The sequence below is a fragment of the Phoxinus phoxinus genome (genome assembly GCF_949152265.1).
Source record: "Phoxinus phoxinus genome assembly, chromosome: 19".
In the NCBI taxonomy this organism is placed as follows: Eukaryota; Metazoa; Chordata; class Actinopteri; order Cypriniformes; family Leuciscidae; genus Phoxinus; species Phoxinus phoxinus.
This window is the reverse complement of record NC_136894.1, coordinates 27099698-27342317: the sequence shown is the minus strand read 5'-3', so window position 1 is coordinate 27342317 and position 242620 is coordinate 27099698. Positions and strand designations below refer to the sequence as shown.

The window sequence follows — 242620 nt, the reverse complement described above, 5'->3', positions numbered from 1 at the left end:
CCCAGTTTTACAAGATCCCATAGTATCTGTGTGTACGTGTCTTATTCTCTGCTTTGAATCCCTTATTAGTTTCTCTGAGGTCTATGAATCATGCAACGTGGCTTAACGTGAGGCCATTAATCTCCTTTTAAATTTAACCTCTTTACAAATGACCTGGCTCATCACCAAGAGCTTTAGATGAAAAGATTGGGACGTGTCAATACTTGAGACAGAAAGTTCATGTCATTTCCTGATAAATTTATGGTGAGGATGATTTAAATCCAGAAAACTGTAAAAAAAATGTTGACCTGTCATCCTGTTTCTACCGTTCACCTCTCTTCTTTAAGACAAGGAAGACGAACACAGCATGGAGTAGAAGTGGGGGAAATTAAATGTCAATATGTCCATGTCTCTAAATTTGAAATGTCAAATACGAGAAAGAGACAGACAGATTATCCAGCACTCGCTCCCGTCAATTTCCTGGTTCACCTTAAACTCTGTCAAACCAGACACAGTGTTAATACTTTTGTAGAAATCAACCAGTAACTTACAGTTGTCTATGTTTAAGCATGGGGAAGGAGAAGGAATTTTATAGACTTGACGAGGCAGTTCAAAATATTTCATTATTTTTTATAAACATTATTGTTTTTTTATGATTGAATACTAAATCATGTCAAAAGTTTTAAACACCCCACGTTTATAATTTATTTTTATTATTTCATATTTATGGAAGATCAGGGAACACAAATTATCAAAGACAGAACGTTTTGAAGGCATTCTCTGTATTTTATTTATTTTTTATAATTCATTGCTTATGCAAAAAGTAACATGTATTCTGTTGACATTTCAAACACTCATTCCTCTGATGAGGGAACGAGGAGCAGTAACTGGTGACGGACTGTCAGCCCATATGCTTCAAAATGATTCATTCTCTGAAGTTACACTTCAAGCTTGTTTCACCGTGATGAAGTTGAACAAAGAGAGAGGATGGTGAGACAGAAAGAGACGATGGACTTCTTTTACTTAAGTCTAAGAACCGAAACTTCCCACAAAAACATACAAATTTCACGGACAGATATAAATATTAGCTCTTACAGAAGAAGCCGAGAAAACATACAATATTAAACAATAACATGATGAAAAATATGATTGCACGCGAATACCTAAACTACACTGTCAACCCACAGTGACTAGATAGATAGATAGATAGATAGATAGATAGATAGATAGATAGATAGATAGATAGATAGATAGATAGATAGATAGATAGATAGATAGATAGATAGATAGATAGATAGATAGATAGATAGATGGATGGATGGATGGATGGATGGATGGATGGATGGATTGAGCCATTACAAACAAAAAACTCATAAAAAAAAAAAAAAAAAGATTATCTAGGCTAGGGGGGAAAGATCTTTAACACGATTTAACAGAATTATGCAAATGTTCATAATTATTCTTATGAAACCGGTCCCATCTCCATAATTGTCATAGGCTTTGCGACACCTTTTAAAAGCTGTGTGTTTAGGCCTTACCAAACACAAGGCCAATTATGCAATGACTAAACCTTGTGGTATGCAGATGACGAGGCCATGACTCAGCCCTGATCCTGACCTCTGACTGAAACAGAGGACGGGCCGCTGGCTAAAAGTGCGCCACTGCGTCTGCCCTAAAACCCAGTGAAAAACAGGTTCTCTGCCAGGAAACCAACTTCAAACACTCGACTAAAGGTTTATTGATCTTTGCGGATTGCAGCCTCTTAGGAACATAAAGAAACTTTTAAGGTGATCACAGAGGTTTAATAAAGGAGAAAAGCAACAGACCCTTTGAGTTAATTAAGCAAATAAAAGTAAGTGTGAGATGCATGAAAAACCCTGGCTAGGTAACTTTAAAAAGCTGTGCATATTGCATGGCAAATTCATTTAGTTTCAGCCAAAAAAACACACATCAATGTAGATCTGGCTATGTGAGACTAGTTTGAATGAACCCCTTTTCTTAGCATGACACGAACATTATCCTGAACATTATATTTTATTTTAAAAGCTTATTTTATATAACTGAAGGCTCTTAGGAGTAGCGTAAATGTCACATCCTTTTGATTTTCCCGGCAAAAACGTCCAGGCTTTTCATTTTCGTTACAAGCTTGTCACACATTGGCAATAAAAAAAAAGCAATTAATACATGAAATTCTTACATACAGCCCCTTTAATTCGGCAACAGGTTCTTTGGCATAGTTCATGTTTTTCTCTCGTTGTCTTACGTATACATTATATAAATGTATGGCACTAATTAACCTGTGGATCTCAAAAAATATTTGAAATTACTCTGTAAAAAGTAAACTTGGATGTTGAAGTAACCTAACCTAATTTAAATTACATTAAACTGACTTTAAAAAATGAGTTCTGAGAATCTTATAACTTAATTTTTTTTATAATTGCTTAACTTATTTTGATTCAAATATACTTTTTTACAGTGCATTGTAAAAAAGTATATGATCAATAAGTGATGACAACATTTGTTGTTGCATTGCTTTAACTCATCAAAATAAGTTTAGCAATTTTCAACTTTTTAATTTTTTAAGTCAGTTTAATGTAATTTAAGTTGAAATGACTTAAACATCAAAGTTCCTTGTACTTAAAAATTTAAAGCAGCAACTTTTTTTACAGTGTATAGTCTGTGTTCTCAAATATACTATCATATTCAAACTATCATAATAGAGTAATTTTAATGAACTCATCTATCAACATGATGCCGGTGAATTGCAGAGCTGGTGCAAACATATCCACATCACTATGATCAGATGCTTTCTGCTGCTTTCTCATCGGGTTATTTTTGTCGTGTTTATTTTGCTTTTAAGAGGAACGTGCGCAGCACATATTTACATATTCATCTTAACTTCGCTCTTAGCAGCATGGACGGCGTCTCAATGTTTGTTAACAGTATATCGCTGCAAAGGTTTTTTCAACTTCTTTCAACTTCTCAAAGAACGAAAAAGAACGTCGCCGTGAGTATATCGGGGCATTGAATCAGGCTCAGTCATCTGTACATTACGTGTGCACAAGTGTGAGAATGAGCAATAAGTTGCTGGATGCAGTTCACTTAACGACCACCGGTGTGGCTAATAGGGGTTTCTGAACTCTACATAAAGCCCCTTTAAATTACAACCACTCCTCAAACAACATATTAGCTCTTTATTAAAGTTCAAGAACAGTGTGTAACTACGCAGAACAAGAATATAAGTTGGGCTGGTCTTGATTTTATCCAGAAATTGATTGGATGACTAAATAGAGTCACTTTTGATTTCACGTTGACTTTATCTGCAGGATGTTATAGATACTGTATGTGGGCTGTTGAAATGTGGATGTGTGCTCTTTGCACCCAATGATTCTCAAATTCACTTTTCAATGTTTTATGAGACCACATAAAACCATTAACAGGTTGGAAGGTGTACACATCCACTGTATCTGTTTCAGAAGAAGTGAAGAACATCCACACTGATCAATGGAGAGTAAAACGAGTCTGTGTTTATGGTGATACGTGAACATGCAGTGAAACATACTATAGTTACCCCACGGGATCATCGCCAACAACACTTAAGTGAATCTGATCAATATGTACAATATATGTTTCATAAGGGCGTCCAGCTCCAGCTCAACTAAAGAACAAAACAGATTTCTGAATGATTCAATAGATGGAGCTCACGAAAAAAAGAAAACTCAAATGGCCTAAATAAACATCATATGCTTCAAATAAATAAAATGTGATTTGCTTATATAATACAGATAACGTCACAATGTGTATTATACAATACTATGAATATTCCCTTCAACTTAGTGGTTTTGTAGTAAATGACTCACTAAAGAAATTCAGATTTGATTTACAGTGAGAATAAAAAATAAAATAAAAAATCCCAAACCAATATAATCAGACTATTTAGATTGTCAACAGTAAAGACTTGTGGTGGAGACATGGTCGCTGTCCATGGTTCTGAAAGACAGCACAGCAGGACAACACTGAACATGAACACAATTTGAGCGGGACTTGATTTTATCCAGAACTGATTGGATGGTAAATGTAAATAGGGTCAGTTTTGACTTAAACTGCAGGATGTTACAGATATGTGAGCTGTTGGCATGTGGATGTGTGCTCTGTGCAACCAACTACAAGAGTATGGGTACCAAATGAATATGTTTTAAATCACCAAGGGTGCTTCTCAATACTCAAATAGATGCTTCCTTGTTTCCTCGCTCCTCAGTCCTCCGATCGAACTCAGCCTTCTTTAAGGGCATCTGAGGAGTCATGATCGAGGATACACAGGTGTATCATTCCCTCGTATCCTAGGCTATCCCAGAGGAAAGGTGACCTATCATGTCGATATATATCGGGACTCCTAAACGGTACAGAGAGGTTCAAAGATGGCCACTGTCACGGTCTTGTGACCAAAAAATAGCCTGTGATAATTTTCTGACAGTGACATTTAGCTGGATCATCTCACAGTGAGTTTGCTGCTACGACCTACGTCTACTGACTTGTCAATAAAAATGCAACATGAAATGACGTATTGATCAATGTGACTCAAAAAACAACTTACCTAAAGCTCCATTTGCAAAATTATTTCCCTTGCATGCCTCTTTTTCCTAGCCATGACTGCCTCCATATTCTCCTCTTTCGATTCCTCCTCTTTTATCAGCGCACATAAAAAACACAATTGCCAAAGTGTGATTCATCTTGCTGTATTTGTTTAACACTAGCACATGCCGATGACGTTTTATACTTCTATACTAACTTGCATAGTAGACTACGATTCAATAGGTGTCATCATCGTACAGTCTTCTTCATACATGTCGTACCCAAGTTTATTAGATCCATGTGTGATTTGTAATGATGAAAAGCACCCCAATAAATGATCAAACACAAACAACACCAGACAAAGGACTGGGACAAACTAAGGGCTATGTATACACAGGTGAAAATAAGTCAAGCGAAACAAGACAAATTCATAATAAAAGTCCATAGAAACGTGACAGAAACAGTGACCCCCCACTACAACCCTAGAAATCATGACAGTCATACAACTTGAAGGAACTGTGGCAAGAAAGTGACACTAAATTTTGTCTTCACTTTATTTTTATTTCTTCACTCCAACCAATTTACTTGGTTCAAAATACCACTTCACATGTTAGTCACAAAACATGTACAAGAAGTGAAACTGTAGCTGTATAATTTCAAATGTTCTGCAAATGTTCTTGCGGGAAAAAAAAGAAAAAGAAAAAATAGCGAACATAGTGCAGATAATAATATTATAACATTATAACATTAATAATAACAATAATACAAATAATATTTAATGATACATTTAAATAAATATTTCTGGGATGATAGGAAGATGGATAAATGGATAGATGGATGGATGGATAGTTTATTATTTGGTGGGGACAGTAAAAATCATAACTACTGGCCTGACTGAAAATATTACACGAGCTAATGGGAAGCCAGATGCTGAGATTAAGGTTTGACATCCTCATAATGAACTTAACAGAAAAACTGCATTGTATCTCATTTCCCATTTGTGTGTGATAAATGTAGCTTATATATTCACTCTGCCTCTCCCATTCACATATCGTTGACTGTCTTTCTCTCTCCGGCTCCTGTGAGAAGAGTAAATTCCCGTCTTAATGTGCTAGCACATGACACATGGCCCCATAACCCATAAGTCTGTCTGTAGACAGAAGTGGGTTCACCCTCAGTGCAGCCTGCTGCAGAATGCATGTAGATACAGCGCCTCTGAGCCAGCTGTGAGAGCAGCGTTTCCCCAGCACGGCCTCCCCTGAGGACCAGAGAGCAGCATTTCCTGAGCGAGAGGAGGCTGGACTGCTCGTCTGCCGGTTATTGGCACATTAACGCTCTTAGTGTGGCGCTTTGTGACCTCGTGGAGGTTCAGAAGCCTTTTCGAGAAAGTTCTAGTAGAAATTGAGTCTTCCCTGAGGAGTGTCATGCTCCTCTGTGGGCCGCAAGGGACTGTTTAAGTCTGCTCATTGTGCTTTTCTTGCTGAGCACAAGCTCTCTACGGTAGCCGTGCAGTTTGGGATTTCACGATCAGATGATGCGGCCAAACCTCCCTAAAACAAGAGAAAAACAGGACAAGGTTGGATCAAACGAACAGAACCAAATGGCAAACACTTTTTAGCCCTATTCGGATGGGACTAGCTATTCAGGGGGGGCGTTAAGAGAAATTCGTGTTGCACTTTGCGATTTTAATGCCGTCCAAATCTGCCAAGTCTGTCAAAACCTCAGTAAAAATTTCCAGAGCAAATTACCTACTATTTTTCGGCAAACTCATTCCTTTGAGTAAAACCCTCGGAGGTCACGGTAGGCCTGTCTTGAAAGGTTACGATGCTAAAACTCTATTTCTTTATGGAGAAAATGTGTTGGGTTTTAAGCTCTCTTTTTTTTTTTTATCACAAAGAGCATAGGTATTTTTCTCTGTGATTTTTGTTTGCTCATTTCTTGTGTACGAATGACCAGGATGTTATCTGGAAAAACCAATTTATGCAGCCATTTCTCTGGTCTATCGAGGGAGGTTATAGAGAGATAAACACTGTCGTTGCATCATTTCTCTTGCATGTTTGTTACACTTGTGGTGGCGGGGGAAAAAAGTGGGAACAAAAAAACAGTTTTTGATAAGAGTTCTTTGCTGAAACTCTAATGAACCTTAGTTTTAGACAAAAGGAATAACAAAAAAGACCTTTAACTGACCTGCAACTTTTCTGTTAACTTACTAATCTGATCAGTTTCAGCTGCAAATAGATGCACTCATACTTGCATAGGATAATGTAAGGATTAGTGCATCCCCAATCATTGTATTTAGAAAATATGTATGAAGAAGTATGTTTTTCTGTGGCAATAATGTTGGATCAAGGGTAGTCTCAGCCATGGACCGCATAAGGCACACAAAATGGGAAATACAGATTTTGTGAGTTTCGAAGCCGTCATCTGATTGGCTGAATTCTGCAGGATTTCCGGGAGTGTGTCGCGTACTTTAAAGGTCCGACTGGAAACAAAGCAGTCGTGGAGCCAAACCCCCTCATGGAAAACGAAAGCCTTGCAACAACGTTCTTGAATGATTCATTTAGTGGACGCACGCCGTTCTGTTATCGACTTTACATTTTCACAAGCCCTAAACATGGCGGTCAGACGTCCTCTTGGCCAGTGAAACCTGCGAAGGAGTCCAGACCTTCTGCTACGCGAGACTAGATCACGGGTGTCAGGGCGTCGAGGCGGAGGGTGGCACTCAGTGCAGTCATCAGACACGGAGAGCAGTCGCACTGATAGGATTACTCTCCGAGATCTCTACCCGTCTCTCCCTCTCCCGACGGCTCAGCTCTTTATCCTCTCATGCCAGGGAAGCTCTTGTTTGAAAGTCGCCGGAGGAAAGCATGTCTGCTCTCTCGAGGCGGGGATTTAACTGCAGACGCACTTAATAGAACTCTTGCTTTCATCATCACTGTCAGACGACTTCGGTTAGTTTACACATTAAACCCCTCATTTGTGTTTAAATGCCTCGTATTATTACAATAATACTAGAGACCACCTAGTGAGTATTTTAAGGGAAAGGAATAAGTGTTCGTGTTCCCTGAAAGGCAGATTACTCTAGATAGTCCTGCAAAAGAGTGTCATTCATTATTTGTTGTAAGGGTGTTTACATAGATCTGTTTTCAAAAAGTACAGCAAGTTTCTAAACAGCATCCTAACTGAAACTGAAATGCTGCCTCACAAGGGACGGATTTGGAATGCATTTTTAATTAATTTGTTTTGCATTTAACTTTTAACATTTAACTTTTTTAATTGACAAAGTATAAAACTATGTAAATAAAGTAATAATTTTGATATTATTTGTACACACACACACACACACACACACACACACACACACACACACACACACACACACACACACACACACACACACACACACACACACACACACACACACACACTCTCTTTTATACCGGTGTAAATTTGAATATTTAATGGAAGTAATTCATTGTAAGAGTCTTAGTTGGTTGTTTTTAATTTGTTGTACGATTACGATTATTGTTTGTGTTTTAATTGTGTTTTATGAGAAGTTTTATGAGGAAATTTCCACATTTGTGGATAAAGTTCAGTCAATTAATTGATCAATAAATAAATAAATCATATATTTCAACAGTTTAAACACACACACACACACACACACACACACACACACACACACACACACACACACACACACACACACACACACACACACACACACACACACACACACACACATATATATATATATTTATATATTAACTTAACATATGAACTTAACATATGAACTTAACAGTTCAAGTAAGACCAAACCAATTAGTCAAAAGATACATTTAAAAATAAATGCATAATTTTGTATGTACTGTATATAATTTTTTTTTTAATGACAAGTCAAAGGAAAATGTTCACATAGGTGTATAATAAAGTTCAATACATCAATCAATCAATCTATCAATCAATCGATAAAAAACAATCAATCGATAAAATCAATCAACCGAATAAATAAACAAATAAATAAAAATTCTGTTTTTAATAGTTTGAATAGTATATATTATATGTGTATGTACACACACACACACACACACACACACACACACACACACACACACACACACACACACACCAAGCTCACCTGAAACGATCTGCGAAGAGCATCAGTGGTGTTTCGCGGCTTCAGGCTCAGCTATCGTAATCTGGAAAAGAAAAGAGAAACATAAAAACTGAAGCTGTACTGATAAAAAACAACAACAAAAAGACACAAAACAAACACAAGTTTACCATAAATGTACAATGGGTTACAAAGCTTACAGTATGATCATATTAAAAACATTCATTTATTTAAAGCTATAGCACACATACAAATATAAAAGTTTAGCTCCTTCTTAAACATAATTGGTGATAATAATGATTCGTTAAAGCAATATTCCAGCTATTTATTAATCTTTTTACAATTTTACTTCTAATTTAAGTTCCTCAGCAAAACGTAAGCCAAGAAAAGCTTTAAATGAACAGGTTTGTTTTTGTTGTATCCAGTTTAAGGGCTAGTTTAGATGAGATTAGATTGTGACGGGTTGTTTACCTTGTGGAACGAAGGCCTGTAAATACAGCTACCGCCATCCTCATCAGCTCTGAGGTCAGCTGGGGTCATTTAGAGGTCATGTGGGGGCGGGCTGTTTAGTGGACTATAGAGACGGTCATGTGACCAGAAGGGGGAAGAAAGAGCAAAAACAGCAAGCAGAAATCCCCAAAAAGAACCAAGTTGAAAAAGCCACTGCTTACATTATTGAATCTTAGAATGTGAAAGACAATATGTGGAATTACTTTCCATGTGCTACATCTTACTGATGCAATAGTACCGTATCTATATAGTCTTGCAAAATATTATGTAAAGGAGTATGATTAAAGATATATTAGTAGATAATTAACTTCATATGCTTTACCACAGAAGAGTCTCATGTGTTTTCAAGTAGAAAGAATTATAACAGATAATAAGGTAGGTTTATAATTGGAAATTTATTTCAAGCTGCTGGGTACGGTATATTACAGATGAATTTAATTGTGCTGGTTGCAATTAAATTTAATTCTACAGAGGGAATTCTTGTCAAAATAGTTACATGCATCAGATTAATACTACAAAGTTAAGGGGGGGGGGGGGGACTCAACTTTTTGGTTTATTTTCACATTTATGTCTGCTTAAAGGATTTTTTTCCCCATTTATCTTTCTCATAACGTAGGCTACACTTCTTTTTAATGATAATACACATCAGATGTTAGTTTAGATTATGCAGTTTTAACAGAGTGAACAAGGACAAAATGTGCTCTCAAACACAATGATAATTTTGCTTTCAAAAAGTTTATTTTATAATCAACTGAGACGAGAATTAAAGGGCTTACACAAGCGTACAAATATTATAGCTCTTAACAGAAATGTATTAAACTGCCACCACCAGTACCACAATAATTTCCATTACTATCACCTTTTAAACTTCAGCATACATTTGATTAGACTTTGAATAGTTTTATAAAAAGAGTACTAGTTCAACTTTAGTCAACAGTATTTGGTTTAGAAATGACCAGTAACACTTTGCTGTGCACTTAAAATGCATTACAACAAGGTTTAAAGGATACACAATGTGCCAAAAAAACTGCTGGATTCCCTTTAAATTTCGTAGACTATCACAAGCGATGCTTTTCGTTTGTTTTTAAACGCTGTCACTATTTTAAACCCATCCACGCTATATGACATACTAATGGACTAACCAACATTAGTGGTGTATAAAGGATTATATGTGCTATAATGGATTAGAATTGCACAGGAAAGTGTGCGGAAACGTCATTACCTTGATGTATTTATTGAAGGAATCTCTCATATATCAACTCAAATTGGGAAATTGAATTGGGGATTTTAGCCACAATCGTGTTACTGTGAATTTCAGTCAGATTATTAGTCAAATTTTGTTGATTTAGACGCTCATGAGAAGGTCTAAAAGTAGATCGCTCACTAGGAGAAAACACCTATTACCACAGAGCTCATTAAAGGGTTGAAACGCTCAACACAAAAACCAAACACAACTATGCAGGCTTTTCTTATCGCAACTGAAACTGCACACAGTTTTTTTTTTTTTCTCACGACATGCTCCTATAAGCCCTTTAACGCTGAAGAACCTTCCATTTAGAAAAGAGAAAAGAAGAAAAACAACAGGTGCACTGAGATTTTCTTTTACTTTTTTCCTACTTAATTTTCAGTAAAGGTCAAATTTACAAGGGACACATTGAAGCTGATCACCCATCAAAAAAAAGAAAAGAAAAAAAGTATCTACAAAAAAAAACTGACCTGCTAAATCTAAACATCGTACACCTCATATAACTCCGCCCCCAACTGCTAGTGCCCGCCTCCCTCCGACATAAGTGAGTCTATTTGAATTCTGATTGGTTCTCTGATTTAAACTACATAATCCGGTGATCCCGTAATATTCCGTTTGTGGGGGTCTCTTCCATGTCAGTTTTACCCATCAACTTCTTCAACTTTCTATTTTTGTCGTTTTGGTTGATTTTATTTGCAAAAAAGGAAATAGAGTCCATAGAAAATCCATTACTTGGGAGGGCACACGAAGGATTGTAGCTGGTCAGAACCGGGAATACGGCTGCTCTCTGTACACTCCTTTAGTTGTCCTTGCTGGTGGCGCCTTGTTGCGGTTGTTTGCCCATTCCTCCGGGCCTGAAGAGGGAGACAAAGAGCAGAGGTCAGGACGTTTATTAGTGAAACAGTCCTTTAGCAGCTCTTGTTAGAAAGCCTCAATTCGAGGATTCTGTAGTGAAACATGCTCATAAAACACTGAACAACATTAGTAAGATGCGATTTCTGCGTCAGGGACTAACATTGACATGTTTTGGTGCATGCACAAATGTATTTTGGTGAATTAAATCAGTTTGTGTGATGATTGTCTACACTGGAGTCAAATACAGTATGTAAACAGACAATGAAACGTGTGTAGAATGTGATAACACACATCAAAAGTCACATATAAAATGTGATTAAAGGAGGATTTACAGTCATTTTAATGGACTACTTTAAATTTCCAACTACCGACATGAAAATAAGCTTTAAATAATAAACAATACTTTCAAATGAGGTGAAAATATTACCAGTGTCATGTTTTGGTGATGTGCTGAAAAATGGGCAACCTGTCAAGAAGATGGCCGTTTGTATTTTAATTTTTTAATATTTTCTCATGTTTATTACTTTTACAACTCCCCCATCATAATTTATGAACACTGCTGGTTTGTTGTGATTGTTTTGCTGAAATAAATAAACAAACTGGATCATATTTCACCCCTAAATAAAAATGAAAAGAAATTATACTCTGAATTAGGAAAATTAAGCATATTTTACAACAAATAAGAAATTTTGGTATTGTGATGCATTTTATTGTAATATTAAATTACAATATTATATTATTTGACTAATTTTAGTATATATATATATATATATATATATATATATATATATATATATATATATATATATATATACACACATATAAATATATACACACATATAATTATACAATTAAAATGTTATCATTTATTTTACCTTAATACATGTAATACGTGATTTAGAAATTATAGTAATGAATATCAATTAAAAAACAAACAAATAAATAAAACAAATTAATAAATTCTGGACTCATTGACATGAGAATGGGGGAAATGTGGTTAACTGTCAACATTTAATAAAAATTATTATTCCTTTTCCCCCTAAAAAAAGCAGCATATTTTATACATATTTTTTTATTATATAAAATGTATGTTTGGGGTAAGATGTGACCTTGAGCATGTTTGACGCCAGTAAAGTGCAATTTCCTTGTAAGTTTGTGTTAAACAGGAACCGACTGGGACGCTGACCGTGATTTGTGTAGTTGTGGAACATGCGGCAATCCAAATCACCTTCAAATGCGACTTTTAAAGAACAATACCAATCTTTAAAGTAACAAATCCCAAGAGTCACGACGCCATCCAATATCTTCCTCTCTGAGCTCTGATCATTTAGCCCAACTAACACTGACAATCAAAGAGAAACGTCCCCAAACCATCCTCCTTTTGTCCTTCACCTCAGAAAGAACAAAACAACTTTAATTGCACCAGAGGATCAAATAGCCACTTGAAAGGGGTTTAGTGGAGTGCCCTCAGGCGAGAGGTTACCGCCGCCATTAGCGTAACAGCAGAGCTCATTCACCAGCGTCCGTGTCGATGAACGAGAGCGCTATCGACGGCAGCTTTTGTGTGATCTTGCTCGTTTTCAGTTCTTTTTAGGGACAGAAAGGCACAAAGGCCGTTTCTCTAAAATCACTCGTTTTTCAGAATGGGAGCCATAGCCAATAATCTTTAATTAGTGAGCTGTCAATCTCAGGTTAGCCCGCACTAGCTTCAAGGAAATGGTTCACGCGCACTGTCCTTGTGTTTAGAAAGAGTAAGGATGTGTATCAACCGGATAATACGAAGTTCTTCTTTGAACTGTCAAGCTGTCTGTGTTTTGTTCTACCTGGAAGGTGTTAACTTGAGTGGATTGGGTGTGTGTGTGTGTGTGTGTGTGTGTGTGTGTGTGTGTGTGTGTGTGTGTGTGTGTCTACTTAACTATACCTTTTGGACAAATTTATACCCAGAAGTGACCAAAACCTGACCAAATCTCCAAAAACCACAACTAACAGAAAATGACAACTAACTAACTATATATTTTAGGGGCAACATTGTGTTTGTCATCTATCTATCTATCTATCTATCTATCAATCTATCAATCTATCTATCTATCTATCTATCTATCTATCTATCTATCTATCTATCTATCTATCTATCTCTCTAGCTAATCCCATCCATACATTCATTCATCCATCCATACATCCATCCATATATTCATTCATCCATACATTCATCCATACATTCATCCATCCATCCATCCATAAAACATTCTGATTTGAAGCTATTAAATCTACTTCAAACAATTTGGTCAGGCTTTCAAAAACCAACATAAAGTTTGTCTTATCTAGTTTAAGATAAAGTCTGGCTCAACATAACATGAAATAAAAAGAAAATCTATGTCTTAAGGAATTTGGAAAGCAGCAGAAACAATCATGATATGGTAAAAGTTTCCAATTTGACCTTGACCTTCATATCACTCACACACACACACACACACACACACACACACACACACACACACACACACACACACACACACACACACACACACACACACACACACTCGCGCGCACACACACACACACACACACACACACACACACACACACACACACACACTAAAATGAGGCTTTAAAACGATAGGGTAAACAAAACTAGCAGTTGATTCTGTTACAATATCATTTCTAAATTCTACACAAATTCACACAAATGCTTCAGTCTGCACAAATGCATCTGTATATACACACTAAAAGCACACACACATTAATATTCTAGCTGCTGAGAAATATAATGGCACATCTTATCTTTTTTGGCTGGGACAATGAGCTTACAACAGCAACATCAGCAATTGCAGAGCATTGCAATTCTTTTCTAGATATCTCTGCCATATTTATGCTTTTCTGTACCGACATTGTTCATAACCGCAAACTTATTTGCCTTCCATGGAACGCTCGTCCGACAGGTTTGATTATTTCTTTGATCCAAACCCATCTCCTGTTTACATTCATTGTAACTGCCTGTTCATGTAAATTCGATGCTGTTGTATAGATACTGCAACCAAAAGGCTTGCAATGCCAGCAGTATTTATTACAACAGCAGGAGCCGAGCGTGCTACAGGCAAAGAAGACCGGGACAGACTCAAGGTTCACGTACTAACTGGAGTTATTATAAAATAGACAGCTTATTGTTTCTTTGCATTACAAGAGTAGAAAACAAGCAAGACGTGCTGACAAACTACTGCAGTAATTTCATGTGATTATAAAATTGCATTGTGGTAAAAAAAAGAAAAGAAAAAAAAGAGACACTTACCGTAAGAGTCATATGATTCTGCACTGATACCATGGCTGTATTCATAATAATCCTCTGAGCTGTGGAAAGAAACGAGAGACATTTATTGAGAAAAATAAAATGAATGCTCGCTGACTGGCTGATCCATTTTATTGATCCATTGTCAAGAAAAAAAAACATATTTCTATTGACACTGTGTGTTTGTATGTGCAGAGAGAACGAAAGTGAAAGGTGGTGAAAGTTCAAGGCATGTGTCTGCTTAGATTTTTAGTTCTTTTTTAATTCTGTGTGCATTTAAATAGTTTTATAATGATGTTTGATTATGTGTTATGTTTGACTCATTTCAGTGTGCTGCTAAAGTAACTGTTCTTTTGTGTGTGCTGCAATATCCTGCCTTGACAAATTTCAAATAAAATAACTACCTAAAGACAGAGAGGACCAACGTGAGAGAAAGATGGTGAAAGTTCAAGGTATACGTCCGCTTTTATGACACTAGTTGCTCCCTATTTAAATTGACAAAGCAGCAGAATAACCCATCGGAGAAGCTATTTCCCGAGCAGATTTGCGGTGCGCCTGCCTTTTATTGCAGCATCTCAGAAGTTTTGCTCCTGGGTCTCTGTTCCCTTTCTGCTTCCAAATTGAGTTTTTCTCCCATAGGCTCCTCAGCTGAGCTGTCCAGTGCCAATCACAGCTGACTGCTAACCATATCCTGATGTTCATGCTCCCATAATTCCACTGGCCTCCCATCAGTATGGATGTTGCTACAAGAAATAGAAGCATTACTGAAAAAAAAATCTCAGCTTCCACCAGGGAGTGTTCTTCAGATTTAGACCTAGTGTTACATTGGCAGAATTATTTGTTATTCCTCCCATTATTTCCATAGAAACTACATATTTTATATTTGGTTCCTTAATTTCAATGACTCCTTATATAATTTCTATAACAACTCCTTTCAATCCATTGTAACTCAGTGTTTCCCATTAATTACTGTACCTATACTGTGGCGGCCCGCGAGCCTATTCTTTCTGACTACAGTTTCATAATGTCCCGAAAATATTTTTGACCTTCTCATAATAACAAAAGTTCTTTGACATTTTGGGCCCTATAACGATCTAAGCTCATGGTGTAAAGCGCACTTATGGCGTGTCCGAGTGCACTTTTGCTAGTTTAACGATGGGAAAAACGGTCGGCGCACCGTCTAAAAGAGTTGTCCATATTATCTTAATTAGTAATGGGAGTGTTTTGGGTGTAACATCCAAAAAAACAACCAGAGTCTCATCTCCCATTCCCTTTAAAAGCCAGTTGCGCTCGCGCCATGGCGGATTCGAACACTTCTCTAGCGAGGAAACGAATCATCTCGTGCGCGAGGTTAAAGTGCGCAAGCAGACCATCTACGGGACAAGCCGGATTCCACCATATCTTTGTGTACACAATATTAATCTTTTACATTGCAATCCTTTTATTTTTAATATTTGGCATGTTTGTGTGCTGGTGGGTGTCCCTGCGTGTGTAATAAGTGTGTATGCGTGTTGTGCACCCGCCTATAGGCGCACATTACTAATGCGCTCTTTAAATAACCAAAAAATACTGCACCATTGACTTTAGACCAGGTTTTTGTTGGTCAATGGCGCAGTCTATTTCAGTCACCTCAAAATAGCAACGCGACAACAATGTGCCTGAACGCACCTCGTTTTCAGACCAGCACGACCATGGGCGCATAAATGGACGCAAATGCATTTGTTATTTAAACAACGTGGCACAGGACTTAAAAAATGATAACTGCGTCAGGCTGAAACTAGCAAAAAACACTGGCGTCGTGCCTGGAACCGCATTGCGCCGGGTGTATGATAGGGGCGTTAGTCTTGCGGACAGCACATCGACATCGAGGCACAGCAGCACCTCAGACAGCACGAGTTCGACTCCCAGCTAAAGGTACTTTCCTGTTCCTATTCCTTTCTCGTCCTAGACAGTCCTGTCCATTAAAGGAAAAAAAAAAACAATGTCATGAAAAAAAAGCTACCTCTGAAAATATTTGTCTTGAAAGAGATTACAGCAAGACAATACAAATGTTCCAATGTTTCTCATTTTGGACTCTCAGAACTTTCTCATATCTCAGTTGTGTCTACTCTTATTTCTCCTAAGTTTTAGGAAGCGTAGGAAAAGCAACCACTGAGCAATACATTATCCCTCTGGGTAGACTCTCAAAATCCTGTGGGAAACACTGGTAACTCTTCCTCTTTCCTATCATAACCACTTCCTCATTCCAATCCTACTGTCGAAACCCCTCCCCTTATTCCAATCATAATGTTATTGACTCCTCCCCTCGTTCACAAGAGATACTCACACATACAACATTCAACCTTCAGTGGCTGAGAAAAGAGTGTCTTTGATTTTCATAAACTGTTATGCAGAGAGGAAATCCCATGTCAAAGCTCGCACAGAGGTGCCTATCGCTATCTTGCTGTTACTGTTAGTTTCACGCTCAAAATGTGTCTGCACACCAGGGAGAAGAAGATAGGATGAGGAAGAGAGAGAGGGTTGTGCTGGGATTGCATGCATGAAGACCTATGGAGCACAACTAGGGTCACTATTCTCCTCAGATTCCAGCACACAAGCTCAGGAACCTCGTGAAGAAGGGCTTTATATCATATGTGTGATGAAATTCCCCATTTCCACCGCGCATGAAGGTGAAATTGAAGAGACCCAAAGCTTTTGTGTTCAGTAATGCATCAGTCAACTTCACAACCTGCTGCCAGATGCATCTCTCTCTGCTGTTTCACACCACAAAGAACCTCTTCTCACCAATCTGAACACCAGCCTGGGTTCAAACCTAGTTAGACACCTTTAATTTCGCCCCTGACACATCGTCAATATTCCTTCGTTCCTTAATTCGTCTCTCTCCCTCTCCTCCAGTGCCGAGTTTGTTCTGTTCTACTCAATTACCCTGTTCAGCTTGCTCCAGTCGAGGTAGAGCGTTAGCAGAAATGATGATGCATTTAAGTCACACACAGTCCAATTCCTCCAATTAGCAACACACACGTGTAAACACTGCAAACACGCTGTCGAATGAACTACAATCACCCAGAGGAACATTTCACTCCTCTGAGGAGACTTAATGGAGTTATCAGGTATGCTGCATATTAGTGTTTGCTGCAATGCTTTGGAGGAATAAAAAAGTAATATGATTTTTTAACACCCGCAAAATGTAACGCATCCACTACTACTAGCCATTTTGGCAGGTTGAATTTGATATTTAATATACAAATTTTTCAATTGTAGTCTTTTTAAAAGGCATCTGAAATAATAAACTAACTGTACGTACACACCGCCGCCGACTTGAGCTGCAAAGAAGCTCTGGCCGCCCTGTCAAGGACGCTTGTCAAAAATTACGGGGAAGCTTGTTGACGCTTTGCCTGCTCTGACGTATTTGTGTCACAACATGAAATGTGAACCGAAGAAAAAAAAACAAGCAATATATTGACACTAGAAACCTTTTATAATGACAGCATTTTTATAACCGTTTTGGTCACATTTGGTCGGAGGGAAAAATAATAATTAGCTTATTATTATTATTATTTGCATCTAGTGAAATTGGTCAAATCGGTGTTACCGTGAGCAAATGAATTGCATTCCCGCTTAAACCGAGTGTTCGTAAATATCTCCAATAAAAGTTGCGCTCATCCTCAAATGTGTATCACTGGATCATTATGGATCATCGCGGAGTTGTTGTGTTTAGTGCTGCTGTATTGAAGACATTGGACTCTGAGATTTTGTTTTGGTAGGAACGAAAGTTTACATCGTATGTTTCTCCGGAATCAGCCAGTGCGAAGGACGTCTATATTCCGATTGGTTGCTGCCGTTTTGCCTCTGCTTGCCGCTGAACCGCGTCATAGCTCATTATCATAAAGTTGAGCTACTTTCAACTTTCTGATTGACGCTCTGGTCGCTCAAAACGCCAAAACGTGACGCCGATGAATTTGACGCTCTTTGCAGCTGATTAACGCAGATTAATAAGCAGACTTTCGCTGCTTATTAAACAGTCAAATACACCCAAATGAATATCAAACTCTTGGTGAGTATATGCACATAAACAATCAGTTATGTTTTAACAGTTGAGAAAGAAAACGCATGTGTAACAGTAATGGAGATCCAGGCGTCAGGTTTTAAAGTGACAGCAGCCTAATATATCTGCTGGAAAATTATGATATATACTCATGATAATTATGACCAATTATAACCAATTTCTTGTCAAATAAGAGACATTATTTACATAATGTTTTTTCTCTCATACACACAGTCATGCTTACCCAGCTAAAACCGTTGTGCACTAACACTGTGTGTGTATCTGATGATGTTCTCCAAACAGATGAAATAACAGATTGGCTTGTTTAAACTGTTTTCACTATGGCATATAGAAACACTTCGATCTCTCAGTGATTGCTTATATCTGCAGGCGACTGTTGAGTAACTCTGTCACATAGATCTGAAACCATGAAGTACTGCACAGGTGTTTGCTGGGAGTTTTACTTCAAGTAACCATGAAATTACAACAATACCGTGCTAGAAAATCTACTCAACTTGTTTACTCGGGTAGATTACCAGCCGGTGGGGTCAAGACTACTAGTACAAAAGCTTCGACTCTGCATTTTCTAAGGTTTTTAATACAAATTATATTGTCAGCATAACAATGCGAGTGAAAAGTAGTATAATTATTATTTACTGATAGCAGTACTGGAGCTGACATGAATAAAACGTGATGATCATATTCTCCAGAATGATCTGAGATGATCCAAAGAATATCTTGTACTTCAGAAGAAGCAAGAACATTTGACCAGCTGTTTGACTAACTTTTTGTACTTACTAGTTGAATTTTTAATGAACAAGAAAAGTGCAGAATTGTAAATATATTTTTTAGAATATTGATCATTTAAAAAAATATTGTAAACAAAGGAGTAAGTCTATTAAAATATAAATGCATACATAAAATTAAATAAAAAACAATTTAAAAAATAAATTGGGGTGGGGGAGATTTTAAAACATAATTATATGTGCACGTAAAATATATATATATATATATTTTATAAAAATAAATAAAATAAAATAAAATAATAAAATAATAAATAAAATAAAATAAAATAAAATAAAATACCAGATGTTTGACAAAGTGAACGCGTTTCCTCAGGACTGGTGCTCGCTGACTTGACATTCATAAGGGCCTCTCTCTTTTTCTCTCTCTCTCTCTCTCTCTCTCTCTCTCTCTCTCTCTCTCTCTCTCTCTCTCTCTCTCTCTCTCTCTCTCTCTCTCTCTCTCTCTCGTGCGGTTAAACAGATGGTGGGGTTAAATCTGAATGATGTACTACATGTCCCAGGTGATCTCTGTGTTTCCTCGTTCTCTCGTCTTGTTTTCACAGCTGGTAAATCAGCAGTGGGGCGTCTGTGACGAGTCTCGCTGGTCTAATCTACTGAGAGAGGCTTACCACTAATCACTAATTACTGCTTCATTCTCTCGCACTCAAACAGAAAGAGTTTGGAAGGGGTTTGGAGGGCAGAAAGGTGAATAAACATCACACAGCGCTAATTATGTTTTCCATACATGAGTCACAAAGTTTACTTAAAGGAACAGTTCAGCCAAAACTGTTACTTTGAGTGAACACGCATGTAGAGCATGTTTTAAACGCTCATTCCAGACTGTGTGATGAGGTTGTTCATTCAAGATAAGACTAAAATGAAATCAATTTATACAGTCTAAAAACAGACAATGGGAAACCACAGGCCTTTGTCCTCTATTGAGTCTCCTGCACCAATTCAACGCTGAACTAGAGCATTCAATGTGCATTTATTATAGCTAGCATGTTGTGTACACACCATAAGCCATGTGCAAATATGTATGTGTCCTATTTTATGGTCTCCTCATACAAATGGGAAAATCTGTCTATTCAAACAAGCTACAGGCAAAATCATGGTTTGCATATGCTTGTGGAATTTGTGACAGAAACCCAAGCTCTTTTCTCAGATGTAAATGAATCTATTTATAGATTGTGACAGTCTTCTTGTCTTGCTAACAGAACTGAACAGAACCAAAGGTCCACAGAGACGGAAACAGAGACGAGAGCGAAGACACCAAACCTCTAAAATAGAGCTGACATAAGTTAAAAATATCAGCACGTCTGTCTCAGAGAAAGTGGGACAGAGGACAGAACGTGCGAGTAAAGGAACAGAGAGGAAGACAGGTGTAGAAGAGAGAGAAACCTGCCGAGTCTGATGCTTTGAACGGAGGAGTAATCAATCGTGATAATCGCGACCCGCAGAGCTGAACTCTGTATTGTTCCTCTTCATCAGGCGTGGAACAGATTTTTTTTCATCCATATTTACAGGATCAAAAGAACCGGGAAAAACAAAGTAACAGAGTTGAGATCTAGATTTCTAGAGTTTTCCACTGAAAAAAGAGCCCGCCATTATGGAGAACTAGAAGTATTAAATTATCAATTTATTCATAAAAAAAAAATGATTCATAGAATAATAATTCAAATTACTAAATGAATCAAATGTATAATACATAAATGTATTCATTCAAATTAAAAAAATATTTTTTAATAAATACATTAATTTATGTTTTGGCTTATTTGTTTATTAATGACATCATCAGCGACTAGTCAAAGTCGACTCGACTTTAATCACATAAATATCGACTTTAAAAAAATCTGAAGTCGTTCAACCCCTGGCTGTAATCTGGGGATTGTCCGTGTTGGTCAGCATCTGTCGGTGCAGAGTGAAGAACTGACCTTTACTTTTAGAAGACTTTAGAAGATCGATGATTCTTTCAACATCTGACTTGCTCTTTTTGAAGGTAACATTTTATTTTATTAATTATTATTTGTATGAATACAAACTAGAAGCCTGCAATTTTCCATTAAAACTCAAATCGGATGAACGAGTTGCCAATATAGTATACTCAAGATTCACTTTAAAAAGTTGAAAATAAAAACGGTGCATTGTTCGATTTTCAAACTTGCAAAAGCGTGAATAAAAACACAATTAATGTGCGATGCAAATAATCTTAAACTGGTCCAATACTTGCCTATAGTTTTTGCGCCTAGTAAACATCAATTATTGAATTCGGTTTATTTGTACAGCACAAACCATTCCAACATATCTTACAAAGAACAGTGGCCTTATAAACCCCTCCGAGATCAAGCCAGAGGCGACAGTGGCGAGGAAAACCTCCCAATCAATCAATCAATCTCCTAAGAGGGAATTTCTAATCAGTTCCCGCTATAATTGCTCTTTTCCCCTCTAAATCTCAACTCTCAGAGTCGTGTCTCCTGAAGCAGTGCTAACCTTTGAAAAGCAGCAGTCTCTGAACTCACTGCACTGACATTTTCCACAACAAACTGCTCTGCGGAGGCCTATAGCCGCTCTGACATTCAGTGTGTGTGTGTGGGTTATGTGGGCCATATGGCGCTCTATAGCACTCTGAAGAAGGGGACTAGCTGTTTAAATGCTGTCAGACACACTCACGCACCCCTGAGCACTTCCACCGGGAGCGCGACCGCAACACGCCGAGCGCACACGTGTGGAGTATCCGGACCGCCACACAAGAAGGTGACGCACCTGGGAGAATCACACAGCCAAGGCTTTTTCGTCAAAGTCGTAACATTTGACCTCTGACTCTTTTAAATGGTCCTGTGAGATAAACCCGCCACCTCTGTGAGCATTTCATCTCTGAGCTCTCCCCTTCCTCTAACACGGGTAACGCCGGCCTATTTATAGCAGCGGAATGCCATGGTGAAGACACATCTGACAAATTTCAAGACACTTTCGCAGAAAAATAAAATACTTTTTTATAAATATTGCGGTATATTGCGTCAGTTTCTCACCCGTCATATTTGAGACATACTGCCCTAACGAAAGCCATCTTTAATAATTCCATACATGCATGGGATTTTTTGCGTGCTCATGCGTTACAATCGAACCTCTTTACTTTTATGTTCATCGACCATTTTTCTTTTACTAATGAGACTATAGTTTCTCGTAGGGCTGTAAACGGTTAATCGTGATTAATCACATCCAAAATAAAAGTTTGTGTTTACATAATATAGGTGTGTGTATTGTGTATAATTATGTTGTATATATAAATACACACACATGCATGTATATATTTGAGAAATATTTGCATTTATATACTGCATATATATATTTTATATAATTTATATTATATATAAATAGAACTATTTTATATATAAATAACACATTTTTCTTAAATATATACATGCATGTGTGTGTAATTATGCACAATACACACACATATATTATGTAAACACAAACTTTTATTTTGGATGCGATTAATCGCGATTAATCGTTTACAGCACGCAAAATGTGTCATGCGCACGCGAAAGTCTGTTAAAGTTCGCAAAAGTTTTTAAACTAATAGAAATCGTTTTTTTTTTTTTTTAAAGTAACACTTTATTTTAAGGTGACGTAGTTACACGTTACTACATGTACTTACATAATAATAACAGTAGTTTACAAGTAGCTAACCCTAAATAAAACCCTAACCGTAACTCTATAGTAAGTACATGTAGTTAATTAATATGACTAAGTACAATGTAAGTACAATGTAACAATAAAACTAAAAAACAAATACAAAAAAAAAGACAAAAGAACAAAACAAAATGACTAAAAAATAAAATAAAAAACCTGTAAACATAAAAATAAAAGCGAATTTAAATGAATAAATACCTGGCCTGCTGTTAGCCTGGGTTTCCCCAGACTGCCTTTGCTCAGCGCGATTTTATTCTCGCTGAAAGGCAGTCTGGAAACCATGGACCTGATTTTCGCCTCGTTTAGGGAACCAATCACAGAACGGGGAGGGAGCAGCAAGACGATGACGACATCTTTGCGACACAACTAAGCAGTTTGTTTATATCTATGGAGTCAACATGGCAGCAGACGCGAAGCTACCTTTTGATGCAGCCTTAGATATTGTTCTAAGTAGTTTAGATCGCAATTTTATTTAGAAAAAAGAGCAGCGTTTGGCGTTAAACCATTTCTCTACATACGTCATCTGGTATAATGGAAACGATTGGCTATGCGCATTTGATAGACATTCTTAGCACCCAATAAACGGCGCCGGCGCATTCGTAAACCACGCCTCAAATACGAGAAAATTAACATGTGGTTCCCAGACCCAAGTCTCAACGAGAATTGGGTCTGGCGTTAGCCAGGCTAGCCTGCTGTTGCTTTGATATAGTTATATACAGTACATAGTATACACAGGGTAAACCACCTATGGATCACTGTATTCTATGATTAAAAGAAATGCTGGTTTACATATCCCTGGATTACATATTACAAGATCAAAGATGCACCCGGACGAGGTATGAGGAAATCTACCACAGCTCAGTAACGCACAGACGATGTTTTATGAATCAAAGAACACAGAAACCTGCCGTATAATGAAGTACATGTAGGCTTGTCGAAAGACTCCTCGTTAATTAGTCAATGTCGTTTGAGCTCTTAAAAAAGCATTTGAGCTCAGGAAGAAGCCTCAACTGACATTAATCTTAAATGAGTATGTTCCAATGATCTGAGACCTGGCCTGTGTGTCTTTGATACAGTTTATACACATGGGTAAAGCAGCTCTGGAGACAGAACAGCAGTGGTCAGAGTGTGATGAAGTCCACCTGAAGAATACTGTGACATGTCATCACTGCCATAAATCCAGCAAGTCATGTGTCAAGTGCCAATGCTCATTTTCTGCTCAAATTCTATTAAATTGTTTTTGTGAGGTTGTTCATGTGGTTTTTGAAATGTGACCCATACCAAAAACAGTGGTCAAAAATAAAGACACACAAAAAATTGTGTGTCTTTATTGTGTCTCAATTTGCAAAATTTAAATCGTACTTTAAATCATATAGCTGAATATTTGCAATACACATACAGTATATGCTAAAATAAATAAAAAAATCAACCAAAAAGATGATTCAAATGTATTATATTGCCATTAAATTCAAAGGTTAAATTCAACCAAAATATTTTGGTATTGGATTTTCATTTATTTTAGCATATACTACCATTGTAGTTTTATTATAGCATATATTGCAAATAAAAAAAATTATAGTATATCTTTAAATTAAACCTAGTATAAAGAATTATTAGTCCAACTTGAGACTGTGTTTTAACATGAACATGTTTTCTGTTAACACCCACTAGTTGTGAGTCAAAATGTCCTTCACAAGACTGTGGTGTTCACAAGACCTTCTCTGGTACACAGTGACAACTGACCCTGTCCTGCAACATGCAATGTTTCCTTGCAGAGAATATTGCGAGATAAAGGAGTGATTCATTAGCGAGAAGGCCGCTTCTCTCTTTTGGGCTTTCAAAGCTGCCCCCTACATTAGCCTGAACGATTTCCAATGCAGCAAATCTCCAAGTCCAGCTCTGCGCGGACCTACACAAACTCTTTGGTTCGATACAGAGAGGTGAGCACTGACCTACATTGTGAATAAGCTCTCTCGTTCAGATAGACACACAAAAGCACTCTGAGAGATGCCCTTTACACTGGCAGCAGACAAAACACACACAGACTTACTTCAGCGCCTGGTTGGTGTAGTTGTTGTCATACGAGTCATATCCCTGGTCATCGTAGGCCGTTCCATATCCATCATCATATTCCTACGGGGAAGAAAATATATGCTGTAAATGATTATGGTCTTTTTTTGCAATATAAAGCTTTTTTGAAACAACAGAAATTGTTTTTTGTGTGTGTGAATGATTCTGTTTTAGTTTTAGTTGAATAAATGATTCAATGATTCGTTTAGAAACACATAAACTTGTTTTGGCCTTGAATGAATCAGATTTTTTAAATGAATTGGTTGACTGAATGATTCAAAGACTCAATCATAAAGACAGTCGCTTGCTTTGTTCATGAATTAATCAGTGTTTTGAACAAATTGGTTGATTCAAATATTCTATGACTCACCCATAAAGAGAGTCACTGGTTTTGTTCATGAATGAATCAGTGTTTTGAACTTATCAGTTGACTGTAAGATTCAAAGTCTCACTCACTTACAGTATATGTAGAGTCACCTGTTTTGATGATGAATAAATACGTTTTGAAGCAACTGGTTGACTAAGAGATTCTTTGACTCGCTCATAAAGACAGTAAATAGCTTCATTCAATTTACTTCCCTTTTATTACAATTGCATAAAACAATGAAATTGGTTCATTTTCTGAATAGATCAGTGTTTTGAATCAATCACTTAACTGATAAAGAGAGTCACTTGTTTTGTTCATGAATGAATCAGTGTTTTGAACAAATTGGTTGGTTGAAAGATGTTATGACTCACTCATAAAGACAGTAAATAGTAAATAGTTTAATTCCTAAAAGACGGTCACTTATGCTAAAAATTATTTTGACTTAATTTCTGTGGAGTTTCAGTTCAGATGTGGGTCTTTTTTTTAAAAAGAGCAAGAGAAATCTGTTTTCCTTGATATGAACCCTTGAAGAGATAAATGCATGTATAATGCAGCACTGCAGGCCGCAGTCTGGAGCGGCGTACAGTCTCCACAGGACGTGCTGCATTTCATGAGGGTCAAGAGATCTACTCTAATGATGAAGCATTTCGAGCCGTCCTGGATCCACACACACTCACTCACACACTCCCAAACTCTGCTTAGAGGTTAATCTACTCGGCTGAACCCCAGTCGACATTAATACTCCATATATCTAGAGCAGAAATAGCAGAGAGCCACGCATGAAAACTGAAAAGCAGCTCTTCACTTAAATGAAAGGTTGTGAAAGTGCTTCATTAAGTCGAGGGGCTGATATGATTTTGACACTGTAATTAACATCGCATAATAACCATTTAGGAGTGGATAATGAAACTTCATGGGGGTTAATATCTAATGTAGCTATTATTGTGACATATCGCAGATTGCTTTGTGGCCTGTTGTCAGATGTCGCAAAGCCCTGTTTGATATGTTTATGAAGACTAATGAAGCGTGTGAAGTGTCAGGAGAGGTCATAAGAACAAGCTGGAACTTTTTAGAAATTGACTTATAACACAGACTTTGCACCTTTTCCCCCACATTTACCATGACTTGCTAAATATATTTAAATATTGTAAAATGTGTTAAAGAGAGCTGAGAGAGCCCCGTTATTAAGCGCATACACAATTAAGCTTAAAGTCATGTAAATGCATGCAAACATTATCAGATAAGGCGGCATTTATTTAATACAAATTTTAAATTTTGTAAATACAAATTTAAATTGTATTTAAAATTACAATTTAAAATAACAGTTTTCTGTTTAAATATATTTTACAATGTAATTTATTCCTGCGATGGTAAAGCTGAATTTTCAGCATCATTACTTAAGTCTTCAGTGTCACATGATCCTATACAGAAATCATTATAATATGATGATTTGCTGCTCAGGAAACATTTCAATGTATTAATTTCTTTTAAAAAAACTTGTGAATGGTAGTGTCGGGTAACTGGTCTAATTGTAAATATGTTGCATGTTTCCGTAATGTTTCATTAATAACTTCCGCCTCTGAAACAAGTTAGCTTTTCAGCTGATGTCATCAAGCCCCTCCCTCTCTACTCACATGCCATTTTCACCATCCAATCAATTCACGATGATCTAAAATCAAGTCCGCATTAAATTTATTTTGAGTATTAGGTTTCATTCAGAAATATGCCACATAGCAATTTACAAATGTTGATTTCAAGCACAACTCAATGCACCTACATTGTCAAATTCTCTCAAATATTCTCACAGAAGTCAAACATCAAAGCCTAGTCCTGCTTTTCTCCTGCTAATTTAGGATAAATGTCCTCCACAAAAAGGCTCCGACCCCCTGTGACTGCACCAACATATCCGGGCCCAGCTCAGTTCCAAATCCATCTGCCCTCAATTCACATTCGTAAAATCCTCCTCAACTCCGAAAACAAAGACACAACCGCTCTCATCACACACCCCGCAGTCTTAGAGAGGCATTACTGTCCGATCAGAGGCCCGCCGCTGCCAAACGCACACTATTCACAGTTTCATCTTTAATCCACAAGCAAAGTGACATTTAAACTGAGTTTTATAATGAAGTTTACTTGCAAAAAATAAAGAGAGAAGTTTTGCTGCTGATGGCATTAGCATTGGCAAACAGACTGCATTATCATAATAATTTAGATTTATTATTTAGGGAGACATTTTCTAATTTAATGCGGAGTACATTTAAGACGGGGGTTCTCAACTGGTTTGATCATCGGACCCACATTTTCCCATGGTCATTAAGCTGCGACCCAATTTATTTTAAGGAATTTAAATATGTATGTACCCCGTATTTTCCGGACTATAAGTCACACTTTTTTTCATAGTTTTGCTGGCCCTGCGACTTATAGTCAGGTGCGACTTATATATCAAAATTAATTCATACTGACTGAGATGAACCAAGAGAAAACATTACCGGCGTCTACTAATGCTGGGACGGTATGGATTTTTTCTTACCGTGGTTGAAAAGCAAGAAATTTCCCCATATAGAAACAAACCGATGTTTAAATAACATCGTGCACACAACATCGTTTTCAAAAAAGTTGTCATTAACATCAACCCGCATAAATAAGCAGTCGAGCGCCATCATAACTATGCCAAACCTATGGGTGGCAGTGTAGGGAGAAGGATAAAGCCATGCAAGCCAATCAGAATCCTCAGAATCGACAACAACGAATAACACGAGCGACTTCCTGTTCACGGCGTTCACATGACGTTAAGCATTTTCTGGCGCATAATGTGACGTTTGAGAACCTAAACCCTGTTTCTCCCAGTTGACATGGCAACACATAACAGGCGTTATCAGAAATCTCTACTTTGGCTGGTGTTTTTATACATTTTGTTTTCTGTGATAAAAATGGGGTTTTCGTGTGAATGAGAGGTAAATGAGAAATATCTGCGTCTTCCCTTCGTGTAAACACAACCCGAACACACTTCTCCTTCCACTAATCAGTTCTTGTCTATCAATAAAAACGGCCTCAACCCCATAAATCAAATGAGGTCAAAATGGAAACTGTAAAATGAATTTGAAGAAAGGATATGAGAATTGATCCCCCTGGAAAACCTGCAGCTCCACAAGGATTTCAGTGCCTCTCCAGTAGGTCACCTCTGCCAGGCTGGAGTGTAGAGAGCTACGGTACTACTCTACGCTGGTTACTGGCAAATAACAGCAGCTCAGGTATTTGATGAGAAGCCAAACACTTTAATTCCCTTCTTTATCCAAAAGGAAAAGGGTTGAAATCAATGCAAAATGGAGGTATTCAGCATTAGAACCTTTAAATAAAAACGCTCAACGGTGAGCAACTCATCTTCCTTCCAAGCTGAAACAAGACTAGGCTCACTCAGCTATTTATAACCGAAGATATTTCCATTGTGCCGTCTCGGCTGACAGTGATCTCTATCTGCAGCACTATGAATATATCATAAGGTGAAAAACCTCTCGTATTCTGAAGAGCGAAACTCTGTTACCTTGGCAGATTAGTTATGCGCGGCTTTGCACACTGATCAAATAAATTAGTCTGGTTGAACGTGAAAACAAAACCAGGTCATGTGTGAGAGAGAAAGAGAGACTTTCCTTGAAGAACGGAAAAATCTCATTCCCAAGTTGTTGTAAATAAGTTGAAAGCTGCTGACAGTCACTGTGCCATTTTGATCGGCTCACGTTTGATCAAGTCTGTCAACGTTGCACAAGCCGCTGAAATTAGAGATGTACACATCACACGCCAAGCCGGGAGAAAACGAAATCTCTGTTCGCACGGCATGTCAAATCTTTTCAAATTTGGTTGTACTTACAATGTCTCAGCTTTGTATGAAAGAGGAAAGCAGATCTCTGCTGTTGCAGTCGCGACGAGCGCTCTGAGATGAGAGACTGATCGCAGATTGTTTGGTAAACTCGCTAAGATGAAGCTGTCGCTAGCATTTGATGACGTTCACAGCATCTCTTTCACGATGGATCAAACTCACGCCGCATGTGAAGCGAGGACTCTTTCAGGTTTGTGGTTTATTAGAAAAAAAATCTCCCTACAATGTCATTGACAGTGAAGAATGGCTGATTAATCCTACCAATTCAACAAGCATAAAAGCAACACGAAACACTATTTGCAATGCCTTTAACTTAAAGGGGTGGTTGATTATGATTTCACTTTTATAACTTTAGTTAGTGTGTAATGTTGCTGTTTGAGCATAAACAACATCTGCAAAGTTACGACACTCAAAGTTCAAAGCAAAGGGAGATATTTTCTTTTAAAGAAATTGCTTTTTAAGGCGAGACACGGCAGGCAAAAACATCGTTTTTTTTCACTGGTCAATTTTGAGATTTTGGGATTTTGTCTTCAGTAACATGTCTTCTTTCAGACTTGTGGTGAAAAAAAGTCCAAAATACACATTTAGGTCTTTATTTTACTACACTTTGTCTATTTGCGTCTGTAGATTTCTCTGAAATTGAACAAAAGTTGGCGTTCTAAATCAACGCGCTGCTCCGCGATCTCTCTCGGCTTCCTTTTAATCACGCACACGTCTGGAAAGCTCTCTCTCTTCTGTACAATGCTGTCGGATCCAAATATGGCCATTTCCTTTTAATCAGTAACCAATCGTGAAAGTAAAATGGGCATTTAACCCTAAAAGCGAAATCTCATTGGCTGATGTCAATTTCTGACAACCTGATTGGTTCAGATGCATCACGTGACGCGCTCTGACACTTAGATGTGTGTTTTTGACTGTTTTTCTGCTCAGTTGAAGGCCATAAATGCTGTGTTTATAAGTTTTGATGTGATTTAGGTGGTTTCTATTGTTGTTGCTAATGATTTGATAAGATATTGTGTCAGTAAATAGTTGTTTCCACTACAAAAGTATGATTTTTTACATTACAAATCTTTAAATGCCTTTTTCTCAAAATGACTTTTCTCTCATGCTCCAAGTCCGAAATCTCCTCTTCAGTAGCACCTATACACACCAAAATTTCCAGTCTTGTACCTAGTTATATTATTAAGACAATTACAGAGGGATTTGTAAATATATTATTCCTAGCCTGATTTATATAACATTTTATTCCAAAAAACATGGCGAAAATAAATTTTTTAAGGCTATTGACAGTATATTCTGATTTACAGGATAACAAAAGTAGATATCCATAAATCCCTCAGTAATTTTTTTCCCATCTAATATGTGAACACAATGAAAAAAGAATTTTGAACCTGGCTTTATCCAATTCTGAGATTTCGTTTTTTAAAATATAGGCAAATTAGCGCATATTTAATTAGATAATGCCTAATTTGCATATTTAAACATTAAATTACAGAAAACGTGTAATACATTTTTTTCTCATCTTAATGTAGGTAATCAACTGGGAAAGTTTCATGGTGATATCTGCTAGTTAAAAATATTACCCTATTCACCTGTAGTGTCTCGCCTTAAGGACTACAACAAACGGCTGGTAGGGACTACACAACATTCCTCCCAGGTTAATGACATCACTAACCCTAAAATGTACATAAACTCCTCCCACGGGTAACGCAATTTATAGATTATCATGACAGAATATGCCAATCAATGACTAGAAGATAACTGCACATAAGTTACATAAATTCATCAACTAACCATTCAGAAATGTCCTGTTGCTTCTATGTTGTCACTTCTTCTTGAGTCTCTCTATCTTTGTCTAACTCCGGTTTGAACATAAAAGGCTAAAAGTTTTTGAAAAACTCCGCCCCCTGTGCTAGGAGCAGCAGCTCATTTGCATTTAAAGGGACAGACACAAAAAACGGTGCGTTTTTGCTCACCCTCAAAAAGTGACAATTTTAACATGCTATATAAAAATATCTGTGGGGTATTTTGAGCTAAACCTACACATACACACATACACATACACACATACATCAAAGACTTATTTTACATCTTGTGAAAAGGGCATTATAGGGCCTTTAAGTATGTGACATATTTCCAAGTGAAATATTTATTTAGCAATTATAAGCAAATTAACAATTGAAAAAAGTATATTGCATATGTCTAAGTGAATAAGAAGATCTATATGGAATCAAAAACTGTTTTAAAAAAAAGGACAATCAAAATAAACACATTTAAAAATAAACAGAAGCTAATTAAATTGTCTTCTAGATCTAGGATGCAACCAGTTAAGCAATTCATACATGTGACAATGATGAGTACGATATGGGCACCTTGACACAAATCTGCACAAATAAATATAAACAACATTAAGAGGCTTAAGATAAACGTCAAGGGTATTTTGATAAACAATACTGGCATAATCAACAAGAGGCTATATTAACTGAGAAACAATTATTTTCATGACTTGAAATGTAAGACAATTAATTAAGCGATAAAGTAAACCCAAACAACATGTTCTATTAACAATATAATCAATATGGGGCTTAAAAGTAAGTTCATGGTCAATCCAAAGACTAAGATATTTAAATGAATCAACATTATTAAGAGATAAACCATCATCAAACATAATATTCAAATCAAAAGGATAGCAATGACAATGCCGCATACCAAACATCATACAACAAGAAGACTTCTTATTCAATATAAGCATATTATGAAACCATTTTTAAACAAAGTTAAAATCAGATTGTATTAGTAACAAATCAGAATTAGTGGTGTAAATAACAGTGTCATCTACATAAAATACACAGAACAATTTGAGCATATTTGAGGTAAATCAAAAAGATTTAAAATAGTGATTAAAAAGTAATGGTCCCAGAGTAAAACCTTGAGGAACACCTTTTTCAACAATTACATAATCAGACTTGTATCTAATACTATTGTTTAGATTTTACTTGAAAATAAACAAGTGCTCAGCTGCAGACCTGCAGGTCAATACATCACATAGACTATATGCTATATTATTAATGCATTACTTAGTTAATATTCACAAGCTATTCTGTGGTATCACAAGTCTCCATATCTGTCCACCCCAGAAAAGTTTCCCCACAATGTTTTCCCCCATTGTTACATCAGCAGAAGAGGTTTCAAAGGTTTCTGTTATGGCAGCGGATGACCTGTTTTCAATCTCACCTGCGCACGCTCTAATTTTGAGTATGCGATTGACATTGCGGCTGCGATCCGTGGCCTGTGAGAGTATATGGATCTTTATTCAAGCTGCCAGCTGGGGTCTCAGTGGTGAGTCTATCAGAGCGCTGTTGGCCGGAGCTCAGGTAAGCGGTGTTCTGGAGAGAGCTCTATTAGAGCGGAGTAAAGCCATGTAATCACATTACATTTGCCTCCTTCAGCCCGGTGCCAGAAACGCAAAGCCACATTAGAGACACGGAGAGACCCAGACAAACTCAATCATGTTTAGCCTCTCTATTGCGCACACACAGACATGTGTTTACTTTGCTATCTCAATGAGGGCTTCTAGATATTAAAGATAATTAACTACAGACTAACCCAAAATAATGAATTTTTTTCACAATAAAAACACATTGTTATGTGCGTGACTTTTACTTGCATAGATACATACACAAGGCTTGACATTAACAGGGTGGATTTCAGCAGTGCCGTGTAATGCAGTCACTTGAATCTTATATATAATATATCCATTTTTCAATTGTAGTCTTTTAAAAAGGCACCTGAAGTAATAAACTAAGTGCAATGTAGTGATGTTTCGAAACATATAGATACTGAAATATCTGAAACATTTCCAATACTCATTTCCCGCAAAATAGATACAGGATACCAGCTGCGCTTTCTCTTTCTTTCATCTTTTCCAACAGCGAGTTGACACACAAACCCGTCTACCCTCACTCACTTGTTTTATTTGCTCCGGATGAATATTGTTGGTTACAGGGCTTGAATAGTGGCATGGTATTGAGCATATTGAAAACATTTTTACTCATTCACACCCAAAGTGTGCGCACATAAAGGTGCCTCTCATTACTAAATTGAGGTATTTTTCGCTGCTTACTACACTTAAACAGTCAAATACACAGAAAATAATGCCAAAATGTCGCTCTTAGTGAGAATTCATGTAAACACAGTTATGTTTTAGGTGAACGTAAACAATTGAGAAAGAAAACGCACGTGTAATAGTAATGGATCCGTGCTTCAGGTCATAAAGTGACAGCAGCCTAATATATCTGCTGCCAAATGAGATCATATTTAAAAAAATCTATATGGCAGTTTCCCCCATGGTATCAATGTCAAAATTGTGGCCAGTGAAAATTCTGAGTGGCTAGTAACTTTGGGAAACCACTAGCCACAGTGGCTGGTGAGCAAATATACACTAAATAAATATCTAAAAGCCAGAATATAGTACAGACTTGAGGATGGACTCATTTGACTTGGTCCAGTAAGCAAACATACAGAACAGCCTGCGACCAGCTAGACACCACCTAATAATGACCTAGCAACCACACAGAACACCCTAGCAACCACCAAAACATGACGTTACTTGCCTCCACTATCAAACAAAGTCCTTCAGGCAGAAGCATGTTGGCAAAAGCCATTTGTTCTGGAATAGACATTGCTGTGATAACTCACCATCTTCTGTGTCTGAGATCTTTGATCTTTCACTATCGTTAGAGATTTGCAACAGTGTTTGAGGGTCACGAGGACACACGCGTTACATCAGACATAATGAGAACATCGACACGCTTAGGAGACACACACATGCACTACAGCCTGAATGAGAGACAGGCAGCTCCCTAGGTGAGTGTTCTGGTAGAACAGACACAATCGGCTGAAAGACAGGTTGTTAGAAGATAAGACCTGCCTGTAGAGGCCACAAGACCTCAGCACACACTTTAACAAGTTAACTACATGAGGAAATACTACAGACCTTTACTGCTTAAATCATTCCTATTTTGCACCCGACGCACAACAGACTTTTCCCTCCACAGACTCACTGTGGGAATTAGGGAATGAACTTGCGATCCCGGTGCAGTTCAGTGAAAAGAGGCGCCGTGTTCTGGCCCAAACGTTCCCTGCTGCTATTTTGCAGTTTCAGAAAACAATTCCGCCACTGACCAGGACAAACCTAGTCTAAAGTCAGTGGCGTGTTATTCAGATGCTATTTTAAGGGCGCATGCTTGGCCATAATGTAGCGTGTGCACACCGCGCATACACTTTGCTTCTCTCATCTACACAGACGCAGCAGTTCCCATTTTTGCAAACCATACATAATTACAAGGAAAAATATTACCACACGAGGGAAATCATTGTGGTGTCCATGAAGATGTGAAAAAATAGGCATAAATCTAGCTTACACATTTACCCAAATTATTCAGACTAATTGTAGTAATGACAGATCAAACCTGTTTGATCAATAGTGGCAAGACACATCGGTATATAAGGACATCTGACAAAGTGTGTTGTCCGTCAAGAACCAGGAAACTAAATTCTGAAGACTGCGAAATCACCTTTACCATCATGTAAGTTGTGTGCGCCTGGCAAACCCGCCATTATAATAGCGATCCACCATGGAACAAGCGCGCCTGCTCTTAAAGGGAATGTGAGAGGACGCTCTGATTGGTTTATTGCACGTTACGCCCAAACCACACCTACTGTATGAGTAATGTATACTTCAGACCAACCCATTTTAGATTTGCGCCGATATTCGCCCACAAAGTTACTTGCGTTTCGCGTTTGATACTTAGGGGGCCCTAAGTATAGAATAGCGTTAGAATAGGGCCCTGACTGTTTTTGTACTACACACAAAAACACACACAAACTGACACTCGCGCATGGCTTGACTGACTAACTCCATCGCACTTGCTCATCTCTGCTCCAGTCGCTGGGTTTTCTGGAATATTTCATATTTTCACAGATCATAACAAGAGCTTCGCGTCTGCCAAGATGTCCTGAGCGGCTTCACTCTCGGAATACTGAACAACTAACAAATATGAGCATGCAATTTACAGCGCAACAACATTATGAAGGGATATTTTTTTGCAATGTTGCCATTTTTATCCATAGTATTGACAGAGAGAAGTAAATCACTGGGAAAGGAAAAAAGAGAATGGATTAGGGAAGTGACATGAGCCGAATTTGAAGCCTACATGATGAGAAAGTAAGACATGTTCGTAGGTTGACATATTTTGTTGATCCTGGAACAACATTCCCATCTGAAAATGTTGTCCAAACCAACACTGGAACTAAAATATCAAACAAGATCTTTATAATTTCACTATATGTATGGTTAAACATATAATTTAGACTTTAAAAATTGCTTTTTTTGTAGCAACAACAGCACTAATGAACTCAACGATTGATGTGCGCTCTACACCCTATCCGTCTCACTTTTAAAACCATTCATAAAACCCAAACTATTCAGCTGGTTTAAAGCAGCCCTCAAGAACATCCTCTGCTGGACTAATAAACTTGCGTTGGTCACACAGAACTAAACTACACTACTGTCAACTGCAATTACCGCAAGGCTTCTGCCATGGTGATCAAACTGAGAGAGGATGGAAGTCATAAACGCTGAGCTATCATGGGGCTCTGGCCATATTTGCATAAATAGAACTGATTTATGGGTATTCGGGTAGTCAGACTGAAACTATGAGGCGGAAGTATGCATGACATTATCCGTTTAATGGAATTTCATGCTCTGTCTCTCGCTTGTTATATGATAAAAATGTTGCTCTCATTAGATATAATACTCACTATGAACATTCTAAAAGTTTATTGCAAAAGTGCCAATCACACCAAACTGCGCAATAGTTCGGCGCCAATGCACAAATAAATGTCATTTACACGTCTCAAAATATCGACATGCAACATGGCACTTACAACTTATAGCTACAGTACACACATAATTTCAAGGAAAACAGTTTGGAATGTATTTGCACACTCAATTATAAGATACAAAATGACATGTGTGATTCACAATTATCCTGATTCACTGTTTCTGATGAAAATATAATATAAAAAGTCGTAAACTACAATCTTTTGGAAAAGGGGTGTTTTAACCACACGAAAGGCCCTTACAGTTCCTTCAGGGGTGCAAACCGAATCTGTTCCCACCCCAAGTGTAAAGCAAAACGTGATTGCTTGTAGTGAGGACGTTCTACGATTGGTGGCAATCTGGCCCTTATCTGATTGGCTTGAGTAAACAGAGGGTGGGGGTCCACTTATTTGTGGATTTGTCTGCACGTCTTGACTGTTTCCACAAATCCACAAATACGTGTGTGCGGGGATCTACAAATGCACAAGAAGTGATTCATCAATGTGAGCAGCGATTCACAAATGAATGCCAGGCAGAGTTGTGTTTGTGACACAAAACACATTTGTATATATATATATTTTATATTCAAATCTCATTTGATTTATTTGTAAATTTTATTCGTTTTTGTGAATCTCAATCTATTTATTTGGAATAACGCAACAATTCTAACCCCAAGTCCTCCTCTGGTATTACCTTGTCAAAGAAGATTTGTGTTTTTCTACACTGCAGCTTAAAAAAATGTAGATGCATCAAGAATGAGATTGTCACTCTGATTCAAAACCTAATCCGATCTTGACTTCCTTTGACTTTCCCTTCACACTACGATACTTTCAACAAAAAGTGTCAAACACCTACTAAAAACAGAGACTTTTAAAGTTGAAGACCCGAGGCTCAGGAATATGTTTTGAAATATCGTCACTTACTCAATAACAACTCTCACACTGGTCTGCATGTCACTAGTGTACTTCAACGTGATAAAAAGCAGCGTGGACAGAATGAAACGGCTCAACAGAGGAATCCGAGGAGCCCAGAGGCGAACCCATATGTCTCGCCGTGTTATTGGGAAACCAACCCGTGATTTGTGTTGGTTCGAGGAACATCATGCTGGACACAGGCATTCATAACACAACACTGGTGGCAATGGAAGTAATTTCAGCATTCGACCCAAGGAGAGATGGTATCGCAACCGGCTCAGTAATTATGAGGCTAAACCAAAGTGACAAGCGGTTTTGATTGTGGAAACAGAGGTTCTGAGATACTGGGATAATGCATGCCATAATGGTATTATTGCAACCCTCCACAGCGAGAGACTCAGGTATCAGAGCGGCCCCTGAGAGGGAGCAAACAGCTGATGAAATTACTTCATATTAATGACCTTTGCGGTGATCTGATCAAAATGTTTTCAAAACGCATAGGAGACGTGTTCATGCTGACCTCAGTTCATTCTCAGAGCTTGATAAAGATATGTGACCACGTTTGGGTCAGATGCATTAATCATGCAGGCGTTCGATATTTCCAGACTTGGGACCAGTGACGGGAATAACGGCGTTATAAATAAACAGCGTTACTAACGGAGTTATCTTTTTCAGTAACGAGTAATCGAACTAATTACTGTTTCCTCCGTTACAACACAGTTACCGTTACTGACAATAAAATGCGCCGTTACAATAATTGAGTTCACTGAAGCGGTTTTCATCCGATCGGGCTCTCTCTCCGCCATAGGAACTGCAAACTTTTTTCACTGGTGTGTGTGTGTGTGTGTGTGTGTGTGTGTGTGTGTTTGTGTGTTTCGAGGCGCCGAACTGGACGTCGTCCCCAAAATATTACATTGTACATTGTTCAGTATTATATTGAGAACACTTTTAGTTAAACTGTTTACTTTAGTGAGGAAGAAAATACTTCAAGTAGCCTAGGCTATACAGTATGTCTACCAGTTGTAAAGGTTTTATCATTTTAATTTGCACAAAGAGTGTATGTGTATGTGTATTTTGTATTACTATTAATTTATTTTTGGTACATTTCTTAAGAAGCATAAGCATCAATTATTTTTTTATTTGTTGGCCAGTTGTGGTCTGTGCAATACATTTTAAAAGTTCTAAACCATCTATTGTGTTTAGTTGTTATAGTAATGATACTATTTTAATATTTAATGTTTCTCACATTGTCCCACAGCGACATTAAACTAGTGTAGATTAGTGTACAATGTTTTATAAAAATAATTTGTTCTATTTAGTGTCCATTTCATTGATTTAACATATTTAATATTGGGGTATCCAAGCTATTTCACATATTTTATTTTAATTTTATTTTTATGTAACGCAATAGTTACTTTGCCTGGTAATTAGTTACTTTTGTAATGATATAACTCAGTTACTTTTTGTGAGAAGTAACTATAACTATACTTTTTTTAAGTAACTTGCCCAACACTGCTTGGGACAAAACACGCACTATAAAAAAATAGTCCATCCAAATACAGATTCTTGTTCAATCTGATTTCTGTCATTGTACAAATACTTGCCCCAAAATCCTTCAACTTCTCCTTTTGTATTCCACTAAAAAAATAGGACCATATTGTTTGGAATGGCATGAAGGTGAGAGAACAATGACAGCCTTTTTCATTTCTCCATCACTATTCCTCTACAAAGATGTCTTGTTAATTTCTCATGACTTGTCAAAACTCTCCGGACAGTCAAAAGATCTTTTTCCAGTTGGCTCCTGACGAGGAACATCTAAACACTGATTCAGAGTGACAGCTTCAGATTTATCATCCCACAGATGTTTGAATCGTTCTCAGTGTTTCAGGCTCCCGCGCAGACGCGCGTTTCGAGGCCGTTGAAACGATAGAGAACAGCTGGCGACTGAGTCGTTTCCTCTGACCCCAGCGCATTCCAACGGCGCCCCCTAAATAAACCTGTCAGATGCGGTTAGATACGGGCACTGCGGGGCGGTGTGCCAACGCCACCCACCTCTCCGGGCCCACCATCTGTTAAATATGCCACACGCGAGCCAGGAGACCTCTGGAGACGTGCAACATCAAGAGGGGCTGGCGAACATTCAAATAAGCTCCACTGTATTTCAACTGGTTATTTTGCAAATCTCTCTGATAAATTAAAACTCAAAGCAGAGGAAATCCACAATGGTGTCAGAAGCAGGCGAGCAAATAAGACCATTTTTTCCACATAATCGCAAACAAAAACAAGTAAATCAAGCAGATGAAATGATTTAGGATGTCTCCGGTAGACGGCCGCATCATGAACTGTTCTATTACGACTGACAAATGAGATCAGTGTCGGAAAACATTCATTTCTGAGAGAGCTTTGGCGAGCTATTGAGTTTGTTTTATGTAATTTATCGATATGAGAAATGTCAACAATAAAACACAAGCTATTATAGGCATATATCACAGATAACACTTTCTTGTCTAGACAGAGGACTAAAATGACTGTAACGGCACAAATAGAGTAAGAATTGTTTGCATACCAGTATAAAAATTCCATATACCATTGCAGTTATTGTTCATAAAAAACTAAAACTATTACAAATCTAAAAATTACAGAAATAAAAGAAAATACAAATACCAGATGACAAACTTAAAAATTAAAAACTTTAAATGTTACATTGGCAACTAACTAAATAAAAAGTACTAAAATTACAAAAAAATTAACAAAAATAAAAATAAATGAAACCTATATATAGGCTATATATATGACAAAGGCACATAACAAAATTAGTAAAGCTTACAATTGAAATGAAAATGCTCAAAAGTATTAATAAATACAATAATACTATAAAAATTATAATAAAATAACACTGGCAAAATACTATGGTAGAATCATAAAGTGCGTAGATCTGCACATTTGATGGAAGTACACATTTACATATGAATTATCACTGTAAAAAAATATTTAATCAATAAGTTATGACAACATGTTTTACATTGCTTATCAAAACTCATCAAAATATGTTAATTTTCAACTTTTTTCATAAGTTATACAAGATACAACAATTTTTTTAAGTCAGTTCAATGTAATTTAAGTTGAAATGACTTAAAATTTGAAGTACAATCGACTTGGTTGTTTAAGGCAGCAACTTTTTACAGTGTAATGAAAATCAGAAATTCAACTGCATGGTAAAAGGTGTAGCTTTAAAAGCATTCATCAATGCATGTTTCAAAAGTCCAGCAGAAATAGTACCTCATCTGGCCACCATTCTGACCTTGCATACTATATACCCTTTGCAGTCCCTGATGAGAGTGACGTCTGCACTGTAGTAATGGATGTTACGGTTACTTACGTATTCACCGTAGGCATCCTGCACGGTTGGAGGAGGAGGTCTGTACCCAGGTGGGGGCGGAGCTCCTCGTGCTCTCTGTGAGGGAACCCCCCTCCCTCTGCTGGACGGGACCCTGCTGGGCGGAGCTCCTCTGGGCGCCACCCCCCGCGGGACTGCAGCCTGAGGCGGAGGAACACCCCCTCTACTCCTGCAGGACAAACACTTCAGCTCAATACACATCAATGAAATTTCATATTTCAATCAGCTAATTTTTATTTATTTATTCATAGGCCTATGTGAAACATTACAACAGGAACAATAATGAACAGAAAGAAAAAGCCTAAAATTGTTTAATAAATTTGGCATGTTTTTACAAAAATGGACTGAATTGATGGTTTAAAAAAACGTTTAAAGCTAAAAACTAAAGTATAAGTCATAATATATTTAACATTTTGCTTGTCCCTGTGTAATTCCCATAATTCCACAGTTTTGATGACTGTCAAAATGTTTTACTATAGTGCACACTAGCATTCAATAGTTTGGGGACTTTATATTGTTGATTTTTTTAAAAAGGAATTAATACTTTTATTCAACAAGGAGGTGTTAAATTGATCAAAAGTGACAGCGTTTGGCAGTGTTACAATTTTTTTTTAACATTTCAAATAAATCCTGAGTTGAACTTTCTGACTGAAGACTGGATATTTGCCATCACAGGACTAAATCACATTTTAAAATAATATTAAAATATGATATAGAAAGCAGTTATTTTAAAATGGCAATAATATTTCACAATATTGCTGTTTTTACTGATCAAATAAATGCAGCCTTGGTTATCATAAAACATTTAAAAAATATTGCCGACCCCAAACTTTAGAATCACTGGATTTTATATAGTGGTTCCCGAATATAGTTTTGCCGTTCATTTAATTCTGTCCCACCTTAAAACAACATTAAAACTAAACATTTATTTCTAACAGGAAAAATTTGTTACAATAGGAAAATTGTAGAACTGTAAAAGATAAAATACATGACATCCAATGCAATTACCTCATATTTTGCGCTCAAAACTGACTGCATCCACACAAGCAGCGTGCATATGATAGGTTGTGTGCAGTTTGTTGCCGCATTATTATTATTTTTTGCTACATTACTGCTGTTCGCGACAATGTACATTTATAAAAGTGGGGATTTAGCACTTGCATGAAGAACAAATTTAGACACAGACTTTATCAATTACTTGGGGTTTTAGTTTAGTTTTAAAAGTATCACTGCGTTTTTACCATCACCTAACGTCTCTATTGACCTTTTTTTATTTAAAACATTATCTCATTACATTATTTATGCCATTTTAATTGCATTCACACCACCTCTGAGCAGTTATTAACTCTTTCCCCGCCACTGACGGAAATTTCACTAATTTATGAGACAACGCTTCCCGCCACTGACAGAAAATTTCTGGCTTTCCGTGTTTTCACTGTTATAATGTAGGGGGCGCTATTGTGCATCTTCTGAAAGAGTACAGAATCTCCAGATCAAAACACAGGCGAAGAAGAAGCAGAAACAAGTGATAGCATGTGTAAGCATAATGCATATGTAAAATAACTCGAACATCAACATTAAACAGCATATAAATCACAACTGCTTAAAGTTACTGAATGAAATGTCGACCCAGGACGAGCTGTGGGACTGTGAAGCTCTGGGGATGTTGATGGACTCGATCTACTCCATCTGTGTTTTGATCATCGTTCTGAAAGCAGTGGCTCAATTCTTTCTTTTGTATGCATTGCATGTTCAGATATTCATGCAACAATATATTGTGGGGGCCATGAAACTTTTGTGAAAATGATTTAAAAAAATGCTGGCGTCGGCTGGCAACTTTTTTTTAAAATACACTGGAGAGGAAAGAGTTTTAAAAAAAACGCACCTGAAAATCAATTTAAAGGGGAAATATAGTCCCTTAATGAAAAAGTTGTGAGTGCAGTGTAAGAGGAAAAGAGGAGGTGCGCAGAAGGATGTTAAACGCCTCAGGAGGTTTGGAAAGTTTGGAAACCACTGCTCTAATGGAAGATTGCTTTAATGGTTTTATTGAATTTTCCTCTCCAACTATGATGAAAATGAGAATGATTTGAGGTAATGACATTAGTGTCAGTCCGTGTGAGAATAAATCTGCCAGTTATGCCGCATTAAACTCTCAGTGGAGTTTAAAATTCGTTGCTAAGGAGTTTTTATTAAGGAGTTAATAAGCCTTATTTACATGTTTTTCTGGCGTTTCACAGTTTTGTAGTTTATGCTCTAAATGTTCTCAGTAGCTATGTTTTCATCCAAACCTGCGAATTTAACTCATGTGCAGAGTTGGAACATTGCATAAAACATTTGCAAATAAAGCACCGTTTCCATCCAATGTGTTCAAGAGAACAGAATGGGAAATTGGCGCAAAATATCTGTAATAAAAATGGAAGTTGCTGCCATTATCGTTCTTCCTAATGACATAAATGATCATTGCGCAGACGAAACGCAATAAACGCTGGCATGTTATCTTGCGTTCGGACGCCTGGTGTTTGGGAATGCAATCGTGTGACGCTTCTGGGAGGGAATTAAACCGAGTCATTCTGATGACAAACTTTTGGCTCAGGCATTTCAGAACGACCAAACATTTCAAATGCTGTGTGATGCAGTGTGGTCCTCTGGTTTGTTCAGTCATCCAATCACATCCTCTTAAGGCAAAGTCATGTGAGTTTTTTGTTGCGCATTGAGGGATTTATTCTTTAAATGTGTTTGCATTGTAGTTTATGCGCATGTCTACTTATCAGATAAATGTATCCACCTCATTTTATGCACATTTTTAGAATGTGTGCACATCTTGGAGATTCCATCCAGTGTTTTTATGCATTTACCCAAAATGTGCATAAAAATAGGTGGATGGAAACATAGCTAGTGATCAGATATCAAATGTGATCGTACCTGTGCGGTCCCGGCGCTGGTGTTCCTCTGGCTCGTGTGCTGGTTTTGCCTCTCGCAGCCGGGACTTTGGCGTCCTCCGAGCCGCCGTTCAGATACGTCAGCTCCTGTAGCTGAGCCTGTCTGATCTCATCATTATAGTCCTGTACGACACACACACACACACACACACATATGGGCGCTAGTTAATGAGCTGGAACGTGCAATAATGGTCCACTTGATTTTCAAGGGGAAATATACGCCCCCTGCAACCCCAAACATGCACCAACATGTGTTTTTCCCCAAGAGGAAGATTTCTGCATATAAATAGTAACATTTAATATAGCTTTTCATTAGCATAACAGATGCGACTCTGAGATGTTATATACATAAAGTCAATACTGCACACACACGTGTACATATGCATAGTGTTTGTTGTTCTAACTAAAATAGGATTTTCAGCAAAAAAAAAAAAAAAATGTAATGTGGACACCAGGCCTCCTTAGACTAAATGTATCTGGTAAAAAGATATATTTTTAAACCAGTGAATATGTATTTTTGGTCTCAAGGTAATAAACACTGTAATCAGGTAACAGCAAACATGCTGATGCTCAGCTTTTGTTCAGCAGATCGCACTCACACCTGTGTGCACACGTACCGGGATGAGGAATTTTTTGATCTCCTCCAGAGCGTGACCCATTCTCGCATACGCTTCTGCGGGGGGAGCGAACACCTCGATCAGCACGTGCAGATCTTCGTTGAGGTGATTATACTTTCCCTCTCCGCTCTTCCGCAGTTCTTCTTCCTGTTAACGCAAGAGTACCAAAAAATAAACATTCATGCGTTTGCACACTTTTGCCAGCACCGTCCTCTGCTACATGAGCTAAATTAACCGTCAACAATTTTTTTCCACAAGTTTTACTTTAAAAAAGTTAAAAAAAATAATAATAATAAAAAGTACAGTAGCAAAAACAGTTTACAGTTTATGAACAGTTCAAACAGTTCATGTTCAAAATTTGCATTAAAAGAAATTAATATTTTTATTCAGCAAGGACGTATTACTGTAAATTGATTTACAAAAAAGACATTTATTATGCTGCAAAATATTTCTATTTCAAATAGATTAATCAAAGAATCCATCAAAAAAGGTTAAAAAAAAAAAAAAAAAAAAAAAGTAAATTGAAATAATAATTTAAAAATAGAAGATGCAGGAAGGAAAGACCTTTTTTCCACCTTTGAAATGCCACGTTCTGGATACTAAGGCATGTAAATAAATAAACAAGCAAATTAATAAACTGCAGTAATTATGCCATGCATATTCAATTCAATTAAAATGGAAATTCCATATGCAAATCCATTAACACTGGGCATCAAGTGTGTGTGTGTGTGTGTGTGTGTGTGTGTGTGTGTGTGTGTGTGTGTGTGTGTGTGTGTGTGTGTGTGTGTGTGTGTGTCTAAAACTGTGAGCTGATGCAAAGCAAAAGAGCAATTTAACAGGAACACAAAACAAAAACATGGCAAAGAATTACATCAGCCCACCCGTCAGATGCACAGATGAAGCAGGGTGAGATTCCTTCATCCAACATGTTTTTTCATTGGAGAGCAAAGCGTGCTGTTAAGTGTGCGTGTGCGTGTGTGTGTGTGTGTGTGTGTGTGTGTGTGTGTGTGTGTGTGTGTGTGTGTGTGTCTCCTGTGCTTCCTCTGATGTAATGCAGTTAATCTGATCTCTTTAAGACAGTCGCTGTTATGCAAATGAGATGCTAATTTCATCTGCTGTTTACTGAAAGAGGTGAGCTTAGTGCAGATATGGCAGTAGGGATGGCATTGTTTTTCACTGTTTCACAGAACCAAGATATGCTGTTATTGTAATGTTAGCTATAGTAACAGGACGGTTTTGAGTGTCATTGTTTGTCTGGAGTTTCTGACGACTAACAACAAACTCGTACATACCCTTGTGTACTGTACTCTCTTTTTTTGTTCTTCCTTGTCGTTCATTCGTCACCTTCGCTTTATTTTTCGCGAAGCATTATTTTGATATGATAAAGAGACATCCACCCTTGCATTGTGTGTTCGTGCACTTTGGGGGCGGAGCAACGAAGGGAGGGGTGTGTTTGTGTGGGTTGATTTAGCAGAAATCGCTTACTGCACCTTTAAGGGCGTAAAAGTATCAGTTTTGATTATAAAAATAATTATGTTATAAATGGTCTACAGCTTTGAGAAAAGTGCTTGCAAGGGCATATTTTTCATATTTATCGGTGAACACATATACATATTATGTTTTCGAAACTCCTTCCAAAAAACAACCTCTTGTAGCGTTTGGGGCGTGTATGTTTACTATCAACATCGTTTGGTAAATTCTGTGAAATTCGTTTCTGCGAATTCTAGAACATCAAAGAGAATTATGAGCTTTAAGCAAATCTCTCCTCTCCGCTGTGGGACGGCACTGCAGGAGAATCTCCAAACGGCTTAAAACCGCGCAGGTGAGCGTTCCAGATCCAAACCGTCCAATTTGCAGCGCACAATTCTCCCTCTCTCGCTTTTCTCCATGGAGAGCTTGTTCACCAAAATCTGACAGGACCGGAGGAGAGCAGCAGTCAATAACAACACGCCCAATTAGTAGATAAAACCTTCCAGAACACCCTGAGCTCTGTAACAGCTGTCTGAAGGGAGAAGATTGCTTGTGTGAACAGGGGATGTAATTGCGAGCACGCTTATACATGCACACATCAAAATCACCTGCAGTCGAGCTATTCAGAAATGGCCCAAAACCAACATCACACGCACACAAATCGGTGAGAAATATGCTGGGGGGAAATGTCAATCACTTAAAGGATACATATCATGGACTCTTTAGAAATACATCTTGCACGCAAAAAAGTTAACCAATTATAGCATAGGTCATTTAGAACAGTCTTAAAAGTACAGCCTGTTCTAAAAGTTTATGGTGCGAAAGATTTACAAAAAAGAATACTTTCTTGAGCAGCAAATCAGCATATTAGAATGATTTCTGAAGGATCACGTGACCCTGAAGACTGGAGTAATGATGCTGAAAATGCAGCTTTGCATCACAGGAATAAATTACAATTTAAAATGTATTCATGTAGAAAATTATTATTATAAGTTATGATAATATTTCAAAATATTAATGTTTTATTGCATTTTTGTTCTAATAAATGCAGGCGTGGTGAGCATAAAAGACAACATTCAAAAAAATCTTACCAACCATTTGAAAAGAAGTGTAAGTTTTAACTTTATTCTCTATGGGAGCTGGGGATTGTGGGAGTGAAAAACCTTTATGCAAATGAGAAGTGCAGAAATGCTGGACGACAGCCAATCACTGTGGGCTAAAAGCAGTGATTTTCATTATCTGCCAACAGTTTCTGGTACTTAAAGCACATCATTACTTATTATTTAATTTAATTCAGATTTCAAATGCAGTTTGCACCCTAAAGTGTTTTAAAAGCCATACAGTTTTTATAAGTAATTGAAATGAGCACAAATGTCAGGGCACGTCAAAACACCACCAGTGCCCAGAAAAAAACCTCAGACCCCACAGGGTTCAAATATATACTTTGGACATTAGGAAATCCAATTTTCCAATTGTATATCTGCAGGTAGATTGAGCTCGTATTGAAAACAATTATAGACCTGGACTGGACTGTTTTTGGTCCAAGAAACCTTGGCTTGCATAAAAAGAGATCAGGCGAAAACCACTAAATCGTACAAAACGACCACTTTAAATAGAATAATGCCTCTGAATTGCTTGAACAGCCAAAGTCAGTTGAATGAAATGCTTAAAGAACTAATCTGTTGTTTGCCAATAACCCCAATCCTGTCAGACAATATATCTCTGTCCCTTTTGTCTCTTGTGTTCTTTCTCTCTCTGACAGGACGCTGAGGTTAGCATTTCTTTATGACATTGTATCCCTCTTTCCAGGTGAGGTGTGTGTGTGTGTGTGTGTGTGGGGGGGGGGGGGCATCAGCAACTATCGATCGATTCAATCAGCGGCGCAGCACGCAGAGAAACGACAGACGCAGTCGAGATCGTTCAGAGCGCTTCTCACCCGTGACAGCGGAGACAATGAGACGATGCGGACACAAACGCCAGCTCCTGCCTACACTCCGATTAACGGCCCAAAGGAAAAACACTGATAATAAGGGGAGAAAGAATACCTTTTCTTTGTCTCTCATGGATCCCTTGCCGAGGATGGACATCTTGGTCAGCGTGTCCTCTTGTAGTCTCTTTAATGAGTTCCCTCGAGGGCCCAGGAGTTTACCCACAAAATTAAACTAATAAAGAGGGAAAAAACAGAGAGTTTTACTAACACTTCATTGTACTGTCTTCTAATAACTATTCCTAACTATATCAGTTATGCAGAATTACATGCTAAATATTTCCTCTGCAAAAGTAGTTAAACATTTATCAAACCCACACACTGGTATATTAAACATTGCATTTTTCTTGCCCACATCCACCAATTAAACAGCGCCACAGTCCTTTCCATTACCCATGATCCCCCTTTTTTTTTTTACTTGTTATGTATGCTTTAATGATCAAATATTTATGTAAGACACTGTACTTGCTACAATTTTTTTGTACATAATATTTTAGTTTTTTTTTGGTTTATGTATATATATATTATATATATATATATATATATATATATATATATATATATATATAAACCAAAAAATACATAATTACATGATTAATTAATCTAATTAATTTCAATTTAATTGCACATCAAATTTGACTGAGAAATTACCCTTAAAAGATCATGTAAAGTCATTATTGTGTTCAATAAGAAAATCATCAATAGACATTACAAAAAGTACCTTTAGAAAGAAATATTTTATCTGATCCAACATAGAATTTATTACACATAAACTTTTAGGCTACAAGGGTCATATTTTTTTCAATTGGTATTTAGATATATTTACAGACCAAAAATAGCTTTAAAATAGCTTTTTATGTTCTGCAAAAGAAAACAAAATTCATACAGATTTGAAACAACATTATAGGGTGAGTAAACATAAATAAACCAGATTTTCATTTTTGGCCATGAACAGCACTGTAATATTGCAGTCGTTACTCATGTGATATTGCTTAAAAAGATAGTTCACTCAACATTTTTTAATTTTGTTATTAATTACTAAATTAGTAATATTAACTAATAATAAACCCGTAAGACTTTCGTTCATCTTCGTAACACAAATGAATATATTTTTGATGAAATCTAGGGCTGCACGATTAATCGCAATTTACATGAAATCACACTTAAACCGATTATGAAATCGATTATGAAATCGCATCTTGTCATTGATGTACGGCTCTGTAAACACTGCTCCGTCTGAAAGCACTGTGAGTTTGAGTCACTTATAACTTGCATTTGGAAAAGCAACACGTTGACAGATTCAGACATATTTGCAAAAGCAAACATATTGACAAAGCAAACATATTCTGTGAGATGATGTGGCTTCTTTCACAGAATAAGGCAGTCGTGTGTTTATTAGTCATGTTTAATCAAACAATATAATGTGTTTTATTTCCATATAACTGAATATAAACTAATCCCAACCAAATGAAGGTGAAACTTCAAATTGCTTCAATAATATAAAAATATTATGCAATATGTACGAGTTAAGGGGCAACAGTATTAATTTTTTATTTCATTTCTTTTTAATAAGTAATAGTTTTAAATTACCATACTACATTTCCAGTGTTTAGTGCTTGCTTGCAAAACCACAAAGTTCCTCTTGACAGAACTGCATCTGTAAAATACGCTTTACTGAATCAAAAGAGACTCAAGATCTAAAACACACACAGTTTTGTGTCACATTCAGATGGATACAGGTGGCGCGGATCAAAGAAACAAGAGAGAGAATAAAGAGAAAGAAAGGAAGAAGAAACATCCCAGAGAGACCAAAGGATGGCAAAAGAAAGGAAGCGTATAGGCTGAGGAGGCGAGACGGTTTCTCGGATGTTCTTGTTAGACCGCTTCATCTGCGCCTGCTGTCTAGGCTTGTTAGCGATCTCAGCGCTGAACCTGGAGTGGGAGATCAAATCCTGCCACCCATGAAGACCTCAGAGAAAGTCTAGCGACATGTTCTGCAACTCACAGCAACACAAAGGCTTGAATTTGCTGCTAAAATACGAATCCCAGAATTAGCAGAAAGAGCGAAAGTACACACTTCAGTACACATGGGAACGTAAGCATTCAACTGCTTTCATTAAAATGGATTAATGAATGGAATGGATGCATTCTTTGACAATTCCAACAGACAAACTTTTTCTATCCGAGCATCTCTGGCATACAGCATTCAAGAGTTTATCTGAAGAGATATGGTTGACATACTGTACAGTACAGAACTATACAATAAATATATACAGAAGTTCAGATTTGCATTTAGAAGAATTTAACCCTTTGGCTGTGTTGAAAACCCTGTAACACCTTTGATGTTTCCAGTCAAAATTAAAAAATGCTTGTCAAATTCTCGTCATGCTATATTATTATCACCAAAAATTGCATTTGGATTGATTGTAGGCCTCATTGACATGAGCTTATGCACCGTGGTTTTTGAGTGAAAAAAATCATAATTTTTCGATAATTTTGTCGATGTTCAACAAAATATGGGGTGGGGTAGTGTGGCAAAATATGCAGTTTATCACACTAGTGTGCTTTAATGTTTAACCAGGAAGTTGGTTTTTAAATGCTTCTATTTTGTACAAAATGTCGCTTTTGGTGTTCCCGAAATGGTCAAAAATGACCAGCCTATACAAAAAATAGCTTATATTATCACCAAATATTGGGTTCAACCTTTTTGTCAACTTGTTTTCTTTCAGTTAGGACAGGTTTTGTATTTATTTTTGAAATTGATCGAAATTTTGGAAAGTAGTTATAACCCTCTTTGAGTCAAAGTCTGTAAGTTTTTCCCAATGAGATAACATTATCTAACATTTTCGGGAAAAAGAAGAATGTAGATGTTGTCCTGTAAAGACTTTGGTATCTTGCCAAGTCTTTGCATGACACAGTTGAGATGTCTTCTGAAACTCTAAAGGAGAAACTTTCCATGGAACTTCCATTTGCTATAAACATAATCGCATTGCTCTCTAGAAGAAACAATTGAGATGTTAAAAATATTTTGATTATTATTATTCCAATGGGAACACACTTTGATTTGAGATGCACTAATCCTCATTTGGGACATAATAATCTCACATACTTTGTAGTTCTGGTAGTATGCAAATTAGGATGGAGCTGATGACTATGATGTCACTGGGGACACCGTAAAGAGGTCATGACCTTTAATTCAAACCACTACTGAATCTATGATGCTAGCAAGATCTTTTGCATATGCCACATATCCATGTACTTTATAAGAAACATTAACCTACAAATGTAACCTACAGTATATCAAATATAACGTATATTTCTGCTTTATACTCCCATTAAGTGTCACTAAGTGGGTGTGGGATTTTGTTCTGCGGCTGATGGCTGTTTGTGTCGATGCTTTCATTAGATGCCTGTTATTTACTGAGGCTTTTGTTTGGCTGCTCTTTAATGGTGTAATCTGATGATATTAAGGCTTGTAAATGACATCGTGGGCCTTAATCTGGACATTAAACACAACACCGAGCTGCGTGAGGATTTACGGAAAGCTCTAAATCTCCTAAACGCACCCCATCACACACACACATTAAAACACACCTCTCCTCAAAACGCACAAATATAGAAATGCTCAAATTGTCATGCCGTGTGTGTTTGCCCCTGAGAATGTGCCATAAATTCCCATAATCGATCGCTGTTTAAATTAATGATCAATTAACCGATTAATCTTTGACCTTAACCTCTTGAATCCTAAACGGGGGCGTTACTAAGTTATCACATTGAGTAATAACCACTTGTTAACCAACATAAAATATGTGTCGTTTTAAAGGGTGGAAGCTCAGTTGTCATATTATAGGGAATATGACAACTGAATTACTTAAAGGGGTGGTTGAGTATATTTCACTTTTCTAACTTTAGTTAGTGAGTAATGTAATGCTTTTAAAGAAAAGGACTACAACAAACGGCTGGTAGGGACTACACGACATTACTCTGGGGTTAGTGACATCACCAACCCTAAAATGTACATAAGCCCCGCCCCCGGGAAAACGCAGTCCATGTTGAGGAGAGGAAAAGTTGTTGTAGTCGAGTACATTTGTGAGTCAGCTCAAACTTTAGCATCTATCTTTTCACATGCAATCGAAAGTCACTCTGTGTGCATCTCACAACAGTTCCTATATGATCGATTTATAGATTACCATGAATATGCTATTACAGAATATGCTAATTGAGGATAGTTAACACGTCAGCAACATAAATTCATCAACTAACCATTCAGAGACGTCCTGTTGTACTCTACATGTTGTCACTTCTTCTTGAGTCTCTCCATCTTTGTCTGACTCCGTTTTAACATTAAAGGCAGAACAGTTTCTGTCATTTTAGTGTCTGCGTGAGGTAATCGCAGCTGCTAACACACACTAGCTTTTGAAACCCCGCCCTCTGCAGCAGCTCATTTGCATTTAAAGGGCCAGGCACAAAACGGTGCGTTTTTGCAAACCTTAAAAAAGTAACAACTTGAACATGCTATATAAACATATCTGTGGGGTATTTTGTGCTAAAACTTCACACACACACTCTGGGGACATCAGAGATTTATTTTACATCTTGTGAAAAGAGCATTTTACCACCCCTTTAACAAGTGGTTATGAATTTGCTGACATATGAGGGGCTGTATATACACGACACCATTTTCAACTGAAAACGTAAAACTTTGTATGCGTTTTGGACGTTCGTTTACACGCCAACTGCGTTTTGGGTGCCTGAAAATGCGAAGTTTTTGCAAGATTTTGAAAAACGCAAATCTCTGAAGACTATGACTTAACACACATGTGTAGGCTATTACGTTTTCATCGCCTATACGTCTATAGTGTTTCATCGCCATCTAATGGCCTGGCAGCAGAATACAAGGGTTTTTATTAGTTTTCACGGATCCGTGTGAATGGAGATCGTTTTGACAATAGTGACGCCTTTACGTGGAAAACTGGGGCTGCATCCGAAATCACAAACTTCCCTATGTAGTAGGCGAAAAACAGTATAGCCCCTTTCACACAGAGATTGCAGAAAATACACGGATAATCATTTGATTTTGGACACCCCTTACGGCATTGATCCTGGCTTCTGTTCACACAGGGAACGGGACTGACAAAAGTTGTATGTTCAAATACACAGTACTCATAAAAGAGTAGGCAAAAAATAAGTTTTATTATTTTCAATCTGCAGAGCTTCCTTAAAATATTACCGTCTCACGACAAAAACAAAAACAAAAAACACTAGGGGAGGATATCAACTGTTATCTGATATAAATGCACAAAATGTGTGCGGCTTTAGGAAAATGTGAGTAGGCTTATAAAAGGCACGGGCAAAATGGGGTAATAGCTCACAGGCAAAATTTTGATATCCCACCATGACATTCATTATGAATTCATTTTAATTGCAGATTACATCAGGTAATGAGGGCAATTTACCGATGGCTCAGCTGATAGTGTCCTGACGCAGATGCTAAATCACATACAGTATTCTCTCAAAACCTTTCAAAAGAGATCCACATGTCACTTATTAAGGTTGGTTTACTTTTTATGAAAATGTCTGCCTCACTAATAAAGCAGTTTGTTTGGAAAACACAATGAAGCGGCTGAGATGAAAGCTGCATTCTGCCGGCACACTTTGGGTCTGACTACACAGCCTTCACAACGAGACTGACCTCACAGACAAGACATGAAAAGGCAAAACAAGTTTTGATAACACTTTAATTTAAAGGAATCATTAACCTAAAAATGAAGATAATGTCCTTATTTACTCACCATCATGTCATTCTGAACCCGTATGCCCGTATCCATAGAATAAAAAAAAAACATATGCAGGCCTTTTTATACAGTTACATAACATTACTATTTTCTAAGTCTTCTGAAGTCATAGATTTGTGTGAGAAATAAATCAACATTTAGCTTGTTTTTTACTGAAAATCGTCCTTTTCTCTGTAGCTCTCAAAACTGGCACATCTCGTCCAGAATCTGAACCGGACTCAAAAGAGACACAAAAATAGCTAGACGACTTAGAATATGTGAATAAAAGACTAAATTAAATCTGTTTGTCATATAAAGCAATCCAATCTCGTCAGAATATTTGAACTAAACCTCTCAATTCAAATGGATTAGTTTTAAAATCTCTATTAACTTTTTGAAGCGTCAAAGTGGTAGTTGCGTAGCTGTCAATGGAGGGACAGAAATCTCTCAGTTTTCATCGAAAAGATCTTCATTTGTGTTCTGAAGATGAACGAAAGTCTTATGGGTTTGGAACAACATGATTGATTGGGAGTAATTAATGACAGAATTAAAATGATCCCTTTAAGCATCCCAAACAAGCTCAACCAATAGCGTGAGTTTGGGGCAGGACTATTTGTTTGACTCACCAATGGCAGACCGTTTGAGAAAACAACGACAAATCCATGACTGGTGGCACGGAAAAGACATGCTTCACCTTTAACGAACACTTAAAATGCATATTTCTTGCTCTCTAATATAAGCTTGTTCGTTAATTCCAATAACCAGCTCCCCTGACCTCACGAGATGAAATTAGCCAAGAAAGTGTCCCTGTCTTGTAAACATGTGCAGCGTAAATGAGGCTAGAGGTGATGTCTGGAGGAAAACTGTTCCAATCAGATTCATCACACTCACCCTTCAAGCGCTCTCTCTTTCTCTACATCCACCTGTCAGACTGGACAAATTGAATTTGTCTTCCTCCAGTAGCTCTCTGAAGCTCTAAACAGCGCATTAGTGTCTGCAGTCATCAGAGCTGTCAAAGGCAATCTGTTTAGTGTGACGCGGGCGACGTGAATAGCCGCGCCGTATGACATTACACTGGCGCTCTCGCTCCGTCGCTGATAATTGCTTTATTTGAAGAGGCCGATCATTACGGCTGTAACGCTGAGGGCTCACGTACCCTGACATTCCTTTTAGCTCTGAGATGAAGTTTCATTTACAGGACCTGACGTCCAATAATGCATCGCTATGACAAAGCTGAAGTCCACAGTAACTGTTCAACAGTGAATGGTAGAGCTCAGGTTTGAGTTTGGCCCATGGCCCAATTAATGTACTATGGTTTTTATATGGTACTCCAAGTTACTTTCAAGAATACCACAGTTTTAAATGTCTGAAAACCATGGTGGTACAGTACAATGGTACTTTGATAAATGTACTAATTATTATTAATATGTACGCTTCTTCCATGGTATTTTAGACATGTACTATGGTATAAGCATATAAAATCCATGGTACGTGAATTTCAGTACCACAGTGTATGGTTCAACCATGTTTTTTGGGCATTGTACCATGGTATTTTGGGAGGGTACCATAATATTTTGGACATATACCATGGTAGTAGCATATAAAAACCATGGTAAATGAACTTAATTAACACAGTGTATCTAAAATGACTACATATTAACATATGCTACCATGGTATTACCGCCAATGTACTTTTTTGAAAAGGTAATCATGTTCACATTCAGTACATGGTATTAATATGGTACTCCAAGGTACTTCCAGTAATACCATGGCACATGTCTAAACACCACGGTAAAAGTACTGAACGATTACACTTACAAAAAGTATGGTACAACCATGTAACCATGTTTTTTGAACATTGTACCATGGTATTTTGGGAGGGTACCATAGATTATACCATAGTAGCATATAAAAAACATGGTAAATTAATTTCGGAAATACCCTGAAATTAGGTGTTTTGGACACCTACCACAATACAAAACTATGGCACATAGTATATTTCAAAGCACCACAGTTTTACCATCTGATACCAATGGTAATATGTTACTACCACAGTACTTTTTTAAGGTTAATCGTATTCAAATACCAGGGTATTTATGTGGTACCCTAAGGAACTTTAAAGAATAACATGGTCTTTAGCATGGTACATGTCTAAAAACCATTTGGTAATATGGTACTTTTGGGTAAATGTGCTGAATTATTACACTTACAAAGAGTATGGTACTACCACAGTTTTTCAGAGATGGTACCATGGTATTTTGGACATGTACGGGAGTACCATATAAAACCATGTATATTAACATACAGTATTTATGAGGTACTCTAAGATATTTGAACTTCAGCCTACACCTTTTTCGGTTATTATGTATAGCTTTATTTTGTTATTTTTTTGTGATTATCTGTGAGGACCGAAATAAAATCTTATGTTATGTTACTCTAAGATATTTGAATAATATGATATTACCACGGTGCATGTAAATGTGAATGTTTTCGTTAGCATGAATGCAAACATAATTTTCCCCTGTTAGATGTAGTGTTAAATGGGATGAGGATGGAAATGTTGAGTTCTGGACTCAAACCGGCCTCATCCATGTGAGCACCACAGCTCAAACGTGCTGGCATAAAGACACTAGAAGATACTAGGAGAAGTAAAGATACCAATGAATCACTCACGATCTAAAGCAGCAAATCGCTTCTGTGCACATGATGGACAGTGGGAAGAGTTTGTTTGAGTTTGGCAGGCACTCTACCATAGACTGTGATTAAAGTAATCGGCTGATCATCCAGTGAAAGCGAGAGGCTCTGGAACAGAAGACAATTATATTCACGACACTGCAGCGTGGAAACGCATCATACAACTAGATCATTCGACTCACCGCACTGTGACAAATTTCATACTGAATAGATAATAATCTCATTATAAGGTCCAGCTATAAAGGAACCACAGAGCCAACGTGCTCCATGATCCACAAACATCTCTGGGCGACTGAGGGCTCCTGTGGGTGGAGGAGTCACAAGAAAAGCTGGAGTTGTGTTTAATAACACAAGCTGACATTTGTGTTTGATTAATATTTAGACAGTGTAGAGGTCTGGATGGGAACTCAATTGAAGCACAATTTTGCGGTAAACAAAACCCTGTGACCCATGACTCATGAGTCCCAAAAAGTTTTTTGTTTTGTTTATAAAAATATATATATATTTAAATTAAATTAAATAAAAAAGTGTTTTCAATTAAATTAAATAATAAATGTAATTTAATTTTTTTTTTTTTTTTAGGATTAGTGATTTGAACAAGACTTCAAGATAAATTGACATTTGAAGGTCTGTTCTTGCTTGGACCAATTAGACCAGCTAGCAACACCCTAGCAACCACACAATACGTTTTGCTCAGATTATCTTCAAACAAATATAAAAACAAAGTAAGCCGACACAATTTGAGCTCTGTCTCAGACATAAAGAAGCCTGTTAGTAGTGCATGCAAGAGCAAAAGGAGTTACATAAATTAAAATATTAAATATGAAGACCAACTAATTTATTTTTTATCCATTACAAATCCAGTCCTGATTGAAACTTCTGGTTCTTTTGGGGTCAAGGTTAGGTACCAGACGAGTAAAAGAAAAAAAGAAAGACTGTGTGTGTGTGTGTGTGCGTGCGTGCGTGCGTGCGTGCTTGCGTGTGTGTGGTAGTTTGGTTCCTGTTTCCTGTCATGTATTGCTCTAGCCATGTGCTCTCCCTTTTTATGTGTCATGTTCTGAGCGCTGTCTGTGAGTCTCACGTAACCAAGTCAAGTTCACGTTTTTGTTCATGTTATGTTTCAAATCATGTTTGTTTCAAGTTTTTGTTTTGGTTCACTTTTGGATTTAAATAAACTGCACTTGGGATCTTCATCTTGCCTTTAGCAGACTTTATTACTGTGTGTGTGTGTGTGTGTGTGTGTGTGTGTGTGTGTGTGTGTGTGTGTGTGTGTGTGTGTGTGTGCGTGTGATGTGTTACCCTTCACAGCACACTCCCTCTGGGATTCCAGAGCCCATTTACAAACCCTCTTCAAAAAATAGCTCACACACATTATCACTCTCTGAATGTGTGCGCACACACATGGCTGCTCGAATACCACGTGTTTAAATATGTGCACAAATGTATGTAGCCGCTAAAAGTCCCTCTGCTCTCATGTAAGAAGCATGAGATGTTCAATTGTCCGGGGTCCATTTGTCATGAAAAGAGGCCAATTCGTCATTTTGTCATGCCAATTCACCTGTTGAAGTAGGTTTTGATTGCTTGCATTTAAAACCAGCTACATGTACCGTACCAGTCCAGTCCAATCATTCTAAAAAAAAAATCCATTAATTTGATCAAAAGTGACAGTAAAGAAGACAGTGTTACAAAAGATTTCTATTTCAAGTAAATGCTGTTCTTTTGTACTTTCAAAAGGAATAAAAAATGTATGTACATCACAACTTATGTATATATAAGAAAAAAATTATTTGAAATTGTAATAATATTTCACAATACTACTGTTTTTACTGTATTTTTGATCATATACATGCAAGCCTTGGCGAGCATAAGAGATTTCTTCCAAAAAACATAAAAAATATTACGGTAATTATTCCAAACTAGCAATAAATATATAAATATAGTTGTATATTATATTAATATTATTATATTAAACTATTAATATAGTTATAAATATATATTTATTGCTTATTCTGAAAACATCAGTAGCTCAGTATAATAAGAAAAATGTATAGTGTATAGTCAAAGAAATGTGAGCACATGCTATTCTCCTTCCACATGTCCTGTTCATTTATTCCTCTCTTTCTTCCGTAAAACGCCTCCTCAAACACTCACATAAACACGCTGTTCTAATTATCATCTGTCTCAAACCCCTTCACTGCCCTAAAAGAGACAGTCAGACATCTACACCTGCTGCTTCAACTTCTCTAGTTCTCTCTCTTCTCCTTCGGTGTGTCACCTTATCACCCTCTCAAGATGGAACGTGCGAATTAAAAACCAGGCAAACAAAAAAGCCCATTAAATTATGTTTGGAGAACTACGAAAGCACATACTAAATGACGTACAGAAAGGATTGGTCCTTGTGTGCGAGTCTTTTGGGAATACAGCGGGAAGATATGCACACATCACATGAACACACACACGCTGAGTAGTATGATAATGTGATAGTCAGCCGTCAAGGTCAAGCTCACCTCTATGTCTGCGAAGGAGGGGAAAAAATCATCAAATAACACACTCAACAGCAACTACATGGAGATTAGGACCATTTGCTGGAATCGCCCCATGCATGCTTCATTATCAAACTCATGTTCATATTAACAAGTACTTTTCATTCTTTGAAATGACTGCGGTCTGTATATCTAGTGAAGTGCTGCCATGCCGTGTGATAGATAACAAGTCAAACAAATGAAAGGTTATCCAACGCATGCCGAACTTCAGGAATTTCTGCCACTAAATTTAAATACAACATCTAATTATTCTACACCATAACACTGCATATAATAATAACATCATTTTTTAAAGTGCCTTTACAAAGTACAGAAAAAAGGAATTAAAAGGTCCGCTAAATACTGTGGAGCTAAATCGTGCAGTACTTCATAGGTTAACATGAGGATCGACTCGGTACCTGACCAGGAGCCAGTTATGTGATCACCTATCTTAGCCCCAGTTAGGAAACAAGCTGCCGAGTATTGCATATACTGTCATTTATTGAGAGTAGATTTCGAAACGCCTAACAAAAGACAAAACGAGACGTCAACGTGCAATATTTCTGAGATGAAAGTAGGATGTCTTAACAACACTGTACATAGGGTTCGAACATTAAACATGAGTCAATAATGACTCCAAAATTCTTAAAAAATAACCTTCCATAGACAAAGAGATGGGGCTAGCACAATGCAAGTCTATAAAATCATTTAGATTTTTAGAAAATCATCAATGGATATTTATAAAATATTATGATAAATCAATAATTTAGCCAGCACTGCAAAAATATCAAGTGCAAAATTCAGCAATATTTAACAGTCGAGTGAGCACAGGGCCACTCAATTGTTGTCAAATTGAACAACAAATCAGCTACAGCCATTCATTGGGTTACGGACTGGAGTTTTGCCAGAAAACTACAGTATATTGGTGCTATGTGTAAATGAGGTAACAATGTTAACGTTTTGAGTACATATAATATTAGATACGTACATAATAGCTATAATAATGCCTATAATATTTCATAGGCATAAACCGCATTAGCATTCTGATTCTGACTTGTAGATGGCCCTGTATACTTCATTTTTCCTCTACTTCTGAATCAGTTTCTGGTTCCTCAGCACGGACACATTGTATTGATCAAAAGGGACAGTAAAGACATTTATAATGTTTCAAAAGATTCAAATAAATATTGTTCTGTTGAACTTTCTATTCATCATCATCATCAAAAAAAAAAAAATCTATTTCCCTATTTCTATTCACACTAAAATAATGTATTACATAAATATTAAGCAGCACAACTGTTTTCAACATTGATAATAATCAGAAATATTTCTTGAGCATCAAATCAGCATATTAGAATGATTTCTGAAGGATCATGTGACAATAAAGACTGGAGGAATGATGCTGAAAATTCAGCTTTGCGTCACAGGAACACATTACAATTTTAAATATATTAATATTCAAGCCAGTTATTTTAAATTGTAATACTTTTTTCACAATATTACTGTTTTTACAGTATTTTTGATCACATAAATGCAGTCTTGGTGAGCAGAAGAGACTTTCAAAAACTCTTACCGACCACAAACCTTTGACCTTTAGTGTAAGTGACCAGTTGAGTGTATCCTCTTATATGATACGACACAATAAAAAATAAAAAACGTTTTGTTGTACTCACTTTGGGAAACTGTTTTACAGGGATCAAAATCTTCTGTCCCAGTTTCATGTTCTTGTTGATGACCACATCGATGAACTTCTCATCCTCTTTGTCTTCATCTTTCTGAATCTTTTCAATTTCTGTTGAGAGAGAAAGACGGGGAGAGCTATAAAAATGAATGTTTATTAGAGTGAATCTCAGGTTCAGATAAGCCCAGATAACGGTCCTGCCATTTGCCCCATGTCATTTGTCCCAAGCGTATTTTGACTGATCAGTGGACTGTGAAATAGCTTCCATTGGCAATGCTGTAATTCGATTGGATGTGCTTATAATCACATCTGATAGACATTTCTCTGTGATTGGATGATATTTCTGTCTTTGTGGCAAGTGACGTCTGATTAGAAATTAAAGTGTGTAAATGAGCTCTTCGAGGACGTACAGAAGTCTTTGTTGTTGTGGGACACATGGGGTGCTGAGATATTAGTCACATTAATGAGTTTAATGTGTCCATCAAACATAAAACATCAAACTTTAAATTTGAGTTCACATGATCTGGTAAGTACAATGATTAAATTGCTCAATCAACAGCAAGATTTATCTTGTGCAAACAAACAACCAGAAACAATTTTGCTCATCCTATTTTTAACCATGACTTCACATTGAATTTGACAGTACAGTTTTAATGTCTACTGCAAGTGAAAATACTCTACGGCTGACCTGATTTATGGATCAGAACATATTGATTTCATTGTGTGTTCATAAATGTTTATCAAAAAAGTAAAGGGCTGTGAATTTTTTTTTTAAGCAAACCTCAAGAAGGTCCTCTCAAGTTGGCACAATCCAACTTAATTCTCATCCCATTGCAATATACCAGTTTTTCTATATCAAAAGCTTGGCTTATGAATATTAATACGTTTCTGTAGCAATTACTAATTAATAATGAGATAAGCCATCAAAAGAATGCAACAGTGCCCATCCACTGTATCATCGGCCTTGGTTCTGGATTATTTTTTTTATTTTTATTTTTTTCATAGGCAAAGTCTTCATTTAAGATTTATAAGCCACGAACCAAACCAACCGGTGAATTATTATGTTACAAACTTTAATTTGCAGCAAAAAAATAATTGAAAACTGTACAAAAAGTCAAAGGTACAAGACTGTGTACTTAATTTGAGAATAAGGGAAAGAACCATGAAGCATTGGGATTTACATAATCGAATTAAACAGTGGAGAATTTCAAAACTATTGATTTAAAGAAAATACCAAAAAGTAATACCCGTAGGCATGTAGAAGACCTGTGGTTGTTCTTTACCATAGTTCTTAGGCCATATTTACTAAACAGGGCAAATTAGCGTGCGAGCGCAATTCCAAAAAAACTTGGATGAGCCAGATCATTTCCATAATGACCAACGCAATCTACCAAGAGACAACCATGTTTAAGACATGCTTTTTTTGGGATGGTAAATAATGCAGCAAATACCAGTAAATTGCCAAGCGCAAACCTTAGTAAATCACTTTGCATGATTCATTTAAATACTCCCCTCTCATAAATTTAGCATAAATGCATAAGGTCAGCTTGAAAAATATCTGTACGCAACTTTTCAGCACTATTTTTTCACTATGCGTCTTTAGTAAATCCTGACAGTATTTTTTTTTAACACCAAAAGAGGGTTTTTTCTGGCGCAAGCTGTTAGTAAATCTGGCCCTTAGTTTGTATAGTAGTTTTAAGTCAAGTCTCACAGGACGCCCACCAAGTAAAATGGTGCCCCACGTTGGGCGCCATGTTACCGGGTGAGTATTTTATGGTTTAGGCTAGATTTGACTATCCTTACCCTACCTGAATCATTTTTTTGGTTTAGATAAAAGGGTGTAAGATAAAAAAGACACACCAAGTAACAATATAGGGAGTCTATTATGTCACTTTTAATGACTCACTGAATTGAGTCAAAATCAGTTCCAGTTGATGTTCCTAACTTCCCAAAACGTATCCAGTAAACCCCGACCATTAACTCTTAATGATATTTAGAGCACTTTAAAACCGTTTAAATTATGAAAAGCACTTTCAATGTTCTTTTCTACAATCTGTCATCTTGTGACGGTTATTGCGCTTTAATATTCAACACTCTTTTCCATTATTTGTGCTTTGGTGTGGATAGTTTATGCAAAATTAAGACCTTCCTCCAATCCCTCGACTAATCAGGAAAGCATTTCTATTCAAACTGTTGAGAAGAGTCATCAAAAATAACGCCGGCAACTATTCATTTTAGACCATGAATCTGAGGCGCATATGTGGCCATTATTACAAACTAAACTCTACAGCGATAATATACTTTATTATGGAATGTCATTACAATTACATTTTTTGTTTTAATGTATTTCTTTAAATATGCATGAATTATATTAATCTATATCTTTTCAATATTACTCTTTTCATATTTATGAAGAAACTTTCATAAATATACATGCTAGTATTGCATAGCATTATCCTTTACAATTTGGTTTCTAGGAGACATTGATGCCAATCAAACAACTGCAAAGCTAATAGTTAGCCGCTAAATTTGAACATTTTCTCTTTAAGTTAGGACAGAACAACTACTTGATGCTGGAAATTTGACCGCCTAGTTCGAGTATGTTGTCATGTCTAATCTGAATCTGAGCTTTATACTTTTTCATAAAACATCAAATTAGTTTATATGTATAGCTACGCCCAGAGCTGGTAAGAGAACAAATGCTGCCTTCTTCACTCTGCTTCCCATGGTCCACAGAGACAGAGGATTCAGTGAGCTGTGGTTCATCTCATTGTTTCATGTCATTATTCCTGTAGTCGAGGGGCACAAAACACACCCGAGAGAATACTTGATAAATATAAATTTCCCTCCTTAAATAACCAGCAGCCTTTACAGCAGAATCATCTCCATTCAGAAGATTGGGACCTACCAACAAATCTAAGCTCTGGAACAATAACTTGGGATCATAGACCATAACATGCACTTTATATTAGTATATTGGACAATTATTGAACTCATACATAAGTTTATAATAAGTTTAGTGCATTTTGCACCTGTTTAAACTAGATTGCGGGTGGTTGGTGAATACGATTCTGGGGTTTGCGCTGAAATGCGAAGTTATGAAGTGGCGCAGGTGTTTATTGTTTTGAGAAGATCTTAACTTTTGTCTTTAGCATGTCAGGATAATCGAATTTCCGTCCAAAGCTTCCAGTCATTTGAAATGCGTGTAGGGCAGTATCATACTGTAGTATCGGAGCTCAGGTGGGACAAAATGAATAGTACAAAGAAAAGACATTTGTGCATTTCAATTTAATATTCATAAGCCGGTATGTTTTGTGGGATTATGGCGGACTCCCTCTTAAGACTCCAACAGAGGAGAGGCAGAAAACGCTCCATTAACTCCTCAAATTACACTTCCTGCTTACAAAAAGGGGCAGAAAGAGGAGATTGGCAAAAACATCTCAAAGAGAAGCTCTTGGAGATTTGAAAATGCTCAGGAATCCATGATTCTAAGCAATTCATACAAATTAATATAATTAAGACAATAAATGATTATACTCTTCTGAAGAGTAGCATGTGTTACATGTAAATTACAAAAATTTATACGGTGTATTAAAAAAAATGTTGTACACATAATATATATATAGCATGTGGAAATTAATTCGCTGTCCTATCGCTTATTGAAACTAACGCTGCTTTTTAAAAAAGGTCTGTGCACAGGCTCAAAAACAACCTCACTGGTTACTGAGAAAAAAGCTTGAACAAACGATAACAAAAAACATATGCGTTCAAGAAAAAACAACAAAAGCATTTTCAGAGGTTTGGAATCCAAAGCTATACTTCTCATGACGAAAGATGTGTCAAACATCCAAACTAATACTGGTCATACTTGACAGAACAGCTGACAAATGTTGAACATTACACGCTCAAGTACAAACATTTCTCCAGCCTTCTCTTTTCTCTGTGTTTTCTTTTCCATTCATTTACGGTAGTCTTGCCCTGTAGAAAACCAAACAGAGCATGATCACAACCAAATGTGAACCTTTGTGATGGCAAACAATGTCAAAGTGCATAGAATTTGGTGTCAAACTGTGGCATTCAGCTCACAAACAATGTATTGTGCTTCTTGAAATATACACCAACCACAGAGAGCTTTTAAATGTACCCAGGCGGAACAAAAAAGGCTGCTTCTTTAAGAGCTTATAAGCCATAAGGTGCTTCAACCTACTCAGGTGAGGGCTATTCTGGTTTCTAAATAGAGATGTGGGCTCAAATCCCATTTCTAACAATTGGCACAGAGTGGTGGTTACAGAGCTTGGCTTGTAACAAAAAACTTTAGGTTTAAACCCTGCAAGGGGCAAGCTATAGACTCACATCATTATATTAATTCATTAAGCAGATGTTATTATTCAAAGAGACTTAGGCTACAAATGAGAATAATGTCTAAATATTCTAAAATCTTATTCAAAACAAAAATACATTATGGGCCCTATTTTAACAATCTGAAACGCAAGTGTCAAAGCGCAAAGCGCAAGTAACTTTGTGGGCGGATCCCGGCGCTGTTGCTATTTTCCCGGCGGGATAAATGCCTCTTGCGCCTGGCGCAAATCTAAAAGGGGTTGGTCTGAAGTAGCTTCATTATTCATAGGTGTGGTTTGGGCGTAACGTGAAATAAACCAATCAGAGCGTCCTCTCACATTCCCTTTAAGAGCCGGCGCGCTTGTTCCATGGCGGATTGCTATTATAACGGCGGATTTGCCGGCGCATGCCAGAAGCGGTTCACAGCCGAGAAGACCGCCGTTCTCGTCAGGGCCGTAAAACACAGAGAAGTGACATTGGGGATGATGGGAAAAACCCACCCAAATTAGCTTCGGTTAAACAGGCGTATAATTTGGGTAGTAAATGTGTAGCCTAATCTAGATTATTTTATTTTTTTATCTAGATAGATCTTTTTCACATCTTCACGGACACAACAATGATTTCCCTCGTGAGTTAATATTTTTCCTTGTAATAATGTATGATTTGCAAAAATGAAAACTGCTGCATCTGTTTATATTAGAGAATCAAAGTGGATGCGCGTTAACATTATGGCCAAGCACGCGCCCTTAAAATACCATATCACTAACGCGCAACGCGCCACTGTCTTTAGACTGTTTTTTTCCTGGTCAGTGGCGCAATTGCTTTCTAAAACTGGAAAGCACCATGGAAGTTTTGCGCCGGAACACGCCTCCTCTTTGCGCTGAACCGCCCCCGCGAGCGCAAGTTCATTCCCTAATTTACCGACGTGCGTCTGTGGAGGGAAAAGTCCGCTGTGTGCGCGGGTGCAAAATAGGAATGATACATGCGTCGGTGTTCAAAGTCAATTGCGCTGGGTGCAAGATAGGGCCCTATATATTTATGTGTATGATAAATGTAAGTAAAATACTTTTTTTTTCTTGTAAAATGGTGACAAACAAGTAATTTTTTACACCAACAGCACCATATACAAGATGAGTCAGTCAAACAGAGAAAGTCATAAAGTTGCTTATATTTTCATTTTGGTGGCAAGAATATTGCACATGGTGCCACCACATGGAGTTCTCAAAGAAAAACAAAAAAATATAAGCATCCAAGATAAACGGTACATTTTCCCTGAGGTGAAAATTGGTAGAATACAAATGTCCATTTATTGCCATTTAGCCATGAATTATGTTGTTATTATTAACTCTTTCCCCGCCAGCATTTTTTTTAAGTTGCCAGCCACCAGCAGCATTTTTGATTAAAAACAAAACAAAAAAACATTGCCCCCAGAGTATCAGAACATGCAATATATCAAAATAAAGAACAGCTTCATGCATTCTTTTTTTATAAACACTTGAATGTGGGCAAGTTTCATAAAAAAAAACTACATTTTGAGCAACAAGTTGAGTAAATCGCATTTTTGTCAAAGACTACATCTAGATCGCATTCAGAACGATGATCAAAACACAGATGGAGTAGATCGAGTCCATCACTGCAAAAGCTTCACAGTCCTACAGCTCGTCCTGGGTCGACATTTCAGTCAGTAACATTAAGCAGTTTCAATTTATGTAGTTTAATTTTAATGTTTGAGTTATTTTACACATGTATATGCTTACATATGCTATCACTTGTTTCTGCTTCTTCTTCACATGTCTGTTGATCAGGAGATTCAGTAGATGCCTAATAACGCCCCCCTACCGCATAACAGTGAAAACACGGAAAGCCGTACATTTCCGTCAATGGAAGGAAAGCGTTGTCTTATAAATGACAGAAATGACCGGCAATGGCCGGGAAAGAGTTAAAACCAACTGGTGAGTTACGCCAGCCATTTTTTATGTGCATTTGGTGCTTGGCGAGAATGCCAGTATATAAAAAAATAACATATTCAAGCCACAACTCAACTCTGAGAGGAGCGGAAGGCACCTTTAAAAGGGCAAAATGTACCTCTAAATCAAAGAGACAAAGCTTCCATGTTGATATTTATCGTCTGAAAGAAGCATGCAGAACATTTTTGGTGTAGTTATTGATTTCCATATATTTCTGAAGTCTCCAGCTCCTCTGTTTTTACGGTTGCATGCAGTCAAATTCTCAGTCGGGCCCGTGGAGCGCCCGCGTAACAGCATAGTAGCTGAAAATGAAAAATAAGATACGTGTTGTGAAACACTTTAGTGCGCTTTTTCAAGAGTGGGCTGCCGTGACAGATCACAGATCAATACCAGCGGCTGCCCGCTGTCATCGCCCCGTGTCACCCTGCCCACATCTCATTCCTGCAACCCTCCCTCTGGACTCAGACCCGCTCAATGCTGAGAGAGAAAGAAAAATGGCTATAGATTTCCATGACAACCAACACATTTCTTTTTTTCCCCCACGGGAAAAGCATGTTGAGATGTGATGTGTTAAAGCTGCAGACTGGAGTGACAGAGAGTGTGCCCTCCGAGGCTCACACACACGCTTCCTCAGTGCGGTTTTCCTGTGCCACTATTTCAGCGGGGCCTGACGAACATGAATATCTATCTGTCTGCATTTTTAACTAACTCGGAGCAATCTTCAGGGCGTTTTTGTGTGTCATAATCTCTGGTGTCTCTCTCACACCGCATTCCCGCAACGCGCTCGGATTGTAAAGCAAATGAACATGAGGCAGAGGGAAAATATATTTCTTCATTATGAAACAATTCTGTCTACAGGCAAAGCTGTAATGAAAAGCAGATAAGTCACAGGGAGATGGTGACGGCGGCGCGGCGGGAGGTCTCACTCACCAGCGCGTACGCTGATCTACTTTCCATGAATTTTGATATTTCTGCAGCTGCTTTCTAATAAATCATGAATCATTTTGCACAAAAACAATCCATCCTAAATAATAAGACAATGGATGGATGGCACAACCAGATTCTTTTATTACAGCAATACTGCATTAAATGCACATATAACAACGTGGTTATTTTTGCTGGAAATTCAATCCAAGAAATAGCTTTTACATTAAACATTGAGTACATGTGCTAATGCGTATTTTTTATCATATTCATCAACTAAATATGATGGTAAATGAGATGTACTTACTTTCATTTGATTATTTACAAAAACAAAACCCAACTGATTATTAGCAATTACACAACTTGAAAAATTTTTAAATAGTTAAGATTTTGTTAATGTATTTACAAGTAGTCTCTTATGCTCACCAGTGCTCGATTTAAAAAATACAATAAAAACTGCATTATTGGGGAATATTATTATAATTTTAAAATATCTGGTTTTATTTCAAATATATATAAAATGTTTTATTTATTCCTGTGATTCAAAGCTGAATTTTCAGCATTTCCAGTTCAATGTCACATGATCGGTCAGGAATCCAAATCAAAAATGTGTTTGGGTTTAACATTATGACTGGGCTTCAAGAAAGATAATATATTTTAAAAAAGAACAATGGTCCCTTTAAGACCAACACCATCAAATACACATCCACTGTCCATTCAAACACCAATTCATAAAATGTTTCATTGCTTACACAGTGGAACCATCTTGGTTTATGAGACACATAAACATTAGGGGTGTAACAGTACTCAGAAGTCATGGTTTGGTAGGTACCTGGTTTTGGGGTCAAGGTTCAATACGAGTTTGGTACATTTACATTTACAAAGTTCAATATTCCGCTTTTTTCAAGAAATCCCGGAAAGATGAGCGAGAAGGAGAAAAAGAGCCTACTTCACCTTCCCACAAGGAGACAGCGAGTGAAGCGGCACCTGAGGCTTCCCGTTTCCAGGACACGCACATTTCATCACAGGACTGTAGAGAGACGTCCACGACACAAGGCCAAATGATTTTGTCTCATTATAACTGCAGAAACAACTTAAAGGGGGGGTACAATGGTGTTTCATGTATTCAGAGTTGTTTACAGTGTTAAAGAGATGGATTCTCATGCTAATAATGGCCAAAGTTTGAAAAGTTATTTTGAACGAATAACAGAGAATTTCTGTGCTGAAAATCATACTTCCGGGTTGCAACACGTTTCGGCTGGTTTTTTTCTATCGTAGATCTAATGACGTAGACTAGAGTGGAACTCCTTATATGAGCATTGCTCTCGGAAAAGCGCGTTCACGCACACGTCGACCAGAGGAGAGAAAGGCCGCGCTTATCGACGTGCTACTACCGGAAATCATCATCAGCAGCGCTAAATAGGAATGGTTGATGTCAAGAATGTCTCCAAAAAAGTGTGTTTTGGGATGTGAGGGAGGGAAGTTTACCTTGTTCAGCTTCCCAAAGAACCCAGTGTTACTGGAACAGTGGATGCAGTTTGTATTTCCGGGACAGCAAAGGAGTTCGGCAAGTGCGGTTTTGTGTTCTGGTCATTTCAGTGACGAATGTTTTATTAACAAGGCCCAGGCCGTCGCTGGATTTGCAAACCGGTTGCAATTAAAACCTGGCGCGGTCCCAGTGATAAAACACCCCATTCATGTAAGTACAACGGTATCACGCGCTCCCGTTTGACTCTATAGCTCCGCCCACGCCCAGAATCAAGGACCTCGGCTTTTTCCGGATAGAATCGGAAAGCTGTATTTTTATTTTATAAATATGATGAAACTAAAGACTTTTTGGAGATATGAAGGACACACTATTACTCTATAGGTACTCAAGATTAACATGAGATTGACTGAAACTAAGTATTATACCCCCCCTTTAAAATTGTACGTCATTTATGGTCTTACAAAAACAAGACATCATTCGAAACTGTAAAGTGTCTATTTTTAAAAACAACTTATTGTGCTTTTTTAAAATAAAGAAGTTTCCGTGAAGTTAGTGGAGCATGTTACAAAAATGAATCGAAACTCAACGTATACGGAGTAGGGGAGAGCCGGGACGATTGAAACGCGGGACGGATGAAACATTGCTATTTTCTTGAAAACCACTCACGTCATGTACGTCATATTTCTTCAGCACGTATAACACGCAATGCCTACCAGACCCGCGAAAACATTTCTTCTTTACGTCATGCCGTTTTGGATTTAAAGCCGGAAAGCTGTTTTTGAGTGCAGTAAGTGAATTCTTTCGTGCGGTACTTTTTTTTGACTGACAAGTTGTATTTATTGTTTCATGTGCCATTGTAATGATAATACGGCAGGTGTATTAGTACTGTAACACACCCTTAAGTGTGCAATATCAAAGTTTTTTAGTTTAAAGGGAAAACAGGTTTAACTGTCGGGATGCGCTGTCGGGACGGATGAAACAGCGCCTCCTGCCAGTTAAACCTGGTCATAGGAAAACCACTGTTAAGGCTATTCAACTAGTAAACACTCGATATGACTCAAGGAAGAAGTATAAGATAATTAATTGTAAACGGATTTGTCGGTCTTCCTCAAAATAGCCTATTAGAAAGATTACACAAAATGCGCATAGGCTTATCGTCTATGTTTAATGGGTGATAGAACAAAATGGTTAAAATGAGCCTTTAAATTAAAATAAATGACAAAATATGTTTGTAACAATATGTACACAAGTTACTTGTCAGGTATTGTTCATAAAAACAAGCATTAGATAAATAGTTTCTGTTTAAACTATTATGTTTCATCCGTCCCACCCCTGTGTTGCAACCGTCCCGCTCAGGCGGGACGATTGAAACAAAGCACAACTACCGATCAAAGTCAATTTTTACTTAAATCATTCTATATTTGTCCCGAATAACACATGATACTAAGAGAACACATATGTGAGTTGTTGATCACACACACAAAAAAAATCTATCTGTAACCTTATCGTAGAAAATGACGTTTATCTGAAAAGTGTTTCAACTGTCCCGCCTCTCCCCTACCAAGCTTGTGGATCGCCTGTGACTGACTGTATTCGTCGTCTGGCTGATGTCTGCACCAAACCGTGACGTCTGCGCCGTGACGGTTCGGGACAAATACATGTACCGTTACACCCCTAATAAACATACAGCAGATCCATGTGTTCCCATCATCATCCCTGTATTAAACAGACAAACGTGATCACTAAGCTATCATCAGAGGCTATTTAGTTAATCTACTGTACAGTAGATCATCTTACTCTTGTTAAAGGCATTGAAAGAAACTTCAATAACCTGAGATCTCTGCTTAGTGAAAGTTCTTCAGGAAAGTCTCATTTTCATAAGAATCCTTCAGCGTGCTGTGCAACCACATTAAAATTCCCAGCTCGTGCGGACCACTGGGATGTCATTAAGTGGGGTCAGGCTGCCCTTTTATACTAACCACTTAATGGGTTGGTACAGTAGTGTACTCTACATGATAAATGAACTCAACTGTAGAGATTACTAAAGAATGTTTAGGGAAATCCTGGAGCCGTGAACACAGTTCAAGAACAGCTGTTCTGTATGTTTACGCTTCTAGAATTATTTAGCATCAGCATCTTAATGATAAAGAGTTCTACAATTCTTCATCATTAACATTAAGTAGGGATGTCGAAAAATTATATATTTTTTAATTACCTGCCTTATATGCCCATTAATTAATTATATCATTAGTGTACCAGACAAGAAAATCAGACTTAGACTTTACGTCCACTAAACATGTGCTAATCACTGACCGACATTCCATAGCCATTTATTTAGACTGTCAATCTGTCCGATGTAGAATTAGGATCTGTTCACACAGGAGGTGGCCTTGTGTTTTCGAAAAACCACATGCAATAATATTAATATAATCAATATTAGTCATATTAATAAAGCAATATGTAAATGCAATTTTGTTAACACTATATTTTAAAGTCCTCCTGTAGTCAATAATTGTATAATTGTATCCCTTAAAACTCATCTTTGATCACCGAAATGACATATTTAAACATTTTTAAAACGTAATTTTATTATGAATTGACAAGATTCATTGACAAGATTCAAATTAATTTTATTATGAATTGTTAATAATAACAGTAAACTTGATAATGCATCATCCAGAGGAGTTTAACTTATCCTCGTGGAAGAGTGAAAATGTTTGTAGATCTCTCTCAAATCCTGGTAAAGACGGCTCATTTCAAGTATGATTGGTACACTTTCCATGTCAGGTGGTACAACTACCCTACTGTACATACAACTATTTGGTTGTACCACCTGACATAAAAAGAGTTTTAAAAAAAACGTGTTTAAACACATTGTTCACGACTAAAAATATACTTTACATCAGTTTTGAAAAGATTTTACCAAAAAAAATTAAGCTTTATTTGTCAATGACCCATTTTTTTGTGAAATTTACTAAAATCTTACACCAGTGTATTAATGAATTGTTACAATGTAATAATCAATACCTCCTAATTCTAATAATTGTGATGTCAAACGGTTGAGAGTATGCCACATTAACCAAAAGAACCAAGAGAAAATGTAGTTGAAAAAGCCAACTGACCTGTTTATCCAATGAAAACCTTCTCATTTGACATCGTGATTGACCTAGGTGAACTCTTAATGGTGTATGTCCCTGTCAACAAATACATCTTTTCTTAATAGCCCATATAATGGTAGCATTGACGCAACTGCAACGAATACATTTCATACCGCTTATTGAGATCTAATTTCTCTTCAAGCCGTCCTTCTCTCCATGAACGATTAGAGTGCAGCATATTTGCTTTGACCTTGTGCAACTTGCATTTCTAGTCTGATCTTCAGCCTTGGCAAGATTAAGCCCCACGTCTTTAGCGTCTGACAGACGTCCCATTCAGAGCCCGAATAAAGAGGCCAAGGGAGAAGTCTGAGACACGCGGGCCGTAATCTCGCCTTCCCACCGCTTCTCGGATCAGCACAGCTCATCAGAACAGAACTGAGGGAAAAACTCAGTCGACCAAAAGCTTGTCTGTTCTTTGAAGGTTATTTACGCCACAGAAGAATCTGCGAACAATTCCACTCGCGACTCTTAAAACATGACAGGAATCGGACGTGTTAATAAGATGGAATGTGAGACAATGTCCTCTGTAGGAATATGAGAAATGCTAATTATTTGGAACACAAACATTAACACGCCATTCGCTCATGAATATTATAATGCCGTAGGCATTCAGTTGCAAAAAAATTATCCGGCATTATAATAGATTTTCAGGAGGGAAACATTCGCTTCTTTATGCTGTGGGGGAAATGCTTTCTGGTTTATCATTAAGGGCTTAAGCTCTTTCAAAGGCTGGTGAAATATAATATGCATCTCAACAAAACAACAGGGAACCCCAACTTTTATGGCTAATAATATTCTTTTATCCCTTCTTTGAAGTGATTCATGAAATGTTAATCAAAAAGAATGTGCGGAAAGTCACATTCAATCACAGTAATTGCATTCAGTGTAATACAGAAACACACTGCAACAATTTTTTTTTCTTAATTTTCAGTAAATATATACCCCAATACCACCTTAAACTAAAACATGGTACATTTATTTAACAGACTTAGAATTTTCAGAGAATATATGTCGAGTTAATTTTATTTGTCATACCCCAATGGATTTTAAAAAATCTTTTTTAAAATCTCACTACATTTTGTAAAAATGCATTTTTGCTCATAAAGTAAATGCATCTTCTTGAGTAGCCTATATTTACTGTAAGGACACTGTACTGGACAAAACAGAAGAAAAAAAACTGATCAAAGAGGTAGTTTAGAAAATTAAGTGTTATGGGGGTATATGATATTGAATGTATTATTTAACGAAAATCCTTACTAATTGAGTCTCACGAACACGTACATCGCGCAGCCGTGCACAAAAGACCAACGGCCAATGTCAAGACAAGATAGTTTTTTTTCCAAACCCTATCGTTCGATCTGTATTGAACACGTAGGATACATGACACGTGTTGCATGGGATCATTCAGGAATACTTTTGCGTCTTTTTTAAAGCTTGATGCTGGTCGCTATTATATGGACGAGCACGAACAGGACATTTTTTAAGTTTTCACCGAAAAAGAAAGAAGGGTATACGGCATTAGAACAACACCAGGGTGAGTAAATGATGACTTCATTTTCATTTTAGGGTGAACTATCCCTTTTTTTTATTATCTTTTTTTGTACATTAGGAAATTAAATAGCATTACATTTCTTTAAAAATCGCATAAAAACAACTATCAGAGCTGAAAGAATGACATTGGTTTGCATTACATTAATTATCATGAAAATCATATATTAATATGAAAAAAAAAACTTAATGTTCCTAGGCTGCAATAAAAGCCGCACACATTTCATCATGATATTCACCTATCAAGCTTTACAGACAATTAGACATGTTACTGTGCTTTTTAATCAGCAGTCTATTAAAAATATCTTCAAAGAATTATTTGCATATTTAAAATTGCCTTTAATAAGGTCTCCCTATCACATGTGTGAGTGTGTGTGTGTGTGTGTGTGTGTGTGTGTGTGTGTGTGTGTGTGTGTGTGTGTGTGTGTGTGTGTGTGTGTGTGTGTGTGTGTGTGTGTGTGTGTGTGTGTGTGTACGCACATGAGACGTTATATAAGCAAAAGAGAATTCCCTATGTATTATTAAAGTATTTCTCTTTGTCAAATATTCCCTTTTCTGCAACAAAACATAACATGAGCCAAGACAGACACACAATCCCACAGGCGTACACACTATATGCACACTTTAGTACTTCATTACTGACCTGGGCTTTATGTATGTGTGTTTAAATGTTAAACTGGGGTTTAACATCTATCCTGGTTACTTCTCATTTCCATTTGACCTGCTCCGTCTATGTGTGCGCGCTTGTTAAAAATGCAGGTGGAGAGACAGACGGAGAGATCGAGAGAGAGAGAGAGCGAGAGACAGATCCAGATGAGATAGGGCATCTGTTCTGCTCTCCACCAGACGTCGGCCTCTTCTGTCTGTCATATCATATTTCATAACTCTTATCTTTTGGAGGAATCGCAAAAAAAAACACACACATTTTGCATCAGCATCTCTGTCTCTTTTTCTAATTATCTTTAGAGGTGGATTGTGTATAACAGATATGAGCAAACAAACGGCCCAATCAAATTGAAGGACTGTTGTATAATGTAGCTTGAATGTCATTGTCAAATTCAAATGACCGTCAATGGGGGAAAAAATACTTTTTTTCCCCCCATTATGATATAGTTATTGTATATGCCAGCAAGATCTAACCAGTCAAACCTTGACCCTCTGTCACCTACCAACGTCAGCCTTTCAGCAAATCAGTTAGGGCAAACCTCGCATAGCGTAATTAATATTCATGACCTACAGCGCGCCTGGCACAGTTTGAGTTGACAGAAAGTAAACATCCTGAAGAGAGATGAGAAAAACAGTGAAAAGAGAAGTCATCTTAGACATAGATTGTGCCTTTTATATTCATATAGTTGTCAACAATTTTTCAGGCCCAATTATTAAACATTTATGGTCGCCGTTTCTGAAAGTTGCGTTTGTAAGCTTACAAAAGGTCTGTCATATGAGACTGTCAGTGGCAATTAGGCATTGAAAACCATGTCATGGTTGTGAAGAGAAGCTGATGAGACTTATAATGCATCCACCTACTTTTCGAATCATTCCTATGCACCTAAAAACATGTATCTGGCTTTGGAGCGAACAAAATTTTCTAAATCGTATCATGCTAATCGAAGTGTTGGGAGTCTTTACGTGAATCGTTAAGCAGCACAACAGTTTTCAACGTCGATAAGAAATGTTTCTTGAGCAGAAAATCTTTCGCTCCGAGTAGTTATAGGAACTCGCCACCAGGGCCGTCCGCCGAGAACGAATTATTCCCATAGGGCCATTTTCCTGGTTGCATTCACACAGCCAGTTGGAAATCTGAAGTGATGTGAGCCGGTCGACAGCGACACCATTTAAAAAACAACTGGAGGATGGAGGACGCCGTGATCGGAGCTGTGTTTTTGTTGTGTGCCAAGGGTTTCGTGATAACGGATATGGAATGTAGATATATAAGTTATGCGATTGAAAGATCAAAAAGGAGGGCTAAGAGACAAAATATCCTACAACATGTCAACAAGGCTGAGAAAAGAACACAATGCCTCAGAAAAAGGCAACTGGTAAATGCCATCTATCGCTGTTTTCCATATTCGTGGAGTAGTATCTATATACTCTGTGTTTACACTGCTTTTTAAAAATGGCGGGTGGCAGTCTTTTTTAAAACCCTTTTAATCCGGTGAGGATGTGAAGGAGAAATGAAGGAGGAGAATGAGACAGCAGAAAACTCTGGCTGAGCTGTAGCAGTCCAAATGTTCATTATCATCTATGAATGAAATTTCATACTCTCCAGTTTATCAGGGCTGAGCTCTCCAGCCTGGAGCTCTGACTCACAATACAAGAAGAAGCGCGAATGTGAAGTTTGAACTTATGTGAGACGAAAATCTGCAATATTTTCATGACCCAAACATCTGAAAAATGCTTGCTGAGTAACAAAAATGTAATGCCATTTATTATAAGAAAATGTTGCCACTATAAAATGCATTTTAACCCCAAAATGCTCACTTAATGCTATTGTTATTGTTAGAATAAATTCATTTGAAATTAATATGAAAACATTATCCTTCAAATGTATGGAGATTTCTGAATATTTATTTATTTATTTATTTAAAGTGGTGGTGGCTAACACCAAACGATCAGTTCTATTACAATAACTTTGTTTGCAACAACTATTGCATTTTGGCAGAAACAATGGTTATCATTGTAATTTTTGTAAGCATTGGAAGGAAACACTTCATCCAAAAATAAACAAATGAAAGAAAAAAAAAACTGATTCTTTTTTAAAAGTGAAAGTAAAAGACATGAAGCAAATGGAGGGTAAAAAAAAGAGAAAAGTCTGCCATAATTTAGCAAAAAATCCACACAGTGAAAATTAAAACATACATAATTCCATACACAATTACTCAAAGTAAAAAAATTCAAAATATTAATACATATTACATTCTAAAATCACATGGGTTTGGAACAACCTGTTGTTGGGTTGTTGAGGGAGATTAAAAGACAACAGAGTTTTACTTTTTAGATACACTATTCCTTTTAGTCGTTTTTCAGGGATTTTACCAAAGGGTTTGTGTGGGCCGAAGCTCGCAGTCAAACGTGTCTGTTCTCCAAACATCTGTCATCCTCTCGCCCTCTCTGTGTTTCACGCTTTACTCCGAGCACTACAGCCGATCTTCCCCACATACTGTTCTGAAGACAGAAATCTGTCAACTGACGTGGCACAGTAAACACCCTGAGCAATAAAGACTATCTAAAACATCTCCGTGCTTGTACAAGCTTTATCTTTTAGGCACTGGAATGAAAGTTAAAAGTGATGCTCCAAGGTTGTGGTTTTAAAAACGGGGTAGAGGAGCCTGTGTAGGCTTGAGTTTCTCAGGGACACCGTCCTGCTCCTACCTCTCCATTATTTAGTGCTACGGGACCTTTGAGGAGAGAGAGCCACGGAGAGAAAGAGAGAGGAGGTAAAACACGGGGACAGAGGTGCAGTGCCCTTCCTAGGTACGTGTCAAGTGAGCAAGGTATCGTCGTCCTGTCAGGGCACAGCTGCCATTCCAGACAGAGAGACAGACAGAAACACTGCAGGCTTTTCACGTCAAGGTCAGACCTCAATGGAGCTCGCATGGAGCAAATCTGCTCTCCTCAGTTCTCCTCACTAATAATTAAAGGTAAAGCCCCCAAAAAAGAACATTTACAAAGGGGATCTCTTTAATAGCTCAGGTATTTCTTATATACATCAAGTTTAAATGAAAATCAAACACAATTTTTCTAAAGTCTGAGATGTTTCTCCTGGGAACAAGACTTTAGTAACTTCACACATCTCCTTTAGTTTCAAAAGCAATCTCAACAACATTATAAACTTTTTTTAAGAAACCAAAAACAATGGACAGAGATCTCAATACGAACTCAAACATTACTCATCAGTTCCTTCTGAGACTAAATGATCTGATGTTAAAGATTTATATCAAAACATCTAGAGTTAATTCGATCTCAAACAGTTTCATTAAAAGAAGTTCACGTGCGTGACGTCATAAACCAAGGTGGTTCGGTCAACGAACACTTTGTGACAATATGGTTTCGGGAAACAGTCGTGACTAGCTAGTTGATTTCTCCAACGATGCATCGTACTATGGTAGTGTAGCAGCGAGTTACGTAGTTGTACGGGAAATGCACCCCTGTTTAGTTCCTGTCTCTATGAAGCCCCTCTTTCCTAAAATTGCAACGTGCTCTGATTGGTCGGCTGGACCGGTGTGTTGTGATTGGTCAACCGCTTTGAGCACATTTCGGAAATGTCAAGCCCTTACCATAACCGTGGGTTTCAAAACATTACTAACACGGCTTAAGGGTGCATTTCCTAAAAGCAACTATGGTCGCAAAGTTCCGTCGTTACCAACAGAGATGAATGGAATGTGCGACCATAGATGGCTGACGATGCTTCTGGGAAATGCACCCCAGGCCTGGTCCCTTTTTTTTTCGTATGCCTTGTGCTGGAATTAGGAATACTGTGACGTGTTCGTCCCCGGAAGAAAATTCAAGACTACAATGGAGGCGTTTCAGAGCGTTTTCATAATTGGTGAACTTTGCATCATTGACTCTATTGTTTCCCTGTTTATTACTGTAAAGCTGCTTTAAAACTGCTGTAGCTGTATTGTATAAAGCGCTATATAAATAACTGACTTAATTGACTATATTTGACTACTGTCTGTCGAGAATTACCATGTGTCTATTTTTATTTCTCCTAAGAGATGACAAAGTTGATATTTCAATAAAAACATATCTGAGAAATCAAGTCTCCTGAGTGAAGAAAGTGAAGCCAATAAAAATTTCCTCTGGGATCCTGAATCGCTGAGCCAGTGGCATCAGAGCTTCCAAAATCACCTTGTGTTTGGAGACAACATGAAGGATACGACAGCATTGTTATTCATTAAAAGTCTTTGCTGTTGACATGCTGTAATGGCCTGCCAGTTGTCGTGATTACAGGAGGCAATTTTAAGGTCTGGTGTAGGGTGAAGTGAGGCCTGTGTAAACTAAATCACACAAAGCCGTTTTATTCACCGTCTTTGTGCAAAGTGTGTATGCACAAAATGTGTTCTGAAATTCCTTTAGCTTTAGAAATGAAAGAATAATATATGTGTAAAGTAGCTTAGCTATAAAAAACTGTTTTTTGTCTTGCTCTTTTCAAATAAAGAGTTCACAACACAAAGCTTCCTCACTCATTAACATTTAACTGCCATCTACATTTATATATCAAGACATACAGTAAAAAAATTATATTCTATTTGGACTTTTAAAAGTTTTTGCTAGAAAAAAAATATCTGAAATAACTTTAGACAATAAAGAATCAGCAACATGACCCAGGAATTTAAAGGATTAAAGAGTATTATTTTACAATAAATTACTGTAGTCAGAAATGTACAGTGAGGTGAATGCATGCTGGGTCAATTTCTTAAGAATTACTTCATAATAATCAACAGCAAAATTATGCTGACATCACAGTAATGCACTGCTCTTGTTTTACAGTGAATTCACATTTATTTAACCATGCCACAAAGACATTACATTATTTAGTACTGCAATTGTATATTCATATTCCAATTTCTGATCTTGCCAAGGCAGAAGTGTGACAAATGAAAGCATTTGTTAAAACAATGACAAGCAACCCATGTTTTGTTTTAAGTCGATGTTTGTTCTGTTCACATTGTTTACTTTTAATGTTGTTAATTATTTGTTTCTTTTCCTTGTACAGTACCTCTGGACATATTCTCCTGGGGAATTGACCATATATGTAAGAACGTGTGTATGTTATGACCCCCTGTAAAGGATATTGTTTCTGAGTGAAGTAATTGCTGTAAAAGGAGATCTAAAGAATTTTCCAACAACAACAAAAAAGTAACAAAAAAAACAAACAATGACAAGCTAGAATACAAAATAAGCTAATAGGCTGAATTTGAATTAGTCAAACTATACCATTATTAGCGTAATTTCAGCATAAAGATCTACCAATATCTTATTTCAAATTCATAATTGTTTGCAGATGGATATTTCACAATAGTAAAGCAGCTGCTGAGATTTATCTTTGAAAGGTGTGATTTGCATAGACATCAATACTCAACACAGGAAACACAACAATGGTGACACTCAACAAATCATATTAATAGAAAATATATATTCTGAACATTACAAAATAATCAAACAACACAAACTGCTAAAAGTGAACCATAAGTTCAGCAGCACAGATAAAACCAACAGGAATCAAGAAACCCCACAGCATAATCTATTCATGCCGCACTCGCACTGCATGCTGGGTACCGTTATAGTACATATGCACTAGGAATACAGTATGATATTCCAAGAGTGCAGTTAGATACAAGAGTCCTACTGTGGAATTACTGTGAAAGTCATGCAATTATGTACTGTAATTTCACACAAACATTTTTAACAGTGAATTAGCAAATACTACCAATTAGTTTCAGCACACATGGAATAGCACAACTATGTCAAAATGAATAGCAAATGCTGATCAGAACATACAAGACATGCGTTCATGATTTCATTATAACAATGCACTTTGTGGATTCCCCAATGTCTCCATAATTAAGCTGCAACTTGTTCAAAACGCAGCCATCAGAACTATAACCGGAAAATATGATTGTACCAATCCTATCCTATTATGCTATATGATTGTCCAGCCCTATTATCATCACTTTGCTGGTTATCTGTCTGTATGAATTATAAAATGCTTCTACTTATAAAGCACTTAATGGTCTGCAGATCTCTGATGCCTGTTCAGGTTCCTTTAAAACATCTCATCTGAGTGCCAAGAACATCTACATGTGGAGAGGAGGAAGAGCATTTTTTATCTGTGGCTCCTAAGACTCAGACAGTCTTGTTTAAGTCTAGACTGAACACTCAAAAGTGCAGTCAGGCATATAGTTAAACTCCCATAGCGAGTGAAATTCCCAATGCTATAGCCGTAAACAGTGTGTCACACGCTTACTGCATCACCATATGCATATCGAATTGATCCGTGTTAAAAGCCCTTCAAATCGTTATATTTGATTCAACATCAAATTAGTCGTTCCATTAATATTATGTGGCAGGATTACATTTGCTCAAAATGTGTGTATGTTAAATTGCTAACTGGGGATTGATGTAACCGTTCACATCAATAATTATAGGCATACATTGTTCGTACACAATTATTACTAGACACTACCAAATCAATGTTCACAAAATAAAAATTGCACTGTAAATATTCAAATTCCGTTTGGATTTTACTTGTTCAAGTATCACTTGGCAATTAAATTATTCTATAAAAAAATAAAAGGTTGATAATTAACATTAACGTTGCCAGTGAAATATCTCATCGACCCTATTTTGTACCCCATTCATGAAAAGTATTTAATCAGCTGCATTGTCATTCATAATCCCCGAGGTTCATTCCCTTTGTGTCAAGTAATCATTCTATCGATGCATAGCGTCATTTCACCTGAGGATACACTGCTAAACTTCAAAGTGCACTTATTATAGGAATGGCGTCCTAGCCGTCTCCGCTGTGATACGCTGACACAATACATCATAATTAATATGGATTCTGTATGCGCGTATCCTTTTCCTATCTAGCTATACCCGATTAATTATTCATGTTCGCTAATAGACTGCGACTGCTCGACGCTGGTCCTGTAAGCTGGTGTTGGATCTATTCCATTACACAAAGCGCTGAGAATGAGAAAAAAACAAGGATCGATAGTCTAAATGAAGGGAAGAGTGGTGGCTGGCCGGGTGATGATACACTTGAATGAGACTCACAACACAGCAGGGGAGAGACAGAGGAACTTTAGGGAGTCTTTCAACAAAACTGGCGGCTTTTTGAGTCCCTCCGAAAGTTTGTGAAACGCTGTAGGCAAAGTAGGCTGTATAGGAACCTGAAAATCACTGTTGCTGGTCTTCAAAAAGAAATGCAAGTTACTAGATGCGTTTAAGAGAAGAAATGATAAAGTCGTGCAAAAAAACCTGCTTTATAATTTAGGCCGAATTCAAACTTTTAGATCTGTACATGTATATAGTAAAGGTTTTAAAGGGCACCTATTATGACATTTAAAATGTTCCTAATGTTGTTTTGGGAGTCCCCAACAACAGTTTTACGTGCATGCAATGTCAAAAAACACTTTTGTTTTCGTATAATATGCATTTATTTTTACCTGATTTGCTCACCGACTCCCAAATGATTCGTTCAACGACTCGTTTTTCCAAACCCCTCCTTTGCGCGACGCTAATCTGCGTTGATTGGTCAGATGACCCAGCAGTGTTTACAGAGATAATACTTATTGTTTAACACGGAGTACAATTTATGCTTTTATCAATTAAATCGTGTTATAATAATGATTATAGTCCTCTGCTTTGTAGTTTGTAGTAAAAAACTAAAAATAAGATAAAGAATGTAATGTTATGTTAGCGAGCATAGCCCAGAGTTCATATTGTAAAAGCACAATCAGTCTTTCTTTGCGTTAGCCCGATGCATAAACATAACGTTTTTACAAAAAAAAAAAATGCAGTTACGTTACTACGAGGTATTATTCTATTCTTTAAGACAAACAACGACAAACACTTCACATATCTCAATACAATTGCCATTGAAGACCTAGAAGCTAAATGGTACACACAACAAACAAAATAATAATTAAGCATGCTACATAAAACATAAAAGCAACAATTATTAATAACACTTACAGGTTGTGATACGGAGGAGGAAGCTGATGCAAATACACTTGGAACTGAACCTTCCTTCAATATCAGCCGGCTCGCGAATCCAAGTTTGATTGCATTTAAAAAGCGATCGTCTTCAAAATGGCGCGAACAAAGCACAAGGCTCAGACTATACTTCTGTGGTATAGTTGTATATATGAATTGTAGCCACTTAGTCTTTAAATGCTCCTCCTTGGGCAGATGAAAAAAGTTGGCTTTTGAGTCGCACTTCAGAACACACCGTCTCGTCGCCATGATGTTTTCAAGTTTTCCCTGCTGGCCTTGGAGCGCAATAAGTGGGCGTATCGTATTCAAATAACTTGACAAGTTGATGTCATCTAGTCAGAGAAAAAGCTTCGGTCTTCTAACGATTCATAAAATTACTCCGAGTCGACTCTTATTTTTGAAAGACAATAACTTTATATACGGTGCACTTTCATATTTCAAACTTTGCAGGATGTTTTTGTTCACTTAGATCTATGTTACACACTACATGAAAGGTAAATTTCAAAATTCCATAATAGGTGCCCTTTAAATGTTGTTGAAAGAAGTCTCTTGTGGTCACCAAGGCTGATTTATTTGATCAAAATACAGTACATTTTTTTTAATATTATTACCATTTAAAATAATTGTTTTCTATTGTAATATATATACTATAATTTGTTTTATTCCTGCGATCAAAGCTGAATTTTCAGCATCATTATCTCCAGTCTTCAGTGTCACATGATCCTTCAGAAATCATTCTTGCTGATTTGCTGCTCCAAAAAAACTTTTTTTGAAAAAAGTTTTTGTTTTGTTTTATTTGCACTACAAAGACTGTATATATTTGTTATTTCTTTTTGGTATAGTGCTCAACAAGCATAATTTAATGTTGCCCAATTGTGGCCCGTTGAGGGGCAATAAATATCAAAAGTTCCAAAACATCTGTTGTGTTATTTGTATCGGTCCACTATATAAACATAATATCTACATACATGGCATTTGATTGGAGGCTAGTCTCACTTTGTCCCACAGCAAAATTAAAATAGTTTAGATGTGTGTACATTGTTTTGTATTGTATTAAGTTTCCATTTCATTATAATATTCAGATTTATCATAAATAATTGAACATGCACATGTATTTTAAGTTCCGTTAAAGAGGGGTGGAGGTGGGGTCACATTTGAGCATTTAAAAATGTACTTGAAAGTAACGCAAGTTACTTTCTGAAATAACTGGTTACTTTTATAATTTGTAACTGAGTAACTAAGAAGTAACTAGTAACTGTAACTAATTACTGTTTAAAAGTAACTTGCCCAACACTGACTAATATAGATTTTCTTTATATAGCCTAATCTGTGAATACAGATGTAATACAACCCGTTGAACCCCCAGTTGAAACGTCAACTAACATTTATTTTCAGAAGAGCAAGGAAAATCCTGTTTTTTTCATGAAAAGGCCCTTTTAAAAACAGCGTTTCTGAGCATCATTCTGTTTCTCTAAAATAACAGCTTGACCTTGAGTATATGAACAGGCAATATGTATCTCTCATAAGTGCAAACCAAAACCACATACTGTATGTGAAGGTTAATGTTTTTCATCTCTCTCTACACTGAAAACAACTCGCCTCAAAATGAACACTACCTTCGACAGGCCTCACACATGGAATAAAGAACAAAATAAATATCCACCACTGACTTTAAAGTGCGTTTGCCCATAATTACCGAAGCACGTGCGTTCGACCGTCCGTCCTGCACAAAAAGCTGCGGTTCTCTTACGTAGAGTTCTCTCGTACTGCGTCGAAAGAACGCTACGGGAAAGATATTTCTTTGTCGAGATTGAAGCCAAAAATTAATCCTTAATTTTGTAATATTGTAAAACGCTTTTCTGAAGCATACAACCTAGGCGGAGCAATACAGCTCACCCATTGGCTGCTCTGCCAGAAAAGCACAGCCTATGCGAGGCCAGGACGCTGAACCAATGAGGACGCTTCGCGCCCTTCTGCGTCACCTCCCGCCCAAACAGGCGTGGCCTAGGCCTATAAATACGAGCATAGCTGTCTAACACGCCGATTTTCTTAAATTCAACGAAGCTGCACGCATCGCTGGATTGATTCGAGCCACCACAGCCGTTTGGATACAAGCACCTCAGCAGGACGAGCCCTTACCTGAAGCCGCTGGTCTTCGCCGCCTTCAGCCACCGTTCCCTGCTGCGCTTCTCCGGCGTGGATATATCCTTTCAGTTTTGTGTGTGTTTTGTGTGTGTGTTCGCCTACCGCGTCACACGCTTTTTCCTCACAAAAGAGCACGAGCGTCTTTATAAAGATGTCTCGCTTTTCCTGCGGCTCCTGCCGAGCCGCGCTCATCGACGGGGACCACCACGAGTTATGTGTTTCCTGCTTGGGCGAGGAACATGCAGCTATCGCTCTCGGTGATGGCGGCTGCCATCACTGCGACATGATGCCAATCGCGACTCTGCGGACTCGCCTTGCATCTTTCGCCGAAGCTGCTCAACCGCCCCCTGTAGCGCCGCGCCGTAAAAAGCGCCGTGCTCAGCGGGTCCCGGAACCTCCCTCCACGAGGAGCTCGCCGCCGCCGCCGCTAGCTCCTCTCAACGTCTCGCTCGAGTCGCTCACCGACGGACAACAGCCGCAGCACGCCGCTTTGTCCGTTATGGATGACGACCAGCAAGCTGTATCAGAGGGAGATGATGATTGCTGTTCGCTTCTCGCTTCGGAGAGCGAGGGTTGGGCGAGCTCTGTGGACCTCCCCTCCCCCGCTGTTCGAGAGCGCAGAGGAGGGAAGATCAGCATCGAGGCGGAACTGATGCGTCTGCTCACACAGGCCGTGTCGAGCCTCGGCCTCGATTGGTCGACGCCCGAACAACCTGCACTCAACCGGCTGGATGGACGCTTCCTCTCTGGAGACCGCGCTGCGCCCCCCTCCAGACACGCACCGTTTCTTCCTGAGCTTCACGAAGAGGTAGCGAAATCATGGAAGGCGCCATTTTCAGCCAGAGTACGTACTTCTGCCTCGCCAGCATTCTCCGTAGTGGACGGTGCTCGAGACAGAGGCTACCACGCTCTCCCTCCGGTCGAGGAGGCGGTAGCGACTCACCTTTGCCCACCCTCTGCGGGACGGCGGGCTAAGGGAGTCCTACCATCCAAAGCTTGCCGCACGTCTTCAGCTCTGAACGGTCGCGTGTATTCCGCCGCCGGACAAGCTGCATCGGCGCTGCACACCATGGCGGTGCTTCAAATCCACCAGGCCAACCTCCTCTGCAAGCTAGACGAGGAAGGCCCGGGCGCGATCAGTGTTCCGGACTTGCGTAGCGCCACAGACCTAGCTCTTCGCGCTACAAAGTCCGCCGCACACGCCATCGGCAGGATTATGGCCACAGCTACTGTTTCTGAGAGACATTTATGGCTGACTCTCTCTGAAATGGCGGAATCCGAGCGCTCTGCGTTTCTCGACGCCCCCATTTCACCGGCTGGCCTCTTCGGATCCTCCGTGAAGGACTTCGCGGACCGATTCGCCGAGGTACAGAAAACTTCGCAGGCCATGAGACATTTCCTGCCAAAGCGCTCCAGTTCCGCAACAGGCCGCCCTAAACAGCCGCCTGCCCGAACTCAGCAGCGCCCCGCGCCCGCCGCGCCGGCCCAGCAGCAACAGGCCCGAGAGAGACCACGGTCTCGCTCCGCCGGACGCCGCCCGCCACCGCGTGGTCCTCGGCCCAAGATCTCAATCAAGCCCGAGGCCTCGGCGCCATCCTAGCCCTGCTAGGAAAAAGACGGTGTTCGGGTCCCGCTGCGGCCGGACTTCCACCAAAGATTCCCGCTTGTACAGCCCTAAGTTCCGTGTTTGTACCAGTGTACTCAGCAGCCAACAAACCGGCCGTAAAGCCCGTTTGCCTGCACACAAACGCCGTTTTCACGGCGACCCAGATAAATCTAAAAAAGAGTTTAATTTCTGGTGTTCCGGCCAAGGCCGATGGTGTAATGTGTGTAACTGCAATGCCCACCCAGTGCCCATTCATTCACACAAGCACAGCCCCGTTCAACACAGGGTTTGCACACATAAAATCGGCTCACACCGATTGTGCTTTACGTGTAGTGAGCGTGCCCACTGTCCAGTGCCCACAACCACTACACACTGCACGTTCCGCGGTTTCTGTAAAAACGAAACTAACGAACGGTCAGTCAGTACACAAACACAGTGTCCCCGGTGTTATAAATGTGCCCGCCACCAAGCGCCCACGTTTATTCACAAACATAACGAGCCCCGTAGGGCTCGCCCCGCGTGCTCTCTCTCAACTCAGAGAGTCGAGCGCGCGCGGGACGCATACTGTGTTAAACATGTCCCCCGCCTCAGACGCCACGGCGTCCATGTCACAGCACATGGTTGCTCTCGTGTCGCCGCCATTTCGCGACCAGAGCCCAGATTACATTCAACCCCTAGTCACACGTGCAGATGCATGGGAAGGACTACCCGGGGTTTCAGAATGGGTGCTAGAGACTATAAAAAGAGGCTATTCGCTACAGTTTTATCGACGCCCTCCCCGTTTCACGGGAAAAGTCGAAACCACGGTAAAAACAGAAGTAGCACATCTACTTCGAGCCGAAATAGCGAAGCTATTGAGCAAAGGGGCCATAGAGCCTTTATCTCAAGCTCAGAGCGAAGGGGGCCTGTACAGCAGATATTTCCTGGTACCGAAGAAAGACGGGGGTCTCAGACCCATTTTAGATCTAAGGCGTCTGAACAAAACGCTTGCAAAGCGGAAGTTCAGAATGCTCACGACCAGAAGTATCCTCGCGCAAATTCGCCGAGAAGACTGGTTTATGGCAATAGATCTGAAAGACGCGTATTTTCACATACAAATTGCGTCACGTCACAGGCGATTTTTGAGATTCGCCTTCGAGGGCCGGGCATATCAGTACACAGTCCTGCCATTCGGCCTATCCCTAGCACCTCGTACATTTACAGTGTGCATGGACGCGGCGCTGGCACCCCTGAGACTCCGGGGCGTTCGAATTCTGAACTATTTGGACGATTGGCTAATTCTGGCTCAATCGCCGTCAGAACTCGCTCACCACAAGACACTAATACTCGATCACCTCGAGTGCTTAGGTCTGAGGGTCAATTGGGAGAAAAGTTCACTGTTTCCCAGTCAAAGGATCTCCTTTTTAGGACTGGATCTGAACTCACTGTCTATGACAGCACAGCTGTCATCACAGCGCAGGCGAAATACCCTGCAAATGGCGAAATCCTTCCTCAGCGGCCACATAGTGCCACTCAGGAGATTTCAGAAAATGCTGGGCCTCATGGCCTCAGCCTCAACAGTGCTGCAGTTGGGCCTGCTGCGCATGCGCCCACTACAGTTCTGGTTGAGAGCGCGCGTACCGCGCCGAGCATGGCTACACGGTCGCTATCGCCTCAAGGTCACTCAGGAATGCATTTCAGCCCTGACACCATGGAGAGCGTCAGACTGGTACCGGTCAGGTGTAAGCCTGGGGACTTCCTCGAGCCTGAAGGTGGTGTCCACGGACGCGTCCACCTCAGGCTGGGGAGCACTGCTCGACGGCAGTCCGCTCTTTGGCCAGTGGTCAGAGCGAGCCGAACTACCGCACATAAACTGCCTGGAAATGATGGCAGTGGACTTTGCGCTGAGGCGCTTCTGTCCCCGGATAAAAGGACACCACGTCCTGGTCCGCTCGGACAACATGTCGGTAGTAGCCTACATAAACCGCCAGGGTGGCGTGAGATCCCGGAACCTATTCAGGTTAGCGGAACGCATACTGGTGTGGGCCCAGCACAACCTGCGCTCGTTAAGAGCAATGCACGTGCCAGGCCACTTGAACGTAGGCCCGGACAGACTCTCACGGAACAACGTTCCCACTGGAGAGTGGTCCCTACACACACAGACAGTGCGTCTGCTGTGGAAAACGTTCGGCAGAGCGGAAATAGACCTGTTTGCAAACCAGGAAAACGCTCATTGCCCAGAATTCTTTTCGAAGAGCACGAACGCGCTGGCCAGAGTCTGGCCCCGCCGCCCGCTCTATGCTTTTCCTCCTGTCTCACTCCTGCCTCAAGTGCTGGAGCGTATCAGGGAGAGCGGATGCTCAGTACTGCTAGTTGCTCCATTCTGGACGAATCAGACCTGGTTCCCAGCTTTGATGCGACTGAAAAGTACTGCCCCGTGGCCGATACCAGTGAGGAGAGACCTCCTCTCACAGGCCAAGGGCTCGATTTTGCATCCTCACCCCGAGCTTTGGTCCCTACACGTATGGGCCATAAACGGGTACCCGCTAACCTCCCAAGAGGAGTGTTAGACACGATCGAACAAGCTAGGGCTCCGTCTACTAGACGGCTCTACGCTTCCAAATGGTCGGTGTTCTCTGGATGGTGTTCAGATCAAGGTCTGTCACCACTTCAGTGTGGAGAACCGGAGATTCTCTCCTTCTTGCAAGAGCTATTGGATAAGGGAAGAACCCCATCCACGCTCAAAGTCTATGTGGCTGCCATATCAGCGTTCGTTAATCCAACGCTTGGCCGTTCACTAGGCAGGAACGACCTGGTGGTCCGCTTCCTGAGAGGCGCCAGGAGGTTAAACCCTCCAAGGCCTCCTTCAGTCCCCGTTTGGGACCTTTCTACAGTGTTGAACGCTATGAAAGGGGCCCCTTTCGAGCCTATTCACTCAGTTGACATGAAACACCTGTCTCTCAAGACCGTGTTTCTTTTGGCTCTCGCTTCAGTGAAGCGTGTGGGAGACTTGCAAGCGCTCTCAGTGAGAGCTTCTTGTATGGAGTTCGGGCCAAACGACTCTATAGTCGTGTTGAAACCGAAGCATGGGTACGTGCCTAAGTCCCTCAACACACCGTTCAGGGCTCAGGTCATCTCCCTGTCGGCCCTGCCGGCCTCGGAGGACGGAAATAGCTCCCTTTGCCCGGTCAGGGCATTAAGAGCTTACGTGTCCCGCTCCGCTGTTTTTTCGACAGACGGAGCAGCTCTTCGTTTCGTTCAGCGGGCGCTCCAAGGGACGAGCCGCAACGAAACAGAGTCTGTCTCGATGGGTAGTGGACGCCATTGCGCTAGCCTACGCATCTAGAGGCTTGGAATGCCCTTTGGGCATCAGAGCACATTCCACGAGAGGCATGGCCTCCTCATGGGCTTGGTATAGCGGAATCTCGTTACAAGATATCTGTATGGCGGCAGGCTGGGCCTCCCCGTCTACATTTATTAGGTTCTATAACCTAGAGGTTCCTGCGTTGCAGGCTAAACTGCTCTCGGTCTAGAAGACTATGTATAAGTGTTCCTGCCCCGCACTGCGGCCCAGGTCACTTCAATGGTAATATGTACAAGTGCTCCTGCCCCGCGCTGCGGCCCAGGTCACTTCAATGTCTAATATGTATAAGTGCTCCTGCCCCGCGCTGCGGCCCAGGTCACTTCAATGTTTTAAGCATCACTCACTGACAATGTGTCCCATGAGCATGCTATTACCCCTCATATATATCTATATTTACATATATATGCTATTATGCCTTAAGAGGCACTACTATAAGGGATGATGCTATCTTAGCCGCTCTCCTTATACTTCTTGGGGTAGGCGCTTGTATACCAGGGCGCGCGCGCCCTTAGGTGTCTGTGTCGATCCAAGAACACGCACGGCGGTTTGCATAGGGTTCCCGTAGCGTTCTTTCGACGCAGTACGAGAGAACTCTACGTAAGAGAACGTACTCGGTTACTAGCGTAACCTCGGTTCTCTCTAGGAGAGGGAACGAGTACTGCGTCTCATGCCGTGCGTGTCCACGCTGCGTCGCTTCATTGACGAAAATCGGCGTGTTAGACAGCTATGCTCGTATTTATAGGCCTAGGCCACGCCTGTTTGGGCGGGAGGTGACGCAGAAGGGCGCGAAGCGTCCTCATTGGTTCAGCGTCCTGGCCTCGCATAGGCTGTGCTTTTCTGGCAGAGCAGCCAATGGGTGAGCTGTATTGCTCCGCCTAGGTTGTATGCTTCAGAAAAGCGTTTTACAATATTACAAAATTAAGGATTAATTTTTGGCTTCAATCTCGACAAAGAAATATCTTTCCCGTAGCGTTCTTTCGACGCAGTACTCGTTCCCTCTCCTAGAGAGAACCGAGGTTACGTTAGTAACCGAGTACGTTTTAAGCGGCACGTGCAAAACGAGAAATCTGATTTTCTCAGCGTACATATGAGTACATACAGTATGAGGCAGAATATACCTTGTGTATATGCACCCTCAGAGCATTTTCTTTCTCAAATACACTCATGCCTACATAAAGGTCCAGCATAGCAATTGGCTTTCTCGCCGATTTCCACCGTATAAAGGTTTACTGAGAAAAAAAACACTAAAATACTGTAGCAGGTTATTTGATTTAGAGCGACTGGACTGAACTAAGGCTGCAAGGTCTTTCCATCTTCCTAAATGAGACTCCATGTGACAATCGGAGGAGAGATGGCAGGGAAAATATTACAATACGGATGATTGCTAAGCCGAACAGATGAACTTTTGATGAGGAAAAGCTCATTAGGTCTTTCCGGTTATACACACGCATGAAGGCGGTTGAACCGGGCTAATGAACAAAAGGAATCGCTGTTAAGGACAGCACGTCCTCCATATCGACAGGAGTCATTATCAAAGTTAATGATGACACAGCTATACGGTGCCTTTACGGCCTGTGGTTTCTGAATTCTGAATTCTGAGTAAAGCTGCTGCAAATGTGTTTTATTTATAGCTTGGCTCTTTGTTTCTGGATATGCTTATTATATTTATGAGTAATCATTTCCTGTATCCACTGTTTCACCAATTAGAAGGCTGAAAGAAATGGTGTTCACATCGCATTTCTATGGAAATCTGTTTCTGCTTCAGAGCAAAACATTAAAAAGTCTCAAATAAGAAATAAGAGTCACACTGTGAGATATAAAGTCACAATTATGAGAGACAAAGTAACTTTTGTGCAATATAAAGTCAAATTGTAAGATATAAAGTCACAATTACCTTTTTTAATGTTTAACTCTACGGCGAAAACAGGCTTCAAAACATTTTACTCAAAAAACGAAAGAATACATTCACAGTAGAGCTGCACTATTCTTATGAATAAACCGAGAATCACAATTTTTGTTTCAAATACACTGTAAACAGTATACACTGTACTCTGCTGCCTTACATTTTTAAGTACAATCAGCTTGGATGTTTAAGTCATTTCAACTTAAATTGTTAAAGCCCCCCTGTAGTCAATAATTTTATCAATCAAAGCTCACCTTTGATCACCAAAATTACATATTTAAACGTTTCTTCACGCTTTAAAATAGCTTGAATATACTAAAACCTTGCCTCATTTAGTACGACTCACTCATAAATACAACTGGATGAATCAGTGTTTTTGAACAAATCTCTTGAATGAATGATTCAATGACAAAAAAAAATGTTAACAGTCATTTGTAGCCACCTAGTGGCGTAACTGATACAATCGTTATTTGAAATGGTCAGCGGCAGCGCAAACACAGATTTGAATGTCAAAAAAATGAAGGAAAATCTTGTTCGTATTTCCTGATATTTACATATTCATATAAAAGGCACAATAAAATCAGATCCAAAAGCACACACATTCACAGCAAAATGTTACTCAAGTCGGGTGCTCAACAACAACAAAATTTAAAAAGGGAAAAAAAGTTGGCTCCAAAAATATGAAAAGTTGAATAGACTCACACACAGGTGGTAACGTTTCGAGCAAGTAGGCTCTTCGTCAGTCTTTTTATCCCTTTTTATAAAAGGCACAATGCAATTGAGTAATTTAAAAAACTATATCTGTATCAATTTACATTGTGAGATATAAAAGGTACAATTTCAATTGTGGTATATATTGTCGCAATTAAGGGATTAAAACTCACAATTACCTTTTTATAGTTTTACTCTGTACGAAAAAAAACAGGCTTCCAAATACTTCACCCAAAAAAGCTTAAAAGCAGGCATAAATAAAACAGTATATTTCTAGGACCGTTATAAACTACAAACTAAATTATGACATTATTCTCACTATACTGATGCATTCAGAAGTTTAACTTTTGGGTTGTTTTTGCAATTCAACATATTTAAAAGTACACTCCTCCCAGTTTCAAATCTAATGGAATTAATATAGAAAAGTGTTGGGAAGAACTAAGGACTTGTCTGAAGGTTCAAATAGAGCAAAAAGAGAATGAGAGAAAGAACTGATTGGGAGCACAATGGCATATGTTCACATCTTTAAACAGAAGTGCAGAGCTACAACAAGACATCTTGATGAAGTGGGGGTCAGACGTCTGAAATGTAGCCAGAGACATCCGGGCGTTTTGCTTGGGGAGCGGAGCACGACCGACACAACGTGTGCAGTGTTAGAAATAGAAGCGAGAGGCAAGAGAGCTCTTCTTCTGTTCCTACAGTCTCACTAATGCAATTAGCTCAACAGATGCTGCTTCAACCCACAGCTTTTATTCAAGAGATGAAAAATATCATTTGTAATACAGCATCAAAGGCTAGAACACATCACAAATGAGACCTCTTGAATATCACAATGGTTTCTCCAAAACACCAATTAAAGGAATAGTTCATCCAAAATGAATTTACTGTCAGCATTTACTCACCCTCGTGTGATTTTCAAACCTGTTTGACTTACTTCCTGTCTTCTAGTGTAATTATCTTTTTCCATACATTGAATGTAAATGGTTGGGGAAAGTTACTTTTAAAAGTAAAGTTTTACAATATTACATTACTCGGTTACACTTTATTTTAAAGGTACAGTACACTGTGTAGAAAACGCGTTTTGGAAACGTGCTGAGGTAGGCTAGTGCTTTTTGTCCCTCTGCTATTATAGTTTTTCAAAATGGCGGAACGACATGGATGCCTCCTTGGACTTACCTGTCCAATGCAAATAAAGATAAGAAATTCTTCGCTTACTAGGATAAGTCAGATCATTGGCAGAGGTAATTTTACACCAATGAGGACATATTTATAAATAAAGACATTGATTTTAGCTAATAAAATACTTTAAAAACTACACAGTGACGTAGTTACATTGTACTTATTCATATTAGTACTGAGTAATGTTAATTAACTGCATGTACTTACTATAGAGTTACAGTTAGAGTTTGGTTTAGGGTTAGTTACATTTAATTATGCATCATTTACTGTTATTACTTTAGTTAGTACATGTAGTAACGTGTAACTATACGCCACCTTAAAATAATGTGTAACCCATTACTCCCTAAAAAAATATTGTATTAATATTCTGAGTTTTTGTTTCAGTGATTTTATTAATTTTGAGGAATACTGAATCTGGTTTTGTGCAGGTGAGATGAGTAAATGCATGCTCACATTTAGTCTAGATCTACAATATCCGTCATGTTCACACACAACACACACAACACACACAACACCTCCGCACTTACTCACGATTTCTCAATATGAGGACAGGAGAGCTGTCAGTCAATAAATGGGAAAACAAAGTAACTTGCATAACTTGTTTAAAAAAGTAACTCAGATATTTTGTTGTAAATTTAAAAGTAATACTCATTACTTGAAAAAGTAATCTGATTACATAACTTGCGTTACTTGTAATGCGTTCCCCAACACTGACTGACAAATTCACTGTTCCTCACACAAAACTACTCATTGACTTTATTTATATAGCGTTTGAGTCATATGGATAATGTTTGATGGTGTATTTTATTTTGTCATATTTTTGGGTATTTGGGTATTTTTAGGTATTCTCCTAAATGTTTATTTTTGGGGATAACTATTAATTTAAATAGAAAACAAAAACCTTTTCCTGGAGATTCTTCTCCTAAAGGTTTTGAAGGGGCTTCTTAAAAGTTCTTCATCTGAAAGATAAAAGCCTAGAAGTACACTACGGAATAAATTCAAGGAAGTATGCAAGAAAAACTCAATGGAGAAAATGTTTGTATTTTCTGAATTTCCATCTTTATCAATCTGTGCAGACGATTAAAATGAGGAAAGTGGAATTTCCAAAATAAGTCTATCATTTATAAATGTCACAAAATATAATTAAATGTCAATTGATGCATAAAAATGTGTAATGATAGACCTAAAAATAATCAGGCCAATTAATTTGGCTGTTTTAGATTATCGTGGCCCCTTTAGCTGATTAACGGAAATAAAGTTTGGTTCTAAAGTTTGGTTAATATGCACATATTCTGTTATAAATATTTTTAAATAATTTTTAATACAGTCTGAGCAAGTGATGATTTTCTGAGATAAATAGGCCATAAGTTATTGACTTGCACTTTACTTTGTAAACATGAAATGCAGAAAATACAAACAACATATTCTCAATGGGGTTTAGTGCATACTTTGAATTTATTCTGTAGTGCACTTACAGCGGCTGCGGTATTTTCAAACGAAAAACTTTCGACAAGCAACTTCAAAACATTTCAAAGGAATCAATAACCACTTCAAGATATTTTAAAAGAATTTAAATACATAAAACCCAGAATGTAAGAGCATAGAAAACTTTTTACAAAAAAATGATTCAGGACAGCTAATGCATACTTAACGGTATACTGACGCTGATTAATTTTATGATTAAAAAAAAGATTAAAATAAATGTTAATCAGAAAACCAAAGACTCGCTAAAAGTACCTGGACTATCTTCAGATTTCTATTCTAGGATGTCTCAAATTAGCTGTCCGAAATGTAATTAGTATACGAGATGAAAATTATCAAATATTTATGGGAGGAGGAAGATCTCACAGGCTTCATGTATCTCTGAAAGTTTGGTTGTCATGGAGATTCGTCCCAGGTTTCTCCAGTCTAAAGACACTTGACCCCTTTAAAATCCAGTTTCGCTGCCAGAGCAGGACTTTTCATTAGTGGTCAAAATCAGATTGAGGGTGCATGTTCTCTATAAGATATACTGTCTGTGCTGAGATAGAATAACAAGTGCTCTTCAAAAACAGCAGAGGCAGAACAATCATATCTGCAGCATTTGCTTTGGTAAAAGAATTTGATCTATGTACGAGGGGAGTCGGTGTGGAACAGACTACGAAATCTCCAAGAATCCTCTTATTCCTGAGAGTACTCTGCATTGAGCTCATGTGTTCACTGTCAGAGATTTGTTTTCATGATTAAATCAAGTCTAGGATTAGAGTATAGAATAGCGTTCTCGACAGCAACCTTGATCAATTCTAGTGAGGAACAAGGCACATATATTCTGCGCCGGCATCCAAAACTAAATGAGACTTGAAATATATACGATCTTCCCAAAGAGACCATTATTTTTCACAAATAAAACACCAATGAGATTGAGAGTTATGAGCCCACTTTTACGACCCTTGTAATCTCACAGGTCTCCTCTAGGGTTCCGGAACAATCTCGACGAAGTCTCGTACTGTGCCCAGGCAACAAAGTCTTCTACCTAAAGTCAGAGATCACTAAAGCTCTTTTCACACTGCCAGCGACACGATCTCATTCATTTTTAATGAGAGCTGGCGACATCCAGTGACACAAATGACAGCGATAAGACAAAGTTGAGAAAAGTTGAACATTATGCAAATGAGCAGTAACTTTGGGGACTGACTACCAATGGAAACGAGTGCACGTGCTCCGTCGTCTGTGTGATATTGCAGTGCAGTGTCGGTATGTTGGGGAAGTTAATCCTATCAGGTAACGGTAAAAAAATAAGCTTTTCATATTAAATCAAGTCTACTCAAATAAATTGTCAGCCGTTTGTAAAGGAATACGGCTCTGTGTTTGTATTCTCCTTTCTGTCGAGCATTAAGTACCGCTGGAACCGGACCTCATCCCAGTCAGTGTCACTTGCCATACTGGCTACAAGCCTGAATGGTCTCATGAACCCAGATAGCTCAGGGGTTGCGTTTTTACTGCAAATATAGCTGCAATAACAAAAAGCATGCGTTGTTTCTCTGATATTATGCACTGATTCAATTTATCTATCATAGCTTCCCTTCAGAATGTTTATTTGTATTGGCAAAAAATAATATTTGATGACAATAACATGAGAAGACATCCACTTATGTCATTCATAAACATTAGTAGGCAACGGCAATATGAACGCTAATAGCAACTCATCTTTCAGAAGCTTAATTGGGTTTAAAAGGATAGTTCAGCCAACAATAACAATTCTGTCATCATTTACTCACCCTCAAGTTGTTCCAAACCTTTATGAATTTCTTTTTCTCATACATGATACAAAATGTATCATGGTTTCCACAAAAACATTAAGGGCCCTGTTCTAACGAACGCAAGTATCAAACGTGAAACGCAAGTAACTTTGTGTTCGGATCTCGGGCGCTGTTGCTATTATACCGGCGGGATAAATGACTCTTGTGCCCGACGCAAATCTAAAATGGGTTGGTCTGAAGTAGCCACATTACTCATAGGTGTGGTTTGGGCGTAACGTGCAATAAACCAATCAGAGCGTCATCTCACATTCCCTTTAAGAGCCGGCGCGCTTGTTCCATGGCGGATTGCTATTATAACGGCGGGTTTGCCCAAGGGGGTAATCCATCTGCCGGAAACTGAAGCCTCTGCGGGCGCCGCCATTGTAGCAGAACTTCACCTGCTGTTAGCATCCCATTGACTCCCATTCATTTTTGCGTCACTTTGACAGCGAATAACTTTACATCTGAAGCATCCAAAGACTCAATTTGTCCATTATTTATTTCTAAAGAAACACGACAATGTATAAAAGGCTCCATTACTTTGTATCTTACGTTATGACTTCGTAGAAGCCGTTTTTGTAAAAAATAGGCTAACGGTTGCGTCATACCCACGCGACTCTCTGTCGCACTGTAGAGAAATAACCGTATAGACCGCCGGAGAAGCTCGCAAGCAATCGGAGGGACGTGGAGGCATAAAGTCAAGGGAGAAGCCCATAGAGATTCATAAAGTTGCTCATGCTGCTAGCTCATTGACAACTAATAATCACGCTCTCCGTCTCTGCGAGATTCGGAAGGGAATGATTCAGATTTGCCTCGGCACAGCTACTAGAAGACCCACGTCACATCTACGTCGTCAAGCTCAGTTTGAGTCTGCGCAGTTCGCCTGGCGATCAGGAAGTGAGTGCTTCAAATGGGCTTCACTTTTCTCCATTGAAATCTATGGGGTCGCTGTGTCCATCTTATATACTGTCTATGGGTTTGCCAGGCGCATGCAACTTACATGATGGTAAAGGTGATTTCGCAGACTTCAGAATTTAGTTTCCTGGTTCTTGACGGACAACACACTTTGTCCTTATATACCTATGTGTCTTGCCACTATTGATCAAACAGGTTTGATCCGTCATTACTACAATTAGCCTGAATAATTTGGGTAAATGTGTAAACTAGATTTCTGCCTATTTTTTCACATGTTCATGGACACCACAATGATTTCCCTCGTGTGGTAATATTTTTCCATGTAATTATGTATGGTTTGCAAAAATATGAACTGCTGCGTCTGTGTAGATGAGAGAAGCAAAGTGTATGCGCATTGTGCACACGCTACATTATGGCCAAGCATGCACCCTTAAAATAGCATCTGAATAACACGCCACTGACTTTAGACTAGGTTTGTCCTGGTCTGTGGCTGAATTGTTTTCTGAAACTGCAAAATAGCACCAGGGAACGGTTGCGCCGGAACACGCCTCATCTTTTCACTGAACTGCACCGGGATCGCAAGTTCATTCCCTAATTCCCACAGTGCGTCTGTGGAGGGAAAAGTCCGCTGTGCTTCAGGTGCAAAATAGGAATGATACATGCGTCTGTGTACAAAGTCATTTGCGCTGGGTGCAAAATAGGGCCCTAAGCATCACAACTGTTTTCAACATTGATAATAGTAAGAAACGTTTCTTGAGCAGCAAATCAGCATATTAGAATGATTTCTGGAGGATCATGTGAATCTGAAGACTGGAGTAATGCTAGTACTTGCTAAAAATTCAGCTTTGACATTAAAGGAATAAATTACTTTTTAATATATTCCCAGAGAAACCAGTTAATTTAAATTGTTATAGTAGTTCACAGTAATACTGTTTTACTGTATTTTTATCAAATAAATGCAGCCTTGGTGAGATTAAGAGACTACTTTCAAAAACAAAACAAAAACGTACTGACCCAAAACTTTTGAACAATACTGTAGATGGCCGCAAACAGATTTGGATTAAAGTCTTTAAGCATAAGACAGTCACAGATTTGCAGTGAAACTCTTAAAATACTTACAAATCTAAACCGACGGAAATGTTTCAGCAAACATGTTTTTTCCCCTTCAGACAGAGCCACCACATCATGGCCTGGATCCCTCACTCATGTCATTACAGCTGAACGTTTGACTGATGTGGGTGTTCTCCAACAGAATGATGAATAATAGACTGCTGAGGTGAACATTTCCTCCGGCTCGATCCCCGTTCTGATCTGGCTCTGATAAGTCGGCTCAGGGGCCACTAACCGCAGATCCTCTTTCAGAAACCGATCAGTCTCAGGAATCAGATCCACTAATAGCGATCTGACTCACTCTCTCGCTCACTCGCTCTCTCTTTTCACTCTCTAATGAGAAACGGGACAAATGACTCTAAATATAGAGCCGAATGCATTGAGGAACAGGACACAGCTCATGTTTAATGAGGCACAGACTGTAAATGCCCTCGTGTCCAGGAAACTGATCCAATATAGACATTTAGCAAACTGACTCTCGCTGATTATGCATTCACAAGCACGGGATGTGGCTCATTTATCTCCTGACTAACCGTTTGTCAGGTGAAAGACAAAAACATTGTCTCTAATATAATTCTGGCCTCAACCTACAAGGATTTTATTTTTTATTTTTTGGGGTATTTTCCTCAACAAGTTACCCTGTAGGAAAGGAACAAATCAACTTGTTAATCTTTTAACTGTTAGTCCTATGGACAGCAAAAAGTTTGGTAGCACTTTGCTTTACAGTCCTGTTCCCCACATACTATGTACTTATTATAGTAACAGCAATAATTGGGTAATAACTAAGCCTGAACCTGCACCTAAATCTAACCTTAATCCATGTAGTTACCTTATATTACAATACCCAGTACATTCTTACATACCGGGTAAGTACACTATGCACATGCTGTAAAATAAAGTGCAACCAAAAGTATAATCCACATACCTCTTCTAGAGTTTCATAACAAGAGAATCTTAACAATGTGTCAAAACTGTCATCAACTTAGAGTAGCGTCTCGAATACTCTCTGTATGAGCGTACAACAGGAGTCAAGCGCGTATTCTCTTAAAGTCCCCCTGTAGTCAATCATTTCATCCCATAAAACTAATCTTTGATCGTCAAAATGACATATTTAAATGTTTTTTCCTTGGAAAAAAAAATTCTTCATGCCTTAAAATAGCTTCAATGTAACTCTACACCCTTGCCTCATTTAGTATTCGCGGTTCTATGATAATGCAAAAGCACCGCCTCCACTCACTCACACCAGCTCAGAGATCCACTCGTTGACGATCACAAGTTGACGTGATTGGTTACAAGGTAGTTTGTGACGTCAGAAACATCAGCGATTTCAAACAGCGTTTTTGAGACCGTCATTGGTTCACTGCAGTTTTAAGGTGAAAATACTCAGCAATGTTGACTTATGAATTTGCACATGGTTTGTCTTAAATCATATTAAAAACACCACATAGTCATATAAACAAGCTTGATTTCCACCACAGGGGGACTTTAACATTAACATAGCGACAGTGACCGAAGTAACTTTTCATCACTTTTGATGCGACAAGAGTCCAATCCATTCAAATCTCCATTAACCGACAGCAGCTTTTATATCTGGGTGGAGAACGGAGCATTTGAGTCGCCCGTAGAACACAAAACTGATGGGACAGGCTCTGGTGGAGAACAGACTGGATCTAAAACATTCAGATGACACACAGCTCACACTGTCTCTCCATCACTGTAAGTTACCAAAACTAAAAGCTCGCAACTGCAACACACTGTAGATACACGTTTTTTCAGCGCAGAGCGGCTCTCTCGCACTGTGTGACGTGACGGACAACAAGTTGTCCACTCCGGTTTTTAGAGAATGCGGATGTGACTGTGAGTGATGAAAAACTCAAGTAAAGGACTAACAACCGTATTCTGCTGATGTGTGAACTCACATATTTCTCAACGCATATTTTCAAGACCAAAATAACAAAGCTATGCTCAGATCCACCCCTCTTATGTGGCCCCAAAAAAAAAAAAAAGAAAAAATATATGTATGAGATCTCGTTTATTTCTGAACTTACTCCAGAAGAACAATGAGATTAAATTGAGACTTGAGGCTCATGCTTCTCAGATTTTCTTCTCAGAAAGTCAGATCTCAAATTCTTCCAAAAACAAACTTCCTGAGTAATCTAAATATATTTTTTTAAACCTTACTTTGTCACAAAGCTGATACTTCAACTGAACACTCAATTACGTCTCCTCATTGGTGAAAGATCAACTAAAAGACTCAAAGTGGCTTTGCAAGAAGCAAAGTAAAGAATGAATACAGTTGAAAAATAAAGAGAAATCAACAGATATTACAGTCTTTCTTAAGCTCCATGTCTAATTTTCTGTACTAGTAAGAACGTTTTTCAGTTAATCCTAATAAAGAAATAATGAAGTCATCAATGATAACTCATTCATTTATATCATTTTATCTCGGGGACTCTTATTGCTCATGTTTTACCACCTAGTATGTGAGCGGGCTTCATATCCACTCAGCCAATAATGCAATTGCACTTAAAAAAATAAAGCTTGTTAAATGCCGTGTTCATAGGAAAGGAAAAGAAAGGATAAGAAAAGAAAAAAAGAGGGATGCAAGCTGTTATAAAAGTGAACTTGACACTCCACCTGTGTCTCAGCTCACCTTTGCTTCTGCTGGGGTTTTGATGAATAGCTAAACATGAAGGTTACTGACACCAGCGGGGAGGATTAGAACGAGGACTAATGAACGGATGGATGAAGAATGAGGAAAGATGAGACAGAAAGATGAGAGTAAAAGAGTGAAGGTGAAATCTGAGAGAAGGCTTAATGAAATGTTCTTATACGTGTAGCAGCCACGGACGGCGATATCTTTTTTTTAATCATATGAGCTCTGCTCCAATCCTATTGAGATGCCTTGCTGTCTGCCGACAGAGGATGTGTCCTAAACGGCACACTAAGCCCTTCCAGTCATCCTCCAAGTCCAACGCAAACCTAAAACTACAAATGGAACGTACAGTCTCATAGTCAAGTCACGTTTATTTATATAGCGGTTTGATCAAAATACAGATTGTTTCAAAGCAGTTTCACAGTTGGAAACAGAAGTATTAACACTGCAAATTTCTCAGATTGTGAAATGAACAGTTTCAGCTGTAAAGCAGCTCTAAAAAGACAACGGGTCTCATTCACTAAGTATGTGTACGCACAAATATGTATGGAAGCTTGTTTCTGCCACAAAAAAAAAAAAAAAAAAGGTAATTGCGACTTTTTATCTCACAACTTTTTTTTCTTGCAATTGCGAGTTAATTGTGTGATATAAACTCCCAATTGCGTTATAATGTCATAATTGCTAGATATAAACTCGCAATTCTGACTTTATAACACAATAGGAAGTTTATATCACACAATTCTGACTTTATAACAAGCAATTGCAAGATATAAAGTTAGAATTGTGAGATTTAAACTTACATTTGTAAGAAAATGTCAGAATTGTGGGATTTGTGGACTTTTTTTCCCTCAGAATTGGACTTTAGAACTTGCAATTCACAATTAATTTATGACATTATGACGTTCGCAAAAGCAATTTGCTAATGGGGCGAAAATAAATTGTTATATTGTTATTTATATTGTTTATTTGTTAAATAATGTTATATCATGCAATGTTAACTTTAAAAAAATCTGATTCTAAAAGATGTTTACATATTTGTACTGAAACCATAAGTACACGTACTCATTAGGAAATCATGTTTTGCAGTGCATGTTTTGGAAAGGAACCATGGAGTCTCATCTTCCCGCTCAACGATGGCCATCTCTACTGCGTCTCTACCACTAACAAATGCAGCAGAAAAAAATCATTTCGTAGGCCAGATCATCCCATCAGCCATTGATCGGCTGCCCACTAATTATGAGGAGCGATGGCCGTATTGTTTTCATATATTTTTATTTTCGTTTCCTCCTCTGCCGCACCGCCTACATGGGCCATTACTCTGCGAAACCGCAGAGAGCGGGGCGGGACGTTCCTCAAGATGGGATTTGACATCTGGTCAACGCAAGGGTGGCTAGAGATCAGGGGATCAAATCGATGAGGGTATCAAACTAATACTAGTCTGTGACATAGCGTGACATCGTATTGATTCACTGAATCATTTTGGCTCAAGACCTCAAACTTACACATGTCATATGTGTGCATGTAATAGGCAAGGCAAGGCATGCTTAATAAATGTTTACATCCATATACTCTAGATTTCTCTTGCTCCTTGGCACCTGACAGATTTAGAAGATCTTTAGACCTTCTATTCTTTACCAAATAATGAGATTCACAAGTATAAGTGTTGTGTGAATTGTTTACACACTCACAGTGAGGATGGATGGTGTTTGTGTTGCCCAAACTCAGTGTCAGACCATATCTCAAACAGGACCCAGGCGACCTCTCCATAAATCTAGAAGCTGTCCTGTTATAATGCTTGTTACACACAAACATATCGAAAATTTTGGCCACAGCTCACAAAGGAAGCCATGCAACACCTGTGCAATCACAGTTCACATTTATGTCATATTCATATTTTAAACAGAAGACGAAAATAGAGCAAAAAAAGTCATTTTTAAAATTAAAAAGTGAATAAAAACGCAGATTCCATCATCTGAAACACAAACTTTATATATACATTATATATATATATATATATATATATATATATATATATATATATATATATATATATATATATATATATATATATATATATTAATTTGATATATAATTTTTAACAGAAAAAAAAATCCATTGTGCTGAGCTCTTGTTTTAAAATATTCTTCAATTTAACTCAGTACTGGAGAACATTGACAAAACCAGTTCAAACTAATACTATATTATTCAGTGTTTCTGTGTAACTTAACATGTTCATCAATGAGAAATGTTAAGTGTGTGTTGCCGCATATGTAGGGCGTTTCAGATCAGTCAGTGATTCCATCCAGTTAGGATGTTGCCTTAGGCCCTGTTTACACGAGAACGCTCGCGGGTGAAAACGTAAAAATATTTTATCGGATGTGCCTTTCTTTTACACGGCGACGGCGTTTTTGGGGCTTAAAAACGCAAAAAAGTGAAACCACCCTCCAGAGTGGAAATCTTAAAAACGCTCCACCATCGCGTTCCCGTCTAAAGGGTAAAACCGGTAAAAACGCAAAAGTCTGCTAGACAGTGAAGGCGTCGCGTACACGTTTACATGCGCCAGTACAGGAAAATAACAAAACTTTATCAAACTAAAATATAGCATTAATTTCATTGACAAAATTTTTTACAAATTCTGTCATTTTTGAGCGACACGCGAAGAGCACCGAGGGTTAAAGCAGCAGCTTTACCGTATTAAACATGAAAAACTGTGTCAGCGTTAGGGGTGTAACGGTACGTGTATTCGTACCGGACCGTTTCGGTACAGGACTTTCGGTACGGTGCACATGTGTACCGAATGCAATCTGTCACGTAAATTAGGCTAGTTTTGTGTGCGGAACATAGGTCAATTCCGAGTTTCCACACGAACATATTAAGTGTCGGAAGTCTCCGCGTTGCACTGATTAAATCTGATTAATCGTTTTTGTGATTCAAATACATGTAAAATATTACCATTACATCTGTCTTCCTGTGTGCGGAAATTTGTTTATGTTGCTGTGACAACGAAACACGTGCACACGCGCCTGTGTTAAGAGCGCTTGTAGCTCCGTGCGCGCTGATGCGCTCATCTGTGGACATTTCCGAATGCCTTTCAGTTAAAAGCGGGCTTTCCACACAAACAAACGTACATGTGTCATTAGTATGAGAAAAAAAAAAGGATTTTAACTCGGGTCGGGCTCGGACATAAATATCGCATAAATAAAGATCACCACATACACGGCACGCTCGCTTTAGCCCAGCCTCTCGCTAGCTAGCGTCATGGCCAATATTGGTTTGAGAGTATTTTATTTAGTGGAGAACTTAGTTTGCAGCAGTATTTTATTTCTTATTCTTTTTTTATTTTATATATTTTCTATTTATTAGCCTATATTTTATAAAAAAAGTGTGTTTAAAAAAAGTGTAAACAAATTGTTTAAAAAAAGTTTATAGTAAACAACCAGCAGTTTAATGTTTTGCATTTCTTTCCCTTACTGTACCGAAAATGAACCGAACCGTGACTTTAAAACCGAGGTATGTACCGAACCGTGATTTTTGCGTACCGTTACACCCCTAGTCAGCGTCTCTTTCACTTTCAGTGCTCCACATTGCCACCGAGCCGCCTGGAGTGCACACTACATCGAATTTCACACACTTTTGCGTCAACATATACACGGAGATTTCCCCCCCATAATGCTCGTCTAAATGTAGAATAAAAAGTGATAACGCAACGCTACTTTTGCGTTTTCTCTTCAGATCGTTTCCGTGTAAAACATAGCCTTAGAAAGTAGTTGAGGATGTAGGCTGCAGACTTCAAACACTCTTACTAGGTTTACAAAAAGCTTTTGATGCCCCATGAAAATAAGATCAAATACAATGCATTTGAACACACATACAAAGTAACAACAATCCTTTGAATTCTGACACTCCGCCTAGAAAACAAGGTTGAGAGAAGTGTACCGGTCCATTGGAAAAGCCAAGAGTTTAGTTCAGAAAGCTGCTGCCAAAAAACAAATTAACAAAAAAGGATGTTTTAGAAATTGGATCCTTTCCAATCGTACAGTCGTCTGTCCGTATACAGTGCTTTTAGTGTATAGCTTATCTTTAGTAAAAATGCACTATACCCATAAAAACAAGGTTTGAAAAGGCGAGGACATCCGATACGCCAAAGCGAGCCAGAGTCACGGTGCCTTTCCAAGAACGCTCAAATTCCTCTTGGGTTCATCTTGTCTAATTTATTAGAGGGAGGAAAGAAACTACAGAATTTTTTTTTTTAATGAACAGGGCTCACATGTGGGTCCCTGTTCCCCCGCTCTGCGTCTGTGAGTGGTTAAATTAGCACAGAGGTGCTGAGACATGGAGACTGTCAAGACTGCTGCATTGGAACATGAACACACACACAGCGTGTATTCAATTCCCTGGAAGCCACCACTAACCAGGGACACCAGTGAGACACGAGCAGGAACCCTGCCAATGACAAAATCAACGGGGATAAAAGGAAAGTGACTGTAGCTCTGTTCCAAACCCTAGTGAGCAGCCTGGCACGTTACATGAAAATGGTACACTTTAGGTTCTTATTACTTGTTTCTACAGCATTACAGACACAAATTGCATGATTTGTGTTTAAAAAAAAAACATTTAAGTATGGTATTATCTAGGATTAAATTAGTCTAGCATGAAAAGATCAAATGCTCTTAAAATGCCTGTCTCATCTCCCTTGCATTCTCTAAATTAAAACCATACAGCAATGCAATAATTTTGACAATCTATTGTTTTAATATTCAGTTGCAATTAAACATAAATGTGCTCCTTAAAATGTGCCTCAAATGTTTTGCATTAAACATTTTTAATTAACTTGTTTTAATCACAGAATACATAACATTAGCAGTGTCCCATTTTGTTGGCAGCATTGCTTTCTCTATAAAGGAAACGTTCAATCCCAGAATGCACTACACTGATCTGAGAGGGGGGAAAATATCACCCAATTTGGCAAACAATGAAAACTGTTGATTTCAAATATGATTACAATTCATTCAATACTGAAAAGTATAATATTATATTATATTATATTATATTATATTATATTATATTATATTATATTATATCACAGCACTGTATCATTAGCTAGGCACCAAACTCTGTTGATATCAGTTATGAGTCAAAGTCTTCATTATGTACCTTTCAAGGTTTAGTTCACCCAAAAATGAAAATTCTGTCATTTACCCTCATTTCGTTCCAAACCCATAAGCATTTCATTCATCTTCGGAACACAAATGAAAATCTTTTTGATTAAATGAGAGATTTCTGTCCCTCCATTGACAGCTGTAACGCAACTGACACTTTTGACGCTTCAAACAGTTCATAAAGAGATCGTAAAACTAATCCATATGAATTGAGCGATTTAGTCCAAATATTCTGAAGAGACTCAATCGCTTTATATGATGAACAGATTTAATTTAGGCCTTTATTCACATTTAAACTTTGACCAGCAAATATAAACAGAAGCTCAACCGAACCTGCTTGATGTGCGAGAATGAACCTCATTGGTTCTTACTAAAGCTCAAACGTACTGCGTAACACGAGAATGAACCTCATTGGTTCTTACTGAAGCTCAAACGTGCTGCGTAACACGAGAATGGATCTCATTGGTTCTTGCTGAAGATCAAACGTGCTGCGTAACACGAGAATGAACCTCATTGGTTCTTACTGAAGCTCAAACTTGCTGTGTAACACAAGAATGAATCTCATTGGTTCTTACTGAAGCTCAAACGTGCTGCGTAACACGAGAATGAACCTCATTGGTTCTTGCACTCAAGCGAACATGCTTGAGCTTCCGTTTACCACAACTAATGTGTGAGCTGATGAATGTTTATATATAAAAGCCTACATTTATAAATAAAGCGATTGTGCCTCTTCTGAATTTTTGGATTAAACCTCTCAATTCATATGGATTACTTTTATGAACTCTTTATGAACTTTTTGAAGCGTCAAAGTGTCAGCGGAGGGACAGAAAACTCAGACTTCATCAAAAAGATCTTCATTTGTGTTCTGAACATGAATGAAAGTCTTACGTATTTGGATGAGGGTGAGTAATTACTGACAGAATTAAAAATGATGGGTGAACTATCCCTTTAAGGCAAGTCAGTTCACTCGCCGGCCATCTAGATAACATCCCAGGGCAGCTTTTCTGTGTAGGATACAGGCATGTAGTATAGCAGATAATTACTTGAGAAGGGAAATACCAAAATCTCAGTTTTACGTCAATAATACGCTTTCTAATCAACAACAAAATCCGGCAAAACATTGTATCATAAATTGGGCTTCTTTAGCTCGAAATCATTAAGTGTTTTATACTATCTCTGGCTTTGCTTGAGTATGAAGTTACTGCCCATTTAGAGCATTCCAAATTGGTTACTTTTATGAGTTACCAATGTGTGTGTGTGTGTGTGTGTGTGTGTGTGTGTGTGTGTGTGTGTGTGTGTGTGTGTGTGTGTGTGTGTGTGTGTGTGTGTGTGTGTGTGTGTGTGTGTGTGTGTGTGTGTGTGTGTGTGTGTGTGTGTGTCTGGAACAAAGACGGACGTGGACAATATGCCTCTGTGTGCCGGCATTGTGCCACGCTGTAAAAAGCCTAACCTGAGGCTCTATCGGTCTCTCTTTCTGTCTGCTGCGGGGGCCTCCAATTACACAGGCTTAAGATTCGCCATATCACAAAGTAATTAACTGATTTCAGCCCAAATCCTGTGGAAGCTGCTTAGCTCGGCATCTTTTATTGGAGATCTTACATTACGGGAGCCATGTTTAATTTGGAGAGGGAGATCTCCTTTCCTAACCCTGACTGGAGCTGGTGAGAGGCGACATGTACCCAGGCAGCGGATGATCTCTCTCCGGATAATGAGGCATTGTGCTGAGATCCCTGGAGGAGCTTGAGGAGAGCAGGATATTGAGATGAAAGCTGGATCATCCAGCCAGCTGGGCTGATGTAGAGACGTCCTTATTGACCACATGCTGGTGACTGAAGAGGTTCAGAAACACACACACACTCACGGATGCACTCAACAACCCCTAAGTGTGGAGGCAAAGTCAACATTGAATCAAAACTGACCGTATTTACTTGAATGAATGTTCCTGATCTTACAGTAAATGATTCACCAAATAGATATTTAGACACAATAGGCCCTATTTTAACGATCTCAGTGCATGGTCTAAAGCTCACGGCGCAAGTGGACTTATGGCGTGTCCGAATCCACTTATGCTAGTTTAACGACGGGAAAAAATGGTCGGCACACGCGCATGGCCTTAAAGGGTTGTCCCAAATCTCATAATGAGTAATGGGTGTTTTAGGCGTAACGTGAAATAAACCAACCAGAGTCTCATCTCTCATTCCCTTTAAAAGCCAGTTGCGCTCCCGCCATGGCGGATTGCTATTTACATGGCAGAAGTTGATAGTGGAAAGACTGAACGCGTCTCCAGACAGGAAACGGATCAGCTTGTGCGCGAGGTTAAAGCATGCAAAGCAGACCATCACATTACTAATACGCTCTGAAAATAACAAAAACAATTTTGTGCCATTGACTTTAGACCAGGTTTTTGTTGGTCAATGGTGCAGTCTATTTCAGTCGCCTCAAAATAGCAACGCGCCTCGTTTTCAGACCAGCACACCCATGGGCGCGCAAATGCATTTGCTATTTAAACAACGTGAACAATACGTTTTACAGGACGTGAATATCATAACTGTGTCAGGCTGAAACTTGACAAAAACACTTGCGTCGCGCTTGGCGCTGCATTCCGCCGGGTGTATGATAGGGCCTTATGTAGTTTGTGACATATTCTTTTTGATAATCCGCACTTTCCACAATTCAATCAATTCCCGATTATTAAAATCAAGTCCTTTCCTACATTATTCCTCGTTTTAATATCCCATTTCACTCATAAATGTGTCACATAGCTGATGAGACTGTGTTCATCTGCAGTGTTCTAAAAATTACCTTTGAAGGCACATTGAAATTCAAAGCAAGTCTGTGATTGCTTGTTTGTGTCATTGTCATGATACACACAGACTGGCAGATAGTAAATTGAAGTGTCATATTAATGGTGTAAACCCATCTCGACATTGCACTGTCATATAAGAGTGTTTGCTCTTTAACTCAGTCGCTTACGCACAGCGGGATGTTTTAAGCTGTCTATGAGCCTCGGGCGCATTCATAGTTGATGAAAATCTACGACTCTGTTCCAAATCCTAGTGACAAAGGTAACGTTTTGTGGCAACAAATTTGCTCCTGCCGCTGTTCTAAAGTGTAGACAACATAATTATGCTTCAAAGCGACCTTATTTTGGCTAAATACTTGGCTAAATGATATGCATAACTGATAAAAAAGTGACAGTTAAGACTTCAATTTCAAACAAATGCTGTTCTTTTGACCTTTGTATTTATCAAAGAATCCTGAAAAAAATATTACAGTTTCCACAAAAATTTTAAGCAGCACAATTGTTTTCAACAATGATGAGAAATATTTCTTAAGCAGCAAATCAGCATATTAGAATGATTTCTGAAGGATAGTAATGATGCTTTCAAAAACTTTAATAAATCTTACCGACCCAAAACTTTTGAATGATAGTGTATATCAGATTATAAATATGCTTCATTAAATTGTTTATTTGAATAAATAATTCAAGTAATGGCATTTTAAAATAGATAAATATGATATTAAATGGACTATTTGACCCAATTTGTTTGCATTTGTATGCACAAATGTTGTGTATGTAGGAAGTAGCCAGCAAGGTAGCACACTAAGTTTCAGAAAAGAGCAAAACAATTGTACTCTAACACTATTCTCAAAAAAACAACCTAAAATATTTATTCTGCATGATATTAGGAAGCCCACTGAGATGATGTCTTCAGGAGATTGGATCCGAAATAAGACTTTTTTAATATCTTTTATCATCAGATCTACAGTCAAAACCCATGAGCTGACAGTTATTTCTCCTGCTGGGTTTCCTGACATGTCTCCTGTGTGGAACTGGCAGTCAAAGAGAAAATCACCAAAAACTGCTATAAACAGACATGTGGTTAATACCCACTGGCACTGACAATACACTGCTTAATCTGCCAAAAGCCAGATTCAACTTAACTAAAAGGTTCCACAAACTGTGCGGTAGACAACCTGAGAAAACACAAGAAAGTTCTCTTGACATCTCTATTCTACCCAAATTCTAGCTAGTATCAAATTAATGCTAACATCTGTGTTTGTATTACCGACAGAAACCTGTAGACTCACTCAGTCTCCAAACCTTGGGGTAAATGTTTTATCCGGCTCAGACGTGCCCCAATCCTGTTATTACCGGAGTCTGTTGAAGAAACTAGCCGACACAACAGAGCTGTCACTGCTAATCTGAACCATCAAACTGGCACTAATCTTCCAGTGAAATCGCCTGGATTTATTTCTGACAAAGAGCACAAAAAAAAGAGATTCTCAATCTTTCAATTTCATTACATGGGGCTATAGTAGCGTTGACGTGAATTAGATCACTGAGGGGAAGTTGTCAAGCTAAGCCATGTTAGCACTGTTGATACAAGTCTCTCACTTTGGACACGAAGCAATAAAGCCTTCAATTGCATTCATTTCGTCAATCTGTCTAAACATATTTGTGAGTGAGTCATGATGAAAACTCTGAGACAGTCACTGATTTATTTGAAAAGAGAGTGTGTGGCTGTTACGATACACACATGCACATTGCGTTCATCAATAAAAGTACCAGCCAGTTCACTAACTCTTTAACTAGCATAACAACAAATAACCTGTATATTTAAATACTATATTTTAGACATGGTACCATAGTAAACCATAGTTTTAGACCGAGGCATGTACCTTGGAGAATCATGTAAACACCATGGTAAATTAATATGGTAAACATTTTTATGATTACAGACTAACTAAAGTTGAAAAGTGAAAAAACATAGGACCCTTTAAGTGCTGTGCTATATATCAAGGTAATTCAGGTATCAGCATTGTTATATGATATCATCGAAGTGCATTTTTGGTAAAGCATATCCGTTTTTAAGTGTTTTCCCAGAGACTCGAGTGGCTGTAAATCTCTCATGTGAAATTTAATGAATAACGGATTGATCGATGTATTTCTTTGAGACTGCGTAGGAGGCTCCAATTATATATTTAGATCCATTTAGATGTGTCTGAGATAAGTCTGCCTGTGTCTTACAATGGTTAATCTAAAGGCTAAAAACAACTGAGATATTCATGTCATTCACTAAAAAGCTTTAATATCCACATTTCTGTGGATAGGCTTTAAAAAAGCACACAAATGCTAAAGGTCTGTGATGAGAAAACATAAGATTAAACCAAACTCATCAGCAGTCATAGGGACACTGTGATTTTGACAAGTCAGACATGTTCCTGGACCAACATATTTTGTTGATCCTGGAACAACATTCCTGACAAAAAATCTACTGTAGCCCTAATCCTATCCCTGTGCCTAAACCTAACTCAACCCATAACTTATTCCTACTATCAGAGGTAAATTATGGTGAATAACACTGATGTAGAAGCACCTAACCCTGGTTGTAAGCCTAAATTTGATATCAACTATAAATTTCTTCCTCAAAACTGATTGGTTGATTGGAATGTTGTGCAGTCATGATGAGAGATAATCCTTATATAGCAGAACAATCCCATTTATATCTGTTATCCTTTCATATTGCACGTTTAAACGCATAAATCTTACTTTTGAGGTGTGAATGGTCAGGTTTAAGTAACCGTATACATGGCTCAATCATAGTAGTATGGCTCAGACCTGCCTGATTCCCTCTTGTTGTTTTTTAGTTTTTTTTTCTGCCAATCTGGGGAGTTAAACCCACAGGCCTCTGGGCACTGGAGCAGCTTTCTAACTGTGAGGCAAAGCGCCTGCCAAGTGAGTAATGTGTTTAAAGAACAGCACTGGAACATCGCAGGTTTTATGTCCCATTTATCTCTCTGGCCCTCTGTTTTATATCCTCTTATTTTAACACACAGTATCTGTAAAACATAAGCCATGTGGTTCACAACTGTTGGGTTGTGGCCCAAAAGTAGGTCCCGGGTTCTGATAGGGTCGTTGACAATGGGGGGGAAAGGATGCTAAATGCAAATAATAAAATATAATGAAGCAAAGTTCATGCTCATAGTTTATTATTATAAAACAATACTTCATCGTCTGGTTTTAAGGATTTGTTTTATCCTTTTTGTGCAATAAGCAATTTTGGTGCCTTAGATTATTGTTTTTTAATGTCAAATCTGGATCCTAAAGCAAAACCAGTTGAGAATCACCAAACTCTAGGGATATGAAATTGGAAAATCTTTTCTGCTTTGAACAATCATATAAAAATTATTCCGAAGATTTGTTTTACAATCCCAGTACCAATGATGAAAACACTGATGAAATAAATAAATAAATAAATAACCACCAGTTATTACCAATCAGACAACCAATCAAACAATGACAGAACAGAAGTAATCATGAAATTGACTGTAAAAAAAAAAGATTTTCCTTGCTCTTTTGCGCACAAAGTTCAGAATACAAAGCTCCAGCCTAACCAGACCATGTACGATTAAAAAAACTAAAAAAACAAGCATCAAATCAGCATATTAGAATGATTTCTGAAGGATCATGTGACACTGAAGCCTGGAGTAATGATTCTGAAAATCCCGCTTTGCCCTCCACAAATATATATGTGGAAAAACGATTATTTGTAACCTTCATTCTGACCCTCTGACTGAAATGATCCGTTTTAAAGGATCCATTTTTTTCTAACGTCATTGCATCGGAAACAGTATCAACGCCCACTTGCTATTGCACATGGGTAAGCGTTTTGAAAACATTTTCCATATATAGTAAAACATTTACCTATTTATTTAGGCAAAGCATTATGAAATCGTTTTCTTATGGTTTGGTAGCTGCTGTCAGATTAAATACAGTCGGCTGTTTCATCTGTCAAAAGTTTCTTTGCGAACTCTCCATTACACTGTGCCTCGTTTACAAAATCTGCTGTCAAAATCTCAGAACAAACATATAATCCTTTGACGCGATCCGTGACACTATTAAAAATAACCATCAACTTGTTCTTGATGGTGGTATCTCTCTGAAGTCGCTACAGAAATGAGCGGTTTAAAGGACGCACCAGAGCGAACTTTCCTTGCCGCTTCCATTTGTCCTCTTGTTGACAGACTCAAACACGTGCAGTGCGTCAGAAACTGAACTCGCATCTGTATACTGGATCCAGTGTAGACAGCGCAAGTTATTATAATCAGGTTCCATTTGCTTTTGATGCAACACGACACTCACATCTACTGTGCGCAAATGTCAGCCAGTAAGCGACTGAACGGCAGTGGGCGGGGCCTATGGTGCGATGATGTAAAACTATTCATCGATGTCTTGCTGGATGCAGTCATATGCAAATGTATTTGCCCATGTAACATCACAGATCCTGCAATATCCAAATGAGCCGTTTTTAGAGCTTGATTAAATAAATGCTTTGTTTATAATGAAGAGGATGTTTAAAGCTACACTGTGTAGGAATTACTCCCATCTAGCGGTGAAATTGTATATGACTACCAACGGAATATTACTTTCTAGCCCCTCCCACTCCGAGGGCGTTTTAACTCCTACAGTGGCCGTATTATTTCACATCTGCCGGCAGTCGCGAGTAATCTCGCCCTCACAATAGTCACGATGCCACTGAGTGGAAAAACGCGAAAGGCGAAGCTTGAATTTCCAGGTATGTCCCTCTTTGGCTAATGTATTTTCAAGATGGAGGCGCAACATGGCTTCCGCCATTCGAGCAGCTCACCCGTATGTATTATAAATAGCAGATTCTACGCTTACGAGAATATTTGATTAGTTGGTAGAAGTAATTATACATTAATGAGCACATATCATTTTGAAAGAACAAAGTGTTTTTTGCTAAGAATCAACTTAAAAAATTACACAGTGTAGCTTTAAGCTACAAAACTTGCAGGATGTTTTAATGGTACAAAGACCTCTTTATATGTCAAAAGATCAAGGCAAATTTAATTTCTCATGTTACGACCCCTTTAAAATTGAATAAAGCTTCTGAATAATAGATGTATTTTTAGCAACAAATGAAGCCTTGTTAAACATGCTTGGAAAACAAACCTTGCTATTCTTTTAAATAGAAATAGAGTGTTTCTCTGATGAATGAATGACAAAAGGTTCAGGTTGCGACGGAATCTCATGAGTTGATAATAGCTGCTGTTCTAATAAAAGAAGTGGAAGTTCTCGACTGCAGACGGCACAAATGTGTCATGCCAAACATTGCACACTGTCTTCTACAAAAGTAAACCATCACATCCCGGGGACGTCAACAACTCAAACCACACACCATCTGACAAAATCTGTTCGCGAGAATTAAAATAATTAGGGGTTGAATAAAGACGGTGCAAAAAAAAATGCATCTTGTTGCACTACTGGCATTAAACAATAACTTTACTGGCAATTAATATGATTAGTATTGAATCCCGAAATGTCCTTATTGTTCTGGGGAGACAAACAGAAATCCTCTTTTATTCATTACATGTGTAGAGTCTGTGGGAGGCAATGTAATAATTTTAACCTAAAAGCTCAAACACAAGGGTAATCCAAGCCACTCATCAATATCATGCTTTTAGTGGAATACAGAACATGAGCGAAGCTGCAGAGTTTGATCCACTTTAAAATCCACTAGCATGGCACAGTAGCATTCCTGCGACAGATGTTGGTTTAGTGACTACAATGGGTGTGTGAGAGTCTGAAAGCAATTTGAATGAATTTTGACATATATGACATACATGAACACTAGAAGTGAACTGAACTGAACAGCGACTCAAACCATCTTGGGATGCCTTCTCTGTACAGTTCATTTTAAATCTGCGCAGGGTTCGCTTACAACATGCATTCTGAACGCAAAGCGTTCCATGTTCACTTTATACGTCACCCTATAAAGGCAAATGTTAAATCAAAGGTAGCCTAATGATGACATGCACAGAAAGAGATTAGACAGTTATATCTAGGGAGAAATAGACAAGATAAATATAAACAAATATAAATAATACAAGAAATAATATAAATTAAATGTAAATAATAATGTAATTTATTAAAAACACAATAAAATAAATAATAGTAATTAATTAAATAAAGCTCCAGTCCGTAACTTTTTGGGGCTAAATATTATTCAAAATAAAATTGAGCAAGTACAAAACTAGCCAGTGTTCAAAACTATCTGCTTGCCTTAGCTTGATTCAAAACAGTAAGCTTGTTATACTGTTTTTAATTCCAGTGGTACTGGTGGATTTCCGCGGGAAATTCGAGCATGTGTTTGCGTCATTACGTCACATCTGTACACATAAAGAAGGTGTCTCGGCTAGTGGGCTATATAGCGTGTGAGGATGTTGGAGGTGGAGATTTATAGCCTTTTTTCACATCACTTGATATAATTAAACTGATGGCGGATCCAGAAAGGTTCCAACGACAAGCAGTGACAACTGGAGATTCACCCGTTGTAAAATGCAAAAGACTTTGGGCTTGGACGGCAACCGACCCATGCGAAAACAAGGATAATATCGGAAGGGCATTGAATGTAGTCACGCAATGCTGATGTTGTTAACATTAACAATTTGAGAACAAAGTAGAATTTGCACGGTTTGACATACGTGATACGCGATCGTTAGATTTAATCAGCGCAATTTACTGCAATGCTTTTTTCCCTTAGTAGGTCAGAACAAAAGTGGATGTTACTTATTCAGATGACATTTTCCGGTAAAAAAATATTATGTTGGTCATACTTCCAAAAAGTAGAATCTGTGATTCCGAATAACAGTATCCACACCGGCGCAGTGATTGACAGCCGCACATTCTCCTCAAAACATTGGATTCATCTGCGCTGTGCCGTGCCGAGCCACACCCCGTGTAAAGTTGATAATTCCGCAAATCACTGCAATTGCAGATTTCGACCAGAGATGGCGACAAAGATGAAAAACTGCAGACTGCAGCTTTAATAAATACAAATAAATAAAAATAGATTAAATGCAAAAAATGTAATAGCCCTAAATGGAAATAAATAAGATCAGAAATAGAAATAAATCAATGAAAATTAAATTTAAATAGTAACAATACAATAAATAAATAAATGTATTACCCACTTGCAAGGCCAGGGACAGTATGAGTGTAAAGACTGGCCCTGTCCCAAATGGAACCCTAACCCCTCAGTGTCTTCCTCTTAGTCCGCACTTTCGGGAAATAACGGCCCTTTGACTGTCAGGTAGAAATCTGCCGCGGAGCTCGCCCTCGTGAAGGCTCAGCAAAAGTGTGCATTCCTAGGGCGCATATCGGTCATAAAGGGGGCGCTCACAAGCTCCCTTCTGAAACCTAAAATGACAAATGGGACATTCCACAGTGTCATGGACTGTGCAATCATGCGCACACTGCGGCAATTGTAAGTCCACGAGACCGTAAGTGCATATGAAGTCTGCCATTTGGGACAGGGCCACTTAGACCTTTTTCACTCACTTCTTTTTTCCCGTTCACTCACTTGAGTAGTCCACTGAGAGTGATCTGAGTATGGTTCTTTTTAAAGAAGGTCTGTGTGTACACTTTAAAACTTTTGACATCCTCAAATCCAAGCCAAACAGGTCACTCTTGCCTATTGACGAGCTGTTCAGTTTGGTGATTGATTTCCACAAAGACAACAATGCTTTTCCCTTTGTGCAAACTACAGGAATGTCACCATAAATTCACCTGAGGCGAATCAATAGCTCAGACGAGGAAGGAGAGAATCCCATCCAACTGTGCTTTCACTCAATACTGCCTCACAAAGACAGAACGCTTTTCCGCTGATGGATCGTCCTTCCTATCACAGCTGGGTGGCGGCCATATCGGAAATGCTTTAGACAGTGACACACAGTCAGTTGTGTTGGAAATGTCACTGTTTAATAGCATGTGTCTTGCTCAAAGCCCAGCGCTACTTTCCTGCTACTGGGAAAACAATAAGCATTAGTCAACGTAGTAATGACTATAATACTGGAGAGATTGTGGCTCTCCTAGTATGTTTTAATGCTATCCAACTAACAAAAGTCTAAAGGTCCTTGCACACGGAGTCCGAAATTTACGTTTGCGTTTTTTCGTATTCATCATTCTGTGGCTCTGAATTGTCAAAACACCTTTTAAAATGCTTGCTACGGATGCGTAAAACAGACAACTTTTTTTTAAAGGTACATTGTGTAGGAATTTCTTCCATCTAGCGGTGAAATTGCATTCTGCATTCAAACGAATAGTGCTCTCTAGCGCCTCGCTTTTTCAAATGCGTGTTGCAACTACGGTAGCCGTTATGTACCAAGAAGCTATGACAACAATAGCCCTTCCTCAAGTTTAACTATACATGTTCCACTGTTATGCTGCCTGTATAATGAATTACACAACCAAAAAAAGTTTGTAATTTAGACCGTAACATTGACTTACCTGTCGAGAAGAAAGCAGGCAACTTCAGAGTCCCTTTCATTAGCTCTTTGCACCTGGGTAAAGCTATCCCGTTATTTACCCTCAGTTTTTAAATTCAATTTTAGCATTTCTCCTGTTGCTCGGCATAAGTATACTGTATGATCCTGAATTATGAAGTACCGTGCAATGCAGCCTTTCAAATTTACCGCCTCTCTCCTTGTCCGTTTCTGCTGGTTTCAGTCATGTTACTCTGGCTCTGAATTAAAATTTCTGACGAGAATTTCGGACTCAGTGTGCAAGGACCTTAAGAACGTTTCCCTAACGTTCACATTACTTTATGTTAATTATTTAAATGTTTTCAAAACATTCTTTCTTGGTTATGCGAACATTAAGGGAACAATCCATTTTATCATTTTGCAAACAATGGGAATGTTACTCTTGAATCGTTCCATGAACGATAAGGAATGTTTTTGAGCGAAATATTATTATCTTTCCCCACCAGCGTTTTTTTTTTTTAAGCTTCCAGTCACCAGCAGCATTTTTTATGATTTTAGCATTTTTTTAAATTTCATGGCATATATCTGAACATGCAATATATCAAAAGAAATAACAGAGCTTCATTAAAAAAGCTCATACAAGCTCATTCTTTTTCATCTGTGTTTTGATCCAGAGATTCTGTACACATTCAGAAGATGAGTAATAGTATGGAGCCCCTAAAGGGACATGGTGAGGGAAAAAATATGAGATGGAAGAAAAAGTTTTTGTCAATGCTTTTGCGTTCTCTCGCAAATGTTTTGCGTTCCCCCGAGAGACTTAGCATTCGCTCGCAAAGAGCTCAAAAGGTTTTGCGAGACAACGCAAAGTTTCTAAGGGGGAACGCAAAATGTTTTGCGAGCGAGGGAACAGAAAACATTTGCGAGAAAGCGCAAAGCATTGACTTATAATTTTTTCTCCCATCTAATTTTTTTCCCACCACATGTCCCTTTAGGGGATGCATGCGTATAGCGTCCCTACCGTATAACAGTGAAAGCATGGATTTCCGGAAAATCGTCAATGGTGTATCGCAAATGGCATTGAATCATAAATGACGGAAAAATTCTGTCAGTGGCGGGGAAAGAGTTAAAGACCAGATCACTTTAAACAAACATTACAGGATGAACGTTTGTTATATACACATAACTTTGGGAGAACCTTGCCAGAACGGTAGCCAAATTTTTGAGAATGTTCCCTGTTAGCTGGGTGATCACTGAACCTTTATCATAAGAGAAAATATCCTTAATCTATCAGAGAGACAAGTGCAAGATGAACATCAATATGCTTCGGCGCAATGCATACAAACACATACACGCATGCAAATTCACAACCCCCATGTGTTTTCTTTTCTTCTCAAATCTCCACACACTTAGACTTACATCATCTGCGCATCAAATACCCATCCGATCAGAATCAGGGCTCCTTATTACAGAGCTCACGGGGTCACAAGACACCATAAATATGATAATTCATCCGTCTATGGGGATGGGTGTTTGTTATTTGTGTGTGGTTGACAGAGCTGTACCCAGCTGTTTCAAAGTATGCCAATTTAAATTAGACCGAGACAGGAGTGCAGCACGCTGATCTAAACTACACAAGAGGCTGTGCACGTCTGTTCATTCTGTGGGTATGCATTTGTGTTTGTTTGCATCTCATCTCTGTGTGTGTTTGTCATTAATTAATCAGTGCTTGTTTATTCTAGGCGGGGAAAGCCTGGATAAACAGCTTGGGTAATATTTGCCGAACGACAGTGAGGTTTGTTTGATGGACGCCACTGGGATTCCGGTTGAACGTCTTCTATACACGCGAGGAAATAGTATTCCTGCTAGAGCTGCAGCTGTGTGCGTTCTGGAGGTGCCTGCGCTCCCCTGCTGCGAATGCACAAATGAATGTGAGAAATCTTAAGAAAGTCAACAGCCTGAAAGCGCTTTCCGGATGGCGTTGGGAGTTTGGTGGAGTAACTAGAACTTGGGATGCGGTCAGTCTTTATTTAGTCAGTGTGGCAGTTCGTGCAAGCATTTCACACTGAGTTTGAGTGCATTATCCAAACCAGATTTGGATTCCAACTCTGCACATCTTTTTCTTGTCATAAAATTGTGCTTTAAAACGCAGTACTTTTGCACCACAGATATTAAGCACAAAGAATGGAAACTGTGGCTCAACCACAGCATCACATGATCCTTCAGAAATCATTCTAAGATGCTGTTTTGGCGCTCAATTATTAATAATGGTTCTTATTAATGTTGAAAACCGTTTTTGCTTCTCAATATTTTTGTGGAAACCATGATACATTTTGTCCAGGACTCTTTCATTGTTTTGTAACATTATGGGCCCTATTTTAACGATCTAAGCGCATGGTCTAAAGCGTAGGGCTCAAGTTCACTTAGGGCGTGTCCGAATCCACTTTTGCTAGTTGTAAGTCTTCATATGCACTATACCCTAAAAGGGTTGTCCCTATTCTCTTAATGAGTAATGGGTTAATGTTTGGGATTTACGTGCGTTAAACCAATCAGAGTCTCATCTCTCATTCCTTTTAAATGGCAGTTGTGCTCACGCCATGGCGGATACACTATTTACATGATGAAATTTGATAGTGGAAAGACCGAACGCATTTCCAGAGCGCAAACGGAACTGCTCGTGCGGACAATCTACGGGAAAAAAACAGATTCCACCACATTTTTATGTACACAATAATAATCTTTTAAATTGTAATCATTTTATTTTAAATATTTGGCATGTTTGTGTGTTTAATAAGCAGAGTGTACACGCGTTGTGGACCCGCCAATGGGCACACATTACTAACGCGCTCTTTATATAACAAAAAATATATATATTGCGCCTTTGACTTTAGACCAGGTTTTTGTTGGTCAATGGCGCAGTCTATTTCTGTTGCCTCAAAATAGCAACGTGCCAACAATGCGCCTGAACACCCCCCGTTTTCAGACCAGCACACCCATGGGCGCACAAATGGGCGCAATGTTTTTTATATTAAAAAATATCCTGGCTCTTCCAAGCTTTATAATGGGAGTAAATGGAGTAAATCATTTTTTGAAGCCCAAAAAAGCACATCCATCCATCATAAAAGTAATCCATACGGCTCCAGTGGGCCTTCTGAAGTGAAGTGAAGCATTGCGTTTTTGTAAGAAAAAATATCCATATCTTATAGACTAAAATCTCTGGCTTCCGGTAACCGCTGTCCGCGAGTTCACGAGAGAGTCGAGTTCCAGCGTATGACGTTCGTTACTTCTCACCAGAATACGCCATACACCGGAGCTCGACTCTCTCTTTTTTGGGCTTCAAAACCATTCACTCCCATTATAAAGCTTGGAAGAGCCAGGATATTTTTTTAAATAACTCCGATTGTGTTTGGCTGAAAGAAGAAAGTAATATACAACTTGTATGGCTTGATGGTGAGTAAATTCTGGGATTTTTTTACTTACTGATCTTACTGACCCCTCACTTTTGAATGGTAGTGTATCAATACAACATATATAAGGCAAATCATATACAGTTTTTAATACAACACATTCATCAAAAGTTCTATTGTTTAAACTCCCTAAAACGTTCAGTTCAAAATCAATTATGTGTTTTCAGACCTGCTGCATTACACAAATCTTCAAGTTTTAAGAGCAAATTAGCGCAAGCAATCTAATTTTACAAAGAATAAATCTTATGCGATTTGCTTGGATCCATGTCTGAATAAACAAGCTAAATCAATTAGACGGATTAGCTTTGCTCAGAAATGCCTTCACAACCGTAGTGAATCAGTGACTGACCCCGTCTCAAAAGAGCTTTTCATCTACACTGTGCATTGAAAACACTGACTAATAATCCATACAACTAAAAACATTCAACTGCATTCATTCTTTAAAGCATTAGCCCACATTGTGTTTAGAAGGGACTGTGGCAACCGTTGGTGGACTCTAAGTGTTATTTTTCAAAGAACAGACTATTAGGGTTGCAACATAAACACTCTCTCACTCGCACACACCTCTCATTACAGCATTATCTCAGTGGGTTGTTGTCCTGTTTATAGGCGTCAGAGTTTGATAAAAGAGCATTTCTGTGCCTCGTTGATTTCTCATAATGAGTTCACCCGTGGAGCTGATTTGTCATTTTTTCCCCCCCTTTTCGTCCTTCCTTTTCCTTCAATCTCTCCACAGCTACAAAACAACGTTCACGCTCATCCGTCTGGCCCTCGTTTCTTTCTCTCTGTCTGAGATGCGGGACTGATTCTTTGATCCGTTCTTCGGCTGAGGCCGGACACTCAATCTTCCTGAGTGTTTGTGTCTCGCTGCGGATTGGGCTCATGTGTCTGGATGTGTAAAATGAGCTCGAATGGCTTTTGTATCGCCTCTCTGAAACCCTTATCTGATTCTACTGAAGGGAGAACAAAGACAACACACACACACACACACTTTCTCCGTTTCCTATCACAGCCATCTCCTGTTTCTATCAGCAACTAACACAGAGAACATTTGATACAACTACCATCTTGCAAACTAAACAAGTAACTATACACACACAACCAACACTCAATATTTTCCCCACCGCAGCAGGGTCGCTGCACAGCGCTTGCCGTTACATTTAAATATTTATACGGTGCTGGCCATATCAATATTTATGCATTTACTAAATTCAGAAAGTTTGTCCATCATTTCCACCTCTGTTGCCAATTAGAATCAGATAGACTTAATAATAAGTCACGTTTTCCACACTGTTTGCTCCAACGATATTAAATAAATATAACAATAAAAGAAAAAATAAACAGCAGTTATATAATCTTAAACACATGAAAAGCGCCACACAGAGAGTTTGTGAACATTTATGGGAAGCAATTGAATACTGAAGTTTAAAGACCCCCTGTGCTGGTGTTTTTGGTGTTTTTGGGTGTTTTTAATATGCTTTAAGACATACCATGTGCAAATTCAGAGTCAACACCATTGCTGAGTATTTTCTCCTTAAAAGTCCAGAGAAACAAAAATGTGGTTTGAAATCAACGCTGACTCTTACGGCACAAACTACCATGTAACCAATCACGTCACGAGGGGGGCGGGCTTTAGCATATCATTAACTGCTGCAAAGCTGGGGAGTCTCAGGCCCCGTTTACACGATGGGAAAACGCAGATATTTCTCTGCGTTTTGGCCTGTCATGTACACGAAAACGCCGTTTTTATCCCAGAAAACGATTATTTCTAAAAACTCCGGCCAAAGTGGAGATTTCTGAAAACGCCGGTTATATGTTGTCGTGTCAACTGGGAGAAACGGGGTTTTAGGTTCTCTCTTGTCGATTCTGAGGATTCTGATTGGCTTGCATGGCTTTATCCTTCTCCCTACACTGCCGCCCATAGGTTTGGCATAGTTATAAAGGCGCTCGACGGCGTATTTATGCGGGTTGTGTGCACGATGTTATTATTGAAAACGGAGGGGGGGAAATATTCGTTTCTCTAAATACCCGGCTATGTGTAAATGTGGCCTCAAGAGAAGCCAGGTTATGCTTGTATATTTTTCAGTTGATTTGAAAAACCAGGTAGATTTGAAGCCGGTGAATTATGTATGATGTATATTACGATGTTATGATGAACTATATGCCTTTCTCCACTGAAGTTGAGGATGCTGATTTGTGCAACATTAGTAACACATTATTAGCTAATTGATAACATAGTGAAGCAAAAGACTAATTATATTAATTACTGTCATGTGTCTGACGTTGTAGAGCGATACCATTGTGCAGCGTTTACTACAGTAACTTAAGTAAAGTTGGCCAGGTGAATCTTGTGATTGAGTTGAGGCGAGGCTAATTTGCATATTCATAAATCTGCGTATAAATGAAGCAAGGGTGTAGATAAACACTCAAGCTATTTAAAGGCATGACTATTTTTTTTTACAGGAAGAAAACATTTAAATATGTAATTTTGGTGATCAAAGATGAGTTTTAAGGGATACAATTATTGACCGCAGGTGGACTTTGATTCTAGCAAGAGGCTGTAACATCGGTCTAAAAACTTCATATTTGCAAGTTGTGAGACAAGAAAGGACCATGAAATTACTCTAATGAAATGCTCCAAGGAAAAAAAAATTATCAATGTCCATGCTTAATTTTATATATAGCCCTCACAATGGGTGGGATGATGGTCACTTACTTTTCCTGCATTTTTATGTGTTAGTACAATACTGTGACATTTTTTACTTTCCAAATACATCCTCTTCTCTCCTCTACCTCAGCAAAGTAAAATCACACCACGGCTGCAATTAGAACCAGTGTCTCAACACCTCTAAACCGCAGATCTATAACCAGGACGGCATCTATCTCCCTTATCTCAGCAAGCTCTCACTTACATCGCTCTCACAGGAGCTTTGGGCTGCGTGTATGTACTGCAGCGTCTGCAGGATAATCATAATCATGTCTCCAGAGAAAGAGATGCGACACTTCAAGCTGAAATCAATGGAAATCGTCAGTTCTTTTCTAATCACAGCTTGAAAAGCTTGGTGCGAACACAACTTATCAATAAACGGATGTCATAAAGAAATGATCGTTTCAGCTATGATGTCTTCATTTACTTGAGTAAATGACAGTTTGAGACGGTTGTTAACTAAAACTTGTTAAAAATCGGGTTTATTAATTCAAATTAAGCGGAAATCAAATAAATGTTAGATGAAAAACTTCAATGTGAAAACAGTAAAAAAAAAAAGTTGAAAAAATTATTTTAGGATGAAGTACTAGTCAAGTCAAGTCAAGTCATCTTTATTTATATAGCGCTTTTTACAATACAGATTGTATCAAAGCAGCTTCACAGTGATAACATGAAAATAATACAAAAAAACAATTTCATCATCATCCACCTTTAAGGCAGATCTATAATATTGTTGAATATTAAATGTCCCCAACTAAGCAAGCCAGAAGGTAAGGCAACAGCGGCAAGGAACCAAAACTCCATCAGGTGACAGAATGGAAAAAAAAAACTTGGGAGAACCCAGGCTCAGTCGGGGGCCAGTTCTCCTCTGGCCAATGAGTGAACAGTGTATGAAGTTCAGAATGAATCAGAGTATTTGTCCAGTTCCAGTTGACAATTACTACAATTACTAAAACTAAATCTGAAATTAAAAAATAAAGCTAAAAAAAGACAAAACCAGTAACACTTTACAATAAGGTCCCATTAGTTATTGCATTAATGTATTTTTTTTACAAAAAATAATAAATACTGCATATGTTCATTGTTAGTTCATGTTCACTCAGGTCCATTAAATAAAATGAACAGATAACAATGTGCTGGACCAACAAGTTTGATCCACGGTGGCTCTACCTCGCAAACTACAATACTTGAAGGATCTGCTGCTAAACAGCATTTTAGGCAGAAGGTCAAATGGTATTAATTGGTCTTATTGGTTTTGGCTCATCGGTGTGTTTTTATATATATATATATATATATATATATATATATATATATATATATATATATATATATATATATATATATATATATATATACACATGAAAATAGACTGCATTATATGTATCGCCTACAGAAAAACCCACAATGGTGATCAACTGGCATATTTTGATATATATATATTTTATATTTTTTTTGTATAATAGACACATCATTCTTTTTCAGGTGGTTCTAATTCCCCTTAACTCAGCAACCGGTCTGAAAACCCTCGCTGGCTTCAGCACCACCAAGACATCTTAGCTAATGGGCTTTCAGACAAAAGCAAGAGAGAGAGAGAGCGAGCAAAAGAACAGACTGCCTGCAGTTAAAAGTTTCCAGACACGGAAAGCGAACCGACGAGGAGAGGAGGGGTGAGCGCGTACTGCTGTCTTTAATGAGCTACACCGACCAAACCTGCTCACGGGTCAGAGATGTAACAAGCCAAAAGACCCGATGCGTGTGCCAACCTTAACGAGAACCCAGTCCAACAGCAGGTCAGGACTCAAACGGCTTGAATGGAGAACAATAGTAAACAGCATGAGGAACAAGAAGAGTTTCATTAAAAAGAGAGATAGAAGGTGAGAGAGAAAGGAAGAGAAAATGAACCTGGAGAGACAGGCAGGGCGGTAAAAGAGAAACAACCTTGCTAAATGGAAGACAGCTATACACGCCATAAAATACAGCTGAAGACCCAGTGGGCGAATACGAATAAAATACAATCGGCTGCTCCGATAATACTGGAGCTGCTGTTTAGTATGTTCTGTGACCTTTAAGACTAAATGATCATCTGTCTGCTGGTTATGTCAACTGATATAAAAGACCTTTCTCTCGGTCTCTCCCACTGCGAAAAACACTGCTGCGCTTTCACTGCCAAGTTGTATGTGGTATTACAGACAAAGAGTACAGCGGAACAGAAATGTAGGATATACAGGCTTCTGCTACAGTACCTCAGCATTGACACTAAATGTATACCTTAGTCCAAAGGCTTTCAAACTGATATTTCAGAAAAGACAAGAAACTGTTTCATTCTGGTTCCTAAAAAAGAATTGGTAATCATAAGATTGATTATGATTATTTTATTGACAGCTATGGTTTTTGATAGCTAGAAATTGAAGCAAATGTCCATAGTATTGTGTGTGTGTGTGGGGGGGGGGGGGGGGGGGGGTTAACTTTCTAAGTTATCTTCCTTGCAACTTACTTTCATGTCCTTACACACCTTTATTTGTGATCCTTTTACTCACCACTGTCGCCTTTAGCTCGCTCTGGGGGGTTGTGAGGCACAATCCACTGTAAAGCTGCTTTAAAACAATATTTATGGTGGAAATCTGAATTGAAATGAAAAGGTTTCTTTGCAGGCTTATACATCTAACATTAATCTAATAATGGGTGGGTAAAAAAGACACACTGTCAATTTAATAAAAAGAATGAAGCATTATATAAATCTGACATAACTGTTAGCATAAAGCCTGCTCCACTTTCTAGCATTTTTGCAGCTATTGCGGCATGAATGGCGTTTCATTCTAGAAACATATTAACATGTATAACCGTGTTAAAAACATTATGAAGAGCAGTTTTCATAAAATTCTTCTTCTTCAAAAAAAAAAAAATTCTAAATCAGTAAAAATAAATAAACATGTGTGTATTCAAAGATGCGATACAATCGTGTACAATACAAAGATGACAAAAAAAGAAATTGCAATACAAACTTACAAAAAAGTGGTACGCCTACAATTATGCACAATTATGGGGGAAAAGAACAGGATTTATCTTACTCTTTTAAATTAAGAGTCTGATGTACTATGTAGAAATAGTGTGAAGTGAGCATCCCTATGCCCAACTCAATCCGAAGGGCAGAGCCCTTGAAGTATGGACTTTGGAGGGAGCAGGGCACTTGTGTGTCACAATGTAGCCGTTTGGAACGCACTTGACAAAGGGAGCAATTAAAGACAATCACTGTGTCCGAAATCTGTCTGAGTGGCTACTACTTTTGAATTTACTTGGCGTTGGCGACCTTTAAAAAGTACGCTCTATACCAGGGGAGGGGAACGTTGGTCCTGGAGGGCCCGCTGTCCTGCAGAGGTTAGTTCCAAGTCCAACCCTAGTCAGTGCGGTTCGGCACGGTTCGCCTCGATTCTCTTTTCCACTGCGTGGTACGGCTGGTTCACGTCACATTTTAGTATAGGTACGGTACGCTTGGAACCTCAACAGAGGTGGTACCATTTAAAGCAAGCCGTACCATACCATGCAGTGGAAAAGCGGCAAAACGTGCCGTACCGAACCGTACCGTACCATGCAGTGGAAAAGCGCCAAAGTGCGCCGTACCAAACCGTACCGTACCATGTAGTGGAAAAGTGCCATTAATGACTAGCTGAAAGATTCTAAGACTGAACTGAACACACTTACAGACTGTTTCCAACGACTGGAGCAGATTTTAAACACCGACTGTGAACACCGACTGAACGCAACTGTCTCTGACTCGCCGCGTTTGGGCATGATTAGTCGTAAGTATCAATTTACATTCATAATTGACCTTACTTACAGTCGTTAAGTGTGTCCCCGGCTTAAGTGATTAAAGTCGAGTCGACGTCGACTATTCACTGATGATTAACAGGTGTTTGGAAATCACCTTCGCTCTAATATGCACAATTTAAAGCACCCCTTCTGATATACTGAAAACATGGAAATTAAAGTGCAAAACCTACTCATTCAGACATCTTTATATGATATCACAACCATAAGCTCATTAAGACAAGTTTCACATAAACACATGCAGTGCCTATTTAACCTGCCCTGATGAGCAACTGTATGAATTATGAGTTATCCATAAAAACAAAACTCTTAAAGGTACACAGTATCAAAAAGAGCCTGTTTAATATACAGGGCCAGAGAGCTGCTGGAGAATGGTCACAAAAAAACAAAAATGAGAAAATTTGGTGCAAAAAAAATTATACGTGGACTTCTGGGGGAAACAGGAGCAGAATAATGGCCCCTGTTAAAAACTGTGAGAAAATGCATACACACAAGATGGTCTCTATCCGGATTACCCATGATTCATTAGCATTCAAAAGTGTTGTATCAGCACCAAGCCCAGCAATTCAAGTGTATAATTGTTGCAATAATTATTTTGGATTTTATTGACCATGTTATAAAGAGGAAAAATGCCCTGTAATCATGTTTTTACAGCAGAGCAAACCAGACCCCCAGGAGCCATTTGAAATGGACAGAGGAAGCTCCTCTTCTCTTTGCAAGCCTGTATAAAAAATAAAAATAAATAAATAACAGCATAAAGCTTCTCTTGCAGAGCTTTTAGACTCTCATCCACAAGAGGAACGACATCACACACACACAACGTTATAGGGTATAATGGGGAAAAGTGAGGATCTCGCCGGGTTATGGAGGGGCATAAATCTTTAATAGCACAGAGGCGAAGAAACAGGATATCAGTAAATTAAACTTAAGTGGATTTTCAGGCTTTTGTAGAAAGAGAAGTTATTCGGTAATGTGCTGAGAGTAGCGTAGGAAACAGACAGAGAGAGAGGTTTGACTTTTCAAGGCCTTCCTTGACCACTACAAGCGTTATCTCATCCTCACATGCTCGTTCTTCATCTGATTAGACAGACACAAGTTTAAAAAAAGTTCATTATAAAAAATATATTAGAGTGCTTGAGCAGAAAATAATTTTGCACTTTCACTGACAAAAGAAAATATGGTATTTATCAGTATGTGTCTTGTTTAGCAGTAAAAATATTTTGTAAAAAAATTTAAACAATTTTTTTTTTAAGAAGTCAATCTACTTGACTTCAGAGAATATATCTTGAATAAGTTATAAATCAATGTTTGTTCTTTCAGTATTAAATCCAAACGGTTCGATTTGTGCTTAAAACAATAAAAAAGTATGTAGTGTATGCCTTTTGTGTATATATATATATATTTGTGTGTGTGTGTGTGTGTGTGTGTGTGTGTGTGTGTGTGTGTGTGTGTGTGTGTGTGTGTGTGTGTGTGTGTGTGTGTGTGTGTGTGTGTGTGTGTGTGTGTGTACTTTATCACTTTTCAAAATGAATATCATTAATAGACATTCTCTAATCAGGAATTAATCATTATTAACGCAACCGCTGATTCTCACATTTTTGCTATATAAAGATGCCTTAAATATATTTATGTGGTTGCATTAGTGATGATTCATCCCTGAATTAAGTGCATTTGAACAAATCGATTGATTGATTGATTGATTGATTGTTTCGTTCTTGAATGAATCAGCATTTAAACAAATCATTTCAAACGATTGAATGATTCAATGACTCACTAAAGACAGTCACCTACTAGAGTAACAATAACCTACAGTCACTGAACTCCACCACTAATTCACAAACTGACGTCTGGAATAAACACTAACAAGTGATAAACAGTAAAAGTTCCAGACTGCATATTGTAGACATGAAATGAACTGTTGTATAAACATGCATAGGATATTGTGGCGAAACAGACGTTTTTTGTTTTTTTACCTAAAGTAAACTACGATTATTAAAAATGAATGTCAATACAAGGTGAGGGAAAAAAATACAGCAAATTCCCTTTTGAACACTTTTATTAATAGCAGTGGAGGGAGGACAGGAAATAATGGGAAACGAGAAAGGAAATGGCAATTTGACAATTGTTATGATCCAGATTCAACCTCAACTCAAACAAACATTTTAAAGGTAAACTAGGCCTATTCCTTTCACATTCAGTAGACTTCCAATGTATTTTTGACGTGGTTCAAGATCTTCCTTGTTGTTCTGCTTCGGAATAAAGATGCTACACACACACAAAAAAAACTTCTTAACAGGAATCAACGTCAGCCACAGTGTCAATGTAACGCACACACTACATCGTCAACACACAAATACACTAACAAATCACACTCATACTGTGAGTGCTGTCGGAGATTTTAGCTTCCTAGTGGAAGCATCTGCATTTGAGAAACACCCTGCGTTGTGAAAAGAGACAAAAACACCTTTTGGATGTGTGAAGATCACAGAACTCTCTGAAATCACACTCAAGCGTGTCCCGCCTTCCGGTGATACCCAGCGAGTCTGACAAATCTGGACCCATTGCCAGCTATCCTCCCTCTGAAGAGTCTCCGCCACATTGTCTGTCTCCGAGAGCCATCTTCAGTCACACAGCAATCCCAAGCACCAAGAAGAGCCTTCTTATTTACATACTATCATATTCTATTTCTCATCTTACTTTCATTCTAGCTTTATTTGTTTCCTATCTTTCCTGCTTGTTTTCCCTCCTCCTATTTCTTTCACCCATTACAATTCCAATTTCATCCTGTATTTCGTTCTCCTATTGCCTTCTCCCTGCCTTTTGAAATTTAATTTGTTGGCAGTCCTTCATAAATAACTTTGTCCCTACGGAGAAGTGCGGCCTTATTCAAACTGTAGCCCGGAGCACAAAGACATACTGATTAACGGAGTCTCTCTCTCTCTCTCACTCAGTGTCTCTCTAATCCTCTGTTATCCAGGGCTGCTGTTGTACTGTCCCTTGCTCTTCTGAGCGATGCATTAACATCCTGCAGCAGTAAAAGATTAATACTGTATAAATGAGGAGGGGAGCACCACAGGGGTGGATTGGTGGCCTAGATTAACATTAGAGAGCCGCGGGTTGAAGGTTTGCCAGACAGCCTCACCGCGAGCTCCCTAATGTAAGTACCGAACACTCCTGAGCACAGATTGGGATCGTTTAGCTGTGTCGAATCCATGTCATGTACATCCTAAGACAAAGCCAGTATGCGTGATTTAAAGGAACAGTTCACCAAAAAAGGACAACTGTATCATCACTTGACAGAAGACTTCTGAAGCAGTAAGTCAACCCAGACGGCATCTACAGACTGGTTAAATATGCAGAACGGATTTAAACGTGGTAAAATTAGAGCTGAAAGTACAAAATCACCAAATGTCACTGTTTTAGAATTGACACTGACATGCTAAATTGCTCTCGTGCATATGAAATTTGAGAAATAAAGCGTTTTAATTAATTTTGAGTTATGACTTAAATTTTAAATAAATCAAATGTAGCCTATAAAAAACGATTAAGCTGATATACTTCTACTAAACAATTGGGGTCAGTACAATTTCACAGTAAAAACTGTTATATTGTGAAATATATTATTACAATTTAAATTCACTATTTTCTAAAGTAATACATTTTAAAATATAATTTATTCTGTGAAAGCAAAGCTGAATTTTCAGCATTATTACTCAGTGTCACATGATCCATCAGAAATCATTCTAATATGCCGATTTGCTGCTCAAGGATAATTTCTTATCATCAATGTTGAAAACAGTTGTGCTGCTTAATGTTGTAATAAATAGCAATACAAAAATGCAACAATAGCCTATGTATCATGGATAATGACAATATGTATCGTGGATAGTTCACCCAAAATAAAGTTTTCAATTTAAAAATATATTGTCAGTACATTAAACTACTATATATACAGTAATGTTGAATATAATGTATAATAATGCAATTGGGAAATATTTGTGGGTCCTCCTGATAATGCCAAATGTCTTATGTTACCAGTAAAAAGTGGCCTACATTATTTTAAATATAGGCTATCTAGTCAGTGACAGAGTGCAAGCATATTCGAATCTAAAATAATTCTGCATTTTCAGTTTCAGAATCATGAATATTTTTATTCCGGGGTCACCATTGTCCTGTGCATTGGGATACACCAAGTCCAAGCCTATTCATTTACACACCGAATGTAATACCAAATTTACCATTTACATTTATTGTTAACCTTTTACCATTGGAGTATTGCAATAATATCGTATTGTGAGTTCAGTATCGTGATATGTATCGAATCGTCACATGAGGGTATCGTTACACCCCGATTTGTAACATATAAAAGTCTTTACTGCTCTAAAAAATCTTACTGACCTCTTTTGAACATTGATGTATATTGCCAAAATAAGGGTTTATCTTGGAAAACAACTTTGACGAATCTTCAAAATAAATTTTGAAAGAAAATGTCAAAGTTTCAAACTACATGAGAGTAGTTGAAGACAAGATTTTCATTTTTGGGTGAATTGTACAAAGACTCAGTTTCTCTCTCAGCAGCCTATGGAAATATTGCAGTCGAGGGGGGTTATTGGTCACCACAGGTTGTTCGGTAAGACCGCTACATATCACGTTAAAGATTTCCAGTTCTCAAGGGCAAGGCGGAGAGGAAGGGAGGGGGAACAGAGTGCCTCTCTTCCTCAAACTCACAGAGACAGTATTTCACAGCTACACGCTCCGGCTCATTATCCCTGACCCGTCGTGTCGAATCAGAGCTCGGCGTCTGAGAATCCAGGCTCATTTGTTTTTCGAGCTGACCTGAGAAAGCCCCCCACACAGAAACTGCTGAGACTGACAAACGCAGACACAAAACCGCCGCTTTTTTCTATACCGTCAAACACAAAATGAGAAGCGTGGCACGTTTTCCACATCGTTGCGTTTTATGGGGAATGAGAATGCTTTAAAATCACCCATCCCATCACGCAAGGGCCGCTGGAGATGATTATACCTGCAGACGAGCCGCGAAACGACTGCGGCTTGAGACCGGGAAGGAGTAATCCGAGGTGACGCACAAACATCTATTGCGTTTTAGTAAATACGAACGCAAAAATAGATTCTGAAAACAATGTCACACCTGACACGCACGGACTACTCCCTCTCATAAAAGTCCTGTAAACCTGATTCATGATACTTAAATTGATTTATTTGATCGTTAAAGGTGAAACCCCGCCATTTCTGCGCGACTAGCAGCACCTGCAATCTGTTTGTTTGAGGAAATAGTAACATCGGCCCAACCAACGCCACGAGTTTAAGGGTGGGACTAAGTAAAGGAAAACAAGCCTGTGGTTATTTGTGTAAACCTGTTTGGTGCTGCTAATGGTGCAAGAAATGACACACTTCACCTTTAAATATTATTCTTCCCTTGGAGATGATCACCCAGCACAACGCGGAGACATAAACCAGTAAATTACACTGGCTAGTCATTTCTTTGACGTAACTCGGAACCTTAATCAGATGTTAAGGGGAAAATCAATATGTGTTGACTGCAGTTAACGAGCAGTCATTAGATTTTATGAGGAACAATTCAAGTCTCTCAGGAAACAGTTCTAGCTGCACAGAGGAAAAGCAAGTGCATTGCTGCGTGTCTAAGATCCTCTCGGTAAAAGACATCCTGCTATAAGTACTAACTTGTCATTAGCTGCCTAAGCAGGATCAAGAAGTGACAGAGCAAAATCAGAAAAAAAATAGCATGAGATTATAAAAATATATTTAATACCAACTTCTGTCAATTCGTTACAAGGATATGAATAATTAATAAACTGAGTCCTACACAAAAAACATTATACTGTCCTGTTGCATTTGGTTTACATTTGTAGTGCAAACACTGTTGTATCCCTCTGATGCAAGAAAATGCAATAAATCACAGATAAAACCTTTTTTTTTTTACTTCAAATATAAAAATCACTTAAAACATTAATTTCAAGATAGCAGAACATCTGTTCACTGCAATAAAAGAGAGCACATATTCAAGAGATACTTGATGCATCGTCCATATTGAAGTTATGTTGTAATGTTTTTTTTTAATGCAATGACAGAAGGTCGCTCATACAGAATTATGGAAAAGAGATAAAAACAGCTTGTAAAGATCTGTTCACTCTGCCTGTGAGCATCCATACTCATGAGAACTGACCCTAGATCAGTTTTCCTAATCCTATTCTCTCCAGTACTGTGATATTAGCAAAAACCGACCTGATCTCAGGTCAGAAACTCACATCGACAGCTATCCACGTACACACACGATATATTAATGCTGCCCGGGGCGTCTGAGAGACAGTGATGATTATCTCAATCAAGTGCCATTCTACTTGCAATTTATCTCTCTAACTGTCTCTATCTATCTCCGTTCACAAGGCATTTGAAGCACTGCCAGGCGCTGTTTCTGTTTGCTGGTGGGTGGTTTTGTAAGCCGGCGTATAGCCACAGACCAGAGGGCAAAGAGAGAGAAAAAAAGCAACATTTTTTACAGATCTCTCTATCATAGCAGGAATCAATGTCTCTTCCTGAATCTTAAATGTATCTTATATACCATCTTACACAGCACATGCTGTGCTTTGGGAGTTTTGGGGATTTTGCACAAGCATTTGTTTATTCTTCAACCAGGGATGCAGCATGCATGAGCTAAAGGATTTCCTCTTTTTCTCATCACTCACTCTCTTCTCCTTCATCTGGGTAAATGGTGGTTTGGATATGCATGTAAACATGGTATAAACATGGCATTGCCAATGATTTCAGCTGGTACATTGAGACCACCACATATAATATGGCACTGCTAAAACATCTACTAGCCTATAATATAATGAAATACTTTCAATTGATATGCTTGCAGAATAAACCAGCAGAAGTTAATTTTAATTTATGCTAACCAGCTAAACATTGACCGCTGGGTAAAGCACAGCTAAAGATGTGGCAAAGCTAAACATCTGCCCATGCAAAAAATTACCACTGACTGTTTTTCTCACAAAATTGACCCTTCGCAGGGAGTTTGATTGACAGGGGATCTGACCAATCATAATCCGCCATCCGCCGAATCCGCCATTTTTGTCTGACAAAGCAGTCAGGAGAGTTAGTAGATTAACGTTGGAGGATTTGAACTTGAAAAACGGAGTACTGGCGTCTTTCCTCGGTTAAAACAACATTCCTTCATATGCTCATTCATGTTTAGGCCTATTTGATGTTATTAATTAACTAAAAGGAAGAGATATTTAACTGATGCTCTACAGCGATCTGTCAGACACAGAGCCACAAAACGGTATTTATTGTTTAAATTTCTTTAAAAAATAACCAAATTTGAAAGGTGAGAGTATGTTTCATATCAAACGTAGCCTGGTCTGTCCTGTCTGTCAGTGTGTTGTCAGTGTCCTCTCTGCTCCGCGATGTATTTTTCACTGTGTGAGAACATGGTGTGGCGTGAGAGCGGCGTGGCTTGTCGGACATAGCAACAGTAACTAAAGGGGGCGGGTCCTTGCGAACGGTCAATTGCATCCATAATTGCATCGATATTTTGAGTTCAATAATGTAGACGCATGTTGTCTAATGTGGAAGCTTTAAAAACAAACCTTTTTATAAACTGCCTCTAGAAAGTGTCGCACTCAAGCACTGTCCAGTACAAAAGCGAAGAAAGCGTGCAATATTGAATCTTCATCATGCATTTGGTGATGTCATTTGCAATACATAAATGTGGCATAATTCACTATGCATTTAATCATGATGTATATCAAGTGACACCCAGACTTGCAATACTGTACACAACCATCTTCAGAAATACGCTTACTAAATTCAAGCACATTGCTACTAAATGTAAGCACAGGTATGTGGTCTAAGTCTTTACTGGTACATTAAATTTGACTTTTCTGAGACCCAATTATGGATCCGTTGTTAATTTAATGGAGTGTAATTACACTAAATACCTAATTAGCGCCTCACATTCTCTTAAGAAAGGCATTTCTAAAGCAATTAAGTAAAAAGATTGTGTGGGATTTGGGAGTTTGGTGACTGTTGGTGTGCGCTGGTTTAATAAAACTCCCACTGCATCTGTTTCCAGCCAGTTAAGAATTGTTTAGCGGCCTGTGTAGCATTGCAAACAGTGTAAATGCATGTGCGAATGTGTATTTGTAAGTCGCCTCTCTTTGTGTTCCTCTTCTCCTGCCAATTGCATAATTTAGTTAAGGATTCTAAGATGAGAGCTACTCGACATGACATCATGAGCCATCTGTAGTATACTGGAGATAAGAGCGCAAGTTTTTCTCAAGATTTGGCAGCCACGCAAACATCTCCAAACCCCAGGGTGCCTATGCTGATTTCTGCCAATAAAACATTGAGGGATGTTAGCTAATTACTTGCAAATTGCATCTTTCTTAATAAACGAGCAAATACACTTATGAAGCAGTCTCTTTCTTCCTGGCTTGCTCAATTTCTCTCTCTCTCTCTCTCGCGCTCCCTCTCTCGTTTTCATTTCTGTAAGCGAAACTGTCCAAGGACTGAAAAGAGGTTTAAACTCTGTCCTTCTGTCATCATGCCTCACACTTCAAAATATCCTGCTAAAAGGCCTTGCAATTTAAAGTAAAAGGAAGCAAGATGGAGTGATTAAGGAAGAAAAGTGCTGAGTGTGAAAGTGTGAAAAATGTTATCGGCTACGCTGGTCATACACCCGGTCCTTCGCTCTGACAGAACAGAAGCACCGTCCTTCTCACGGCAAACCCTAGCGGACTCTGCAGAAATCTCAGTCACTGTTGAGTGGCATCTTGATGTGGCTTTGAGAAGGAGATAGAGAGACCACACCGTTTTTGCTGAGAAATGAGACAGGTTTGATGTCTAATGACATCTGCATTTGGCAGCTTTGAGCTGCAGAGCTAGACTGGAATGACCCTTATTAGAGATATTTTTTGGATATTGAATACAGGAAAAATCATCACTACATTTATGAAAAAGTGAAACTTTGTACTCTCTTTAATTTATGACATTTTTTATTTGATTTTACACTATTCCCGGCACATATACTCCTCAACCCTGCTCTTAAAGAAATTGTTCACCCAAAATGTACCACCCAGTTACAATATATTTTCTTCTGAGCAACAAAGCGGATGAGTTATAGTGATCTATTTATTTATTGTTTTGTGTTTTTTGGCGCTTGACGTGTTCCCAATGTTAAGACAGCATACAAATAAAATAAAAACTTCTATATTTCTTGTAAAAAAAAATACCATGCAGGTTTGGAACAACATGGAGGTGAGTAAATAATGACTTCATTTTGGTTGTACTATCACTTTTACACTCTCTCAATGCCATACCCCATTTATATATGAACATGTTCCATGCACATTATGCTGATTCTGCAGCTTATTATCAAACCTCACATGCCTTAGTGTTAGAACTCCTAAACCTTCAGTCCCCCCCTTGGGCAAAGTGCAACCGAGAGTAACAGCCAGAGAACACATTCTACTGCATAAGTGCAGCTTTAATTGAAGAATGGCTGCATCATGCCTAAAGCTGCAAACGGACTCTCTTACGCACTGGTTCACCAGATTTAAAGCTCTGTGGTTTTAGTTGGAGACGCTACAGCCGATTCTGCCCGGTGAATCGAGTGGAATTTCATTGGATCGCACGACGAGGAACACATCTCAAGCAACAGCATCACATTTTTTCATGAGTAAATAACTTTGACATATTACTTGTGCAACACTGCAACAGAGAGCATTCGGATGAGAGAAGGAGATGGAGCGCGCATCGATGACAGCTATGTGCATTGCAAGGGAGCGCGCTATGGCATGCCAAACTTTTTTAACTGGTAGGATAAAGAAAGGTATAGGACTAAAACAATGACATTTTGCCTATATTGCCAGGCTTACTTTCATGCAACAGCCTCCATGCAACACCAACATTCTGAACATGTTCACGGTCATGCGAGTCTTTGTTTAAATTATAAATGTTCCCACCAACTGGCAAACCATCCCATGTTCTTTAAGCTGCTCATAAAGATAAGTAGAACGGACGGATGTTTAATGTCTTTGCATTTGAATGCAAAGGCCAAAACAAAACTCTAAAACCGATTGAACTCTCTGGTGCTTTAACACACTTTCCATTCAGTGCTAATTTGCCTCAGAGCCCCAAAAGTCTTGCATCCAATCCAGAGACGTGAATAACTGCACCTGCTACATTCGTTATCAATGATATTGGTTCTGTGCAGCGCTCTTAAAACGGATTAATTAATGAGTCTGCGCTCTCTCTCTAGAGTCTAGACTCAAATCTGCTCTGCTTCCTTCAGAGAAGCGCAAATGAGCTCATGCTCTTGAGGAATGAACATGCTTAATTCTTTACAGAGAACAGAAAAATACACATGAAAAAAATAAAATCAGTATGTTTATGCTGCCTCTTTAGGTTAGTGCATACTTGCTTACATTACCATTAGCATATCCAAAGAGACTAACCCAAATGTCACTAGATGTCTAGTTACATTTAATTTCAATTGTCATAATGGTTAGTCAGAATGATACTTTGCAGTTCAATTTTAATTTAAAAAAAAAGTAAAAGTAAAGGAAGATTAAATATATCACTAGGCTATAGTAACAATGTGAACACACACCAGTACCTAAAGGGTATTAGTTTCTATGAGATTAGTACTGCAAATATTTTGAGAAAAATTATATTTGTTACCACCAACAAATGAGCTAGTTGTCACTATTTGTGACTAAAACAAAGGAACAAGTACTAGTATGCAATGGAAAAGTATTGGTTCAACCAACAACAAATTCAACAGATAGATAGCCACTACTGGAATATAGTGCCTAAGGAATTGATAGTAAAACTGAAAAAAGCCGCTATTACTCTAAGTTCGTGTTAAAACGGCTTGCCACAATGTACAAATGCAGATATAGTATGTTTGAATATGTTACAATAAGCGAATAGGACAACCAAATAAACGGTTTATCATAATCATCATCTCCTTAGTATTTCATCCAGTGATCGCGCAAAACGCACAGGACCTCGCGTAGAGGAATTTAAGAGGTGCGTGTGACACGAATAGTTTGACAGGAGACAGCGGGACTTACCTTGATCAAGAAGACGCAATGAGTGCTGGAAGGACGGGTCCAGAGAATCCTTCTCCGCCATCAGTTCTGGCAAGTACTTTTCGTTATCCATCTTGCCCAGTGAGTTTGGTCCGACAAAAAGCTTGTCAGTTGTAAGAGAATGTTAGATCCTGCTGTTGTCCTAAAGCAACCCAGGCAAAATGCGCACCAGTCGTACAAGGAGAAGAACCCAGTGATTCTATTAGCTGTCGGTAAGCATCTGCAACATAACCTGGAGTTGGCTTCTTTTTTTTTTCTTTAGTTGTGCTGAAGATAACTGTCCATGCGCTTCCCAGATGGTTCGTCTTTAGCCCATCTGCAGGGATATGCCGATGCCTCCGTCCAGTCAGACTGCCGCTCGCAACTGTAAACAACCGCTTTGAAGCTCCCCCTGTTGTATCCACGGGCAACGACTGCAAGTCCCAGATCTTCCGTTGATTGGATGTAGCTGGTGCCGCTCGTGAGATATCGGATACCCAGATGTCAATCATTCCCTGGGGGCGGGGCGGGTGAGGAATTGTCCGAGGTGCTGCAGTTTCTCGCGAAATGTGGTGAGATGGGAATCGAAAGGAATTTGACGCTTGTGATTTTGGATGGATCATAATCATCTTTAACATTGCGAGGACTTAACGGTTCCATTTACTCTTTGTTTTGAAATATTTGAAGAAAGAAATTTGTGTTGTTGTATTTAATCTCCCCAGCCAGTAAATAGCCTGCATTTAACAGAATTCTTCCAAAAGGTGTGCTTACATTAAGCTATAACCATTTTAGAGATGATAAACATAAACTAATGATTAGACTTCTTCAGTAGCCTATACAATTTCTCAAATGAATATTTGATTCATTATATTGAATAGTAGCTAGTGATTACTACAACAAAACCCTAATGTGTCCATACAATCTTTAACCACACATGATAATCAGTCAACACGACAAGATACAATAGCTTCACGGTCCTTAAGAGCAACATAAGTTCTCAGTTTGGAGATTATGAAACAAATCACTTTTAAAGGTTCAGTTACCCAGCAAGCAATAGCCGTCATTTCCCGTCTAGGTTAACTATAGACCCGATATAGTCCGGCTGTGAGTAACACACTTCTAGCCAAAAAAAAACTTGAATTTGGTTACATGTCGATTTTGCCAAAATAACTTGATTGATATTCCATCATGTAAGTAAAGTCAATAGTGATTACAAGGTGTTTGGTTTCATTTCTTCACTAATTTATTTATCTCATTACATTTTTCCTAGTTTTAGCCAAGACATTTTGGCTGTGTTTGGACGGCTATTAGACGTCTTTTAAACGCAAAATTGCTTGCTGGGTAGCGAGACAACTCTAAGTTATTTCAATAGACTAAAAAGCACTTTCTCATTGTCGTGTTCGGAATTCGGACAATAGATGTCCATGCTGTGTGGTTTTGATTCAGGAAATCGAATAGCACTCGGTTTGCTTCACTAAAATAACTGACCCACAAGAGTCGTTTTAGCACAGTGTTCTGAAGTAATTGAACGTCCTTAAATCATCCTATAATCTTTTACATGTAATCGGTTCTGAATAAAAATGTATATTAAAAAAAAAAAATAACTGAATATTCTGAATAAGTGGTGATCTTTGCTATGTGGTGGGAAGAGACCTTTATAAAAGACCTTGGGCTGATTTGGCAGATTTTAAAATGATGTGTATCATGAGTTTCTATTGTGTTTTACTTACCCTAAGCCCTTAAATTGTGAGACAGTTCAGAAAAGAGCTTACCAGAGCTGGTCAAGGCAGAATTTACTCTGGAACTACAAGTGCAAAACAGGATTTGCGTATCCGTCCCTGCAGATAAACAGACAAAAGGCAACATATATACACCATATATAATATAACAAAACGCATATATCAGAAAAACCCATACCCACAACATTCATACCCAAGTAAGGTCAAAGTGGTCTCATGGCTGCAGGCTTAGTCTACCAACTGCAGAGTTACTCTGCCTCCATGTCAATATGCAGCAGCATTAGATGCCAGTCAAAACTGATGTGTGACGCCATGAGGGACATGGCACATGCATGGTCAGTAGCTGCAAGAGACATGCCCAAATTAAGATTTTTCAAATGAACAGCTAAAATGTCAACAATAGGAATGTGAGTTTTACTGTAAAGCCCGATCTCTACAGATAGCCTGGGGAAGGCTAAACTTAACTCAAGAGTGAGTCATGTGTCTGTAAAATACCAGCTCAGATCTTACTGATGAGGTCATGCATGTGTAATACTAGAGATTGAACACAGGAAAGAGATGCTGCCAGTGTTCCACAGGGGAGCTGTCGGCCCGCTTATTGAGTTATTGTGTTTGGTAGCACCATGTGGTAGTTCACTATGTTTGCTCCTTTCATTGTCTCCCGGATCCAGTCATTGAAAAATTGATTATTTTTGGCAAAAGCGCTCTCAGATTACTTTCTCTAAAGAGACACAAACAAATGAAGGGCAAAAATCCATTCCCCGCACCTTTTTCCCTGTTTGGAGGAGAAGAGTGGGTGAAGAGGTTAAAGGTCCCTGTCGGAGCATTGCAAACACAGTCAATCAAAAATCCACACTAAATGAAGCAATCCAGAATAATTTTGTAGAAATGTATTATGGCGCATCTGGTGTGTGTGTGTGTGTGTGTGTGTCTGTGTCTGTGTCTGTGTCTGTGTGTGTGTGTGTGTGTGTGTGTGTGTGTGTGTGTGTGTGTGTGTGTGTGTGTGTGTGTGTGTGTGTGTGTGTGTGTGATTAATCAGATATCATCTTCCGTTAATGGCTCACACTCTCAGCAGGTTCTTTCACCTCACTGCTAATGACCGAAGAGAATTCAGGTCACAGTTTTGTTTAAGGCTATTTCCTGTAACCATCTGTGATGATTTATATACAGTATACGTTTGTCAACAGACAAGCCCCCAAACGAGAGGCTGAAGAGCCAAATGAGACAAAATCGTCCAGTAGTGAAGTGGGCTGTCTCATTATACCAGTCAGGGGTAGTTCTCAACTCTTCAGTTGTCAGAAATTGAAATATAAAAAGGTGGAGGCTTAGGTGGGCGTATTGGACTGTAGGCTGCGGAAACAAGTTGCATAACTCAGAATGTCAGAGTTCTGATGAGCCAAACCCACTCTTTCTCCGCAAACCCTGATCCATGGTTCTGAAACCGGAAGAAAAAAAACTTCTATGTATATCAGCACTTTTATGTTCATCCACATCAAACTTTGAGGTGACGCTCTGTATGTTTACTGTGTGGACGGGAAGCTTCAAGCAATCGATGAAATGTTTATTTCTAGGTACCAGTGGGTTGAGTATATGGAGAGGTTAGCTCTGAGAACAGCTAAAGTTAGAGATAGGAGACAGTTAGCTGCTATTGTATACACTATGCAAACTCAGGGATGCAAGAAGGTTAGGACTATCCACCCTTACCTTAAATAAGCCTTAGGCTGCAATCAAAGTTTTACAAAATCCCTTCGAACGCCATGACACTACAAACCATGCAGCTTTTAAATATGACAGCCAGGAGGTCGATCTGTGATATGTATGTACATCCCCTACTGGTCAAATAAACGAGTCAGAGTTTACAAGACTTACACTTTGGACTGCTTTCAAAGACAAAACTTATTCACTTGTGCTTGTGTTTCTGGTCTGCTCACATGCGTTGGAACGAAAGTACAGTCTGCCTGCACCTTTAAGAGAGAAAAAACAGGAACATTTAAGAATTTAAAGATTGCAACCCAGCATACATGATCATGGCAATCTTGAATTATGGTACCTGTTTACACATGTTTGCCTCTGAAAGAGAAAAAAAGGTTATTGCAAAGCTTACGAGTCAATGTTTTAATCTCTGCAAGAGACCATTAAAAACAAGCTCAAAAGCACTAATCTCCTTCTCTGAAACATGACTTATTTATAGATATGGTTGCCATCTGGTGCTGTTCTTCTCCAACGTTTCGGCACAAGATAAATCTGCTCCATTAATGGGCTCTTGTCTTAGCATCCTGCTCCTAATTGCAATATATCACACCATAAAATGATAAATAAACTTTGCTGAGTGGTTTTGTTGGTTATGATACGCTGGTTGTTTCTCGACGCGCAGCCAAACAATTGCGTCCCAGTGGTCGTTATTGTGACAGAGAGTGGTTTTAATCATAGCGAAGGGAGGTTACCTGCTTGACAGCGCTGCCGGGAGACTCTCCATTTAATATTTGTCTCATAAATACCACGTTAATTACACGGCCAAGGGGAAATGACTGACACCTTTGGGTGTTGTGATTCTTTTTGTCCTCACAAGAAGCTAAACATCTGCAGGCATTTGTTTTCACTATAAAACCATTAGAGTACCCTATGAATGTGTATGTGTTCTGAGGTAAAAAATCATCATTTTAAACCCAACTGTGTAGTAATTTAGCTCACATTGTAAGCCTATATTTTTAGTAATGATGTTAAGTTTACATTCACAGATTTAATGAATAAAAACAGTAATTATTGCCTACACATGCCTTAACGACTAAATGAATTCCTCTCATGACACCGTCTCACCTCAGGAATGAAGAGTGCATTTAGCGGTTCATTTGAAAGTTTCACGCCTGTCACTCTGAGAATCTTATAGCCTGCCTGCGTGACTTTCACTAGTAGCCTATCCTGCCGCTCTCGAGAAGAAATCACACAACGCTCGTTAAAATATTACACGCGCACGTCTTGTAGTGCGCATGAAAAAGGCGCGAGTTCTGATGAGAGAAGCGCGCGCCTGAATTCGAAGTGGCAACACTGGCTCCGTGTGGCCATGACAAGTAGTTCCGATTGTTTTGGATTGACTAGGTGAGTCAAGCTCAGTTAAAGCTCATATTAAACCTAACTGTAACCACATTGGGTAACTATGTGTTATCCAAGCTGCATTTAAGCCATAAAAGCCACAAACATTCTTTTGAGGTTTTTGAGGACGTGTCAGACATGACAGAAAAAATATTAACTAGAGTTGATTGTGTGAATGCTGACTTCTGACAGTTTGAATTCGGTATTCGTAGGCTACTGTTAATAAAGAATAACCTTCAAGAAAATGCTAATTTATAAGGCAATTCCGACTTGTGTAGGAGTTCACATATAGTTTTCTGTGGTCCGGTTTCCATAGGTATATAGCCTAGATATATATGCAATTATTTTCTGTGAGGAAAACAAGATATTTTGATTAGATTTGAACATTTTCGGAAAGAGAAACTATCCCAAAAGCGAACAGATTGAGATATGATTATTATCTATTGATGATTCTTTCCCAATAAGTGGTAACTTGTTTCGATGGTCCACTTTAGACATTCTACTAACTTTGCAAATACATGTTCATTAGAGTATTAAGAGACTGTCTGCTTAATATTTGCTAACACTTCATTTCGATGGTCCACTTTTGACATTCTACTAGGCTAAGTAACATGCAACTAGATGTCAACTTATTCCACTAACCCGGATCAACAGTATAACAGTCTACAGTCTGAGAGTTAGTTGACATGTAGTTGCAAAGTAATACTTAGGTATAGTTAGCTGAATATCTAAAGTGGACCATTGAAAATGTGTAACCCAGGGAGTAAATAATTATTATTTATCTTAATATAAAATGAATATAAACAATGATTAAAATGTCTTATTAATAATGGTTGCTACACCCTGTTGCCTGTTTAGTATTAGCACTGTTAGTTACCAGTGACCAAACTGACTCATTTCACAAACTCAAAGCATGAGTAACTTAAAAAGGACCTTTGTGACCCGCTCGTGACACAAACACACACACACACACACACACCATCCGTTAAATGGCCATTCAAACAGAGTGATCTTGCAAGCCCTGATCCTTCAAAGGAATTGATCTCCCTTCCTCTCTTTTCCCCTTTCACTCTCTTTCTCTCTCTCTCATTCTCTAAAGGAAATCGTAATGAGGAGCTGTCAGCTCAATCCAGGTAAACAAATCAATGGCACCTAGACTGGAAGCGCTCACAAGGTCAACTGTCTCTCTCACCCTTCCTCTGTGTTTATGATCTATTTCTTTCGCACGTTCTCTCTACCTTTCCATTTTCCCCATTTCATAGCCCTGACTGAGTTTGTGGTTGCACGGGGACTTATCCTGACCTCTCCTCTACTCTGAATCTCAGACAGGAAGAGCTGTCAGCTGTTTGTTAAATAATGTCTCCATTTGCCATTGCACATGATCATTTCATATGCATTTGAAATGATAATTTTGCGTTGAAGGCCAATAATATTACTCTTGAAACTCTACATATATAATTGAATATTATTTAGATGGACTGGACAAACTCTTTAGATGCCAGGGTGTCACAAGAAAAATTACAATCCCATAATGCTCTGCATGGGTTTTTATTTTTATTTATATAAATTTGTATTGACTTATAGTTCTGAATTATTCTTGAGCTCTGAGTTGGTTAAAAGGTAAGAGGGCTTGGCGATTTCAACCAAAAAGATGCACTTCTTTTTTTTTTTTTTTTTCTTTTTTTTTGGCACAAGATGACACAAATCAGATCAGGCTTTGGCTCTCTCACTATAAAAATGTAATACCGTAATACCAGCCTATTTTAAAACATGCTGTATAATTAAATGCAAAAAAAAAAAAAATTAGATTGAGATGAGCTGAGAAACATTCGACTCTTAATTAAATTACACAAACTGAGGTCTCTTCCTGGAGCATAAATGTCAAAAACTCAACCTTTCATAAGTCAACCTGACTAGAGCTGACTCAAAATGCAATTAACATATTTTTCTCATTGTAAGCATTGAATGGAAGCTAGAGGGGACACCTGCATGTCTTGGCCTGTCAGGATTTTAGCGCAATAGAATAAAGTCTGTGAAATCCACACGTCCATCAAACCCGGTAGGAGGGGGGCATCAGGAAAAGAAAGAGTGAGGGAAGAGTGTGAGAAGAGAAGTGGAGATGGAGAAAAAGTGGAAGGAGAGTGAGATTTCGAGAGCGAATGGTGGCTGTCAAAAATCCCTGTCAGGCAGCAGAAGGTGAGATGGCTCTTTCCCATAAATTCCTGTGATTATGGAGAGAAATCTGTGAGGAACATGCAGCCACTGGTAATGAATGAACGTGGCTGCTGTGATTGACGCGTGTAAAAATACCTCCCAGAATCAATGTTTTTCGGTTGTTGGTGTAAGCTCCCAGATTACTTGTAGACATGATGAATTTTTGGTGGCTTAAATTCATCAGTGTAAAAGTTTCTTTAATTTCGAGGCATTTCATCCATGATTTTAGGTTGTCAGCGGTGTGTCAACTGGTTAAAAACTCCAGCCAAATATGACTGAGCTAATATTAGTAATTACGGACCACTTGCGATGCAAGTAATTATCTCTTGTGTCGTCAGAAATGAGAATCTGTCTCAGCATTTGGACTCGAATCTACACTAATAGATGTCAGTTTCAGCAAAGAAACGAAACGAAACAGCAGAAAATGACTAAAATAATTCAACTTCAAAGCCTTTTTGGGAGGGCGCACAGTAATTGATTGGATCAGAGTGCTTATTACTCTGCTTATTAAAACAGCTACTAAGTTTGAAGCAATTAAACATACACTGAACATATATAGTCAAAGTTGCTTTTGCTTTCCGTACAAAAGCGCATGAAATTCTCCTTAAGAAAACATCAGTTCGTGGATTTTTTCTTTACATTCTACAATTTCTTAGGAAGCATATTGAATAACCGCATGAGGCGGCCAGGAGTGGGATGTATACAAACTTAAAATAGTCGTGATGGTCTGCTTGAGAGGGTTATTAGCAGACTTTAGAATTCAGGTTGGAGTGCTTCCTCCTCCAGATCTTCAGGAACCGCTCACTGTGTGGGAAGCAGGTAGGAGGGAGGACCTGCTCCTCTGCCTCAACTCCTTCCTCTTTCTCTCTCTCCCTGCTTCTTCTCTCCAAGGAGTCTTCCAGCTTGAGTATGGGGGCGTATTGATAGATGCAGAGAGTAAGAACAAATACTGCGTTTTTACTCTGGCTTCTGTTTTTGCCTCTCTCTGAGGGCAGTACCTCCTGAAATCAAGTAAATTAAGTATTTAAAAGTATACGTCATATTTGTAGACATTCTCTGGTCAAGCTCCTGCACTTAAACATTTTTAATTACAACTTAATTACACAGTGGCAATCTCACCACAGGGGGGACCTCTCTCTCTCTCTCTCTCTCTCTCTCCATTCAGAGCCACCTCTGCTTTGTCAATTTTTCTTATATTTTATGTCATATTTATCTTTTAAAGCCTGAAACATTGTGTACGCACGTTGTCGCGGGAGGTGTCACCCGATAACACAATCTTGTGTTCTTCTAAAGCGTCCTATCTGTAGAGACAGCACTTCAGCTCTTCAGAGAAGATAAAACAGGTTTACGTTAAACCCGCATCCTGAAAGACCTGATAAATGGAACATGCTTATCTGTATTCTGTGCGATGTTACATGTTTTTTTCTTAATCTCTCACATTCTCTCTCTTTACAGCCCCCCAATCTACACTGAGAGCGAGCGACACAACGTGACAAAACTAGATTGTTCCCATTACAATCAACAAAACTGTCTACACTGCAAGTGTACTTTAGCATCATTGATTATAATGGGAGCAACCTCTAAAATCACCCCCTTACACTATACTACTCAATTTTGGGTGTCAGTCATTTTGTAGGGGTGTCCGAAAATATAGAAGAGAATATAAAGCGCAGTCATTTAATCCCATAATGCACAGCAATAAGAAGTACACAATTATACCATAGTCGGGGTAGTTTCCATGCTGAATTCAAGATGAAAACGAGACTGTGAGGGATTTACAATGGCATGCACTCTATAAAGGAAAAAGGTGACATGCAATTTTCACTATTATTTGGAAAGTCGGCTGAACTGAGATACTTCAAGAGACAAGATCTTCTTTATCATCATTGCTCAAAGAATGATTACTTACAATTAATTACAGAAGAACTTGATTGACACGTCGATACAGAAAGCCGGGGTACCAGGTTTGTCAGGATGCCTTGAACACACAAGCATGATTTGGCATAAAATACAATCTGCAAAAAGGGAAGGAAGAGACCTGCATGTTTTATTCCTAGACCTGGCCAATACTTTTGGATCCGTCCTCCATTCGGTCATATGGGCAGCCTTCAACTTCTTTCATGTGCCTGAAACCATCACAAATCTGGTCAGAAACTACTTCAAAGATTTGCAATTCTGCATAACAACCGCAGAATACACAACACCATGGCAATCATTGGAAGTGGGTATCATGGCAGGGTGCACCATATCCCCTCTAGCCTTCACCATGACAATGGAAGTGATCATCAGGGCATCTAAATGGGTAGTCGGAGGGGAGCGTCGGCATGATGGACAGCGGTTACCTCCGATCCGCGCCTATATGGACGACATGACCACCTTCTTGACCTCAACCATCGCCTGTACTAAACGCCTGTTAGAGAAGCTTCACTCCAACATTACATGGGCAAGGATGAAGTTGAAACCCAGTAAATCCAGGAGCATATCCATCAAAGGAAAGCTTATTCAACATCAATGAAACACCCATTCCATTGGTATCAGAGCAGCCTGTCAAGAGCCTAGGACGGTGGTACAATGCAAGTCTCAAAGACGCAGAGCAGTGTGACCAACTGAGGGAAGAAACCATCAAAGACCTTGTCAGTATTGATAAGACTTCACTTCCGGGAAAGTTGAAACTGTGGTGTCTGCAGTTTGGGTTGCTCCCCCGCCTAATGTGGCCTCTAGTGGTGTACGAGTTTCCTATTTCCAAATTTGAAAAGCTGGAGAGGACAGTCAATGCATCCGTCAAGAAGTGGCTAGGACTCCCGCGCTACCTAAGTAACATCGGGTTGTACGGAAACAGTGCACTGGAACTGCCTATCTCTAGCTTAACCGAAGAATACAAGTGGACCAAAGTGAGGCTGAGCATGACCCTGGCAGAGTCTCAAGATGCAGCCATACAAACTGCCATACAGCCATACAAACCATACAAGCAGACTGGCAACTGGGAGGAAGTGGACCTCAGCTGAGGCTGTAGAGCAAGCACAATCTACTCTCAGACATGGAGACATAGTGGGACAGGTGCAGCAAGGAAGTGGTGGCCTTGGACTTGGGACTATTCGACCTACATGGCATAAGGCAACACCTGCAGAGAGGAGAAAGTTGGTAGTAGCTGAGGCCCGGCATCAACAGGAAGCAGAGAGATGCGCAAAGGCAGTGGCAAAAGCCAAGCAGGGCCAGTGGACTACCTGGGAAAACCTGGAGCACCATAAGCTCACTTGGAGAGATATGTGGGAGATGGAAAGAAGCCAAATAAGATTCCTTATCAGGGCCACCTGTGATGTACTTCCTACACCTAAGAATCTTAACCAGTGGTTTGGAGATGATCCAGCATGCCCTCTCTGCCAAACCCCAGCAACTCTCAGGCACATCCTCACCGGATGCAAAACCAGTCTGTCCCAAGGCCGTTACACCTGGAGGCATAACCAAGTCCTACGCCAACTGGCAGTCATTCTGGAAGGAAGGCGATCCTCCATCAATGCCCTCCCTCACCCAACATCTGGACACTCATCCAATATCCCCTTCGTGAGAGCAGGGCAGTGCCCAGCAAAACCAGCCGCAAGAGTGGAGAGCACCCTCTTGGACGCCGCACGGGACTGGAAAAAGCAAGTGGACCTAGATCAGCAACTCAAGTTTCCACCTGAGATTTTAAACACCAATCTCAGGCCGGATCTTGTTCTCGATCTCGGTCAACTTCACAGAAGTCCCTGTTCAGCGTGGAACTAACTGTACCATGGGAGGCTGCAGTGAGAGAAGCATATGAACGGAAAAAACTGAAGTACACTGATATAGCTTTTGAGGCAAAACAACAAGGTTGGCGTACACCGGTACTTCCGGTAGAGGATGGTTGTAGAGGATTTGTGGCCACATCCATAGTCAGGCACTTGAAGGGGGTGGGAGTTCGGGGATAGGCCTTCAGGAAAGCCATCAGATCACTGTCGGAGGCAGCAGAGCGAAGCAGCAGGTGAATCTGGATAAAGAGGAAGGACCCCAACTGGGCTGCAAAGAACAATAAGGAGGGGTAAAAGCAGAAGGGGGCTCACCTGGGACGCCAGGTGTTGCCGTTGAACCCTCTGGAGGTGTCGTGGGCCGATCAACGAAACACCGGTGAAGGAAGGTGCCCACCTGAAGACCCTGATGACGTTCTCTTACCCCTCTCCCCACTTAAATTAGGAAGTGCTGATTATGAGGGATAATAACATCAAGTCCTATGAGCTGAACTGTTGTACAACAGTATCCATTGAACACATGTACTTCTGTTCCTCACAACCTCATTTAACCGTGGTCAGTGTGAATATACCTTGAGATATTCAAGGTTGACATGCAACAAACACACTTTGTCACCCACAAAACAATGACCTAAAAAACTCTAACAACAGGTAGCATTATACAATGTTTTCCTCTGCTTTCTTTTTTCTACCTCTCTACTGTTTAGAATTAACTGCAATATATGTTACTAGAATGAATTAGACGATGCAGTATGCTTCAATACTTTATATATTTTATGTTTTTGGAGTAATTCCAAAGTACAAAAAATATGTATACACACCATTCACCAATACACAATACACTGTTAGTTACAGTAAATGGAATTACTCAAATAATCTTACTATTAAATCTTAAGATTAGTCAATATTATAGAGTATGTTAACTAGAATTGATATTAAACTAAATTTATATTTATTACTTAATTTACGTGGGAAGAGTTTGCTTTCTTTACTTTAAGCTGATTATTACTGTAACTTAACTTCAGTTTCCCTTTAAGTTTGCTTTGCAAAAATAAGGCAATCGGTTTCCAAACTTTTTTTTAAGTAAACTGAACTTGTTAGAATTTAAAGTGTATAGGAATCAGCTGTGGTTGGTCCAATTGTCCAATTGTTTTTATACCATTTAATTTTTAGATTCGAAATATATTTCATTACAATATTACTGCAGAAATGTGGCAAAATGCTGTCTTATTCAGTTTTGTACTTATTCAGTTATTGTTTTGAACTTAAGTTTAACAGTTTTGAAATCAGTTTGTAAGCATGTGCAAATTGGCCTGTAGTACACAGAGTTTTGGCGGTTGTTGTGTCGAAGTGAAAAAATAATTAATGTAATTTGAAAGATATAGAGTGAAAAAAGAATTAATGTAATTTGAAAGATATAGATTGAATGCATTTTGTGCCAAAGCAAAGATAAATGATCCACAGTTTAGCCCACACTTCTGTTGTGCTCACTGTGTGAAGAGTTTTGAAAAAGTGACCTAAGTATTGAGAAATGTGTCCTAGCGACTGTAAAAAAAACTGTAAATCAAGAGCAAAGGTAGTAGAATACAATTCTAGCTGCATGCACTAGCCAATTATCTGGCATTGAGATTAATAGGAATATTAACAGACGAATGGATGGGGCTGACGTTTTTAAGTTCAGTTCAACTTCAGACACCTTGACATTCTAGGAGTCTTGAGTTAGTAACTGACAGGAGGACAACAGTGCTGTCCATTTCACTCAGTGTCAATGTGTGAGTGTGTGTGTGTGTGTGTGTGTGTGTGTGTGTGTGTGTGTGAGTGTGAGTGTGAGTGTGAGTGTGAGTGTGAGTGTGTGTGTGTGTGTGTGTGTGTGTGTGTGTGTGTGTGTGTGTGTGTGTGTGTGTGTGTGTGTGTGTGTGTGTGTGTGTGCGCGCGCGCGCGCTCTCAGGTCAGATGAATGAAACAGCCACTACAGACCAAATATATATCGATCTGACCTTTTGACTTTTCTCTCTGTGTTGCTGAGTGAAACTCATCAGTAATGAGAAGCTGTGATTTCAACTGCTGAACAGACCAGTGAGAGTGAGACAGACACAGAGAGAGAAAGATAGAGGGGGATGTTAGAACACTGTAAATGAACAACCATTTTTCAACAAATAGTTGTAAAGAAACAGCAAGAATTAAACATGAAATTTTGAAGTAGAAAGACTAAAATGGCATTTTCTTGTTAAAGATGCTCCAATAATCTGGTTTAATTTCACAAACCTTTTATTTTTGACAGTGCTGATACACACTAATTGTAACTAGAAAAGGAGGTGAACTGAATTGGCCATAGCCCACAGAAAGTTGAAATGGAATCTGAATCAGAATTACAGTGCAATTGTAGTAAATCCATCCATCCTATAAAAAAAAATCAAACCTTCTAACAAGGCTTTGTTTGAAGCCAACAAAGTTTATCTTGACAAACATTGCATTTCTAGTTACAATTTAAAACAGTTATTTTCTTTTAAATTCTGCTCATTTTCATTCTACTTCCTCACAAAATGTCATTTTCAATTCTGCAACCTGTTTGAGACCTTCGTTCAAGTTTGGGAACTGAATAGGAATTTAGAAGGCATTCAAGTCAATTCTGAATATCACACAAGCCTAATAGCTTTATAGCTCTATAGATTACAGTCCAAAGTTTTCTGAAAAAGTCTTATCATAAAAGTTAGAATAAGCTAACGGTTCTGAATTTGTATGATATAGAGTAATGTGGCTGAAAGATCTAAGAGGAGTTAAAGTGAGAAAAAAAGCTTATAATTGTGCAGTAAAACTGAATAGCCCAATGAGTGTTTATTGTGTCAAGAGTCAAGACCCCAAACATGCAAACAGACAATGACACAGACACAATTCCCCCTGAGCTCTGAATGACACTTACAAAAGACTTACTCCAGGCAGACTCACACAGCGCATGGCAGTGCTACACTAACAAGAGAGAGAGAAACAAAGTTAAATGCAATAACAAATTTGAGAGGCACATTTATTATCTCACAGGGTCAGTTACACAGTGGCTGTTTGATCACAGTGGATAATGGATAGTGTCACACGTCGTAATTCCCATAATTCCTTCAAGCTAGACCTTTTTGATGTCCCCCAGGATATGACACATCGACGTCAAAGGCAGGTGGATTTATGCACACACTCATACACACACTTTCACACAATTTGGTCTCAGTTGGAGGTAACAAGCGTAATAGCACACTCACAAAACAAACTACACACTTTAATGTACAATAATAATGCTCCACAAAGACTGATGTATTCAGCGATATTGAAGTATTCCTGATTGAACATTTGAGAATAAATGAAGCAACACAAAGGAGCTACAATCAACAGAAAAAAAAGAGGGAAAATAATCTATAAACTGCATGCCGCATTTGAGACTGAAGCTAAAGAAAGAAATCCAGGAAGCAAGATATGGTAAATATGCCTCCAAATGTTCTTAAATACAGATAGTGTTTAATGGAAAATAATGTAAACTTGTCAAAGATGAACCAAACAAATGACATTTCAGGTGTCTTACAGTAACATCATTAAAACAATATTAGAAAATTATTTTCTGAGAATATCAGTCTGTTCCAAAACCCAGTAAGGTTGCAGAAGGGAATTTTCATTGCAATGCAATAGAAGAACATTTTGAGTTCCCCAAAGAACCCATCTGTGTGAACCGTTCTTGAAAGAACCATTTTTTGTCTGAGGGTGTGTTCAGACTTGGCATGTTTGGTTTGATTAAAATGAACCCTGGTGCGATTCCCATATTACTGCGGTTCATTTGAATAAGTGTGAACGCTGCCATCTGAACACCGGTGTGCATCAAACAACCGAGAGCGCAGAAAAGATCTTCCTGTTGCTGTTTTGACTCCTTTACACATTTTATAAACTCTTCACGAGTTCTAAACTGGTCAAAATACTATGTAGGCTACGCACACACAACAAGCGCATTTAGCCCAGCACTCAGCATTGTTTTGGATAGTTTTGTCGTCAAATTTACATAATAAAATCGACCAATCATATCCCTGTGCCTTTAGGTTTAGTATCTTTAGGTTCAGTGTTAAAATGCCAATTCACACTAGGGGCGTTTTCACACCTGAAAGTCCGCACCAAGGTCCGAACCAAAGTTCATGTTTCGATACATTTTATATATTCGGTAAGTTTTGGTTTGGTTTCACACTGCAATTATGCGAGCGCACTAAAGAACTTTACACGACATGCTTGCGTCCTGTCGTCATCATCTATGTGGGCTGCATCTCGACATTGATTGGTTTGTAAATGGAAGTGCATCTGACGTCAGCTTGTTGTCAAATCGACGGGTAATTTGGACAACAATGAATGAACAGACGCATATCGTTGAAACTATTTTGTATCATGGTTTTACTAACTGCGGTACCAACTATACGCAAGGCAAGTTCAAATTCACCAAATGAACATCCTCGTTGTGTGAATATTTGATCGTCGCCGGCAGGAAAGGAGAAGACTGCAAGCGTTTTTCCAGTTGACCGTTTTTCCAGTCAGACCATATTTCAAATAAAAATCTTGTCTCATCCTCTCCCCATGTGCTACCACGGCTCATTTTTCCTGCTATCTTTGTCTTCGGCTACACGGAAACCACCGGAACTTCCTGTAAATGGTCTGAAAGTCCGAAAATGCTTTCACACTATAACAAACCAAACCTTTGTTCAGTTTGATCCGGACCGAGACTACCTCTTTTCATCGGTCTGTTTGGTCCGGACACGAGGGAAATGTTCCACGGCTGATTAAGGTTCTTCATGGAACCAGTAAAGAACCTTTATTTTTTAAGAGTGAAGTGTTTTTTAGAAGAAATTAAACCAATCAAAGACTGAATAAATGAAATAAAAAGTAAAGTTTGTGAAATATGACAAACAAAACATTTTTATCTAAATAGGTCTTGATATGTTGTCCTTTAGCTGACAAACCAATTAACTTAAAAGTGTTGGTAAATCAAACAACTGGTAATATGACATTTAATGCAAATTGCAATTAGCTGTCTTTTAGCGTGATTATTTCATCAGTGTGCGGTGAAATTCCATCGGGAAAAGGTGATCACATAGTTTGGCTCCAGGCTGAAAATATCTCATTAAACGTGTGCATCTGAAATGGAATCTGTCAAATCAATGTCATGTTATGACAGCAATAGAAAAATCATTACTGGTGATGGTCTGAACGCGATAAAACCCGCACGTGCAACCACACGCTCTAGCTGAAAGACATTCAAATGCACACACGCGCTTATTCTTGGCTTGAAGTGTTTCTTCTTTGTACGGGAAGTTTGTGTCCAAAAAAAGTAGGCACAAGTGGGAGAGAATTTCTTGCAGATAGCAGTATCTCATTCTTGTAACGGTGAATAACCAGAGGATGTGATTAAAATCAGACCGCAGGGCTCCGACAACCTGTCCATACACAAGGTTAAAGGGATCTCTACAACTGTTCCTGTCACGCACACACTCACTGCGAGTGTAGGCTGAGAAGGAGTGCAGTAGATATTGATTGGTGATATGGATCACCTCTCTACTCCTGCGTGACTCCTGCTCTCTTTCTACCACTCAGTCTATCATAACTCAGCATGTCTCCATCAGAATGTTGCTTTCTGTTTGCCAATGACACCCTGAGCGTGCAGAGGTTATCTAAACAGAAGCCCACCTTTCGCTTGGGACCTCCCTGAATCAAGCACACAGCAAAATATAATTTTAGCAATCAATATCTTTGTCCTGTTTTCCAATACAAAGAAATCTAAACATCCTTAAAACAAGACAACTTTAGAAGCAAAGTTGTTTGGAACGTTATAGATTTTTTTGAGATTATATACGTACCGTCTTAACAGAGATCTCTGATTTGGATGTGCTGTCTTCATATGTTTGCAGCAACTCAAATAGAGCACAATGCAGAAAATCAGCACACTGGTCAGAAAAAAAATTATGTTTTGTCGCGCCACGATTTCGACATTGTACGGCAATGTTTCGGAAGCATCAACTTCATCATTGCAATGATATGCAGCAAACTGAGTTTGTGCGTGTGTGTATTCTGCGCGCTGCGGCTTGAAGTTGCAGGTTATAAATGCCAAGGCTTCCCTCACTGACAGATCCCACACAATGACCTTTAGCCAGACTTACACAACAACTCAAGAGCCTGTTATTCCTCATGTATACACAACCACACATATGCACAGAGGCGGTTTGGATGTGAGAACAGCACTCCCAGTCGCTGAAGACTTTACTGGATGTAAGCGTCAACTCTAATAGAGGTCGTGGCTTCACTTTGGGGCTGCCAGAAACCTGCAAACTCCATTATTATTGAGGCCTTTCATCGTGGCCATGCTGTGCAATACTGAGAGTGAAAAGGCAGAGAACACTAACCTGCTCATTTGCCCCTGTGTTTTTTCTATCCTCCTAGTCTCGTGTAGCCAGACCTTCAGACTGACGGCAGAAGATCTGGACTCCATAGCAACTTTCCGAAGAGGCTGCTCACTACAGAGCTAATGGGTGGAGCTTAGGTCTAGCTCCTCCTCGCTAGACGTCCAGAGTGGAGGATCGAATGTAATTTGGGCCTAATGAGTGGAGATGGAATATCCAACCACACCTAAGATCGCTGTGAAAATACAGACCGGAAGACAAAAGACAACGAGCGCAGCGCTGAAAAGGGGCGGGGCTACATAAGGTCTATAGCAGCAGCAACACTGAAAGCTCCAGTCTCAGTGTTTAGAATAGAATGTTCAAAAGAAAAGCATTTATTTGAAATAAAAGGTATACATTTTATCAGTTGCATTACATTGCATTCCTTGGAAATCGAACTGTAGCAACACCATGGTCATGGGCCGAAGCAGTAGCTCCATGTTCTACTGTTTGACCTACAGAAATGGCATTTTAACAGGGATGTCAAATCCTGCTCCTGGAGGGCCACTGTCCTGCAGAGTTCAGCTCCAACCAGAGTTAATCACCTGAACAGCTAAACAAGGTTTTACTACTAGAAACTACCAGGCAGATGTGTTGAGGAGCTAATCTCTACACCCCTGGCATGTAAGATGCAATATTGGCCAGACTTCAAAAAAACCTGACAATGTAAGTCCATGGAAGCAAAGTCTGTGAGCCTTCATCCTGATTCCTCTCCTACCGTCTCTGTACCTCCCCTCTATTCCCTCCCTCCGTTCGATGGGCATCGATTACCCAGAGCCTGACGCCCCGGGTCCCATCGAGGAGTAAGCGGATACAGCTCTTTACCTCCTACAAGCTTGCATGCGCCCCTGCAGGGACAGGTCGAGGTAAATGAATAGTTTTCTCGCACGTAGTAGATATCACTAATGTATCTGCTATTGATAGAGTGAGACAACATGAGTAGCTTCGCCTTTACTTAATACAAAACATAAATCTGGCAGGACAGCGTCAAGGAGCTCAGACAGAGGGCGGGATATCTCGGGCAACGTCGCTAGATTGTAGCAGCTTTCATTTATAAAGGTGATCCAAAAAATACTTTAACATTATACTACTAAGGCTCAGAATGTTGTTAATGTTCTACCTTTAAAGTGAGCTGAGCTTTGTGTGGTTGGACACTTGTTTATGACTTATTTTCTTGCCAAAAAGCCCATTAAAATTTTCAAAGACATTGGGCCCCATTTTAACGGTCTAAAGCGCACGGCGCAAGTGCACTTAGGGCGTGTCCGAATCCACTTTTGCTAGCTTAATCACGTGAAAAATGGCCGCCGCTCCCGGCGCATAGTCTAAAAGGGCTGTCCCTATTCTCTTAATGAGAAATGGGTGTTTTGGGCGTAACATGCAATAAACCAATCAGAGTGTCATTTCCCATTCCCGTTAAAAGCCAGTTGTGATCGCGCCAAGGCGGATTGCTATTTACATGGCGGAATTTGATAGTGGAAAGACTGAACGCGTCTCCAGAGAGGAAACGGATCAGCTCGTGCGTGAGGTTAAAGCACGCAAAGCAGACCATACAGGACAAGCCAGATTCCACCATATCTTTATGGACACAATATTATTTTTATTTTTTTTGTGTACTAAGCAAAGTGTACGCGCGTTGTGGACTCGCATATAGGTGCACATAAATAAAAAATACGCAGTCTATTTCTGTTGCCTCAAAATAGCAACGCGCCAACAATGTGCCCGAACACACCTAGTTTTCAGACCAGCAGCCCATGGGCGCACAAATAGGCGCAAATGCATTTAAACCACGTGAAAAAGACGTGAGCAGGATGTGAAAAAGATAACTGCTTCGGGTTGAAATTAGCAAAAAAACACTTGCGTCGCGCCTGGTGCCGCATTGCACCAGGTTTATGATAGGGCCCATTGAGTGTACTTGAATGACAACAGAATATGACAAAGAATTGATTTTGTGTTCCTGTAGCTCAAGCGCTAGAGCATGGCATAATGCCAAGGTCATGAACTTGATTCCCTGCACAAGGGCTTATAAAATGTACACCTTGAATGCACAATAATACACAAAATAATTGCAAAATGTTCATTCATGAGTGATCTGTTCCTTTAAACACTTTCACATCTGTTATTCCATTTGAAATCTTGGCTATAGCCTATGCTCTTGGTATACTTTTACAAAACACCAATCGCAACGTTTGGACTAACTCTTACAAAAGCCTATGAAATATAATAATTGCCTCAGTTTAGAGTAACTGTCCCAGTCTTTCATCCTGCTAAACAAGCAGGAAGCTGTATAATGTATGTGTTGATACTGATTGTTTGCTGAAGCCATGTTGATTGGCTCATGTCTCACCTGTAGCGACAAGACCAGCTTTTACTGAGAATAAAGGGGGCGATGGCATCACACACACACATGCACGCACGCGCGCACACACACACACACACAACTGCTCTCACTCAACGGCCAGGAAAATTACTGACCACCACAAAACGGCAATAAAATCAATCTCAAGGTTTCACTCCATTACATTTCAGATGATCTCTCTTCACATATTTTCTCTCTCCTCACCCTCCCTTCCCTCCCTCTCTTTTTTCTCTTTCACATCTTGTGATACGGGATATAATGACATATAAATGGCCTCATACCAGATTGACAAATAACCAGGGGAAAGTAAAAATTATATTATATTTTCAGACTAGGCCTATTCTTCACACTCTTCGTAATTATTTTTAAATAAATATTTTATTACTAATGTTTTCGATATTATTAGGCTACAGTAAATTACATTTTCATCTTACCTTGACAAGCTTCATACATGCCTGTTTGTAAAAAAAAAAAATTGTAAAAAAAAAAAAAAAAAATGAAAATGAAAAACATGTTCCTGGGAGAGCTGCATAATTGGCCACGTTTCCATATGGAAGCTATAATAAAAAATAACACCCCTCAATTTAGGGGTCGGAACATATGAATGAGCACAGCAAGGATAAGAAAGCATGTGATTACCGTCAATTTATGTGGCAGTTTTAGACTTTACAAAAATGTCTAGTGTTTTTATCAAAGGAGACTTATTTGGTTACACGTGGAGGCAGATGGATTGTATTATCGGAAACTCTCAACAAGATAGAAACTCAAATCCATGTTAAACGTTTCCTTTTCAATAATGCACGCGTTACCCCTCAGAGATGTCATTGGATTGTGCGCTGGTAGATATCAGGGTCATCTTTTTGCTGTCATGGTATTCTTCCTCCAATAGCGTCTGTCTGCAGTAATCAAAGAAGAGAAACATTATGTGAGCGGCTTTGGCGAGCGCAGGATCCATGTCTTGTGTTGGCACCACATTGCCTTGTGCTTCGCTGAGAAGAGACTGTCTTCTTCATTAGTTTGTTACCCTTTTTTTAAGCTGCAACTGCATTTGCAATTCCCAATTTTAGCTCAAAATAACAATTAATAAGCTCATACAAATTAACTAAACAATCAAATTCAAATTCACATTCAAATCAAAGTGACCACACACTTGGTCTCTTTGGTCCCAAAATTTTTTCTCATTACAGTAATATTCACCTTAGAAAATTAACAGATCTAAGCCATGAAGCCAAGCAACCAGAGATGAAACATAACATTACAAACACTGATCCGATGCAAACATCTATATGAATATCTGGGGGAAAAGGGTGCAGGAAAGTTAACGTCTCCTACTTTTTTTTGTCCGTTTTACTCGGATATGCATCGTCACGCTGTCTCTTAAAGACTCTCTCGAAGAATGAGTGTAGAATCCAGGGAAAACTTTATTTTCAATTTAAAAGCAAGAAACTCAGTAATATTCAGGCAGAACAGCATCAAACAGACAATGCAGCACTTAACTTAGACTGACAGTAAAAACACAACTATATTTTACCTAAACTGATACCAGGACAAGGAGGGCAACTTTTAAAGTTTCTGTGAGATGCTGCCAAGTGACATGAGTAACCCCTGCTGAGATGAAGACACAAATCTCCATAATGTGTGTTCTCATCATCTCAAGAAGAGTGTGAACACCTGCATCCAAACAACAAGAAGACCGCAAACAGATAAAGAGTGTGATTTACATAGCAATTAAATACAGCTGTTGGCAGTTATGGATAAGTGTAGGCCTATATGAGCATTAAATCAAAACGCATGTATTTTTACTTTGCATATACATGTGAGACAAAGATAACAGCTGTTGTTTAATGTCATCTTTGTTAAGTGATGTTAAAAAATTCTCAAGTCAAATATCACAATAAAAAAGTCTGAGACTAATTTATTCTCTCATCCGTATTCCACCAGCCAATTCAAATTTTAGTTGGGGATGCCAAGCCTATATTGACTGTTTTTGCAAAACTCTTGCCACTACGGAGCTGTCAGTCAGAATGACAGAGAAGTGACGTGATGTAATAAACATCTGCCTCTGACATTTTTCTCACATTCCCTGTCTCATGAGCTCATCAAAATAAGAACAGCAGCACAACTACATAAACATAAACTGTTGTAACAGGTCGAATTAAAATGCATTTTAAGGTGAAACTTTACCCTGAATGTGTGTGATGTCTATTTGTCCCTTCATGGTTGCTGTAGAAAGTACATCTGTCTTGCAAAGGCATCCTAAACATCATAAAGCCTTGTGAGGGATCGATTTAGAACACTATAGGACGCAACTCCGTGTGAAACACAAATATGTTAATATAATGCACAATATTCATCATAAATGTGCAATCATTATTTTACACACAAAACAATTATTCAATACATTTCAGTAGGCCTATAGAATAAAAAGTTTGGTTTCAGAAGGATTTGGAAAGAAGTCTCTTATGCTCGCCACGGCTGCAATTATTTGATCAAAAATACAGTAAAAACAGTAATATTGTGAAATATTATTACAAATCAAAATAGTTTTCTATTTTAATATATTATTAAATATACTTTATTCCTGTGATGCAAAGCTGAATTTCCAGCACCAGTCTTCAGTGGCACATGATCCTTCAGAAATCATTCTAATATGCTGATTTGCTGCTCAAGAAAAATTTCATATTATCATCAATGGTGAAAAAAATTAGCTACTTGAGTTGAGCCTTCATTTTTTCCCATGGTTATTTGATGAATAGAAAGCTCAAAAGAATAACATGTATTTCAAATAGAAAGCTTGTGTAACATTATAAACATCTTTACTGACACTTTTCATCAATCTCATCCTTGCTGAAAGAAGTATAGCCTAATAAAACATATTTATTTAAAATGCTTAAATCAATAAGAAATTAAAATCTGATGTGAACAAGAAACAGTCCCTTCTGTCCGAAACGCTCCGAGTCCACGGGCTGATGCTGCTCTCTATAGGCACTGAATGGTATTTTCTACACCATCCCATGAGCAAACCTTTCTTTTACTGTCTATGGAGCAAACCTTTTCTGATTATAAAAAAACGTTGGCCTAAACTTCTGTCACTCGCTCAGGAACTAGAACTACATGCTGCATTAGATCATTTAGTAGAATTAAAATGTATATGCAAATATGTATTTTTAAACGATGCTTTACCCAATAAGTGTATTACCTATTCTTACCAAAAATAGAATTTGTACTTTGACTGGTCTGGGCTGAAAAGCATAGTAAGCCTAAATTGATCGTGGAGACCATTGGACCAACAACGATAATCAGACACACCTGGATTAATCAGTTTGTCCAATAATGGCAGACAGGAAACAAAGGAGCTGGCTAAAGTTCTAATTGTATGCCTACTACGATCAACTGCTTAAAATGCTTTTGGTAAACACAGGCAGCATTGGACGTTTTGAAGACCTATGAGACCATAGTAGACATAAACACACTACTGTTCTTAGGTGTCGTCGTGCTGTTTTAAAAAAAAGAAAGCGGCTGCTGCCATCTAGTGGATTTACAATGACATTGTTCTATTTTAGTTCGAACTGGAATCAGAGAGACAGAAACCATTAAAAGAGAAAAAGATTAGGCCCTCATCAATCAACCGAAATAAATGCATCATACACATACATTACAAAAATTAATGAAGACCACATTTTTCTTGAGTAGCAAATCAGCATATTAAAATGATTTCTGAAGGATGAATGTGACACTCAAGACTGGTGTAATGATGCTGAAAACTAAGCTTGGCTGGCATCACATGAAAAAATTACATTTTTAAACATTACAATAAGCAAGAAAGTTGATGGCTGCACACTGAATCCAGTACAGACTGAAGAAGTCTAGCAAAATATATATATATATATTGTTGTTGACAATAGAGTTGCAGCATGCAAAAAGTGCAGGTGAATTAAAAAATTGCACACTTCCTGTGAACTTGTGGTCTTGTAGACTTACAAGGGTCACCGTGTGCCCGTTAGTCCACAAGACCGTAAGCTGTCCCATTAGTCATCATCAGCCTAGTGGCTGATATATGTGCCCTTTTCAACAGTTCTGGTGCCCCCCAGGCACCTCCCCCCTCATGAGTGTATGCCCCCAGCAACTACACACACACACACACACACACACCTAGAAACAGTTCACTGTACAAAGTGATTAACTGAAGGTCATATTGTGACTAAACTGTTTTGTATTTATTTACCCATAGTTATATGGCGGATTTCTCAATCGTTCCTCTTTAAACAACGGTTAGTTCCAGTCTTTGATTCTGATTGGTCAATAGCCTAGACTGTAATGTCAATAACTGTGTTTTATTCACGATAAAACCTGACTGCTTCACCCAATGTTCTATGTATAACACTACACAACACCCCTAGCAACCACTCTTCTCATTGATATTGATTAATTGAAGCTCATAGAGTAGTAGAGTATGTGAGAGAGATCGAGTAGGCGAGTGTACCTGCACTTACAGTAGATAAAGCATTTTCCTTCAGGTCACTCCATTTGAATGTCCGCTGCAGAGATTTTTGTTCTTTTAACGGGTTTTCCGTTCCCTGACACGCTAACTTAGTCATTTGTCAGTTGCGTCTTGTTTCTCCGTGTTCACAACAAGTTTCAGTCTTTCAATATAAAAGTCTTCTCCACTGACTGACTCGCTCATAGTCTTCGACGCCATAATGGCGAAATAATGTAACTGTGTGGTAACCGTTTTATAAAAGCTGGATTAAAGGTGCACGGTGTAATTTTTATCTAGTGGTGAGGTTTCAAATTGTAACCAAAATAATTTACGGTGGCCGACAGGAAAAGATGTTGTTATCTGAGACAGCAGAGAGTAGCCAGTTAAGCAATGATGTTTCTTTACAAAGATAAATTAAGAAATTAGGTTTACTTAATTATTCAGTAAAACGATATGTTATTGCGAATATTATTGTTACTTGATCATCGTATCAGAGTTTTGTTCACAGACTTTAGATAGCTTCTTTGCACGAAGAACAACATAGTGACGAAATGTGCTTGTCCGTTTAGGGCTACTGTAGGGCACAGTCTCTTGTATTTTTTGTAATTTACATCACGCAAAGCAGATAAAGAAATGCAAATAAATTAAAGTGATTTGATTCCAGATAACGTCATGTTTGATGGGCTTGTGTAACAACTTATCGGTTTGTCCTCATAGTGTTTCACTGACAGACAGGAGGCACTATTTGTTTTAGCTTGAAGTGAGTTTGCTGTATGATAAATGTTTCATGCCTTGATGTTTTTTTGTTTTAACAGCATATGATTACTTATTTTTGTTGACTGAAAAAAAATGGACTGGAAGTTTTTCACTGTCTATTTGGTTTCATAATTGTTTTACCATGTAAATTATTACTGCTTAAGATAGCATTTCATGTTTCAAACTAAGATATTAAAGTAATCACCAGCAGCTTCCCATTGTGACAACTTCCCCCATCGAGTGAGATTACATGTCTCTCTATGGGCCATTTTTTTACAAAGGCCCGAAATGTGTTCAGTAATCTTTTTTCCCCATGCAAAATGTTAAAAAAATTAAATAACTTTGAGGGGGAGTCCAAAGTAGTCTATTGTCGAGTTCACGCGCGTGATCATAGGTAACTAAACCTATGCGCGTGAACTCGACAATCGACTACTTTGGACTTTGACCGAAAACAGGAAGTAAATACAGGTATTTGCGCTGGCTGAAATAACATCATTTTTATTCATATCTTTCACATCTACTGCAGTCAGATTCACTCGTGTTCACTCTGAAGGAATCATCTAACATGGCTGGGCACTTGTAATGACACATCAAGGATGTTAAGAGGCTAAAAGCAGGTTTAAAACTTGCCCCATTGAAGTCAACAGGGTGCAAATATTAAAAAGAGGATAACACGGTGTAGGCAAAACCGATTTTTGTCGTTGTTCTCTGTATTGACAGCACTCCAAATTGACAAAAAAATTAGCTCAATGTTGTAATAAAACTTGTGCACAATTATGTATTTGGTTTCTGATCCTCTACTTGCAACAAAGTCCCTTTTACGATCTTGATCTTGTTACATGCTCTAAGAGCTGTACATGCTAAGAAATAATTATCTTTCGTTGTCCATGAAAGATACACTTTTATTAGGATAAGTGAATAATCAAAGGGTTCGTTGGAACTGATTTATTGATTGTAATATTAATTTGTCTCACTTCAAAGTTAATCTAATGAACTGACCCAAATATTAATAATGAATCATAATTGGTAATTATGGATTATTATTAATATTTCCCCTTTGAGCTAATATTGTTACAACAGGATTTTCATTGTTGTGTTAACTAACCCTTTAAGTGTCATAACACCATCAAATGAAGTTCTGATAGAACTGTAGTGTAGAAGCTGTTTTGCTTAAAACTTTTAGGTTTACAAAACTAAAGCCAGTTACAGTAAAAGCAGCTGAGTGGGAGAGAACTACATGGTGAAGAAGAGACAATGAGAGCTATGAGCAAATGAATAGATAGACCTCAGGGCCAAATTAACATAAGGGCTAGACGGGGCAGAAGCCCCACGGCATGAGCAAGGCAATGATAGTGATTAGCAATAATAGACCTAGATTGACTAGCACCTGAACTTTGATGACACCTGTTTGAATTGCATTTTCAGGTGAATATTAATAGTTTATTAATATTAATAATAGTTAAGTGGCAGAACTTAAACCAACCGCAACCGCTGCATTCCTGTATTGCTACACCAAAGATCTATTCAGGAGCTCACCTCATTCCATCACATGCAAACAAAAGTCTCAGGTAGCTTTTGACAGTTTTTTTTTTACTATGATCAGACACTCCCACCATGTTTGTCTAAATTATAGCATGCGTGACACTGTTTGATGCTCGTCCAGAAACTCAAATAATGTGGAAAAACCTGAATGGTCAAGTCCTTGACACTGTGTTTGTATCTTTTTTTTCTTTTGAAATGTATTGTGTAGCCTACTGAAATTTTGCAATTTCAAATAAGGAAGTGTACTTTTCAACCAGCCGTGTCGAAAACGCAGCCTAAGTTTGCACAGATGGTCTCTAACAGCTCAGCTTCAGAGTTTAACAGAGAACTGAAGATTATATGCATGCAAAACACCACGATGTAGGCTACTGAGAAAAAGGAAGATTCTGCCTGTGCATTAAACATGTATCCCTGACCTTGAGAATATCACAGTTAAGACTTGGACAGCAGATTTCTTCATTTCTGCATTCAGTGTCTTAAGTGCCACATGATCTTTCACAAAAAGGCCTATGCTGATTTTGTGCTCATTTCCTATTATTATCAATGTTGAACACAGTTGTGCTGCTTAATATTTTTGGGGAAACGGTAATATGTATTTTTTTATTGATAAATAGAAGGTCAAAAGAACAGCATTTAAAGGAAATAGAAATATTAGGTAACAATGTATGTCTTTCTCTTTATTGACAATTTTGATCATTACAGTGCATCCTATAAATATTAATCTTTAGAAAAGCAAACAAAAACTTGCTGAGCGAACCCTTTTGAACCGAGGAGTGTATACATAACAAAATATGTACAGTGCTTGAAGTGAAAAAAAAAAAGGTGCTGGCGGTACTTACGTGGTTGGGGGTAGGGGGGGGGGGGGTGTTATGGTATGATTGAACATACAATCAGTTCTACAATACCTATCAAGTCAAACCCTGAATATTTATAACTAACCAGATTACAATTATTATTAAATTTAAAATGCATTATGTTCATTTAATGTCACATCCACAATAATACGTTTTAATTGAAAACATTTTTTAAAACATTTCTAAAGTGTCTTCACGTTCTGTTTTCGCTGGAGGTGTGTACCGGCCTACTTCGAGCACTGTGTATATCATCAATACAGGTGAATGTCATTAAATCATCGTGTAACTGAAGCTGAGTCCTCGTCCCTCTCACCACCCTCTGTATATAGTGATCAGCTGCCTTTCCTGAAGTTCTAAGATGGTCTGGGTTTCAATCCCTCCACTGTGTCTGCCAGTGCGTCTGAAACTCTTGGGTATGTTTTCGAAATAGTGGTGCCAAGTGCCTTTACTGTTTGCGCCAAAGCCAAACACACTGACCTAAGCACAGAAAAACACATCAGCAGAAGTACCTGACATTAGTGCACAGCACACACACCACAGACAGTAAGCCACACGAGCTCTGTGAATGCTACAAGATTTACCTCATCACAGATGTGCAGGGCGAACATCAGCACAAGGAAACCTGTGGATGGATAAGATCTTCGAGCCTTAATGTCCAGCCACGTAGTGTGTACATAATGCATGAAAGCAGGGTGTATAACCATCACCTGGAAGAACAAGAGGACCGTTAGTGAAGAACAAAAAGGAACTTTAATGTTGTAGCCTTTACAAGCTACTTCAGAATCTACAATGGGGTCAAAAAGTCAAAACCAGATAATGAACAAATCATTTTAGGATTCAAACCGATTTTAAACAAAGAAATGTTACAATAGCTATGTTTTCATCCAAAGTTGCAAATTGAACTTTAATTGCATAAAACATTTGCGAATAAAACCGCGTATCCATCTCATGTGTTCAAAATAAATTTTTCCCCTACATCATAAACGAGTTTGTCTCAGAGCACGCAGTCGAAACGCAATAAACGCTGTCATGTTATCTTGCGTTCGGACTTCGGACGCCTGGTGTTTGGGAATCCAATCATGTGTGATGCTTCTGGAGGAAATTAAACCAAGTCATTCTGATGACAAACTTCGGCTCAGGCATTTAAGATGCAATGATTAAAGTCCACTGGGTAGTCCAGTTATGCAATCACATCCTCTGTTGAGGAAAAGTCACGCAAGCTTTTTGTTGCAAATCGAGGTATTTATGTGTTTCCATCGTAGTTTATGTCTTCTAACAGGATAAAAATGTATCTGCCTCAATTGAGCGCGTACATTTTTTATGCGCATTTGTAGAATTTATGAGTATCTTGTCGTTTCCATCCCGCATTCTTTCATGTGATATCACAAAATGTGCATAAAAATAGCAGGTGCATGGAAACAGCTAATGTCAAATGAAGTGTTTATAGCAAAGATCTTCAACCCTCTTTTTAGAGGACCTCTGCCCTGCAAATTAGTTTATATCCAACCAGCAGATCCTGAAGAGCTTGATTTGCTTCTTCAGCAGTGTTGAAATAGGGTTGGAGTTAAACTCTGCAGGAGCGTGGTGAAGGGTTGGTCAAAATCCCTTGTCTCTTCAGTCAGTTATATATATAATATATATACATTTCATTCTATATCCTTTTGAATGCTTAAATTACTTTTATACAAATCAATAATCAAATATATGCATTATCACATAATCATTTCTATATTCTTTTGTGCTTGTGAAATTATATTTTTCTCTTGAATACATGTTGAGATAAGTAACCAGTTATTTTAGGTGCATTCCAGTCCTGGCCTAGGACCATGCACGCAGGACACGTTCTGCACGTGGTCCACGTGACCCACGGGGTCTCTTTCTCTGAGATCATCAGAATGGGGGTCACGGAGGACACATATGGTTCTTCGCTGGACAGATGGTCAAGCTATACAGTGCTTTACATGTTGTATTAAATGTATTCTTTCATGTATATTTTCTCTAGAGAGCAATGCCATTTCTCTGCCTTTCTTCCTGAGGAGCTATGTTTTGGCTAACTTGATTGATAATACGGAGCTCAAGCACTCTTCGGCCTTGATGTGATGTTATTTGGTGGTGTTCTGTGTGTGTGCGTTTGGCTTTCTACGTAGGCATTTGGGACACAACGCTCAGCCGCATCGGCGCTCTCTTCTAACCTGCGAGGTCAACACTGATCTAAATCTAAGGATCGGCGACAGCTATCCTAACTAATGGCGATAGGCACCTTTTATCTGCTCACATGTGTGAAATTGTTTAGGCTTTTATGTTCTCTTAGCCAATCAGATGTATGATGATGATATGCTTGCCCTTACAAAATGGTATAATTGGTGTATGATTTGTGTAAGGGAGAGTTGGCTTGCGACCTCCTCGTGAGACTTTGACGCTCGCTCTACCGATGAAACTGCAAACTATTCTTCAGAAAATTTGTATCTTTTTGATTGAACTCCACGACTACTGGTCTTCTTTCATCATATCTGGTCTCAGGTCTTTTAACTGTTACCCCCTAACAGTGGCCTCCAGGAGCAGGATTGAAGACCTCTGGATCTGGTGACATTAAAGGGTTTCCATGGCAAGCATTGTACACTTATCGCAAGCCTAAAGTCTGTGTGCCATAACATTAATCTCCGTCCACAGCAGTCTCTCAGGAGGAGTTTGTAGATACAAAGCGTACAACTATAATGACCAATTATATAAATTCAAAGTTCTTTAAATTAACTCTTTTCTGATGAATGTTTTATCATTTTCGTTGGTTTATTGTTAACATAAAATGTAGATACTGTGTGATCTTACTTTGTCCTTGTTGGCTCGTAGCTTGTCTATAACCTTAAATCGTGTTCTGTTGAGTAATACAGAAACAGAAAAAAGGGTCAAAACAATCCCGGAAATTATTGATGACAAAATAAATGTATATGTCATTCAAGATATAAAGACTAACCAATCATCATATTTCACCTCCAAATCAAAAGATATAAGAAATTACATTTTGCTTATATAGAAAATGAAGCTTGTATATATATATTATATATATATATATATTTCTCTCCTTTCATTTTGCGACTCAATGTGACATTTTCTTTTTCTTTTCTTTTTTTTACCATTATCTCACCGTTTAATAGTTCCATCAGTAAGAGCACTGGTGACCCACTGGAGATCCAGTGTTTTGAAGGGCAACAGCACCAGGTGGGTGGTGTTGTCCAGATGAGTGGCACTTTCTGGGTACAAGATGCGGTGGGTGGTCCTGGATCCCACATCTTTCTCATAATCTTCAACTGGTGCCTTATTCATTCTGAGGGAGACAGAAATGTAATATTAAAATCATAATTACAAAAATGTGATTCATCAAAGTGGACCTATGTCCATTTTCAAATTCTTGATTCAGTTTTTTTCCTCTACTAGAATAGGTTTTCATGCTTGATTTCCATATTTGCCAGCTGCAGCACCTCTCTTCCCAGTCTGTCAGTAATGCTCAGTTTAATTCCTGTCTCTATGAAGCCCCTTCTTTCTGAAAACAACAATGTTCTCTGATTGGTCAGCTGAACCAGTGTGTTGTGATTGGTCAATTGCTTTGAGTGTGTTTGGGAGATAACATGCCTCTTACCATATAATGCAACTCAATTAGGCCTTGTTCCCCCTTTTTTTTCTTTGGCGGGAATTATTTGAATAAGGAATAGTGTGGCGTGAAAGTTCCCAGAAGACAACTCAATACTACAACCGAGGACTTTCAGGGACTTCAGAAACCCTTTGCGCCCTTTGTGCTTTGTAACTTTGCATCCCTTTTTCATGTTCAAACAGCAACAATACACACTAAAGAAAGTTGAAATTAAAAAAAACATTAAAGGAAACCTTTAAAAAAATATTTTACCTCATTACAAAATCATGACTGTCTATAAGAGGACCATAGAATGATCCTACAAGGTTCCCAGAGTTCCCCACCACAGCACAGGTTCGGCAGCGAGACGGACCAGCGTCTCTGTAGTGATCCCCTCCAGGAATGACAGAGAACAGCTGCTGAATCACTTGAGAATAACTAGCTTTGCTCTTAGACTGTAGAGACTGTGGGTGGATTAAAAACAAAATCTTATGTCAGAGTGACGCAGGAAAGTGCACTTCTACAATCAGCATGAAATTATAATCCAATACAAATCAATATTTTTAAATGCTGTTTTTGCTGTTAATCAAATAATCCTAAAAATATATGTATTAAGTAACACAACTATTTTCATAATAATAATAAATGCATCAAATCAGCATATTAGAATGATTACTGAAGGACCATGTGAAATTCTGCTTTGATCGCAGGAATAAACTACATTTAAATATATGAAAATACTAATAGAAAACAGTTATTTTAAATTTGAATATTATTTCACAATTTTAATGTTTTTACTGTATTTTTGATTAGATTAACAAACATAAAAAAATTACAGACCCCAAACACACACACGTTATATGGTTAGAAAACACATTCTCCATTGTTCTCCTTCTACAGAATTGACTCCCATTCAAGTCATCATTGTGAAGATGAACAGAATTGCCCATACCCCAGAAAGTTAGATTAAAACTTCAGAAAAAGGACTGCATTGCAATTCAAAGAATTTCAAAGCAGTCACACAACAGTGTCTTTTCTTTAGACCAACACAGCAAAAAACTGAGTCAAAAGTCAGAACTGGTATATCATGATGTAAGAAAAAAAAGAATAAAAAAAGACTATAGCAGGTCGAGGCCAAGAGCTGTGGGAGCGGAACGAGGCCGGTGGAGCGTATAATGCAGTGGAGCGAATGCTTAAAGGTCCCATGACATGCGCATGTGTCGGCGCATTTTATTATTTTATAATGTTTCCTGGGTTGCCCTTTTAATGTTAGTATGTTTTTTAGATCAAAAATAGTCATAATTTAGAAATAAAAGGCATTTTGCCTAGCCTGATTTTAGCCTCTGATTTAAACGCTCTGTTTGAAGGGGCATGTGAAACTCTCTCGAATACATTTACTACAGCTATTATAAGTTTTTACTATTACAGCTATCGAGATTAACGAATCGTGAGAAATTTTTTAAGTATTTCGATCTATTCCCATCACATAAAATGCCGTGATGAGCATTGAGCAAGCAGATAACAGTCTGTTGATCGCGAGGATGAAGATCTTATCTATTATTAAGATCTTTTATTTTAGCTTTTAATTGAATATTTGTATACATTTTTCATTGTGCATTATTTTATATAGTGTATTTTGTTGCTTTACTTTTATTTTATATTGTGGATTATTTTTTATGGTGTATTTTTGTTGTTTTGTTTGTTTCTGTAAAGCGCTTTGAGATGTACAGTTCAAGGCACTATAGAAAACAAAGGTTATTATTGTTATTTTTATCATTTCAATGTAATATTACGCAACTGGTTTAGTTTAAGTAAACAAAAAGGTACCAAAGGCTGCTGTAAGTCACGGCTGAAGGGTTGTCAGCCACGGCGCAAAGTGGAGTTGCTTTTAGAAAACGGTTATCACACAATACAAATATTAAAGCCAAAAATTATGTATCAATGCAGCTTTCATGAAGTTATTTAACTAAAAGGCCTCCTTCCGCTGGAAAAAAGTCCCTGACCGTGAACAGCAACAGAAGTTACATTATTTCACCATAAGATTGCGGCAAAGGCTGTCTTTATGAGTTAGTCAGTCAGAAGAAAATACTTTTAAATTGAAAGACTTGAAACGTGTTGTGAACACGGAGAAGCAAGACGCAACTGACAAATGGCTAGGCCCTGTCCCAAAATGGCACCCTAAGCACTCACGGTCTTCCTCTGAGTCCGCACCTTATACGACCGCAAAGGGGGTGCCCTTCTGAGACCTAAAATGACAAGTGGGACACCCTACGGTCTCACGGACTTAATGGACAAGCGCACCTGGCAGCCATTGTAAGTCCACAAGACTGAAAGTGCATATGAAGTGTGCCATTTTGGACAGGGCCTATAGCGTGTCAGGGCCAATGACGTTAGTCAGGGCACGGAAAACCCGGTAAAATGACAAGATATCGACATTTAAACGGGTTTTATTACGAATATAGGACTGACCTGAAGTAAAATGCTTTATGTAAAATGCAGGTACGCTCGCTAACTCGATATCTCACAATACTCTACTCTATAAGCTTCAAAGTACAATATAAACGAGAACGTTTACGTTGCTAAGAGTGGTTGCTAGGGGTGTTGTGTAGTAATACATAGAACCGTTGGGTGAAGCGGTCATACTTTGATCAAAGCCACTAGATGACAAGCCAACCTTTAGCCAAAAAAACATAACGGCTAATGATAACGCTGGTATGCAGGAAAGGAGAGCAGAGATTCGGTCTATGAATGGGTGACAATGGAGAGGATGCTTCATCACACTGAATAAACCGCTTTTGTGAGGAAACACCTTATAATTTATAATTTTACTCTAAACAATACTTTTGTTGGGAACGATATGTAGATTTTACTAAGTCAAGTCATCTTCATTTATATAGCGCTTTTAACAATGTTTGTTTCAAAGCAACTTTACAGTGATAAACGGATAATTTAAGGTAACAGAGATTGTTTTGGCTTTATAGCGGTTCTTGAATAAAGATATTTTCCAGCGAAAGTTAGTTTTGATTGATTCACTTCCATCGCAAGGATCATAAGTTATTAAATTAGAGGCCGCTAAGACGACACCGTTCTCTCTACACAGACTTTAAACGCGAACCTGTGAGAAACGCTGATGGCACTCACGTGCGCATCAATAATTAATTCTATAGTTATGTGCATTTGAATATATGTGCGCAGGTTTGTAATTCCCTACAAACCAAGCCTTAAACTACTTGTCTGGCCTTAAACATTTTTAGACAGAATTTTATCACTTCGGGGTAGATACGCGAAACCAAAATTATCCCGACAGCGCTTTATCTGTAGAGTGGTAAAGGGATCCTCCATAGGGAGAGCTAGTTGGCATTTCAGCACTGCGTTGTCATCGGGTCCTGGCGAAGGTCCTTCGTCAGATCTGGATACGGCCTGGATCCGACAGGCTGCGGGAAAACCTCGGGATAAACAAAGACACTGAAAATGGCGTAGATGCCATTCTTCTTATGATGTAGCTAGTACATCAGGATTTATGGGAAGTGTTCCCAGTTCCGGCTGACCTAATCTATGCAACCTTACATTATTGAATTATAAAAGTCTATAATGTATTATGTGAATGCTAGGTCAAAGAGATGTGTCTTTAATAGCTTTGAACTGACAGCGTGTGTCTGCTTCTCGGACAATGGTAGGAAGACTGTTCCAAAGTTTTGGTGCTAAATAGGAAAAGGATCTACCGCCAGCAGTCGATTTTGATATTCTAGGTATTATTAACTGGCCGGAATTTTGAGATCGTAATAGACGTGAAGGACTAAAATGCGTTAAGAGCTCGCTCAAGTACTGCGGAGCTAAACCATTTAGTGCTTTGTAAGTAATCAGCAATATTTAAAAATGTATACTATGTTTAATAGGGAGCCAATGCAGTGTTGACAGAACCGGGCTAATATGGTCATACTTCCTGGTAAGAACTCAAGCTGCTGCGTTTTGAACTAGCTGTAGTTTGTATGTTAAGTGTGCAGGGCAACCACCCAGTAGAGCATTACAATAATCTAGCCTTGAGGTCATGAACGCATGAACTAATTGTTCCGCATTTGTCAATTTGCATATGGCGTAATTTAGATATATTTTTAAGATGGAAAAATGCGGTTTTACAGATACTAGACACGTGACTTTCAAATGAAAGATTGGTATCAAAGAGCACACCCAGGTTCCTAACCGACGACAAAGACTTAACAGAGCAGCCATCAAGTGTTAGACAGTATTCTAGGTTATTACGTGTGGAAGTTGAGAAAACTTAGTAAGCCGATGCACAAAAACGTTCCAGGCTTAAAGTGGCTCATGTGATCTAAGTTAGCCGTTACGCTTTCTCCAATGGTAAGAGATGCAGACCCTCTCATCTCCCTATTAAGACAATCCCTGGTTTTATCGTGAATAAAACAAAGAATCAAGGAATGGAAATAACGTTTTATAAGGTTTATTTGATAGGGACAGAAACTGGGTCACAGCCTGGAACACTTTTTTTGTATAAGAAGCCATATTTGTTTAATCCTTTGTCATAGATGCATTCTGGTAATTTAAACTGACAGGAACATCCTGCAATTCACTCCATGCACAATATGGCGACCGTTGACGTTTGAACTTGAGTGTGCGGGCGGCAGGCCAGTACTTCCGGTGAAAACTTCCGGTGATCTGACAGCGAGAGCGGGAGACAGCGAGAGCAAGAGACAACCGCGACCGAGTTCCATTATCAGAGAGATAATTTTTCACAATGAGTGTTTTTTGGATTCAAGAGAGGCGACTTGCCTTTCAGAGGGTGACCTTGTGTGCCGTTATGTACCGTTTCGTCACGTTACAACAAAGAAGTCAGCTTTCATGCATTCCCCCATGACGATGCGGTACTGAGTGGATGGAGAAGATCCGGAGGGATGACTTCAACCCGACCAAATTTTTAAATGCATATAATTTTCAGTGTATTTCACCTGTGAGTTTCTATGCTTTCTATTACTGCATTTATTTTGTGCAAGGGTAGATGAGTTAAGAGCACACTGTTTCATAAATCAATCTGTCTGGTGTTTAGAAGCAGCTCATACAGCAGCATGAGTCCAATACAATCTTCTGTTTGTGAACAGTTGTAATTCATTCATTAATCTGACTATGCATCCGTGCATTAATTGCCATTGGCTCGTGTGATAGTAATATGGATCTTAGTAGTATTTTAAATGATATAATTGATTCTATAAACAACTATAAGAGATAAATTTCAGCTTTCTCCGGGTCCCTGCACCGGGCGTAATGCGAAACCGGAAGTGTCTATCCACACACTCGCTGTTCGGAAATCCAACATGGCGGCCATGTGCAACTAGCCAATTACTATAGATCGTTGTACATCTGCCTCAGTTTCCCTTATTTTGAGGAACACACAAGTAAACTATGGCTCATCTTACCCCACTCTCCCCTATAACATTGTGCTAGTGGTTTTGGACATTTTTAACACTAAGGATGGAACTGAATAGACCTACCTGCCACCAGGCATAGATGTTGTCAGGAAGCCCGCTGTTATAGAGAGAGAGCAGTGGTGGGACATCTTGTCTGAAGCGTTTGGTAAACCACTCGTCGTCACTTGCAGCCAAACACCGCTCCATACAGGCACATGGTTCTTCATGAAACAACTGCTCCACCATGCTTTTGTTCATCAAATGTTTAAACTGATTATAAGGAACTTTATGTATGGTCACTGTACTGATGATGGCACCCAACAGAACCACGAAGACCACCTTCATGCATTTACAAGACGGCATTTTGAATGCTGAGGGAGTTCTGTCCTCGGATGTTGATTAAGGTTCAGGCGATTCCTCTGGCAACTTTCAGCACCTTAACATGAGACCAGCTGCGAGAAACGGAGCATTAAGGACAATGAAAAGAGATAGGCTAAATAATGAAAATATTTATGAGAATCCACATCCCCCCGATTGCTTGCGAGCTTCTACGCCTGTCTACGGTAATTTCTCGACTGTGCGACAGAGAGTCGAGTGGTTATGACGCAATCGTTAGCCTATTTTTACAGAATCGGCTTCTACGGGGCCATAACGTAAGATACAAGGTAATGGAGCCTTTTATACATTGTCGTGTTTCTTTAGAAATAAATAATGGACAATTGGAGTCTTTAAACGCCTCACATGTAAAGTTATTCGCTGTCAAAGTGACGCCAAAATGAATGGGAGTCAATGGAATGCTAACAGCAGGTGATGGTCTGCTACAATGGCGGCCCCCGGGGAAGCTTCAGATTCCGGCTGATGGATTAGTGGTGGGCCGTCAGGGCCAGCAAGGCCTTCTCTGCTGGCCTAAACACTATGAGAATCACTGACTTGCACTTTAATATATATTTTTTTATGAATGAGTATTAAATTATTCCCAATAATCCGTTCTAAATTTCATAGCTTTTCTCTTGGTTGCGCTGCTTCCAGTAGTGTATATTTATTTTAGCGCTTTTATCCAATCATATTTCAGTCATCATGTGTTGCCAGGGTCAAATATATCTGCCTCGAGGCCTTCAGAATCGATAGTGCGGGCGCCTGTAGCTTAAAATGAATGGCAATGAAACTGTTGCTTTAACCAATCAGATAATCGGTCAGATTTAATCAGCCAATCAGATTTTGAGTTGACTGCACCGGGGCCATCTAGCAGGCATACAATAACGTAAGCATTTTCACGCCCTTTGATTGGATGGTCAGAGAGCGCATACTATTATTACTGGTAGTCAGAGATAGCTAACCGCATCTGTTGCGAACTGTGTAAACTAAATAATACCTGTAGATTTAATAGTTTTTCAACCCACAAATTCATGTTTATTTCCTTCCTCGACCACCAGCAGGTTCAAACCTACCGGAAAAAAATCCCTTATTCAGCCGAAGTGACTGCAATGTAAAGTTATGCCAGGGCTGATTTTGAAGACAAAAGTCCCGCTGATCTCAATGATATCGTTCAAAAATCTGTGTGAGAGCTTGTGTCGGCTGTAACGTTACACATCGTCATGTTTTGCGGTGTTTCCCCTGTTTAACGTTACTGCTTCTGTCGAGCAGACACTCTCAGCACTAAAGCGAATTAAAACTTATGACAGAAATACGACGGGACAGACACTGGACTTTCAGCACATTATCCTCGATGGCGATAGAAAAGGTTGCTGGAACTGAAAAGCACAGACAACCTGTACAACCAAGTAATTCAAGTCTTTTTGAGTAAAGATATTAGGATGGATTTTGTGTAAAAAATCAGTTTTGGAGAGTATAATGCATTTTTTGCCCCTGTTTTTGTCCGTGCTGAATATGATTTCTTCCTAATTTTTCTTGTAAATTTATGAACGAAACAACTTATTTTTTTCAAACATTAATACTATAGCCATTGAAGGATAAGACAGGGATGAGGATCCGTTTCTGAATTTATAATCGGAACGCAAGAACCACTGTACACAAAAGACGAACTCAATTGCTCGTTTCTTTCTACCCGACCTTTCGCGAACTCACCGCATTAACCCTATAACTGCCGGTGCAAAATAAAAACAGGAATTTCACAATTATAGAGAGTATGTGCGTGCGCTGCTACACTATTAAAAGTTATTAATTCAGGGTGGACATCACTGAAGGCCTAGGTGCGAAATGCACGGCCCGCCACCGGATTACCCCCTTGACTCAAAAGCGCACAACCTCAATGTCATCGTTCTCAACCACTCCCTCTGTTCGCTGATTGAACCGGTAAAAAATGGATCGGAGAAAACCCAAGAATATACCAAGCCCAGGTGTAGTCCTGAAGAAAATTTTAAATTGAGCGGAAGTACGTAGGAGGGCGGAGCCAGGCTACTGCGTCTTGCGTTTAGCACCAAAAACTCCTCCTGTGTGAAAGTGTTGTGCCGTCTACTGACCCAGCCCAGAGATGGGAAGTAATGAAGTAGGCTACAAATACTTCCTACTCTACTCAAGTAGATTTTTCAGATATTTTTATACTTTACTCAAATAACCCGAAATAACCAAGCATTATTTGTTCCTCAATTTTAATTTGTTTTTGGATATGGTCTAATGTCTTCTTCTTCTTCTTTTTTGCCCTATATAACAGTGCTCCAATGTATTATAGCCTACATAACAATATGAATGATACGTAGTCTATTAGGCAACAAAGGTAAATCATAAAAATAAAATAAAACATTATGAAATATACCATTTTCAGTCGAGGCTGAAGGTTTTATGCATCTAATTACAACCACGAACATCTTATGCAACAGACATTTAAGATGAACTAAAATATTTAATTAGCCTACGATAGCCTAGGATATTAATAGAAAAATGTAATAAAAATAAAACATGTAGACTACTCACTTTCTTGCCTTTAAATAAAACTGCCCAGTTTTGAATCCAGCGTTGAATGCTTCTCTGTGGACCTATCTGAATGTGTAGGCTAAGTGTGTGTGGAATTGTGAACTGGCTAATAACTGGCAACGACTGGTTAATCTTGCCACGCAAACAACTGGCTAGATCAATCACTTCAGTTCACACGAAAATGAATGACATCGACAATGAGGGTTATTTTGATCCCCATCATCATCATTGTTATATTAACTCACAAATTATTAATTAATTTAATATTATTAATAAGCCTCAAATAACACAATTAATTTATATTTTAAAATCATATTAAATCGATTAAACATTAATGCCCTTGCTAGCTTTTACCCTGTTTTAACTGTTTATTTTACAGTAGGCTACCCTAAATAGCCCAGTTTACTATAAATAAAGCACTTCAATTTAATTTGTTATGTGTAATGTCATTTATAGCTAAAGTTTCATACACACACAAATGCGTAAATGCAAATGCATAGGCTATTTGTTCAATCTTTATTATCTTTGCGCACGTCATCAACGCGCATCGCTTGACCTGCTGAAGAATTTTGACATGTCAATCACCCCTCCCTTTCCCCTATTGTGTGAGCTACATTATGCATAAATTGTTTCAAAGGTTTAAAAAAAAAAGTACAAATTTATCTCAAAGCAATTTTTAAAGCCCAGGCAATTCTCCCCAGAACAGTTTCTCTAAGCTACCATCCATTTGGGCTGCATTTTTTTTATTTCTTTATACCAAAAACCAGAAGATCTCTTGGTAAAGTTATTTGGACAGCATACTCCGGGGTATGAGCAGGTAAAACCAGTTCCACAAGTTGAGGGACAAACATTTGGTTTGGGGAGACATGAAGCTTTCAGCACTCAGATGACAAGAATTAAAACATATCACTGAGTATTGCATATATTTCTATATATCTATACAAACCTTAATAAATACTTAAAATAAATAAGAGAAACCTGCCTGACCCTATATCAATTAGGTAAGTTTCCCCTTTTACAGCGGAAATGTAATTGTCTTATGTAGCCTACACAGTGTGTGTACTTTGAAATGTAACGTTTATAAAATGGTGTGATAGTGGCCTGAGTGGACACTTCTATTGGTGAAACACAATTTAAATTGTTTTAATTTAGTTTTTTATTTCAATATTGTTTTATGTTTTCAATATTTAACATAGGCTAAATGAAATAAGTGATAGCCTAATGTGAAACAATGTAATTAATTAACCAGCTGATGCATTAATTAGGCTATAAAATAATGGTGTAAAAACAATACTCAGTTCAAATATTTTCCCAAAAGGATGTATTTTTTTAATTAATGATATGTTTAAAAAATAAAAAAATAAAAAAGTAATACAACCAAGTGGTGTCGAAGTTGCACTGCCCTTTTATTGCACTATATGATTTGAATTACTAATCGAAAGTCGAGTTTAAAGTGACAATTCATGCAGAAAGGACAGAAATGACCGTGAGGAAGTTACGTATGATTGTGATGAGTAGGCCTACATTTTTTACAGTGCGGCGGTTTGAACTTTACACAACGAACTGTTAAACAGTTATTTAAAGCTATGCACTTTTATGTAAATCATGCATTATTTTTTCTGTCTTTTTAGTAACACAATTCCATTTGTCCACACTACGCAGGCAAAAGATGAACGTCTTCAACAGAACGCCTCGATTATACATAACCTTGCCTTTAAGCTTCATGGCCATCTTTCTTCTCTACACTCAAAACGCCCCGATGGACGACACCACAGACTCATTTAATGATTTAATATTCGAACCTTCATGTTCCTGTAAAACTTGCGTCATGGGATTTCTGGACGATGAATGGTTCATTTATCGGTACAATCCCACCATACCAGCTCTCCTCAACAGAAAAAACAGCGTGTTACCTGGAGACACGAACAAATGGTGGAGGGTAAGACTTTAACTAAAACATTAAAGGTGGTGTTCCAAGATTCACTGTAGGCCTACGTCAAGTGAAATAAATACAAAACCTAGTGTGTGTGTGTGTGTGTGTGTGTGTGTGGGATATGTGCAAACAAACATTTAGGCTATATTTGCATCTTTGTGAAAGTAATCTATTTTCTTGACTATTTATGAGTTAAAACAAATGCTAGCGCAGCACCTGAGGCTGAGACGCGCTCTGAACGAACTCTCTGCTCCTCACCACGGCGCGTCTCAGGTGCTGCGGTTATTACTCCGCCCAAGTAGCAGTGCTTCGCCTTCAGAGAATATAGTTCCCAGTATTTACGGTTAAAATATGTCTGTGTCTCATGTGACTTTGTTTTTGTACACTCTGTGACTATACAAATCACAACATGTAAATAGGAAAATGTTTGCGTTATTTTGTCACTTATTTGGATTAGTATGCTAGCTGCAACCATTTACATCCAGTCTTTGTGCTAAGCTAGGCGAGCGGTGGGTGCGTCAAACAGACTTATAGCACGCACGGAGATGAAAAAGGTATGGACTTATCTAACTCTGGGGGATAAGGTGAATAGGCTAAAGTCCCAAAAAGTTCCTAAAGTTCCTTTAAGTGTGTAGCTTAAAATGACTCAATTCCATGATGTGGAAGGTACATCAACAAATTATGTTTGTTAAACATAACCAGTTATGTGGAACCTGTTGACATAAAAAAAGTTAATTAAAGCCAAAATATACTTTTTTTGAGTGTACTGTATACGCAGAAATCTAGAAACAACAGTCAGGCAGCAGTTGAGGAAAACCATAATGTGTTTAAAATTACTTTTCTTGATATTCTTGATTAAACAAGATGGTTGTCTTGATGCTAATTTTGAATATTGCTCCAATCCTGCTCAGGCGATGGACTGTCCTGGGCTGCGTTTCCCAAAAGCATCGTAAGCCTAAGTTGATTGTAAAAACGATCGTACGACTGATCTTAATATTATGGTCTGTTTCCCAAAAGCATCGTAGCTTAAGTAGCACGTGAAAATCTTCGCAGAACTACGAGTGCTCTGGAGTAATCCAGAGCCATATAGAGCTGGTAAGTCCCGCCCCTCCGTAAAACCCCGCTGGACCTCAAAGTTGAAAAAGCGTCAATGCAAGTGAATGGGAGAAAATAATTATTTTCTGGTCCCGTTCGAATTGTGCCATGAATGTGAACATATGTTGTCTGTGAATTTTTTATATAATCTTTCGTGTGAAGAATGCGACAATTTAGCGGGTAGAAGTTTGATACGGGTAGACTTTGTGTGAGAGCACTTTGTGGACTACAACTCTTCGCTGCTGTCGACGCGTTTGAAACGTCAACACCACTAGCTCACGGCTCTAGCTCACGGATCCCGCTAGACATGGCTGTGTCTTTGGTGCACTTCACCGCCTTCTTTCAGGGAGAGGACAAAATCGTTGAGGTTGGCGAAAACCAAGGGTAAGTCAACTTTATGCGGTGACGTCACATAGGCGACATGTAGTCTTTCTCGTTATGTCTTTTCCACAACTGCTAGCCGACGAATCATACCATATACTGTCAAACTTGTAACATAAAAGATTATATAAAAAATTCACAGACAACATATGTTCACATTCATGGCACAATTCGAACGGGACCAGAAAATAATTATTTTCTCCCATTCACTTGCATTGACGGTTTTTCAACTTTGAGGTCCAGCGGGGTTTTACGGAGGGGGCGGGACTTACCAGCTCTATAGAGAGAGAGTTGCGACAACGGAAGTTCGAAATGGTTCTTCGTCACGTGATTCGCGTAACGGCGGATAGTTCCAGGAAGTGCTTCGGCGCCAATTCAAATCAATGGAGTTAGAGAGCAGAACTGTGATTTTTGGTCATTTGTAGTCAATAAATGCATTGATTTACAATATGTATATAATACACTGACATGTGAATGTAGTATGTGTATGTAGTTACATCAATGTTGTTTTTAAAATATAAAAATCTGATAATTTTAATGATTAGTGTGCTCAACTTGCGTTGCCTGCCTTTGTAAACATATGTCTAGCTAACGTTACCTCGGTAAAAGACCGTGTTGCAATTGTTTTGAAGTATTTTTGTGTTCTCAAACTTGTATGTTATTTAAGAGTATCACGTAGCCTAATGTGCTAATGGTTTCACAAGGACAGGAGACTTGGTAACAGGGGATTGTCTTAAAATTTAATTAAGTGAATTTTCAAATAATCTTAATGTTTACCATGCTTATGCACCCCATGCACGTATTACTATATAAATTAATACACAATATATTCAGTTCTAAAAACAAAACATGATTATATATACACACACACATTATTTCCAAGTGTCCAATTGCATTTTGTGTCCAAGTGCATTATTTCCTTTTAACATAATTTGATAAATTCATGACATAAATCACTTTAATCTATAAAACTTATTTAGTTTAAATTCATTTTTAATACATTTAAATAATACATATTTTATGTTTTATCTTAAACCCCCAAAAATATCAGGTTGTGCAACTGTCCGCAAAAATAAACCATTTAAAATAAATAAACTATTGTCTTAAGAATAATTAATTGAAAACGAAATTATATGGCATCATTTTATGTTTAAAACCTTTCATATAAACCTTTCGTTTTAAAGATGTTGAGATAATTTAACAACTTTTGTTAAATTGAGCGTTAATCATAGTAGGCTACTTAGGTGTATCTGCACTTTTTCACAAAGACCAACACTGGCAAGTTGAATGTTTATTTAAAATAAGGAGCAAGAAAAGTTTTGCAAATCCAAGGAGCTGAGACTGAAGGTGAGGGTACAGCGTCAGTGCAGGAGTCTTCATGATCCACTGAATCCGCTTATATGCTTCTTGGGTTAAAAGAGATAAAGGAGACAAAAACGGGACAAATTATATACAAAATCAGCTGGGCTGAAACAGTAATATAGACAGATAATATTCAACAGAAACACAATACCTAAAAAACTCCACCCATACGTTTTTGTTTACTCAAATATGCAATCTAAAATAAGGATTTTATTCTGTTATTGCACATTTACGAAATTAAACGGATATTCTTATTACCACTTCCATTAATGACTATCACACTCCCAATGTTATATTTAGCCTCTGTTTAGAAGCGTTTTCCCTCTTATTACACACAACAAAGGATACAGCTACATTAATATAACGGGTTTAACATTAATAGGCTGTTCGTGGTTTGTTATGCGCTACTAATTTTATCCAATGACCTATCATTTATCCGATAACGTCCCCTAAAACTACAAATTTAGATAGCAATAATCAACTAGCATGCTTTAATACACAAGTTAAATTGATTCCGATGTACTGATAATATACAATCTTGTTCTTTAAACGTCTTACCTTTTAAAAGGGCATCACAAGCGGTCTGTTCTGCTGGAACTCTACGGCGCGGCCGCTACTTCCGGGAACTATTGAGAGGCTCCGCGAGCCGCCATTGCTGTAAAAAAAAAACCGTTCCATTGGAGTGAATGGAGGGCTCTGGAGTAATCGTACATCCCCAAGTGCATCGTAAGAAGACAGATTTATGATGACACCTGCAGGACAACCGGCAGATTACACTTTTATCTAGATCTAACACACTGCAACGTGAGTAATATGTTTTGATTGTACTCGTTTTTTGTTTACATGAATTTATAAATGAAATAATTAAAAAGGGAAGAAAAAGATAGAAATACACACCTAAATTAAATGAATTAACAAAAAAATATATATAAGAAGTAATGTGGAAAATATGCTTCAAGGGCAATATAGGGATGAATTTAAAAAAAATCTCTCAATAACGTGCACGAAAACCAGCCATGTATTGGCGATTACTTGGTTGGCCATCATGTGGTCCCATGCCATCTTAGTCGTCGTCCTCCTCTTCCACCTCCTCCACCTCTTCATCTTCCTCCCTGTTATAAGGGCACTCTTTAATGTAATCTTTTTGAAAGGTAGGCCTATCTATTTATTTATTTTTTTCCCAGCCATTTTGTCAGTGCCTCCGCTTGTAGGTGCTTTATAGCCTATAGACTTGTCTTGATTGCTAATCCACACCAGATGACGATTATTAGGTTAAACGTTCAGAATATGAATCCATATAAGGTAATATTTCAGCACTTCGCAAATGGACAGCGACTCGTAAGTAGCACGTAAAACGCGTTCTCGCGCGTTCATGTTAAGTGCCTTTTTGGGAAACGCGCGTGGAATTGCCGCGAGCGTTCGTAACCTTGCACGTAGAGAGCGCTCTTAAGAGCTAAGATACATCGTTATCGGGAAACCCGGCCCTGGACAGTTCATCTTCAACCCTAATAAAACACACCTGAAGCAACCAATTAAGGTCTTCAGAGCACGTCAGGATCACTTGAAAATTAAAGGCAGGTGTGTTTGATTAGGGTTGGAGATGAACTGTGCAGGACAGTCGATCGCCAAGAGCAGGATTGGGCACCCCTCTACAACCGTCAAAGCTCAGAGTCAACTACACAGAGGTGGTGGACCAGCTGTTTTCTCTCTTCCCCGATGAAGATCATTACTCAGACGCCGGTCCAGATCGCTGCAGAACCTGTGCTGTGGTGGGAAACTCTGGGAACCTCCTGAGATCCAACTATGGTCAACTGATAGACAGCCATGACTTAGTCATACGGTATTAGAAGAACAGATTACACAGAATAAATCTGATAAATGTTCTATATATGCAGCAGTGTTTCTAACCCCTGTTCGTGGTATATCTTCAGCAATAATCTTCTTTTGGTAGCCTCTCAAAACATGGCCTGTTTTTCTCTCAGGATAAATAAAGGCCCGACAAAAGGTTACGAGAAGGACGTGGGGTTTAAGACCACTCACCGGGTTCTGTATCCCGAGAGCGCTGTGGACTTGGATGACAACACCCATCTGGTGCTTTTTCCCTTTAAGATTCGTGACATGCAGTGGCTCATAAGCACCGTCACCACTAGACACATCACACGGTGAGTACTGTTTAATAAAACAATTACAAAATCATGAAAGCAAATAAATTATTATCTATATCTTTTTGTTTCTCAGCACCTACACACAAGTCAAATCTTCAATCAAAGCAAACAAGAACAAGGTAAGTGCCCATATGTCACTAAATCAATGTAAATGATACTCATTTTAAGCCCTATAATAAGCAGGTATGAACCTCATAAATGTTTTGGATTCTGTCCAGGTGATGATCCTCCACCCTGCTTTTATAAAATATGCCTACGAGAAATGGCTGCAGAAAAATGGCAAATATCCCTCTACTGGCTTCATTACACTAGTATTTGCCCTGCATGTCCGTGATCAGGTAAAACTGTTTGCATTTTTCACATGATGGTTCAGTTTAAGTTTGCTGATGATATCAACAGAGTTTCTGTAAAAAAAAATAATAATAAAAAAAAACAGTTTAAAAATAATTTGCATGTGCAAATATAATCTTAATTTAAATTGAATCCCTCTCTAAATAAGTGCAAATAGCAATACATGTTTGCACTAACTGCAAGTAGCGTTGAGTATGCAATAATAACATATTATGATTATATTTATTAAAGTCATAAATGGATGCTGCATTATTGGGACATTACCTTACCTTACTCAATTTACACTAAATGCCCACTAGGCACTTTATTTCCACTGTTCACATATTTTCCTAATCTCTATTTAAAATAAACGCTACTCATAGGCCTAGTGTATGTTCCTGGATAAACATCTTTGTTGATCCCGGTCTGGAAAAACATTCCAGTGAATCAATCTGATCTGAGGGACAAGTTTAGGGTTAGTTCAATTGAGTTCATTTATTTATAAAGCATGTTTAAAAACAGTCACAAGGCTGACCAAAGTGCTGTACAAGCATAAGCTAAAAATCAAGCTGAAAACAGCTAAGAAACTACATGTATAGATTTTAAAACAGAAAACAATGTCAAATAGACAAAATCAGACATTTAAACATTCAGAGCAGTGACATTAACAAGTATTAAAAGCTAAAGAAAACAAATGGGTTTTCAGCAGAGATTTAAAAATTGATCACGAAGGAGCTACTCTAAGTTGTGCCAGCAAGCTGTTCCACAATCTAGGCCCCACCACCGAAAAGGCTCTGTCTCTACGTTTGAGCCTATATAAGGAACAGTGAGTATAAATAGATTGCTGGATCTTAGGTCACGGGACGGACTATAGGAATGTATAAGTCCAGACATGTAACTTGGAGCAAGATGATGCAGACATTTGTACACGAATAGGAGAATTTTATAGTCAATCCTAAATTTGACTGGTAGCCAATGGAGAGCTTGCAGGATGACATGATCGAATTTACGCCTTTTCTTAAGAAATTTAGTCACAGCATTTGACTAATTGAAGACGAACGAGCTGGGACTTTGAAATGCCGCAGTACAGTGAGTTACAATAATCCAAGCAGGATGTTACAAAAGCATGAATAGCTGTCTCGAGGGATTTTTCAGGCACGAAATGTTTAATTTTAGCAAGGAGGAGTTTAAAAAAGCTAGAAGCGACAACAGAGGAGACCTGATTCTCTAAAGTTAATCGACTATCTAGGAAAACTCACAGGTTCCGTACACAGGTTGTATTAAACAGCATATTAAAATGATTTCTGAAGGATCATTTGACACTCAAGACTGGTGTAATGATGCTGAAAACTAAGCTTGGCTGGCCTTGACAGTGACATCGGCCTTGTCCCAAATTGCACACTTCCTGTGCACTTGTGGTCTTGTAGACTTACAAGGGTCACTGTGTGCCCGTTAAGTCCACACAAGACCGTAAGCTGTCCCATTAGTCATTTTAGATTTAGAGGGGGGCTCGCAAGCACCTCCCTCGGCCTCGCGGCTGATATATGTGCCCTTTTTCAACATTCTGGTGCCCCACAGGCACCTCCCCCCTCATGAGTGTATACGCTCCCAGGCACCTGTTATGATGACTAAAAGTTCAGCGGTCTAGCTCATCAATGTCAGAATGATTAAAGAAGCCGGGCTCACTAGTGTATCAGTCAATGTCAATAGGCAGGCAATGATGTTTTCAGAAGAAAAAAGACTTTGTCCTTACTCGTGATTTTTCCGTTTCTTTGGGAATCCAAAGTAGCTCCACACGTTGCTTTTCAAAATGTCAGGAGTGTAGATTTCGATCTCCTCGTCAGGCGTGGGTTTTGTAGGCGTTGGCCATTGTTTTGATATACAAAATAGGCGCTAACCAGGACGCTAACGTCACCTACAGGAGCCCAGATGACCAATAATTGCCTTGCTAATGAGCTCGCGATCGATTCACAACTTCACCAGGCGTGAAAAAGCCTCGGAATCTGAATGGAAAACAACGTATACAAGCAAACATATTTACAAAAATATGGTTTGAATATTAAAGCCTGCCTAATATTCGTTAGAATATCATTCTTTTTTTTATATTCGAATAACAAGGTTCAGAGTCAAAGCCCTAGTGTATACGCTCAGGCACCCCTCCCTATCATGAGTGTATACGCCCCCCAGACACCTCCCCCGTCATGAGTGTGTACGCACCCCCCAAGGCACCATCCCTTGTCATGAGTGTGTATACCCCTCCCAGGCACCCCTCCCTATCATGAGTGTGTACGTCCCCCCCAGGCACCTCCCTCGTATTGAGGGTGTACGTTCCCCCAATGCACCTCCTCCATCATGAGTGTATATGCCCCCCAGGCCCCTCCCATTTCATGAGTGTATATGCCCCCCACGCACCTCCTCCCTCATGAGTGCATAAGCCCCCCCAGACACCTCCCCCCTCATGAGTGTATACACCTCTTACTGCTGATTGGCTACAAGTGCGTTTTGATGCTCGGTCTGGTCCACTTTCAACAGCGTGTGTGTGTGTGCGCGCGTGTGTGCGTGCGTGCGTGCGTGCGTGTGTGTGTGTGTGTGTGTGTACTATGGAAGTCAATGGGACCTGGTAACTGTTTGGTTACTGACATTTTTCAAAATATCTTTCTTTGTGTTCAGCAGAAGAAAGAAATTCATACAGGTTTGAAACAACTTGAGGGTGAGTATATGATGACAGAATTTTAATTTTAAAGTGAGCTATCCCTTTAAGACTAAACCTCAAGTGTCATAACACCATCAAATGAAGTTCTGATAGAACTGTAGTGTAGAAGTTGTTTTGCTTAAAACTTTTAGGTTTACAAAACTAAAGCCAGTTACAGTAAAAGCAGCTGAGTGGGAGAGAACTACATGGTGAAGAAGAGACAATGAGAGCTATGAGCAAATGAATAGATAGACCTCAGGGCCAAATTAACATAAGGGCTAGACGGGGCAGAAGCCCCACGGCATGAGCAAGGCAATGATAGTGATTAGCAATAATAGACCTAGATTGACTAGCACCTGAACTTTGATGACACCTGTTTGAATTGCATTTTCAGGTGAATATTAATAGTTTATTAATATTAATAATAGTTAAGTGGCAGAACTTAAACCAACCGCAACCGCTGCATTCCTGTATTGCAACACCAAAGATCTGGGGCTCACCTCATTCCATCACATGCAAACAAAAGTCTCAGGTAGCTTTTGACAGTTTTTTTTTTACTATGATCAGACACTCCCACCATGTTTGTCTAAATTATAGCATGCGTGACACTGTTCGATGCTCGTCCAGAAACTCAAATAATGTGGAAAAACCTGAATGGTCAAGTCCTTGACACTGTGTTTGTATCTTTTTTTTCTTTTGAAATGTATTGTGTAGCCTACTGAAATGTTGCAATTTCAAATAAGGAAGTGTACTTTTCAACCAGTCGTGTCGAAAACGCAGCCTAAGTTTGCACAGATGGTCTCTAACAGCTCAGCTTCAGAGTTTAACAGAGAACTGAAGATTATATGCATGCAAAACACCACGATGTAGGCTACTGAGAAAAAGGAAGATTCTGCCTGTGCATTAAACATGTATCCCTGACCTTGAGAATATCACAGTTAAGACTTGGACAGCAGATTTCTTCATTTCTGCATTCAGTGTCTTAAAGGATTAGTTCACTTTTTAAAAAACTTTTGCTGATAATTTACTCACCCCCATGTCATCCAAGATGTCCATGTCTTTCTTTCTTCAGTCGAAAAGAAATTAAGGTTTTTGATGAAAACATTTCTCCATATAATGGACTTCAATGGGTCCCAAACGGTTCAAGGTCCAAATGACAGTTTCAGTGCAGCTTCAAAGGGCTTTAAACGACACCAGACGATGAATAAGGGTCTTATCTAGCGAAACGTTCGGTCATTTCAAAAATAAATAAAAAAGTTTAAGTTTTATAAGCACAAATGCTCGCCTTGCTCTGTTCTGCGATGCGCGTTCGTGACGTCACGTAATACGCAATTACGTTGAAAAGGTCACGCTTCACCGAGTCAGTGTTTACAAATGTGCGGAAGGAGGACCATACACACATATTCAAATGTCTTTCTGTCAGTTTATCGTTTCAAATGCCCATTTTGTGTGCGTATCCTGGGTGTTGTAATATTAAAAAGCCTAAAAGAAAATTTTCGTCAGGACAGAAATGTTTTACTTTTCATATAAGCGTGACCTTTTCAACGTAATTGCGTATTACGTGACGTCATGAACGCGCATCACAGAACAGAGCAAGGCGAGCATTTGTGTTTATAAAACTAAATGACCGAGCATTTAGCTAGATCAGACCCTTAATCATCGTCAAGTATCGTTTAAAGCTCTTTAAAGCGGCACTGACACTCTCATCTGGACCTTGAACCGTTTGGGACCCATTGAAGTCCATTATATTGAGAAATGTTTTCATCAAAAACCTTAATTTCTTTTCGACTGAAGAAAGAAAGACATGGACATCTTGGATGACATGGGGGGTGAGTAAATTATCAGCAAAAGTTTTTTTTAAAGTGAACTAATCCTTTGAATGCCACATGATCTTTCACAAGAAAGGCCTATGCTGATTTTGTGCTCATTTCCTATTATTATCAATGTTGAACACAGTTGTGCTCCTTAATATTTGAGGAAACGGTAATATGTATTTTTTTATTTATAAAATAGGTCAAAAGAACAGCATTTAAAGGAAATAGAAATATTATATAACAATATATGTCTTTATTGACAATTTTGATCATTACAGAGCATCCTATAAATATGAATCTTTAAATAAACAAACAAAATCTTGCTGAGCGAACCCTTTTGAACGGAGGAGTATATATAACAAAATATGTATATACAGTGCTTGAAGTGGAAAAAAAAAGTGCTAGCAGTACTTACGTGGTTGGGGGGGGGGGGGGGTGTTATGGTATGATTGAACATACAATCAGTTCTACAATACCTATCAAGTCAAACAAGTCAAATTTATAACTAACCAGATTATAATCATTATTAATTTAAAAATTTTAAATGCATTATGTTCATCTAATGTCACATCCACAATAATACGTTTTAATTGAAAACATTTTTTAAAACATTTTCTTCACGTTCTGTTTTCGCTGGTGGTGCGTACCGGCCTACTTCGAGCACTGTGTATATCATCAATACAGGTGAATGTCATTAAATCATCGTGTAACTGAAGCTCAGAGTCCTCGTCCCTCTCACCACCCTCTGTATATAGTGATCAGCTGCCTTTCCTGAAGTTCTAAGATGGTCTGGGTTTCAATCCCTCCACTGTGTTTACCAGTACGTCTGAAACTCTTGGGTATGTTTTCGAAATAGTGGTGCCAAGTGCCTTTACTGTTTGCGCCAAAGCCAAACACACTGACCTAAGCACAGAAAAACACATCAGCAGAAGTACCTGACATTAGTGCACAGCACACACACCACAGACAGTAAGCCACACGAGCTCTGTGAATGCTACAAGATTTACCTCATCACAGATGTGCAGGGCGAACATCAGCACAAGGAAACCTGTGGATGGATAAGATCTTCGAGACTTAATGTCCAGCCACGTAGTGTGCACATAATGCATGAAAGCAGGGTGTATAACCATCACCTGGAAGAACGAGAGGACCGTTAGTGAAGAACAAAAAGGAACTTTGATGTTGTAGCCTTTACAAGCTACTTCAGAATCTACAATGGGGTCAAAAAGTCAAAACCAGATAATGAACAAATCATTTTAGGATTCAAACCGATTTTAAACAAAGAAATGTTACAATAGCTATGTTTTCATCCAAAGTTGCAAATTGAACTTTAATTGCATAAAACATTTGTGAATAAAACCGCATATCCATCTCATTTGTTCAAAAGAACAAAATTTTCCCTTTCTGGCAAATTGGCGCAAAATATCTAATAAAAATGGAAGTTGCCGCAATCTGTGGCTTTTTTCCCCTACATCATAAACGAGTTGCGTCTCAGAGCACGCAGTCGAAACGCAATAAACGCTGTCATGTTATCTTGCGTTCGGATGCCTGTTGTTTGGGAATCCAATCATGTGTGATGCTTCTGGAGGAAATTAAACCAAGTCATTCTGATGACAAACTTTAGCTCAGGCATTTAAGATACTATGCAATGAATAAAGTCTATACTATGCAATGCAATCACATCCTCTTATTGAAGTTATTTGAGCTTTTTGTTGCAAATCGAGGTATTTATGTGTTTCCATCGTAGTTTATGTCTTCTAACAGGATAAAAATGAATCTGCCTCAATTGAGCGCGTACATTTTTTATACGCATTTGTAGAATTTATGAGTATCTTGTCGTTTCCATACAGCATTCTTTCATGTGATTTCACAAAATGTGCATAAAAATAGCAGGTGCATGGAAACAGCTAATGTCAAATTAACAATCCTGAAGAGCTTGATTGGCTACTTCAGCAGTGTTGAAATAGGGTTGGAGTTAAACTAAAGGATTGAAGACCTCTGGATCTGGTGACATTAAATAAATTTCCATGGCAAGCATTGTACACTTATCGCAAGCCTAAAGTCTGTGTGCCATAACATTAATCTCCGTCCACAGCAGTCTCTCAGGAGGAGTTTGTAGAGACAAAGTGTACAACTATAATGACCAATTATATAAATTCAAAGTTCTTTAAATTAACTCTTTTCTGATGAATGTTTTATCATTTTCGTTGGTTTATTGTTAACATAAAATGTAGATACTGTGTGATCTTACTTTGTCCTTGTTGGCTCGTAGCTTGTCTATAACCTTAAATCGTGTTCTGTTGAGTAATACAGAAACAGAAAAAAGGGTCAAAACAATCCCGGAAATTATTGATGATAAAAATAAAATGTATATGCCATTCAAGATATAAAGACTAACCAATCATCATATTTCACCTCCAAATCAAAAGATATAAGAAATTACATTTTGCTTATATAGAAAATTAAGCTTTAGGATGTTTTTTTTTTTCCGTGTGCGTATATTTTAAGAATATCGTATTACCATAGTACAAAAAAATGTATTGCAATAATATTTAAATTGTAAATTATTTACACATTAGGGTATATGACAATTTGTTGTAGCCTACAGCATTTATATATATATATATATATATATATATATATATATATATAATATATGATTTTTTTCTCTCCTTTCATTTTGCGACTCTATGTGACATTTTCTTTTTTTTTCTTCTTTTTACCATTATCTCACCGTTTAATAGTTCCATCAGTAAGAGCACTGGTGACCCACTGGAGATCCAGTGTTTTGAAGGGCAACAGCACCAGGTGGGTGGTGTTGTCCAGATGATTGGCACTTTCTGGGTACAAGATGCGGTGGGTGGTCCTGGATCCCACATCTTTCTCATAATCTTCAACTGGTGCCTTATTCATTCTGAGGGAGACAGAAATGTAATATTAAAATCATAATTACAAAAATGTGATTCATCAAAGTGGACCTATGTCCATTTTCAAATTCTTGGTTCAGTTTTTTTCCTCTAGAATAGGTTTTCATGCTTGATTTCCATATTTGCCAGCTGCAGCACCTCTCTTCCCAGTCTGTCAGTAATGCTCAGTTTAATTCCTGTCTCTATGAAGCCCCTTCTTTCTGAAAACAACAATGTTCTCTGATTGGTCAGCTGAACCAGTGTGTTGTGATTGGTCAATTGCTTTGAGTGTGTTTGGGAGATAACATGCCTCTTACCATATAATGCAACTCAATTAGGCCTTGTTCCCTCTTTGTTTTTGGTATGCCTTTGGCGGGAATTATTTTAATAAGGAATAGTGTGGCGTGAAAGTTCCCAGAAGACAACTCAATACTACAACCGAGGACTTTCAGGGACTTCAGAAACCCTTTGCGCCCTTTGGAGTGACTTTGTGCTTTGTAACTTTGCATCCCTTTTTCATGTTCAAACAGCAACAATACACACTAAAGAAAGTTGAAAAAAAAAAAAAGCATTAAAGGAAACCTTTAAAAAAATTTTTTTACCTCATTACAAAATCATGACTGTCTATAAGAGGACCATAGAATGATCCTACAAGGTTCCCAGAGTTCCCCACCACAGCACAGGTTCGGCAGCGAGACGGACCAGCGTCTCTGTAGTGATCCCCTCCAGGAATGACAGAGAACAGCTGCTGAATCACTTGAGAATAACTAGCTTTGCTCTTAGACTGTAGAGACTGGGTGGATTAAAAACAAAATCTAATGTCAGAGTGACGCAGGAAAGTGCACTTCTACAATCAGCATGAACTTACAATCCAATAAAAATCAATATAAAGAATATTAGATTTGATGAAGATCATAGGTAAAAGACATTAAAACTTTACAAAATATATTTTTTTTTTAAATGCTGTTTTTGCTGTTAATCTAAGAATCCTAAATCAAATGTAGGCTATCAAGTTTCTACAAAAAATATTAACCAACACAACTATTTTCATAATAATAAGAAAAGTTTCTTGAGCATCAAATCATCATATTAGAATGCTTACTGAAGGATCATGTGACACTGAAGACTGGAGTTATGATTCTGAAAATTCAGCTTTGATCGCAGGAATAAACTACATTTAAATATTAAAATAGAAAGCAATTTTAAATTTGAATATTATTTCACAATATTAATGTTTTTACTGTATTTTTGATTAGATTAACAAACATAAACAAATTATAGACCCCAAACACACACATTATATGGTTAGAAAACACATTCTCCATTGTTCTCCTTCTACAGAATTGACTCCCATTCAAGTCATCATTGTGAAGATGAACAGAATTGCCCACACCCCAGAAAGTTAGATAAAAACTTCAGAAAAAGGACTGCATTGCAATTCAAAGAATTTCAAAGCAGTCACACAACAGTGTCATTTCTTTAGACCAACACAGCAAAAAACTGAGTCAGAAGTCAGAACTGGTATTTCATGATGTAAGGAAATAAAAAATAAAAAAAGACTATAGCAGGTCGAGGCCAAGAGCGGTGGGAGCGGAACGAGGCCGGTGGAGCGTATAATGCAGTGGAGCGAATGCTTAAAGCAAGTAAGTCAACAAAATAGGGTAAGATGAGCCACCCCCTGTCTCTTGGCAACTGTGCACTTTTGTTGTCATGTGAGCATGTATTTCGGATTCGGAACCACCCATCACTTCTGCCAGACTGTGAAAATGAAAAGCACATGGGAAGGCACCCATTTACTTTAAAAATGTTTTTTAGCTTGTCAACGTAAAATCGGAGCATAACAGATGTAATGCTGTTACATCAAAGCAAATGTATCCAGGCCTACACACATTTATGATGCATGTTGGTGATGTAAGCAATAAGGTACAAGGGCGTTGTTAGGCACGACGCGGAGCACTATAGCCTCAAGTACCTTATTGCTTTTATAAAACGGTTACCACACAGTACAGTACAATATAAATATTAAAGGCACTGTAGTTAAGAATCTCAAGTATAAACTGGTATGATTTGGTATAGTGATGATGGAATTCTTTACCGAACGAGATAAGGTAAGCAAAATCTCTTAGCATTTTTAAATCTACCTTAAAACTAATTTTTTTAGGGTATTTGTATAAAAAAAATTTGTGCATTATTTTATATAGTGTATATTTTGTTGCTTTACTTTTATTTTATATTGTGGATTATTTTATATGTTGTATTTTTGTTGTTTTGTTTGTTTCTGTAAAGCGCTTTGAGATGTTCAGTTAAAGGGGCTATAGAAAATAAAGGTTATTTTTATTATTTCAATGTAATATTACGTAACTGGTTTAGTTTAAGTAAACAAAAAGGTACCAAAGGCTGTAAGTCACGGCTGAAGGGTGTTCGCAAAGTGGAGTTGCTTTTAGAAAACGGTTATCACACAATACACATATTAAAGCCAAAAAGGATGTATCAATGCAGCTTTCATGAAGTTATTTAACTAAAAGCCTTCCTTCTGCTGAAAAAAAAGTCCCTGACCGTAAACAGCAACAGAAGTTACATTATTTCGCCATTAGATTGCGGCAAAGGCTGTCTTTATGAGTTAGTCAGTCAGAAGAAAATACTTTTATATTGAAAGACTTGAAACGTGTTGTGAACACGGAGAAGCAAGACGCAACTGACAAATGGCTAGGCCCTGTCCCAAAATGGCACCCTAAGCACTTGCGGTCTTCCTCTGAGTCCGCACTTTCGTGACGTAACGTCGCTTTGACTGTCGGGAAGAAGTCTGCCGCGGAGCTCGCATGCGGGCTCGGCAAAAGTGCGCATCGAGGGCCCAAATCGACCGCAAAGCGCCCTTCTGAGACCTAAAATGACAAATTTGACACCCTACGGTCTCACGCATCAAAGACAGATGCAATGATTAATGCATCCATGGCCAGGATATAATTCTAAAATATGACATGATTTTAAAAGTGACTATGCAATACACTTTAATTTATTTAGTGCTAATACAATTATTAAGCCTATTTGGAGAGAGAGAGATGTTTATAATGTAACAATATGTCAGTCATCGTGTGATGATGAAAATATGACTACGCCTTGACTACTTGTTCTGAGCAGGTGTTGTCAGTGAACAGGCTGTAAAACTGTTGGCTAAGTTACAGTAACTCATGAAAAACTGATGGTAATTATCTGGGAAACATTCTCTAACAGCAGTCAAGTTGTCATTGTTTGTATCAAACAAGTTGTGAATTTGTTGTAACATTAAAACAGGAGATCATGAGGAGATCCAGTGTTTTCCTCTGTGGGTGAACAAAACTTTCGGAAGATCACGTGAACAATTCCAGGATATGCTTTTTTCCCCCATTGGATGTTACGTTAAATCTTACCCAGATACAAGAGTGCTATTTTCTGATTGGCTATTGTGTATACCTTTCTTTTTTTTTGATTGGCTGTTAAGTGGTAGGCTCAACTAAGAACTCCAGGGGAGACGCGGCGACACGCTTGTTTCCTGCCGGTTCCATAGTGACTGCGGCGCGGCCAGAGAAATTTTAGGCGCTGCGGCATATTAAATATATTATAAATAGTTTTTCCGTGTGAGAAAAACAATGTGTGGCGGGAGTGCGTGACAAAAGACTGAAATGAGTGACTGTCACGCTCAATGCGTGACACTTGAGAGCCCTGGATTTATAGCTTTTTCTCAAAGCACTTGATATAATTAAACTTTTCAATTTTATGGTGGATCCAGAAAGGTTCAAACGACAATCACCAGTGACAACTGAAGACTTCGGTGTGGCTACAGAATAAAAGAGACTGCAACCGGGCATGCGAAAACAAGGATATCGGAAGGGCTTTACAAAGGTGGTGTGAACTCCGTTTTGAAAGGGTTCAAAACGAACGGAGAGATGGCATTTATTCACAAGACCAACGCGCTAAAAATCAACATGAAACTGAAAAACAAGCTGTAAATGACTGTCGTAAAATTTTGAACTGCGTGCACTGACGTCACTGGCATTACACAATAGGCTAAAGCCTGGAACACACCAAGCCGACGACGCGCAGATTGAAAGCCGATTGCATGTGTTGTCGCCTCGCGTCGGGGTAAAAAGCTGCACTTGAACACACCGAGAGAACTAGGCCTACTGCCGACTGTCAGCTAGAATGCGTGTTCTGTCTATTTCTGCAGATAGCCTATTCGTCATTCAAAAAGGGAAACCGATGATGCAGGCTGCAGATACACAAACAAAGCAGTGCATGCTTACCGTTTTGAAAATCAATCCTGCTAAACACTTTCTTTATTCCACTCCGCTCATGTTAATATTGAAATATTCGCCAAGGAACACTCAGGTAAGATAACGTAACATAAAAACAGCCTATCTGTAGGCCTACCGTTTTGACTTCTTTGCTCGCTGTTTTGCTATTATTCTCGTGCACTGACTCATTCAGTACGTTGAACAGCCAATCAGAGTTCCCTCTATCGCCGATTAAACATTTTCGAATCGGCCGGAAAAAAAGCAGACGAGGACCAATTTCAGCCGACGGTGTGGAACACACTGAGGAAACTTAGTCAGCCGACGCACAAAAACGTTCCAGGCTTAAGGTGCCATGTGATCCAAGTTAGCGTTACGCTTTCTCCAATGGTAAGAGATGCAGACCCTCTCATCTCCCTATAGACCCCTTTTCAGTTAGTAAACATGGTGACGTTTTTTTGTGGGCGGAGCTTAGGTGGAGGCAGGAAGATCCCTCTGGCCACTTCACTAACGCTATGTTTGCAAGTTTAGTTTTGTTAGCTTGTTTTTTAACAATGACTGGAGAAAATCCGATTTTATCTTAATGCGCAAGCTCACTCACTGTCCAAGACCGCGATTGTTATTTGCAAAAGTTTATTTTAACGGACGGAACCAGATTGGCCGACCCGTACACGCACCCTCAATGATGGACGATCTGACAGGATTAACGTTAACGCTGCCTCCGGTCGAGTGGCCTAACTTCTACCACAGCCCATCTACGGAGAGCCTGGGCAATTCCTATTAAGTCCTATTGTAGCGAATTTTGGTTGTAGTTCCACCAGAGTTCCACTGGGGGCGATCACCCATGAGTGAAAAATGAATGGGAGTCTATGGAGCTAGACGGCTAAATTTGTCTCTTTCACTCAATTGTCGTTGAGAAATCTCAGATTTGATTGTAGGTTTTGCAAGTTCAACATGGGTTATGGGTCGAAAGTTGAATGAACGAGTCCTTTCGTTTTCTTACAGGTTGAGTTGTTGTTGCCCATAACACGCTAGCATTCTGCTAATGAACGCTGATTGGTCAGTGAAGGACTGATTACGACCAGAGATAGCGCTTGATGGCATCATGGCATCCGAAGCGGGACCAGAATGTCTTCTAGCAATAACTCTTCTAGCACGTGTGTTTACCTGTGTCCGCTGTGTTGTGTATTTACCTGTGTCCGCTGTGTTGTGTATTTACCTGTGTCCACTGTGTTGTGTATTTACCTGTGTCCGCTGTGTTGTGTATTTACCTGTGTCAGCTGTGTTGTGTGTTTACCTGTGTCAGCTGTGTTGTGTGTTTACCTGTGTCCGCTGTGTTGTGTGTTTACCTGTGTCCGCTGTGTTGTGTATTTACCTGTGTCCACTGTGTTGTGTATTTACCTGTGTCAGCTGTGTAGTGTGTTTACCTGTGTCCGCTGTGTTGTGTGTTTACCTGTGTCCACTGTGTTGTGTTTACCTGTGTCAGCTGTGTAGTGTGTTTACCTGTGTCCGCTGTGTTGTGTGTTTACCTGTGTCCGCTGTGTTGTGTGTTTACCTGTGTCAGCTGTGTAGTGTGTTTACCTGTGTCCGCTGTGTTGTGTGTTTACCTGTGTCAGCTGTGTTGTGTATTTACCTGTGTCCGCTGTGTTGTGTATTTACCTGTGTCCGCTGTGTTGTGTGTTTACCTGTGTCAGCTGTGTTGTGTGTTTACCTGTGTCCGCTGTGTTGTGTATTTACCTGTGTCCGCTGTGTTGTGTGTTTACCTGTGTCAGCTGTGTAGTGTGTTTACCTGTGTCCGCTGTGTTGTGTGTTTACCTGTGTCCACTGTGTTGTGTTTACCTGTGTCCGCTGTGTTGTGTGTTTACCTGTGTCCACTGTGTTGTGTGTTTACCTGTGTCCGCTGTGTTGTGTATTTACCTGTGTCCGCTGTGTTGTGTGTTTACCTGTGTCCACTGTGTTGTGTATTTACCTGTGTCCACTGTGTTGTGTGTTTACCTGTGTCAGCTGTGTTGTGTATTTACCTGTGTCCGCTGTGTTGTGTGTTTACCTGTGTCAGCTGTGTTGTCGATGCCTCGAGAGAAAATAAAGTGCAGAGCGCGAAAGCACCAAAGTGACCGAAGGATTGCCGTAAGGCAGTATCTCTGGTCGTATGATGTGTATGACGTCATTGACATTTTAAAATACTTTTTAAAACAAATACGTGACTCTAAAAAATCTAACACACATCTCCTTTCGAATACAAAATTCTAATTACTAGACAACAAATTATATCCTGAGAAAAGTGGATTTTGAGGGGTATAGCTCCATAGACCTCCATTCATTCTGCACTCGCCTGCGAGCGCCCCCGCATGGACAGAGACGTGTTACTGCAGCAGTCCAGAAACCGGAAGTAACCAGAGAGTGCCAATTCTCTTCCTATTAGACATTCTCTTGTAAAAACTTGACCCATCATTGTGAATTATATTCCAGAGTGGGATGGCCATCGTTGTCCAACAGGAGATCAGGGCACTGGCATATTTTTATCTATAAGGTCATGCTTGGTCTGTTGCCATCCTACATCTGTAGTTTAATCACATGGAGAAGTGTTGGATCTTATTCACTGCGATCAAATGATCACTTGCTGCTCTTTGTTTCATTTGCCCGTACAGAACTGGGAAAAAGGGCTTTTGTCTACTCCGCTCCTTCTGCATGGAACTTTTTGCAAAAAGACTTGAAATTATCTGAACTTATTTCCTTACATGCTTTTAAGTCCAGATTGAGAGAACCTGAAATGACCTGTTTAAATTGTAAATGTTTTTAATTATTTGTATTGTATAACTTTTTATAAATGTAATTGACTGTGTTTTTGCTGCCTCTGTCATGATATATTTTAAGTACTAATGTAAAAATGTTTATGGTTATATTATTTCCATAGATGCACCGATGAGCGTCAGTGATGCAGTGGACAACAGTGAGGACGATCACATCCACATGCCCCAGACCTGTGATGCAGAAACACAATGGGAGGATCCATCTGTCTCTGACTACAACTATACTTCAAAATCTCAACTCAACCTGAAGCCACCTACATCTGAAACGGGAACACCATGCGTTGAGCCGGCGCCATTGTACATAACTCTGCTGAGAAGCGACCACCTTTGTCAGCTCTACACAGGGTTGACATTGGATGCATTCCATTCAGTTGCCGAGCATTTTTTATTTTTACCATTCATTTTACCATTATTTGTGTAATATAATCATTAATTGCAAGTGCAAATGTCTATTCTTGATAACAACAATTGAATTGCTACTATTAAAAATGTTAATTTTTGATGTTGATAATTTGATTGTCACTACTAGTGACAAAGTTAATTTCTGATATCATGCATGTGATTGTTGCTGGTAAGAAAGCCATTTTAGATTGAAAATACTCTCCTAATTGTTGATATTAGAAATATATTCCTCCTCATAAGTATTTATCAAATACTATAAATGTATTTATTTATATAACAACATCACTTGACCCTTTAATACTAACACCTTCTCGTTTCTATATCTATTACTCTACTGCGCTAGACTAAACTGGGATGGGTCATGAACAGCTGTTTCTGTTCTTCTCATTTGTAAGTCGCTTTGGATAAAAGCATCTTCTAAATGATTCAATGTAAAACTTAAAGGAATTAAGTCTTCTTATTAGAAGGAATAAGTCATTTGAAGTTTGCAAATTAATTTCATCTTGGTTTATTACTTATGAAAATTAAATGGTGAAATATTACCTCTACATGAAGGTCAGTATGTGTCTCTAGCTTCCTGAAAACATCAGACACTTCTTACAACTGATTTAATCATTTAAATTTTCTAAATCACAAATGTAACTCTGGTTTAACACAACCGATTTAAAATGCATCCCACCCAAATTGGAAAAAAAATACCCTATCCTTAACCCTATTTATTCAATAGTTAAAGTCGGCATGAAATCAAAATTGACCCTATTTACTTTGTTAGCGGATATTACTCGTCTTGTGGTGAACAATTAATCCGTGCAAGTTAATACACGGAAAATTTTTTTTGCCGAAGTTATCTTTAATCTAAGTCTGAAAAGTTACTTCCGGGTCTGGAATGGTTATTTTTCTGATGACGTAGGCTTGACGGCTTGGGTTGGTTAAACGCTTAACCACTCCCCTCAAACCGTTACTCTGCTATGGGCGAGAGATGGAGAGGAGGAGCGCTAAAGTAAAACCCTGCCCTCTGTTCAATATTCCCTTTCACTCGGAAATGCGTCACAACACTTGAGAAAAGTCGTTTGCAACTTCCGGTTCACGCGGACTTTAAAAATGTCCCCATAGGTTACCTCTGGCCACTTCATATCGTCTACCCGCGGTAACAATGACGATCTATGAGACCACCTGATCGTCGTGGGAAGTTTTCTATGTGCTCCCAATTTAAAATATTAACGGTATTAGCGTTATTTGTCATTTCGCTAAAGTTATAGCTAGCTTTAAACAATCTTCTAACCATAGATATTATATAGAGACTAGATGCCCTATTGGCCGCTGGGTCTGAGAAATACGGCCGCCATCTTAAACCGGTCGTACTCATAGTCAAAGAGTATAGAAGTACCAAGAGGCGAAACTCAATAGAACGTTCCATTGTGTACAAACGCACCCATGCGCAGAGCTGCAGCTCCGCCATTTTGGACTGAACGCAACACAGCTGTCATAGAATTGAACGATACCGGTTCCAATTCAAAAGCGGTTAAGGGAACTAAATAGTAGTTTCTAGTGTTTAATATCTCTATAGCAGACATCCCAAGTCTCCCGGAAGTTCCCGCAAATTAGCTAAACTCTCCCGGGTGAGGGAGCGAAAGATAACACCAATTAAATTTTATTAGAAAAAGAGGTCTGAAAATGTTTTACTGTAGACATAGAGAAAAATATTATGGATTCTCGATTTGTGATGCGGCTGCGAGCTATAAAGCACATATATGTGCTTTTTTTATGTGTTTATTAGAGGTTGAATTCAATTCAAATACTGCCAAACCACCCATACTACCTCTGAATAGGATGTCTACTTCATAAAATGTATGAAAGTTATGGAAATACATACATATATGAAAATAGGCTTATGGTCAGTAAGGAAGCTTGGCTGTCCATCTAGTAAAAAAGTTTGGTAGGCCTACTTTGTCCAAATAAAATCTTGCTGAAAGCTAATTTTTTTAATTATCAACCTAAATTTGGAACACAACTTGTTCAGATTTTTTGCTTTTCATTTTCTTGTAGTTATAACTGCAACGGAGTTTCGCCTCTTGTTACTTCTATTTGTGCTAGTTTTGTTGCATAGCAGCAGTTAATATGCCAGACGGGATGGGCATTCGATTAAATTGTCTTAGTCGATCGTCGGGAGAATTAACGATCGACTATCGATTAATCGTTAATATTTTTATATTAAAAATTATTATTTATTTAACTTTTTATAAATTAAAAATGCAATGAAAATACTGCGTGTTTTTCCTCTCTGAGATCTTTATCACAAGAAGATCAACTTGTGGCAGTTAAACTGGACGTTCGGTTAGGCCAAACTTGAAGATATAGTCCTACGCTGCGGTGCTCTAAAGCAGCGGAACCTGCAGCTGCGAGCCGGCGTTCTTAAACGGAGACCCTCGTTTGTTCCAAAATAATAAATAAGAAAAAAAAGAATCATGTTAAATAGGGCTGTAACGATACGCGATATAAAACCAAAATCGCAATAGACCTCAGATCCACGAACCTGTGTCGCGGTGTGGGAAGGAATCATGACATACCCCTTTCCAACTCCCAGAGTTATCCTTCCCGTCCAGATCCAATGCTACCACATCTTTAAATTAATATTTGAAGTTAACATTATAAAATACGTAGACCTACACAAACCACAAAACTAGTTGAGGATAAATTATTAATTGGGCAATTCCAGCGTTATGGACGTGATATTTGGAGTCAAAACTTGACATATAAATTCTCAGAAAATGCATTTCATATATTGAAACTTCTGTTTATATATCATACTCCTTATTAAAGGAGTCCAGCCTAAGTTGGCTCTCCACAGAACATAAAATATTCATTTTATTTTATTTTTTGTGTTCGCATGAGGAAAAAACAATGTTACGGACGTGACATTCCCTGTACTGCTTTAAAACTTTCACAGACCTCAAACAGAAAGCACAAAGCCTTTCTTTAAAGTTAATTTCGTTTTGTATTAATTGTATCTTAATTTTAATCAATGTTTCATCAACAAACGATTACCTGGATTTAATAAATAATAAGTAAACATAGCAGACAATAGATAATCACGACACGGAGGCGCCGGCGCCTGAAGTGCAGCTCGTCTCATAAATGAACCGAAACTCAGCATAGCCTCACAGACCTGATAAATATATATATTATATATAGAACGCTTGAAATCTCTACTTTTAAACAGAACAATTCAAAACGAAAGAAAACCTATGTAATCCGTATGAAATGTGCATTTCTCTCCGGCGCGTTTCACTACTGTGGAGATCGCGAGTCAGCATCGTCAACTTCATCTTTGCAGCCGACACAGAAAACACTTGATAAACAATTAAAATGTATTGCTATATTTTACATATTAATAATCATTACGTATGCCGGTTCTTTGTGACAGCTTTTAGGTGCTTTATTGGCAGCGCTACCCTTACATGTTAGACATGTCATGAACGCGTCACCACTGCATCAGCACCAAAAACATGGAGATTTTTTTAGACAATAATCGCACAACCTATTCGATATTCTATAATTAAATACTCAGTGACTCATCCCAATCAAATATTTAATACTAAATACTTTACGTAACATAGGCCTACCTTTTTTTTCTTTTTCTTTTTTACATGTTACGTGTCATATGACTATAGGCTACCTTTCCATGTGACGCGAGTCTGTTATAGCGAACTCACATACAACTTCTGCACCAGTCTACTGATTTTTGTTGAGAAAGATAAGCATGTTGACATGATCTGGGGTCAGACGCGACCGCAACCTGTGACCGTCAGTCCAGCCACCGAGAACACCTCTTATATACTGTCTATGGAAAACACCCGCTCTGAGGGGACTGACGTTGCCACGATGCACAGTTACCTCTGCGCTAACTTGGCCAGCCCGGGCCGTGTGACCTCTTCATGACTCTTCTTTATAAACCAAAACGGAAACTCGCAGGTAACTTAGTATGGCGCAAAATGTTTAATTGCTGCCACACAGTGAAATTCACTACGCATGGCAACCTGCATTATGGCCTAGTTTAATCGATAACAAATTAACGTGATTGACGAAATTCTTAATGATCAATAATCGATCGTCGATTAATCATGCCCAGAGCACTGTGAATCATTTTCCTATGTTCTAATCGGCCGACCAGCGCAAATAGGGCCCGGGATTACTTTTCACAAGTAAGTTTTAACATTACCGTATTAGTTGTATTTTGTGAATATATTACCAGATAATTGAGAAGGAGCAAGGATCTTTGATATTACTGTACTGAAATAGTAGCCAGCTAACGTAGCTAGGCTATGTTTACTGCACCAGCCGGTGTTCACCCGGCATGGAAAGGTGGGGTAAAGTAGCCTAATATTAGCTTCTCGGTTATCAGATAGCCTACAAGCATTCAATGTCCCTGTAGTATATATATATATATAAATATAGGTTATTTGTGTTTGCGCACATGATATCAGGAAGCAATGTAACGTTTAATACATGACGGCGATGCCGCTGCGCAAATCGAGTGTGTCTGTGTGTGAGTGACAGAATATTATTACTGTTAAGCCTACTATGAATATTAAAATACGCCGAACCATGTGTCCTGTATCATAGCTACATGAATGACCTTTGCAGAAAAAACCCCCGCGTGAAAATCAGTTGGGTATTCAGTGAGGTATGATTAATTAAATGCGCTGACAGCTCATTGCACCTGCCATACAGATTACACTGAGTGGAGCGGGTGACCGGTCGAAGATGGCGGCCCCACGGCTCGACCGCGCCAGTAGGCAGTAGCGGTCGATAGGGCGTCTATCTATATGATGTCTATGAAAGGCTAGATGGCTCAAGGCCATAGACAGTATATAAACTGGACACAGCGACCCCATAGGTTTCAACGGAGAGAAATGAAGTCAATTAGAAGCACTCACTTCCTGATTGCAAGGCGAACTGCGCAGGCTTAAACTGAGCTTGACGACGTAGATGTGACGTGAGCAACCTGTAGGTCTTCTAGTAGCTGTGCCAAGAGAAATCTGAATCATTCCCTTCCGAATCTCGCAGAGACGGAGAGCGTGGGTATTTGCTGTCCATGAGCTAGCAGCGGGAGCAACTTTATCACTCTCTATGGGCTTCTCCCTTGACTTTATGCCTCCACGTCCTCCCGATTGCTTGCGAGCTTCTCTGCCTGTCCATACGGTAATTTTTCGATTTGTGCGACAGAGTCGCGCGGGTATGACGCAATCGTTAGCCTATTTTTACAAAAACTGCTTCTACGGGGCCATAACGTAAGATACAAGGTAATGGAGCCTTTTATACATTTTCGTGTTTCTTTAGAAATAAACAATGGACAAACGGTGTCTTTAAACGCCTCAGATGTAAAGTTATTCGCTGTCAAAGTGAATGGGAGTCAATGGAATGCTAACAGCAGGTGGGGGTCCGCTAGCCAATGGCGGCGCCCAGGTCGGCTTCAATGTCTTTCGGAACACTGCCCCCCTGCTCAAGGCGGAGTCATCTGTGTCGTCACTTGGCGGCCATCTTAGGTCAGGAGACTGCGCTGTTGCTCCCTGCTGCTGTGGACGGAAGGTGAGTGACATACGCCAACTAAAATGCTCGTAACTTGCTGAATTCTTGACGGATTTACAAACGGTTTGGTTTATTACAAACCTTATTAACGTGGCTATGATTTGTGCTGATGCCGATGTTTAAATTGTAGCTTCACGTTTTGAGAAACGCTTAACATTGCAGCGTAGCTGTGTGTTTCATGGCATCCCTGACGTTTATGACACACCAAGCCGTTTGAAAATCGGTTGAAAATTTAGCAAAATATAGTTATTTCAGCACTACATGCACAATAGACTTTAATGTTATAACTGGACGAGCGGTCCTGTCCTAAGATGGCCGCCGTGTGACGTCGTCGGATCCCATTGGCTCTCAGCGCCGGTAAGCCATCTAGCCTTTCTATACATGTCTATGTCTATGCTAACAACTGAAATAGCTACCGGATGTGCCGTGTCAGTTAAGCGGAAGTCGGATGACAAAAGGCGGAAGAGCGAAGTATTAAAAGTGGGCGGGGCGGAATACTGTCTATGGGAATAAGGTAAATTAGGTTTAGGCTATTTGATAGAAACTGGGCCACAGCCTGGAACACTTTTTTTGTATAAGAAACCATATTTGTTTAATCCTTTGTCATAGATGCATTGGTCATTTAAACTGATTGGAACATCCTGCAATTAATAGATCGTTGTACTTCTGCCTCAGTTTCCCTTATTTTGAGGAACACACGAGTAAACTATGGCACATCTTACCCCACTCTCCCCTATAACATTGTGCTAGTGGTTTTTGGACATCTTTAACACTAAGAATGGAACTGAATAGACCTACCTGCCACCAGGCATAGATGTTGTCAGGAAGCCCGCTGTTATAGAGAGAGAGCAGTGGTGGGACATCTTGTCTGAAGCGTTTGGTAAACCACTCGTCGTCACTTGCAGCCAAACACCGCTCCATACAGGCACATGGTTCTTCATGAAACAACTGCTCCACCATGCTATTGTTCATCAGTATGGTCACTACTGATGATGGCACCCAACAGAACCACGAAGAAGACCTTCATGTGTTTACAAGACGCCATTTTGAATTCTGAGGGGGTTCTATCCTCGGGTGTTGATTAAGGTTCAGGGGATTCCTCTGGCAACTTTCAGCACCTTAAAATGAGACCAGCTGCGAGAAACTATACATTAATAAGGACAATAAAAAGAGATATAGGCTAATGGAAATGTTTATGAGAATAAAGTGTTAGAGGGAATGTAGATTCCACTTCGCTATACTTTTCCATTGTTTTTTCAATGCAATAAGGATAAAAAAATAAAAATAATAAACTTGTCTCTGAACCTATCGCGCTTTTTCGATTTACTGACCTGCGTCTTGCGTTTAGCAGAAAAATCTCCTTCTGTGTGAACAGTTGTGCCGAATACTGACCCCCGCGCCCCGCCAGACTATTACCCTGCAGGGTTTAGGATCAGGCAACGAGAGGGGTAATTATTTGGCGGGTCAATATCACCATAGAGTGCCTTTCAACCCTCACAATACTCACATATTTGTATTTTTATTTACAATTCGCTTTATGTCATAGCATAAATAGTAGACACTCAAGTACTATAAGAAATATATTATCTGAGCTCCCACACATTTTTTTGGATAATTATGGGCCATTTTTCAGAGCATAAACCATAAGATATGTTCACCCTGTTGTGGACATATATATTACTGTTAAATGCGTTTTCATTGCAATATTAAGATGCAAATTATACTTTCTGAATGGTATGATGTCCCTTTCCTACACAGGGTTATTTGTTTGCTTTCAAATTATAAATACATAAAAGATTTTACGTAAACCATGTGTTTTTAAAGAAACTCATATAATGCGGACATGCATTCCTTCTTATTTGGAGAAAAATGTGATATTTGGACGCAGTTTTTTGTTTGCATGAAAGTGCCCCCACACCTAGCTATTGAACACACTGAATTTTATAGGTATGATTGAATTATTTTAAATATTATTTTAAAATACCAAGATGACAGGGTGGACAAGCCCATGACGGGGTGGACACGCACACGACGGGGTGGACACAAAGCAGAACACAAAAAACATGACAAAATATGAAAATGAAACATTTATTCAATTTAAAAAAAAAATATATATAATTACATTCTCAATCACATTGATATAACTGAGAATTTAGAACGGCCTCTCTGGTTGAGATGAAACAGGCAGGAAGTAAAACATAAAAATATATATATATATAATATAAAACAAAACATGAAAAAGTAAGAACATTAAAGGTAACAATTAGTTTTTTTATTTGTGGCCAAGAAATATTGTAGTAAATAAATTCTGTCAATTTGAATGATGATCTGGCCCACGGCCCTTGGGTGGCTCACTCTTTGCCAAATCTGGGCCACAAGCTGGCCATAGCCACCCAATGTAGTTGGAACACACCCTCCGGTCCCCTTTCTTGAAAAGAGGGACCACTACCCTGGTCTGCCAGTCCAGAGGTACTATCCCCGACCGCCACGTGATGGTGCAGAGGCGTGTCAGCCAAGACAGCCCCACAACATCCAGAGACTTGAGGTACCCAGGTAGGATCTCATCCACCCCCGGTGTCTTGTCACCGAGGAGCTTTTTCTTAACTACCTAGGTGACTTCAGTTTTGGGTGATGGACAAGTCCACCTCCGAGCCCTCGGCCTCTGCTTCCTCAAAGGAAGACGTGTCGGTGGGATTGAGGAGATCCTCGAAGTATTCCTTCCACTGTCTGACGATTCCACCGTGTGTCCACCACCGGGTTCGGGGATTGCCGCCTCGACAGGCACCGGAGACCTTACGGCCACAGCTCCGAGCGGCCGCGTCGACAATAGAGGTGGAGAACATGGTCCACTCAATATCTCCAGACTCCCTTGGGATCCGGTCGGAGCTTCGTCGGAGGTGGAAGTTGAAGATCTCTCTGACAGGGGAACCGGCCAAACGTTCAGTCTGTCCAGCTTCCTCCCCCGCCATCGGATCCAACTCTTCACATGAGTGTCCAAGACATGAAACAACCACAAAGTCGATCATCGATCTCCGGTCTAGGATGTCCGGGTGCACGTGCTTGAACATGGTGTTCGTTATGGACAAGCTGTGACTAGCACAGAAGTCCAATATCAGAACACCGCCCGGGTTCAGATCAGGGGGGCCATTCCTCCCAATCACGCCCCCCAGGGGTCACTGTCGCCGCCCACGTGGGCGTTGAAGTCCCCCAGTAGAACGGTGGCGTCCCCAGTCGGAGCACTTTCCAGCACCCCTCCCAGAGACTACAAGAGGGCTGGGTACTCTGCACTGCCGTTCGGCCCGTAGGCACACACGACAGTGAGAGACATGTCCTCGACCCGAAGGCGCAGGGAAAGTGACCCTTCTGTTCACCGGGGTGAACTCCAACACATGGCAGCTGAGCTGGGGGGCTATAAGCAAACCCACACCAGCCTGCCGCCTCTCAGCATGGGCAACTTCAGAGTGGTAAAGAGTCCATCCTCTCTCAAGGAGTATGGTTCCAGAGCCCAAGCTGTACGTGGAAGTGAGCACCTCTACTCGGTACCTCTCTACCTCCAGCACAAGCTCAGGCTCCATCCCCGCCAGCGAGGTGACGTTCCACGTCCCTAAAGCCAGTTTCCATTTCCAGAGATCGGGTCGTTGGGGCCCTCGCCTTCGACTGCCGCCCGATCCACTATGCACCGGCCCCTTACGATCCCTTCTGCAGGTGGTGAGCCCACGGGAGGGCGTCCCCACATCACTCTTTCGGGCTGAGCCCGGCCCATTGGAGGGGGGCTCGGCTACCAGGCAATCGCATTCGACCCCCAACCCCGGCCCTGGCTCCAGGGTGGGGCCCCGGCTGTGCCATGCCGGGTGACGTCTCGGTCCTTGATTTCTTTCTTCATAAGGGATTCTGAACTGCTCTTATGGTGCGTTCACACCGGACGCGAATAGCGCGTCAGGCGCGAGTGATTCCAATGTTAAATCAATTCAAAGGCGCGTTACGTGCGTAAAAAATTCCTGCGGCGCGAATGAGGCGTAGAGTGCGCCGCGGTAGACGAATTGAGCATCTGGCTCCCGAGTTGAAAAATCTGAACTTCTGCGTCAATTCGCACCGCGTTAATCAATCAGGAGCCTGCTTGCTTCACGTGGCATAAGTGACTGGAGGGTGATCCTCGCTCCGATGCGGGACAGCAGGTCATCAAACTGGGCGCGGGACTGGCGGAAGTACCGCTGAAAGCGGCCGTCATCCAGGCGCAGCTCCTGGAGCAAATGGTGAAACTCGCCAAACTGGGTTCGCCTCCGAAGGGTCTCGTGGACCCAAATACGGCAACGATGATCCCTACGCCGCTGTTCTGCTCTCCAGAGCAAATACAGAGCGGTGACTAGTGATGGCGAAAACTAAAAAAATTCTTGACCGACCACCGAGCCTCATTAGCCGGTTGAAACCGGTTAACCGATTAGTTTAAAATATGCTACGCTATATGAAATAACAGCCATTTCGAGTCGCGCCTGCAATTTCGCAACTCTGTCGCATCTTCTCTGCCTCCCGCTCACACACACACACACACCCTGGCGCAGCCCTTCCACTCGCGTCACTTTTTTATAATCCCCTACAGCGCGAAACATGAGTCCCGCAAACGCGGCGCCGAGGAGCTTGTATGTAATCGGCGGACAAATGGCTCCTTAGTTTCGAAATGGTTCGGGTACAAGGTGATCGCGTTGAAAAAAAAAGCGTTTGTCTAGCATTAGAAGCTAATTTGAAACATTGCCGCGGCTCAATGTCAGAAAATGACAGCTCCGAACCGAAGAGACGCCGCTTTAGTTTGAGGTAGTGCTAACAATAATAAAGAAAGATGATGATCATCATCACCTTATCTGTTACCACTGAAATGTAGATGTAATGTATTTCCATATTTAGCACTGTATCACACAAGTTGCAACTTACATCTGTGTCATTCTGTTTGGTGAAATGGTCCCACACACTACTCTTCTTTGCACGCTTCCTCCTGTCGTCTGCCCTGGCGCTAACCTCGAGTGTGTTTTTGCAAACCTTGTGAGCGCGCGAACCCAAACGCTGTGACCTCGTGGCAAATGTTTTTATTGGTTTATTAAGTACAAACTGGCGAGTTATGAAAAATTGAGTGAGAGGGATTTGTTCACTTCACCCAAAAATATCTTGGAATATGACGACTAACGTACTCGGTTACCTAACGTAACCTCGGTTCTCTCTAGAAGAGGGAACGAGTACTGCGTACTGAAAGTACGCACCGGGTAAAGTCTCTTTGCTCGAGATATTGAAGCCAAAATTTTTCCTTAAATTTGTATATATTGTAAACGCAGTGCAGCAGCAGTCAGACCTAGAGCGGGCTATCTAGCGCGCTCATTGGCTGCTCCGCGGCAACTGCTGCAGCCTACCACTGAGCCCCTGGCGTGACGTCACGCCCAATGAGGGCGCTTCGCGCCCTCACGCGTCAAAGCCCGCCGAAATGGGGGTGGCTTAGCGTATATAAGGGGAAGTCGGGCTGCTAAACACTTGATTTTGATCGCTTGAAGCGAATTAACTCGTTGCGCGACACGGCAGGGAACGCAGTACTCGTTCCCTCTTCTAGAGAGAACCGAGGTTACGTTAGGTAACCGAGTACGTTCTCTTACGAGAGGTTCTCTCGTACTGCGTACTGAAAGTACGCACCGGGAACCCATTGTAAACGCCTGTGCGCTTAAGCAGTCACTATATGAATCCCAGGGGGGAACGCCCCGGGGGACATGGATAAGTGAGAATTTAGGTGGCCAACATAGTGGGCTCGCACCTGTACATAAGCACTTTATGAGGGGATATACATACAGAGCGGCACCGCCGGTCTTATATTTAACACATCTACCCTTGTAGCGCAGTTCACAAGTGAGTCGCTAGGACTTTTTTAGACTGAAAGAAGTCTAGCCTGCAGGGCGGGGACTTCTAGGTTGTAGAACCTAACAAATGTAGACGGGGAGGCCCAGCCTGCCGCCGTACAAATGTCATGAATAGAAATCCCGCTGGACCAAGCCCACGAAGAGGCCATGCCTCTGGTGGAGTGAGCTCTAATGCCCAAGGGGCATTGCAGGTCTTTTGATGCGTAAGCCGCGGCAATAGCGCCCACTATCCATCTGGATAGGCTGTGTTTCGAGGCGGCGAGACCCTTGGTGCGCCCACCGAACGAAACAAAAAGCTGATCCGAACGCCTGAAGGCGGCGGAGCGCGTGACGTAAATTCTCAGCGCTCTGACAGGGCAAAGGAGGTTCGCGTCGACCTCGCTGCCTGATGCCGGCAAAGCTGAGAGTGAAATGATCTGTGCTCTGAACGGGGTACCGATCGCTTTGGGGACATAGCCATGTCTCGGTTTAAGGATGACTTTAGAGTCATTAGGTCCAAACTCGAGGCACGCAGCGCTCACAGAGAGCGCGTGTATGTCACCCACACGTTTAACTGATGCAAGAGCAATCAGAAACACGGTTTTGAACGTTCGTGTAACGGTTTGAGTGTAACGGTTCGAAGAGATGTGCTTTCAGGGCCTCTAAGACCAGGGAAAGATCCCAGATAGGAACCGAGGGGGGCCGTGGGGGATTCATCCTCCTGGCTCCTCTAAGGAAGCGGGTGATGAGCTCATTCCTTCCTATCGCCTGGCCGCGCGTCGACTCAGCGAACGCTGCGATGGCCGCGACATATACTTTGAGTGTGGAGGGGGACCTGCCCCTGTCCAACATCTCTTGAAGGAAGCAAAGCACCCACGAAACTCCGCACGTTTGTGGCTGTAGGCCCTTGCCCGTGCACCATTTAGTAAACACAGACCATTTAGACGCATAAAGCCGCCTGGTAGAGGGGGCTCTAGATTGCGCGATCGTGTTCACGACCCCTTCTGGCAAAACAACGGGTACCCGTTGATTATCCATGCATGCAGAGACCATAGTTCTGGATGAGGATGCCAAATCGATCCGCCGGCTTGGGAAAGGAGGTCTTTCCTCACCGGGATCGGCCATGGGGCTGAGTCTGACAGCCGCACCAACTCCGAGAACCATGTCTGATTCTCCCATCGGGGGGCTATGAGGAGCACCGAGTGACGCATTTCCCTGATTCTCTTGATTACTTGTGGTAACAGTGAGACCGGAGGGAACGCGTATAACGGGCATCTGGCCCAGACGTGGCCCAGAGCGTCCTCGTTCTTCGAAAAGAACCTTGGGCAATGGGCGTTGTCCGTTCGAACCAGTACGTGGTGGCCCCGCAGAAAAGGGAGGAAGTGTTTCACAGTGTACTCGACCGCTATCATCTCCAGACAGTTTATATGGAGGAGCTTCTCCGTGTCTGACCATAGGCCAAAGACCGGTCTGCCCTCGAATATCCCGCCCCAACCTAGGTTGGAGGCGTCCGTCGAGATAACCTTTCGGTACGAGACAGTTCCCATCGTAACTCCCCGCTGATACCAGTCGGTCACTAACCAGGGCTGCAGAGCTGAAACACAGCTCTGAGTCACTCTGATTCGGAAACCGCCGGAAGCCCAGGCTCGGTGATGTACACGAGCGTTGAGCCATCGTTGCAGGGGGCGCATACGCAATAGACCTAGCCGGAGCACTGCTGCGGCTGAAGCCATAAAGCCCAGCATTCTCTGAAACGTTTTCAGGGGAAACACTTCGTCTTTCTGGAAAGACGCTGCCAGACGCTGAACACGGCGCGCGCGCTTCGTAAATGTACGGGGTGCTAACGACAGGCCGAACGGCAGGACGGTGTACTGATATACCTGACCGTCGAAGGCGAATCTCAAGAATGGCCTGTGACGGGGTATGATCTGAATCTGAAAGTACGCGTCTTTCAGATCGAGAGAAATAAACCAGTCCCTCGGGCGAATCTGCGCGAGGATTTGTCTGGTCGTGATCATTTTGAACAGTCTTTTCATAAGAGCTTTGTTCAAATGTCTCAGATCTAATATAGGTCTGAGCGCTCCGTCCTTCTTGGGCACGAGAAAATAACGGCTGTAAAAGCCTGACTCGCTCATAGAAGGATGTATCGGCTCTATTGCCCCCTTGCATAACAGTTTTGCTATTTCTGCACGAAGTAGGTGTGCTACTTCTGGGTTCACGCTCGTCACTGTACGGGCTCGGAAGCGCGGGGGACGGCGAGCGAACTGCAGTGTATAGCCCTGTCTTACAACATTCAGCACCCATTCTGACACGCCCGGGATCGCTTCCCATGCTTTCGCACGCATAGCTAGGGGCAGAATGGTCTCCGTGTCCTGAGCGCCGCACTGCGCGGGCTCGAGAAACTGAAACGGAGGTATCAGCGTGGCGCGCGCGCCCTCGTTTGCTGAGTAATGTTGCTCGCTGGTTACAGCAGCCTGCTGATTCACATTCAGTGACTCGGTCGCTAGGGACGGAGAACAATTTGTGGCGCGAACAGCGGTGCTTGTGAGCGATATAGGGGAAACAGTGTTCGTCAGTAAGCGCGCGTGCTCGCGAGCACTTGCAGCGCTTACGTCTGAAACACGGCCGATGAGCTTTATTAGTTTCGCCCCCCGTGATGACTGTATAGCAGAGCGGGCATTTTGTAGGTGTGGGCACTGGGGCGTGGGCACAAATCCTACATTTAACACTCGAGCGGTACGTGCCCGCTTTATGTGAGTGGGCTCTGTGACAAATATGGGGGACGTGCTTGTGTGTAGGGGTGAACACATTGGAGTGGGCACATTTTCTACACATAGAACACAATCGGCGTGAGCCGCATGAACAGACATTACACTCTTTTTGTGATTTATCTGGGTCGCCGTGAAAACGGCGTTTGTGTGCAGGCGAGCGTGTGCTGTGACTGGCTCGTTGGCTGCTGAATACACAACTGCAGTAGCCTTGTTTAATAAGGGGACTGACAGAGCGATTAACTTTGATGGCGGTCCGGCGGTGGCGGCGGGACTCGCGCATCTTTTCCTCTTTGCGGTTGCTAGGAGGATTTCGCGGCCTCAGGCTTCAGCACGATCTTCTGCCGGGGTCCCCGGGGGGGAGGCGGTCTGTGACGGCTGTTTGAGCGCGATCGAGGGCGGCCGCCCTGTCGCTGCTGCGAAGCTGGTGGAGGCTGCGATGGGCACTGTTGCGATGAGCTTCGTGCAGGAGGCTGATTCTGGGAGCGGCCTGCAGCGGAGCTAACGCGTCGTGGAAGGAACAGCTTCATGGCTTGAGACGTTTTCTGAACCTCCGAAAACCTGTCCACAATCCCGGTCACCGCAGGGCCAAAGAGGCCGGTGGGGGAGAGCGGGGCGTTGAGGAACACGGCGCGTTCAGACTCACTCATCTCGGCGAGCGTCAGCCAAAGGTGCCTCTCCGTTACCGTGAGTGAAGCCATGCATCGTCCCATCGCCTGTGCTGCGGATTTCGTGGCGCGGAGGGAAAGGTCCGTCGCGCTGCGCAGATCCGTTACAATGTCCTGAACCGGGCGTTTCTCGTCCAAACGGCGGAGGAGTTCAGCCTGGAGGATCTGGAGGACAGCCATAGAATGCAGGGCGGAAGCGGCTTGTCCGGCGGCGGCGAAAGCACGGCCGACAAGGGCTGAAGTGGTCCTGCAGGCTTTCGACGGGAGGGCAGACTTTGAGCGCCATTTTGGTGATGGCGGGCAAAGGTGCACTGCGACCGCCTCTTCCACTGGGGGGATCCGGCTGTAGCCTTTTTCGATGGCTCCGTCCACTTGGGAGAGAGTCGACGAAGCAGGGGAGCGGAGTCTCGCGGAGAATGGAGCGTTCCACGATTTAGAGAGCTCGGCGTGGAGCTCTGGCAGGAAGGGTGCTGACCTAGAGGCAGGCGCTAGGCGGCGGCTAGGAAGAAAGCACCCGTCGAGCCTGTTGGGCGCGGGCGCCTCCGGTGGAGACCAGTCCAGGCCCAGTTGATCAACGGCCATGGTGAGGAGGCGGATAAGTTCAGCGTCCACGTTAGACCGGGCCTTGCCAGGTTCCTGAGTCGAAGAGGAGGTGGAGTGTGTGGATCCAGACCACTCTTCACTGTCCGACGCCAGGAGAGAACAGCTGTCGATGGCGTCGTCCCCCGCCTCGTCCCCTGTGTCGACGGCAGTGAGGGCCGAAGCCGTCATCTGCGCGTCGGGAAGGGGGGGCGGTGAAGGGGAATGCGAAGCTCGAGGGGAAGGTTCCGGCGAGCGTTCGCGAGCGACGGGCTCCGGGAGTCTCTGGGCACGGCGCTTCTTCTTCCGCGGGCCACTGGAGAGAGGCGGAGCGACAGCCTCGACGTTGAAGAGGGCGAGTCGAGCCCGCAGGGTCGAAATCGCCATCTCGTCACACTCAATGCAGCCACCCGTCGAGAGAGCGATGGCTGCGTGGTCTCGGCCCAGGCAGAGAGCGCAGATCACGTGGCGGTCTCCGTCGCTGAGCGCGGTTCGGCATGAACCGCAGGAAAGACGAGGCATTTTTGTACAAACGCCTGGCTCTTTTAGGACGTGAGTCGCAGCGGCGAGCTCACGGAGAGGTAGTTTGAAAAGGATACTTGTCGCCGGATAGCGTAGCTGGCACGGACGGCTGAAGGTGGCGAAGACGGCCGGCTTCCTCAGGCGCTGTCCTAAGCTGGCTGGTCGCTGGATTCGACGGTCAGCGTAGCATAGAGCGTCGCTGAAGAGATGAAAATCAAGTGTTTAGCAGCCCAACTTCCCCTTATATACGTTAAGCCACCCCCATTTCGGCGGGCTTTGACGCGTGAGGGCGCGAAGCGCCCTCATTGGGCGCGACGTCACGCCAGGGGCTCAGTGGTAGGCTGCAGCAGTTGCCGCGGAGCAGCCAATGAGCGCGCTAGATAGCCCGCTCTAGGTCTGACTGCTGCTGCACTGCGTTTACAATATATACAAATTCAAGGAAAAATTTTGGCTTCAATATCTCGAGCAAAGAGACTTTACCCGGTGCGTACTTTCAGTACGCAGTACGAGAGAACCTCTCGTAAGAGAACTGTAGTAGCGTTTAGTCCACTGTCTACAATAGACTAATTTAGAGATCACTTTTTTTGTTTTGTTTAACCGACTACCAACAACTTTGAACGGTTAACGTTGATACGGTCAAACGGTCATTGGTTAACATCCCTAGCGGTCAGACATCAACATCAGACATCTTGTAAAAAGATGGCCGCCAACGGGTTTTAAAACTTTTGAAACTTTCGCCTCTCTTTGGCAAAACAAGTAAGCAAACTCACATGAAGAAAATTTGACAGTTGGAAAGTCAGCAGCTTACTCACCTCAGCAGTTGAAATTGCTGCCACTGAAGAGATTAAAAAATCTGTTGTCCTGATATCACTAATGGGGATGGCCTTTTCTTAAAGGGGCAGATTCCGCAATACGATAGGGTGGACAACCATTCAAGGGACATGGACAAACTCTTCTTTTTTATTAAATAAAAGTATTGTTTTTATTACAAAATGATCAATACACTCAGTTTGAGTAATATCTTATTTAACAAAATATTAATAGGAAAACAAAAATAAAAAAAATTATGATTTGACTATTTTACTCTCATTCAAATTTAATGAGCAGTGCCTGGGACATAGCAAAATAACATACTGTACATCCTCTCATACAAAACTAAAGAAAATCTTGAAAATGTATCTAAAGAGTAATGCTTCTGTTATGAATAAAAAAACTTAACCTAATATAACACACCCTTTCATAGTTGTTTGTATGTTAAGTTATCACGGCAAATTAGTTATTTATGTTTAGGAAACCAAAAGGCACCCTACAGTGATATTGACCCTGGCCGCAGGGAGTTTCAGAGATCACAGATCCTCAGCACATCACCAGCCATAAATGCAGTTCCACCAGTTCTTGTCAGAAAACATTTAGAAAGCAGACATTCAACAAGTAGAACTGATTTATGTTTGTAATAAACTAATATTTATGATTCGAGTAATAGATTTTTTTATTTCCGTTTTCATAAACCTATAATGATCTGCAGTGTTTTGAATTCTAAAAAATGATGGGTTGGTTCAACGTGTTTGGGTAAAATATGGACAAACCCAACCATTGCTTTAAATTAAACAGTTTAGGTCAATTTAAACCAACATGACCCGAAATATTTTTTTTTTTTTTTTTTTTTATGCCCTAGGCTATATAACAGCGCTTGAATGTATTATAGCCTACACAATAATATGAATGATACGTAGTCTATTAGCCAACAAAGGTAAATCATTAAAAAAAAAACAATTCTTTTGAAATATACCATTTTCAGTCGAGGCAAACATCTAATTATTACAATCCCGAACATCTTATGCAACAGACATTTAAGATGGACTCAAATCTTTAATTAGCCTACGGAATTTAGGATATTAATAGAAACATGTAATTAAAATAAAACATTTACTCACTTTCTTGCCTTGAAATAAAACTGCCCAGTTTTGAATCCAGCGTTGAATCCTTCTCTGTGGACCTATCTGATTGTGTAAGTGTGTGTGCAATTGTGAACTGGCAGAGCAACGACTGGTTAATCTTGTCACGCAAACAGCTATAGATCACTTCAGTTCACACGAAAATTAATGACATCGACGATGAGGGTTATTTTGATCCCCATCATCATCATTTTTATTTTAATACAACTCACAAATTATTACTAATTAATTTAATAATATTAATGATTAATAAGTCTCAATACTACAATTAATTTATATTTTAAAAATCATATTAAATCGATTAAACATTAATGCCCTTGCTAGCTTTTACCCTGTTTTAACTGTTTATTTTACAGTAGGCTACTAAATAGCCTATGATTAGTATAAATAAAGTATTTCAATTTAATTTGTTATGTGTAATGTCATTTATAGAGCTAACACACACACACACACACAAACACAAATGCGTAAATGCAAACGCATATGTATTATCTTTGCGCACGTCATCAACGCGCATCGCTTGACCTGCTGAAGAATTTTGACATGTCAATCACCCCTCCCTTTCCCATATTGTGTAAGCTAAATTATGCATAAATTGTTTGAAAGTTTTTTTTAAAAAAGTACAAATTTACCTCAAAGCAATTTTAAAACCTAAGCAATTCTCTTCAGAACCGTTTCTCTATTGCTTAGGCTACCATCCATTTGGGCTGCATTTTTGAATTTCTTTATACCAAAAACCAGAAGATCTCTTGGTAATGTTATTTGGACAACATACTCCGGGGTATGAGCAGGTAAAACCAGTTCCACAAGTTGAGGGACAAACATTAAATTGTCTTTGACTTTGGTTTGGGGAGACACGAAGCTTTCAGCACTCAGATGCTCTAATGATTCAGATGACAAGAAATAGGCTAAAACATATTGCTGAGTAGGCTACTGCATATATTTCTATACATCTTATCTATAAATACTTTTAAGAAATACGAGAAACCTGCCTGACCCTATATCAATTAGGTAAGTTTCACCTTTTATATACAGCGGAAATTGTCTTATGTACTCAGTGTGTAGCCTACTTAAATTCGATAATTTAACTTAATGCTTTTGCCTTTGAAATGTAACGTTTGTGTGATGGTGGCCCGAGTGGACACTTCTATTGGTGAAACAAAGTTTGAATTGTTTTTTTCAATATTGTTTTATGTTTTCAATATTTAACCTAAATAAAATAAGTGATAGCCTATATCTGATGAAACAATGTAATTAATTAACCAGCTGATGCATTAATTACGCTATACAATATGACGTAAAAAATATATTATGCACGTCAAAACAATACTCAGTTCAATTATGTTCCCTAAAGGATTTTTAATTGAATGATACGTATTTAATAAAAAATAAAAAAGTAATACAACCAAAGTCGTGTCGAAGTTGCACTGCCCTTTTATTGCACTAGGCTATATGATTTGAATTAGGCTACTAATCGAAAGTCGAGTTTAAAGTGACAATTCATGCAGAAATGACAGAAATGACCGTGACAAGTTATAAACTACATGATTGTGACGAGTACATTTTTACAGTGCGGCCGTTTGAACTTTACTCAAAGAACTGTTACACACAATAATTAAATATATGGCACTATAATGTAAATCATGATTTTTTTTTTCTGTCTTTTTAGTAAAAAAAAAACTTCATTCGTCCACAAACACTACGCAGGCAAAAGATGAAAGTCTTCAACAGAACGCCTCGATTATACATAACCTTGCCTTTAAGCTTCATGGCCATCTTTCTTCTCTACACTCAAAACGCCCCGATGGACGACACCACAGACTCATTTGATGATTTAATATTCGAACCTTCATGTTCCTGTAAAACTTGCGTCATGGGATTTCTGGACGATGACTGGTTCATGTATCGGTACAATCCCACCATACCAGCTCTCCTCAACAGAAAAAACAGCGTGTTACCTGGAGACACGAACAAATGGTGGAGGGTAAGACTTTAACTAAAGTATTAAAGGTGGTGTCCTATGATTCACTGTACGCCAAGTAAAATAAATACGTAAACACAAAACTAGGGGGGGGCTATGCGCAAACAAACCTTTGGGCTATTTCCCAGCTAACAGGGAACGTTCCCAGAACATTCACTAACGTTCTTTAAAAGTTGTGTAAATGTTAGTACAAAACGTTATTAAAATAATGTTTTCGGAACGTTCATATAACGTTATTAACGTTCTCATAACATTGAGAGAAAACGTTCTTAGAACAACGTTCTCGGAACGTCTTTTTGACGTTATTTGTGATTGATGAACGTTCTCATAACGTTGAGAGAAAACGTTCTTAGAACAACGTTCTTAGAACGTCTTTTTGACGTTATTTGTGATTGATCAAAGTTCTCATAACGTTGATATAAAACGTTCTTGGAACAACGTTCTTGGAACGTCTTTTTGACGTTATTTGTGATTGATGAACGTTCTCATAACGTTGATTAAAAACGTTCTTGGAACAACGTTCTTGGAACGTCTTTTTGACGTTATTTGTGATTGATGAACGTTCTCATAACGTTGATTGAAAACGTTCTAAAACCAAAGTTCTCGGAACGTCTTTTTGACGTTATTTGTGATTGATGAACGTTCTCATAACGTTGATATAAAACGTTCTTGGAACAACGTTCTTGGAACGTCTTTTTGACGTTATTTCGTGATTGATGAACGTTCTCATAACGTTGATATAAAACGTTCTTGGAACAACGTTCTTGGAACGTCTTTTTGACGTTATTTGTGATTGATGAACGTTCTCATAACGTTGATATAAAACGTTCTTGGAACAACGTTCTTGGAACGTCTTTTTGACGTTATTTGTGATTGATGAACGTTCTCATAACGTTGATATAAAACGTTCTTGGAACAACGTTCTTGGAACGTCTTTTTGACGTTATTTGTGATTGATGAACGTTCTCATAACGTTGATTGAAAACGTTCTAAAACCAAAGTTCTCGGAACGTCTTTTTGACGTTATCTGTGATTGATGAACGTTCTCATAACGTTGATATAAAACGTTCTTGGAACAACGTTCTTGGAACGTCTTTTTGACGTTATTTCGTGATTGATGAACGTTCTCATAACGTTGATATAAAACGTTCTTGGAACAACGTTCTTGGAACGTCTTTTTGACGTTATTTGTGATTGATGAACGTTCTCATAACATTGATATAAAACGTTCTTGGAACAACGTTCTTGGAACCTCTTTTTGACGTTATTTTGTGATTGATGAACGTTCTCATAACGTTGATAGAAAACGTTCTAAAATCAAAGTTCTCGGAACGTCTTTTTGACGTTATTTGTGATTGATCAAAGTTCTCATAACGTTGATATAAAACGTTCTTGGAACAACGTTCTTGGAACATCTTTTTGACTTTATCTGTGATTGATGAACGTTCTCATAACGTTGATATAAAACGTTCTTGGAACAACGTTCTTGGAACGTCTTTTTGACGTTATTTCGTGATTGATGAACGTTCTCATAACGTTGATAGAAAACGTTCTAAAACCAAAGTTCTTGGAACGTCTTTTTGACGTTATTTGTGATTGATGAAAGTTCTCATAACGTTGATAGAAATCGTTCTTAGAACAACGTTCTTGGAACGTCTTTTTGACGTTATTTCGTGATTGATGAACGTTCTCATAACGTTGATAGAAAACGTTCTTAGAACAACGTTCTTGGAACGTCTTTTTGACGTTATTTGTGATTGGTGAAAGTTCTCATAATGTTGATATAAAACGTTCTTGGAACAACGTTCTTGGAACGTCTTTTTGACGTTATTTCGTGATTGATGAACATTCTCATAACGTTGATATAAAACGTTCTTGGAACAACGTTCTTGGAACGTCTTTTTGACGTTATTTCGTGATTGATGAACGTTCTCATAACGTTGATATAAAACGTTCTTGGAACAACGTTCTTGGAACGTCTTTTTGACGTTATTTCGTGATTGATGAACGTTCTCATAACGTTGATAGAAAACGTTCATAGAACAACTTTCTTGGAACGTCTTTTTGACGTTATTTGTGATTGATGAACGTTCTCATAACGTTGATATAAAACGTTCTTAGAACAACGTTCTCGGAACGTCTTTTCGACGTTATTTGTGATTGATGAAAGTTCTCATAACGTTGATATAAAACGTTCTTAGAACAACGTTCTTGGAACGTCTTTTCGACGTTATTTGTGATTGATGAAAGTTCTCATAACGTTGATATAAAACGTTCTTGGAACAATGTTCTTGGAACGTCCTTATAATGTTATTAGTATTTTATGAATGTTATATTTAGGCTGTCATACAGCGTTCTGGGAACATGTTATTTGCTGAACATTCTCATAATGTTAAGTAGGCTACACTTAACAAATGTGAGCTTCTTAACATTAGTTTACAATCACTAGATTTGTATGACTATATATCCATAAAAAACATTTTAAACATCACAGTAGTTTATAACGCCACACCAATAAACCAGCACTTATAGCGCTATAAATAATTGTATATTAAATAGTGCAAAATGCCTCTGCAAAATAAATTTTTGTGTGTGTTTTTAGTAATTGTTGTTTTGGTGTGTTTGAGTGCTCACTGTTACAATTACACAGCAAAAGTTCGGTGACATCTTTATTTGTGTATGGCAGAAAGCAAATACTGATCCTGAAATAATTACATAAAATAAATGTGGAAAATTGAACTATACGATTGAGGGAGCAGGCTACACAGTGAACTCAGAGAAAACGCTATACGCTTGAGCAAAAACAGTTTGTGTATAGGCTACAAATGATGCCTGTGAAAGAGATTGTGAACGCATTGAATATGATATGTTTTGTTGGTTAATAGCATAAGCTACTATTACACAGTAGCGATAACATTAAGCGCACCAGAGAAGTACATATAATATTCAGATGTAAACAGCATAGCTGACTTACAGATTCAGTTAACATCCACAAATGAATAAGCGTGATGAATCAGGCAGCAGGCTACACACAGTAACTCAGAGAAAACGCTACGCTTGAGCAAACAGTGTGCGAATAGGTTACTATAATTGATGGCAAAGTGCCTGTTAGAGTTAGGGTTAGGGTTAGGGTTAGGGTTAGGGTTGGGTTAGGGTTAGGGTTAGGGTTGGGTTAGGCTCATTACAATCACACAGCAAAAGTTCAGTGACATTTTTATTTGTGCATGAAAGCAAATACTGATACTGACATAATGACATACATATGGAAAATTTAACTACACGATTCAGGGAGCAGGCTACACAGTGAACTCCGAGAAAAGCTGTGAATAAAATACAATATTCAGAAGTAAACAGTGTAGCTGACTAAATGTTTAGCTGACAGAGTGTTTATGTCAGAATGTTTATTTTTAAACAATTACCTTCTTTTGCCGATATATTTAGCTATATCTTTTGCATTTCTAATCCAAACAACGTCAAACTTGACACTGCACTTACTCGTGCCCGTAGCAAGAAACCTGTCAAGTTTGAAATCCATTGGACTAACGGTTCGAGAGATATGGTTAACAGTATACAGACAGACAGACAGACAGACAGACAGACAGACAGACAGACCTTCCTGTAATTTATAGATGTGCTATTCACATTATGTGAAGCTCTGTTAAATATATTGAAATACATTTTGAACATATATTATTTAAAAAATACATTCTAAACATTTAAACATAAACCTTTTAAATTGTTCCTCATGTTACATCTGTAAATTGTGTACATATTGTGTATATTTCATAAAATATATCCATGCCTTATCATGTTTAGTTTTTAATAAATGTTTAGCAATTTTATTTATACACCACGTTAACCATTTATATAAAGCTATATAATATTATAGACTATATTACATTATATTATAGCCTATTATACCCTATTATAAATGACTTAGTAAACATTGTTTTACACTCAATGCTTCATATTCTTATTCCGTTTACAGTTTGGTGATGGCCACGAGTCTATAGCCTACACTTAATGTTAACCTCACATTTCAGGATATTTTATCTGATTATCAAATAATTCCCTCCATCATTTCTTCTTTCATGTAAATGCTGCGTGACTTCTACGTATTTTAATTTGCGCGCGCACTGAACATTCGAGTTGCTTTTGAACCAGATTTGAACTGGAGTTACCATGGAAACGGGCGGGGAGCTCAACTGACGACAAGCAGCAACTCTGTCTCTCACTGTTGGTTTCGCTAATTTCAGGTAAGTTTAGTCCCCAAAATTACACAAATAGTACATAAAAATGTTTCTGACACATTCTTTCATGTAAATAACACGCTTCCGTTGAATATTTACTTTATAGAAATGGTTTAGTGTCTTCGGGAAAAGTCCGTTAGCATCTCAACTGTTAACGTTAGACTTTAGCTGTAATTTAAGTTTAGGCTTTAGGCTTGTAATCTTGATTAGCGATTTTGTAAAGGTTTTGGTGGCAATTTTTCAATGTGAATGGAAGTAAACTAAATTATCTTAAAATTAATTAACTTAAAAGTATTCACTGGACGGTTATTTCGTAGTTTTCACATGACGGAATGCCCTACAGGAGGGCAAATTGGGGTTTTATAATGCCATTTATGCCTAGTATTAACATGAATGTCACGCAACCGCTTAATTCACAGGTAAGTTAACGTTAATTCCAAGTCAGTTGAATCACCGTTTTCATATTAATGTGCTCTTTTAATTTAACGTTAAGCATATAGCGCGCGCACACACACGTTACACACAGATGAATAACCTTACTTCAAAAAATGTATATATTCATTGACAAGCTACTTTTAGTTTTTTTACAAGTGAATGAACGATTTATTTGTCCAAAGGACAAGTACAAGACCAGGGTTAACGTTAATGCCAAGCCCTGGTTTATACATTTTTATAATTTTATTATAATAGCTTCAAAGAAGACCTTTCTCAATGCTGCTATTGTCATACAATGAAAGTATTATATTACTACTTCCATAGTATGGCAAATTAGTACAAATTAGAAAAGTTTAGCAGGTAAAGTTACACAGAATTTTGATGCACATTATCTTATTTTCCCCTCAATGATGGAAGTTCATAAATTTTTTAGGTGTAGCTAATCCTTTACAATGTGTTATTGAACCTTTCCATTGTATAACATTTGTAAGCTACATTTTAATCTTGTGTGGTTTACAGTTTTTTTCCCACAGAGACTTCCAATGGGACGGGCGTCTGAACTGGCGGATGCGGAGCATCAAGCTTCTACTAGTTCTTCCCCCTCAAGGCCAAAGCATACCAAACAGACATCATCCCATTACAGGACAACCGTTGGATGCATTGACCTCTGAATTGGAGCTCTAAGGTGAGAGAAACTATCCCCGTACTATGCTCGAAGACGAAAATTTTGTCAGCGTGCCAGCATGTTGTTGTGGAATGTACTGTTGCATGAGAAAAAAAAACACTCCTCACATGTGAAAACACTTTGCTTTACTGATCACTAACCAATCACATATAGGTCAAAGGTCAGATTACCTGTTTTGAACTATTGATGCCATTAATGGACAGAGACCCCACACACACAATTGTGTTCTTTACTGTATTCTAAAGAATATTCTTTTGGTTTACATATGTTTATGGTTGTGTTGTATGCTACTGTATACAACAGTAATGTTTGGCCTAAAAAACATGTTATGTTTCTACATTGCATTGGTGTTTAGTGTACTTGTTCCCGCTCTCAGCAGATTACTGTCACTGTAGAACATTGTATTGAAGTGAAGATATAAGCCTATGAAAGACCAGAGTGCTTTAGATATAGAACAACAGTGTTTACATGGTATATCCAAAAATGTACTATTATGAAAGAAGTGTTTGCCATTTGATGCAAATGCTTCATTCTGTCATGTGGTTATGGCATTTTGAATGCAGTGTTACATTTTGAAGGAGATGTGAGGCATTTTGTGTGTGCAGTTTTGGGAATTGTGTGTAGAGTTTTGAAAAAGGGTGACATCGTTTTGAAAACATGTGTTTGCAGTTGGAAAAAAAACTAATATAAATTTATAGTACTCAAAGCACAGTCTAAATAACTTTAGGGTTAACATTTATGGAGTAGCCACACTGTTATTATCAAATGTTTATGACATAATAATTCACCAATTTTTAGTAACATCAGTCAATCTGTTTTTTATCCACAGACGGGGCATGAAGAGACTGGACCACAGACTGGACCACAGTGCTAGTTTGGCACACCCACACTACTTATATTTAAGGGATAGTTCACCCAAAAATGAATATTCTGTCAGTAATTACTCACCTTCATGTTGTTCCAACCCCGTAAGACTTTAGTGAAATCTGACAGCTGTCTCACTCCTCCATAGGTCACACGCATCACACACATGACCAGCGTCGGCCAATGGTGAGCCTACGTGGTGATGTGCAACACAGATATACTATGTGCAGTTATACTACGTAAACACACTTAGGCCCACGGAGAACATAATGAATAGTGGAATAAAGTCATTAGTTTTGTTTGTTTTTTGCGCACAAAAAGTGTTCTCGTCGCTTGATAAACATATGGTTGAGCCACTGTAGTCACTTGGACTATTTTAACGATGTCTTTAAAGGTGCAGTGTGTGATTTTTAGAGGCATCTAGTGGTGAGGTTTGCGAATGGCAAACAGCCAGTCACTTACGGCCTATCCCTCCCTTCTCAAACTGGAAGGAGAAGCTACGGTGGCCGACGTAACCAGCACATTTCTCCCCACATAGCAAACCCACAACACAGCGAGGGAGAAGAACCACATGAAACTATCCAACTACAAAATTTTTCTAACAGATTAGTTTAGCTGGCTAGTATGAACTGTTATGCTGTAGGCTAATGTTAGTGTTTTACAGTCAATAGTACTAATCAGCTGATTGTCTCACGAACGTAACCAGCACATTTATCCCCACATAGCAAAGCCATAACACAGGGAGGGAGAATAACTAAGTTACATGAAACAATATACCTACATATTTTACACCACTGACAAGGGAAAAGTCACTTCACACGGTGTCTATGGCTAGCTTCTAGGTAATGCTAACATTATGAAACAACAGTTTTCATTTGCAATGTTAAAGTTGGAATACCTTACCTATCCAGCAGAAAACAGGCAACTTCGGCGTCGCTTTGAAAGCCTTTTTCCCTCAGTGAAAGGGAAAGCTTTTCCCTTCCATCAGTGAAAAGCCACACCGATGTTGACCCGTGATTTTTAGATTTACCCTCCGTCGGCTCTTGTCCTAAACAATATGTGTTTTCTGCAGCTTCTCATTCAAGTTAGTGACGAAACGCTCTGTAGCGCTGTTTGTTCGCTGTCGGCTACGGTAGAAACATGACGTCACAATATGTCGAGCTTCATAGAAGGGGGTGCCTGCGGTTATGTAGATATAAATGACTCAAAACATAACGGTTCATTAAGTAAGGTCTTTATACACCACTGAAAACATAGTTATAGATCTTATATTGCATTTCTGTCAATAGATCCTCAGAAATATTACACATTGCACCTTTAATAACTATTCTGGGCCGGCAAGTTTCAATCCCTCAAGAAGCCTATGGAGGAGTGAGACAGCGCTCAGATTTCATCAAAAATATCTTAATTTGTGTTCAATCCGAAGATGAAGGAAAGTCTTACGGGGTTGAAACAACATGAGGGTGAGTAATTACTGACAGAGTTTTCATTTTTGTGTGAACTATCCCTTTAAGACTTCCGTTCATCTTCAGAACACAAATTAAGATATTTTTGATGAAATATGAGAGCTGGCTCACTCCTCCATAGGCTTCTAGGCAATTTCATTCTGCCGGCCCAGAAAGTTAGTAAAGACATGTTAAAATAGTCCAAGTGACTACAGTGGCTCAACCTTAAGTTTATCAAGCAACGACAATCATTTTTGTGGGCCTCTTGAGTGAGTTCACAAAAGTGCCGCACTACATCGAGACCCATCTGCGTCATCTTCTCAGTTCTCGCTGATCTCGTGAACTCTAGGGCTGGGACGATTAGTGGTCGACCGATATATCGCCCAGGCTGATATATCGGCCGATATAAGGCATTTTTCAAATATCGGCGTTGGCCGATTAGTTTTTCTGATTGGCCGACGTTTTGGAAGCGGGACTTTTATTTTGACGGGCGGCGCTGAGAACACGAGCGCCTGAGAAGAGAACAGCAAACGCCTTTCTGACTTATTTCAAAAGCATCATACTACTACATTCTCTTTAATAAATGATTCAATAACAAATACATTTTGTCACTTGTTGCCACCTTGTGGCGAAACAATGTAATCGATAAATGCGTTATTTTAAGCTGATTTAGGGGCCGATCACACCTAATGCGATTTTGGCAGTGAGAGGTGCCTTTTTTCAATTGATTTCTATGGCAGTGCGCGTTCTGCGCGCTGTTTATGCGCCTCAGGCGTTTTTGGAGTTTAAAAAAATCAACTCCGAGCGGTAAAAGTGTTTTTTCCACTGTCCAATTGAATGAATGGAGAGGCGGGTCTTCCGTTGTAGTGATGAAAGCTACAGTTGCTTTGAACGCCGGAGAGTGTGATGATGGAGGATAAACTTGTGGTGCTCTCGCGGGTTACCAGGAGCTTAACGACTTCAGGAATCGTAATGTTAACAGAAAGTAAACAAAGTTAATAAAAGGCTGATTTGACGTTTACTTGACTGACAGGACAGCTGTTTCTGTGTTTGCCTAGCAGCCAACATAAAACGCAGATCACTGCTCGTTCTGTGTGATTGGAACGATCACTGGTGCTGTTCTCTCAGGTTTCATCGAAAATATCTTAATTTGTGTTCTGAAGATGAACGGAAGTCTTACGGGGTTGGAATAACATGAGTAATTACTGACATAATTTTTTGGTGAACTAATAACCCTTAAACACAGTTTTCATTTCATTTAAATGTTTACATGAAAATATTTGTAGTTGTTTTTTTAAGCTATTATGTAGCGTTTAAAATGTATGATAATCATATGAAATGTTCTACTTTTTGATGTGATGTAAAAGTGCGCTTATAATTCACATGGTTGTTTTAATAAAAAAATTAAGTTGAACGAATGGTGCAGAATTGTTTTTCTAACCTTAAAATAACATTTTAACATGAAAGACAGTGGACATTTTAATGTTCTTTGAATGTTGTATTGTTAATAACATTTTGGGGAAAAACGTTGCAGGAACGTTATGCTTACCTTAAGATAATGTTCCAGCAACGTTATGCCAATGTTCCAGCAATGTTATGCGAACGTTCCGACAACATTATGCTAACCTTAAGATAACGTTCCATGAACGTTATGCTAACCTTAAAATAACGTTCCATGAACGTTATGCTAACCTTAAGAATGTTCCAGCAACGTTATGCTAACATTCTAGCAACGTTATGCTAACCTTAATATAACATTCCAGCAACGTTATGCTAACCTTAAGATAATGTTCCAGCAACATTATGCTAACATTACAGCAACGTTATGCTAACATTCCAGCAATGTTATGCTAACCTTAATATAACGTTCCATTAACGTTATGCTAACCTTAAGATAATGTTCCAGCAACGTTATGCTAATGTTCCAGCAACGTTATGCTAACCTTAAGATAAGGTTCCAGCAACATTATGCTAATGTTCCAGCAACGTTATGCTAATGTTCCAGCAACGTTATGCTAATGTTCCAGCAACGTTATGCGAATGTTCCAGCAACGTTATGCGAACGTTCCAGCAACGTTATGCTAACGTTCCAGCAACGTTATGCTAACGTTCCAGCAACATTATGCTAACCTTAAGATAACGTTCCAGCAACGTTATGCTAACGTTCCAGCAACGTTATGCTAACCTTAAGATAACGTTCCAGCAACGTTATGCTAACGTTCCAGCAACGTTATGCTAACGTTCCAGCAACGTTATGCTAACCTTAAGATAACGTTCCAGCAACATTATGCTAACGTTCCAGCAATGTTTTGCTAACATTAAGAAACCATTCCAGCAACGTTAAGCAAACTGGACATTTCAACGTTTTTAGAACATTTCAAATCAACGTTCCCACAACGTTCTCAGAACCTAATTTTGTTAGCTGGGTTGCATCTTTGTGATAGACAGATTCCCTCATGCATTTCATCCTGTAAAACATGATAGCCCCATTACATTATTTATTTATTCTCTTTAACTCCAATTGCCATGACAAGTTTTGGATTTTGAACTCAAGTTATCAAAAATTAAAGTAATCCATTTTCTTGACTATTTGAGTTGAAATAATTATCTTCCAATTGAGTTTACTCATGTTTTTTTTCTGGCAGCAGGTTTCGAAGATAAAGCAACTGATATTTTACAATGGCAGTTTTTCGATTTATGAGTTGTTCTTTTCATTTGACACATTCTGTGCCAGAATAATTACTGCTTATCTTCTAGGCTTCTGCATATATATCCTTATAACAACATACATTGGGAATAGTTTTAGTAAGCTTAACTTCCTGATTATCCTGTTGTTAACAGGGTGTATCAGAAATCTAGAAACAATAGTCAGGCAGCAGTTGAGGAAACCCTTAATGTGTTTATAATGACTTTCTATAGGGTCTACAACCGTCAAAGCTCAGAGTCAACTACACAGAGGTGGTGGACCAGCTGTTTTCTCTCTTCCCCGATGAAGATCATTACTCAGACGCCGGTCCAGATCGCTGCAGAACCTGTGCTGTGGTGGGAAACTCTGGGAACCTCCTGAGATCCAACTATGGTCAACTGATAGACAGCCATGACTTAGTCATACGGTATTAGAAGAACAGATTACACAGAATAAATCTGATAAATGTTCTATATATGCAGCAGTGTTTCTCACCCCTGTTCGTGGTATATCTTCAGCAATAATCTTCTTTTGGTAGCCTCTCAAAACATGGCCTGTTTTTCTCTCAGGATAAATAAAGGCCCGACAAAAGGTTACGAGAAGGACGTGGGGTTTAAGACCACTCACCGGGTTCTGTATCCCGAGAGCGCTGTGGACTTGGATGACAACACCCATCTGGTGCTTTTTCCCTTTAAGATTCGTGACATGCAGTGGCTCATAAGCACCGTCACCACTAGACACATCACACGGTGAGTACTGTTTAATAAAACAATTACAAAATCATGAAAGCAAATAAATGATTATCTATATCTTTTTGTTTCTCAGCACCTACACACAAGTCAAATCTTCAATCAAAGCAAACAAGAACAAGGTAAGTGCCCATATGTCACTAAATCAATGTAAATGATACTCATTTTAAGCCCTATAATAAGCAGGTATGAACCTCATAAATGTTTTGGATTCTGTCCAGGTGATGATCCTCCACCCTGCTTTTATAAAATATGCCTACGAGAAATGGCTGCAGAAAAATGGCAAATATCCCTCTACTGGCTTCATTACACTAGTATTTGCCCTGCATGTCTGTGATCAGGTAAAAATGTTTGCATTTTTCACATGATGGTTCAGTTTAAGTTTGCTGATGATATCAACAGAGTTTCTGTAAATAAATAAAAAATAAATAAAAAAAAACAGTTTAAAAATAATTTGCATGTGCAAATATAATCTTAATTTAAATTGAATCCCTCTCAAACTAAGTGCAAATAGCAATAGGCCTACATGTTTGCACTAACTGCAAGTAGCGTTGAGTATGCAATAATAACATATTATGATTATGTTTATCAAAGTCATAAATGGATGCTGCATTATTGGGAAATTACTTGTACTTGACATTACCTCCCCTTCACTCAATTTCCACTATTAAATGCCCACTAGGCACTTTATTTCCACTGTTCATATATTTTCTTAATCTCTATTTAAAATAAACGCTACTCATAGGCCTGTATGTTCCTGGATAAACATCTTTGTTGATCCCGGTCTGGAAAAACATTCCAGTGAACCAATCTGATTTGAGGGACAAGTTTAGAGTTTATGTCAAGTTTAGGCTTACAACCAGGGTTAGGTGCTTCTACATCCGTGTTATTCACCTTGTCATTTCCCTCTGATTTTAGGGATAACTTATGGGAAGGGTCATAGATTTAGGGTTAGGGATAGAGTTAGTACTTTCGGACAGGAATGTTGTCCCAGTTTCAACAAAATATGTTGATCCAGGAACATGCCTTGCTTGGCAAAATCATGGTGACTCTATAACGCCTGCACCCACCTTACTCTCCCCTCCACTGACCCTGTTATCTGCTGGATTTATTTGGTAGTTCTGTCTGGCTCAATCAGAAAATGGTGGCAGTTAGTGTAAATAGCCTCTGCCAAAAAGGTGGGCTATTTGCACTTGGTGTAAATAGACACTCCTTAACTTTAATGATCATTTCCTTTTTAAATAACATTAATTTTATTAACATTTTGTATTTGCATATATGCCTTTTATCCCAACCCCAAACCTTGTGCATGTTTTTTCAAAAGTATTACCAATTTATTTAGTGGCAAAACTTGTTAATGAGAAAAATTATGAAATGATATCTGAATAGCTTTTCTGAACAGTTTAAAACCCAAATTGTGCCATATTGCCGCCAGCTAGATAACCCCGAAATGGCAAAACTCCTGACAGCTATGTCTTTTACACAGGTGAATCTCTTTGGGTTTGGAGCTACAAGTAATGGAACCTGGCATCATTACTTTGACAAATCTCACACTCACTATAAAGGCGGCCCTCATAAAGGAGACATTGAAAACATAACAATGCATCAACTTGAGCACAGAAACAAGATTTCAATATATAAAGGGTATTGATAAAGAAAACATTGTTACGTTTAATGAAGGATTTGAAGTATGAAGTACTGAGATTGCTACAAAAATGTATGTTAAAATGAATAAATAAATGTATTTAATGTAAATGTGGGCTTGCGATGGCATTGTTTTGAGAGCTGTAGAATGTCCTAATCTTTTTTTTTATTTTTTATAATGCCTTACTATACACATTGTAAACATATATGTTGTTAATGTACTAATATTTAAGACATCTGTAATGTTAAAGTTTATGTGGATCACTATCTTGTATTGTAAAAATAAATAAATCAAAATGAAAAGGTTGAGCCTTTGCATGCATGTATTTTGTGGAAGAACATTGTTTTGTTTGTCCTGCTTTTCATAAGGGCGGATTAATCCAGTTATCCAACTGCTCATAAAACATTCCCTAGGCAAGATATATAACCAGTTTAGATGGAAAGGATCTCAAGGTGTCTAGTTGAAGACGTTACTAGCCATGACGTAACCATGGCGACAGACGTGGACAACTGCGTAGTGCGTAACGTTTAGCGGCATGCTGTTCTTATTTCGTTCAAACATTATGGACCATGGCAAGCAGACTTTGGGACAAAAAAGGAGAACTAAAATGAGGCTCAATATTATTTTCGAGATGCCGAGAGCTCCACGTCCGTGACAAACTTCGACTTGCAATATTTTCAAGGTTTTGTTTGTTTATTTCGCTTACTCTCCCGGAGCACAGTTGCTCTGCTCGCTAGCCTTATGAGAAACGGAAGCGAGCAAAAAGACTACATCGACCTCTCGCTGTGACTGCTGCTGCTGTGAGTTTGTTTGCTGCGTCTAAGCCTCGTATTAGCTTCGTATTTCTTTCTGTTTTGAACCATCATTTATTATAAATTCTAGTTGTTTATACTACTAAATACAGCTTACTCAACATCTCAGATTAACCTGACATTGCTAGCTTCCGTTATTGTCAGCACAACACGCTAACTCGCTAGCCTTTTACCGCACCACCCGTGCGCTCAGTTATTTATTTTTCTCTCGCGCGCCCGCGCCTTTGAGTTCATAAAAGCCCAGGTGAGTAAGAATCAGTCAACAAACACGGTGAGTAATGTCTTCTCCTGTTATTGTCACCTGCACTTCATGTCACATGTTTACCATAGCCTTCTCTGTCGGCAATATAGGATTTATATGTGATAAATGCAAGGAGTCAGTCAGGCTGACAGAGAAGATTTCAGAACTAGAGACACGCATCCAAACTTTAATCGAGAATAGTAAGAAGAGTGCTAGAGCTTTAGATACTATTTTGGATGCGCCTAGCCTAGTGAACTCTTTACATGAGTCGGTTCCGGCTGAAGTAGAGCCCGTGCAGCAGGGCAGATGGGTGACAGTGAGGGATCGCTCTAGTCGCGGATCAAAAAAACACTTTTCCGTTCCGATAACAAATCGATTTGCCCCGCTCAGTGAAACACCCACTGAGAATTATTCTGATTGTGCCCTAGTTATTGGCGATTCTATTACACGGAACGTGAAAATAGAGACACCAGCCACCATAGTCACATGTTTGCCGGGAGCCAGAGAGCCTGACATCAAAGCAAATTTGAAAGTGCTGGCTAATGCTAAACGTAAATTCTCTAAGATTATTATTCACGTCGGCACTAATGATGTTCGACTCCGCCAGTCGGAGATCACCAAAATTAATATTAAAGAGGTGTGTGAACTTGCAAGTACGATGTCAAGCACTGTAATTTGCTCTGGCCCCCTTCCTGTTCGCCGGAGTGATGAGATAGTTAGTAGATTGTGTTCACTCAATGGCTGGCTGTCTAAGTGGTGTCCACGAAATAATATAGAATTCATAGACAATTGGAAAAGTTTTTGGGGCAAACCTGACCTGTTGAAAAGAGATGGTATTCATCCCTCCTGGGATGGTGCTGCTCTTCTCTCTAGTAATTTGGCTCATAGTCTTAGAGATAAAACATGACAATCTGGGCCTCAGGTCAGGAAGCAGACAGACTGGCTTAACCGACCGTCTGCTAGCGGCCTCACGTCACCAAGGTCAGATAAATCCCATCACATAGAGCCTCTTTCACCTAGATATCATCATATAGAGACTGTGTCTGTTCCCCGAACTTGGAAATCAAAAATGCGTTCAAACCCATCTAAGGTTAAAAATTTAATTGATCTTCAACAAATAAAAAACAGATATAATACAAATGAGCAAATGATAAAGCTTGGGTTGCTGAATATTCGATCTCTTACTTCAAAAGCGCTAATAGTTAATGATATGATTACAGATTATAACCTAGATGTGCTGTGTTTAACAGAAACCTGGCTAAAACCAAACGATTACATTGCTTTAAATGAGTCAACCCCACAAGATTACGGTTATAAACACGAACCTCGTCTGAAACGCAAAGGAGGAGGTGTTGCTGTAATTTATAGTAATATTTTCAAAACCACTAAGAAATCTAGTTGTAAATATAATTCTTTTGAAGTGTTGGTGCTTAATGTAAAAATATATAGTGCAAACGATAAATCACGTTTGAAAATTCTGCTGGCTACTGTATACAGGCCACCAGGGCACCATACAGACTTTATCAAAGAATTTGCGGACTTTCTATCAGAATTAGTATTGGCTGCAGATAAAGTACTAATTGTTGGTGACTTTAATATACACATAGATAATGAAAAAGATGCATTGGGATTGGCATTTAAAGACATTATAAACTCAATTGGAGTTAGACAACACGTGTCAGGACCGACTCTTTGTCGTATTGTCAATTGTCGTAATCATACTCTAGATCTAATACTATCACATGGAATAGATGTTGATGCCGTTGAAATACTGCAGCAGAGCGATGACATCTCAGATCACTATCTAGTCTCGTGTAAATTACATTTAGCCAAGGCTGCAAAGCCGACTCCGTGTTATAAATATGTTAGACCGATCACTTCTGCTACTAAAGATTGCTTTATCAATAATCTTCCTAATCAGTTTCATCATCTCAGCATCCCGGATAGCTTAGAAGAACTTGATATTGCAACAGAAACTTTTAACGCTCTCTTTTCCAGCACTTTAGACACAGTTGCTCCGCTGCACTTAAAGAAGATTAAAGAACATAGTCCAACGCCGTGGCACAACGAGCACACTCAGGCCCTTAAGAGAGCAGCCAGAAAAATGGAGCGCAACTGGAAGAAAACAAAACTAGAGGTGTTTCGGATTTCATGGAAGGAGAGCTCGATTGCTTACAGAGAGGCTTTAAAAGCTGCTAGATCTGCTTATTTTTCAACCCTATTAGAAGAAAATAAACATAATCCTAGGTATTTATTTGAAACAGTGGCTAAACTAACGAAAAAGAAAGCTTCAAGCCCAGAAGCTTCCAAGAAACACAGCAGTAATGACTTTATGAACTTCTTCACTTATAAGATCGATAATATCAGGGACAAAATTATAACTATGCAACCGTCTAATACAGTATCGCATCAGGGAGAGCATTGTAGTCTCCCTGAGGGAAAATTTGATTCATTCATTGCTATAGGAGAGGAAGAATTTTGCAAACTTGTCAAATCATCTAAATCGACAACGTGCATGTTAGACCCTATACCGACTAAGCTGCTGAAAGAGATGCTTCCAGATGTCATAGATCCTCTTCTTAATATCATTAATTCATCTTTGTCTCTAGGATACGTACCAAAAACCTTTAAGCTAGCTATGATTAAACCGCTTGTTAAAAAACAGCAACTTGATCCTACAAAACTAGGATCAAGTTGCTGTAAGCTAGCTATGATTAAACCGCTTGTTAAAAAACAGCAACTTGATCCTACAAAACTAGTCAATTACAGGCCGATCTCTAATCTGCCATTTCTGTCAAAGATATTAGAAAAAGCAGTATCCTCACAACTGTGTTCCTTTCTTGAAAGAAATGATATCTGCGAGGATTTTCAGTCCGGATTTAGACCGTACCATAGTACCGAGACAGCTCTCGTTAGAGTCACAAATGATTTGCTCTTATCATCCGATCGTGGTTGTACTGTATCTCTCTATTAGTATTACTGGATCTTAGTGCTGCATTTGACACCATTGACCACAACATCCTTTTAAATAGACTCGAACATTATGTTGGCATTAGTGGAATTGCACTAGCATGGTTTAAATCATACTTATCTGACCGTTATCAGTTTGTAGCAGTAAATGAAGAGATGTCTTATCAATCACAAGTTCAGTATGGCGTACCACAAGGCTCAGTACTAGGACCGCTGCTGTTCACTCTGTATATGCTACCATTAGGAGATATCATTAGGAAACATGGAATTAGCTTTCACTGTTATGCCGACGATACTCAGCTGTATATTTCTTCAAAACCTAACGAAACCTACCAATTCACAAAATTAACGGAATGCATAGCTGATATAAAAAATTGGATGACTAGTAATTTCCTACTACTAAATTCAGAAAAAACAGAGATTCTAATTATTGGACAAAAAACTTCCACACGTAATAACCTAGAGTACTGTCTAACACTTGATGGCTGCTCTGTTAAGTCTTCGTCGTCGGTTAGGAACCTGGGTGTGCTCTTTGATACCAATCTTTCATTTGAAAGTCATGTGTCTAGTATCTGTAAAACCGCTTTCTTCCATCTTAAAAATATATCTAAATTACGTCATATGCTCTCAATGAATAATGCAGAACAATTAGTTCATGCGTTTATGACCTCAAGGCTAGATTATTGTAATGCTCTACTGGGTGGCTGCCCTGCACGCTTAATAAACAAACTACAGCTAGTTCAAAACGCAGCAGCTCGAGTTCTTACTAGAACCAGGAAGTATGACCATATTAGCCCTGTTCTGTCAACACTGCATTGGCTGCCTATTAAACATCGTATAAATTTTAAAATATTGCTGATCACTTACAAAGCACTAAATGGTTTAGCTCCGCAGTACTTGAGCGAGCTCTTAACGCATTATAGTCCTTCACGTCTACTGCGATCTCAAAATTCCGGCCAGTTAATAATACCTAGAATATCAAAATCGACTGCTGGCGGTAGATCCTTTTCCTATTTAGCACCAAAACTTTGGAACAGTCTTCCTACCATTGTCCGGGAAGCAGACACACTCTGTCAGTTCAAATCTAGACTAAAAACACATCTCTTCGGCCTAGCATACACATAACATATTATAGACTTATATAATTAGGCTGCATAGTTTAGAACAGCCGGGACCGGGAACACTTCCCGTAAATCCTGATGTACTTGGTACATCATAAGAAGGATGGCGTCTACGCTAATATTAGTCTCTCTGTCTATCCCGAGGTTTACTGCTGTCCACCGGAACCAGGCCGTATCCAGATCTGATGAAGGACCAGCGCCAGGACACGACGACGACGCCGCTGACCTGAAGTGTCAACCAGTCTCTCCTCCTCTCCACTCCGACTTCAACCAACCGGAACTGGACAAATACTCTGATTCATTCTGAACTTCATACACTGTTCACTCATTGGCCAGAGGAGAACTGGCCCCCGACTGAGCCTGGGTTCTCCCAAGGTTTTTTTCTCCATTCTGTCACCTGATGGAGTTTTGGTTCCTTGCCGCTGTTGCCTTACCTTCTGGCTTGCTTAGTTGGGGACATTTAATATTCAACAATATTATAGATCTGCCTTAAAGGTGGATGATGATGAAATTGTTTTTGTTTTTTTTTGTATTATTTTGATTTTATCACTGTGAAGCTGCTTTGATACAATCTGTATTGTAAAAAGCGCTATATAAATAAAGATGACTTGACTTGACTTGACTTGACTTGACAGAGCTTCACAAGTCATGACTTGACCTGCGACACCGCTCTTGCACATTCTTTATTAGACAGGTGATTACATAAATCAAATCAATGTTATATAGCTCAACATGATGAAATGTTAGAATATGATCTGAATGTTATTCTACTGTTGATCTAGCTTACTAGTAAGCTGCTAGTTTCTTAAAGCAAATGAACTAACACATAGAATAACATTATAACTTTCAACACACTCAAATGCTGTTTAGTATGATAGTGTAACGTTCGACCAAGTGAAACAGCGCTGCGTTACCTCACAAGTTTTATTCGTCTAATAAACTGACCTGTGTGAGTAGTAATTCAGCACTTGCGGGTCGTTCGGTAGAATTAAATAAAAATTTTCCTTTATATCCGCAGGACTATAGATATCACAGATATCACACTCGCGTGTGATATCTGTCTCTTATTAGCAATCGTGACCTGCTTCATACCACTGTAATGTTAAAAAACATGAATGTTTTCACTCATCCATTAACATTATTAGATCCATCAGCTTGACAGCAAGTCCCATCATTCGGCTTGTCACTGCCTCATAAACCTACGCCTTTGTTATTGTACGGCGTTAGCGGCGAAACAAATGACATATTGTAGCTTTAATAGACACAGTACTTCCTTGAGAATAAATTCCAGCACAGCGCAGTTCTCTTACGAGAGTACTTTCGTACTGTGTAATATCTTACGCTAGGGGAAAACTCTTTTCCACGAGATATTGAAGCCAAAAATTATCCTTAATTTTGAAATAATGTAAAACGTGTTGCGGCAGCATGCAGACATAGGCAAGACGGCTCGCGCGCCTATAACTGCAGCAGCCTATCGAGAGAGGCCTCTCGTGACGTCAAATCCAATGGGGGCGATTCGCGCCCACTCGTTACGTCCTGCCGAAACAGGTGTGGCTTGGGCCTATAAATATAGCTCAACAGGCTGATATACTCTGATTTTCATCTCTTCAGCAAAGCTCTCGCATCGCTGGATCCTGAGAGGAAGAAGCCGCGCCGTCTGAAAAAGCCTTCTGTGGGACGAGCCTTTGCATATGAAGTCGCTGGTCGACAACTCGCCGCCTTCAGTCGCCGTTCCTGCTACGCTATCCTTTTTCTCTGCTAAGTGTGTGTGTTCGCCGCTGCGACTCACACTCTCATCCTAAAAGAGCCGAGCGTCTTTTTCAAGATGCCTCGTACCTTCTGTGGCTCGTGTCGAGCCCCACTCAGCGACGGGGACCGCCATGTCATCCGCGTTTCCTGCCTGGGTGAGGATCACGCAGCTCTTGTGCTCACTGAAGGCGGCTACCCTCACTGCGAGCTGATGCCCATGGTGACTCTGAGGACTCGCATGGCATCTTTCGCCAAAACTGCACCTCCGCCCGCTGCGGTGCCGCGCCGTAAAAGCGCCGTGCTCAGCGGGCCCCGGAACCTCCTCCAAACCGCGAAAGCTCGCCGGTTCGCCTGCCAGCTTCGCACCTGCTTCGCTCGAGTCTCTCACTGACAGATGACGATGAAGAAGCCGCGTCTGTGGAGGATGACAGCTGCTCTATCCCGGCGTCTGACGGTGAGGATTGGTCGAGCTCTGTGGATCTCGCCTCCTCTGCTCGCCAGCCTTCTGGGAAAATGGCCAGCATTGAAACAGAGCTGATGCATCTGCTCACGCAGGCCGTAGAGAGCCTCGGCCTTGAGTGGTCGACGCCCGAGGTGCCTGCAAAACCGGCTGGATGGATGCTTCCTGCAAGGGGACCGCGTTTCGCCGTCTTCAAGACCTGCGTCTTTTCTTCCTGAGCTTCACGAAGAAGTCGTGAAGTCCTGGAAAGCCCCCTTCTCAGCCAGAATGCGTACCTCTGTCTCAGCAGCATTCTCTGTGGTGGACGGTGCTAAAGACAGAGGATACCATTCTCTTCTGCTGTGGAAGAAGCTGTAATTCGGGCCATCTTTGCTCACCCTCCGCTGGACGGTGTGCTAAGATAGCGCTACCATCAAAAGCTTGCCTGGACAGGCTGCATCTGCATTGCACTCTATGAGCGCTCCAGTTCCGCAGCAGGCCGCTCAAAGCAGCCGCCTGCTCGAAGCTCCCAGCCACAGCCTCCACCTGCCGCCGCTTCCCAGCGTCGACAGGCCCGGGACCCGAGACCACGCTCTCGCTCTGTTGGCCGCCACCCCCCTCCTCGTGGGCCCCGGCCTACGATTGTGATAAAGCCCGCTGCGGCCAGACTTCCACCAAAACTTCTCGCTTGTTCAGTTCCAGAAAATGTGATTGTTCCAGTGTATTTTTTAGAAAACAAGCCAGTATGACAGCCCGTTTGCCTGCACACAAACGGCGTCTTTACGGCGACCCAGATAAATCTCATAAAGAGTGTATTTTCTGGCATTCCGGCCACGGCCGATGGTGTTATGAGTGTAGTAAAAATGCCTACGGCCCAGTGCTCATTCCTACACACAAGCACAGCCCCGCCACATTCCAAGGCTTGCACACATAAAATCGACACACATAAAAAAGTACTCGTTCCCTCTCTAGAGAGAACCGAGGTTACGTTAGTAACCGAGTACGTTCCTTCATTAGGGCAATTGGGCGTCGCACCAGGCACCACCAAAGTGCCAAAAAATCTGCCTGTCTCTAATGAGGAAAAGGACGCGAGCTCCTTTTGTCTGGTCAGAGCGTTAAGGGCTTATGTGTCTCGCTCGACTGTCTTCAGACAGACAGAGCAGCTCTTTGTTTCATTCAGCGGAAGTTCTAAGGGACTAGCTGCATCAAAACAGAGTCTATCCAGATGGATAGTTGATGCTATAGCACTGGCTTACACCTCTAAGGGCCTGCAGTTAGGTGTCAGAGCGCACTCCACAAGAGGCATGGCCTCGTCGTGGGCTTGGTCTAGTGGGATTGCCTTGCAAGATATCTGTATTGCGGCAGGCTTGTTCTCCCCGTCTACATTTATAAGGTTTTATAACCAAGAGTTTCCCGCTTTGCAGGCTAAGCTGCTTTCGGTCTAATAAATCAGTACTTTCTGCCTCGATGCTATCGGCTCAGAATACTGAAACTGCTTGAACGCTGATCGATTAAATAACCCTATGGGCAGTATGTAAGTCCCATAATATTCTTCAGTCCAGGCAGAGTTTTTCGCCCTGGCTGTGTGGAACACTATTCTTTATAGTTTGCTCCTTATAGGATGCTACTTATTACGGGAATGATGCTGTTCCAGCCCCTCTTCCCGGACTCTCTGCGAGTCCCTGGTGATCACGCACTATATGAGCCCCGGGCAACTTTGGTGTTGGATCTCAGCACGCACAGCGTTTTACACGATGTTCCCCTAGCGTAAGATATTACGCAGTACGAGAGTACTCTCGTAAGAGAACGTACTCGGTTACTAACGTAACCTCAGTTCTCTCTAGAGAGGGAACGAGTACTGCGTATCTTTGCCATGCCTGCAACACCCCCTGGTTCGCTTCGGCATGAAAATCAGAGTATATCAGCCTGTCGAGCTATATTTATAGGCCCAAGCCACGCCTGTTTCGGCGGGACGTGATGTAGTGGTCGCAAAGCGCCCCCATTGGATCTGACGTCACGAGAGGCCTCTCTCTATAGGCTGCTGCAGTTATAGGCGCGCGAGCCGTCTTGTCTATGTCTGCATGCTGCCGCAACGCGTTTTACATTATTTCAAAATTAAGGATAATTTTTGGCTTCAATATCTCGTGGAACAGAGTTTTCCCCTAGCGTAAGATATTACGCAGTACTCGTTCCCTCTCTAGAGAGAACCGAGGTTACGTTAGTAACCGAGTACGTTCCTTCATTAGGGCAATTGGGCGTCGCACCAGGCACCACCAAAGTGCCAAACGGACTTTTTCAATCACATTCAACCATAGAGTTATGCTAGCCGTCACTGTTGTTCTGCCTCTGGATATAGTCAGCCAGTGTCAAGTCACGTTCTGTGGAGTACC

At 39.3% G+C, this 242620-nt stretch overlaps 6 protein-coding genes across 18 annotated transcripts; 3 read left to right on the top strand and 3 right to left on the bottom strand.

The window, feature by feature from the left end:
• Positions 1-5119: 5119 nt before the first annotated feature.
• khdrbs3 (KH domain containing, RNA binding, signal transduction associated 3) lies at positions 5120-143501 on the bottom strand. 5 transcript variants are annotated; one of them, XM_079590723.1, is made up of 12 exons: positions 143386-143501; positions 142438-142532; positions 140762-140911; positions 140602-140667; positions 60264-60382; positions 47659-47775; positions 44144-44290; positions 43510-43649; positions 40570-40756; positions 25133-25215; positions 14563-14621; positions 9715-11275 (listed from the first exon to the last, which is right to left on the bottom strand). In XM_079590723.1, exons 5-12 carry the CDS (start codon positions 60309-60311, stop codon positions 11184-11186), a joined length of 873 nt encoding a protein of 290 aa, XP_079446849.1. In that variant the 5' UTR covers positions 60312-60382; positions 140602-140667; positions 140762-140911; positions 142438-142532; positions 143386-143501; the 3' UTR covers positions 9715-11183. The 5 variants fall into 5 exon arrangements, 3 of the variants coding, with proteins under 3 accessions (XP_079446848.1, XP_079446849.1, XP_079446850.1); XR_013795048.1 differs by lacking the exons at positions 140602-140667; positions 140762-140911; positions 142438-142532; positions 143386-143501 and adding exons at positions 5120-6101; positions 8690-8750; positions 138833-139350 and having other exon boundaries at positions 9137-11275; XR_013795049.1 differs by lacking the exons at positions 140602-140667; positions 140762-140911; positions 142438-142532; positions 143386-143501 and adding exons at positions 5120-6101; positions 8690-8750; positions 138833-139303 and having other exon boundaries at positions 11154-11275.
• On the top strand, positions 86890-90094 carry LOC306987270 (uncharacterized protein). Its single transcript, XM_079591380.1, has 2 exons — positions 86890-89775; positions 89829-90094. The coding sequence occupies exon 1, from the start codon at positions 86892-86894 to the stop codon at positions 89493-89495; it is 2604 nt and encodes an 867-aa protein (XP_079447506.1). The 5' UTR covers positions 86890-86891; the 3' UTR covers positions 89496-89775; positions 89829-90094.
• Positions 143502-165795: 22294 nt separating the features above from the next.
• LOC306986662 (CMP-N-acetylneuraminate-beta-galactosamide-alpha-2,3-sialyltransferase 2-like) lies at positions 165796-180293 on the bottom strand. Of its 6 annotated transcripts, XM_079590122.1 has the most exons (8): positions 180199-180293; positions 179852-179962; positions 175203-175570; positions 169972-170162; positions 169216-169395; positions 168900-168945; positions 166655-166780; positions 165796-166550 (listed from the first exon to the last, which is right to left on the bottom strand). In XM_079590122.1, exons 3-8 carry the CDS (start codon positions 175479-175481, stop codon positions 166383-166385), a joined length of 990 nt encoding a protein of 329 aa, XP_079446248.1. In that variant the 5' UTR covers positions 175482-175570; positions 179852-179962; positions 180199-180293; the 3' UTR covers positions 165796-166382. The 6 variants fall into 6 exon arrangements, with proteins under 6 accessions (XP_079446248.1, XP_079446249.1, XP_079446253.1 ...); XM_079590123.1 differs by lacking the exons at positions 179852-179962; positions 180199-180293 and adding an exon at positions 177384-177484; XM_079590127.1 differs by lacking the exon at positions 175203-175570 and having other exon boundaries at positions 165873-166550; positions 180199-180252.
• Positions 180294-184424: 4131 nt separating this feature from the next.
• LOC306986524 (CMP-N-acetylneuraminate-beta-galactosamide-alpha-2,3-sialyltransferase 1-like) lies at positions 184425-185350 on the top strand (the record flags this gene model as incomplete). Its single annotated transcript, XM_079589835.1, has 4 exons — positions 184425-184660; positions 184803-184982; positions 185059-185104; positions 185204-185350. Coding segments are annotated over 4 exons (609 nt in total), but the record flags the coding sequence as incomplete, so codon positions are not given.
• Positions 185351-190053: 4703 nt separating this feature from the next.
• LOC306986667 (CMP-N-acetylneuraminate-beta-galactosamide-alpha-2,3-sialyltransferase 2) lies at positions 190054-218251 on the bottom strand. Of its 2 annotated transcripts, none has more exons than XM_079590139.1 (7): positions 218138-218251; positions 206595-206930; positions 193330-193520; positions 192556-192735; positions 192073-192118; positions 190829-190954; positions 190054-190724 (listed from the first exon to the last, which is right to left on the bottom strand). In XM_079590139.1, the coding sequence occupies exons 2-7, from the start codon at positions 206766-206768 to the stop codon at positions 190557-190559; spliced, it is 885 nt and encodes a 294-aa protein (XP_079446265.1). In that variant the 5' UTR covers positions 206769-206930; positions 218138-218251; the 3' UTR covers positions 190054-190556. The 2 variants fall into 2 exon arrangements, with proteins under 2 accessions (XP_079446265.1, XP_079446264.1); XM_079590138.1 differs by having other exon boundaries at positions 206595-206914; positions 218138-218220.
• Positions 203992-233228, top strand: LOC306986664 (CMP-N-acetylneuraminate-beta-galactosamide-alpha-2,3-sialyltransferase 1-like). 3 transcript variants are annotated; one of them, XM_079590131.1, is made up of 7 exons: positions 203992-204179; positions 219828-220142; positions 230738-230931; positions 231074-231253; positions 231330-231375; positions 231475-231594; positions 232740-233205. In XM_079590131.1, the coding sequence occupies exons 2-7, from the start codon at positions 219873-219875 to the stop codon at positions 232902-232904; spliced, it is 975 nt and encodes a 324-aa protein (XP_079446257.1). In that variant the 5' UTR covers positions 203992-204179; positions 219828-219872; the 3' UTR covers positions 232905-233205. The 3 variants fall into 3 exon arrangements, with proteins under 3 accessions (XP_079446257.1, XP_079446258.1, XP_079446256.1); XM_079590132.1 differs by lacking the exon at positions 203992-204179 and adding an exon at positions 204297-204409 and having other exon boundaries at positions 232740-233228; XM_079590130.1 differs by lacking the exon at positions 203992-204179 and adding an exon at positions 218978-219169.
• Positions 233229-242620: the final 9392 nt, after the last annotated feature.

Excerpts from the sequence above, each read along its gene's own strand:
- LOC306987270 (XM_079591380.1), top strand. The coding sequence starts at position 86,892 with ATGGGTGCTAGAGACTATAAAAAGAGGCTATTCGCTACAGTTTTATCG.
- khdrbs3 (XM_079590722.1), bottom strand. The coding sequence starts at position 138,923 with ATGGATAACGAAAAGTACTTGCCAGAACTGATGGCGGAGAAGGATTCT. Across the intron at positions 14,622-25,132 it reads TACACCAACCAGGCGCTGAA|CTCAGAGGATTATTATGAAT; the intron begins GTAAGTCTGTGT and ends TTCTTTCCACAG. Across the intron at positions 11,276-14,562 it reads AGAATCATATGACTCTTACG|GCCCGGAGGAATGGGCAAAC; the intron begins GTAAGTGTCTCT and ends CTCCCTCTTCAG.
- LOC306986662 (XM_079590122.1), bottom strand. The coding sequence starts at position 175,481 with ATGCCGTCTTGTAAATGCATGAAGGTGGTCTTCGTGGTTCTGTTGGGT. Across the intron at positions 168,946-169,215 it reads ACTGATGGAACTATTAAACG|AACACGATTTAAGGTTATAG; the intron begins GTGAGATAATGG and ends ATTACTCAACAG. Across the intron at positions 166,551-166,654 it reads CCCTGCACATCTGTGATGAG|GTCAGTGTGTTTGGCTTTGG; the intron begins GTAAATCTTGTA and ends TTCTGTGCTTAG.
- LOC306986667 (XM_079590139.1), bottom strand. The coding sequence starts at position 206,768 with ATGAACAATAGCATGGTGGAGCAGTTGTTTCATGAAGAACCATGTGCC. Across the intron at positions 193,521-206,594 it reads ACATCTATGCCTGGTGGCAG|TCTCTACAGTCTAAGAGCAA; the intron begins GTAGGTCTATTC and ends TAATCCACCCAG. Across the intron at positions 190,955-192,072 it reads TACGAGCCAACAAGGACAAA|GTGATGGTTATACACCCTGC; the intron begins GTAAGATCACAC and ends TCGTTCTTCCAG.
- LOC306986664 (XM_079590132.1), top strand. The coding sequence starts at position 219,873 with ATGAAAGTCTTCAACAGAACGCCTCGATTATACATAACCTTGCCTTTA. Across the intron at positions 220,143-230,737 it reads ACACGAACAAATGGTGGAGG|GGTCTACAACCGTCAAAGCT; the intron begins GTAAGACTTTAA and ends GACTTTCTATAG. Across the intron at positions 231,595-232,739 it reads CCCTGCATGTCTGTGATCAG|GTGAATCTCTTTGGGTTTGG; the intron begins GTAAAAATGTTT and ends TCTTTTACACAG.